Source organism: Elephas maximus, chromosome 22, assembly GCF_024166365.1.
Source record: "Elephas maximus indicus isolate mEleMax1 chromosome 22, mEleMax1 primary haplotype, whole genome shotgun sequence".
In the NCBI taxonomy this organism is placed as follows: Eukaryota; Metazoa; Chordata; class Mammalia; order Proboscidea; family Elephantidae; genus Elephas; species Elephas maximus.
In genome coordinates, this window is record NC_064840.1 from 23,174,734 (window position 1) to 23,397,020 (window position 222,287).

General features: G+C 44.2%; 2 protein-coding genes across 8 annotated transcripts; both read right to left on the reverse strand.

The window, feature by feature from the left end:
- Positions 1-4,649: 4,649 nt before the first annotated feature.
- Positions 4,650-22,601, reverse strand: ADORA2A (adenosine A2a receptor). Of its 3 annotated transcripts, none has more exons than XM_049865414.1 (3): positions 22,537-22,601; positions 15,487-16,045; positions 4,650-6,312 (listed from the first exon to the last, which is right to left on the reverse strand). In XM_049865414.1, the coding sequence occupies exons 2-3, from the start codon at positions 15,807-15,809 to the stop codon at positions 5,433-5,435; spliced, it is 1,203 nt and encodes a 400-aa protein (XP_049721371.1). In that variant the 5' UTR covers positions 15,810-16,045; positions 22,537-22,601; the 3' UTR covers positions 4,650-5,432. The 3 variants fall into 3 exon arrangements, with proteins under 3 accessions (XP_049721371.1, XP_049721373.1, XP_049721372.1); XM_049865416.1 differs by lacking the exon at positions 22,537-22,601 and adding an exon at positions 16,753-16,811; XM_049865415.1 differs by lacking the exon at positions 22,537-22,601 and having other exon boundaries at positions 15,487-16,422.
- A 2,865-nt stretch (positions 22,602-25,466) lies between these two features.
- SPECC1L (sperm antigen with calponin homology and coiled-coil domains 1 like) lies at positions 25,467-208,429 on the reverse strand. 5 transcript variants are annotated; one of them, XM_049865402.1, is made up of 16 exons: positions 194,038-194,212; positions 181,881-182,070; positions 165,126-165,279; positions 154,505-156,138; positions 153,099-153,306; positions 134,219-134,292; positions 133,000-133,175; positions 129,849-130,012; positions 121,765-121,856; positions 102,973-103,063; positions 82,968-83,051; positions 80,587-80,743; positions 76,874-76,976; positions 31,375-31,491; positions 31,043-31,102; positions 25,467-30,216 (listed from the first exon to the last, which is right to left on the reverse strand). In XM_049865402.1, the coding sequence occupies exons 2-16, from the start codon at positions 182,031-182,033 to the stop codon at positions 30,127-30,129; spliced, it is 3,357 nt and encodes a 1,118-aa protein (XP_049721359.1). In that variant the 5' UTR covers positions 182,034-182,070; positions 194,038-194,212; the 3' UTR covers positions 25,467-30,126. The 5 variants fall into 5 exon arrangements, with proteins under 5 accessions (XP_049721359.1, XP_049721361.1, XP_049721363.1 ...); XM_049865404.1 differs by lacking the exon at positions 194,038-194,212 and adding an exon at positions 185,280-185,395; XM_049865406.1 differs by lacking the exon at positions 194,038-194,212 and adding an exon at positions 208,285-208,429 and having other exon boundaries at positions 25,468-30,216.
- Between the last annotated feature and the right edge of the window lie 13,858 nt (positions 208,430-222,287).

Sequence of the window (222,287 nt, forward strand, 5' to 3'; positions counted from 1 at the left end):
AAAAGCCTTGCTGGCAGAGTAGGGTGTCTCTGGGCACTTACTGGTGGAGCTAATAAGCTTTGTAACGCTTGTCCATGTGGGGCAGAGGCTGGGCCAAGGGGTAGAGAGGCTGAGGGCCAGAGAGAGGCATGCCTGTGGGCACAATTGAGAAGAGGCTATCCTGACCAAAGAACTCTACTCTGAGTCGTTTCTGATCCCAAATTGTAACCTGTTGCTTCCATAATAAACCCCATGGCTGTGAGTATGGTCTGTGAGCTCTATGTGGCCATTGCAACGAATTATCAAACCCAGCAGAGAAGTAGAGCGCCGTGGGAGGGATGGTTGGTGTCAGAATCAGTAAAAAGGTTGGAGAGAGGAGATAAGTCTGACCTCTGCTTCATGGGATTAAGCCTTGGACCGATGCTGATAGTGATTCTCTCTCCCCCTCGTGAAGTTAGGGGAGGTCAGATGCCTCCGCCGTGCCACTACACCAATGGTTCCGTGCAAAGGATTCCCCACTGAGGGGAAAAGTCCCTCCCTGGGAAGACACAGGGTCCATCACACCAGCCCCTTGCCTAGCTTCGGTGCTAACCTTGTGCCTGGCCTCCCCTCTGCCTAGCCCCTCTCAAGATGACGTGTGTGAGGGAGAGGGGCTTGCTGGGAAGCTCTGCAGAGATGCCCTTTCTGCTCTGAAACAACAAAGGCTAGACCCAGAAGCTCTGTGTTCTGTGTGTCCATCTGCCTCCTCTGAGGCTACATGAGCAGGCCCACTCTGCAGCCTGACAAGGGTGTCCTAATGGTGACACCGTTAATATGAGTGACAGCTGCCATGAGGGGCACCTTAGGACAGAAGAAGAATGGGTATGGGAAGGACGAAGAGGTGGCACTTATGGAGAGATTTCTCCTCTTCAGAGCAGATGAGAGCCCCTGAAGGGGTGACTTGTCTCACAGTAGACCTTCGTCTCCTTGAATTCTTTCCCCACCTCAGGTAACCCCTCTCAGCAGCAGAGGCATGTTGCCCGACGTTCTCAGGTGGCATCTGGGTCCAGCAGAGGAGCTCAGAGGGAGGGCAGCCTCCGTGGTGTGGTCATGGGTGCTTCATGGATGGCAGGATGAGGCTCAGCTGTCCTGGGAGCCCACACACAGGGGCAGCTGCACAGACATCCCTACTCCCTTAGCCAGCAGTTCATGGCTCCTGTTATGCCACCATGGGGAAAAGAAGGCTGGCCCAGCTCTGTCTGGAAGATCCAGGGGCATCAACACCTCCTTTCCTCATTCCCCAAGGTGTCTCTCATCTCTGCCCTACCATGGCCTAAGCTTGTCTCCTGCTCAGCTCTCAGAGCTTTCCCCTTGGAAAGGCTCCCAGGAGCCCAGGGCGTTTTGTGTGCTGCCTTCCAGAGAAAACAGCCTTCACACAGTGAGGCAGGTCTCATGGGGTGGGGGTGGGGAGTGTTAGTGGAGGGGGCGGAAGGAGAGGCTTCCTACGTGGCCTCTCCCACCTGGGTCAGTGACACACCAGGACCCACCCTTGGCTCTCCCCAGGACTACTCATAGCCTCCTGTGGGGCCTGGGCACACCTCCAGGGTGTGATCTGTAGTGGGACCCTCATGCAGGCCTGTGTCCACCCCAGTCCTGGGGAAATGGGTCGGGGGCACAAAGGGCCCCTGGGTGGTGCTACAGGGCTTGGAGGGCCCAGGCAGCAGGGGCCTGGTGCTGGCTTCCTGATGCTGGGGCTGTGAGCACTCACTCCTGTTCAGGCAGGCCTTGCCCATGAATGTGTTCATGTGCACACATGTATGTTTGTCATGGATTGAATTGTGTCACCCCAAAATATGTGTCAATTTCCTTAGGCCATGATTCTCAGTATTGTGTGGTTGTCTCCCTTTTGGTGATTGTAATTTTACGTTAAAGAGGATTAGGGTGAGATTGTAACACCCTTACTAAGGTCACATCTGTGATCCAATGTAAAGGGAGTTTCCTTGGAGTGTGGCCTGCACCACCTTTTATCCTATAAGAGATAAAGGGAAAGGGAAGCAAGCAGAGAGTGGGGACCTCATACCACCAAGAAAGCAGTGGCAGGAACAGAGCTCATCCTTGGACCTGGGGCTCCTGCGAAGAGAAGCTCCTAGTCCGGGGCAAGACTGATGAGAGGGCTGACAGAGAGAGAAAGCCTTCCCCTGGAGCTGACACCCTGATTTTGAACTTTCAGCCTACTTTACTGTGAGGAAATAAACCTGTCTTTGATAAAGCCATGCGCTTGTGGTATTTCTGTTATAGCAGCACTGGATGACTAAGACAGTGTTCTTTTATGTTTGTGCTTGCGCTCATGTGCTTACACCTGAGGCCTGGCTCTCAGTGGGGGCCTGAATGGTGTGGGCGTGAGGATGGAAACCAGAGGAGGCCTGGTCACACTGGCCAGGGCTCCTGAGCCAGGCTGGAGGCTGGCCTTGAGAGGACATGGGGCTTGCTGGTTCCCAGAAGCCCTTCCTGTCTCCCAACCCCCAGCACCTGCACCTGTGTAGCCCAGCACCCAAAGCTCAGGTCCCAAGAGGCCTCAGAAAAGGCTGGAGCTGTGAGGTTTCTTCCTCTCCAATTCTCTCTTTGGCCTCTCCCCACAACTGGTCATGATAACAGACAGCAGCTGCAACCCCTTAGCCCTCCTAGCACGTGTCAATGCTCTGCCCCCACCCGGAGCCAGGGCAGATCCATGGTGGGCTTAGGAGGAGCAGGGGGCAGGTGTGGACAGAGGGTGGCTCTGTAAGTTCCCACCAATGGTTCCTAACCCAGGCTGTCCGTGAGAACCCCTGGAATTTCTGAAACCACAGCTGCGTGGGCCCACCCAGACCCATCACACCAGTGTCTCTGGGCCACAGGCCTGGACCCTGGTACTTCCTGGGTCTTTGTTTTGTACAGCCAGTGTAAAGGAGCACAGATTGAGCTAACAGTAAAACACAGCCAAGATAAATCTGTTTGGGTTTTGGGATACTTACATATGTACATATACACACGAGTATAAAGAGATACGAGGTGACGTGAAACTTAGGAAGGGGCTATTTCCGGCACAGGAAGTTGGGCAATAATGTGGGCAGAGGTATGGAGCTTCCACTGAGGTTGTAATGGGTTATCTCTTAAGCAGAGTGGTGGGTACCTGATATTGTTTTATATTTTTGAGTTTAGTTGAAATACTTCATCATAAATTAATTAAAAAAAAAAAGGAGCGTGGATTTTGTAGTCAGATACACCTTAAGCTGTAGTTTTGCCTCTTTCTCTTACCTGCTCTATGACCTGGGACAAGTGCTTAACCCTCTGAGCTTTGGTCTGTTGTTGTTGTTGGGTGCCATCCAGGTGATTTCGACTCATAGCGACCCCATGTGACAAAGCAGAACTGCTCGGAAAGGTTTTCTAGGCTCTAATCTTTTTTTTTTTTTTAATCTTTATGGGAGCAGATCACCACGTCTTTCTCCCTTGGAGCTGCTGGGTGGGTTTGAACCGCCAGCCTTTTGGTTAGCAGCCAAGGGCTTATCTGTTGCAGCACCAGGTCTCCTACCCTCAGTTGAGTCATCTGTAAAATGGGGTCACAGGCTCCATGAGGCTTACCTGTGAAATTCTAGCACTCCTTCTCCCAGTCCTGGAAGCCCTGAGACCAAACTGGCCCTCAGAGCCCTGCCCCTGCCAGCCCCAGGCAGGGGTGGTTGGTTACTGCCCCTCGGCCTCAGACATCTGCCATCACAGGATGGCACCACCTCCTCAGACAAGGGTAGACATTCTGCCAGACTACACTCCTTGTAGGTTTCTTCTGTTGGGAGTCGTTGTTGCTGGCTGCTGTTGAGTAGTTCCCAGGTTCATGGTGACCCCATGTACAACAGTATCAGACCGTTGTGATCCATAGGATTTTCACTGGATGAAATTCAGAAGTAGCTCACCAGGCCTTTCCTCCTAGTCTGTCTTAGTCTGGAAGCTCTGCTGAAACCTGTTCAGCATCATAGCAACATGCAAGCCTCCATGACAGACAGACAGGTGGTGGCTGTGTACGAGGTACGCTGGCCAGGAATTGAATCCCGGTCTCCTGCATGGGAGGCAAGAATTCTACCACTGAACCACCAGTGCCCCCTCGTTGGAAGTAGAGGAACGGTTACTCCAGGGGAAAGTAGTTTAGCCCAGCCCAGATCTGTTCCAGAGGGGCCCAATGTCCCATCTGGATGCCCACCCCATGTCTGAGCCAGGTCTCAGACACCCTCTCTGACATGAGTCACGGGACTATATAGACTCACTCTCTAAGGATGCTGGGAAGGTGATGCAGCAGAGGATGCCTGGCCTGAAAAATCTCCTCCCCCCACCCTGCCCCATTCCCGGCCCCACAGGAGGGGTTGGAGGAGTCAGGGACTTCTGTAGGGTGAAGGGAGGGCACCTCCTCCCCAGCCTTCGGGCCTCTCCCACGGAAGGCCAGTCTGGGGCACACGTAGGAGTTCGGATTCTGGTGCAACTAGGCCGCTTGTTCCCTGGGAGGACGGGAGCCTGGGGAGGCCCCAGGGCGGGCAGGGTGTCTGTATGTCTGTCCCTCATATTCACACACACTCTCTCAAATATATGCAATCTGCTCCTGGCTGTGAGGCAGGGAACAGAATCAGACACCATTCTCATCAGACAAGCTGAAACACAATATGGCTCATTTTTATTTTACCTCAGAAAAAACACTCCCTTCAGAAGGAAAGGCAGTTAGATGGGGCCTCTCCCCAGGCAGCTCTGGGTGGCCCTGCATGGGGGCCGACCGACCTCTGCTAGCCACCAGCCTCTCCCCTGGGACCTGGCCACTCCGGGGCTGCTCCCCACGACTCCCTGCAGACCTCAGGCTCCTGTCCTTGATCCCATCTTCATCACCCCAAAAGATAGCCCTGGACTGATAGGGTTGGGGGGGTGCACGGGCTCCAGGCAATGAGGAGGGCTGCCAGACACCCCGCTGGGTAGACACCGGGCACCCTGTTAGCAGCAGGACCCACAACGGACTCAGCAGCCAGGGAGGGGAAGATAATAAAATAAAAAGGGTTTCCTCACACTGTCATTCTGTCTTGGAAGAATGGTCACGTGCCACTTCTGGGGGGCACAGCAGCCCCCAAACCCAGAAAAGTCCAGGTGCAGTATGTGGCAGGGGTCCTGTTAGAGCCACTTGTTGGCCCCAGCCAGGCCAGTCTGCTTGGCCACAGCTGCTACAGACAAGTGGCACTTCCAGACACTCGGGAGTGGGGCCCTGCCAGCCACGATGCGCCCTCAGACCCAGCCCCTTCTATCTGGGACGCATGCCGGGCAAGCTCAGCTCCCTCATCCAGTCCAAAGTGGGAGCGGCCCTGCTTAGGGTCTCCGGCACTTTCCTTCTTCCCCCTTCCAACCTGACTGGTTTAACCGACTAGAAAGACAAAGGCTTCCTCATCTTAGGAAAAGATAAGCTCTGTGGGCCGTCAGGACACGCCTGCTCCATCCTGGGCCAGGGGAGCCACTAGGCCAGCAGACTCTGGGCTCACATCTGGGAGGCCCTTGTCCCCATGGAACTCGAGGGCACCCCCTCTGCTCACCAGCCCCAGGGAGTAGCCATTGGGCCGTGGCTCAGGACTGGGGGCGCTGCCGTTGGCCCATATGCCGAGAGGGTGGCTGTTGAGTCGGAGGCTGACCTGTTCTCCATCACCGCTGCCATAAGCAGCCAGGGCCCGGGCACTGGTGCCGCCCGCCTTGAAGGGCTCCCGCCGCCGCAAGACATGGCTGCGAATGATCTTGCGGAAGGTCTGGCGGAACTCTCGGATGCGGTAGGCGTAGATGAACGGGTTGACGACAGAGTTGGTATGGGAGAGGACAATGGCCAGGTACATGAGCCAGAGCGGGGCGTGGGCACACTCGGGGCAGAAGAAGGTGAAGCAGTTGATGACGTGCAGGGGCAGCCAGCACAGGGCAAAGAGCCCCACAATGATGGCCAGTGACTTGGCAGCATGCACCTCCTTCTGCAGTGTGGACCTTGCCCGCTCGCCTGGTGCTGGCTGGCTCTCCATCTGCTTCAGCTGCCGCCGCGCTGCCAGGAAGATGCGCAGGTAGACGCCCAGCATGAGCAGCAGGGGCACCAAGACACACGCAAAGAAGTTGTAGTACACCATATAGTTCATGGGTACCACGTACTCAAAGAGGCAGGCCACCTGGCCCGCCCCGCAGGCCTGTGAGTGGTTCCTGTCTTCCTTCGGCCATCCGCAGTTGTTCCAGCCCAGCATGGGCGTCAGGCCGATAGCGAATGACAGCACCCAGCAGACTGCGATGATGCCTTTGGCCCGTGTGCCCGTCACCAGGCCATTGTACCTGGGGAGAGGAGACCAGCGTCAGGGGTCTGAGACACCAGGCCAGGCATGCCACCAGCCGAAAAGCCTACAGTGGCTTCCCAGTCCCCACTCACTGGCTGTCAGGCCTGGGCCAGTCACTGCCCGCCTCTATGGAGTGGTGGTGGTAAGCCTACTTTTCTCACTGAGTACAGCACCCTGGACAGTGGAAACCCCTGTACAGGTGACCCCCTGGTTACTAGACAAGAGTATCAGGAGTCCCGCCTTACTTAATCAGCATGGTTTGGTGGCATCAGTGACCGAAGGGGTCTTTTCTCCACATTACTCTGGGTAGGCTAGAATACATACCCCTGTAAAGAATGGGGTGGGTCTAGCGGGGGGACTCAGTGGGGGGCAGGGCGATTGGACCTACTGGTAGTTCAGGCCTCTTGCACTTCATGCTCCTTCTTCTCCACTGGACTTAGGGTCTTCAGAAGTCCCCAAGGAGAGGATGCAGGGGTGGAGGAGCCAGGTAGTGTGGGGGTCCCAAGCCAAATGAGATACCATCTGTCTCCTCCAGATCCACCCACAGCTCAAGGAGAAAAATGAGATGCTGATGTCTTAATATCCATATAGCACCCAAGGCCAGATCTGATGTATTGAACACTAATGACTGAAGACCAGACGAGTTGTGGGGTGACACCAAGGGCATCATGCAGGAAGAAAGCAAGAGGTCATTAAAAAGATTAGAAGAAGGAAAAGACCAAAATGGATGTCAGAAGGGACTCTGAAAGTTGCTCTTTAATATAGAATAGCTAAAGTGAAAGAAAGAAATGATGAAGTAAAAGAGCTGAACCAAAGATTTTTAAAGGGTGGCTTGAGAAGACAAAGTACAAAGACCCAGAGTTAGAAAACCAAAAGGGAAGAACACACTTGCCATTTCTTAAACTGAAAGAACTGAATAAAAAATTCAAGCCTCGAGTTGCCATATTGAAGCATTCCACAGGTAAGATATTAAACGATGCAGGAAGCATCAAAAGAAGATGGAAGGGATACATACAGTCACTGTACCAGAAAGAACTGGTCGACATTCAACCATTTCAGAAGGTGGCATATGATCAAGAACTGATGGTACTGAAGGAAGAGGTCCAAGCTGCACTGAAGGAATTGACAAAAAACAAGGAATTGATGGAATACCAATTGAGATGTTTCATCAAATGGATGCAGTGCTGGAGGTGCAAGAAATTTGAAGGACAGCTACTTGGCCATCTGACTGGAAGAGGTCCGTATTTGCACCCATTCCAAACAAAGGTGATCAAACTGAATGTGGAAATTATCAAACAATATCATTAATATCGCACACAAGTAAAATTTTCCTGAAGATCATTCAAAAGTGGTTGCAGCAGTATATCGACAGGGAACTAGGATACTTGTGGTTTAAAGTCAAGAAAGGTGTACACAACGGAATACTATGCAATGATAAAGAACTAGGAATCCGTGAAACGTCCCATAACATGGAGGAATCGGAAGGCATTATACTGAGTGAAATTAGTTGGTCACAAAAGGACAAATATTGAATGAGACCACTATTACAAGAATTCAAGAAAAGGTTTAAACACAGGAGAAAACATTCTTTGATGGTTACACAGGTGGAGAGGAAGGGAGGGGGTATTCACTAACTAGATAGTAAAAACCCCACCCAGTGGTTAAAAAAAAAAATAGTAGACAAGAATTATTTTAGGTGAAGGGAAGGACAACACACAATACAAGGGAAGTCAGCACAACTGGACTAAACCAAAAGCTAAGAAGTTTCCTGAATACGACCAAACACTTTGAGAGACAGAGTAGCAGGAGTAGGGGTCTGGGGACCATGGTTTCAGGAGACATCTAGGTCAACTGGCATAACAGTGTATTAAGAAAACGTTCCGCATCCCACTTTGGTGAGTGGCGTCTGGGGTCTTAAAAGCAAGCAGCCATCTAAGATGCATCAATTGGTCTCAACTCAACGGGAGCAAAGGAGAATGAAGAACACCAAAGACACAAGGAAAATACGAGCCTAAGAGACAGAAAGGACCACACAAGCCAGAAACTCCATCAGCCTAAGGCCAGAAGAACTAGATGGTGCCTGGCTACCACCGACTGCCCCAATAGAGAACACAACAGAGAATCCCTGATGGAGCAGGAGAAAATTGGGATGCAGACCTCAAATTCTAGTAAAAAGGCCAGACTTAATGGTCTGACTGAGACTGGAGGGACCCCAGAAGACATGGTCCCTGGACTCTCTGTCAGCCCAAAACTAAAACCATTCCCAAACCCAACTCTTCAGACAAAGATTAGACTGGACTATTAGACATAAAATGATGCTGGCGAGGAGTGTGCTTCTTAGCTCAAGTAGACACATGAAACTATGTGGGCAGCTCCTGTCTGGAGGTGAGATGGGAAGGCAGAGGGGGACAGGAGCTGGCTGAATGGACATGGGAAGTATAGGGTGGAGAGGAGTGTGCTGTCACATTGTAGGGAGAGCACCTAGGTAAAATGTGTGTATAAGTTTTTGTATGAGAAACTGACTTGAATTGGAAACTTTCACTTAAAGCACAATAAATAATAAAATTGAAAAAAAAAAGAAAGGTGTACTTCAGGGTTGTATCCTTTCATCATACTTAGTCTGTATGCTGAGCTAATAATCTGAGAAGCTGGACTATATGAAGAACATGGCATCAGGATTACAGGAAGACTCATTAACAGCCTGTGATATGCAGATGACACAACCTTGCTTAATGAAAGTGAAGAGGACTTGAACCACTGACTGAAGATCAAAGACCACAGCCTTCAGTATGGACTATATCTCAACATAAAGAAAACAAAAATCCTCACAACTGGACCAATAAGTGGCATCATGATAAATGGAGAAAAGATTGAAGTTGTCAAGGATTTCATTTTACTTGGATCCACAATCAGTGCCCATGGAAGCAGCAGTCAAGAAATCAAAAGATGCAATGCATTGGGCAAATCGGCTGCAAAGGACCTCTTTAAAGTGTTTAAAAGCAAAGATGTCATTTGAAGGACTGAGGTGCACCTGACCCAAGCCATGGTGTTTTCAACTGCCTCATATGTATGGGAAAGCTGGACAGTGAATAAGGAAGACTGAAGAAGAACTGATGCCTTTGAATTGTGGTGTTGGCAAAGAATCCTGAATATACCATGGACAAATCTGTCTTGGAAGAAGTACAGTCAGAATGCTCCTTAGAAACAAGGATGGTGAGACTTCATTCATCTCACATAATTTGAACATGTTATCAGGAGGCACCAGTCCCTGGAGAAGGACATCATGCGTGGTAAAGTAGAGGGTCAATGAAAAAGAGGAAAACCCTCAACAACGAGAGGGATTGACACAGTGGCTGCAACAACGGCTCAAACATAACAATGACTGTGAGGATGGTGCAGGACCGGGCAGTGTTTTGTTTTGTTGTGCATATGGTCGCTGTGAGTCGGAACTGACTTGAGGGCACCTAAAAACAACATCTAAGAGGAAATATTTGGATGCTATATTAGGGTCCAAAGAGGGAAAGTAATTTGCCAAAATCACTCAGAATTCTATCAAGCTGGACAAAACTACAGATCTGCTGGGTCAACTAGCTTCCAGGCCCAGGCTCAGGTGGTGGTCTGAGGGCTGGCCAGGAGGAGACCACAAGACCCACAGGAGAGGTGGCACAGAGCTCATGAAGGAACGGGGACCAAAAAATCGGGTTTCCCTGACTTAGGAAGGCAGCCACAACAACCTGAGCTGCAACCTCCAATTCTGGCAAACCAGACAACCCTTCCCTTTCACCTGGTGGAGACCCTGCCCACCCTTCAAGCTCAAGACAGAGCACTTCTCTGACGAGCGTCCTACTCAGCTCAGTACATCCCCCTCATGGGGTGCTGGGCTTGGAAGGCGCTCCCGTGTCTGTCTGCACTGCCAGCCCGGAGATAGGGGCATGTGGAGAGAGATGTCAAGGAAGAATTTTGCTCTGTTAGTTGCCTTCAAATCAATTCTAACTCATGGCAACCCCATGTGTGCAGAGCGGAACTGTTCCCTAGGGTCAGAAGCAGATTGCCAGGCCTGTCTTCCCATCTGCCTCTGGGTAGGTTTGAACTGCCAACCTTTTGGCTAATAGTTGAGCACTTAATCATATGCTGTACTTAATCCCAGAAACACTGATGAAAATTACCCAGTCCGTGGGCTGCAAACACAGATGCCTGCGGAGGTCAGGCAGGTAATGGCCAGGTGAAGCAGGCCGCGACACTGACTGGTGCAGAAGGTAGGCACAGCTCTCAGGCTGCCAGGCTGAGGGCCAGGGAGCCCATTCTATAGGTATTTATAAATTCTGTCATCTAACTCAAATCAAGAAAACAACAAACTGGTGGCCTCTGACCTCTTACCTAGTCCAATCCCCGCATTTTATAGGAGGGGGAATTGAGGCTCGAGCAGAGGAACGGACTGGCCATGGACGTTCAAGGAGCCCGGAGGCAACTTGGGCCAAAGTAAGTCTCACCTCTGCCTTAATTCCAAATCAAAAGAGGCTGTTCTCGGGGCTATGTGCCCACTTGGCAGCAGCTTGGTGTGCATGCCTGTGCACCAGGGCCCACAGGAAGCGAGCATCATAGATGCGTTCATTCTGCCAGGCCACAGAGAACCTGCAGCGCCTGCCCTGTTCTCGGGCCTCAGGTGTGAAGTCACAGCTTTTTTTTACAATTAGTACTTACGTGGCACTTTCATATGCCAGGCAATGTTCTCAGTTGTTTGCAAACAGTAACATATGTGACCCTCATGGAATAGCGGATCCCTGGATGGAGTGAATGGCTTGTTGTTCCACTACTACCTAAAGTTGGCGGTTTGAGCCTTCAGTGGCTGTGTGGGAAAAAGGCATGGGGACCTGCTCTGGTCAAGATTACAGCCAAGAGAACCCTATGGAGCAGCTCTACTCTATTACACGTGGGGTCGCCACAAGCCAGGCCGGACTCCACTGCACTTGGTGCTTTGGCATTGAACAGCTGTCTTAGTTTTGACATTTTCCTGAGAAAACGTTCCTGGATCCTGGCCCTGGTAGGTTCCTGTCTGACTGTGTCTGTCACTCTGCCCCTTGGAGCCTCAGTTCCCTCATGTGTAAGATGGGACCAAGAATCCCTGGCCTTCCAGTATGACCCCGGTCATGGGGCTTAGTGGAGAAGGGGTGGGTGCGCGGGAACTACAGAAGTCTGTCTGTCATTCGGAAACCCTGGTGGGGTAGTGGTTAAGTGCTACAGCTGCTAACCAAAAGTCGGCAGTTTGAATCCGCCAGGCGTTCCTTGGAAACTCCACAGGGCAGTTCTACTCTGTCCTATAGGATTGCTATGAGCTGGAATCGACTTGATGGCAGTGGGTTTTTTTGGGGTTTTGGGTCTGTCATTCAGAAACTGCCAGATGAGCCTCAGCGGGGACGAAGCTGTGCAGTTGGGCCTGTTCACAGAAGAAAAGCATTGCCTTAGGCCACTGTGAGCTACCTGTGTCTGAGTAGGCAGGCCGAGCTGACTACGCAGGGGCCACAGGGACCTGGAGTTGCTGGGCCCTGGAGGCCACTGCCTTGGGGCTTTCCGATGGCTCTCCAGTGACAGGCCTTCCTGCCCACATCCCCACGCAGAGCTGCTGGTGGAGGGGCCTGATTGAATGAATGTGGGTGGGGTTGACAAGCCTGGCCCCAAGGCTCAGGGACACAGTATGGAATCCCTGGCCTGTCAACTGTCTAGTTTCACAGCTGAGGAAACTCATACGGTAAGTGTTTAGAGCATTGTGAAAAGAAAGCCCTTGTGAGGACAAAAAACAAGATGTGTGTTAATAGCAGTTTCCTATGTGGCGCAGGAAACCCTGGTGGCGTAGTGGTTAAGTGCTATGGCTGCTAACCAAAAGGTCAGCAGTTTGAATCCACCAGACGCAACTTGGAAACTCTATGGGGGCAGTTCTACTCTGTCCTATAGGGTCGCTATGAGTCGAAATTGACTTGACGGCAACGGGTTTATGTGGCACAGCAGTTAAGAGCTCGGCTGCTAACCAAAAGGTCGGCAGTTCGAATCTGCCAGCTGCTCCTTGGAAACCCTATGGGGCAGTTCTACTCTGTCCTATAAAGTCTGGAAAGCAAAGGATTCCCAGTGTGGCCCCTGGGGAGCTGGGAGATGGGAAACAAGAGCCAGGGGTACGTTTTCACTGTCTACCCTTTTGTTCCTTTTTGTTTTAGCACGTGCACGTGCTACTGATTTTTTAAAAATTAGACTAACTTTGTTATTCGAAAGAAAGCCCCTTAGGCTGCTAGCCCTGGACCTAGACACACAGGCCTGGTCCCACAGTGTCCCCTGGGCCTCCATGACTCACAAAGTCCCATCTTGGCCTCCTGGGTCCATCTCAGCCTGTCCATCTGGAAGGGACGTCAAGGCCACCAAGCACGACCCTGCTGTTCCAGGGCCCAGAGGCGTCACCAGAAGCTGGAGCCAGCGCTGTCACCTGCCCTGTCTACAGATGCTCTCTGTGTCCCAGCTCACAGGCCACCCCTTCCCCCCAGCTCCCCATGACCACATTGGGGGCTGACACTACAGTCCAAGAGTCCCCCGAGACCCTGGGGTTTCATGAGCCTCTGCACCACCCCGAGGAGGCAGGGCTTCCCTATGTTGTCCATGGGAGCTACGATCCTGAACTGAAGAGCCTCTGCCCCATTAAGGAAACCAGCTCCTTCCCCGAAGACACCAGCGCCACTCTGCTCACCTGATTCCTTCCCTGCAGCCAGACACCTGCTGCCCTGGCTGCGCCTCAGGACCTCTGCCTTCTTGATACACTCTCCAGACACATGCCTGCTTGAGCACAGGCACTGCCTCCTCCAGGAAGCCCTCTCTGCTAGCCTGCATACTTTGATGGCAAAGCCCTCAGGTCTTGTCCCCTCAGCCTGTTCACTACACTCTACCTTCACCCCAGCAAGGCCCTGCACCTCAGAGGTTGAGGGGAGAGCTGGGCTGGGGCAGCAGCTCCTCTGCCACCTACTACGGGTGGGCTGAGGACAACAGCAGCCTAGCTGTCTGTCTGCTGACCACAGGGCTGATGTACAGACAGAAGACGGTGGGTATGAATGTTGTTCCCAGGAAAGAAAGCCCTGGCCCTGCCCAGGGTCTCCATCCTTGGGGACACTGAGCCTCACACTTCTACCCCAGCAGGCTTCTTTCTCAACTGCCCCTGGCTCCGGAGCCCTGCTCATGCCAGCTCAGCCAGAAATGGCGGCCACTTGAGGGCTTGCTCCCCACCCAGAGCACCCATGGGCACCCTCCTGCCTGCCCACCTGGGGCCTGGAGGACTAGGACCGAGAGGGACCAGGGGCTGGTGTAGCATGAAGCCTCGAGTCACACAAGGCAGGAAGCATGTCCTTGTGTGGGCTAGGCTTCCACAGGAAACACTGGGACACACATCTGTCTGACCTTGGTGCTAAGCCAGGAGGGTTGGAGCAGCACTGGGCTGATGTCCTCAGGCAACGGCAAAGCTCTGACCGTCCCCATCACCGCCTGCCCAGCCTCCTTCCTCACAGGTCCCAAACTTCAGGCCTCTCCAGCATGGCCCTGGTGGCATAGTGGTTAAGAGCTCAGCTGCTAAACAAAGGTCAGCCGTTCAAATTCACCAGCTGCTCCTTGGAAACTTTATGGGGCAGCTCTGCTCTGTCCTATAGGGTTGCTATGAGTCAGACCTGACGTGATAGCACCTAACAACACACAACAATTGCTCACGTGGCCCTCATGACACCTCTGTGAGCTACAGGGACAGATGTGTCCCTGTAGTAGAGGGACCAGAGGGGAACTTCACATGGCATGTGCATCCTTCCAGGTCAGGTGTTCATCCTCCTGACTCTCAGAAGGCCGGAAGCTGGGAACAGCAGCCTGTCCTCTCCCATGCATGCAAAGACCATGGCGCTCGGCATCAGAGAGTACCTGGCCCAGGTCATCAGAAGGGCAGCCCCCTGCATGCCCCCACCAGCACCCATGCATGTGCACTGGGCCCTGAGGTGGGCTCCAGTCCTGGGCTTTCTGTCTCCGGGAGTCCCCACTGACAGCCCCAGTATCAGTGAGGGCCTCCCTGGGCCTCCACATTCTCAGCTGTCACCTGGCAAGCCTAGGCTCTGTGTTCTGCCCCTGGAGAAAGGGATGGCAATCTGGGGGCCAGGCCACCACCACAGGCCGTGTGCAGGTTCACATAGCCCCTCCTCCTCTGATGGGGTTCCAGGCCAAGTTTTTTTCCCAGAGCTCATCCCGGCCTGATATCCACTCACTTTGTGGCCGTGAGAACCCCAGCTCCTCCTCCGAGCCTCATTTTCCACCCAGATGGGAGGAAGTGACCTCTGAGGGCCCCCTTGGGCTCTACACTCTAAATTTCCATCTGCTCACCGAGCAGCTGGCTGGGGCTTCCACCATAGGCAGGCCGCCCTGTCTAGGGAAACTACCACAGGACTTGGTGCCCGACGCTTCCAGAAACTGTGGGTCAGCAGCCACCGGGGCTGAGGAGCCCTCACACCCACTCCTGGGGACTGGGCACCTAATGGCTGTGATGGGGGTGGGGGCACAGAGGGGTGCACTTTCTGGAGCCCATAGTTTAATTCCGTGTGTGAAGTCCTCCTTTACACAAGAGACCTGCCATGAAGCCCCCAGGCAGCCAGCCCGAGTGCATGAAGTTTCTTCGCCAGGGGAGCATAGGGCTTACATGTGGCCAGGAGACTCCCTGTGGAGTGTGGCCGATTGACTTCCTCTCCTGGGGTCACTTTCCTCATCTGCACACCAAGGGACCCGCCTAAAGCAGGGGTAGTGGGTGGTCTGCTAGCCCTGAGGTCCTGCGTTTCCATGGTGCCCTGCCCCACCCACCCCTGGCAGGGAGTCTGCTCTGTGTGTGCAGGGCAGCTCAAGTATGCTGGGCATGGTGCCCCCCCTTAGTCTGCCACCTAGGCCACACCATGCTTGTCTGCCTGCAGCCAAGGCAGCCTCACCACATGACCTAGAGCCTGTGCCCATGGGGTTGGCTTGACCGGCACATGTGCTGAGCCCTGACCACCCTCCGTGCCCCATGCCCGGGCCCGGCTCTGCTCTGAGTGCCCGGCACACACTGACCCACATACCAAGCCCTGCACACAGCCCTTGGGGGCACACCCAACCGCCCGCCCGCCTGCCAGCTGGCGCTCACCGCAGTGGGATACGGATGGCAATGTAGCGGTCAATCGCGATGGCCAGGAGGCTGAAGATGGAGCTCTGCGTGAGGACCACCACGAAGCAGGCGAAGAAGAGGCAGCCGTGGCAGGCGGCACAGAACCCTGTGCTGATGGTGATGGCAAAGGGGATAGCCAGCACCCCCACGGCAATGTCGGCCGCTGCCAGCGACACCACGAAGTAGTTGGTGACATTCTGCAGGTTGCTGTTGAGCCATACAGCCCAGCAAACCAGCACATTGCCCAAGATGGCCAGCACCGCAATGGCTAGCTCCACCATGATGTACACTGAGATGCCCATGGCAGACACAGCGAAGAGTGGGCAGGCTCAGCAAGGACACGGGCCAGGCCAGCTCACGGTCCATAGCTGCACCCAGCGCCCACCTGCCCTCCGGCGCTCCAGGCCCCTCCTCACAGGAGCCGAGGGCGTCCCGGCAGGGGCACTTGTTCACAGATGACGCAGAGTCTCTGGAAACCAGGCCCTTGCCAGGGGCACCGGCAGCATCTCTGGCTCGGCTGGCTTCAGCCTTGAGGTACCTGCAGAGGAACACCCTGTGAGTACCTGAGCCCCAGTGGCAGGGGCACAGGTGGGGATGTCCAGGGCTGCTCTCAGCCCTGGCTCACCCATCCTACCTTGGGAAACTGCACTGCTTTGATCCCGTCCCACCTGCAGGCTAGGTGTCAGCCGGAGGATGACCACCTGTGGGCTCACCCCAGGACTGTCCAGGTGCCCTGTGTCCACATGCTGGGTGCTCAGGTCTGCACTCAGCCAGGTCCTCGTTCTCTGTAGGGAGCTGGGACCTCTTGCCTAGTTGGCAACCTGTGCCTCCTGGGCCAGCCAGCCCACCCCCACGACCAATCTCCGGCTCCCTCACCACCTCTCCCAGGGCCACCTCCTCAGCCTGCCCTGCTTTTCTCCTAACCCTCCCACGGAGCCGCCAGCACCACCTCACTACCCAGGGAAGGAAGGGCCAGAGACCCCAGAGCTTGGATCCTGTGGCTGGCAGGTGAGTTTCCCTCTCAACAGTGGCACCGCGCGGCAGAGAAGCTGGCACAGACAGAAGAGCTCGTGCCTCAGGCTCCTGTCCTCCAGCGCCGCCCCCATGCACATCTGGGTGCCACCCCCCACCCGCACGCTCTGCCAAGCTCCCTGCTCTAAGGGTGCCACCCCCCTCCCACAGCTTTCCCACCTGCACCCCTGCTAATGGGGGCCTGATTGACGTTTGGAGAAAGTGGGTACTAACCAGAGGCTCACTGGGGGACTGGGGCTAGAAGGTTTTTCCTTTCTGGGCCTCAGTTTTCCCGTTGATACAGCATGAAGGGTGGACCCTTGATGATCTCGGGGCCGCCTATGCCCTCGCCAGGGCTCTTGGAGGAGGAAGCGGACCTAAAGGCACCGACCTGGTGCTGCAGAGTGTGGAAGAGCACCAAGCCCCCAGGAGCAGAGGCCGCTCAGCGCCCAGCCAGAACCCCCAGGGCTCCGACAGCCAGACATACCCCCAGGGCCCCAATAGCCAGGCATGCCCCCACCACCCTACCCTGTCATGCAAGTCAGGTGGCTGCTCAGGTCTCCTGTCCAGTAGCGGCCCCTCTCCACTCATGCCTTCCTCTGTTCTGAGAGAGCCAAACCCACTAAACTACTGTACCCTGAGAGTCAGGTGGCTCCCAGACCCACCCTCCACAGATGCACCATGAATTGGGTCAGGCTGAGCATTAACAGATGGCAGTTCTACCCTCTTTCTGCCCCCAAGCAGGGTACTCTGGTACCCTGCAGCTGACCAGCTTCCAAACCAACTGGCCAAATTGGGGTTAGAGGGCTCAAACCCATGAGAAGGACATCTAGCATTGTCCTCTCCCCAGAGGAAACCGCAGGGGGCGGCAGCTCATGGGGTGAAGGTTGGGATCCTGGGTGGAGACTGGGCTCCGATGGAGCCTACTGGGCTGGGACGGACAGGGTGGGCAGTGGTCTGGTGCTGCAGCTGGTGGTATGGGCTCCTGGGGGGTACACCAGGACCACTGTCCAGCACCTGACTACAGGAAGGCCTGGGCTCAGTGCCGGTTCTGCCAATGCCTGTCAGACCCCTTTGCAAACCCAGGATGGGCCCCGGGCACACCCTCTGGGTCCGGAGGGTCCTGGCTGTAATTGGAAGGTCCCTGGAGAGCATGCCCCAGGTGTAAGGCCAGCGCTGGGAGCACGCAGGTGACACCTGTCCCAAAACCTGCTGAGGGGGCCACACCAGCCCCTGCCCTGGGAGCCACATTTCAAGGTGCTAGGACACTCCTCCATACCCTATTAAGCAGTTTGGGTAATGACAGTGCTGGGGGCCAGGGGGGTCACCTGTGTTTTCATTGGCCTCACGAACCCCACTTTACAGATGAAAAAGCTAAAGCCCAAAGAGGTAAAGTGACTTCTCTCAACCTTATCAGGTGCCGTAGAGTCGATGCTGACTCAGGATGACCCCACATGTGTCAGAGAAGAACTGGGCTCCACAGGGTTTGCAGTGGCTGATTTTTTGGAAGCAGATGGCTAGGTCTTTCTTCTGAGGCACCTCTGGGTGGATTCAAAGAGCCAGCCTTTCAGTTAGGAGCTGAGCGCTTAACTGTTTGATCCCCCAGGCACCTTCCTGTGAGAGCAGAAGGGTGGAGCGGGACTATGGGAGCGTGCTCAAAGCCACAGCAGCAGAAGCTGTCCTGGCCCGCCCTACAGAGGTCTCCACCAACAGACAGGAAGGTCCGAGACCTAGGGCAAGGGGTGGGAGTGGGACCAGGAACTGGCAATTTCCTACCCCTCTCTGTCAATTCTGTGTGTCTAATTAATCCTTGAGTCATCTGTTGCTATCAGGGAAGGAAAATTAACTATTTTCCCAGTGGTGGTTCCTTGCCGGGGACAGGGCAGAGGGCAGAAGCTGTCCCACATGGACTGAAGGGCGGCCTACAGGATCTCAGCAGTCAGACTCAAAACTGGTGCCGTTCCTGCCTCCCCACACACCCCACCTGGGTCGCTTTAATTAAAACTACATTTAATCAAAACCTAGACTTCCTGGCCATTCCTCCTGGCTCCTGCATGGCTGACCAGGAGGCTCTTGGTACACATGCCCAGGTGGTGGCTGTACCCCCTGGAGCTGTTGAGGTGGGGTACTGGGGGGGGGGTACCTGGTTCCGGTGGGAATTCGGCAGCCACAGCCGTGTAGTGCCACCCTTGGCTCCAGAATCCCTGGCTTAGAGTTTCCCCACCACTTTTTTATAGCAAACGTTTACTAGATACCTACTCATGCCGAGAGTGTCCCAACTGCCAGGCCATGGGCAGCTTCGTGACACCTGTCTGGCCTGTGTGGGCCCTGACCCCTGAAACTGTCCTGAGGTTCAGATACTACAGGTCATTCCCTGCCTCTAGAACTAAGATGAGCCTGCAAATCACAATTTCAAAGGACACACGGAAAAGTGAGGTTAAGACAGGCAACAGTGTCAACATATGGAGGTTAATACCTTCCAGAAGAGATGAAGATAATACAGAAATCAAATAATGACTTTCAGATACCTTCCGGATTGTCAAAGAGAAAGGAAAGAGTAGCATCCATAAACAAGAATGAGTACTCAGGAAACAACTGCGGAAACGAAATCAGAGCCGGTGAAGATGACCAAGGACTAGAGCAGATGCCCAGAGGTGAGCCATATGGAGATTGACACAGATAACCCAACAGCTGTGACCTGCTCCGGGCACACATGTAATGAAGAGGGACCTCACAAAGTCTGTGAGAAGGAAGTGGATACCTGGAGGTGTCCCACGTTTGGTGGGGGCATCAGGAGGCAGGCAGTCAGGGCAGCAACCACAGGAGTCACCGTGAAACAGGTGCTCCACCCCATGACCCTTCTGTGCCTACACAGCTGCCTTTGGGATGCCCCCCAGAGCACCAGGTCCTGGACCACCAGGTCCTCTCCAAAGCCATCAGTCCAGAGTGGGCTATGCCTTCCAGGGCCTGTGCTGCCCCTACCCGATGGCCCCTGGGTGTGCTGACACTGGCTTCTGGGGCAGGATGTGGGCAGGGACAGGGAGGGGGCTCCCACCTTATAGCAGCCTCCACATCCTCAGCTCTGTCCTCGGCTCCGGCAGCTCCTTTCTCACCCCTGGAGGCTCAGAGTGCCTACTGTATCCCCATGTGTCCCTGCCAGCTTTTGGCCATCCCCTCCTCCAGGGCACAGCAGCAGCCCAGAGGTTCACCAGACAGCCCCTGCAGGAGGCAAGGGCCCAGCACCCACCCTGAGGGCCATTGCTCACCCAGGGGTGCAGGATGCCCCTCTTGTGGTGCAGAGCCCAGCCTTGGGCCCTGCCTGCTCCACTATGCACCCACTGAGCTCCGGAGCAGCAGGCTTGCCCACACGTGAACCCTCCAATATTGGATGACAAGTACTGTGACGTGAAGCGTGAACTGCCACTACCAGTGGCCTAGGCTGGCAGGTGCTGAGTGTCAGCAGAGGTGGGAACCGTAGGAAGGCAGTGCCAGCCTCTGACCAGCAACCTCTGAAACCAAGGTCCCCTCTGCAGAAGAGGGTACAAGCTGCCAGGGCCCAGGGGGTTCCAGAAAGCTCTCAGAGCAGGGGCCACCTGTGCTGGATGTGGAGGACAAAGAGGTGAATGGTGAGTGGGAAGAGATGCCAGGCAAAGAAAAGAGCCCTGGAGGGGAGCAGTCCACTGGAGGCTCCCCTCTGCAACCCAGCTCCAAGCTCCAGTCCTGTCCACTCCCATCCCCCACCTGGGCCAGCACAGGCTCCAGGGCCAGCCCTGAGGCACTACCACCCCACTGTTCCCTGCTGGCCCTCCTCTGATCGAGTTCCTCCAGGCAGCCTCCTTCTGTGGCTGCACGTGCTTTCCTGGATCAGGACCTTCCCCTAGGGGTGAGACACATTTCTCTTGCCAATTCACCCGACCACAGCCTTGCCTTCAGCATCCCCCCACTAAAGCCTGCCCTTCTCTGCCAGCCTTCCTGCCTCCACCTTGCAGCTGGCCACCCTCCCCCACCTCTCTGCTGCTCCCACAACACATCCTTTGGGTTGAGCCACATCAGACAATGCAGATCCCACAAAGAAGGCTCGAAGGCACAGAGGTGAGGCAGCAAGAGCTGCTGCAGGACCCAGGCCATTGTTGCCGCCACTTGAGCTCAGTCCCTCACTGCAGGGGCTCCATCTGTGTGGGTGCCCTGATGTACTCTGGCCAATGGGCAGAAGTCTCTCAGAGGGTTGGAGGGCCTCAGGCTGCTGCCCAGGGCAACCCACAGGTCCCGAGGGAGCAGGACACAATACCCTGACCCCATGTGCCACCTGTCTGTGGCTGACTTTCAGATCTGACAGTCGCTCCCAAGCTAACTCCAGCCCACAGAGTTCTCTTTTGGTGGCCCTGACCCCAAGATGCTAATACCTTCCCTCCCTCCAGTGTTATCCAGCTCAACACAGACCCTAGCCAAGCTGCCCCCAGCCTATTCCCTAGTAGAGCCTGTCTCCTGGTTGGCCTGTCCCTCACCTTCCTCTAATCACTAGGACAACCCGGCACTGCTAATGTCATCATCATGTGCTATAGCTGAGAAAACAGCCCTCAGGGGAAGGGACCTGCCTAAGGCCCCCCCAGTGACTGAGTCCAGGAGGCATGACGAGAAGGCAGGCCTGGATGTCCTGGTCTCCATTCCACTGGGTGCTGTGAGGCCAGCCATTGCCTCTCAGGCCACGGGTTCCTGGAGGATGGGCCCTGGGATGTGGTGGGGATCTGGACTTCACAGGCCAATGTGGGAGGGGCAGCACTCAAGCCCCCAGAGGCTGGCTGGGTCCTAGCTGCCCGAATGCCCATCATCTGGCAGATACATCTGGGTTGCCCTCGGTGTTCAGAGGCTGTCAATAGGGACACTGGCTTAGCCCAGGGCCTGATCAGCACTGGGGGGCGACAGGAGGTGGAGGAGACCCACAGGACTAGGGCAGAGAAGCAAGGTGAGGGGCAGACAAGCCTCAGTGGGGAGCCCCTCAGCAGACCTGCTGGGATTGGGAGACCCCCACGTGGCAGGTGTCTCCAGGCTCACTGAGGCCCAGGACCAGCCCTCATCAGGGCCAAGAAGGCAGCCCTGGCCCAGCACACTCTGGGCCTGCCGAGCTCCAGAGCTCTCCGTCTGGGTACGCAGGCCTGGCAGGGCCGGCAAGCAACAGGGAGCCTTCTGGAGGCTGCATAGTCTGGGAGCCCTGGACCCTGGACAGCAGGGAGGCCAAGCTGCTCCAGGGCGCACGACCCAGGCGGAGTGGGCAGCCCAGGGCCTATGGTCTCAAACAGTGAGCCTCAGACTCCAAGAGCGGTGATGGGGGGAGCGGGCCACGGGGTAGGCGCACCCCTCCCCAAAGGGCCCTAATCACCCTTCTTGGCAAAGGGGGTGAGGAGGGCTGCCTCTCAGAAGCGAGGTCCTGGCGACCCGCCCTTCCCTTCCTCCCACTGAACAGACGGGAAGACCGAAGTCTAACGCGGTGTGGGCGGGAGGTGGGGAGCGTGCTCCGGGTTTGGGGGGGTCCCCTGCTCAAGCCCTCGGGCATCCCCGAGCCAAACCGCTCGAGGGCCGCTGCATTCCCGCCATCCTACCCCCTGGCGCAGCGTCTGGCCGGATCCGGGTGCCCTCGCCACCCCCGGCCTCTCCCTGCCTCGCGCCTGGTTCCCGCCACCCTTGTCCGCACCTCCCCGCCGCGCCCCAGCCCAGCCCGGGGGCGCCCAGGAGGTTCGCTCAAAGCCCGGGGCCGACTCGGGCGCGGGCGGACCGACGGACGGACAGCCCCGCCGGTGCCCGCGCCCCTGCCCGCTTCCGCTCCAGGCGGCTCAGAGGGTCCGCACGCCGCCGCCCCGCCGCCAGGCTTCGACCCTGCCCGGCACTCGCTCTTGGGCGGGAGGGCGGTCCGCGGAGAGCCCGGCCACCGCTCTCCCGCCCCGCCTGCCCCAATGGGCCCACGCCCCGGTCGCCCGCGGGACCCCGGCCCCGACCCCGGCCCGACCCCGGTGTCCCGCTGACCTGCCTCCCGCGCGGGCTTCGCCGTCTTGGCTCCGCGCTCCCTCCGGCCGCTCGCGGGCGCCCCCTGCAGGCGGCTCCGCGCCGCCCCGCCCCACCGGCCCGCCAGCGCGCCTGCAGCGCGGGGAAACGGAGGCCGAGTTCGGCCGGGGGCTCGGGCCGCCGGGGCCTGGCCTGAAGGGGAGCCCGACGGCGGGCCGTTTCCTGCTGCCGCAGCGCGCCCTCTTGGGGATGGAGCTAGCCGCTAGTGTCGGTCCCGCCATCACCCCCAGCGCCACGCCCCCTCCCCGGGATGCGTTCCCGCCCGAAGCCCCTCCGCCCCTCCGAGAAGCCCCCGGGCCGCTGTCCCTAACGGCAGGGCTGCACTGGATCGGTGTCGGCTCTCTCCGGCCCCGGTGTCGCGCCCCTAGTGTCCGCTGAGCCAGCCTCCCCCCACGCCCCCCACAGCTCTCCGTGGCACCCCAGCCCTTACCACCGCGTTCAAACGCCCCTCTCCTTCCCCCACCCTCCACCCCTTCAGGCTCCCACATGTTCCTACAGCCCCTGCGCGGCGTGGTCCCACCCTGGCCCCATTTACTTCCCCCAACAAGTGGGTGTGGCATTGGGCGCAGGGAGGGCTGTGCCCAGCGCTGCTGCACCCAGCCTCAGTCGCCCCGTAGCCCCCCACCCCGCCCGGGTGCTGCCCAGTTCGGCTGGACCAGGTTTCCCTCAGGCCTTAGGAGGCGGACTTCGCTCCGAGGGTCAGGCCAGGACACAGGAGACACAGGAGGAGAGCCCGAGACTGGGCGAAGCCAGGGTGACAGTGTCCCGCGCCCCTCGGCCTTTCCAACCTCGGAACTGGACCCCCTACCCCCTTTGATGGGCCCCGTGGGCCATGCTGGCCTCCGGCATCCATGGGGGAAGAGCGGGGATAGAGGGTCCCACGCACAAGAAGGAGGGGACCAGGGGGTCCTGCTGAAGCACCCGAGGGTGGGGAGGCAGGACTGGGGTCCTCTGACTGGCCTCCTCCATGGAGTTGGTGGGCTGGCCCAGGAACAAGTGGGGAGTGGCTCCTCCCTTTAGCCCTGGAGGGCTGCCCCCTCCCCAGGCCTTAAGCCTCCTCCCTGAAGCCAGCTCTCCCCGCCAGGTAGGGATTGGGGCAGCCCTGAAGCTCTTTGGGGCCTCCATTCCCTCACCTTTGAAATGGGACTGCCTCCTTTCCACTCCACCCCCTCGTGGGGCTGAGTCAGACTGGTAAAGCCAGTGCGCTCAGGGTTGCTGGCAGGGGAACCCTTCTCCCCAGGCCCTTGGCTTGAGGCCCTTGGTTCTGGGCCTCCCACAAGGTAAAGCTCTTCCTAGAGCTGGGACAAAACCTCCTGCCCACCTGTTGGCCCCACAGCCAGTCCCTTCCTCACCCCACAAACATGAAAGGATGTCTCGAGGATCTCCTGGGCTCGTGGGCTGGAGGCCACTATTCAGCCAGGTCTGGGGGCTCATTTACTCTCCCACCCCAAGTGGACCCCAACAATGACTCCACCGCCATTGGGCACAGAAGCCCTGACGCCCCTCCTGCCAGCTCCCTGCATGCAGCCTTGCTATGGACACACGGCCCCCAGCAAGGGCTGCCCTGGAGCAAAGTCACCATGTCTGCAGCTGTCCTCAGGCCACAGAGTCAAGTCTCCTCAGCCCACAGACAGTACCCATTCCAAGTGTTGGTAGCCCCAGTATCAGGTAGCTGTGTCAGCTCCACAGGCCTCCAGAGGTCACTCCCTGGGGTACCAGGCCCTTCCAGCCACACAGTATCCTGAGCTTGTCTGAGGAAGAAGGGGGTGCCCTCCCTCCCTCATCTGTGTTGCCTGTCAAGGTCACCAGTAAAGCCATAGCTGAGACCGGACACACACCAGGTGACACTCTGGTTCAGTGGTGACTGGAGGTGGGCACTTGGCCAGACTGTCCCTGTCCCCTGGGAGCTAGCTGTGTCTTTCCCTCCAGGCCCAGCCTGTGCACCTCAAACCTTGAGCACTCAGCCACCTTTCCATGAGGTCTCCTGCCCTCACCAGCCCTATGTCTTCCTCAGGACCTCCCGGATGTTGAGGCTATGGGTGGGGGAAGGGCCCAGACTGAGCTGTCCTCCAGGCCCAAGGAATCAAGGGCAGGAGACCTGAGGTAGGAGCTCTGAGGGTAGGCCTGGGCCTGCATCCTTGTGAGTGGGGACGCCCTGGCAGGCCTGTCTCCCAGCTGAGGCCTTGGTTTCCCTGCCCAGCCTAGACAAGCTTTGGAGGGTGAGGCACCTACCCTCTGGCTCCAGCCAACCACAGCCAGCTGGGTGCTGCTGCCCCAGGATCTGTTCTTAGGCAGCCAGCCCACGCCCTTTGTTTCATCCAGGATGCACCTGCGTGGCTTCAGGTCCCAACTGTGTGCTATGGGGGCAGCCGAGCCACATAAGGGAGCAAGAAATGCCAGACCCAGGACAGGGCTCTGTTTGTGCTGGACTGGGATCCCTGGGAGCCACTTCAGGCCTCCTGAGGTACTCACCCAATTTCTCCTCCAGAGGGGGCCCGGCACATTTCCTGGGGCTCTGGGATTGAGGAAATGGGGCCTCCCTCTGGTTTATCCTCAGACAGAATCACAGCAGGGGAAGTGAACCTCAACCACCCACAGCCACGCAAAGCCACAGGAACAAGTCCCCTCAACCCCTGGGGAAGACTTTCACCCCATGCCTGATTCTGGGTGTGGGATAAATGGCCGCCCTTCCGGAACCCTGTGCCTCTGAGCTGAGCGTGGATGGAGAAACTGAGGCCCAGAGAAGGTGCGGCATGTCTGGCCCCCTGGTGGGCAGCAACAGACCTGCTTGTGGCATCTGCCAGAGCGTTCAAATCAGCTAGCTCTCTCGTCTCCCCCATGCCCCACCCCACGGCCTTCCTGGGACCCGGGGATACCAGGTTCCCTCCCTATCACTACATGGAGAGGAGGAGGCCTGGTAGGATCCAGCAGGGGCCCCTTCTTGGGGCCATCCCTTCACAGAGAGCAAAGTGTTGTTGGCAGAAATGGGGGGGGACCTGGTGTTCTGACCTCACCTCTGCTCTGGGCCTGGACTGGTCAGTTGTCGTCACTACCAGGCAGGCTCTGCCCAGGCACTCTCCGCACCTGACACTCCCTCAGGGTATGGCTGGCCAGGAAGGCTTCCTTCTCCCTCTTGCGGAGGCATGGGCTGGGGCCCAGTGAAGTCCTGGCCTGTTATGGTCAGAGCTGGGTCAGAACCCGGAGTCTGAACCCAAGCTGATGATTTCAGCATCCTGGACCCTGCCTAGAATGCTCCACAGCCTGTGTAGACCTGCCAAGTCTGTCCCTGTTCCCGTGTGCACACGTAGGCAGGCCATTGTCCAGGGGTGCAGCCACTGGCTGGATGGAGGATGTGTGGGGCCCTCTTGGGACTCCTCCTCCCCCCACAGTGCAGGAACCTGTTTTCCTGCTCCCACCATCAAAGCCATCCAGCAAGGCTCAGGACAGAGGACTCGCAGAGAGAGCAGAGCCCTGCCACCCACCCAGTCTCCCCAGCACCTGGGGCTGGCCAGGGGTGTCCTCGCAGGCTGTGACCTGGTCTAGTGCGTTGGCTGGGCAGGCCCCTGGGGTCAGCCTCACAACCCGTTCTCCAGGCGGACTCCCAGGGGGCACCGCTCACACGAAGGGCAGTGGCTGAGGGGCTGGTCGTGGGGATAAAACCCACTAAGACCTTGGGGAGTGCAGCCAAGCAGAGTTCAAAAACAAGACCATCCTTACTACTAAAGTGCAATTCAAAGCATTTGTATTTTGGTTACAAATGTGGTTGTCTTCAGACAGAGGTCAGGCTGGGGTCACAGGTCCTGGGCTGGCAGAGCAGGTGGGCTGGGCACACCCACTAGGCTCCTTGAGGGCACTGCCAGGGGCCTGCTGTTCATGACCTCCTCACGCAGACCCACCGGCAGCTGAGTCTCTGTGAGTGGCCACCCACGCCACGGATGGTGGCCCTCCAAGTGCACCTCCTCAAACAACCTGTCTTCACCACCTGCCCCTCAGCCCTGCTCCCAGTGCCCTGCCAGGCTCAAGCTACGGCCAGGAATGTCCTCTCTCCTGGGACTATCTCCTTGGCCCCCGCAGCCAGGAGACAGAAGTGACAGCTGCAGGTCCCAGTCTCACCAGAGGACCCTATCCCCAGGGCCTCACACACCACTAGAGAGGGGCTCATAAGCACTCGGCACACAGTGTGATGCAGGGGTATCAGGGGCCTGGGCTCGGCCTCCCCATGGCAAGCCCGTTGCTCAATGCTGTTCAACGCTGTCCTGGGGGTGGTCACTGGTGTTCGGCGGTGGCGGTCACCTGGCACTCACACCTGTTGGCGGGCCTCTGCATGATGTGTGCACAGTGAGGACACACGGCACTGCTCTGGGCCGTGTCTGAGGACCCCGATCTCCCCACACAGATGCACTGTAACAAGGGTGAACTGGGGACCTCTGGTTTGGATAATTACCAATGTTTCTTGCTTCTCTATCATATTATATATTCTTAAAAACGTCTCTGTAAAAACTCAAAAATACCTCACAACCCTACTCCCACCCCAGGGGAGCCTGTGTCTGAGCCAAGGCTGGGGCAAGGCCAGGGCTTCCATTCTGGGGTGTTTCTAGGGTCTTGGTACTGGTCACTCTCGGCAGTCACTGGGCTGAGCAGACCTGTATGCTCACCTGGGCCACCCCATGTCACAGCCAATCCTCTGTGGTGAGGGCTCCTGCCCAAGAGCACGTGGCAGTGGGACTGTGGGTACGGGTTGGCTGCCTAGGCCCAGGACATGTCCTTGGCCTACCCGTGAACACAGCAATCAACAGGGGACTGAAGACTCAGAGGTGCCCTCTTCCCTGCTCAGCCGCCCAGGAGTCCAGGGGCCTGGTTCATGCAACTTTGTCCCAGTGTTGGAGGGGAGAGCGGAGCCAGTGAGCCTGAGCCTGGCTTGTTCCAATCATTTAATACATTCAAGAATATTTAACAGAACAAAATACAAAAGCCGACCTGCCGGCAGGAGCCTCTGGTCCCGGGAGATGCAAACATCGCTGGCCTCTGCAGTGAGCCTGTGCTTGAGGGGCAGAGGCAGCCAACGTTCCGGCTCACAGACAAGGTGCTGGGAGCAAATGCAAGCAGTTGGCACCTCAGAACACCGCTTAAATATACACGACTATCCACAATCATTCCCATGAAGCCAACAGCGTTAGGGCCTACTGGAAAAGGCAAAAAAGTACTGCTTCTGTTAAATAAAACAAGGAGCGCTCTGGGCTCCTCTTCCCTGTCAGCTACAGAGGGTGCGGTGCCCGGCCAGGCACCCCCGCCATATGCTTTGGGTGTGGCTGCTGAGCTCCAGCCAGGCAGGCCCAGGCCAGGCCTCCCCATGACCCGATTCCCAAGTGGGAAGTGCTGCCCATGTGGGCACAGCTGTGAGTAGGGACCACCTTCCTGTAAGGGACTCTGCCAATCCCTTTCAGAGCAGAGTGGCGCCGGGGTGGGGCCGATGTGGCAGGAAGGGGCAGAGCTATGAACTCAGACTCAGGGAAGTTTTCTCACTTATGAGACAAAGCTGTTCTCCCAAATATAACATAATAAATAAACAAGAATGCGACTACAGATCAAAGAGACGTGGGCAGGCCTGATCGAGGGCACCCAAAGGTGACAGTGAGAACTCGTAAAATCTGTATAGAGAGAGATACATAAAACGATGACCCTCCCAGGACAGCCACTCAAGCACGAGAACTGCACAGCAGAGGCAGAACTGAGCTCTGCAGGGGGCAGCGGAACTGGTGTTTCGGGGGCTCCGCCTGGGAGTTGGTGTCTGAGCAAGTCATCATCTGCGGGAGTCGGTGTCTGTGGAGGGGCTTCACCTGGGAGTTGGTGTCTGTAGGAAGTCAGCATCTGTGGGAGCCAGCATCATTTCGCCTGGGAGTCAGCGTCTGTAGGCAGGTGGCATCTATGGAAGTCTGCATCTGTGGGGAGCACTGCCTAGGAGTCAACATGGGTGGGGTCAGGGTCTGTGTGGATCACCCGGGTGGTATGGGACTTGACTGCTCACCCAGCCTCTCCTTCTGTAGCTGAAAATGGGGCAGCTGTCTCTGGGAGGGACAGGGGGCATTCTAGCTGCCCAGTGACCATGGTCCCACAGGCCTCATGCATGCACGGTCCACTCCATCACGCCACCCTCCTGGCTGGACAATACAGACATGTGGAAATCCTGGTCTAGAACCTCGTGCTTGGATGTAGACCTCCTGGGTCCTGCTGGTGGTAGTGAGCCTCCTCTGTGGTGGCCATGCTTCCTCACAGTGCCCTGCAGTGCCAGCACAACTGTATCTGAAGTAACAGGTCTTGGCATTGTTCACACAAACAGCTGCTCTGTTCCACACACATGGGCATGGGCTCCCTGTCCCCCAAAAGGCTGTGAAGTCTCAGCCTGGATGGAGGTCATCTCAACAGGACATCTTCAAATAAGGCTTTGGTTCTAAAGACTGCCACAGGAGCTCTGGTGTGGGGGCGACAGGTGTGGCGGGGGACACACCACCCACGCCATAGTACCACAAGGCCCCAGACAACTTCCACCATCACAGCCCGTGGAGGCCCCAGTGCCTGGGGCAATGGGCTGCCCTGCCAGGACAGCTAAGGCACTTTCTCAAATTTTTGCCTTGGAGGAGTAAGTCCCAGCAATTCAGAATGACTTTAAATGACACTGCTCGGGCACCCTACAGTTGTTTACTTCTTTCTCCTGCTACTTCCTGTTTTATTCCTTGCTTTTACCATTTAACACTGTCCAGATTTTCAGTTTTATCTCTACACTTATTAAAACTGTTTTAACTTTGGTACTAAGAAAACAGGACCTATTTTCCCCAATATTGTGCACAGCACAGAACTTTTAACTAGAACTCTTTATGAACAATTCTTCTGACTAGAACTTAAGTGAGGGCTGGGAGTCCAAGCCCTTCAAAGCTGGAGGATGGGGGCGGGGACCCTGAACTCTTCCCTGTCGGCAGGAGCCCAGAGGCATGAATTCATTAACAGGAGGAGATCCCAAGTGCAACACACCATTTCAATCACCTGCTGGCTCAGGTTTGTAAACACCTGAATCGTGTTGGCAAGGACCGCCCCGTCACGTGGACATGGTGGCACAGCACTTGAACCAGGTCATCTAACAGGCAGAGGCCGCTCTGCTCAAGTGCCAGGAAGCAAAGACTCTGCCAGGTATCTGTCCCCACTTGGTCATCACTGGGACCCACACTGTAGAACCCAAGAACCCTGGGCTGAAGCTTCACTAAGCCTTGTGAGCTTCCTGTGTGAGTCAATCCCTTTCCTCGGTTTGGCCGTGAGTGGACCTTTTCTTTATCTCACAGCATTTAGTTAGTTCAGTGTTCACTTCGCAAGGAAGCCTTCTGTAGCACATCGGTGTGGGTGGTGTGTCAGGAGGCCTGCCACAGGCCCGAGTTCTGAATGGAGCCCGTGCTGAAGGCTAGCAGCCCAGAGTTGCTGGAAGCTTAGCTAGTGGTGCGTGGTAACGAAGGGAACGGTGCAGACTGCAGGCAAATAGCCATCAGACAGCTTCCCGGGGTGTGCTCAGGTCTCAAAGTACTTGTAGATGGCCGTCACGTACAGCATCACATTCTGCCAGTCTGGCCGCTCTGTCCGCACCATCTCGTTAATGTCCTAAGAGAAGAAGAAACTCAGGTCACATACCGGTTTCCTGGCTGGTCACGAACTCTCAGGTGGGACACGCTTAAGGGCTCTCAGTCTCAGCCCAACTACACCTTTTGAAAGCACTTCCTCCCTTTGCACTGGCCTGTCCCAAGACCCTGAGAGCCTGCTCTATGCTGCTGAGCCCACCCAGAGTCACTCCTGCCCACCCACCACAGCCTGCCCGAGAATAAGGGGGGCTCACTTTCTCTGGGGGGGGCTTTCTCCCTGCCAGCCCCTATACCACTCATGAGAGCCTGTCCATAGCACCATGCTGGGAACTCCTCTGTGTTAGGGCTCTCCAAGCTCTGCATTTGAGCGACATCCACCCACTCTCTAGGCTGATAGAGGCAGAGGATGGCTGGACTGTACCTTCTAGAGACAGCTTGTTAGTACATTACTCCTGAGCCCAAGGGTTCAGCCCAGGGGAAGGTGGGCATGAGGAGGAGTCCAGCACAAGGTCTGGGCTCGGCCCAGGGTAAGGTGAGCATGACAAGAGTGCAGCACAAGGTCTAGGCTCAGCTCAGAGGAAGGAGAGCGTGAGGCAGAGTGTGGCCAAGGTCCACAGTCAGGAGCTACCTCCCAGAATGCCCACGGGCAGGGAAGACCCAGCGTGTGAAAAGCACTCGACTGTCTCTACTTAGGGCTCTGTCACCCCATTCCCTCCCATGGCCACCCAGGAGCTGCACTGTGGCCAGGCAAGTACATTGCCCTGTGACCCCAGTTTGAGCTTAACAAGATGACGTTCATCCTAGCATGAAGCTGAGCCCTGCAGGGGTGCCTGGGGGAAAAGACTCACCAGTGTGGATTTGATGCCAACACTTTCTGCTGCCTGAAAGGCTAGCGTGAAGTTCCGTCTCTGCAAGAGAAATAGTGTCACTGCGGTGTGAGGAAGGTGTAGCAGGACAGGCCACACGGCTGTTTGGTTGCTCTGGGGAGGCATTAAGGGACAGTGGCACTGCCTCCGAGGTGGTGCCGAACACCCTGTTCCCGGGAGCCCTCCAAGTCCAGCCTCTGATGCTGGCCTGAGAGCACGGTCCCAATGATTCAGCAAGGATGCCTCTGTCCCTCTTCCTCACCCAACCCTCCCTGTGTGACGAGGATCGCAGGGCAGTAGCTCTGTAGCCTCACCTTGTCCTGGCTGTTGAGCTCCTGGTATGGAATGTGGGCAGGCAGGTACGTGTGCAGGAGGGCGCAGAAGGCCAGTCCGTCATTCCAGCTGCTGCTGAAGTTCGTAATGTCAATATTCTGAAGAAGAAGATCATGTGAGTAACAGGGCACTGATCTCAGGAGGATGCCGTGGAGGACAGAAGGGCCTCTGCAAGACACACCAAGCCTGGCTGGGCAGGGTGGCCTCTAGAGAAGCCACAGCAGGTGAGGGGCTGTATCCTAGGACCCACCTGGTATCTGCGGCCCTTTTATTGGCTCCTCCATCCCTCTCACCATTCTTCCTGCAGCCACAAAATCAGCAACGGCATGTCACACTCTCCCACTGTGGGACAGCACGGCCACAGCGTCACCCAGGCCTGGGCCTCATATGACACGTTCCCATCGGGATGACTACCCGCACGCCGTGAGGCCCCTAGGCTGCCAAGGCCTACCTCCACCGTGGCAGATGCAGGGGATGCAGGCTGCGGGAGTGACAGGAGGAACTGAGAGCTCGGCGTCCCTGCCCTCTTCGCTATGCTGATACTGCGCTGACGGGGAAAAGCCAACGGGAGAGAAACCACCAGCACCTCGGCATGGAGTGTGCAGCTGAGACGTAAGCTGACTGCTGCTTTCTCCTGTGCCCTACTGTTACTCGACAGAATGAATGCTAGACCCAGTTCTGCTGACCTGGCTACTTGGCAAAGTCCTTGAATATGAACCAGGAAACGTCACGTCGAGGAAAACAGCTGACAGCATTTGCAGCCAATGGTAAGATTCAAGTTTTCACGTGAAAATTGGTTTTTGAAACTTGTATCTGCTACCGTAAGCCTGATAGCTCCTAACACTTAGAGACATTTTTGACAAGATTGCTGAGGGGACTAACAGATGTAATTTTTTAATAATGGAAGGTGTCAACATTTGAAAGATCCACCTAACTTGCAGAACCAATGCCTATGCGTGAGGGTACAGCCATGCTGAGTAAGAAGAACATCAGTGCCAGTCCCGCCAAAGGACACTGGCGTCAGGCTGGCCAAGGGATTCTGGTGGATGGAGGCAAAAAGTCACTGATTCCTTTCAGATTCTACAACTACCTCTCAGGAAACCACTACTTGTCGAGTTTCGGTGTAGTGTTAGACACGAGTACAGGCAGTCTCTGGGTTGTGAACGAGATCCGATCCTACAGGTACATATGGTTCTTACTCAGTGTCAGTTAGTCAAATGTTTGCCTTAGTATACAGTATATATTTTACCTTTCTATGCATATAAAACACTTAAGAAACACCTCCATCCCGCACAATGTTTCCATGAGCATCACAAAGTAGTGCGTGCGTTCCTTATTATGAACCTCTGTATGTATTTAACTCATGGGGCAGTGTATTCTTAAGTACGAGTTGCCTGTAAGTTGGACGTTCATAACCTGGCGACTGCCTGTATCTGAAAAGGCTGTTAGAATATTCCTGCCTTTTCCAACCATGTATCTGTGTTTGGCCGGACTTTCTCCAAACCCTCTCACCAACACAGTAGGTCCAGCATACTGAAGGCAGATGCAGAAACGAGAACCCAGCTCCTTTTATTAAGCCAAATGGAAAAGCTGCGAAAAGGGAAAACAATGCCACCTTCCTATTTTTTTTATTTTTTATTTATTCTGGAAAAAAGTTATTTTTCATAAAAAATGTTATTTAACACATAAGTTTATGATTATTTTAAAAGGAATACTTAGTATCATGGATTGAATTATGTCCCCGTCTCCCCCTGCAAAATGTGTGTGTCAACTTGGTTAGGCCATGATTCCCAGTACTGCATGGCTGTCCTCCATTTTGTGATTGTAATTTTATGTTGAGAGGATCAGGGTGGGACTATGACACCACCTTCACTCAGGTCACCTCCCTGAAACAAGGTAAAGGGAGTTTCCCTGGGGTGTGGCCTGCACCACCTTTTATCCCTCAAGAGATAAAAGGAAAGGGAAGCAAGCAGAGAGTTGAGGACCTCATACCACCAAGAAACAGCACCAGGAGCAGAGCATCCTTGGGACCTGGGGTCCCCGTGCCTGAGAAGCTCCTCGACCAGGGGAAGATTGAAGACAAGGACCTTTCTCCAGAGCTAACAGAGAAAGCCTTCCCCTGGAACTGACACCCTGAATTTGGATTTTTAGCCTGCTTTTTACTGTGAGGAAATAAATTTCTCTTTGTTAAAGCCATCCACTTGTGGTATTTCTGTTATGGCAGCACTAGATGACTAAGACACTTAGCTATTTCCCAGTTTAAACCTTGGAAGCAAGAATGCTGATGGGCATGTCCACACACATATGAATGCCACTCTGATGCCATGCCCCACTGGCGTGGAAGAGCAGGGGCTTGGAGCTGCCCTGCTCTGTCACTTTGCTGGGCCTAAGCGCTGCTCCAACACGGAGCCCCCCTGGCCTGGGGAAGGAAGGGCTCAGAGTTGTCCTGCTCAGAGTTGCCCTGCTCTGTCGCCTCGCAGCAGACTGTGTGTGCTAAGGAGAGTCATGGTGCAGCTGGTCGCCCAGTGAGGGGACTCTAAGGAAAGACTCACTGCAGGTCAAACGCCTCTGCTGTTGGTGGTCTGAAGATGTAAACATTTCACAGGTGTCGTGGGGTACTAGGAGCCAATCAATGCTGAACCATGGCTGGTGAGCACATCACCCTTCTTTTAAGAGGTGCCTTACTCTACATTCAAATTAAATGCCACCTGGGATATGTTATTATGTGACATTGCCACTCAGCTGGTATGCAGCCTTTACCCTTATTTGCCAGAATTATTTTCAAGATCAAACTGTACACTTAGATTGTACTAATTCACACACTTTGGGTAAAATTTGGGCCCAGGGAGGGACAAAGAGAGAGCACTTCCCAAGCACTCTTGTTTTTTCTTTTATTTTTTAGTTGTGCTTTAAGTTAAAAAAATATAAAATAAAATAAATTTTTTTTTTAAGTTAAAGTTTACAAATCAAGTCAGTCTCTCACCCAAGTGCTCTTGTTTTTTGTCTACTTCCTGCGGCCTCAACTGCTTCTGGAGCCCTGGTGGTGCAGTGGTTAAGGGGTTGGCTGCTAACCAAAAGGTTGGCAGTTCAAATCTACCAGCTGTTCCTTGGAAACCCTATGGGGCAGCTCTACTCTGTCTTATAGGGTCGCTAAGAGTTGGAATCGACTCGACAGCAAGGGTTTGCTTTGGTTTAGTTTTATCTGCCTCCAGAGCGAGTTTCCCAGGTGACTGAGGAGGTCCAAGGTTTACTGTTTAAGGCAAACCATCTGCTCCTGGGGATATTTCTTATTCCTCCTGGAATAAGTGACCCACAGGATGATACATGTACTGTGAACACAGCCTCATGAGCAGGTCCTGACTTCCAGGAGACACACACACACACACACACACACACACAGAGACAGGTGCACATATAAACACATACACACAGACACGCAAGGCACACACAGACACATAAACATACACAAATATGCACATAGAGACACACATGTATACACAGACACAAGGCAAATACACACATGCACAGACACACATGCAGATAGATACACAGAGACAAATACACACACACACACATATAAATGTTGCCTCTCCTATCTCTTGTGTATCTCAGGAAGCATGGTCGGGCAGTCAACTTCATCTGGGATGAAATGAGGTCTTGGGGAGGGACGTGACCTGTCCAAAGTCCTTGGCTGGCAGCAGGGGAGAACAGAACCCTTGTCCCATGCACCCTGTGGATAGTATCTTCATTTTGGTTCCCAAAATCACCCAGAAACATTTTTGTTTGTTTCTAGATTAAGGCGGCCAAGGCTCAGAGGACCAAGGAGTGGCCAAACCCTATGTCTGGTCTGGGGATGACCTGACAGGCCTGCGTCCACCACCAGTCTGCACCCCTGGAGTTTCACTGCCCCTGTGACCAGGTGCTAGTACAAACAACTGAGGGAGCCGAGCACTGCCACAGAAGCGCAGGCGCAGAGCTTCTCAATAACTTGTCTGAGTGTTCTGTGAGCTACCAACTGCACGTCTGTGCACCTACAGGTCATGCCACTTCTGAAGGAAAACAAATCCCCACTTCCTGCCCTGCTGGCCCCTTCTCCTGCTCCCTGAAATGCAGGGTCTCATGCAGGGCTGCGTACGTGCCGGGCCTCACCGCTGCAGCGCCTCATGGCCAGCAGCCCTCATCAGAGGAAACTGCTGTGCCTCAGATGCCCCAGCTGTGGGAACCAGCCTCTCCAGCCTCCGCTTCCTCATGAAGCAAGGCCTCAGATACTGGAAGAGCGCTTCCCGCCCCCTCAGGCTGCAGCCTCAGTAAAAGTCACGGCTTCACTCAGCTTCACTCATGAAACAAGGCTCCTGGACCTCACGTAAAGGGAGTCGCCTTTAAGTACCCGACAACCAAACTGTCAAATCAAAACAACGAGGCCCAAACCAGGGTGAGCTGGCAGGGTGAGCGTGCAGGTGACAGGCCAAGCTCACAGAGTCAGCCAGTGTCACTGCCAGGATAAGCTGGGAGTGGGTGGCCCACGGGAGAGGGGGTCCTGTGGTCTGGGGAGTGGGTGGGAAGAAAGTGAGGGCTAAGGAGAGACTGTGGAGCTAGAGCAACCAGGCTGGAGACAGGCTGGCTGCAAGGAGGGGGAGGGCGGGCCAGGATGACCCAGGGTTCCTGCTTGCAGGACTGGATGGCAGGTGGCCTCCATCGAGACAGAGGTGCTAGAGGTGGAGTGAGGGTGTGAGCAGAGGAAGAGCTGCACTGTGGGCCTGCCAGGTCTGGAGCTCAGGAAAGGCTGGAAAGAGACACAAGAGGCAGTACCCTCAATGCAAGGGACTGAAGCCGCCCTGGATGTGGTCACCCAGGACAGATGGGGGGGATAGCAGGCAGGAAGAAGGCCTGAGAGTAGGCTTTTCAGAACCCCCACTTGTAAATGCAACACGAGGAGGACAATGTTTCACAGTCACAGCAGGGAAGGCCAGAAAGGAGTGAGGTGGCCCAGAGGCCAAAGGAAGAGTTCAAAACAGGAGAGGCCACATGGATGTAAAAGCCTCAGTTGCACCATGAGCTGGGTTGAACACTGGCAAATTATAACGGGAGGAACAATTACGAATTATGTTTTAAGAAGCCACCCCTGCACAGAGTTCAATGATCTATATTTATAGTGTCACAATATTTGCAGGCACCTGGTTTACAGAGGTTGTCCAGAAATGGAATTTCCATATTTGAAAAGAGCACTCCAGCGTGTGAGAAGAGTTCTTGCCTGTAAACTGCATCTTCTATAACTTCCCTGTGAGCGGGAAGGCCGTCTGTAAAGGGAAACTTCCAGAACTTCCCTGTGAGCGGGAAGGCTGTCTGTAAAGTGCACCTTCCAGAACTTCCCCGTCAGCGGGAAGGCCATCTGTAAAATGCACCTTCCAGAACTTCCCCATGAGCGGGAAGGCCATCTGTAAAGTGCACCTTCCAGAACTTCCCCGTCAGTGGGAAGGCCGTCTGTAAAGTGCACCTTTCAGAGCTTCCCCGTGAGCAGCAGTGCCATCTGTGACCCTAAGAGGGTCAAGGGCCTCGGCAGGACAGACAGGCTCTGACTCCTCCTTCGACACTGTCGGGAGCAGGCCACCTGATCCCTCTGAAACAAACTATCCTTAAAACCAAAAACTGACTTCTAGAGGGAAAACTCACCTGCTGATGTAAAAAAAAGACTTTCCAAGGTCCACTCATCATAGTCATGGCACTCATTTCTATTTTAAACAGTTTTCTTTTTAAAATAGAGACAGAAAATGCGCTGGTAGTTATAATGCAAGCTCCTGGTTGATGAATTTGGAGTTAGCATTTCATTTTCAGATCAATTCTAAGCTTTTCCATTCTACAAGACAATTCTACGTTTGCATTAAGGTGGACAAAAATGAGAGGGTTATGGTATCTGCCAGGACAGAAGTTCAAAAAGCTTTGCGTACAGACTCGGGTAAGGAGCTCTGCCCTTCTCTCCTAGAAGTGCCTGGTCTTCCTTCTTGGCAACGTCAACCAAGTGGCCTGACTTGCCGGGAAGGGGAAATAGACGGGTGGAGGGATGAACGGGTCCTGCTCAACTTGTCACACCAACGACACCGCTGCCACCTCTGCCAGGCTGCCTGGATCCTTGGGTAGCCACCCATTCTCCCCCCACTGCAGTCACGATTGTCCTGCTCAGTCTTCTCTACCTGGCCTTCAGGTGGCACCTTGCTGCGTACTCTTCTATATGCACTGAGAGCTAAGGAGTACAGCATGAAAGCCCAGAAATTACACAAACCTTTGGCAAAACACAAAGATACAAAATGTCATAGACTATCTGAAATGTTTTAATTTGTCTGAAGTTTAATTAAGGGCCATAAATGACACCCCCAAATACCACACGCTCTTTAAATATCTATTATGGTTCGGATTTATTTAAGGAAATGCTGTTTTATGGGCAAGGTGCCAAAAAGCATGAGTCATCTCTTGGCTCATACGAGCAAGCACCAGTGTCCTCGTGGTTGTCTGCAAGGTTTTGAGCGGTGTCTACAGGTTCCTGCACAGCAGGGGCAGAGCTCTTTAAAGCCAGCTGCACAGGGCACTGAGCTGCTGGGCTGCAGCCAAACGTACTGAGTGAGATACCGACAGGCCGACAGCCTGGGCCTCTGAGTGAGATGGTGGGGCCCTTCTGTGTGGTGTGCCAGGAGGGTGTGTGTATGAGGGGGATAACGTCTAAAACAGGAACACTGAAATGAGGGGCATGTGAAAAGACTGCTCAGATCCGGGCTTCAGCTCCATTTGTGCTTGTCCCCCACAAAGCTGTGGCAGACACTTCTCTAGACAGCTGGACAGTTAACAGGACTCCAGTGAGAATCCAGGGCATTCATCATGTAGAAGCGTTAAGAACCATTAAAAGCAAGTGAGATACGAAGCCAGAAAATCATCAGCGTCCGTCCCTGCCCTCCCCGCCATGTCCAGGGTGGGTAGCTCAGGGCGAGCCCCTGAAGGAAGTGCCCTGTGTCTCATGGCCCTGTGTTGTGGGTGTGGGGTCCCAGTCAAGGACCCTCAGTCCTCACTGTGCAGGAGAACCACCTGGAAAGGTTTTTAGCTTATATACGTTCAGCCCTGCCTCAGAGGTGCTGACCCAACTGGTCATTTTCTTTAAAGGTCCCCAGTGGAGGACTACCAGTTTAAAAACTGCGGAGGGGGTTAGTGCAATGGCCAGGAATACATGATGTGTGACAACCATGAGTAACAGCGATGCTTCCAAAAGCACTCCCCACCCCTCATTCTTTGGAAGGACTGGGTCACCTCTCTCGCTATCCTGAGTGATCCAACTCTCCTGACCAAGCGGTACTTCCAAGAAATCCAATAGCTGTTCACCAGCTAGAAGAAGGAACTCTAGCTAATAAACAAGGAAGGAGGGACAGGATTTTGCAAACTCTAATAATGATGATCAATGGCTGATAACATCACAGAGACAGCTGGTCCACTGCACCTCTGAATGGACAGACACAATCCCACACAAATGTGACCTGGAATCTGATCCAGCATCTAGTTCTATCGACCACCATGTACCTGGGACACCACCACAGGGGTGTAATCAGCAAATCTAAAATGCAGGAAACTATAGGGCACACAATCCAGCTTCTTCAGAAAGAAAGACTGAAAGGAGAAAAAAAGGGGGAGGGGGTTTGTAGGCTGAGAGGGACTTAAAAGAGACAAATTTTTCAAATGCAGTGTATGGGCTTTGGTTGACTCTTAATTCAAACAAACCAACTGTAAAACCATTATGATTCAATCAGGGAGTTTGAACTCTGGCTAACTATTTGATGACAATAAACGTCTAGGATTTGCTTTTGAATCACTGCAGGGTGGGGGGGTGGTGACGTGTGTTAACTTGTTGCTGGGGGATGCGGTCCATGCAGGTTTGTTTTAATATTCTCTTGACTTCAGTGTATACTTGAAAATTTCCATTTAAAACAAACACACAGCTCAATGACAAAAGGACAAAAAACCCAACTGAAAAACAGGCAAAGGAAGGCATTTCTCTAAAGAAGACATAAAAATGGCCAATGAGCACATGAGAAGATGCTCAACATCAATAGTCATCAGAGGAATACAAATCAAAACACAGTGAGATACCACTTCACACCCCTGGGAGTGCTATAATAAATAAAAAAGACACACAATAACAAGTGTGGTTGTGGACGTGGGGAAACTGGAACCCTGTGCATTGCTGATGGGAATACAGGATGGTGCGGCTGCTATGGAAAAGTCTGGCAGTTCCTCAAAAAGTTACACATGGAAGTATCATATCACTCAGCAATTCAACTCCTAGGTATACACCCCAAAGCACTGAAAACAGGTGTTTGACCTAATACCCGTACACGAATTTTCATAGCACCGCTATTCACAACAGCCAAGAAGTAGAAACAACCAAATGTCCGTCGACAGGTGAACAGATCAACAAGATGCGGTACATCCATACCATGCAATATTTTTCAGCCATAAAAAAGAATTATGTGCTGACACATATCACAACACGGATGAAACGTGAAAACATCATGCTGTATGACATAAGTCAGTCACAACAGGCCACGAATTGTACGATCCCATTTATGTGCAATATTCAGAAGAGGCAAATCCATAGAGACAGAGAATAGATTTGTGGTTGCCAGGGCTGAGATAAGGGGGGAATAGGGAGTGACTGCTTAATGGGTACAGGGTTTCTGTTTGGGATGATGAAATGTTCTGGAACTAGACAGTGGTGACGGCTGCACAACACTGGGAATGCACTTAGTGCCACTGAATTTTATGGTTAAAACAGTAAATTTTATGTTATGTGTATTTGATATAACGAACTGGCAAATGTTATGAGCTGGCTTATGTCTAATAACCCTGTGCAACAGGTAGATCTCATGAGCAGCTAACTTACCCTGCGGTGTTACTGAGACGCTACACGGCTTAAACTCAGGTGAATTTATTTGGCCCAGCTTTGTAAATAAAAAACTTTTTCTTCGATGCAAACAAACGAACTGCTAAGGGTAAGAGGCAGGATATCAATCACCGTCCTTCACCAGAAGAAAAAACTGAGTAACTCTGATCACCCTATTGTGCATGCTAGTTCCGAAGCTCAAGAAAGGGAGTGGGCCCTGATTTTGTGAAAGAAGTCATCCAGTATGCTCAGGCACGTTCGACTATATGGAAGCTTCATAAAAACAAAACCTAAGTTACAATAATACGTTTTGGGTTTAAAGCGGTATGACATTTTTAGTTAAACAAATCTGTTTTGAAGAGACAGTTTAGAACAGGTCAGCAAACATCATCCTATGAGCCTAGGATGAACGGCCCTGTGTTTACCATAACCCTCCCAGGGAGTCTTCATTGTGGAGACTCCAGGGAGCTGCCACCAGAAGCTGCCACCTGGGCAGCAGCTGATTACTGGACTAGGGCAGGCTGTGAGCATTTTATTAGCAGCTCAGGAATTGGCTGTCTTTTCCACAGACTAAGTTTGGCTTTTGACAGGAGTTACTCCTCACAAAAACCCAACTTCAGCTAAAGGGGGCAGTCACAGTAATGATCTCCAAGCACCATCTACCCTGGTACATGCTGGCCTGAACTAACAAACCTGACTTGGAAGAAGTACAACCAGAATGCTCCTTAGAAGCAAGGATGGTGAGACCACATCTCATGTACTTTGAACATGTGATCAGGAGGGGTCAGTCCCTGGAGAAGGACATCATGCTTGGTAAAGTAGACGGTCAGCTAAAAAGAGGAAAACTTTCAACGAGATGGATTGACGCAGTGGCTGCAACCATGGGTTCAGGCATCGCGACAATTTTGAGTTCAGCGCAGGACCGAGCAGTGTTTCATTCTGTTATGCACAGGGCTGCTATGAGTCGGAACCAACCCGACCACACCTAACAACAACATCAATGCTGGGGGAGGGCCTGGGCCAAGGGGAGGAGAAGGTGCAGGGGCTACACCCCATCCTCACCCCACACCTTCCTGATCTCTTAAGACAACAGGTGTGCCTGAGGGGTGAAAATTAGGAATCCCCAAACATCCTTGGGATGAACTTCTTTAGTTTATCATTAGGGCAAAGGTCACCAATTTCGTATTCAAGCTCTGAAACAGACACATGTAGTGAAACCTGGGGCCTGTGGGCCCTGAAGCCCCCACTCATGGAAGCCCTGTTCTAAGGCCTTCTCTTGAGAAAAGGCCCTTCCATCCATGCTAGCACCTTTGGTGACAGGAAGGGAGTTCTTTACTTCACAAGGCTGATGGTCCTCCACTTTGGGTCCTAAAATTCTTTAGACAATTTGAAATCCATGTATCTAGAAAGCCTTGTTTGGAAAGTAGAGGATGTGGCAACAGTTCCCCTGGTGTTCAGTCAGACGGAGTATTTGACTGTGGGCACATAGTTCACCTTTGAGTCTTAATTTTCTCACGTGCAAAATGGAAGAAACAATCAATTATGGGATATAATAAGGCAAATGCTGTAAGGTACGGAGTGTGGCTCCTGCAGCGGTCCCCTGTCCCCACGCCTCCCCAACTTCTCCCAAGTGAGTGCTGGTTCTACTTTCTGAAACACAGACCAGCATGAAGGATGTCACTACTCCCTCCTCCAAGGACAGGAGACAGTCACAGTGGCTCCCATTCTTCTGGCCAAACCCCTAGAACCTAAGGACGCTCCCCATGTAAGCCAGAGGTGAAGACACAGTGGTTCTACAAGCTGTCACAGGGCCTCCTCATGTCATGGGGTCTCCACAGTGATGACAGCTAAGTGGAACCAGCCCCACATTTCAGGCCCTCAGCACAGTCTATTGAGTGATGTGCTGGTTTAAGAAAACTCTGAGGGAAAGTACAGAAAATCCAGAACTACGTACAGTCCAGAGAATCTGAAAATTTCTATAGTGACAGGCTTAAAAAAAGAAAGGAATGCTTCAGTTCTCTAAAAATGAAGAGATACGACAACACTATAAAGCATATGGACAGACACAGTATACATGGACTTGTTCAAACGCCTGAAATATGAAAGCTGTAATTTACGTAAAGAGGACGTCTACCACACAGAGATGTCAGTACACTGTCAGGTCAACACACAGTGAACAGATAAGATGGTGCCTGCCTCGCACCCTCAGGGAGATGTAGGTGTGGGCGTATCCTTCCTCTCGAGGTGCTCACATCTCAGAGGACAGTCACCCCAACACCTGGGTGGGCCTGGACGGGTCCCTGGTCCTACCTGGCTGGCACATCATGGCTAATACGGCTGGTCTGACTGAGGGAACCAAGATATCACAGTACAAGGCAGCAGGAGTACAGCGCTCTTTTGAATCTGTCAGTGTACTAGCTCCATACTTTGGCAGAGGGAAAATGGCAACTCATCTAAAAAATGGTGTCGCCTCCTGTGCTTCTCTCCCAGAGTCCCACACCCACTGGCTCACCAACCTTTACCCTAATGTGACACATGGTGATGAGCAGAAACTGTATGGGATCCTCCTCTTGACTGAGTATAATAAGCTACCATCGCTGGAAGAAATGCCACCAACAGAGCTCCACCAAGACCCAGGGCACCAGGGTCCCATGTATTGTGTAGCTTTGTTCCTGGCCCCACACTGACTTCCTCTGGTTTTATTTTGGGTACATACTGGTTAAAAACTCTTTTTGCTGGCTTCTTGATATAAAACACATGGGAATGCCAAAAAAAAAAAAAAAAAAAACCAGAGGGTTGACAGCCATCAAAAAGGACCACAACAGTGTGGAGGCAGGTGGCCACTCAAACCTGGGTTCCCACATTGTGCAGGAATGAGTGCTGGCAAGTACAGATCTGAGCCACAAAAAGGGAGAAACTGCCCAGGAAAAGGTATTGTTTAAAGAGGCCTGCAGATATTATCATGTTCCAGAAATAATTCTGAAAGTTCCTTAGGGAACAAGCCATGCTCCAGACTGCATTATACTCCTTCCTTTCATCAATTACCTCCCTGGTTGGGTATAGTAAGTATTCAGTATGTACCTTATGACTGATTTAGTGCACACAAAGATGGAATTTTCACAGGTTTGGAGGTTTTAGGGAGAATTTCCGCTCCACAGATGTATCACCTAGAGTTCCCCAGTGCAGGCTCACAGACGAGGGACAGTGCCACAGTGGACAGAGGTCTCATACCCGCCCCAACAAGGCCATGGCCTGTGTTTGCTCTGTGACTAACTTTCTCTCAAGAATACTGAGACGAACATGTGTTGTACTACAGCAACTAGCAGGGATACAAAAATCCATCTGCCTGCAACCCACGAAAGTGCCTCTTAAATGAGCCTGTCTGTTGCTCTTTGTTATCTCTCCTTTTGGAAGTAGTCATCACTACCTGATGCACTCCCCTCCCTGGAGAAGACTGGCCCTCTTCCCTCACCTTCGTCCATCTCTTGTATTATCTGGCATCTTGTATGCACCACACTGTCCACACTTGTCTTCAGGATACTCTTCAAACCTTCACCTTTCCTACAACGTGCCACCCTTCCCACTTAAAGAGGAGTCTACACAGCAAAGAATTAACCTCAATCTGTATCTCAGACTATACAGCAAGATTAACAAAAGTGACCACAGACTTAAATGTAAAATCTAGAACTATAAAAAACCTTCCAGGAGAAAACCTTTGTGATCTTGGGTTGGGCAAAGATTTTGTACATACCACACCAAAAGCATGCTCCGTGAGGGAAAAAAACAAATTTATAAGTCAGACTTCATCAAAATGAACAACTTCTGCTCTTGGAAAGATACCGTTAAGAGAGTGAAAAGACAAGCTGCAAACTGGGAGAAAGTATGTGCAAATCATATATATCTCATACAGATGTTGTACAGAGTACATATAAGAAACTCTCAAAACTCGTTAAGAAAACAAATAACACAACAAGAAAATGCGCAAAAACTGAACAGAAGTTTCACCAAAGATATATGGATGGCCAATAAGCATGTGCTGCTCAGCACTGCTCAGCATTAGATGCTTGGCACTGGTCATTACGAAAATGCAACATTAAAACCACATGATACCACTACCCAGTTTAGAAGGGGTAATGGCTGACCATAAAAAGCCTTGCGAGGGTGAGAAGGAGAAGACAGTTTGGCAGTTTCTTAAAAGTTAAACTTACACCTACCACATACATGATCCACCAAGCCCATTATGTTTATGGCAACACCTATACATGAGTGTTACAGCAGCTTTGTTTATAATGGGCAATAACTGGCAACAATACAAAAGTCCACCAACGGGTGAATGGGTAACCTGTGATAAACCCAGAAAATGGACTACTACTCAGGAAAAAAGGAAATAAACAATCACTTCATGTAACATGAATGAATCTCAAAATAATTATGCAGTGAAAGAAGCCAGACATCCCCTGCCAAATAGTGGATGCTATAATTCCATTTACATAAAATTATAAATAATGCAAATCAAAAGTGACAGAAATCAGATCAATGGTTGCCTGGGAGTGGGGTGGGGGGTGGTGGCTGATGGTGGGTGGGTGGAGAAGCAGGCAAAAAAGAGGGCACGAGGACACTTTGAGGGTGATGGATATGCTCATTATAGGTAGTGATGGTTTTAAAGGTACATGCATGTCAAACTTACGAAACTGTAAATTTTAAATACATGCAGTTTATTATGCCAGTTATACTTCAATAAATCTGTTTTTTGTTTTTTTTTAAAGAAGAGTCCCAGGGCCACAAACACATTTAAGTGCACAAGGCCTCTCTCTGCTTTCAAGCTATGTACTTATTCTCTGTGTTTGGAGTTTTGTACTAAATATGGTACAGGTTTAAATCAGAGTAGAACAGGCTGGGTACAGTCCAGATCAAATGACTTGGAAGAAAAGGTGATGTCTGATGGAAGACACCAGATGGGCTCAAAAGGTCACAGGCCATTTCCTGTGCGGCCCAGGACACAATTAAAGCTCAGCTGACTTATTGCCAAGTCCTGCAAATGCAAACACACAGCTTAAGTAAAGTAGATGTCTTTACCAGGTTGTCACTTATTCCCACCCTCATACTGCCGACTCTACCAGATTCTCTCTGAGAGGCAATGTTTTTGTTAGAGGGCACCAGAAGGCTCTGCCAGGTCAATATAACATTATTAGCTTCCCTGCTTGCTTAAACAAAAGCTAACAGTCTCTTGGCAGACTGGAGTTTTCAAGCACCTGTTTTAAAACAAAAAACTCATTGGTGTTGAGTTGATTCTGACTCATGGCGACCCTACAGGCCAGAGTAGAACTGCCCCATAGAGTTTCCAAGGAGTGCCTGATGGATTCAAACTGCTGACCTTTTGTGTTAGCAGCCGTAGCACTTAACCACTACACTACCAGGGTTTCCAAGCACAGCCATAGCAATACTTCTAACCCCACACCCTCTGCAGAAGCTCACTATGCCCCTACCAATGGGTGGTGTCTACTTCCCTCCTTTTATAAGCAGGCAGCCCTTGTGACTGACTTGTCACAGAGCATGTGGCAGGAGAGACCAGTCGTAGTAAGTAAGACAGTGTTGGCATGTTTTTCTCGAGGGACCCTGCCCTGGGAACCCAGCCACCAGGTTGTGAGAAACCCCAGGTCGCACAGAGAGGCCACACGTGGGTACTGCAGTCACAACCCAGTAAAGTCTCTGCCACTGGCCAGCACCAACTATCACACAAGTGAGTGAGAGAGCCTTCAGCTGATTCTAGCCACAGCAGGTGAGGATGAGTGGTGTGGAGAGGTGCTGTACCTACTAAACCACACCCAAATTGCAAATTCATGAGCTAAATAAATATTATCATTTTAAGCCATTAAGTTTTGGGTGGTGGTTGTTTCATAGCAGCAGATAACCAGAATAGCCTTCTTTCTCCTGAATCTAAAGAGCCCACTCAGAAAGAAAACTAGTTTCTCCCCATCCCTGCAGCGTCTAGGGCTAATTACTCCTTCCGTAATTAAATATTATGAGGCAGCAATAGGACATCTTTACAAATAACCTGCTTCTACAATTAGAAGAGTCACCCTAGATGGCTCTTCAGGCCAAACTCATTTGTGAATACCCAGTGCAACGGTGTAAGTAATAACATTTACCTGCCAAACGTGAACTCCGTGGAGAGCTGACGTCCTGGCCAAAGTAGATGAGGCACAAGGAAAACATGGTTTCTCAGGAGGTAAGGCAGAAAGGGACTGTGAGTGATGGGCCAACTGCACACTCTTTGAGATGACAGATAAAGATTACCTAACCCCGACAGTTCAATGATTCTGTATTTAGCAATATAGTTAAGCACCTCTTGAAAACATCATGTATCTGATTTCGCTTCTATGCCTCATAGTAAGGATATTTTCTTACTGGAAACTTGCAGAAGAATCTGGCAGCTCCACAGAAAGTACCCAGGGCTGCGAGGGGGAGACCCAATCGTCTGACTTCAGGCAAGCATGGTGACCCTCTGATTTGCTGTTTCCTCACTATGCACCAGGCCTACGTGAACTCCAGGAGCTTGTCTCAAGCCTCACTTTATCCAAATTCCTTCTAAGAATGTAATTCTGGGGGTTCTTTCAGATTTTATCTAAGAAAATCCATTCCTGAGACAATTTCTTAACACTAAGACCTTTGGCAATCAGACCACTTTACATTTGGCAGGTTTTCTCTAACCAGCAGGAAAATAATGAAGGGAAAGGGAACAGAAGCTTGAGTTAAGGAGGAAGTCTCTCATGCCCCCGTCCTTCCTCCTCTAAGGCGCCCATGAGCCCATTCTATTGAAGTCACAACGGCTCTTCAGAGAAATTGCTATTGCTGTGTGCAGGCCATACCCACTGGCCCCTGAAGAGCACCTGGGCGGGGCAGATTTCCAAGTCTCTGGAAGATGCTCAGCATGAGAATCGTGAATAGCACCACTTAAGAGCTAGTGTTCTACGTAATGTCTACACGCTGCCACCTATGTAGGAAAATCTAACTTGTGACAGCCAGGAGAAAAAAAAAACAGTATTCTCATCTATACTGAAGAGGCTCAACAAGCTGGTTTACAGCAACGGTCCTAATCAATCAATTAAAGAAATTACAGCCCTGACATTTCTGGAAACAGATGTTAACAGTTGCTGTCAGAATCATGTTTAGGAAGAATGCAGTAAGTAGACTGCAATTCTGGGAAAACTTTGTTTCCCAGCTGCTGTGTTTGGCACTGAGAGGAACCCCCTGAAAAACAGGAAGCAGCTCTCCCACTGCATGGCAACCCCAAGCTATCATCTAATCTCTGCTGTGTGCAGTGAGGGCCCAGGAGAGCCAAGATGGGGGTACCTTGGATTTCCCTGGTGGTGTTTGGTGGAATGTGGAGTTCTACCTAGCCACTGGGAGCATTCTGGATTAAGACATTTTGTCATCAGAACGGAGGATGAGAAGGATCTGGGTTTTTTTTAACCACTCCTCATGAGAATACAGAGGTCTGCATAAAGAACGGGTGGGACTACAACACATTGGACCATTCTTTGTTCCCCTTTGTTCAAGTATTTTTAACCCCTGAAACACAGTAATATCTATAAACAATAAAATCTTTTTATATACTTAGTTTCCATGCAAAGTGACAATGTAAAATGAAAAATTTTAGACTTTCAATCTAGATTCAACTCATACCAAAACGCTTATCTACTGCCTGCACCTTTTTTGGTTTTCAGCTCTGGGAAGCCATTCCAGTGACCTAAGATTCCAGTTACAGAACAGGAAGTCAATCTGCCCGAGCTTTGGTATGACTATCAGGCATTCCTGATGCACCACTGACCCTGTATTATCTACTGGCAGGACTCCCAGCTTTCCCCTAACCATTCACGTCCACACTCCCCTGCCCAGTCCCAACAATGATCACGGAGAGAGGAAGCTAGGAAGGAGGAATGGGAGAGGAAGAGAAGGAGCAGGGAAAAGTGGCATTCCTTCATGTTTTGCCAAGAGAAACTGTACTCTCTTTTATAAAAAGGGGTATCAGTAGTACTCATAGCCCACTTTCAACTTCCATGTTGCGACAGTTAAGGGGAAGAGGAACCATACGTGAAAATGAAGTTTCTCCACTCCCTTGCTCTTCCAGCATGCAGCACAAGAAGAATCAGAACCAAGGTTAGGAAAGCTACCTTGATACATACACTCTACTCACTGCAGAAGCTTCCCGATGTTGCAAACGCTTAGTGGCCGAAGGGTATGACTGACATAAGGTGCTAGCTTCATGCCATTCATAAAATTCATAACATTTACCATTAGAACTTTCCTTTGTCCTATTTATCTGCAGGTATTTTATTATTACCAAGGGAGCTCTGAAGAACTGAGCTATTTTTATCTGTTCATTAGTTCTTACTCTACAGACTGTTCAATCTATAGGACACACAATTCTGGGAGAATAAAGAATAAGTGCCCCTTTGCTTTTGCTTAGTGAAAGGGGGTCTGGAAAATTTAAATAAAAAAGAACCCAAAGAGGAAGCATGCTAGAAACTTCAGGCTATGGTGGAGTGAGGAGATCAACAAATCCTCTCCTCCCTCCAAAAAATATAAAACTGAACCAAATTTTACTTTGTCTGATATTAATATAGCTACTCAAACTTTGATTACATTCAGCATAGTATATCTTTTTCCAGTGTGTTTCTTCTTGGTAGGTTGAGTCTTACTATTTATGTTCTTAGTGATTACTTTGTGGGATATTTGGGCAAGCTCTGAAAAATCCTCAGGTATTTAGAAACTGAAGGACATAGTTTTTGATTTTCATCAGTAAGTGCTTCAAATCCTCTTAGATTTCAGCAAGCAAGGTTGTATCATCTGCATACTGCAGGTTGTTAATGAGTCTTCCACCATTCCTGATGCCATGTTCTTCATCACATAGTCCAGCTTCTTGGATTATTCATTCCGCATACAGACTGAATATGTACGATGTAAGGATACAGCCCTGACGTGCATCTTTCCTGATTTTAAACCATGCAGTATCCCCTTGCTTTGTTCGAATGACTGCCTCTTGGTCTAAGTACAGTTCCCTCATGAGCACATTTAAGTGTTCTGGAATTCCCATTCTTTGCAACGTTATTCATAATTTGTTATGATCCACACAGTTGAATGCCTTTGCATAGTCAATAAAATACAGGTAAGCATCTTTCTGGTATTATCTGCTCTTAGTCAAAATAACAAAGAAAAAATCCTCACAGCTGGACCAATAAGCGATATCATGATTTTTGTTGTTGTTAGGTGCCATTGAGTCCGTTGACACATGGCAACCCTATATACGACAGAATGAAAAAATGCCTATTCCTGTGCCATCCTCATATCATGATAAATGTAGAAAATATTGAAGTTGTCAAGTATTTCATTTACTTGGATCCATAATCAACACCCATGGAAACAAGAGTCAAGAAATCAAACAACATAATGCATTGGGCGAATCTGCTGCAAAAGACCTCTTTAAAGCGTTAAAAAGCAACCATGTCACTTTGAGGACTAAGGTGCACTTGACCCAAGCCATGGTGTTTTCAATGGCCTCATATGCATGTAAAAAGCTGGACAATGAATAAGGAAGACAGAAGAAGAATCGATGCCTTTGAATTATGGTGTTGGCAAAGGATACTGAATATACCATGGACTGCCAGAAGAACGAACAAGACTATCTTGGAAGAAGTACTGCCAGAATCCACCTTAAAAGCAAGGATGGTGAGACTTTGTCTCACATACTTTAGACAAGTTATCAGGAGGGACTGGTCCATGGAGAAGGACATCATGCTTGATAAAGTAGAGGATCAGTGAAAAAGGGGAAGATCCTCAATAAGATGGACTGACACAGTGGTTGCAACAATGGGCTCGTACACAGCAATGGTTATGAAGATGGCACAGGACCAGGCAGTGTTTCTTTCTGTTGTACATAAGGTCACTATAATTCGGAACCGACTGGATGGCACCTGACAACAACGTTTAGAAACTAAATATACTTCGTCAATAACTCATGGGTCAAATAAGAAATCAAAAGGGAAATTAAGAAGTATTCTGAGCTGAATGAAAATGAAAACACAATGTATCAAAATTTGTGGGATGCTGCTAAAGTAGTACTTAGAGGAGAAAAGACGTCTCAAATCAACAACTTCCACCTTAAGAAACCAGGAAAAAAAGAGAGATCAAATTAAACCCAAAATAAGCAGAGGAAAGGAAATGCTAAAGATCAGAGCACAAATCAACAAAATAGAAAACCAGAAAAATACATACAATAAATAAAAGCAAAATCTGATTCTTTAAAAAGATAAATAAAGTTAATAAGCCTCTAGCCAGATTAATAAGGGTGTGTGGGGGGGAACAAATGGAAGAAGAGAATACACAAATTACCACTGTCAGAAATGAGAGCGGAGACACTACTACAGATTCTATAGATATTAAGAGAATAATAAGGGAACATTATAAACTTTATTCTAATAAATTCAACAACTTCAAGGAAATGAAGACTCCTTGAAAGACACGTGACCAAAGTTCACTCAAGAAGAAACAGATAACTTGACTAGTACTATACACCTATTCTGAACTTACCATCTCTTTACCTGACATTTTACATTTATGACAATAGTGAAAAATCTACTATCCAACTATTTTGTGCATTAATGATGGGCGTCTACCAGTAACGAACACCCAGGTGAGAGGCAAGAGTAACGCTGGCTGTGATGGTTAAGGTTATGTGTCAACTTCGCGGGCTGTGGTTCTCAGTGGTTTAGCAGTGACATGATACAATTTGACAGTCATTCTCCATTTTGTGATCTGATGTGGTCATCCTCCATTTTGGTGTCTGATGTAATCATCCTCCATTTTGAGATCTGATGTGAGCAGCCAATCAGTTGAAAAGGGAATTTCCATGGGGGTTTGGCTTGCATTCAATATAAAGAGATGTTCCAGCAAGGCTACTCTCACATAACACCGATTTTCCCATAACCATCTGGTCTTTGAACCTTAACCATGTAGATAAGTGCAGAGTGGGTGTCCTTAGTAAAGAAATTGGATTTGTAGTTAAGAACTACCCCCGCCCCCGCCAGACACACACAACTCCAGATGGCTTTACAACAGGATTCTACCAAATTAACGTAATTCTACCAAATTAAGACACTAAGGTTTAAGGAAGAAATTATACCAATTCTACATAAACACTTCTAGGAAATTGAAGAGGAGGGAATTCTTCCCAACTCATTCCATGAGGTCAACATTACCCTGGTAACAAATTCTGCTAAAGACATTACTATAAGCAAAGAAAACTGAAAACCAATATGTCTCATAAACATAGACGTAAAAACTCTAAACAAAATTTTAGCAAGTAAAATCCAACACATATAGGAAAAGAATAATACATCATGACTAAGAAGAGTTTGTCCCAGGAATGCAAGACTGGTTTAACATTAAAAAAATCAACCAATGTCTGGTGAGTAGCATCTGAGGTCTTAAAAGCTTGCAAGCAGCCATCTAAGATACAACTTTGTTTCTATCTGTTTGGAGCAAAAGAGAAAGAAGGAAACTGAACACTCAGAGAAGAAATCAGTTTACAGAACTGTCTACATGAACCATGGCTTCCTCTACCCCGAGACCAGAAAAACTAGATGGTGCCTGGCTACCACTACTGTATGTTATTATTACTATTTAAAACAGCTTTTATAGGAGTTCTCAGCAGAGATTTGGTCTGATACTCAAGCATAACCATAAACAGAAATTCATACCAAGTTTTAACTGCTGATATGTATTTATACGTATTTTACTGACTAGTTCACAAGATTCCTAAGAATCAGGATTAGCTACCTTTTGTTTCCTGATTTGTGCCTCAACATCCAGGACACTACCTGACACACAGCTTAATACGTATTTGTGGATTTAACTTTCATATTAGGAAAGAAAACGTGCCAGACGTAAGGCATGTTGTTGTTGTTTTTAGGAGCCACAGAGTTGGTTCTGACTCATCTCGACCCAATGTACAACAGAACGAAACACTGCCCAGTCCTGTGCCATCCTCATAATTACTGTTATGTTTGAGCCCACTGTTGCAGCCACTGTATCAATCCTTCTCATTGAGGGTCTTCCTCTATTTCGCTGACTCTCTATCAAGCATGATGTCATTCTCCAGGGGCTGGTCCCTCCTGATAACACGTCCAAAGTATGTGAGACAAAGTCTCACCACCCTTGCTTCCAAGGAGCACTCTGGCTGTATTTCTTCCAAGACAGACTTGTTTGTTCTTCTGGCAGTTCATAGTATATTCAATATTCTTTGCCAAGGCCATAATTCAAAGGCATCAATTCTTCTTCAATCTTCCTTATTCGCTGTCCAGCTTTGGCATGCACATGAGGCCACTGAAAACATGGCTTGGGTCAGGCATACCTTAGTCCTCAAAGTGACATCTTTGCTTTTTAACACTTTAAAGGGTACAATCACTTTTGAATGATCTTTGGCAAAATTTTACTTGTGTGTGATGGTAATGATAGTTTGATAATTTCTGCTTCTGTTGGATCACCTTTCTTTGGAATGAGTACAAATATTTATCTCTTCTAGTCGGTTGGTCAGGTAACTGTCTTCCAAATTTCTTGGTAATTCTGAAGGATTCTATGAGCAAAATGTTGAAGCACTCAGGAAGCATCAAAAGCAGACGGAAGGAATACAGAGTCACTGTACCAAAAAGAATTGGTCAACGTTTAACCATTTCAGGAGGTAGCATATGATCAAGAACCAATGGTACTGAAGGAAGAAGTCCCAGCTGCTCTGAAGACATTTAACAAAAAACAACGCTCCAGGAATTGACGGAATACCAACTGAGATGTTTCAACGAACAGATGCAGCACTGGAAGTACTCTTGTTAAAACTATTTTGTTCTAGATTAAGCGATTTCATTATCCCTTGGATCTCACCAGTCCATTTCTAGGTCTGGCACTGTAAGAGAATACAATGAGTTTACCCATCTAAAATGAACCTGTTGCCATCTAGGTGATTCCAACTCATAGTGACAGAGTAGCCCTGCCCCGTATGGATTTCCAAGGAGTGGCTGATGGATTTGAACTGCTGACCTTTTGGTTAGCAGCCGAGTTTTTAAACAGTGTGCCACCAGGAATTCATCTAAAATGAAACACTCTTAATCTTTAGAAGCTTCTGGATTTTAGTCAATTAGATTTTTCCAGGACATGAAAACAACAGTACAACAGAAGCTATAAGATACGAAATTAAGAATCAGAGAAACGTTTACTGAAAGTATAAATTATTTTCTCTATTGTTGCTGTTGGGTGCTGCTGAGTCAATTTCACCCTTTAACAACCCTATGTAAAAAAGCAGAACTGCCCTATAGGGTTTTCTTGGCTGTAATCTTTATAGAAGCAAATCGCCAGGTCTTTCTTCCACAGAGCAGCTGGGTGGGTTTGAGCCGCCAACCTTTCAGTAAGTAGTCGAGTGCTTAACTGTTGTACCACCAGGGCTCCTTATTTTTTTTTTATTACCTGGTATTAACAGCAAAAGTTATCTTGTATTGGCAATCCCTAAAGAAAGAGGTAAAAGAACTGAAAGTGGTTTACCTCTGGAAAGTAGGAATTGTAGAGGTGAGGGGAACAGGTCAGCTGATTGCCACTTTTCACTATAAGCACTTAAGTATTACTTGAGTTAACTGCATATTCAAATAAAATTTAAATTTAAAAACATAATCATATGCAAATTGAGGCGTTGATTTACCAAAAAAAAAAAAAAAATGGAAGGCTCAATCCTTAGAGCAACTGTTCTGAGTGGTTTATGTAATGCCACAGATTCGCAACATAGCCTCGAACCGGTCATTTATCCCCGTGGGGTGGGGGTTTCAGCCCCACATCAGTACACTGGAGAGTAAACTGGCATCAAGGCCCTTTCAATACTAATATTCTAGCACTGTAAAATTTCAGTGAACAGTAAGTAGCAGTGCACAATTAAAGAGAAAAATGCATTTGTTAGATAAAAGGCAAACTCACAAGCGTTTGCGTTGTAATGGATGGTTAATGAAATTACAGTGATTAGTACTGTAATTTAAGGAAGACTCTTCAGAGAGCCAAAGTAAGATAATATGAGCATTAGGGAGGGAATCTATCTTAGCTGGTAAGACAGCTCTGACAACATAGCGCATGCATGGTCCAAGCATCGCTGGTGCATTTGGGGCCTGAGAGATAGGTCTGTGCTAAGTGTCACGTAACAGCTCTTGTAAGCCAGTCAAGTGTCACAACCTGTCCTTTCCTGCAGACTGAGTAGTCAGAGACCAAAGGCCTGATCCCAACTGCTGGCACCAAAGGAGTGTCTGCTCATCCATACTGACAGTCAGATAAAGAAAGGGCTCTGGCACTTCCTATATAGTGCCTGACCAATTAAGAGCTCTATCAGATATAGCTTTCAGTTTAAAAAGATTATGCATTTCAGACTCACAGACCTAAAAGAGCCAGCATCCTGTTTACTCGTAAAGAACAAGCCAAACAAATATCTGTCTCACAGGAAAAAAAAAAAAAAAAGTCATACATAATTACAGAAGCGTCCGCAGGAAGGAAGGGGGAAACTGGTGTACAGCACAAGACTGTCAGTGTATGAAAAGATTTTTCTCCTCGTATGGTTCATCATTCTGTTAGGCATTAGATTTCCTCCTGTACTGTAAGCATCATGAAAAAAAAAAAAAACTTAATACTATTAATTGAACCTCTTAAGTGATCTGAGGATTTTTAAACATAACACAATATTGTTGTTGTTACTGTTAGGTGCCACCAAGTTGGTTCTGACTTGTAGTGACCCTAGGTACAAAAGAATGAAATGCGACCTGGTCCTGCACCATCCTCATGATCACTGTTATGCGTGACCCACTGCTGCAGCCACTGTGTCAATCTGTCTTGTTGAGGGTCTTCCTCTTTTTCCCTGACCCTCTATTTTATCAAGCATGATGTCCTTCTCCAGGGACTGATCCCTCCTGACAACACGTTCAAAATATCGGCAGCCCATGGTATATGCAATATTCTTCACAAACACTACAGTTCAAAGGCATGGATTCTTCTTCGGTCTTCCTTATTCACTGTCCAGCTTTCAACATGCATATGAGGTGACTGAAAACACCATGGCTTGGGTCAGGAATGCCTCAGTCCTTAAAGTGACATGTTTGCTTTTAACACTTTAAAGGGGTCTTTTGCAGCAGATTTGCTCAATGCGATGCATTGAGCATCATTTAATTTCTTGACTGCTGCTTCTGTGAGTGTTGGTTATGGATCCAAGTAAAATGAAATCCTTGACAACTTCAATCTTTTCTCCGTTTATCATGATGTGGCTTATTGGTCCAGTAATGAGGATTTCTGTTTCCTTTATGTTGAGGTGTAATCCATAAAATGTTGAAGTGTAATCCATACTGAAGGTTTATAGTCTTTGATCTTCATCAGTAAGTGCTTCAAGTGCTCTTCACTTTCAGAAAACAAGGTTTTCTCACCTGCACAATGCAGATTGTTAATGAGTCTTCCTCCAATCCTGATACCCCGTTCTTGTTCATACAGACCAGTTTCTTGGATTATTAGCTCAGCCAACAACAGATTGAGTAAGTATGATGAGAGGATACAACCCTGACACACACCTTTCCTGACTTTAAACCACACAGTATCCCCTTGTTCTGTTCAAACCAACGTCTCTTGATCTCCGTACGGGTTCCTCAAAAGCACAATAAGGTGTCCTGGAATTCCCATTCTTCACAATGTTATCCATAATTGTTTCTGAGCCACACAGTTGAATGACTTTGCACAGTCAATAAAACACAGGTAAACATCTTTCTGGTGTTCTCTGCTTTCATGTAGAACCAATCAGACTTCAATGATGATATCCCTTATTCCACGTGCTCTACTGAATCTGGCTTGAATTTCTGGCAGTTCCTAGTTGTACTGTTGCAACCGCTTTTGAATAATCTTCAGTAAAATTTTACTTGCCTGTGATATTAATGATATTGTTCAATAATTTCCACATTAGGTTGGATCACCTTTCTTAGGAATGGGCCTAAATATAGATCTCTTCCAGCTGGTTGGCCAGGTAGCTGTCTTCCAAATTTCTTGGCATAGATGAGTGAGCACTTACAGGGCTGCATTGCTTCTTGAAACATCTCAGTTGGTATTCTGTCAATTCCTGGAGCCTTGTTTTTTGCCAAGGTCGTCAGTGCAGCTTGGACTTCTTCCTTCGGTACCATATGCTAACTCCTAAAATGACTGAAATGTCAGCTAATTCTGTTTGGTATAGTAACTCTGTGTATTCCTTCCATCTGCTTTTGACACTTCCTGTGTCACTGAGTATTTTGCCCATAGAATCCTTCACTATTGCAACTGGAGGCTTGGCTTTTTTCAGCTTGAGAAATGCTGAGCGTGTTCTTCCCTTTTGGTTTTCTAACTTCAGGTCTTTGCACATGTCATTATAATACTTCATCTTTTGGAGCTGCGCTTTGAAATCTTCTGTTCAGCTCCTTTACTTCATCATTTCCTGTGTTTGCTTTAACTATTCTATGTTCAAGAGCAACCTTCAGAGTCTCTCCTGACATCCATTTTGATCTTTTCTTTTTTTCCTGTCTTCTTAATGACCTCTTGCTTTCTTCACGAATGATGTCCTTGATGTCTTCTGACAACTCGTCCGGTCTTCAGTCATTAGTGCTCAATGTATCAAATCTGTTCTTGAGATGGTCTCTAAATTAAGGTGGGATATGTTCAAGGTCATACTTTGGCTCTTGTGGACTTGTTCTAATTTTCTTCAGCTTCAACTTGTACTTGCACATGAGCAATTGATGGTCTGTTCCTCATTCGGCCCCTGGCCTTGATCTGATGATATTGTTTTCCCATCGTCTTGTTTCCACAGACACAGTCAATTTGATTCCTATGTATTCCACCTGGTGAGGTTCACGTGTATAATCGCCGTTTACGTTGGTGAAAAAAGGTATCTGCAATGAAGAAGTCGTTGGTCTTGCAAAATTCTATCATGCAATCTCCAGCATCATTTCTCTCATCAATGCCATATTTTCCAACTACTGATTCTTCTTCTCTGTTTCTAACTTTCACATTCCAATCACCAGTGATTATCGATGCATCCTAATTGCATGTTTGATCAATTTCAGACTGCAGAAGTTGGGCAACATCTTCAATTTCCTCATCTCTGGTCTTAGCAGTTAGTGGGTAAATTTGAGTAATAGTCATATTTAACTGATCTTCCTTGTAGGCATATGGATATTATCCTATCACTGACAGGGCTGTACTTCAGAGCACAGATCTTGACATGTTCTTTTTGATGATAAATGTGATGCCATTCCTCTTCAGCTCACTAATGCCTAGGATATCGATGTTTATCATTCCATTTCATTTTTGACAATTTCCTATTTTCCTAGACTCATACTTTGTACATTCCACATTCGTATTATTAATGGATGTTTACAGCTGTTTCTTTTCATTTTAAGTCATGGCACATCAGCAAATGAGGGTCCTGAAAGCTTGACTCCATCCACATTATTAAGTTCAACTCTACTTTGAGGATGCAGCTCTTACCCAGTTGTACTGCATGCCTTCCAACCTGAGGGGCTCATCTTCAGGCACTATATCAGACAGTGTTCTGTTACTATTCATAAGGTTTTCAACTAATTTTTTTTTTCAGAAGTAGACTGCCAGGTCCTTCTTCCTAGTCTGTCTTAGTCTGGAAGTTCAGCTGAAACCTGTCCACCATGGGTGACCCTGTTGGTATTTTAATACTAGTGGCATAGCTTCCAGCATCACAGCAACACATGAGCCCCGACAGGAGCACAAACTGACAGATGCATGGGGGTAACACAAGTATCTTAAAACCACAGAATCACAGAATCTAAGTTGGAAGGAATCAAGTGACATTAGTCAAATCACTGATTCCATACTTGAATTATCTCTGCTTAATCAGCATGATGGAGCCCTGGTGCTGCAGCAGATAAGAGCTAACGCTAAACCAAACAGTCAGCAGTTTGCATCCATTAGTCGCTCCTTGGAAACCCCATGGGGCAGTTCTGCTCTGTCCTATAGGTTTGTTACTAGTCGGAGTTGACTTGATGGCAATGGGTTTGGTTTCGTTCAGGTTAATCAACTTGATACATGGCAAAGTTCCACAATCCAAGGGGAGCTACTTTATAATAATCTGAAATCACTCAATTCAAGTAGCAGTCTAGGAAAATTTAAAGCTTATGGTACAAGAAGATATCTAGTAACAGAAAATAATAACAGTAATAAATCTATCAAAATAAAAGATAAAGTTCCTATTTCATCTCTTGATTTTAGATATTTGCATCTTTTTTTTTTTTTTTTGTCAGTCCAGTTGAAAGTTTGTTGACTTTGATTTTTTTCCAATGATCAACGTCTGGCTTCATTGATTCTATTGTCTATTCTCTATTTCATTTATGTCTGCTCTTATCTTTGTTATTTCTTTTCTTCTGGTAGCTTTGGGCGTACTTTGCTTTTTTCCCCGACTAATTCCTTGAGTTGTAAAGTTAGGTTATTATTGACTTGAGATCTTTCTTCCTGTTTTAATATAGGTGTTTACCACTATGAGTTTTTCTGTAAGCACTGAATTTGCTGCATCCCGTAAGTTTTAGTATGCTGTGCTTTTATTTCCATTCATCGCTAAGTCTTTTCTGATTACCTTTTTGATTTCTCCTTTGACCCATTAGTTATTTAATAATGTGTTGTTTAACTTTCACATAATTGTGAAATTTCCAATTTTCCTTGTTACTGATTTCTAGTTTCATTCCATTGTGGTCAGAAATACACTTTGTGTGATTTCCAGTGTTTCGAAATTTGTTGAGACTTGATTTGTGACTTAGCATTTGGCCTTTCCTGAAAAATAATCCATATGCACTACAAAAGAATGCATATAGTGCTGATGTTGGGTGAAGTGTTCTACATATGCCTATTAGGACTAACTGGTTTATAATGTTGTTCAAATCCTCTATTTTTGTATTGATCTTCTGACTAGATGTTTTATCCATTATTGAAAATGGTGTGTTTAAGTCTTCGACCATTATTGTCAAACTGTTTATTTCTACTTCAAATTTTATCAGTGTTTGCTTCATGTATTTTGGGGCTTTGGTATTGGGTGCATACATACTTATAATTGTTACACCTTCTTTAGGAGTTGACCCTTTTATCACCACATAGTGCCCTTCTTTATCTCTTGTAATACACTTGACTTAAAGTGTATTTTGTCTGACATTAATTATAGTCACTCTAGGTCTCTTTTGGTTAAACCTATGCGCTATCCGGAATACTTAGTACTTCTAATATATTTTTCCACCATTTCATTTTCAACCTATTTGTGTCTTTGCATCTAAAGTGTGTTTCTTTTAGACAGGATATAAATGGATCATTTTTTTAAATCCATTCTCCCAATCTCTGCCTTTGATGGAAGGTTTTAATCCATTTACGTTTAATTACTGTTAAGGACTTACTTCTGCCATTTTGGTGTTTGTTTTTTGTGTGTATTATATCTCTTTTGTTCCTCATTTCCTTCCATATGGCTGTGTTTTGCTGAATTTTTGTAGAGAACCGTTTTGACATTGATTGCATTCTTCAGGTTGTACAATCATTACCGTTATCCTTTTTCAAATTATTCCACGACCATTAATGTAAATGTTATCAGCAATCCCTCACGAGGGTTCTAAAATTGATTGTGGTAATGGCTGCACAACTCTGATTATACTAAAAACCACTGAATTACAAGTTTTAAATGGGTGCATTGTATGTTATGTGACATGTATCTCAATAAAAAATGCAATAAATATAAATATATATGACTGCATAAATTCATTTATGCTTGAGTTTCCAGTCCTAGACCAAACTTGTGGCCACCAGCATTAATGTTCTTGTCATCCCACAAAGCTGACAGTATCAGATTTACACTTGCTTTCGGGGCTCATGTATTTGAAGTCTTATAGGCCAGAGTTTTCTATCTGGCTTCTTTCAATTAGCATCATTTTTCAAGGATCATCCATGTTGTGGCATATATCAGAACTTCATTCCCTTTAATTGCTGAATACATATTCTCTAGTATAGACATCGAAACCCTGGCGGTATAGTTAAGAGTTTGGCTGCCAACCATAAGGTTGGTAGTTCAAATCCACCAGATGCTCCCTGGAAACCCTGTGGGGCAGTTCTACTCTTCCTATAGGGTTATGAATCACAATTGACTTCACAACAGTGGGTTTTTTTTGTTTGTTTGTTTTAGTATAGACAAACTTTTTGTTTATTCTGTCATCAGCTAATGGATATTGCCATTGTTTTCATGTTTTGGCTATGAAAATTTGTGTCAGCATGTTTTTTAATTCTGTAAGGAATATGCCTAGGAGTGGAATTGCTAGGTCTGATTGTAATTCTATGTTTAATCTTTTAAAGAATTACCAAACTGTTTTCAACAGCAACTCTTCCATTTTACACTGCAATAAGCAAAAAATGAGGGTTCCAATTTCTCCAAATCCTCACAAATAGTTGTTATTGTCCAATTATTTGTGTGAAGTGGTATCTCATTGTGGTCTTTATTTACATTTGCCTAGTGATTAATGATGTTGAGCATCTTTCTATGTGTTTATTAGCATTTGTGTATCATCTGTGGAGAAGTATGTACTTGAATCATTTCCCCATTTTTTAAACTGGGTTATTTGTGTTTTTACTGTTGAGTTGTAAGACTTCTTTAGGTACTATAAATACTAGACCTTTATTCAGATGCAGGATTTGCAGAATTTTCTCCCAGTCTGTAGGTTGTCTTTTTCACTGTCTTGACGTTTAATTCACAAAGGTTTTTTCTTTCTTTTCTTTTTTTAATTGTTCTTTAGGTGAAAGTTTACAGAGCAAATTAGTTTCTCATTAAACAGTTAATACACATATTGTTTTGAAACATCTGTTGCCAACCCTGCAGTGTGTTAACACTCCCCTTGTTGGCCTTGGTTTCCCCATTTCCATTTGTCCAGCTTTCCTGTCCCATCCTGCCTTCTCAACCTTGTCCCTTGGCTGGTGTGTCCCTTAGTCTCGTGTACATGGTTGAACTACGTGTGTTACTGTTTGTTTTATAGCCTGTCTAATCTTGCTGAAGGGTGAGCCTCAGGAGTGACTTCAGTACTGACTTAAAAGGGTGTCCAAGAGCCATATTCTAGGCGTTTCTCCAGTCTCTGTCAGACCAGTAAGTCTGGTCTTTTTTTGTGAGTTTAAATTTTGTTCTACATTTTTCTCCAGCTCTGTCTGAGACCCTCTAGTGTAAACCATGTCACAGCAGTCGGTGGTGGCAGCCAGGCACCATATAGCTGTGCTGGACTCAGTATGGTACAGGCTGTGGTAGCTGGGGTCCATTAGTCAAAAAGTTTGAATATTGGTGAATTCCAATTTATCTATTTTTTTCTTGTGTTGTTCATGCTTTTGGTGTTGTATCTAAAAAAAACTGTTGCCTAAGGTAAGGTCACACAGACTTTCACCTATTTTCTCCTAGGAGTTTTATATTTTAAGTTTTACATTTAAATTTTTGACATATTTTGAATTACTTTTTCTATATGATGTGAATTGGGGGATATCTGTTACGGATTGAACTGTGTCTCCCAAAAATATGTGTCATAAATCCTAACCCCCATACCTGTGGATATAATCCCATTTGGGACTAGGGTTTCTCTGTTATGTTAAGGAAGTCTTATCAGTGTAGGGTGTGTCCTAAGTCAACCATTTTTGAGATATAAAAAGAACAGGTCAGGCACAGAGAAAAGGAGGCACAGATGATGATAGACAGCACACCACATGAAGATCACCAGGAAAAGTGAGGAACAGACACTGAGAATAGACAAAGTACCTACCTGGCCACACCAAGCCAAAGGAGAGAGAAAGCCTTTCCCTAGAGCCAGTGCTTTGAATCGGTACTTTTTATCTCCTAAACTGTAAGGAAATAGATTTCTGTTCATTAAAGTCATCCACTTGTTACAACCAAACACCTCATGTGATTTGGTTCCTTGATTTAGAGGTTCGGGGTCATGGTTACATGGGACATTCCAGTTAACTGGCCTTATAAGGTGTTTAGTACTTCTACCTCCTAGTTCCTTGCATAGTGCCTGGGGTCTTAAGAGCTTCCAAGCAGACATCCAAACCACAATAATTGGTCTCTATACATGTGGAGTGATAGGGGAACAGTTGGGAACAAGAGGAAAAAAATGGAATGTGTGGCTAATGGCCTCCATGAACAACTGCCTCCTTTGTCATGAGACCAGAAGAACTGGATGGTGCCCAGTTATCATTACCAAGCTTTTGGGTCAAAGGTTCTATAGAAGAATTCTGATCAAAAGGAAGAAAATGAAGAAGAGAACTTCAAATTACCATAGATTCCAGATTTCTGGGGCCATGGAGGCCGGATAAACCCCTGAAATTATTGCCTTAAGTGATGGTTAAAGTTATAGGTCAACTTGGCAAGGTTATGATTTTCAGTGGTTTGGCAGACATTATATAATCATCCTCCATTTTTTGATCTGATGTGAGCCAATCAGTTGAAAAGGAATTTCCGTGCCAATCAGTTGAAAAGGAATTTCCTTGGGGCTGTAGCCTGCATCCAATACCTATGGATGTTCTGGCAAGCTTGCTTTCTTTCGATCCTGTATCAGACTCGTCATATCTGATCTCAGGTTCTCGGGATGTGAGCCAGCAGCCTTCTACCTGACCTGCTAATTTTCAGCTCATCAGGGCCTGCAAACATGTGAGTCAGGACAAACATCCAGCCTGACAACTGATCCACGGATTTGGGACTTCCCAGTCTCCACAACTGCATGAGCCATATTTCTGTAATAAATTTTCTACATATATTTATATATATGCTTCACAGGTTTGAGCCCTGGTGGCACAGTAGTTAAGAGCTTGGCTGCTAACCAAAAAATGGGAAGTCTGAATCTACCAGTCACTCCATGGAAACCCTCTGGGGCAGTTCTACTCTGTCCTATAGGGTTGCTATGAGTCGGAACTGACTCGAAGGCAGTAGGTTTGGTTTTTGGCTCACAGGTTTTGCTCCTCTAGCAAACTCAGCCTAAGACATACAATACTAAGAGTGGTTCTAAAGGAACAAAATCATAAGGATGAGTTTTCTGAACTGGTTCTCATATCTGGCCAGTCCTAAAGGCTCTGATGACTCTGCCTCCAGTAGTATGGAGGGCACTGCTAACCCATGGCTAAGGTGGCAAAAAAATATGCAAATATACCACTAATGGATCAAATATTTGTGACAGAAAAGGCTCTGAGTAACTGCATATTTGATACTTTTCTACAATTTATGGAGAATGAGAAGCAGAAGGAAGTGGGTTGCTTAGTCCTTTTTTGCTAGACAAAGTGGTAAAAAGAAGGGATGAGCTCAGAGCTTCAGAGTCACAGCTCAAGCGCCACATACAAGACCTGAAAGTTGCCACTGATGCCCTGAAAGAAAGCCTTATTTCTTGTAGTAACAGAGCTGATACTGCTGAAACCAAACCTAGAGTCTTAGGGTAAGAGTGGCTGAATGATAAGAGCCAGCTGAATTTTCAACCTTGAATGGTATCTAAAGTTAAAGTGAGGGCATGATGGGGAACAAATGGGATTCTAAACTTGGGATAGGGACCTACGGGCAGATAATCAGGAAGCTGGGGACACTGAGTACCAAAATTCCATTGAATGACTCCTACCAACAGAACCAGCCCTCTTACTTCCGCCTGAACAGATTACTCCATCTTTGTCTGCTGGGCCACCCTCCCCAGTAAAACCATTATCCCTTCTACCTCTATCTGATAAGATTAACCCAGCTGTGCCTTAAGAGTCTTTGTCTGAGAAATCAACAGAGACTGCACCTGGGGCACTACCTGAGGCAGATCCCTTAGGAGACATTCATGAATGTTCCCAGGACCCACCTACACCATCCATTTTTGCTTCTAGATCTATAATGAGACTTAAGTCGTAGCAACCCCTAAGAGGTGAAGTACAAAGTGTGACCCATGAAGAGGTACGCTATACTCCAAAAGAACTGCTTGATTCTTCTAATATATACAAACAGAAACCTAAGGAACATGTGTGAGAATGGCTTTTAAGGGTGTGGGATGATGATACAAAGACATAAAGTTGGAGCAGTCTGAGTTTATTGATATGGGCCCACTAAGCACATATTCTTCATTCAGTGTTTTAGGATGAGAAGTTAGAAAAGGATCTAATTGGTTGGTTGGTTCACTGAAGCATGGATTAAACGCTGGCCTCACTAAGTAAGCTGAAATGCCAGAACTGCCTTGGTAAACTCAAGAAGAAGGTATCCAAAGGCTTAGGGAAATTGACATGTTAGATTAAATTTATCAGGTTGGGCCCCCAGACCCACCCATTGAGTGCCTAGAGGACATACCTGTCACTACAACGGTAAGGAACAAATTCGTGAAGGGAGCTCCAGCACCCTAGAAGACTGCTGTGATTGCTATTTTATATAAGTCAGATCTGACAGTGGGACTATCCTAACTGAAAAAAGACGCCTCACTATAGTGGGGCTGACTGGATCCCAGAGTTGTAAGGGCCAAGTGGTGGCACTTACTTGCAGAAGACAAGGTGGGCATGGTTACTGTAATCGACAGCAGAGTTAAAGCAGTAATCAGAATAGCCTGACTTGTAGGGACTTATAGTGTTGGTTACTTAGTCATGGTGTCCCTAAGAGTGAAATAGATGGGAAATCTACTAATTACTTGATTTGCACAAGCGGAATTCTAGGTCAAGTGAATGAAAGAATAACTTAAATCACCAGAGCAGAGTCACAGCCCCCTCAATCAATTTCCAGACTTCAGCCTGTTCACAGACCCACAACCTCTTGAAAGAAGGATAGGTTGGGTACCTTGAGGAAGGAGCCCATACACTGCCAAAAATTTATGCTGTTAGTCCTTCTCCTAGCCTTCTCCAAAGGATCTATGGCCTTTTACGAGGGTGACTGTTCACTGGGGAAAAGGAAATAGTCACACTTTTCAGGGATTACTCGACACTGGCTCTGAACAGACAATAATTTCAGGAGTCCCAAAACATTACTGTGGCCCACCAGTCAGAATAGGGGTATATGGAGGTCAGGCTATTAATGGAGTCTTAGCTCAGGCCTGTCTCACAATAGGTCCACTGGGACCCCAAACCCATCCTGTAGTGACTTCCCCACTTCTAGAATGTATAACTGGAACAGACATACTCAGTAAGTGGTAGAACCCCCAACACTGGATACCTGACATGTGGAGTTTAAGGGCTACTACGGTAGGAAATGCCTAGTGAAAGCCATTAGAACTGCCCCTACCTAGGAAAAAAGTAAACCAAAAGCAATACCACATTCCTGAAGGAACTGAAGAGATTACTGCCACCATCAAGGACTTGAAGGATGCAGGGGTGGTGATTCCCAGTATATCCCCATTCAACTTGTTCACTTGGCCTGTGCAAAAAACAGACGGGTCTTGGAGAACGACAGTGGATTATCAAAAACTTAACCAGGTGGTGACTCCGACTGCAGCTACTGTTCAAGTTGTGGTTTCACTGACTGCTTGAGCAAATTTACACATCTCCTGTACCTAGTGTGCAGCTGCTGACCGGGCCAGTGCCTCTCTCCCGATGTGTTCTGAATGACCGCCAGAAGCAGTTTTTCTTCACCTGACAAGGCCAGTGATACACCTTGACTGTTCTACCTCAGCATTACATCAAATCTCCATCCTATGTCATAATTAGCCTGCGAGGATCTTGACTGCTTTTTCCTTCCACATTGTTCCATTACACTGATGACATTATGCTGAATGAATCTAGTAAGGAAGGAGCATCAATGACTCTACACTTATTGGCAAGACACTTCTGTGCTAGTGGGTGGGAAGTTCACCAGACAAAAATTCAGGTGCCTTCCATCTCAGTGAAATTTCTAGGGGTCCAGTGGTGTGGGGCACTTTGAGATAGTCTTTCTAAAGGGAAGGATAACTTGTTACTCCTGGCTTCTCCTACAAAGGAGGCACAGTGCCTTTTGGGGCTCTTTGTATTTTGGAGGGAACATATCCCTCATCTGGGTGTGCTACTCCGTCCAGCCTATTCATCAAGAGACTCAAAAAGCTGCTAGTTTTGAGCGGGGTCCAGAACAAGAGAAGGCTCTGCAACAGGTATAGCCTGCCGTGCAAGCTGCTCTGCTCCTTGGACCATATGATCCAGCTGATCCAGTGGTACTTGAAGTCTCTGTGGCAGACGGAGATGCTATCTGGAGTCTTTGGCACGTCCCTATCGGTGAATCATAGCACAGACCCTCAGGATTTTGGAGCAAAGCCCTGCCATCCTCTGCAGATAGCTACTCTCCTTTTGAGAAACAGCATTTGACTTGTTAATAGGCCTTGTAGAGTTTGGACTCTTAACCATGGGCCACCAAGTCACCATGTGACCTGAGCTACCCGTCATGAACTAGGTGCTATCTGACCCACAGAGTCACAATTAGATGTGCACAGCCACACTCCATCATTAAATGGAAACGGTATATATGAGATCGGGATTGAGTAGGACCTGAAGGCTCAAGTAAGTTACATGAGGAAGTAGCCCAAATGCCCATGGTCTCCACTCCTGTCACATTACCTGCCCTCTCTCAGTGTGCACCTAAGTTCTCACGGGGGGTTCCTTATGATCAGTTGACTCTGGAAGAGAAAAGTCGTGCCTGGTTTACGGAAGGTTCTGCTTGATATGCAGGCACCACTTGAAATTGGACAGCAGCTGCACTGCAGCCCCTTTCTGGGATCTCCCTGCAAGGCGGTAATGAAGGAAAATCACTTTAATGGGCAGAACTTCAAACAGTGTGCCTCGTTGTTCAGTTTGCTTGGAAGGAGAAATGGCCAGATGTGCAACTGTATACTGATCCACGGGCCGTGGCCAATGTTATGGCTGGATAGTCAGGGACTTGGAAGGAACACGATTGGAAAATTGGTGACAAGGAGGTATGGAGAGGAGATATATGGCTAGACCTCTCTGAATGGTCCAAAGAAGATATTTGTCTCTCACGTGAATGCTCATCAAAGTGGGACATCAGCAGAGGAGGATTTCAATAATTGAGTAGATAGGATGACGCGTTCTGTAGACACCAGTCATCCTCCTTTTCCAGCCCCTCCTGTCATTACCCAATGGGTTCATGAACAAGGTAGCCATGGTGGCAGGGATGGAGGCTGTGCATGGACTAAGCAACATGGACTTCAGTCACCAAGGCTGACTTGGCTATAGCCACTGCTAGTGCCCAGTCTGCCACAAGTAGAGACCAACACTGAGTCCCCAATATGGCAACATTCCTAAGAGTGATCAGCCAGCAACCTGGTGGTGGGTTGATTATATTGGACCACTTGCATCATAGAAATTGCAGTGTTTTTTTTTTACTGGAATAGACACTCTAGATAAGGATCTGCCTTCCCTGAATACAGTGCTTCTTCCAAAACTTCCATCCTTGGACTTACAGAATGCCTTATCCATCATCATGGTATACTACACAGCATTGCCTTGTATCAGGGACTCACTTCACAGCAAACGAAATGTAGCAACTGCCCCATGCTCATGGAATTCGCTGGTCTTACCACCTTGTTCCCCATCATACTGAAGCAGCTGGCTTGACAGACAAATGGAATGGCCTTCTAAACACAACTACAGCACCAGCTAGGTGGTAAATACCTTGCAGCGTTGGGGCAATACCTTCCAGAAGGCTGTATGCTCTAAACCATCATTCAACATATGGTTCCATTTCTCACACAGCCAGGATTCAAAGGTCAAGATATCTGGAGTGGGGAATGGGAGTGGCATCACTATTACCCCTAGTGACCCACTTGCTTCCTGTCCTCCTGACCCTATGCTTTGCGGGTCTACAGCTCTGATTCCATTGAACTGGAAGTTATGAATGTCACCTGGCCACTTTGGGATCCTTATGCCTCCGGATCAACAGGCAAAGAAGGCAGTTAACCATATTCGCTAGTGTGACTGATCCTGATTACCATAGGGAAATCAGACTGACATCACATAATGGAGGTAAAGAAGAGTACGTCTGGAATACAGGAGATCCCTTAGGGCATCTTTTCATACTTCCATGCCCTGTGATTAAAATCAATGGAAAATCACAGCAACCCAATTCTGACATGACTACTAATGGCCCAGACCCTTCAGGAATAAAGGTTTGGGTCACCCCTACAGGCAAAGAACCACAACCAGCTGAGATGCCTGCTGAGGGCAAAGGGGACACACAATGGGAACACAAAGGGAACACAGAAGAAGGTAGCTCTAAATACCAGCTATAACCACAAGACCCGTTGCAAAAACAGGGACTGTAATTACACTGATTATCTCTCTCTTACTTTGTTATAAGTGTGTATTAGTGTGTGTGTGTGTGTGTATATATGCATATGTACATGCACATACACATATATATGTATGCATACAAATATACACATTTATAGCAAATTCTTTGTTTTCCTCCCTCCCTTATTCCATTACTTATCATAAAGTATAAGATGTAAACTGGGCCAGTGTGTTTTTGGTTGTACACATTAGTTCTATCATGTTAGGTACAAGACGATTTCATAACGGACTTTATTTAGAGATTATGTATGGCTTAAGGGGGGTGTATACAAGTTCCAAGTTGACAAGAGGTGGACTGTGATGCTTAAGGTTATGTGTCAACTTGGCTAGGCCATAATTCTCAGTGGTTTGGTGGATATTATGTAGTCATCCTCCATTTTGTGATCTGATATGAGCAGCCAGTTAGTTGAAAGGGAAGTTCACTTGTTGCTGTTGCCTGCATCCAATATATATGGATGTTCTGGCAAAGCACTCTCTCAATCCTGTATCATACTTGTCATTCTCTGACCTCTGGTTCCTGGAACATGAGTTGGCAGCCCGATGCCTGACATGCAGATTTTGCGATATGCCAGCTCCTGCAACCCTCTGAGCCAGCAGCATTCTGCCTGACCTGCCAATTGTGGATTCGTCAGTCCTGTGAGTAAGGAAAAGCCTCCAGACTGATGCCTGACTCGCAGGTTTGGAATTTGCCAGCCTCTACAACTGCGTGAGCCATTTCCCTGAAATAAATCTCTCTCTATATATTTACATATACACTTCACTTTTTTTGCTCCTCTAGAGAACACAGCCTAAGACACCCTGAAATAGTCTTTAAACCTTAAAGCAATTAAAATCCCCTGAAGTCTTCCTAAAACCAAACAATAGTTTAGCTTAACTAATAATGTCTGCCTTGAGCATCACGCTGTTTTTAAGATCTATCTATGTGGGATCAAACTGATAAAAAACACGAAAGATTACTGTATTTTACACATATAACACTCACGTCATATGTTTTTTGCCAACCATGCAAGCCTCTCTGCATTATTTTCCTAGGCCATGCTATATGCACTATATGTGTAGGCACGTTGTTTACGAAAAATATTGTCATGGGTTGAATTATGTCCCCCCAAAAATGTGTGTATTAACTTGGTTAGGCCGTGTGCGGCTGTCCTCCATTTTGTGATTTTCCTGTGTGTTATAAATCATAATCTCTGCCTGTGGTTAAAAGGATTAGGGTGGGATATAACACTAGTGCTCAGGTCACCTCCCTGATCCAATGTAAAGGGAGTTTCCCTGGGGTGTGGCCTGCACCACTTTTCATCTTTCAAGAGATAAAAGGAAAGGGAAGCTAGCAGAGAGTGGGGGCCTCAAACCATCAAGAAATCAGTGGCAGGAGCAGAACATGGACCTGGGGTCCCTGCACCTGAGAAGCTCCTCAACCATGGGAAGATTGAGGACAAAGACTTTCCTTCAGAGTTGACAAAGAGAGAAGGCCTTCCTCTGAGCTGCCACCCGAATTTGGACTTGTAACCTACTAGATTGTGAAAGAATAAATTTCTCTTTGTTAAAGCCATCCACTTGTGGTATTTCTGTTACAGCAGCACTAGATAACCAGGACAAATGTGGCAGATAGGAAACTAAGGGGGCAGTAAATTTATGTTTATGTAGAAGGAACAACTCAGAAAAGGAGGGTGAGAATGGTTGCACAACTCAAAGACTATAATCAATGTCACTGAATTACACATGTAGAAACTGCTAAAATCTGTTATGTTTTGCTGTGTATATGCTGAGCAACAAAAAGTAAAATAAATCATTTAAAAAATTTGAAGAAATTACTGTAATTGTACCTTTGATATTATATGACTATGAGTAATTAATTTTAATATACAATTAGCTATGATTTCCTGGTAATCGTTGTGCCTATGTGGAAATTCTGATCAAGTGAGAAAAACCTAACCTATCAATTATTTTCAAAGACAACGATATTTTTTGATTACTATGAAGTTGGGAAAAAAAAAGAAAGCCACCTACTTGTGGTATTTTTGTTATAGCAGTCCTAGATAACCAAAACAGGGTCCATCCTCATTCTTTTGCAGGTGGATATCCAAGTATTTCAGCAGCATTTTTTGAAAACTATTCTTTCCCATTGAATTGTCTTGGCACTCTCTCATAAATCACTTGACCATAAACGTGAGTGTTTCTTCTGGACTCTTAGTTCTATTCCATTGATCTGTATGTCCATCCTTACCCTTCATTACACTGTCTTGATTACTGCAGCTCTGTACAGTCATGCATCACTTAAGGTCCACAGAACGTTCTGTGAAATAGGACGTTATGCGATTTGGACATTGTGCGAACACTATATACTTAACAAAGCTATACAGAATTCTGCAGTATATATGTGCTGTACCATTACACACCTGGCAGAGCAACTGCTTTGTATACAAGAGATATGAGAGATGTGTGTTGTGTGCAGGCAACTGTTGCATTTGCGACATCCAGTTACATCCCGCTCTCCGCCTGAAATTTCCGAACTCTATTATAATCTTATGGGACCACGACATATCTGCGGTTGGATGTTCCCCAAACGGAAGTCACGTGGTGCATGGCTGTAGTAAGTTGTGAAATCAGGAAGTGTTGAGTCTCAAACTTTGTTCTTTTTCAGGACTGTTTTACTAGTCATTATTCCTTGCATTTTCATATGAATTTTAGAGTCAGCTTGTCGATTTCTGTAGAAAATGCACCTGGGATTTTGATCAGAATTTTAATCAACTTATTTGTTATTGACCTATTGTAAAAATGGCACAGGGGCAGTGTCTGACCTCCTGTAACTTCACAAGGGGGAAGGAGAATTAAGATCAACAGGCCAAGGCTGAGTCCCATGAGGTAGAGGTTAGACATACCTATCACCTCACTCTGCCATCTTTACCAATTTTGACGCCAACCATCCCTCCCACAGCACTCTCTACTTCTCTGCTGGGTTTGATAATTCATCGTAATGGCCACAAACAACTCACAGACAATACTCAACGACTATGGGGTTTATTAGGAAAGTAACAAGTTACAATTCGGGTTGAGGAGCGCTCAGGGTACAATTCTTCCATTAGGACAGCCTCCTGTCAGCCATGCCTGCAGGCATGCCTCTCTCTGGTCTGCTCAGGCAAGCAAAGCTCTTCTAGCTCTGCTGATTAAGTGCCAAGAGGAACCTCACTCTGCCAGTAAGCCTCGGTGCAAAGGTGCTTCAGCTCTAGCTCCACCAAGTGCCCAGAGGCACCTACTCCTCCAGCAAGCCTCCTGCCCAAAGGCACTCAGCTTTCCTGCTCTGTGGACTGGGAAGCCCACTGTGCCGTCTCCTGCTGCCATTTTTCTGCCACCACTTCTCACTGTCTCTAGTGTTACAGCTCTTTCTCTTGGTCTCCTGGTTCCAGGAGCTCCTCACTGCAGAAATCCCAGGTCCAAAAGACATGCTCCACTCCTGGTGGAGGTGGGATTCTCCTCTGCTCTGGAATTGGCTCTCTTTTAAGCTCAGCAGGATGGCAAAAACTGACCAATCCCCTTGGTGGGCCACAATTACCTTATTTGCACAGTCCTGCTCAATCACTTGGGTGAGAGCTACAAGACCACGGCAAGAAAGGCCACACAAAAGGAATCCGTTGCACTGCAGCTATTAAAATTTTCGATTTCTTATTGAGTCATGTTTGGCAGCATCTTAGCTGTGTAGTATATTAGCTGCTATAACAGAAATACTGCAAGTGGATGGCTTTAACAAAGAGAAATCTATTCTCTCACAATCTAGGAGGCTACAAGTCCAAATTCAAGGTGCCAGCTCCAGAGAAGGCTCTCTTTGTCGGCTCTAGGGGAAGGTCCTTGTTATTAATCTTCCCCTGGTCTAGGAGCTTCTCAACCTAGAGACCCCAGGTTCTTTATTCTTGGTGGCATGAAGTTCCTTTGTCTTCTGCTGGCTTCTCTCTTTATTGACTCAAGATGCAACCTAATCTTGTAGATTGAGTCCTGCCTCCTTAATATAACTGCTCTAATCCTGCCTCATTAGTATCATAGAGGTAAGATTTACAAGACACCAGAAAATCACATCAGATGACAAAATGGTAGACAATCACACAATACTGGGAATCATGGCCTAGCCAAGCTGATGCAGTTTTGGGGTACACAATTCAATCCATAACAGGTAGTTTGCGTGTTTTTTAGGAATTCATTCATTTCATCTAGGTTATCCAATTTGTTGGCATACATTTTTTATAAACCAAAAACAAACAAACCCATTGCCATTGAGTCGATTCCGAGTCACAGAGACCCTATAGGACAAAGAATTGCTCTACAGGGTTTCCAAGGAGTGGCTGGTGAATTCGAACTGCCAATCTTTTGGTTAGTATCCGAGCTCTTAACTACTGCTCCACCAGGGCTCCAGTTGCTTATGGTGTTCCCTTATAACCCCTTTCATTTCTATAAGAGTGGTAGTAACATCCACTCTTATCACTCCTAATTTTATAAATTCAGGTGTTCTCTCTTTTGTTTCTTCAGTCTAGTTAAAGGTCTGTCCGTTATTTTGCTCTTTTCAAAGAATCAACTTTGGGTTTCACTGATCTTCTCTATTTCATTTATTTCTATTCTAATCTTTATGATTTTCTTTCCTCTGCTTCCTTTATGTTTAGTTTGCTCTTCTTTTTCTAGTTTCTTAAAGTGGAAGACTAGATTATTTAGAGATCTTTCCTTTCTTTAGAGGTCGGTGTTTACAGCTGTAACTTTCTTCCTGGTCACTGCTTTTGCAGCATCTTGTAATTTTTGGCATGTATGTTTTCGTTTTCATTCTCCTCAAAGTATTTTGTAATTTTCCTTGTGATTTCTTCCCTGCCCATTGGTTGTTTAGAAGAGTATGGTTTAATTTCCACATATTTCTGAATTTTTCAAATTTCTTTCTATTATTAATTTCTAATTTCATTCTAATGTGGTCAGAAAAGACACTTTGTTATGATTTTTCTAAAAAATCTTTTAAAATTTATTGGTATTTGTTTTATGGCCTAACATATGGTCCACCCTGGAGAATGTTCCATGTGCACAAGAACAATGTGTATTCTGCTGTTACTGGGTTGAATGTCAGGCCTAGTTGTTACATAGTGTTGTCCAAGTCTTCTACTTCCTGGCTGATTTTCTGTCTAGTTCTATTTCAAACATTTAATTTTAAACTATTATGCCATATAGTCAGTTTTGGAATTCAGGGTACCTTCTTTAAAGGTTCTATGTCTGGGATGCTAGTATTGCTAAAATATTATGTTAGACCTCCAGGTTAGAAATGGCTCAGTTTTAAAGTGTTACCATTTTAGAGATAAAGAAGAAACTATATTCTGGGAAAACAACACACACACACGCACACACACACAAAAAACCCTCGGCTATAGACTCTGAAGATACTTGGGCCCCTTTATTTCAAATATCTCTAAGAACAAAAATTGCACTCATCTCCTTTCTATCTAATGCTGAAGACGTGCAGATCTTTAATAAATCCTTGCTGCTGCCTGTGGTTTTCTGAGAATTGAAAGTCCACTGCAATACACTTGGCTGTTTAATCCTAAATGAGCTGAGGATCCCTGCTTGAAATTATGTATAAACTTGTTCGAAAAGGGTCTCTTTACAGTCTATCTTAATTTGTCCCTTTGCTACTTCGTCACCTATTTTACACAAAAATTCTCTGCAAATGTTGTAGCTAGTTACTTTGTTCCGTTTTCGTGAGATGGCGGCTGATGTGATGAGACCGAGCATATAGAACCCTGGAGAAACAGCGTGGCAGGGGTATCTGACCTCCTCGTCTAACTTCACGAGGGGAAGGAGAGAGAATCATTATCAGCATGAACAGCCCAAAGCTGATTCCTGTGACACATATGAAACAGAGGTCAGACATACCTCCTCTCTCCAACTTCTTTACTGATTCTGACACCAGCTGTCTCTCCCACAGCACTCTACTTCTCTGGGTTCTGTAATTCATTGCAATGGCCACACAGAACTCACAAACAATACTCACAATTATGGGGTTTATTAGAGAAGTAACACGTCTTTGATCAGGACAGCCTGTTGTCAGCCAGGCCTGCCGGCAGGCCTCTTTCAAACTCTTGACCTCTCTGCCCCTCAGCCCAGCCTGTGCCCTGCTCAGGCAAGTGTTACAAAGCTCTTTAGCTCTGCCAGTAAGTGCCAAAAAGTGTACTCAGCTCTCTACATCTGTGGGTCTGCAAGCCTAGCTCCACTGACAAGTGCCTAGAGGCACTCCACTCCGCCAGCAAGCCTCCTGCCCAATGACACTCAGCTCTCTTGGTCTACTGGCTGGGGAGCCCACCTTGCCATCTCCTGTTGGTCTCCTGCTTTGGCTGCCTCTGCTGCCGCCATTTCTCTGCCACTGCTTCTTGCCATCTCTCACCTTCTCCAGTGTTACAGCTCTGTCTCTGTCTTCTGTGCCTAGGAGGTTCGCAGTGTAGGGATCCTGGCTCCCAAAGGCACACTCTAGTCCTAGCTCTTCTTTCTTGGTTGTAGTGGGGTCCCTCTTTTCTAGCAGAATAGCAAAACTGACCAATCCCCTCATTAGGGTTTTATATACCTTATTTGCATGGTCCCACCCCCACAAGGATGCTAAGTGCCTTATTTGTATTATTAGCAAGCTGTCCAATCCCCTCAGTGGACCAATAGTACCTTATCTACATAGTTCCCCCAGTCATTTGGTAGGAGTTACAACTACTTCTGTGTCCTTGTCACCAGCCACTCCTATGACACTCTCTCTTTCTTTGACTGTAGCCCCAGAGCTAGGTGAGAGCTTATAAATTAAAAGGACACCATCCTTCAGGCTGCTAAATAGACAGGTGCCAGCCACAAGTTTATGGAATCCAAACAGTCCCCCAACTTCCTGACCTTCTGGCCACAAATTTGGGGCTGCTTTCCCACTACCCTTCAGGATGCCAGCAGCAACCTCAGGAGTTCACATGATACCCTTACTTTTTGATCTGCTGCCTCCTACTGCCCCTTTGGGTTCAGTAATTTGCTGGAATGACTTACAGAATTCATGGAGAGTATATATATACATTTTTTATACTATATTTGCAACTACAGATTTATTATAGCCAAAAAAGGATACACACAAACAAAGAGACTCATAGGACAAGGTCTGGAAGGGTTCACAGCGCAGAGCTGCCATGACCCAAGAGACACGCTACACTCCTGAGAGCAGGTATTCCACCAATCAGGAAGCTCTGTGTGCCTCCATGTTCAGGGCTCTTATTGGCCAGTCCTGCATGATAGGCTAACTCACGCCTCTTCAGGCTAGTTGATATCAGCCTCCCAGGTGAATCTTTTCTGGTCTGGCCAACCCCCACTCTCCAGCACAAATTCTCAGTGTGACCTGGAAGTCCCAGACCAAGGCACCCCAATTGCTCCAAGGGTTACTTCTCTGGAGCCAAGGACAAAGGTCACTTTACTTAGAGTAAAACTAGGTCTTTTACCCCATACCTTCTCATGTTGTAGTTTTGTGAAGTTGCACCAAAATATGAAACAGCAACCAAGAACACTGGCTATAAGCTAGAAACAGTCTCTATAACTAAAATAATATGTAAGGACACTGAGAATCTAAATTTTTGCGGGGGGGGGGGCAGTGTAATGGACACATTTGAGAGGTTTCCATTTTGTATGGCATCAGCACCTCTTCTCTTAATGCCATATTTAACACCACTTAAAATAAAGTACGAATAAAATACTGAAAGAGAGAGACAGACAGACAGTGGAAGAATGGGCAGGCTATTGCAATAGTCCAGATATGAGATGATTAGGGCACAAACAAAAACAGCACAGTGACCAGAAAACACACAATGAAAAATGCGGCCAAATATTACAAATTTAATAATTAAACTGTTTAATTTTAAGTAAAAGAAATATATTTTCATTTTAAGTCCAGATGAGACCTCAATGGAAGCATTTAACCTGAACTTAAGAAAACAACGTAACAGCTGAACTGGAAAGATTAGGTACTCTGGAAAGGTAATAAACACTTCATCCAAGTGACTCTTAGCCAAACTCAGGAAAGACTTTAAGAATATGTTTCTGGAATCGGTATAGGACTTCATCATTTCTAATGTGAAATACACACTGCGCTATGACGCTCTGGTATTTGGTTTGGCAACTGCTCGTGTGGAACAAAAGAACCATATGATTACCTGATAACCTTCTGTTTTCTTCTGACACCACTTCAGCAAGGCATTCCTCTTTGAGCCTCCATATTCTCTTGCCAGGGCTGAGAGAGGGTCCTTCCTTTCTTCCCTGATAAGTGAAAATAAGGAACCCAAAGTTGAAATATTTTTAAACTGAGCACTAGAATAAACTAGAAATCCAACAAACGGTGAGAAGAGTGCTAGTTTGTACTCCTGAACAGGATAAATGCACACACTAAGGCCATCATTTGATGATGGCAATCAACTTTTAGTTTAAGGTCTCACAGGCCACAGGGGTCTCAGCTCTCTGAAGTCCTAGAGAGGAATTCTCCTCATTCATGTGGCAAGCCGCCAAGATTCAGCACAGTGTGCATTCACAATTAACGGAACGCCTTCTAGAATGCTCAGAAGGGGGAAGAAGCTCCTGACACTGGCAGCATCTGAAAGCTGTTGTTGCCTTTCATTCACTACCTTACCCTTCAAGAGCCTTCATACTTTGGCTTTATTTTACCATTTTGTTGATAATTTTTTATGTCCTTAATCATTTCATCACACTAATTGCAAATGTAAACGACATGGCTGTGCAAGGAGAGAATAAGGCATAGTTTCTGCCTTCAAGTAACTTACAACAGGGGGAAGCAGTCATGTGGCGATAAACATTAAAAACGTCTGTAACTGCCATAAAATGTCTCAGATGTGCTTACTGCTAAGTTGTACACTCTTTATTGACTGTAGGTATTTAGAATTTTACCTTGCATACAAATGCCATTTTTCTGTGAACATACTCACTCATCTCATGCCTCCTTTAAGGAGTACCTCTGTGCCAGCTAACTTGCAGGTGCTGGGCAGGGGCACAGCAAGGGTAACAAGCACCCATGGGCAATCTCTAAGTTGTACCCTCCCATTTCCCCAATTTAAGCACCTAGGAGCAATCTCTAGGTTGTGACCCGCTCCCCCAATATCAAGATGAATAGATGCTGATAGCAGTGACGCCACTAGAAACACCTTCCCCACTCGTCTGGCTGCCTCAGTCAGGTGGCTTGTCGTATTTGTAGTGCCGTGGAATGTCATTTTGCATCTCAGCTGATGCCCCCTTAGGCTTGCTCCCGGTGGGGCAAGTGCCCTCCTCTGCTCCCCCCTACCCCTGGTGCTGGGCAGTCAGCAGTGAACAAAACAGAGGCCGTGGCCCCTCAAGGAACTTCAGCATTTACTATAGGATGGAAACACTAAAGAAACTTGAAAATAGCTATACATAACTTGTTTAAAAAAAAATTATATGTAGGGTATTTTATGGCACCATCAAGTGCCCTATAGAAAAAATAAATATCTTGTCCCAGACAAGATATGGAATCAAAACTAATTTTGTGATCAGCTCTGGTGACGGACAGGGGAACCAGTCATCCAGCCCAAATGATGCCTTATAGGTAGCTACTTTGTAGTAGAAAAGAACACTGAGGAATACCCAGAGAGAGAATGTTTTGTAATATAACCTGCTCCATGACAAGCAGCAGATTGTTAAAAGCTTGGTCTACTTTTCAGTGATTAGTTTCTAAGTGAAGGTGAGGCTCTAGCCCCACACCCATGCACTTAACAGCTCAATAAATGTCCTAGGGGTGATTATGTCTCAAGTGGCTTAGTATTCCTTCGGCACACTTCTTCTGTCAGTATTTACCCTTCAAATCATGTTGGAAATCAAAGTGCACACATTTAGAACTGAAGCTTTTCCAGCTCTCAGAGAGGGGCATTGAAATAGCACCACCTTTATTTATCTTAGGACCACAAGCAGAATACCAAATTCATTCCAACGTGCAGTCAGACTGATGCCCTGAAGAAATGTACTTTTATGCTCCAGTATCAGCCCATCAGATTCCCGCTTTGGTTTAAAGGTGACCTAAATGAAAGGGCTGCCTATGGGTTCAAAGAAGTTTGTTATAACACTGCTGAACTTAGGGAAAGAGAATGAAGATGAAGGCATGTGAACAGAACAAACATAAAAAGGCAAGCAAAAACAAAACAAAAAAACCTCTGTCGTGCTCAACATGAAAGTTATTAGGACAACAAACATGAACAGTTCACTCTGGCTCCTGCCCGTCCCTTCTGTTATGGAAACAGCTAAGAAACATCAAAGAAGAGTAAACTCTACGGACACAGTGAGAAGCTGCAGAAAAGTGGCCCCTGGAGCTGGAAAGTCATTGCTTGTAACGTCTTCATTTTAAGATGAGGAAACTAAGGTTGGGAGATGCTGAATATCTGGGTAGATCAGAGCTCCCACATAGCCAGGAAAAGCCAATGTTTCCCAAGCCGGTGCTACGCCACAGGCTTCATTCAGGTAGCCTCTCACCTATGATGCTACCGCCTAAGATCCAAGCACAGCCAGCTCTCTCCTGGAACCAGCAGGGGAACCTGCGCTCCCCTCACCACTGTATTCCCTATCTGCTTCTAGGGTGCGCTGTTTATGGGACCATTCTTCCAAAAGTTGGTCCCTTTAGAGGGAGGACTTTAAAAAATAAGCAAACAATTGGACTTTGAGAGGTCAAATATTCCATTTTTCCCCTCAAAACTAGAAATTAATATACGGCTAAATTTCTGACATTTGTGCTTACCCTTCTGCAATTCTTTATACTTCTTAGTTCAAAGTAGCTTCTGACATAAGAGAAAGAGGGATAAAATATAAATTTACATTTTCATGTACTGTTTACCCAGTTGCCACTGAGTCAATTCCGACTCATGGTGACCCCATGTGTGTCAGAGTAGAACTGTGCTCCATAGAGTTTTCAATGGCTGATTTTTGAGCAGTAGATTGCCAGGCCTTTCTTCCAAGGCACCTCAGGGTAGACTTGCACCTCCAACCTTTTGGTTAGCAGCTGTGTGTGAACGGTTTGCACCACCCAGTGATTCCCATTATCAATTACTAATGTAGCATCGTGTTCTCAGTCTCCCAGTCTAAACGGTTAGAGTCACCATTGACATCACACATTCCTTCCTTCCTCTTATTTAAATCTGCTACCAAATAAATCATCTTTCCCTTTAAAAAACCGTCCCTTCATCATTTTCACTATCATCTCCTCATACTGATTTATTTAGTCCACTTATACCTTCCATCACATCAGAGTCAAATTCTACAATTTGACTTTTAAGAGGTTCCACCGTCACCTAGTCACATCTTACCTATTCAATCTTTTCTTCTGCCCCCTGATATGGTAGATACATCTTTCTCTGGACTTCTAAATCCATCCTCTCTAATCTATAGTACCATCTACCTGCAGCCCCACAACTCTTTGATTATTCATCCTTTCTAGACACTGGCTCAAGCAATTGACCTTGTCAAAAATGCCATCTCCCTCTCCCTTTCTCCCTCCTGATCCACAATCCTCAAAGCCCTACTCAAATCTTACCCCTCCTAGGAAGGCTTCCCTACCACTCCACCCATACCCCAGAATTGAAATTTCATAACTTACTTTTGTACTCAGCTGTTCTCTAATTAAAACAATAAATAAATACAGCTGCTTGGGAAAGGAACTCTTTCTTTTACACCTGCAGAATCTTTTATGACACCGTACCCTATTCTGAACAGGGAAGGGGAGATGAGTAAACACTTAATAATAACACACAAAGAAAGAAACATCGGTGCTTGGGCCATTCCTTTACAATCTGGTCACTTACTCTCCAAAGGCAGGAAAAGTACACATGAAACGTTATGGACATTAACTGCTTTCTACCTTATCCGGCTTCGGGTGGTGGGAGTCACGGATGCTGTGGGAGAGGAGGAGAGAGAGAGCTGGGGTGACGTGGTTCCAATAGCCATAAGTGAGGCCGGCGATGCACCCTCTGGTGCAGAGATGTCCCGTTTCATTTCTTCACTACTTCGTCGAGACACTGATGGTGAGAAATGGTCATTACGCACTTTATAGCAAACCCACATTTAGGACATTTTAAACATTTGCTACTGAAGTCTCCAAAGAACAGATATTATCGTACTGGAAGAAAAATTCACACTATCTTTATCTTACTGATAACTTGAAAGGATTTTTTAATTTTTTTATTAAAAAGTCTGTAAAAAGGCACAGCAATTGAAATCTGCACTGGACTCCACATTCTTTGAGGGTGGGTAGTATGTCTTACCCATTTTTATAACACTTATGGTACCAAGCACACAAGTAAATACTACATAAACGTTTAACTACAAACACAATTGAAAAACAGGATCTAACTACAGCAGTACTGCCAAACATCCACAATTAAAATCAACACAATCCTCCCAAACTTAGCCAAAGCTGCCATTAAACAGACAGAAAGAAAAGAAAGGAGATGCTTCATTACAGGCGACACTTATTTCCGGGTCAGGCCACGTTTTAGAAAACGTTAAGTCAAGGAGACAGACAGAAAATCAAAAGGTGCCAACTAACGGGAAAGAGCAACACTCAGAAAAGCCCTAGCTCGTAAGTCTGACGCGGTAAGACATTGTACCTTGTTCGGATTACAGCAAGATCTCCTAAGAACTGTCAAGTAGAAGTAGCCACTTTAGCCATTAAGAGCAGAGCCACCAAAGCATCCTTCCAGTGAGGACATAATGAATATAATCAGGTGCTCAAGACAATGGGCTGAACACTGACAGAAGTGAGGTGTAGACAAAGTTCCTGACCTCAGACAACTTCTCCCTCACCTTGGAAGGTGCTGGATGTACAAAAGGCACTACCTGCATCACCCCTGTGCTGGTGCTATCAATGTGCAATCATTGCTGCATATCCATTATTTTATTTCCCTTGACTACTGAAACCATTTCCCTTTGATTTGCTAAGACTTTCTTGGTGGTTTTAGGACAACCACAAGCAGAGTACAACTCTGCATTATGGTACTACAGCGATGCCCTGAAGGATCCAGAGAGGACAGACACTTTCCTCTGTTAACTGGTACTACAATGATGTGCTTGCATAGTTACAGTAAACCTGTGGACGTCGAGTTGATTCCGACTCACTGTAACCCTATATCGACCCTATAGGACAGAGGAGAATGGCCCTGGTAGATTCCAACTGCTGGCCTTTTGGTTAGCGGCTGTAGCTCCTAACCACTACGCCACCAGGGTTTCCACAGTTATGGTACATTTTTATAATTATTTTTGTTTTTTCTTTCAATGTCTGATGTCTTTATGCCTCAGATCAGCAGTTTCTTTTAGCTGGTATGTTAGGAAATGGATAAGAAAATCTCTGAGAATTTTATATAAAATACAGAAAATAGATTCAAGAAAGAATCTGAAGAACTGCTACAGGAAAAACACACAGAAAAAGGGTTTGGGACCTGTGCTTTGTGATTGTAATTGTAGCCTATCTAGGACTTTCCCACTGACTTAAAGACCTGCCTATCATGTCTGTGCTCAGTTTAACTCCATGGAGAAGTAGGTCAGTAACTGCTGAGGCAGGGCTATAGGGGTCCCTCCTTTTCTGGTCCAATTTCTACTTGAGCTATTAAGGGTAGGAAAGGGCCACAAAGAGAATATATCTAAAAAGAAAAAATAATATGCACAACTAATAAACTGAAAAGTTAGCTTCAGAAGACAAAGTAAGCCCATGAAATTCACAGTTATAGAATGGCTTTATTGGTTAAGACCTACGGCTGCTAACCAAAACGTCAGCAGTTCGAATCCACCAGCCACTCCTTGGAAACCCTATAGGGCAGTTCCATTCTGTCCTAAAGGGTCGCTATGAGTTGGAATCTACTCGATAACAGGTTTTATCATATTGGAAAATTTTAGCTTCCAGAGAAGTTCTGCTGTGCTCTAGAGTTAACTTTTCAAAACCAGTCAGGACATACCTTAGGATAAATATTCCAATCTTTCCGCATCGACATCAACTTTTTATGAATGTGTGTTAAGTGAATGGAACTATCTAGTTTTTGTTTGTTTTTTTAAATGAAGGCAGTGAAATGTGATTTCTATATAATCATTTGGAAGACACAATAGGGTAAATTCAGAATGAAAAATAACCAACTCAAAGAGCTAAAGAAGCCAGTAGAGTTAAATAATAACAGAAAATATTTGGTACCATACTAAGACTTCTGGAAGAGACCTTTAATTAAAGGAAGTTTCAGCAGGCAGAGCCATTACCTGAGATGGTCTTGGCACTCTCCATGGCAGGCACTCTCGGCAGAGAAGCAGGTCTGCTGGTTGAAGATGTCCTTAACAAATGTTCTGTGCAAAGTGGGAAGGGTCACAACAAAGAAGGGATGTTGAACTGCGCAGTGACAAAGGCAGAAGGAAGATGAGTTTTATTCCTCTAACCCTTGAGGCACATCTTCCTTCACAACCCAGAGTCTATTTATCAAAACAACTCCCACAGACAGGGAACCCAGAACAATATTTCATTCATATTTTATTTCTAGGGGTGAGACATTCTGCACAGATGAATACTTCTAAATCACTGATGGCCACTTACCTCTTTGCTGCAATTCTATCTACCAAAATCAAAGATTCCCTGTCTCATCTAGGTCTAAAATTACAAACTACATAAAGCTTTACCCTGACAGGCTTGCAGGTCATGGGGAAGTCACGGACATTTACAAGCACAGACAAGTCAGGACAGGAGAATTACAACCATGGAATGATAAAGGGCTATGAGCGCCCAGAGGACAAAGCCATTCACTTGCCCTTCAGGTGGCAGGGAAGGCTTAAAAACATAAGACATGAAACTGGGTCTTACCAGTAAAGAAGAGGGTGGGAATGGTGTTTCAGCCAGACAATAACAAAAGCAAAAGTACGAAGACATTGGAAATAGTAAGAAATCCTAGTGTGGCTAAGATACCCGGCATGTGAAAAACCTCAAGGACAGCAGCAAAGGGGCGTAAGGGTGGATGAGGCTGAAGGACAAGAACCCTCACTACCTATATGTGGACTTTAGTCTGAGGGAACAAGAAGGCATCACACATTTCTGAGCATTTGGGGAAGGACACAAACACAACAGATGCCACCACTGCCTTCTTGTCCACAGCCTCGCCTGTTCCACTCCTCCTTTGCTCTCTAAACATGCACTGTTTTTGCACAGGCAGATGCTGTTCCCTGCTTCCAGGCCCCTTCTCTTCCACCCCCTCCTTGGTTGGCTGTCTTGATTGCCCTTCAGGTCTCAGCCTGAACATCACTTCTTGAGGACCTGCTCCTCCACCACGCCCCCAAAACAGACCAGGGAGTCCCCTGCAGCCTCCCTTCCTGCACACTTCTTACAGGGCCACACGCCTGACCAGAGGCTGTCTTTAGGCCAGGACATGTGGAGGCAAGCACAGGGACAAACCAGGTGTCTCCTGCTTGGCCAGCGCCTGGTGCAGTATGGCTGTGTGACTAGCCTGAGGGAAACCACCAGCTCTGGACCTGAGGAAGACAGTTAGCCCCAAGTATGCAAGAATGTATTTTATATTTTTACCATACATATTTTTATATATATTTTAACCATATACCAACAAAACAGGTCATTTACTACTTCTTTTTAAGAGCTGCAATATTAAAAATACTCCCTCTCGAAATACCATGATGTCAAAATATGACATTATCTTTTAAGGATAGCACATCTTTCTTCTGAAATTTCTTTTCTAAAATTGGGAAGAACACTTGGTTAAAATTATATACATTTTGGAAGGGACGGGAGTGGAAAGGGTGAGCTTACTTTCTGAATGAAGATAGGAAACGTCTAGCTAAAAGACAGAGCACCTTTCATATCTTGCACACATATCACCTCTATGCAGAAGCTAACTGTGAGCATCAATCAGAACCCTGAATCCTGTCAGCAGTTGCCATCTGTCCTCCAGGAAGAGCACATTATGCACAGTCTGACAGACAAAACAAAGTTAGCAGAACACGGAAACAGCAGGAAACAGAAGTCAACATTTAAATCAAATTCTCCATTCTATAATTACGAAACTGTGATCATTTCCTTAAAATCTTAGCGTTCCAAAAACAATAGCAGATTAAGAAAATGAAAACAGAAGTTACAAAGACAAAGAAATCAAAACAGGGAGTGCTGGTGTGATGGTTAATGAATGTCATGTGTCAACTTTGCTAGACCATGGTTCCCAGTATTATAAATTATCCTCCATTTTGTGATCTGATGTAAGGGGAGTTTCCTTGGGGGCGTGGCTTGCATGCAATATATATGGATGTTCTGGCAGAGTTTTCTCTCTCTTGATCCTGCATCTGACTCAACATCCTGTGACCTCAGGCTCTTGGGACATGAGCCAGCCATTTGACAGGCAGATTTTGGGTTTGGTAGCCCTGCAACCATGTGAGTCGGCAGAAGCCTCTAGCCTGACGCCTGACCCACGGATTTGAGACTTGCCAGCCTCCACACAACTGCATGAGCCATCTCCTAGAAATAACATATATATACACACACATATATATATAAACCATACACAGACACTTTGACTGGTTTTGCGCCTCTGAAAAATTCAGCCTAAAACATTTGGTACGGAGAGTGGTTCCAGAGGAGTAAAATCATAAAGATGAGTTTTCTGAATTAGTTCTCAAGTCTGGCTAATTTTAGAGGTGCTCATGACTCTACAGAGGGCTCTGCAAATCCATGGTGTGAAGTGGCAACAGAAATACACAAAATATCACCACCAATGGATCAAATATTTGTGATAGACAAGGCTCTGGATGAATGCATATTTGATACTTTTCTACACTTTTGTCAGAAGTATAAGGAATCTGGTTAGTTGATCCCACTGTTGCTAGACAAGTGGTGAAAGAAAGGGATGAGCTCGAAGCTTCAGAGCCACAGTTCAATGACTGCATACAAGACCTGAAAGTTGCCACTTGTGCCCTGAAAGAAAGCCTTATTTTTTGTAGTAACAAAGCTGACACTGCTGAAAACCAAACCCAGAGTCTTATCATAAGAGTGGCTGAATCACAATGCTAATTGAATTCCCAAACACGAATGGTGTCTGAAGTTAAAGTGAGGGCACTGATTGGGAAGAAATGGGATCTTGAAACTTGGGATAGGGACATATAGGCAGATGATCAGTAAGCTGGGGACACTGAGCAGCAAAATGCCACTGAATCACTTCTGCCAACAGAACCAGCCCTGTTACTCCCATTTAAAGAGATTACTTCGCCTTTGCCTGTTAAGCCACACTCCCCAGGAAATTCATTACCTACTACATCCATCTGATGAGATTAACCCAGCTGTGCCAGGAGAGTCTTTGTCTGAGATATCGCCTGGGGCAGTACCTGGGGCATTAAATGACAAAGATACCTTATGCGCCATTTCTGAATGTCCCCAGGGCATACCCACACCATCCACATTTTTGCTTCTACACCTATAGCTAGACTTAGGCCCCAGCGAACCCTAAGTGGTGAAGTATAAAGTGTGACCCATGAGGAAGAACTCTTGATTTTTCTAATTTATACAAACAGAAAACTAGGGAGTACGTGTGAGAATGGCTATTAAGGGTATGTGATAAAAAAAAAAAAAAAAAAAGCATGATGTCCTTCTCCAGGGACTGATCCCTCCTGACAACATGTCCAAAGTATGTAAGATGCAGTCTCGCCATCCTTGCTTATAAGGAGCATTCTGATTGTACTTCTTCCAAGACAAATTTGTTCGTTCTTTTGGCAGTCTGTGGTATATTCAATATTCTTCGCCAACACCACAATTCAAAGGTGTCAGTTCTTCTTCAGTCTTCCTTATTCATTATCCAGCTTTCACATGCATATGATGCGACTGAAAATACCATGTCTTGGGTCAGGCGCACCTTAGTCTTCAAGGTGACATCTCTTTGCTCTTCAATGCTTTAAAGAGGTCCTTTGCAGCAGATTTACCCAATGCAATACGTCTTTTTATTTCTTGACTGCTGCTTCCATGGCTGTTGATTGTCGATCCAAGTAAAATGAAATCCTTGACAACTTCAATCTTTTCTCCATTTATCATGATGTTGCTCATTGGTCCAATTGTGAGGATTTTTGTTTTCTTTTTTTTTTTATGTTGAGGTGCAATCCATACTGAAGGCTGTGGTCTTTGATCTTCATTAGTAAGTGCTTTAAGTCCTCTTCACTTTCAACAAGCAAGGTTGTGTCATCTGCATAACGTAGGTTGTTAATGAGTCTTCCTCCAATCCTGATGCCCCGTTCTTCTTCATACAGTCCAGCTTCTCGGATTATTGGCTCAACATACAGATTGAATAGGTATGGTGAAAGAATACAACCCTGACGCATGCCCCTCCTGACTTTAAACAAACAGTATCCCCTTGTTCTGTCCGAACAACTGCCTCTTGATCTATGTAAAGGTTCCTCATGAGCACAATTAAGTGTTCTGGAATTCCCGCTCTTTGCAATGTTATCCATAATTTGTTATGATCCACACAGTCGAATGCCTTTGCATAGTCAATAAGACACAGGTAAACATCCTTCTGGTATTCTCTGCTTTCAGGCAGGATCCATCTGACATCAGCAATGATATCCCTGGTTCCAAGTCCTCTTTTGAAACCGGCCTGAATTTCTGGCAGTTCCTTGTCGATATACTGTTGCAGCAGTTTTTGATCTTCAGCAAAATTTTGCTTGTGTGTGATATTAATGATATTGTTCTATGATTTCCACATTCGGTTGGATCACCTTTCTTGGGAATAGGCATAAATACGGATCTCTTCCAGTCAGTTGGCCAGGAAGCTGTCTTCCAAATTTCTCGGCATAGACAAGTGAGCACCTCCAGCGCTGCATCTGTTTGTTGAAACATCTCCATTGATATTCCATCAATTCTTGGAGCCTTGTTTTTCGCCAATGCCTTCAGAGCAGCTTGGACTTCTTCCTTCAGTACCATTGGTTCCTGATCATATGCCACCTCTTGAAATGGTTGAACATCATCTAATTCTTTTTGGTATAATGACTCTGTGTATTCCTCCCATCTTCTTTTGATGCTTCCTGCATCGTTTAATATTTTCCCCATGGAATCCTTCACTATTACAACTCGAGGCTTGAATTTTTTCTTCAGTTCTTTCAGCTTGAGAAATGATGAGGGTGTTCTTCCCTTTTGGTTTTCCATCTCCAGCTCTTTGCACATGTTATTATAATACTTTACTTTGTCTTCTCGAGGGCCCTTTGAAATCTTCTGTTCGATTCTCTTACTTCTTCAGTTCTTCCTTTTGCTTTAAGTCCTCGATGTTCAAGAGCAAGTTTCAGAGTCTCCTCTGACATCCACCTTGGCCTTTTCTTTCTTTCCTGTCTTTTCAATGACCTCTTACTTTCTTCACGGATGATGTCCTTGATGTCATTCCACAACTCGTCTGGACTTCGGTCACTAGTGTTCAATGCGTCAAATCTATTCTTGAGATGGTCTCTAAATTCAGGTGGGATATACTCAAGGTCATATTTTGGCTCTCGTGGACTTGCTCTGATTTTCTTCAGTTTCACCTTGAACTTGCATATGAGCAAACTGATGGTCTGTTCCACAGTCAGACCCTGGCCTTGTTCTCACTGATGATATTGAGCTTTTTCCATCATCTCTTTCCACAGATGTAGTCTGCGGCTATACGGCTACAGAAAGTCTAGAATCCATTAAAATTTGCAATTCTGTTTCGCATATTCCCCCTTTTGATCAGGATTCTTCTATGGAATCTTTGATCAAAATGTTCAATAATGGTAGCCTGCCACCATCCAGTTCTTCTGTTCTCATGGCAAAGAAGGTAGTTGTTCATGGAGGCAATTACCAACACATTCCATATGGAAGGTCAGGTTATTACTGGAGTCTTAGTTCAGGTCCATCTCACAGTGGTTCCAGTGGGTCCCCAAACCCATCCTGCAGTGATTTCCCCAATTCCAGAATACAGAGTTGGAACAGACATACTCATAAACTGGTAGAATCCCCACACTAAACACTTGACATGTGTAGTAAGGGCTATTATGGTAGGAAAAGCTAAGTGGAAGCCATGAGAACTGACCCTACCTAGGAAAATAGTAAACCAAAATCAATACCACATTCCTAGAGGGACTGAAGAGAATACTGCCACCATTAAGGACTTGAAGGACACAGGAGTGGTGATTGCCACCACATCCCCATTCAACTCTCCTCTTTGGCCTATGCAAAAAAAACAGAGGGATCCTGGAGAATGACAGTGGATTATCAAAAACCTAACCAGGTGGTAACTCTAATTGCAGCTGATGTTCCAGATGTGGTTTCACTGCCTGAGCTAATTAATGTATCTCCTGGTACCTGGTATGCAGTTATTGATCTGGCTAATGCCTTTTTCTCCACACCTGTTTTGAAGGACCACCAGAAACAGTTTGCCTTCAGCTGGCAAGGCCAGCAATATACTTTCATTGTCCCACCTCAGCAGTATATCAACTCTCCAGCCCTGTGTCATATTTTGGAAGCCCTGGTCGCATAGTGGTTAAGTGCTATGGCTGCTAACCAAAAGGTTGGCAGTTCAAATCCATTTTAGTTTGCAGGGATCTTGACTGTCTTTCCCTTCCATAGGATATCACATGGGTTCCATTACATCGATGACATTATGCTGATTGGACCTAATTAGGAAAAAGTATCAATGACTCTAGACTCATTGGTAAGACACTTCCACGCTAGAGGGTGAGAAATTAATCCCACAAAAATTCGGGGGCCTTGCAACTCAAGTGAAATTTCTAGGGGTCCAGTGGTGTGGGGCATGTTTAGGTAGTCCTTCTAAAGGGACAGATAAGTTGTTACATCTGGCCACTCCAACAACTAAAAAGGAGGCACAATGCCTGGAGGGCCTCTTTGGATTTTGGAGGCGACACAACCCTCATTTGGGTTTGCTATTCCCGCCTGTTTATCAAGTGACTCAAAAAGCTATTAGTTTTGAGTGGAGCCCAGGACAAGAGAAGGCTCTGTAACAGGTTCAGTGGCTGTGCAAGTCACTGTGCCATCGGACCATATGATCTGGCTGATCCAATAGTGCCTTAAAATCAGTGACAGACAGAGATGATGTTTGGAGTCTCTGGCAGGACCTTATTGGTGAAACACAGTACTGAACCTTAGAATTTTGGAGCAAAGCCCTGCCACCCTTGCAGATAACTAACTCTTTTTGAGAAACAGCTTTTAGGTTATTAATGGGTCTTAGTAGAGACTGAACACTTAAACACGGACCACCAAGTCGTCATGTGGCCTGAGCTGCCCATCGTGAACTAGGTGTTGTTTGACCCACAAAGTCATAAAGTTGGACATGCTCAGCAATACGCCATCATTAAATGGAAGTGGTAAATACGAGATTGGGCTCAAGCAAAACCTGAAGGCACAAGTGAGTTACATAAGGAAGCATCCCAAATGTCCATGGTCTCCACTGTTGTCACATTACCTTCACTCTCTCAGTCTGCACCTATGGCCTCACGGGGAGTTCCTTTTGGTCAGCTGACTGAGGAAGAGAAACCTCGCACCTGGTTTTGAGATGATTCTCGCAATATGCAGGCACCACTTGAAAGTGGAAAGCAGCACTGCAGCCCCTTTATGGAACCTACCCGAAGGGCAGTGAAGAGAAATATTCCCAATGGGCAGAACCTCAAGCAGTGTACCTGGCTGTTCATTTTGCTTGGAAGTAGAAATGGCCAGATGTGTGACTGTGTACTGATTCATGGGCTGTAGCCAATGGTTTGTCTGGATGGTCAGGGACTTGGAAGGAACATGATTGGAAAACTAGAGACAAGGAGGTTATGAGGAAGACGTACGTGGGTAAACCTCTCTGAATGGGCCAAAGAAGTAAAGATATTTGTCTCTCACATGAATGCTCACCAAAGGGTGGTCTTGGCAGAGAAGGGTTTTAACAATCAAGTGGATAGGGTGACCTATTCTGTGGATACCAGTCATGCTCTTTCCCTAGCCACTCCTGTCGTTTCCTAATAGGCTCAAGAATAAAGTGGCCATGGTGGCAGGGATGGCAATTATGCATGGGCACAGCAACATGGACTTCTACTCGCCAAGGCTGACTTGGCTACAGCCACTGGTGACTTCCCAATATGGCACCATTTCTCCAGGTGGTCAGCCAGCTACCTGGTGGCAGGTTGGCTACACTGAACTACTTCCAACACGAAAAGGGCAGCATTTTGTTCTTACTGGAATAGACGCTCACTCTGGATATGGATTTGCCTTCCCTGCACGCAATGCTTCTGTTAAGACTACCATCCATGTACTCACAGAATGCCTTATCCACTGTCATGGTACCCCACACAGCACTGCCTTGGATCAAGGGACTCACTTCACAGCAAATGAAGTGTGGCAATGGGCCTGTGCTTATGAATTCACTGGTCTAGCAAGTTCCCCATTGTCCCCAACCAGCTGGCTTGACTCAACAATGGAATGGCCTTCTACAGACACAATTATGGCACCAGCTAGCTGGCAATATCTCCCAGGTTTGGGGCAATGTTCTCCAGGAAGCTGTATATGCTCCATACCAGCGTCCAATATATGGTGCTGTTTCTCCCACAGCCAGAATTCATGTGTCCAGGAATCAGGGGTGGAAATGGGAATGGTGCCACTGACTATTACTCCTAGTGACCCACTTGCAAAATTTTTGCTTCCTGCCCCTGCAACCCTTTGCCCTGCAGGTCTAGAGATCTTAGTTCCAAGATGATGAATGCTGATTCCACTGAACTGGAAGCTAAGAATGCCACCTGGCCACTTTGGGTTCCTCACGCCTCTGGATCAACAGGCAAAGAAGGGAGTTACTATACTGGCTGGTGTGATCGATCCTGATTACCAAGAGGAAATTGGATTGATATTATATAATGGAGGTGAAGAAGGGGATGTCTGGAATGCAGAAGATCCCTTAGGGCGTCTCTTAGTACTACCATGCCCTGTAATTAAACTCAACGGAAAACTACAGCAACCCAATTTCAACATGTCTACCAACAGCCCAGACCCTTCAGGAACAAAGATTTGGGTCACTTCACCAGGCAAAGAACCACGACCAGCTGAGGTGCTTGCTGAGGGCAAAGAGAATACGGAATGCATGGTGGAAGAAGGCATACCAGATGCAGAAACGAGGACTGTAACTGTTTCAAGTATTTCTGCTTTGTATGTGTGCATCAGATATTTTTGTTTTCTTCACATAAAATATAAGATGTAAACAGGGCTATTGCGTTTTTGGTTGTATGTGTGTTTACTGTATCATGTTAGGCACAGGTATGCTTTCTAATGGTCTTTATTCAGAGATTATCTATGGTTTAAGGAGATGTGTACAGGTACCAAGTTGACAAGGCTCTGTGTCAACATGGCTGGGACGTGATTCTCTGCATTTTGGCAGTTGTATGATGCTGTAATCACTTCCATGATAAGATTTGATATAATGTGATCACCTCCATGATGGGATCTGCTGTGAGTTGCCAATCAGTTGAAAGGGAGTTTCCTCGGGGGTGTGGCTTGCATTGAATATAAGTAGACATTCTGGAAAGGCTCGTGGGCTTTCAGTCACTCTGGATCTTGTAGCTAGCTCCTGTTCATGTGACCTTTGGTTCTTGGGACTTGAACTAGCAGCTTACCTGCGGTCTTGCCTGTCGCCCTTGGGATTTGTCGATCTTTGTGGCCTGTGAGCAAGAGCCCTGCTCTCTGACCTGTTGATCGTGGGTTTGCCAGCCTTTGAGGCCACGTGAATAAGGAGAAGCCTCTATCCTCACCCAAAGACTTGGGACCTTCTAGCCTCTACAGCCGTGTGAGCCATTTCCGTGATATCAATCTTTCTCTCTGTATATATATTTATACACTTTACTGGTTTTAATTCTCTACAGAACCTAGCCTAAGACACATGCTGTGATTAAAGTCAATGGAAAACTACAGCAACCCAATTCCAACGTGACTGCTAATGGCCCACACCCTTCAGGAATAAAGGTTTGGGTCACCCCACCACGCAAAGAGCTATAACCAGCTGAGGTACTTGCTGAGTGCAAACGGAATATGGAATGGGTGGTAGAAGAAGGTAGTTCTAAATACCAGTTATGATCATGTGACCAATTGCAGAACAAGGACTGTAATTCTTATGAGTATTTGCCTAGACTTATTATGTGTGTGTGTGTGTGCATATACATAAAACATTTTTGGTTTTTTCTATCTTATCCCATCAGTTGTAAAATACAAGCTGTAAAAGGTGCTAGTACATTTTTGACTGTGCCCACGTTAGTTGTATCATGTTAGGCACAAGTATGACTTTATAATTGTCTTTATTTAAAGATTATGTATGGTTTAAAGAGATATGTACGGGTGCCAAGTTGACAAGGGTTGCCTGTGATGGTTAAAGTTATGTGTCAACTTGGCTAGCCCATGACTCTCCAAATTATGTAATTTTCCTCCATTTTGTGATCTGATATAAGGGGAGTTTCCTTGGAGGTGTGGCCTGCATCCAATATATATGGATGTTCTGGCAAAACGCTGTCACTGTCTCTCTCTCTCTCAATCCTGCATCCGACTCGTCATCATCTGACCTCAGGCTCTTGGGATGTGAGCTAGCAGCCTGCCATCTGACCTGCTAATTTTGGGTTCGTCAGCCCCTCAACCACACGAGTCAAGAGAAACTTCCAGCCTGATTCCTGACCCACAGATTTGGGACTTGCCAGCCTCCACAGCTGTGTGAGCCATTTCCTTGAAATAAATCTCTCTATATATATTTACATACACGCTTCACTGGTTTTGCACCTCTACAGAGCCCAGCCTAAGACAGTCGGTGATGGACATATGCATAAGCCCCAGTCATTCCCCACACAAAACCTGTTTCTAAGGTGCCTGATTTAATTTTTTTTTGTTCACAGCACACACTACAGGCATGCAATTGAAAATAAAACCCATGACATTTACTGCTGAGACTTTAGCTCAACATCTATTTAAAACTATTTAATATTGCAAGCCCAAGGGTCCAAGTTGATCTCAACTTGGCAGAGAGCCGCCAGCATAGCTCAGCGCCTACTTTCTGAAAATGTACAAAAATGTACTGAAAGCCCCAATAGGTTATTCTTTTCAAAATTATTTGTTGTAACATTCAATAGCCACAACATAAATCTGCTGCCAAACTTTCCCTGCAAGAATGAATGTGACCAGAGGTACCTGTCACAGTAAGAATGTATGTTCATTTACTACTGCAATGAACGGCTGGTTTCTATCTTCACATCAAACTGTCAGTTTAATTCTTCAGGAAATAAGGTTAATGTATTACAATCAAGTGCAGCAGACAGGAGAGATCATATCCTGCAGGAACAGATTCCATTCCACTGCCACAATAATAAGAGCAGAAGTACACAGGCAACCGTCAGAGTTAGAAAATAATGAAATCCTTCTGTGGTTAAGACACAGGGCATGTGGAGCTATTCTGCCCTTTAATCCACTCATTAAACAAAAACCATCTGGGTGTACACTCCTTGCCAGGCACCTGGCTTGGTGCAAAGGTCACAGAGGGCAGAAAGGAGAAAGGACACTTGCCATCATGCAGTCTAGAGTTGAAGCCAGACGTTAAAAACTCATTACAAATGAAGGAAGCTAGGAAAGGACAAGGGACTCTGACGACACAGCAGAGGGGTGTGACCTGGTCTTGCAGGGGGGTCCAGAAAGGCCTCTTCAGGAAACAACCTCTAAGATGGGTCTAGAAGGATAATAGTTTATATATAGGCAAAGGAGAGTCTAGAGGGGAAGGGTGTTCCAGGCTGAGTGTCCAAAGTATGCCAGGAGAAATTCAGAATAGTGGTGCTCGGCGTACAGCAGGTGAGGCTGCACAGGTCAGCTGGGAGGACTAGATCATGCAAGAGCAAACCATGCAGACAACATAGGCCAAGTTCAGAAGTCTGGACTTTATCCTGTTGGCAATGGGGAGTCAGGAGGCTTTATCAAATTAAAATTCCTCTGGCTGCAGTGGACTGGAGAGGGGTAACAGTACCCACAGGATGACCAGTTATATAATGGAGATGATGGTGTCCTGGATTTGGGTGGTACCAGTAAAGGTGAAAGGAGCAAATCCATTCAACAGCACTCTAATGAGGTAGAAATAAAAGACTTGCGGACCAATTTGATGAGAGATAAGAGGAAAGGTGACAGGTACAAAGATAAGAAAGGTGATGAGTATTATGAGAGGAAAAGAGATATGGACACATTAAATTTGAAACTCTGTGAGATGTGCTGGGAAGCAATTAGAGAGGTCAGAAGTTCAGATGAAAACTCTGAAGTGAATACAGAAAGTGTAGTACCTGTAGGAGACGGGAAGAGCAAGTTTTTTGTATTTTTTTTTTGTTGTTGTTAACATAAGTAAGATTTGAGCATTTTTAAATGCTGAAAGAAGAAAGCCAGTAGAGTGAGTAAAGTTGAAGATACAGGAGAAGGAGATAATCAACAGCATGAGGCTAATAACATCTGAGAAAGCCCAAGCCCAGAGAGAGGGATAAATCTAAACAGAGATATAGTCTGTTCATTTCCTACAGACAGCTGGAGATAGCATAAGCGGACTAGGTTGATACTTGACTCTAATGCTCTTACTTTAGAAATAAATAGGTACAGATAGTTGTCCCTTTATTGTTTCCTGCAGTGCAATGGGTTTCTCTTTATACGTGGCCTTTCTGGTCCTAGGTTTGTGGTTCTGCTAAAAATAACTGGTTGGGCCACAGTCTGCCCTGTGATTTCTCTATTTTATGCACCTTGCAGGGACTGGACAAAATAGGGTCATTATGAAGTCAGAATTAACTTGACAGCAATGGGAAATTCTGTATGAAACTCTACCCAAATCCCTTGGGGATCTCTGAACTCCACAAGCACTCAGGTTCTAAGGAGTTGAATAAAGGGCAAAATAACCCAGCTTCTGAGTAGATTAACTCATACTCCTACATTGCAGACCTAGCAGAAGTAAAGAGATACCCATATTTCAGGGCATAAAACCAATCACTACTGTCCTACTTCAGGCGTCTAGCTTTTAACAGAGTTATGAAATATACAAAAAGCAAAGCAAAACAACAACAACAACAACACTATACCACCACAGAAAGTAATCAGTAAAACTAGTCTCAGATATGACACAAATGTTGGAACTATCGGAAAGGGCATTTAAAATAACCATGATTAATATGTAAAAGTCTCTAATGGAAAAGGCAGACAACATACAAGATTAGATGGGTACTTTTAGCAGAGAGATGGGAATTATGAGACTCAAATGAAAATGCTAGAAATGAAAAATATTGTACAGTAATTCCCACTTATTTGCAGGGAAGACGTTCCAAGACCGCCAGTGAATGCCTGAAACTGCAGATAGTGCTGAACCCTGCTATATACTACGTTTTTCCCTATACACACAAACCTATGATGAAGTTTTATTATAAATTAGGCAAAGTGAGAGATTAAAAACAGTAACCAATATTAAAATAGAGGCACTTTGTGGCTTCTCTACGGCATATCTAAATTGCCAGCATCACTACTCTCGTGTTTTGCGGCCATTGTTAAGTAAAATAAGGGTTAGTTGAACATGAACACTGCTAACAGCAGATAACTGAAACCGCAGAAGTGAAACTGCAGCTAAGGGGGTACTATTGTAACTGATAAGATGAAAGCCTTCAGCAGGCTTATCAGCAGATTTCACACAAGCAAGGAAGAAACTGGCAAACTTGAAACAGGGTAGCAGAAATTACCCAAACTGAAACACAAAAACAACATGTAATTCAGAATCTCTGGAACAATATCAAATGGTATAACGTGTGTAACTGGAAAGAAGGAGGAGGAGGAGGAGGAGGAAGGAGAAGGGAGGAAGGTAGAGAAGGGAGAAGGAAGGAAGAAGGAAGAAGAAAGAAGAGAGTTAGTAAGAGTGAGACAGAATATTTAAAGAAATAATGGCCAATAAATTTCCAAAATTAATGACAGACACCAAATCACAGATTCAAGAGGCTCAGAGAACACCAAGCAGGATAAAACACAAAAACCAAAACAACACACACACACCTCAAAGCATATAAAATTCAAACTGCTTAAAACAAAAGACAAAGACAAAATCTTGAAGACAGCCAAGAGGAACCAAAAAAAAAAAAAAAAGAAGAGGTACACATAGGGGGCCAAAGGTAAAAATTACAGCTGACTTCACATCAGAAATCATATAAACCAGAAGACAGTAGACTGGTATCTTTAAAGTGCTGAATGAAAAAACTGTCTACCCTGAATACTATACCCAGAAAAATATCTTTAAAAATGAAGAAAAATTAAAACTTTCTCAGACAAAAACAGTGAGAATTTACTGCCACCAGACCAACTTCTATCAGAAATATTAAGAGAAGTTCCTCAAGCAGAAACTTAGATCTACATGAAGAAATGAAGAGCACGAGGAAATGGAATAAAAGAAATGAATAAAGATTTGTGTTTTTTCTTTTTTAACTACGCTAAAAGATAACATGGGGGTGACCCCATGTGTATCAGAGTAGAACAGTGCTTCATAGACTTTTCAATGGATGATTTTTGAAAGCAGACTGGCAAGCCTTACTTCCGAGGCATCTCTGGGTAGATGTGAACCTTGGACCTTCAGTTAACAGCTGAGCATAGACTTTGATGAATTAAAGTTGTATATTGTAAACCCTAGGGCAATGGTTCTTACCAGGGTAAATTTTGCCCCCATGAGGACACATGATAGTGTCTATAGGCATTTTTGCTTGTTACACCTGGGTGGGGGGTTGCTATTGGCATCAAGTGGGTAGAAGCCAGAGATGCACTGAACATCCTACAGTACATAAAACAGTCCCCCACAACAAAGAATTATTTGGCCCAAGATGTCAAGATTGAGAAACACTGCCATAGAGCAACCACTACAAAAAAAGTTTTTAAAGGGATATTAGTAGTAAGTCAAGGAGATAAAATAGAATTAAAAAAGTCAATAAATCCAAGCAAAGGCAGAAAAAGAGGAAAAAAGAAATAGACTAGATGATCAAATAGAAAATACTTAGCAACACGGTAGGTTTTAATCTGACTATATTGATAATCACATTAAACGCAAATGGTCTAAATCTGCCAGTTAAAAAGACAGATATTTTAAGGTTAAATAAAAAAGCAAGACCAAATTATATACACTACAAGAAACCCAATTTAAATATAAAGACATAAACACATTTAAAAGGATGGAAAAAAGATACACCATGCAAGCATTAACCAAAAGACAGTCTGAGTAGCTATATCAATATCAGATAGACTTTAGAACAAATATTACCAGTGATAAAGAGGAGGAACATTACATACTGATAAATGGCTCAATTCTCTAGAACACACAGCAATTCTAAATGTGTATGTGCCTAACAGCAGAGCTTCAACACAGACGAGGCAAAAACCAATAGAACTGAAAGAAGATGTAAGACAAATCCATAATTAGAGACTTGAACACTCTTCTCTTAGTAATTGATGGAACAAATTGACAGAAAATCAGTAAGGACGTAGGCTCTCAGCCAACCAGGTCTAACTGACGTTTATAAAACACTCTACCCAGTAACAACAAAATAAATGCATTTTGCTAAGTGAGAGAGCCCAAACTTAAAAGTCTATATATTATATGATTTCATTTATATGACACTCTGGAAAAGGCACAACAGTAGGGATTGAAAACATCAGTGGTTGCCAGGGGTTGCACTGTGAGGGATGCGTTCACCATAAAGAGGGATTTTTGTGGTGATGGAGCTGTTCTATATGGAACTGTGATTGATAAATGACTCTGCATTTGTCAAAACCCATAGAAATGTACACCACAAAGAGTGAATTTTTGTTGTTGTTAGATGCCACTGAGTTGATTTTTGACTCATAGCAACCCCATATGACAGAGCAGAACTGCCCCGTAGGGTCTTCTAGGCTATAACCTTTATGGGGGCAGATCACCAGGTCTTTCTTGCCTGGAGCTGCTGTGTGGGTTTGAACCATCAACTTTCAGTCAGCAGCTGAGCACTTAACCATCGTACCACCAGGATTTTACTGTATGTGACTTAAAAAAAAAAAAAATCAAGTAGAATGTGAGAGGGGGCTAAAAGATGAGTCTAGATCATCTTGTGGTACCACAAAGTAATGAAGTGTTAAAAAAAAAACACACAGGACACAATGTGACAGGGCTCCCAATGGCCAGAGCTGGAATAACTAGAGCAACAAGATGAACAATAGTATTAGATAATAAACCAAAGAATAAATTAAATATCTATAAAATTAGGATTTCTTAATTTAAATTAAATAAAAGTTTAAAATAAGGAGGATTGAAATAAATACTTCCAAGATTATTATACATACTTTTCCCATATAGATTTTTTTTTTTCAATATACTGAGTTTTTAAGAATTTTTAAATCTCCAGCCTCAAGTAATACAACTTACCAAATAAAAACTTGGTATTAATTTCTTTAAAGAACATAACTACACTGGGACCAATCTGTTTTCTAAGATACTTACACGTCTGAATTGATTACAGAGACAACATGACATTCCACAACTTGACACTGACAGTTGGGTAATCCCTGGCACCTCCAATCAGTCCCTACATCGAGCTGAGGTTTTGCTCAACGTTTTGGGCCTCCTAAGATCTCTGTGCAACTGGGACAGTAAAAACCCTTTTCAACTGCCTGTATCCACAGTGCTAATTCACCTTCTATGACGGTTTACTGAAGTGGTATCAATTATGAACCTCGCCATTAATTCAATCACGGACAATACCAACAAAAGAGTGTTTGATCAGTGCATTCATAACAAGATTTCTCTGGTCTGAAACATTTTCCTGAAACTAACATCTAGGCATGATGCTAAAATATATGCCCCCCCACCCCACCGCCCAAAAAATCCTCTATTTTTAAGCCCTTACGGGAGGCGGGGGGAGTCTCTTAAGTATAAGCAGGCCAAGAGGCAGCATCTTTTTACATTTCGGTAATAAAGCCACTAAAACTTCCAAAATGCAAATAACAGACTGTAAGTTTCTTGGTTCATGCCAAGATAAAAGAGACAATCCAGGAAGAAAAGTAATTCAAGACAGAGCTTGAAAATCCTACTGTCTTATCACAGTTTTGACAACCACAGTGACTTTTTATGATAAAAAAATTACTGGGCTGTTCTTAGTTTTGCAAATGGTTTTTCCCCCTAATGACTGCTGAAGATAAAAGACCACACTACCAACAACTTCCTGGAGAAAAATTAACCTCAATGTGTTTCCCTCTCTCTCCTGTATTTGTACTTTTTCAACAACGCCTCATTAAGGCATCATAACAGATCGCAATGATGAGTCAGACCAGCATCAACACAGGCTGACTGCACACACACAACGTCCAGTGGCATTACTGTTTGATAGATTATCAGATAAAAAAAAAATGAGGAGAGCCAGGAAAAGGTTTAATTCAGGAAAGCCCTGGAAAACCTTACATATTTAATCTGTGTCTTCAAAAACCTGGGCCCAGAGACCCTCCATTTCCCACTCCCATTCACAAAAGCCAAAGGTAATTTTTGCCCAGTTTCCCAAATTTGTCCTTTGCTAACAATCACCTCAGAAGCTTATGTAAAAATGAAACTTCCAAGCTCCCTTTCCTGGAAAGTGCAGTCGGTAGATCTGGGGTAAAGCTCAGGGCTCTGTATTTTAATAAGATGCAGGTAAGCCTCAGCATAAGCTTAAGTTGCTGGTTGTCCCAGGTAAACCTTGCCCCACCGTGATCTGACCAAGATGAGTCAAGAAGGTAGCAGAAAGGGGAGAAGGTCCCCAAGATCTGCTTTAGCTTGGCCTCAGGAGGGTTGGTAACGCCCTGAGTCACTTTTTACTGCAGCATCGCTACCCTTCTCCAAGGCCATTGGGGCATGGGAACTCAGTAGTCTCTGGTGTCTCAGGGTCACCTTAATGCTCTCCAGGTAGGGTCTCTCCCACAGCACTCTCTGTCACACCACTGCGGCCAGGTTCCACTCAAGGTTTCGAGACCTGGGCAGAGAGTTTTACACATATTCTCAAACATGCTCATATAGAGCTCCTGGTTCTGACTGTACTTGGCACAGACTGCAGGTCCAAGGCTGACTTCATTATAGAACTCAGGACCACATGACAGGCAGCACAGAGAATACTCCTGAATCCCTGAACAAACCACTTGCGCCACCCAGGCTCCTAGAATTACCATATGACCCAGCAATTCCACTTCTAGGTTTTTGTCCTCAGTGCAAGCAGCTTTTCTAGGATCCCCAGGACACAACCTGAAGCCCTGGTGGCACAGTGGTTAAGAGTTCGGCTGCTAACTAAAAGGTCGGCAGTTCAAATCCACCAGCCACTCCTTAGAAACCCTATGGGGCAGTTCTATTCTTGTTCTATAGGGTCACTATGAGTCTGAATCAACTCGATGGCAATGGATTGGGTTTGGTTTGGTTTAGGACACAACCTGTACTGATTCTTTCTAACAGCTATCTGTTGGCAGCTAAACAAAATTCTGCAGACTTTGGTTGCCTTGCAACGGACTGGCTACTTACAGCAGATCCCATTGTGGCGGTGAACACATTATATCAAATCTCATCATGGAAGTGATCACATCATACAACTGCCAAACCACTGAGAATCATGGCCCAGCCACATTGACACACAACCTTAACCATCACAGTGTGTTAGAAGCGGTGTAAGTACTAAGGTTAAGTGGGAGTGGCTTACAATTTTAAACAGGATGCTAGGGAGGCCTCCCAAAGGAGGGGACTTGAACAACATCTTGAAGGAGACTAGGAGTGAGTCGTGTGGACATCCAGGAAGAGCTCGAGCAGAAGGGAAGGCAGGGCCCAGTTCCTGAGTCATGAGTGAGCCGAGTGCCAGGGGACCAAAAAGGAGCCCCTGGCGTTGAGCAGAGTGGGCGAGAGAGAAGATGAGGCAAGAACCGTAACTGAGGCCAGGCTGGGGAGGGTCTTGAGGAAATTGAGAGAACTCTGGCCTTTTCTCTGAAAACAGGGGTAATGCTTCGAGAGCTAGCTTTTAACAATGGATTCTAAGATATGACACCAAAAGCACAAGCCACAAAAGAAAAAATTAGATAAATTAGACTTCAACAAAGTTAAAAAGTTCTGTTCATCACAGGACTTTCTCAATAAAATAGAGATCAGGGTGATTGGGGAAAAAATTGAGGTAACCACATATCTGATGAGCGTTTAATATCCAGAATATAAAAAGAACTGCTACTTAACAACAAAAAGACAAAACAACTGAATCAAAAAATGGGTAAAAGATTTGAAGAGACAGTTCTCCAAAGAAATACAAAGGGCCAATACGTACATGAAAAGATGGTCAACATCATTAATCTTTAGGGAAAACAAATCAAAACCACCATGAGATATGACTTTACCCCCACTAGGATGACCATGATTTAAAAAAAACAGAAAGAAAACAACAGGTGTTGGCCAGGAGGTGAAGAAACTGGAACCTCCATCCACTGCTGGTAGGAATGCAAAATGGTATAGCCACTGGAGAAAAGTTTGGCGGTTTATTAAAAAGTTACACAGAATCACCATTGTTGTTGTTACCATGTTAGCTGTTCTCAAGTTGGCCCAGACTCATGGTGACCCCATGTGTTGCAGAAAAGAACTGCTCTATAGGGTTTTCTTGGCTATAATCTATACAAAGGCAGTCTGCCAGGTCTCTCTTCCACAGAGCTGCTGCGTTAGTTCAAACAACCAACCTTTAGGTTAGCAGCTGACCCCAAACTGCTTGTACTACCCAGGCTCCTAGAATTACCATACGGCCCAGCAATTCCACCCCTAGGTATAGACCCAACAGAACTGAAATCAGGAACGCAAACAGATACTTGTACACCCATATTCGTAGCAGTATTGCTCATAATAGTCAAAAGGGGGAAAACAACCTATATGTCCTTCGACAGATGGATGGACAAACACAAAGTGGTCCACCCATACAAGGGAATCTTATTCAGCCGTAGAGAGAAATGAAGTCCTAATACATGCTATTTACATGGATGAACCCTGAAATCATTATGCTGAGTGAAATAAGTAAGTCACTAACAACAACAATTAAGATGCATTATTAGCGAGCTTCTAATAAAGATGTACACCAGGTTGGTTTAAGTAATGCCAAAAGCAAAGAAAATAACACTTTAATTAGCCAAAAAGCCACAACAACCCAAAAATTACAGAAAGCATGAAATACTGTTGTATCTTGGGTGCAGTTTCCACAAATTGAAAGTGAAGTATACCTTGAACAGGGATTTCCCCATAGTTTGGTCTCTTATCCGTCAGGGCTGTTAGAGGTTTGGACGTCGCGATTGGTCCACTTATGGAATGTCTCTGAAATCAAAAGATAAACAGTGTCAAAGTCAGGTTATATCTAGAGCTATAACTCATAAAGAAACTGCTGAAAAGGAAGTATTTGGTTCTGAATTTGTATAATTCATTCTACACCACTACAGTAAGGCTGTAACACACACACAATACAGGAATATAATATGATCAGTATACTTTCTAAAAATTAAACTTATTTTGAGAAAATTGCAGATTCACATATAGTTTTAAGAAACAATACAGAGAAGACCCTGTTTACCCCTTACCCAGTTTTCCTGGATGGTAACATCTTGTAAAAATGTTAACACAACCTCACAACCAGGATACTGTCATTGATGCAATCAACACACAGAACCTTCCATCACCACAAGGATCCCTCCTGTGGCCCTTTTACGGCCACACCCTCTCTCCTCCTTTCCTACCCCCCATATCACTGACTCCTGGTAACCACTCACCTGGTATTCTGAGTGTGGTTTCATTATTTTGTTTAAAGAGAATTCTTAAAAATATCATACCTATTAACTAAATACAAAGACATGTCCCCAAACAAAATATGGACGGGCTCCTACTGTTGGTTTATTGGGGCTTATGTCCTGGTTCCAAATCTCATTCTGTCACCACCCTGATAACCATACTGCTACCAGTGCCTCAGGGCAAGCCTGTCTTCTCAACTCACCACTACTGCACCAGCTTTATCCCTGGCTTCCTCATCTCCAGACGCATACACACACCCCTCTACACACAGCCAGAAGCACCCACCACAAACACAGAAAGCCGTTCAGTTCTTCTGCTTCATCTCCTGCCACCTCGATGCAACGCTCAACCACCACCAAACTTAACCCCATGTGGAGCGCCTGTTTACTGGCTGTTTTTTCTCACACTTCATTTCCTCAGCATTTCCCTAACCCCTTTCATCATCTAGCTAACTTCTTGCTACTCACTTTACATTCCCAGCAGAGATGTGAGAATTCCAGCTTCCCCACATCCTCCCCAACACTTGGTAACCTCAGTCTGTTTAACTTTAGCCAATCTAAAGGGTGTGTACCGGAATCTTACCATGGGTGTAATTTCCATTTCCCTAGTGACTAAAGTGGGTGGGAGTGATTAATGATGTTGAGAGTCTTTTCATGTGCTCACTGGCCATTCGTGTATCTTCTCTTGGGGAGGGCCTGTTCAAATCTTTTGCCTATTATTTATTGGGTTGTTCATCTTCTTGTTATTGTGCACGAGTCTTCTGTCGGATAAGTGTATTGCAAATAGATTCTTCCCAGTCCATAGCTTGCCGTTTCATGTTCTTAAAATCTTTCAAAGAGAAGTTTTAAAAAATGTTGAGGCTCAATTTATCAGTTTTCTTTCATGATTTGTGCTTTTTGTGTGTCCTAAATAAATTTTTGCCCAATCGAAGATCATGAAGGTTTTCTCTAATGTTTTCATCTAGAAGTTTACAGTTTTAGCTTTTACACTTAGATCTACGGTTGGTTTCTAGCTAATCTTTGCATATGCCATGAGGTAAGGATTGAGGTTTATTTTTTTCCCTGTGGAAATCTAGTCGTTCCAGCATCCTTTGTTGAAAAGACTACCCCCTCTCCGACTGAATTATCTTTGTTGAAAATCAAGTGGCTATTTTTGGACACTGTCTATTCCACCTCCCAGAAGCTCTGGCTATTCTGGTTCCTTTGCATTTCCATAGAAACTTTAGAATTATCTTGTTGATTTCAACAAAAAAGGCTGCTGGGATTTTAATTGGGATTGTGGGAGAACTGAGATTAACAGTATTGAGTCTTCCAGTCCATGAATATGATGCAATTTTCACTCATTACTTCTTTAATTTCTCTCAGCAATATCTTACGGTTTTTATTGTAGGGGTCTTGTACACATTTTATTAATAAGTACTTCAATTTCCAATTGCTTACTGCTGGTATCTAGATATACAATTGATTTTTGTATGGTGACCTTGTATCCTATGACCCTGCTAAATTCAAGTCAATTTTTGTTGATTCCCTAGAACTTTCTAAGTAAATGATCCTGTCAGCAGTACATAAAGAGTTTTATTTCTCCCTTTCCAATCTGCACAAATTTCTTTTCTTTTTTGGCCTTATTGCACTGGTGGGAGCACCACCAAAATAAACAAAGTGGTGAGAGTGAGCCTCTTTGCTGTGATTCCAGAGGGAAGCAGTTAGTCTTTCAATTAAGTAAGATGTTAGCTGGAGATTTTTCATAGATGCCTTTATCAGGCTGAAGAAGGTCCCTTCTATTTCTATCTTGCTGGGAGTTTTTCAATGAATTGGTCTGAAATTTTGTCAAAGGCATTGCTTTTTCCTCCTTTATTCTGTTGTTGTTGTTAGGTGCCATCCAGTTGGCTCCAACTCATAGCGACCCTACGTACCACAGAACAAAACACTGCCTGGTCCTGCGCCATCCTCACAATCTTTGCTATGTTTGAGCCCATTGTTGCTGCCACCGTGTCAGTCCATCTCACTGGAGGTCTCTCTCTTTTTTGCTGACCCTCTGCTTTACCAAGCATGAAGTCCCTCCTGATAACATGTCCAACGTACATGAGACGAAGTCTCACCATCCTCGCTTCTAAGGAGCGTTCAGTCTGTATTTCTTCCAAGACAGACTTGTTCATTCTTCTGTCAGTCCATGGCGTATGCGATATTCGTCGCCAACGCTGTAATTCAAACGCATCATTTCTTCTTCGGTCTTCTTTATTCATTGTCCAGCTTTTGCATGCATATCAGATGACTGAAAAATACCATGGCTTGAGTCAGGTGCATCTTAAATCCTCAAAGCCACATCTTTGCTTTTTAACACTTTAAAGAAGTTTTTTGCAGCAGATTTGCCCAGTGCAATACGTTGTTTGATTTCTTGACTGCTGTTTCCATGGGCATTGACTGTAGATCCAAGTAAAATCAAATCCTTGACAACTTCAGTATTTTCTCCATTTATCATGAGGTAAATTTTAATCCTGCAGTCTTGGAATAAATCACACTTGGTCATGGTGGGCTCTCAATTTTATACATTGTTGGATCCAATTTGACAATTTCTTCTTTTAAGTCTGCATATGTATTCATAGTGAATATTAGTCAGTAGTTTCGTTTTTTGTAATGTCTTTGGTTTTGGCATCAGGGCAATGTTGCTCTCATAAAATTAATCGGGACATCTACTTTTTCTCCTGTTTTCTGAAAGACTTCGTATAGGATTAGAATTATTTCCTCTATAAAGGTTTTTTTTGTCTTTTTTAATAAAGGTTTGGGATACCCTGGTAGCATAGTGGTTAAGAACTATGGCTGCTAACCAAAATGTCAGCAGTTCAAATCCACCACGTTCTCCCTGGAAGCTCTACGGGGCAGTTCTACTCTGTCCTATAGGGTCGCTATGAGTCGGAACCGACTCAACGGCAACAGGTTTTTTTTGTTAAAATAAAATTTGATAGAATTCACTGGTGAAATCAGCAGGGTCTGGAATTTTCTTTGTGGGAAGGATTCTTATTCTGAAATAATTATAGATTTACAGGAAACTGCAAAGTTAGTACGGAAAGGTCCCAAGTACCCTTCACCCATTTTCCCCCAATGCTTATATCTTACATAAATAAAGTACAATATCGAAACAAGAAAAACGACATTGGCTCACCTGTTTATACAGTTTTATACCATTTTATCACGTGGGGGTTCATGTTACCATCACTGCAGTCCAGATAGAGAACAATTCGTGGGAAGGTATTTAATTACAAATATGTTTTCTTAAAAGGACATAAGAGTATTAAGATCTTCTATTTCTTCTTGATTCAGTTTTGGCAGTTTGTGTCTTTCAAGGAATTTGTCTATTTCATCTAATTTTTCAATTTACTGGCATAAAGTTGTTGTTAATATTCCTACGTTATCCTTTTAATGTTTATAGGATATGTAGTACATCTCCTCTTTTACTCCTGATGCCGATAATTTATGTTTTCTCCCTTCTTTTCTGGATAAGTCTAGCTAGAGGTTTATCAGTTTTGTTTACTTTTTTCCCCAAGAACTAGTTTTTGGTTTCAATGGCTTTTTTTTTTTTTAATTTCTGCTCTTACCTTTATTTTTCCTTTATCTTACTTCAGGCGTTTATGGTCTTCTTTGTCTAGCTTCTTACCATAAAAACTTATATTGTTAATTTTAGACATTTTTCTTTTAATAAAGCATTTAAAGCCATACACTTCCCTGTAAGCACTGACTTTGCTGCATCCCACAGATTTTGATATGTTGTAGTTTCATTTTCATCCAGTTCAAAATATTTTAATTTATCACTTGCCGACACATAAGTTAGTTAGAAATATGTTAGTTCCTACTATTCATTTGTAACTTGGTTTCACTGTGGTCAGAGAACATAACTTTTATAATTTCAATCCATTTTTATGTGTTGAGATTTATTTTTATAATGCAACACATGGTCTATCTCAGTGACTGCTCCATGTGAAAAGAAACATACACTCTGCTATTGTTGGGTGAAAAGTTCTAAACATGTGGATTTGATACAACCACCTGAGGGAGTTGTTCAAGCCTTTCATATCCTTACTGATTTTCTACTTTTTCAGCTCAGTTTTTGCTTCATACTTTTTGAAGCTTTTTTACTGGGTGAAAACATTAAGGACTGCTGTGCCTCTTGATGCCTTAAACGTTATGAAATTTCCCCTTTATCTCTGATAATCTTCGTTGTTCTAAAGTCTGTGTTGTCTGAGAATACTCCTTCAGCTTTCTCAGAGTTCACATAAAATAGCTATCTTCATCCCATTACTTTTAACCTATCTTTGGCATTATATTTAAAACTGGATTCTTACAGACAGCATACAGTTGGGTCTTCTTTCTTTACTCGGTCTGACAATCTCTGCCTTTTAATTACATATTTAGGTTATTTAAATTTAACATAATTATTGACATGACAGGGTTCCAATGTGACATCTTGCTAATGGTTTTGTACTTGTTCCGATGCTCCTTTGTTCCCCTTTTCCTCTTTTTTTTTTGACTTCTTATGGATTAACTGAATTTTGGTGGGGGGGGTTACTCTACTATCAGCTTATCACCACGATCACTCTATTTTATTACCAGTTACTAAAGAGTTCACAATATGAACTATTAAGTAACACAGTTCACTTTTGAATACTATACCACTTCACATATAATTTAAGACCCTTAAAACAGTTTACTACTATTGCACCCACCCAGTTCTTTTGCTACTTTTATCATAAAGTCCCTAATATAATGTTATTTTTACTCTAAACTGCAAATTATTTTTTAAATAAATTGAAAATTAGGAAGGGAAAAAAGTAATTTTTATGTTTACCCATGTATTTACCACTTCAGTGCTTTTCACTTTAAACTTCCATTTTTTCCCTTTTGTCTGAAGAACTTCCTTTAAGAAGTCTTTTAACATTCCCTCAGCTTTGTCTGTCAAGCAAGTTTTAATTTTACCTCTGTTTCTGAGGATATAGAATTCTAGGTTGACAGTTTTTTTTCTTCTTTCAGCATTTAAAGATACCTCTCCATTGTCTTCTAACTTGCATAGTTCTAATTCACAAACTACAAATTTGTGAACATTCTTACCTGGCTGCCCTCAAGATTTTCTTATCATCATTGATTTTCATCAGTGGCTTGCTGTGGGGTGGGTGTGTGTTTGTATATGCTTATCTTGTTTTAGGTTCACTGATTTTCTTGGATCCATAAGTGTATGGTTTCCTTCAAATCTAAAAAAATTTCAGCTATTATTTATTTAAATATTTTTTCTGACAATCTCCCCCTTTTTACTAGGACTTCAGTTCCAGGTATGTTAGACCACTTGACTTTATTCTACAGTCACAGAGGCTCAGTTCTTCTTTTTTGTAGTCTTTTTTTTCTGTCATTTTGGACAGATTCTGCTGCTACGTCTTCCAATTCACTGATCTTTTTCTCTGTATGTCTAATTTGCTTTTAATCCCATTCAGTGAAATTTTCATTTCAGATATCGTGTTTTTCATTTCTAGATGTTTCATCTCGTTCTTTTTCATATCTTCCACTTCTCTCTAGAAAGTATATTAACACCGTTAGGTGCTGATGTCATCATAGCTGCACTTTCTCAGCCTGTATCTATTGGTTTATTTTTCTCCTGGTTATAGGGTACACTTTCCTAGGCGTCTGTCAGTTTGTCATAATATGGGGGCTTGTGTGTTGCTGTGATACTGGAAGCTACACCACTGGTAAACAAATACCAACAAGTGGGCAGGTTTCAGTTAGCTGAGCTTCCAGGCGAAGACAGAGTAGGAAGAAGGACCTGGTAGTCTACTGAAATTAGCCACTGAAACCTCAGGAACAGCAGCAGAACACTGTCTAACACATTGCCTTAAGATGAGCCCCTCTGATAGAAAGGCACTCAGAATACCACTAGGGAAGAGCTGCGTCCTGAAAGTACAGTCGACCATAATAACATGGGTAGAGTCAAGCATTCAGGACCTTCATTCGCTGATGTGGCATGACTCAAAATAAGAAGAAACAGCTGCAAATACCCATTAATACTAGGAACGTGATATGTATGTATGAAGTATGAATCTAGGAAAACTGGAAATTGTCAAAAATGAAATGAAATACATGAAAATCGATATCCTAAGCGTTAATGAGCTGAAATGGACTGGTATTGGCCGTTCTGAATCAGACAATCGTATGATTTACCAAGCCATGAATGACAAACTGAAGGGAAATAGCATGGTGTTCATCGTCAAAAAAAATATTTCAAGATGTATCCTGAAGTACAACACTGTCAGTGATAGGATAATATCCGCAGGCCTACAAGGAAGACCAGTTAATACAACTATTATTCAGATTTACGCACCAACCACTAAGGCCAAAGATGATGAAGTTGAAGATTTTTACCAACTTCTGCAGTCTAAAACTGATTGAACATTACCCGTGATTGGAATGTGAAAGTTGGAAACAAAGGAGGAGGATTGGAAGTTTGAAAATATGGACTTTGTGATAGAAATGTTGCTGGAGATTGCATGATAGAATTTTGCAAGATCAACAACTTCTTCATTGCAAATACCTTTTCTCAACAATATAAAGGGCACCTATACATGTGTGTACCTCACCAGAGAGAATACAAAAGAATCAAACTGACTACATCTGTGGAAAGAGACGATGGAAAATCTCCATATCATCAGTCAAAACAAGGCCGGGGCCGACTGGAGAACAGACCATCAATTGCTCATATACAAGTTCAAGTAGAAGTTGAAGAAAATTAGAACAAATTTCCACGAGAACCAAAGTACAGCCTTGAGTATATCCCACTGGAATTTAAAGACCATCTCACGAATAGATTCAACCCACTGAACACTAGGACAGAAGACTGAACAAGTTGTGGAAGGACATCATATGTGAAGAAAGCAAAAGGTCATTAAAAAGAAAAGACCAAAATGATGTCAGAAGAGACTCTGAAACTTGCTCTTGAATATAGAGTAGCTAAAGTGAAAGAAGAAAAGATGAAGTGAAAGAGCTCAAGAGAAAATTTCAAAGCATGGCTCAAGAAGACAAAGCAAACTATTATAACTCAATCTGTAAAGACAGAAAGAAACCTGGAGATAGAAAACCAAAAGGAAAGAACATACTCAGCATTTCTCAAGCTGAAAGAATTGAATGAAAAATTCAAGCCTTGAGTTCCAATACTGAAGGATTCCATGGAGAAAATACTAAACAACACAGGAAGCATCAAAAGAAGATAGAAGGAATATACACAGTCACTGTACCAAAAAGAACTGGTTGACATTCAACTGTTTCAGGAGGTAGCATATGATCAAGAACCTATGGTACTGAAGGAAGAGGTCCAAGCTGCGATGAAGACACTGGCAAAAATCAAGGATCCAGGAACTGACGGAACACCAATTGAGATGTTTCAACAAACGTATACGGTGCTGGAAATGCCAACTCGTCTATGTCAAGAAATTTTGAAGACAGATCCCTATTTGTATCCATCCCAATGAAAGGTGATCCAAAAGAATGTGGAAATTATCGAACAGTATCATTAATATCACACACAAGTAAAATCTTGCCGAAGATCATTCAAAAGTGGCTGCAGCAGTACATCAACAAGGAACTGCCAGAAATTCAAGACAGATTCAGAAGAGGACATGGAACCAGGGATATCATTGCTGATGTCAGATGGATTTTAGCAGAAAGCAGAGAATACTGGCAAGATGTTTACCTGTGTTTTATTGACTATGCAAAGGAATTTGACTGTGTGGGTCATAACAAATTATGGATAACATTCTGAAGAATGGGAATTCCAGAACACTTAATTGTGCTCATGAGGAACCTGTACTTAGACAGTTGTTCAAACAGAACAAGGGTATACTGTGTGGTTTAAAGTCAAGAAAGGAATGTGTCAGGGTTGTATCCTTTCACCACACTTATTCAATCTGTATGCTGGGCAAATAATTTGAGAAGCTGGACTTACGAAGAGTAACAGGGCATCAGGAGTAGAAGAAGAGTCATTAACAACCTGCGTTATGCTGATGACGCAATACCACTTGCTGAACATGAAGAGGACTTGAAGCACCTACTGATAAAGATCAAAGACCACAGCCTTCAGTATGGATTTCACCTCTACCTAAAGAAAACAAAAATCCTCATGACTGGACCAATAAGCTACATCATGATAAACAGAGAAAGACTGAAGTTGTCAAGAATTTCATTTTACTTGGATCCACAATCAACGTCCATGGAAGCAGCAGTCACAAAATCAAATGATGCACTGCATTGTGCAAATCAGCTGCAACAGACTTTTTTAAAGTGTTAAAAAGCCAAGATGTCACTTTAAGGACTAAGGTGTGCCTGACCCAAGCCATGCTGTTTTCAATGTTCTCATATGCATATGAAAGCTGGAAAATGAATAAGGAAGACCTAAGAATTGATTCCTTTGAATTATGGTGTCCGTGAACAATAATGAATATACCATGGACTGCCAAAAAAATGAACAAATCTCTCTTGGAAGAAGCACAGCCACAACGCTCATTAGAAGCAAGGACGGTCAGACTTCGTCTCATGTACTTTGGACATGTTATCAGGAGGGACCAGTCCCTCGAGAAGGACATCATGTTTGGTAGAGTACAGGGTCAGCGAAAAAGAATAAGACCCTCAAGGAGATGGACTGACACAGTGGCTACAACAATCAGATCAAGCATAACAACAATTGTGAGGATGCCGCAGGACTGGGCAGTGTTTCATTGTGCTGTACACAGGGTTGCTATGAGGCACAACTGACTCGATGGCACCTAACAACAACATAGGTCACATTTTCTACTTCTTTGCTGGCTAATTAAATTTTATTCATGCTGGATATTGTGATTTTACACTGTTGAGTCCAGTACTTCGTTGTGCTGCTCTAAGGATTGTGAGACTCTGTTCTGGCAGGTAGGTAAATTAGTTAGTCCCTGACTTTCGACAGGGTTCCGTCCCTATGACTCCTTCGTAGTCAAATCTGATGTAAGTCAAGTATCTTTTTATTTTTAGTCCTCATTATTATTGCCTTTCATCATCAGTATCTTTACAAATCTGATCTTTACTTAACTTTGAGGGTTGGAAACATTACATACAAACTAAAGATATATTTTAACATTGTATGTACACCTTTCACCTTCCCCTCACTTACTATCTTGTTATTCAACATTTTGCATTTACGACAATAGTAAAAAAAAATCTACTATCCAACTATTTTGCATGTTACTGACGTATGTCTGGCAGTAACAAATACCAAGGCGTGAGGCAAAAGTAACGCTGGATGTGATGGTTAAGGTTATGTGTCATCTTGGCTGGGCCATGATTCTCCGTGGTTTGGCGGTTATGTAATGAGGTAATGTGGCAACTATGTAATGATGTGTGTATCCTCCATTTTATGATCTGATGTGGTCATCCTCCATTTTTGCATGATGCTGATTTCATACAATGATCTGGTCTTTAGAACCTAACCATGTCGGTAAGTAAGGACAGGGTATAGTACACAGTACTAACGATAAGACGTTAAAAAAAAAAACAAAAAACACCACATGGTCATAAGTGCAGTTCATCATAACTTGAATATGTCATAAGTTGGGGACTACATGTACTGCATTAGTTATCTATGCTATACGACAAATTATGCCCAAACTTTAGTGGCTTAAAATAACAAATATTTACTGTCTCACAGTTTCTATACATCAGAAATCTGGCACAGTTAAGCAGGGAGCCTGACTCGGAGTTTCTCTTAAGGCTGTAAATCAAGATGCCACTGGGGATGCAGTCACCTCAAGGTTGTGAGAGGCAACAGCAGTCAAGTATACTTTCTTTTCCAATACACATGAAACATTCTCCAGAACAGACCACGTATTAGGTCATAAAGCAAGCCTTAACAGAATCCAAAACATCGAAATATTACAAAGCACCTTTTCTGACCATAAACTCGTAATAGTAGAAATCAGTAACAGAAAAAGCAAGGGACAAAAAATCAAACACATGGAAACTGAACAACACCTTGCTCAAAAAATACTAGGTTACAGAAGAAATTAAGGACAGAATAAAGAAATTCATAGAATCAAATGAGAATGAAAACACTTCCTACCAGAACCTTCGAAACACAGCAAAAGCAGTGCTCAGAGGTCAATGTACAACAATAAATGCACACATCCCAAAAGAAGAAAGGCCCAAAACAAAAACATCAGCCCTACAACTCAAACAAATAGAAAGAGAGCAGCAAAAGAAGCCTTCAGGAACCAGACGCAAGTACCAAAAATTAGAGCAGAATTAAATGAAATATAGAACAGAAAAACAATTGAAAGAGTTAACAAGACCAAAAGCTGGTTCTCTGAAAAGACTGACAAAAATTCATAAAGCATTGGCCAAACTGACAAAAGAAAAACAGGAGAGGAAGCAAATAACCCAAATAAGAAATGAGATGGGAGATACCACAACAGACCCAACTGAAATTAAAAGAATCACAACAGAATACTGTGAAAAATTGTACTCAACAAATTTGAAAATGTAGAGGAAATGGACAAATTTCTAGAAACACACTACCTACCTAAACTAACACAAACAGCGGTAGAACAACTAAATAAACCTATAACAAAAGAAAAGATTGAAAAGGTAATTTAAAAACTCCCAAAAAAAAACTTTGGCCCTGATGGCTTCACTGGAGAACTTGCAGAGAGGAGTTAACACCACTACTCTACTAAAGGTATTTTAGAGTACAGAAAAGGATAGAATACTCCCAAACTCATTCTATGAAGCCAGCATGACTCTTATACCAAAACCAGGCAACAACACCATAAAAAAAGGAAATTACAGACCTATATCCCTATGAACTTAGAAGCAAAAACCCACAACAAAATTCTAGCCAACAGAATTCAACAATATAACAAAAAAACAGTTCACCATGACGAAGTGGGATTCATACCAGGTATGCAGGGATGGTTTAACATTAGAAAAACAATTAATGTAATTCATCACATAAATAAAACAAAAGACAGGAACCACATGATCTTACCAACTGATGCGGAAAAGGCATTTGACAAAGTTCAACACCCATTCATGACAAAAACTTTCAGCAAAATAGGAATAGAAGGGAAATTCCTCAGCATAATAAAGGACATTTATACAAAGAGAACAGTCAACATCATTCTAAAAGGAGAGAGTCTAAAGGCATTCCCCTTGAGAACAGGGACCAGACAAAGATGCCCTTTATCACCGCTCTTATTCAACATTGTGCTGGAGGTCCTAGCCAGAGCTATTAAGCTAGAAAAAGAAAGAAAGTGCATCGAAACTGGTAAGGAAGAAGTAAAAGTATCACTATTTGCAGATGATACTATCTTATTATACACAGAAAACCCTAAAGAATCCACAAGAAAACTACTGGAACAAGATAAACATATAAACATCAGTTGGATTCCTCTACACCAACAAAAAGAACATCAAAGAGGAAACCATTTACAACAGCCCCCAAGAAGATAAAATACTTAGGAATAAATCTGACGTAAAAGACCTATACAAAGAAATCTACGAGACGCTACTGCAAGAAACCAAAAGAGACCTACACAAGTGGAAAAACATACCTTGATCATGGATAGGAAGACTCAGCATTGTGAAAATGTCTATTCTACCCAAAGTGATCTATAGATACAATGCAATCCTGATCCAAATTCCAACGACATTTTTTAATGAGATGGAGAAACAAATCACCAACTTCATATGGAAAGGGAAAAGGCCCTGGATAAGTAAAGCATTACTGAAAAAGAAGAACAAAGTGGGAGGCCTCACACTACTTGATTTTAGAACCTATTATACAGCCACAGTAGTCAAAACAGCCTGGTACCAGTACAACAACAGACACATAGACCAATGGAACAGAACTGAGAATCCAGACAAATTCATCCATCTATGAGCAGCTGATATCTGACAAAGGCCCGAGGTCTGTTAAATGGGGAAAAGACAGTCTCTTTAACAAACGGTGCTGGCATAGCTGAATATCCATCTGCAAAAAATGAAACAAGACCCATTCCTCACACCATGCACAAAAACTAACTCAAAATGGATCAAAGGCCTAAATATAAAATCTAAAACGATAAAGATATGGAAGAAAAAATAGGAACAATGCTAGGAACCCTAACACATGGCATAAAGAGTATATAAAACATTACTAACAATGCACAAACACCAGAAAAGAAACTAGATAACTGGGAGCTCCTAAAATTCAAACACTTATGCTCATCCAAAGACTTCACCAAAAGAGTAAAAAGACAACCTCCAAAACCTACGGACTAGAAAAAAAATTTTTGGGTACAACAAATCTGATCAGCATCTAATCTCTAAAATCTACAAGATACTGCAAAACCTCAAAAACAAAAAGACAAATGAACCAATTTAAAAATGGGCAAAGGATATGAACAGGCACTTCACCAGAGAAAACATTCAAGTGGCTACCAGATACATGAGGAAATGCTTCGGATCATTAGAGAAATGCAGATCAATATGATGAGATACCATCTCACTCCAACAAGGTTGGCATTAATCCAAAAAATGCAAAATAATAAATGTTGGAGAGGTTGTGGAGAGATTGGAACACTTATACACTGCTAGTAGGAATGTAAAATGGTACAACCACTTTGGAAATTGATTTGGTGCTTCCTTAAAAAGCTAGAAACAGAACTACCATATGATCCTGCAATTTCACTCCTTGGAACATATCCTAGAGAAATAAGAGCCTTCACACGAATAGATACATGCACACCTGTGTTCACTGCACCACCGTTTACAATAGCAAAAAGATGGAAACAACAAAGGTGCCCATCAAAGGATGAATGGATAAACAAATTATGGAATATTCACACAATGGAATACCATGCAACGATAAAGAACGAATCTGTGAAACATCTCATAACATGGATGAATATGGAAGGCATTATGCTGAGTGAAATTAGTCAGTCGCAAAAGGACAAATATTATATGAGACCACTATTATAAGAACTCAAGATAAGGTTTAAATATAGAAGAAAACATTCTTTGATAATTACGAGGGTGGGGAGGGAGGGAGGGACGGGGGTATTCACTAGTTAGACAGTAGATAAGAATTATTTTCGGTGACAGGAAGGACAACACATAATACAGAGGACGTCAGTGCTACTGGACTAAACGAAAAGCTAAGAAGTTTTCTGAATATAACCAATCACTTTAAGGCACAGACTAGCAGGGACGGGGGTCTGGGGACCATGGTTTCAGGGAACATCTAGGTCAATTGGTATAACAAAGTGTATTAAGAAAACGTTCTGCATCCCACTTTAGTGAGTAGCATCTGGGGTCTTAAAAGCTAGCAAGCGGCCATCTAAGATGCATCAATTGTTCTCAACCCACCCGGAGCAAAGAAGGATGAAGAACACCAAAGACACAAGGACAATACGATCTCAAGAGACAGAAAGGGCCAAATAAACCATAGACTCCATCAGCCTGAGACTAGGAGAACCAGATGGTGCCCAGCTACCACCAAAGACTGCCCTGACAGGGAATACAACAGAGAATCCCTGACGAAGCAGGAGAAAAGTGGGATGCAGACCTCAAGTTCTAGTAAAAAGACCAGACTTAATGGTGTGACTGAGACTGGAGGTACCCCAGAGATCATGGCCTCCAGACTCTGTTAGCCCAAAACTAAAACCATTCCCAAGGCCAATTCTTCACAGACAAAGTTTAGACTGGACTATAAGGCATAAAACGATCCTGTTGAGGAGTGTGCTTCTTAGCTCAAGTAGATACATGAGATGAGGTGGGTAGCTCCTGTCTGGAGGTGAGATGAGAAGGCAGAAGGGGACAGGAGCTGGTTGAATGGACACGGGAAATATAGGGTGGAGAGAAAGAGTGTGCTGGCACATTATAGGGAGAGCAACTAGGGTCACGTAACAATGTGTATGTAAGTTTTTGTATGAGAAAGTGATCTGAATTATAAACTTTCACTTAAAGCACATTAAAAAAGTAATAATAATAAATAAAAAGAAAGGTTGGGGGAAGAGCTGTTTCCAAGGTCATGTACATGGCTGTTGGCAAGTTTCAGATCTGCTTCCAAGCTTATCTACGTGAGCCTCTCCACAGCGCTGACTCACAACATAGCAACTGGGTTCCCCAGGACAAAGAGGAATGCTCAAGACAGAGCCAATTATTTTATAACCTAACCTTGGAAGTGACATCTTATCACTTTTGCCATATTCTATTCATTAGAAGGGAGTCATGAAGTCCAGCCAACACTCCACATGTGTAGATTATACAGGTGTGAATATCAGGCGGCAAGGATCATTGGGAGGCATTTTAGAGTCTGCCTACCACTGCTATTTATGGATCTCCTTGGTCCTTTTGAGGCTTACTCTTAATGTCTTTTAAGGAAGATTTGGAATAGCATTTAGCAGGGCTATTTAGTTCCACTTTAAGGTACGGCCCTTCAGGAGCCTCTACTCAACGTCCTATGTATTCAGAGAGATTTCTCCACAGTGGCTGGTGAAACCTCAAATGATTCCCTGCCCTGTACGAACTATGGGAAGTGTGTGTTTGACAGCTCCCTAGTAACTGGTCTTTCCTGGGAAATTGTTCTTGCCTGGCCTCATGGGGTTTCATTCTATGCCTGGACAGACTGCCATTCAGGTGAAGACTCAAGTGAATGCCTCCACAGATTTCTGGACCCCTTTCTCTGTTTAATTCCCTCCTCCTATGCACTCTGCTCTAAAAATTCTAGCAGTCTCGTTTTCCCTGAACATTGATTTGTGTGTCCTCAAATCAAACTGCTTTCCCCTCCCTGTTCCGTGTGTGTCATCATTCCTGTGCCACCATCTGGAAATTGCCTCCATGAAAAGTATGTAGACTGCTGTAGAACTCACTTCATTTCTTTCCCTTTTTTCAGGGGTCACAGTGTAGTACTGCCTGTTGTACAATGTCTGAAAATAACTGTTTCTTGTATTTTGTCCAGCTTTGTAGTTATTTGTGGGTGGCAGGATAATTCAGCCCGTTACTCCCTGTAAAATTGCCATGTGTGCAGTGTCTGACAGCCTCTAACTTCACAAGGGGGAAGGAGAATCAAGATCAACAGCCCCTCCCCCCGTAAAAAAAAAGATCAACAGCCCAAGGCTGACTCCTATGAGGTGGAGTTCAGACATGCCTCCTTTCTCCACAGTCTTTACCAATCCTGACACCAACCATCCCTCCCACGGCTCTACTTCTCTTCAATAATTCATTACAATGGCCATGCAGAACTCACTGACAATACTCACCATTATGCGGTTTATTAGGGAAATAAGAGGTTACAATTCAGGCTCAGTAACACTCAGGATACAGTTCTTCCATCAGGACAGTCCCTTCCCAGTCATGCTGCAAGCATGCCTCTCTCTGGCACCTCAGCCTCTACTGGGCTTGGACAAGTGTCACAAAGCTCTTTTAGCCCTGCCAGTAAGTGCTCAGAGGCACTTGGCTTTCTCACTCAGTGTGCCGGGAAGCCCATTGTGCTGTCTCGTGCTGGTTTCTCCTGCCACTGTTTTATTGCCACCACTTCTTGCTGTCTGCAGTGTTATAGCTCTCCTCTTTCATGCTCGATCTCCATCTCCTGGTTTCAGAAGTTGCTCAGTGCAGGGATCCCAGGTCCAAAGGACACACTTCGATCTAGGCTCTTCTTCCTTGGTGGTGGTGAGATCTTCTCCTTTCTGCCTCTGGGATGGTTCATTTTAGGCCTAGCAGGATGACAAAACTGACCAATTCCTTTGGTGGGCCATAATTACCTTATTTGCACCATCCTGCTCAATCACTTGGGTGAGAGTTACAAGACCATGGCAAGAAAAGCCACACAAAAACGATCCATCGTACCACACTCCCGCATGGTCAGAAGGGGAATTCCCACACAGAGAGTTTTGAAGAATCAACAATTCCAGTCATGAACCTTACTCCTCAGAGGTTCTGGTTCACGAGGATAAGGCCTGGGAGTCCATGTGTTTAGAAACTCTCCAATTGGGTTTGAGAAGCACTGTGCTAACTAGTAAAGTACTAAAAGGCTACTCCAGTGTGGCTTGTAATTGTTGAATTTATTGAGTCATAGAGATGACATTTTTTATCTTCTATGTTTAGAGAGATTTAAAAAGTGAGGCCCTGTTCATAAAACTTCAAGGAACCACCGCTCACAGGACACTTCGAGAAATTTAGCCTCTGAAATTATGTTTTGCCCCGTTTATTTACGTCTTTAGAAAATTTTTGATTAATAGAGAGCATATAAAAAGCATTAAATCTGTAAATGGAACATGCAATTCCTCTCACCTTCCTTTTAAATTAACAATATAACATCTTCTATATAAACGTAATGCAAAGCCACTAGCTTGCAGCATTATAAATGCAAAGGGAGCATGATTTTACTCTAAGTTTCACAAAGTGAAAAAGTTCACTTACTAAACACAAGGCCAATAGTTAACAGCACAAAAGTCTCCACTCAAAAAGAAAATGCTCCCAAATCCTATCACTTTAGGGGAAGAGGCAAGGCCAAGGCTGCATCACAGGGTGCTAGGTTTCAGGCCATTTTTCTTATGGCTACTCTCAACTATATGGAAATATGTCACCTCAGCTTCTCTTTTCTGAAAGTGACTTTATATCAAGAACACAAAGAGAGGGTCGTTTGGGCACTATAGAACAGAAACTCTGCCCCGCTTCTGGTCTGCATTTCCACAGTCACAACAAGGATTAGTAATGCCCTGTGCCAGGCTGTTATAAAATGGCCCCCAGTGAATCACATTTCTCTGAACTCATGCCTGGTGCAAACCTTTCTCTCCCACACTAACTCTCTGCTGGCCTCAAGACTTGTTTGCACCAAAAGAATAGGACAGCTGGCCTTGTAACTTGTTTGCACCAAAAGAATGGGATAAAAGTAATGTGCAGCTTCTGAGCCTAGGTCTTAAGAGGCTCTGTTAACTTCCACTTTCACTCTCTTGGAAGTCTGAAATATCATGCCATGAAGAAGTCTGAAGTGAAGACAACATGGAGAAAGAGGCCCAGCCATCCCTGTTGAGCTTAGGCCAGGCCCACCCTTGGTCTGAGTGCAACTGAGGAGCAGGCCCAGGCAAATCCAGCAAAGAACTGCCCAGTCAACTCAAAGAAATGCAAGAAATAATAAACTACTACTGCTTTAAGCACTAAATTTCAAGTGGTTTGCTATGTATAAAAGGCTGAGACATGCCAACATGTCCACTTACAGAAATATCTTGGTATAGTAGTTGACAGCATAGTCTCTGAAGCCACACCACTTGGTTCAAATCACTTTGTACGACCCTGCACAAATTACTTAACTTTTCTGCAGGGCTTTGAACAGGCTGGAACCAGTTCAGACCCAAATTGTTACACTTTTAGTGTTCAGGGACAATAACCAGAACAGGAAAAATTATAGGTCGAAGCCCTGGAATGAAAGACTTGGAAGAGGCGTGGTCAAGAGACATGAAACTGGATTATTGGCAAGACTGTGAAGAGCAACACATATTCAAAGGTCTGGCCAATTATTACCATTAGTATCTCTGTTTACCATTAGTACCACTGTCATCTTTAAGCAGAGCACCGCTGTTTTCAACTCTGCTCAAAATCCCACGTGCAAGAGACTGGGTTGCTAGGCAACTGGTATGCCGCTCTCATTTCTACGAGGGAGATTAAGTTTCCAGCAGGTCTTCCACCCATCATTTTTCCTTTCTGGTTACTGTTCTGGGTCACCCAAATTTTAAAAATTCCAGTCTGTTCCAATTTCTCTTCCGCGGCCGTGAATCAATCAGGAAGTGCCAGTCTGAAGCCCTGCTTTTCTGTGCCTCATTTTCCACATCTGAAAACTGGAGATAATGATAGCATCTAACACCCAATAAAGTTGTTGTAAGGATTTAATGATTAACATTATAAAGCATTTGGAGCAGTGAAACGCACATAGTAAGTGCTCAGTAATTGTTAGCTATCATTATTATCACAGTTTATCAAAAGAAATAACACAATTTACTTTTATGTACTTTATCTCAATTAAGGATATTCACAGTATTTTAGGAAACAAATCCCAAATACATTCTTCATGAGTCACAGAGATGACATTTTTTATCTTCATGAGGTAGCCACCTGACCTATGTGTGAATGATTCTGAAAGAGAGGACTTTACCTTTAGAGTCTGCCTCCCTGCCATGCAAGCCTCCCACGATCACAGGCACTTACCTGCATAGGGGACACAGCTGCTGCAGGGGGCGTTTTCATAGGACTTGGACTCAGGGGCGTTCGAGGAATTGCAGCTGCAGTAGGATTAGGTACTGCAAAACAAGTAAATCATGAATGCATCATAGTACAGTAATAGTTTTCTTAACTGATCTTCACTTAATGATTCACCAGTTAACCACTGCTCTCTGTTCCCCTGGAAACCATCTGGACTATACCTACCCTGTGCTGAATACTCAGCTAGGCCCTGGCATCCAAGTGCTTCCACTCCCACCAGTGAATCCTCTGCTTCCCTGAAGTAATCATGTTATTTCCAACCCTGGCTATGCCAGTCATTTTTGCTATTTAATTACATTATAAGGAACCCTGGTGGCACCGTGGTTAAAGCACATGGCTGTAACCAAAAGATCAGCGGTTCAAACCTATCAGCTGCTCCGAAGGAGAAAGATGTGGCAGTCTGCTTTTGCAAGTATTTACAGCCTTGGAAACTCTATGGGGCAGTTTTACTCTGCCCCACAGGGTCATTACGAGTCATTATTTACCAAAAAAAAAAAATGATATTGTGTGTAAGAACTTGGGGGGCCATGAATATGAGATTTTAAATTGGGAGATAATGCCTAACTGACCTCCAAGATATCTGCACTAATATACATTACTACCAACAGTGTGTATTACTGTATGCATGACTTTTGACCTGCTTTAAGTCAAAGAAAACAGATTTATGTATAATCACAGGATACAGATCCTAGAAAATTTTACTTTCATTAGAACGACTTACCAAAATGATTGCCCTGAGATAATCTTTAAATTTTAAACTAAAAAAAATCCCCTGAAGTCTTCTTAAAACCAAACAAGAGTTTAGCTTAACTAGTAAAGAATGTCTACTTTGAACATCACGCTCTTTTAAGAACTATCTATATGGGATCAAACTGACAGCAGCAACCCGAAAGATGAGATAGGAAACTTAGGGGGTAGTGAGTTTTATGTTAATGAGGCAGGAGCAACTAAGAAAAGATGGTAAGAATGATTGCACAACTCGAAGAATGTAATCAAAGTCACTGAATTATACATGTAAAAACTGTTAAATTGGTATATATTCTACTATGTATATTCTCAACAATAATAAGAAAAAATAAAATAGAAGTTTAAAGAGTTTATAAATGAAGAAATTCAGCTTTAGGACATATTAGAATCAACCGTTTAAAAAATCTACATCTCTTTCCCCTGCCCAGAGCTGCGAAGATTAGAGACGAAAAGGAGCCAGGCATTTGACGGAGGGCAGGGGGCTTCCAGGCAGAGAGAGGAGCCTGTGTAAAACAGCTTGGCTGGTTCAGAACGAAAGCATTTGTGGGAGGGCAGGATGTGACTCAACTGAGGTGAGAGACAGGCAGAGGTTAGGTCCTGCAGGCAAGGCGAATGATCTTAATTTCATTCAAGCTCTAATGAAACAATTAAGGAATTTTAAACAAGAAAAGATCTCCCATGAGAAGAAAACAGGGAGATTTGTTAGGAGGTTCTGAAATTTCTAGTTGATGGTGGCTTGGACCAGAGACTGTGTTACTTGAAAAGAAAACAGAGTCAAGATATATATGTTGGAGGCTGAAATAGGTAGGCTTGCTAATGGATTTGATGTAGGGGTGAGGAAAATGAAGGATTTAAAGAAGATTCCTAAATTTCTGGCTTCAGTAGTGGGCAGAATGGTTTTGCCATCATTTACTGAGGGACCAGAGTTTGGTTTGGGATGTATAAGAAGTCTAGGAAACACCTGACTGCTGATGTCAAGAAGATATTTGAATATACGAAATTAGAGGAGTGGGGGGAAGGCCTGGAGTTTTACATCTGGAAGTTATCAGGCAGAGAGAAGAGACTTGAAAGTCATGGGAATGTCTTTCTCCATTAAGAATAATGTTGGCTGTTGGCCTTTCATATATGCCCTGAATCATACTGAGGAATTTCCCTTCTATTCCAATATTATCGAAGGTTTTCATAAAGAAAGAGCGTTGGATCTTATCAAATGCTTTTTCTGCATCCATAGAGAGGATCACGTGGTTCTTTTCCTTTGTTCTACTGATGTGATGTATTATGTTGATTGATTTTCTAATGGTGAACCACCTCTGCATTCCGGGAATAAAGCCTAATTGGTCATGGTGTATGACCCTTTTAATATGCTATTGGATTCTGTTTGTTAGTATTTTATTGAGGATTTTTGCTTCTATATTCATAAGAGATATTGGCCTATAGTTTTCTTTTCTTGTGTTTGTGTCTGCTTTTGGTATCAGGGTAATGTTTGCTTCATAAAATGAAATAGGGAGTATTTCTTCCTTCTCGATCTTTTGGAAGAGTTTAAACAGTACTGATATCAATTCTTCTCTAAATGTTGGACTTTCCCAGTGAAGCCATCTGGTCCAGGGCTTTTTTTTTGTTGGGAGGTTTTTGATCACTGATTCAATCTCTTCACTTGTTAGGGGTCTGCTGAGACTTTCTATTTCCTCTTGAGTCATTCTGGGAAGTTCGTGTCCTTGTAAGAATTTGTCCATTTCATCTAGGTTATCCAGTTTGTTGCTGTACAATTGTTCGTAATATTCTGTCACAATCCTCCTTATTTCTATCGGGTCAGTTGTAATGTCCCCTCTTTCGTTTCTTATTTTGGTTGTTTACATCTTTTCTTTTTGTCAGTCTAGCTAAAGGTCTGTCAATTTTATTGATCTTTTCGAAGAACCAATTTCTGGTTTTATTGATTCTATTGTTTTTCTGTTTTATTTATTTATGCTCTAATTTTTGTTATTTCCTTTCTTTTGGTAGATTTAGGGTTAGTTTGCTCTTGTCTTTCTAGTTCGGACAGCTGCTGAGTTAGGCTGTTGATTTGAGATCTTTCTGGTTTTTTTTTTTTCATGAAGGCATTTACTGCTATAAGTTTCCCTCTAAGAATTTCCTTTGCTGCATCCCATAGATATTGGTATATTGTGCTTTCATTTTCATTTGACGCTAAGAAATCTGTGATTTCTTCTTTGACCCATTGGTAGTTTAATAGTGTGTTATTTAATTTCTGTGTCTGTGTACTTTCCAGTTTTTTTGTTTTGATTTCTTCTTCCTGTTATTGATTTCTAGCTTCACTCCATTGTGGTCAGAAAAAATACTCTGTATGATTTCATTCTTTTACAATTTACCAAGACTTGCTTTCTGACCTAACGTGTGGTCTATCCTGCAGAATGATCCATGTATATTAGAATAGAATGTATATTGTGCTGTTGTTGTGTGGAGGGTTCTATATATGCCTGTTAAGTCTAGTTGGTTTACTGTATCATTCAGATCCTCTGATTCCTTGTTGATCTTCTTTCTAGATGTTCTGTCCAATATTGAAGGTGGTGTATTGAAGTTCCCAACTATTACTGTAGTGCTATCTATTTTTCCTTCAATTCTATCAGTATTTGCTTTATATATTTAGGGGCTCTGATGTTGGGTGCATATATATTTATGACTGTTAAATCTTCTTGATTAATTGATCCTTTTATCATAATATAATGTCCATCTTTATCTCTTCTAACAGGTTTTTTCTTAAAGTCTACTTTGCTGATATTAAGATTGCCACCCTAATCTCTTTTGGTTATTGCTTACACATAATATTTTTTTCCATCCTTCCACTTTCAACCTATTTGTATCCTTGGGTCTAAGGTACGTCTCCTGTAAACAGAAGATAGTTGGATCATTTTTTTTTTTTTTTTTAACCTATTCTGCCATTTGGAGCATTAAGTCCACTTACACTACCAATAAATTACCAATAAGAAGGGACTTACTTCTGCCATTTGTTATTCGTTTTCTGTGTGTCTTAAGCCTTCTTTGCCTTTTGCTACTGCTTGCTTTTGTGTTTTGTTGGTTTACTGTGGTGAGTCATTCTGGTTCCCTTTTCCTTTTCTTTTGTGCATGCTTTTTATATATTTTCTTAGTGGTTAACATGAATAATACATTTAAGAGCTTCTATTTATAACATTCCAGTATAAGTTGGTGCCAACATAACTTCAGTAACATACAAAAAGTTCTATATCTCTACCATTTCTCTCCCTCCCCCCTTTTGTTGTTCTTATCACTAATTATATTCATATTTCATGTGCCCAGTAACATAATTTTATCCTTGCTTTTTATATATTTCTTATTTAAAAACATGAAGGACAACATAATTAGAATTATCAAGGCTGCATACCTTACTACTATCCCTTATACTTTCCCCTTGAAGTCAGAAACAAGACAAGGGTGCCCACTCTCACCACTTCTTTTCAATATTGTATTAGAAGCCCTAGCCAGAGCAGTAAGACAAGAAAAAGTAAGAAAAGGTATCCAGACTGGAAAAGAAGAAGGAAAATTATCTCTATTTGCAGATAGAAAACCCCAAAGACTCCATAAGAAAACTTCTAGAGCTACTAGAGGAATTTAGCAAAGTTGCAGGGTACAAGGTCAACAAACAAGTATCAGCTGAGTTTCTATACACCAGAATGAGCAATATGAAAGGGAAATGAACAAATCAATCACATTTATAATAGCATCTCAGAAAACAAAATACCTGGGAATAAACCTAACCAGGTATGTAAAGGACTTACACCGTCAAAAGTCTAAAACACTGCTGAAAGATTAAAGAAGACTTAAATAAATTGAAAGATGTTCCATGTTCATGGATTAGAAGACCTAGTATTGTTAAGATGTCAATACTACCCAAAGTGATCTATGGATTCAACACAATCCTGATCAGCCTTCTTTACAGAAACCAAAAAGCCAAACCACAACTTTATGTGGAATGGCAAGAGGCCCCGAATAGCTAAAGCAATGTTGAGAGAGAAGAACAAAGGCAGAGGACTCACCCTTCCTAATTTTAAAACATACTATACAGCTACTGTAATCAAAAGAGTCTGGTACCAGTATAACAACAGATGCACAGATCAATGGAACAGAATTGTGAGTCTAGAAACAAATCCACATATCTACGGTCAACTGATTTTTCACAAGGGTACTAAGTTCATTTGATGGGGAAAGAAGAGTCTCTTCAATAAAGTGTGTTGGGAAAACTGGATTTCCACATACAGAAAAATGAAACAGGATCCATGCCTCACATCATACACAAAAACAAATTCAAAATGGGCTAAGAACCTACATGTGTAAGCTAAAACCATAAAATTCCTAGAAGAAAATGCGGGGGCAATGATGCCAGGCCTGGTTTTTAACAATGGATTGTCTAATATAACAACAAAAGCACAAAGAGCAAAAGATAAAATACATAAGTGGAACCTCACAAAAATTAAAAACTTCTGTTCTTCAAAAAACTTTACCAAAAAGGTAAAACGACAAGCTATCAACTGGGGAACACCTTCAGAAACCATACATCTACTAAGCATCTAAGAACCAAAATATATATAAAATTTTGACAACTTAAAAACAAAAAGACAAATAACCCAATTATAAAATAGGCAAAGGACCTGAATAGACATTTCACCAAGCAGGACTTTCAAATGGCCAAGAAACACATGAAAAGATGCTCAGCATCATTTACCATTAATGATGCTGAGCATCTTTTCATTAGAGAGATGCAAATCAAAATCACAATGAGGTACCATTTCACTCCCACTAGGATGGTTAAGATTAAAAAAAAAAAACAAAAAAACCCCAGAAAATAACAAATGTTGGCAAGGATGTTTGCAAACTAGAACCTTTATCCACAGCTGGTGGAAATGCAAAATGGTACAGCCATTGTGGAAAACAGTGTGGTGGTTCCTCAAAAAACTAAAAATAGAACTACCATATGACCCAGCAATTCCACTCCTATGTAGATACCCAGAAGGCTTGAAAGCAGAAACCCAAAGAGACTTGTACACCAATGTTCACTGCAGCACTATTCATAACAGCCAAAAGGTGTAAACAACCTAAATGCCCATCAATAGCTGAATGGATAAACAAAATGTGGTACATGCATATAATGGAATACTACTCAGCCAGTAGGAGAAACAAAGTCTTGACACATGCTACAGTATGGATGGAACTTGAAGACATGCTGAGCGAAATAAGTCAATCACAAAAGGACAGATATTGTATGACCTCACTTATATAAAAAGATAAGAAAAGGCAAACATACAGAGACTAAAGTTTATTAGCAATTACCAGGGGCTGAAGTGGGGGAGGTAATGGAAAAACTGCACTGATTAAGGATAAAACCAAAAAAACCAAACCCACTGCCATCGAGTTGATTCCAACTCACAGCGACCCTAGAGGAAAGAGTAGAACTGCCCTATAGAGTTTCTAAGGAGTGCCTGCTGGATTCGAACTGCCCACCTTTTGGTTAGCAGCCGTAGCACTTAACCACTACACCGCCACGGTTTCTCGATTAAGGATATGGTTATTGTAGTTGCTGTCAATAAGCTGTACACTTGTAAAAAGCTGAACTGGCCAAAGTGGTGCGATATATATATTTACAACAACAACAAAAAGGAGTAGCTGCTGAGGCTGCTTATATATAACCAAAAACCCCACGGGATGTAGTTCCTTGGTTTGGAGGTTTTTAGGTCATGTTTTCACGGGGCATCCCAGTTAACTGGCCTAGTGACGTGTTTAGTGCTTCTTCTACCTCCTAGTTCGTGGCGAAGTACCTGGGATCTTACAAGAGCAGGTGGCCTTCCAAGGCCCTACAACTGGTCTCTATTCACCTGGAGCAACAGAAGGAGGAGAGTCAAGAATAGAAGGAAATGGAAGGTGTGGCTAATTGCCTCATGAACAACTGCCTCCTTTGCCATGAGACCAGAAGAACTAGATGGTGCCCAGCTACCATTATTGAACACTTTGATCAAACATTCCATAGAAGAACCCTGATCAAAAGCAGGAAGATGCAGAACAGAATTTCAAAATCTCACGGATTCCATTCTAGAGCCATGGACACTGGATGAACCCCCAAAACTACTGCCCTGAGATAATCTTTAAACCTTAAACCAAAAATATTCCCTGAAGTCTTCTCAAAATCAAACAATTTAGCTTAACCAGTAAAAATGGTCTGCTGTGAGCATTATTATCTTTTAAGATCTACATGAGATCAAATTGATAACAGCAACTTAAAAGGCCAGATAGGAACCTGGGGGGGAGCAATGAGTTTATGTTAACGGAGGAGGAACAACTCAGAAAAGGAAGGTGAGAATGGCTGCACAACTCAAAGAATGTAATCGGTGTCACTGAATTGTACATGTAGAAACTATTGAATTGGCATATGTTTTCCTGTGTATATTCTCAACAACAACAACAAATAAGTAAAATTTAGGAGAAAAAACAAAGTACGGAAATGTGTGTGACCTACCAAGGGGGAGACTATGCATCACTGATGGGGTTAAGGAACAGGTCTGAATTAAGACCTCTGAATCTCAACAGATTCCAAATCTCCTACTGAAATTCACCTTTTATTAAGACTAACTCATTAAGACTACAAGAACTAGATGGTACCTAGCTACAACCGATGACTGCCCTGACAGGGAACACAAAAGACAATCCCTGAGGGAGCAGGAGTGCAGTGGGATGCAGACCTCAAATTCTCATAAAAAGACCAGACTTAATGGTCTGACTGAGACTAGAAGGACCCCGGAGGTCATGGTCCCCAGAACTTCTGTTAGCCCAAGACAGTAACCATTCCCAAAGCCAGCTCTTCTGACAGGGATTGGACTGCACTATGAGATAGAAAATGATACTGGTGAGGAGTGGGATTCTTGAACCAAGTAGACACATGGGACTATGTGGGCATCTCCTGTCTGGAGGGGAGATGGGAGGGCAGAGGGGGACAGAAGCTGGCTGAATATACACGAAAATGGGGGTGGAGAGGAGTGTGCTGTCTCATTGAGAAGAGAGCAACTAGGACTACATAGCAAAGTTTTTGTATGAGAGACTGACTTGACTTGTAAACTTTCACTTAAAGCACAATAAAAATTAAAAAAAAAGACTAACTCATTAATACTACATATGAGGTCTAATGAGACTAAGAGAGTAAGATGGTAAAGAATATCTAACTAGTCAGGAAACACGTGATAAGTGAATATGACTGTCTGCACTTGGTATAACGTGGGAGAAAATACCTTGAGATGCACTGTCGAAGGACTTGATGAGGGTTTTGACAGTGGGGGTTGGCTCTGAGGACGTCGAGGACCTCCTACTCAGCCCCATCCCTTGTCGTAAGGCTGCCAGATCTCTCTCAACAGCATTCATGTAGTTATAGACCCGACCTCGCTCCTCTTCTTGCCTAGAAACAATATTGAAATCAGAGCATTCTTACGTATGTGCCAGAAGACACACATTTTCCCCTCCCAACTGAAAAGCATTAGAAAGTATTTGTTAAAAACACAAAACGGCAGTATCAGCAGACTAAATAAAGTACCTGGGCTAATGTTCTCATTTGCTGGCACATTCCAGGAAATGGTACTTATGTTTTTATATCAGGTTATTCTAAGTAGGTTAAGCAACCATCAAATCCTATTTTCATCTGAGTAAGTGTAAGGTGATGACACCACTAATCGATTAGAAGTAAAGTGGGAGGCAGCCTAGCCAAAGATCCTGACTCAGAACGGGAACCTGAGGTTCCGTGCAGTGAGAAGCGGGCCTTTCTCGGACTGTCTGTGCAGCCACCAGCACACCTGCACGAACTGCCCTGAATCTATCAAAAATGCCACGCATACACGAGGACGTACAAAAAACGGAAATCAAAGACCACACTCTTAAAAAAGCAAAATGACAAAACTGCTGCAGCCTCCAAATAGAATTTCTACAAAGAAAAAAAAAGCCGAGAGCCATATTAGTAACGTGACTCCATGAGATACTTCCACGTGATGAATAATGAGTCATCCAAAAAATCGATTTCATTTCCTTTCTGGCTGGCTCTAATTCACCAAACTAACACAAAAGTTTTAGTCTGGAATGACATTATAGTTGCAGAGTTTGTACGTGTCATATAACTCTCACGGAAGTTTACAAGGGGACAGAAATTACTCCAGTCCTGAGGAAAATGTCTTGGGTGCCTGTTGGCTCTTCGGGCGGGGCATTTTACTCAAGGTGTACCACAGGGCCTCATGCTCGGCCAGCTGTCATGATCAGAAGTTTTAATAAAGAATCAACAACAGTGACTATCACACCTTGGTCTTAGGGCCCCTTTACACTCTTAAAAATTACTGAGGCCCTCAAAGAGCTTTTGTTTACACAGATTATTGACTTTTACTGTATTAGAAATTAAAATTAAATACCTAACATATTTATTTTAAAAAATAAAACTAAAGTAGGACTTATTAACATAGATGACATACGTTTATGAAAAATTACTATATTTTCCTAAACCAAAAAAATCAGTAAGAAGGGTGGCTCTGTATTACATTCTTGCAAATCTCTTTAATGTCTACCTTTATAGAAGACAGCTGGATTTTCATTCTCCTTTTGCATCACGTCTATTGAGATATGAAAAGCAGCAGGCCTCCCACTGATATGTAGTTGGAAAAGGGAAGGCTATTTTAATAGTTTGTTCAGATAACTGTGACAATTTTCCTTTGGTATTGTTGTTAGGTGCCGTCATGTTGTTTCCGACTCATAGCGACCCTGTGTACAACACTGCCCGGTCCTGCACCATCCTCACAATTGTTATGCTTGAGCCCATTGTTGCAGCCACTGTACCAATCCATCTTGTTGAGGGTCTTCCTCTTCTCCGCTGACCCTCTACTTTACTAAGCATGATGTACTTCTTCCGGGGACTGGTCTCTCCTGATAACATGTGCAAAGTATGTGAGATGAAACCTTATCATCCTTGCTTCTAAGGAGCATTTTGGCTGTACTTCTTCCAAGACAGATTTGTTTGTGCTTCAGGCAGTCCATGGTATAGTCAATATTCTTCGCCAACACCATAATTCAAAGGCATCAATTCTTCTTCGGTCTCTCTTATTCACTGTCCAGCTTTCACATGCATATGAAGCAACTGAAAACACCACGGCTTGGGTCAGGCGCACCTTAGGCCTTAAAGTGACATCTTTGCTTTTTAACGCTTTGAAGGGATCTTTTGCAGCAGATTTGCCCAATGCAGTGCGTCTTTTGATTTCCTGACTACTGCTCCCATGGGCATTAATTGTGGATCCAATTTTTCTCTGCTATTATGCCAAAACTCAACAAATGGTAGCTACCTCAAGGTCAGTTGCAATATGGAATCTGAAACCCTATCAATGAACTTTTCCTACTCTGTCCACTAAAATCCACTGGTAAATCTCAGGCTTTCAATGGATCTCCACCCACATAGGATTTTGTGACATCATGTGCTAGTCATAGATTGGTAATATGAGTTTTATACCAGTAGAGAAATAATAATCTTCACTTTATGTTCTGCTTAAGGAAGCCAAAGAAAATGATTTTGCAATACTTTTCTCTGGGCCATAGACTTGAAAGCCAGAAAGACAGCATTCAAAACATACTCTTAAATTATTTTTCTAAAAATTTTTCCTAGGTGTCTGAAGAATTACTCAAAGTAATGAATAAGGACCTCAAACACAAACTTAACTATCCCCCACTCATAGATGGAGTCTCATCATGGAGCTCAGCATATGTCACAAACCCCATCCCCTCTAACGATTTTTATGGGTTTCCACGTTAGATGGGAAAAATACTACTCTGGACACGCATGCAGCATAAAATAGAACAAGCGAATTCCTCACGGAGTGACGGGGAGGAACTTGCTTTGTGTTCTCTACTATGGTCTCTAACATACTAGCTAAAGTGTGCTGATCACTGCCCTACGCACTTCACAGGCATAACTTCATTCAATCCTTCCTTATAACAACACTGTGAAGCAGGTGGATTGTTTCCAGTTTTAAGATGAGAAAATTCAAACTTGGGGAGATTAAGGGTCCCGCCCAAGATCATACAGCTGGTAAGAGGCAGAGCTGGGATAGGGAAAAATCTGCCTCCAGAGCCCCATCCTAATCATGAAGCTATAATGTGAAAGGTAACAGGCTGGAGTGTGGTGGTGGGGGACGGAGAGAACCACTGGTGATGACCGACAGTGACAGCGACTCTGCAAGAGCCATACTGACAGTGCTATTTTACAAGTGCCATAAAACAAGGCCCAGAAAAGCTGAGGAGCTCCCACTATATCCAAACTCAGTCATACCAATGTCAAACCTCAAGTGCTTTCCATGACACCACATCACAAAACTGGGATTTACTGAAACACGCCCACACAACTGGTTTCTCAGGACATACTTGCGTGACTTGATCTCCTCTAGTTCTTTTGTAAGTTTCTCATTTTTTTCTTGAGCCTCGTGTAACCGGCGCTTCAGGTCACCAATCTCTTCTTGGGCTTCAGATTTAATGTCGTTTGCGATGACGACTGCAGTCTGGAGATCAGCTTGAAACTGCCGCCATTCTGCAGATTCTTCCTATGTTAAAAAAGTATATTTTTATTTCCAGAAGATTAGCAGTGAAGATTTGTTTAAAAGCAATACAATTTGTTTATGATTAGATTGTTGTAAAGCACTGTAATCCCTAAATGACAACTAACTTTTTTAAAATGCCATTACCAATTTCCAATAGGTAATGCCACCATTATCAGTGACCTTGCTCTTAATGAGAAAAAGATTTTCTAGCTGGCCTTTCTACTAAGGCACGAAGCACTGAATGCTCAGGAAATATTAATGATGACAATGTCAAGCCTCCCTTCCTCATGCAATTTCAAAGCAAGTCTTCTGAAAATAAACACATCACCCAAAATTCACAAAGCTTACCTCTGAGAAGCTCAAGAAGGTATATAAATAGTGTGTGAACTATACTGAAAGGTGTTACAATGAAAAACTATAAATATCCTGACATCAAAAACCAAAAGGCAAAAAAAAAAAAAAATTTAAAGTAAAGGAAAAGGAAGCAAGAAAAAAAACACTAAACCCAATACAGACAAAGCCCACCGAGAGGAGGTGAGGCGCTATGTGCCCAGCTGCCTCCCACAGTCCTAGCCGATGCATACGGCTAGTGGGAAGCTCCCATGCCTCATCCTTTTCGGGAGCCACACTGCTGGGCTACTCCCAAGCACCTCCCCACACCACAGCAGTTCTGAGCAGCCAGACCACAAGATGGGTTCTCCCCATTTTCAGCATCACAGCAGTGCTGCTGTAGGCAAGCAAGTCAAATCCACGTAAAGAAACCTCTTGTAAAAACATATTTGGTTGAGACATTGTATAGTCAGCAGCTAATAAACATGACTTACATAACACTTGATTCCTAAATTCATCTTTTAATTCCACCTATAACTTACTAATAGATTCTTCTTCCCAGAATCTAGCACCAGTCCCCATTTGAAATGATGGCATTTGCTAGCTGTAATGTCATAACTGTATCTAGAGAAGAATGAGAGTATATGGTACAATGACACCTCAACTTCCAGAAAGCTGGGTTTTCTAACAAGAGAATGAATGAGGATTTACCCTACCCGCAGTCTCCTGTGGAGCGTCTTGATTTCTCTTTCCATGTCATGTTTTTGGTCCTGGAGTTTTTTAACTGTATCTGAAAATACCACAAAAGTTAAAATTTTATTCCTAGACCTGTGTTCAAAAGGAATACTATAAAGGGAGGGGGCACTTAAATATGACATTCAAAGAAAAAAAAAAAAAAGGCCTAAAAACTTAAAAAGAAAAAAGTGATGTTCATTCCAAGTCATTACTCAATTTTACATCCTAAGGAAAATACCAAGTTTAAGTCACAACTTGTAGATCATGTCCTTCCTTAGTATCTCAATTCTGAAACAAAAAGTTAATTGTTAGAAACACACGTTGTTGGTGCATCACCTATCAAAACAATGACTGCTATTAAAATGTAAACTGTTAATCACAAGGGTTATTAATCTAAGGTATTTATGCAAGCATAATTTACACACTAGAATAAATTCACTGACGTGGTAAATTAGTACAGTTCTTTTAAATTTTGCTATTTAAATTATACAGAGTGTATTTACAAAATTAATATATTTATAAAAGAAAACAAAACAAAACCCACTGCCATCGAGTCAATTCCAACTCATAGTGACCCTACGGGACAGAGCTGAAATGCCCCCTAGTGTTTCCAAGGTTGTAAATTTTTATGGAAGCAAACTGCCACATCTTTCTCCTGCAGAGAGGCTAGTGGGTTTGAACCACTGACCTTTCAGTTAACAGCTGAGTGCTTAACCACTGTACCATCAGGGCTCCAAGTAAAACAGTAACGCCTCAAATTTTTTCTTGTATAATGTGGATTTTCTGAGAACAATTTCATTTACTCTATAAATATTTAACAAGTTTAGTAACATGCGAAGTATCATTCTAGATACAGTGGAGGTAACAAAGGTGAAGACAAAGCAAAGGCCAGTCCTGTTGGGACCAGAAATGTACAGGGAGGCCCCATTTGACTTTGAGATTCTATTCATGCGTGAGAGGAGATGCTTGGGAGGACGCCATGCCGGCGACCACCACCCACCACTGGCAGCTCCCACAGCTCAGAAAGCCAGCACTTGCCCTGTGGTTAAGCACCACAAAAGGACCCTCTACTCTGACTTTACCTCTCACTCACCCCCACCCTTTAGACCTGTACGCTCCCCTATGTGGTCCAACTCTGCCTTCTACAGCCTTGTAATAGGCTACTGCCAACATTCTTAAATTTCTCCACACATCTGTCTCAACCGCTAAACTGAAAACGCTTCGAAGGCCAGAGACATGTAGTGTCTTCCTAGTCCCACCACCTGGTACATGACATGATTTTAAAATGGAATAAATGTATATGCTGGTATAAATAAATGTTGTTATCTACCGTGGAGTTGGCCCCAAATCACGGCAACTCCACACACAATATAAAGAATCACTGCCCACTCCTGCGCCATCCCCATGGTCAGTTGTGGATCAGACTGTTGTGATCCACAGGGCTGTCAACGCTTGATTTTCAGAAGAAGCTCAACAGGCCTTTCTTCCTCGTCCCTCTTAGTCTGGGAACTCTGCTGAAACCCGTTCAGACTCATAGCAACACCTAACTCTCCACTGAGACGTGGCTGGTGTCTGTGCATGACGTGCGCGGTCTCCCACATAGAAGGTGCAGTTCTACCACTGTCGTAACAAATAAATAAATAAACGTGTCAAGCTAACGGTAGCACCAAGGAAAACCAATTCCCAAATCAGTGGCTCCTTGGAAACTCTACAGGGCAGTTCTACTCTGCCCTATAGGGTCGCTATGAGTCGGAATCGACTTGATGGCACTGCATAAGGCTTTTTTTATAAATTAATATTCCATTGACAAAGCTTAATTATTTATTATCTGGGACATTCTAGCTACAGATATTGGGTGTTTCTGAGTAAATAACGTTCCCTTCCATTACTTACACTTGGGAGCAGGAACCCAGCATAGTGAAGAGCTGTGTGCACTGACACCTAAACCAACAACCAATCTCCCTTAAGCTAGCAGGTTGTCAGCTTGGACCGAAGTCCCTGAAGTATGAGCACACGATGTTCTTTCTTAGCTTCCTCACTACCTTGCTTGTGCCAGGTCCACCAGGATGCTGCTCAGCTAAGATCTTTGTGATGTGGTGTCACAACTTAGTGTTCACACATTTGTTCTGATACTTTAACACGACATGATTTCACTTCAGTGACAACATAAAGCCTAGAGTTATTCACAATAATTATATATATAATAATTATTGTAAATATATAATAATTATATATTTCCTAAAACAGGGTAAAAAAATAAATGAGATAAAATTTGGAGAGGAGGAAAATTTGCCAATTCTGGTAGCCAGTAATTAATTTCCCCCCATTCATTGCCCCAAAACTGTTGAACAAAGTTGTTGTTGTTAGGTGCTGTCAAGTCAGTTCAGACTCATAGTGACCCTGGGTACAAAAGAATGAAACACTGCCCAGTCCTGTGCCATCCTCACGATCGTTGTTACGCTTGGGCCCACTGTTGTAGCCAGTGTCCTCAATCCATCTCATCGAGGGTCTTTCTCTTTTCTGCTGATCCTCTACATTACCAAGCATGACGCCCTTCTCCAGGGACTGGTCCCTCCTGATAACATGACCAAAGTACGTGAGACAAAGTCTCATCATCCTTGCTTCTAATGAGCATTCTGGCTGTACGTCTTCCAAGACAGACTTGTTTGTTTGTTTCTAAGTCCACAGTATATTCAATATTCTTTGCCAACACCATAATTCAAAGGCGTTAATTCTTCTTTGGTCTCCCTTATTCATTGTCCAGCTTTCACATGCATATGAGGCGACTGAAAATATCATGGCTTCGGTCAGGTGCACCTTAGTCCTTAAAGTGCTTTCTTGACTTTTTAACACTTTAAAGAGGCCTTTTTTTTTTTTTTTGTAGTAGATTTGCCCAATGCAATGTGTCGCTTATTGTTTGACTGCCGCTTCCATGAGTGTTGACTGTGGATTCCAGTAAAATGAAATCCTTTACAACTTCAATCTTTTCTCCATTTACCGTGATGTTGCTTATTGATCCAGTTGTGAGGATTTCTGTTTTCTTTATGGTGAGATGCAACCCATACTGAAGGCTCTGGTCTCTGATCTTCATCAGTAAGTGCTTCAAGGCCTCTTCACGTTCCGGAAGAAAGGTTGTGTCACCTGCATATCGCAGGTTGTTAAAGAATCTTCCTCCAATTCTGATGCTGTGTTCTTCTTCACATAGCCCAGCTTCTTGGATTATTTGCTCAGCATACAGATTGAATGTAAGTAGAGTGAAAGGATACAGCCCTGACACATCTTTCTTGACTTTAAACCACACAGTTAGGGTCTATGAAATAAAAAGTTCAAAATGTACTCCTTAATTCAACAAATACCTCTAAAGTACCCACTTTGTATCAGGCTTTCTTCTAGGTGCTAAAGATATGAGGGAGAGGAAAAAAAGAGATCGGCGGCCCTCACGGAGACAGGCCAATCTGTGTCTAGGTAATAAAGGAGGTTGTTTCCACATGCAAAGTTTTAGAAAAGGATGAAAATTTGCCTCCTACACGAGCTACTTCAGACCTCACCTATCCAACCTGGAAACTCAGGGTTCCACGAACGATCTGGCTGGCTGAGGGCAGAGCAGACATCACGCAAATGGATCCATTCTGATGGCAGAGATGGCTCTGAACCCACAGGGGGCTGTGGGTCCGCTGACCTCACACCTGGATAGATCCAAGGTCTCAGCAATGAGGCACAGTGAGGACGGAAGCTGAGGGATTCTGGTGTTGACAACACCTGGGGCTACACATTGCGTTTACACCATAGCCACTGACATGCAAGAACTATTTTATAATTAAAACAAGCAATATTAGGGGTGTTAATTTCTCCTTACTGCTGAATATTGTTTTTCTTCTATTCTTCTAGTCACAAAGGACACATCTACAACTATCTTTCAGATATGATTCACACAAGACAAACAACAGCAAATCTTACTCCAGCTCACTTTACTGGCGTCTTCACTCTCAGGTGACATCTTAAACTGCACGGTCATCTTATACTGATCATAAAATTCCAACTTTCATTCATTTCTTACGTTTCATCCTTTTTTCCTTTATCAACTCTTATCCACGACCGTGGGAGCCAAATAATCACTACTCTTAAAAGGACCTTTTTCTGCACTTGGCACTACCCGTTTATCACTACCAAGTCCTATGTCTGCTTCCCTTAAAGAGAAGCTAGCAGCTAGTGGGCAGAGACAGAATAAAGCTCGTTAAAAGTGTCTCTGGGGAATTTGAGTTAAACTTTACAAAATCACGTCTCTGTTTTACTTTGTAATAATACAAAGTATTAAAAATGACATCATTTTTCCCGCTGAAACAAAGGAGTTTGTGCTTAAGTTCTTGTTTTGAAGAGTAGCTTAGCAAAACTGCCATCTGGCACAAGCACTGGTCACACAAAAGGCAGTGTTATTCAACTCTGGAGCCTCCAGAGTTTCCTTCCTCGGCAGTTTTCCTAGTGTCGGGAACACTGCCACCTACTGTCAACTCAGAAGCAATATTAAATTCTGCCAAAGAGCGGAACTACTGCTACTGTAATCTCCTGATTTTGTTCTCATGACAAATTACATCTCTATTCTTTAATGGCTATTTTTATTCTAAAGATCAGATAAGTTCTATTCTTGTTGTTATTAGGCCCATTTTGCTCTGAACAATTTTGAGTATTGTCTTGCCCATTTAATAATGGAGTTCATAATCTTCTAGCCACCCGAAGGATCTACCAACCCTGACAAATCAATACTAACCACCAGGCCCCAACGCTGGCTCTGGTTATATGTCCACAAGCATGCAGGTGTTACCTGGCAGCTGCCACAGGCAAAGGGTTAACCTAGGACTCTTGGGAGCATAAAATAATGAACGCTCATAAGCAACCTTTCCTGTCCTCCAAATCCCTGGAAAACCATCAGAATAATGGAGCCAAGGTTTAGCCGGACTCTTGCATGGGGTTGAGTACTTCCAACTGAACAGCCAGACATGATTTTTAGAGAATGGGAAAGGAAAAGAGTAGTCAATATGTTAAGATGCCACAGCCCAGGGGAGAGGAAGGGCAGCGGCATACATGGCCTGCAGACCACTGCTTTGACCCCAGTCAGAATTCTTGATGTGGGAAGAGGACACAGACAGGTGTCAAAGGAACCCATTTACTATATCTGTTTTTTATTACCCCCAGAAAGTATGCTGGAGTTGTCTGCTAGGTGCCGTCGAGTCAGTTTCAACTCACAGCAACCCTATGTACAACAAAATGAAACACTGCCTGGTCCTGCACCATCCTCATAATCGCTGTTACGGTTGAGCTCATTGTTGGCAGCCACTGTGTCAATCCATTCTGTTGAGGAACTTCCTCTTTTTCTCTGACACTCAATTTTACCAAACATGATGTCCTTCTCCAGGGACTGGCCCCTCCTGATAACATGTGCAAAGTATGTGAGATGAAGTCTCACCATCCTTGCCTTTAAGGAACATTCTGGCTGTACATCTTCCAAGACAGATTTGTTTGTTCTTCTGGCAGTCCATGGTATATTCAAAATTCTTTGCCAACACCATAATTCAAAGGCATCAATTCTTCTTTGGTCTTAATTAATTGTCCAGCTTTCACATGCATATGAGGTAACTGAAAACACCATGGCTTGGGTCAGGCACACCTTAATCCTTAAAAAGTGACGCCTATGCCCAATGCAATGCATCGTATGATTTCTTGACTGCTGTTTCAATAGGTATTCACTGTGGATGCAAGTAAAAGAATTCTTTTACAACTTCAATCTTTTCTCCATTTATCATGATGCTGCTTATTGGTCCAGTTGTGAGGATTTTTGTCTTCTATTGAAGTGTAATCCGCACTGAAGGCTGTGGTCTTTGATCTTCATCAGTAAGTGCTTCAAGTTCTCTTTCAGCAAGCAAGGCTGTATCATCTGCATACTGGAGGTTGTTAATGGATTTTCTTCCAATCCTGATGCCCTGTTCTTCTCCATATAGTCCAGCTTCTCGGATTATCTGCTCAATATACAGACTGAATAAGTATGGTGAAAAGATACAACCATGATGCACACCTTTCCTGATTTTAAACCGCACAGTATCTGGTGGTTCTGTTCAAGCAGCTGCCTCTTGGTCTATGTATACGTTCCTCTTGAGCACAACAAAGTGTTCTGGCATTCCCGTTCTTTGCAATGTTATCCATAAATTGTTATGATCCACATCATCAAATACCTTTGCACAGTCAATAAAACACATGTAAACATCTTTCTGATATTCTCTGCTTTCAGCCAAGATCCATCTGACATCAGCAATTATATACCTCTTTCCATATTCTCCACGGCTTGAATTTCTGGCAGTTCCCTGTCGATGTACTGCTGCAACCACTTTTGAATGATCTTCCGCAAAAATTTACTTGTGTGTCACATTAATGATACCACACGATAATTTCCACATTCTGTTGGATCACCTTTCTTTGGAATAGATACAAATATAGATTTCTTCCAGCCAGTTGGCCAGGTAGCTGTCTTCTAAATTTCTTGGCATAGATGAGTAAGCACTTACAGCACCGCATCTGTTTGTTGAAACACCTCAATTAGTATTCTTTCAATTATTGGAGGCTTGTTTTTCATCAATGCCTTCAGTGCATCTTGGACTTCTTCCTTCAGAACCATAGGTTCTTGATTATATGCTATATCCTGAAACTGCTGAACGTCAATTCTTTTTGGTACAGCAACTTTGTGTATTCCTTTCATTTTCTTTTGATGCTTCCTGGATGGTTTAATATTTTCCTCCTGGAATCCTTCAACATTGCAATTCAATGCTTGAATTTTTTCTTCAGTTATTTCAGCCTGAGAAATGCCAAGCGCGTTCTTCCCTTTTGGTTTTGTAGCTCCAGGTTTTTCCACATATCATTATAATACTTTACTTTGCCTTCCCGAGCCACCCTTTGAAATCTTGTTTGGTTCTTTTACTTCACCATTTCTTCCTTTCTCTTTAGCTATTCTACGTTCAAGAGCAAGTTTCAGAGTCTCTTCTGACATCCATTTTGGTCTTTTCTTTCTTTCCTGTCTTTTTAATGACCTCTTGCTTTCTTTATGTATGATAATACCCTCTACATCATTCCACAACTTGTCTGGTCTTCACTCATTAGTGTTCAATGTGTCAAATCTATTCTTGAGATGGTTTCTAAATTCAGGTGGGATATATTCAAGATCATACTTTGGCTCTCGTGGACTTGTTCTAATTTTCTTTAGCTTCAACTTGAACTTGCAAAGATCTATTCTGCAGTTGGGCCCTGGCCTTATTCTGACTGATACTATTGAGCTTTTCTATCTTCAATGAAAAAGAGGAAGACCCTCAATGAGATGGATTGACACAGTGGCTGCAACAATGGGCTCAAGCATAACAACAATTGAGGATGGTGCAGGACCAGGGAGTGTTTCGTTCTGTCATACACAGGGTCGCTATGAGTCCGAACTGACTTGACGGCACCTAACAACATTGTCTCTTACCACAGAAGCAGTCAGTCAATTTGATTTCTGTGTATTCCATCCTGAGAGGGCCATGTGTATAGTCAGTCTGTGCTGAAAAAAGGTATTAGCATGAATAAGATGTTGGTCTTCCAAAGTTCTACCATGCAATCTCCTGCATCGTTTCTATTACCAAGGCCGTATTTTCCAACTACTGTTCCTTCTTCTTTGTTTCCAAGTTTCGCATTCCAATCACCAGTAATTATCAATGCATCTAATTATCACTGCATGTTTGATCAATTTTAGACTACAAAAATTGGTAAATATCTTCAATTTCATAATCTTTGGCCTTAGTGGTTGTTGTGAAATTTGAATAATAGTTGTATTAACTGGTTGTCATTGTAGGCCTACGGATATTATCCTATCACTGACAGGGTTGTACTTCAGGATAGATTTTGATATGTTCTTTTTGACAATGAATGCAATGCCATTCCTCTTCAATTTGTCATTCTCAGCATAGTAGACTATATGACTGTCTGATTCAAAATGGCCAATATCAGTTAATTTCAGCTCACTAATGCCTAGGATATTGATGTTTATGTGTTCTATTTCAATTTTGACAATTTCTAATTTTCCTAGATTTACATTCCACATTCCAATTATTAATGGATGTCTGTCACTGTTTCTTCTCATTTTGAGTCTGGCCACATCACAAGTGAAGGTCCTGAAAGCATGACTCCATTTACATCATTAAGCTCGACTCTACTTTGAGGAGGCAGCTCTTCTGGCACTATATCAAACAGGGCTCTCCTGCTAGTCACAAGGTTTTCATTGCCTAATTTTTTTCAGAAGTAGACCACCAGGTCCTTCTTCCTAGTCTGTCTTAGTCTGGAAGCTCAGCTAAAACCTGTCCACCACAGGTAACCCTGTTGGGTTTGAAATACCAGTGGCATAGCTTCCAACATCATGGCAACATACCTTATAGGGTTTCCAAGGAGCAGCTAATGGATTCAAACTGCCAACCTTTTGGTTAGCCACCAAACTCTTAACCATTTCACCACCAGGGCTCCAAAGTAATGTATACTCAAAATAAAAAGCATATTGGAAGAAGTACAGCCAGAATGTTCCTTAGAAGCAAGGATGGCAAGACTTTGTTTCACATACTTTGGACACGTTATCAGGCAGGACCAGTCCCTGGAGAAAGACATCATCCTTGGTAGAGCAGAGGGTCGGTGAAAGTGAAGAAGACGCTCAACGAGATGGACTGACATAGTGTCTGCAAAGATGGGCTCAAGCACAGCAAGGACGGGGAGGCTGGCACAGGACTAGGCAGCGTGTCATTCTGTTGTGCTTCATGTTGCTATGGGTCGAAGCCAATTCAATGGGCAACTAACAAGAACAATAGCACTATTTATATTGTTGCATAATCCCTTCCACTTAGCAGTGCATTATGGACATCGTTACCAATAAATACAGATCTACAGCAGCCATAGCAGTTCATCATTTGGATACATTATGATTTATTTTAGCAACCTCCTATTAATTGACATTTAGAATGGTTCCAATTTTTTCATTATAAACACGACAAATGTGTCTGCACAGCTGTTCAGGTATAACTTGAAGATATGTCTTAGAAGCTGAAATTTTGAGGAAATTACCAACAGGATCCAAATCAACCAGTTAAAAGATCCTAGCTCAAGTATATTGGTTTTCGTTTTTAGAATTCACCAAGTTACAGCATTTATTATATAGAATATACTGAAATCAGTACTTCTTTAAGGACCACCATTACTTCTGGCTATTTCACTGCACCATTACATTTGAAACTGTCATTAGTTTTTCAATTACAAAAGTAACACGTTCACACTACCACTGACTTGCTTTATTTCACTATGTAACATTTCTCCTTGCCATGCACACAGACCTTTCTCCCTCATTTTCACTTGGGAAAGGGCAGCCCACAGTGGGCATGTACCTAGGTTATTAACTAGATCTCAGCTGCTGAAAATACAGGTAGCTTCTACGTTTGTGCGCAACAAACAATGCTGCAACTAACATTCGTATCTATGTATTTGTTTCTGAAGGACAGCTTTCTGCCAAGTGGGATTGCTAAATCAGTGTCATACTTTTAAACTTTTGATAAATACTGCCAGAATGACCTCCAAAAAGGCTGCAACGATCCAGACTGCTTGCAGCAAGATATAGAAAGCCTCTTCTTCCTTCTCTTGCATACTATCAATATTCTTAATTTTTGCCTATCTGCTAAGTGAAAATTGGTATCTTGTTTTACTTGGCATTTCTTTGCTTTTTAGTCAACTTGTGCACCTTCTTGTCCCTTTTTTTGACTTATCTATTTGTAACCTTTATGTAGCTAGTGGACCGTCCTGTCTTACTGATTTTTAGGACCTCTTGCTCTGTGTATGTGTTACAGATATTTCTCTCAGTCTGTCTTTCATTTATAGTAATTGTGCAGAACTGAAAATCTGAATGTATACTTACTTAAGTATGAGACTTCTCCTTTATGGTTCTGGGCATTCTGCCATGCTCAGGAAGGTTTTTCTCATCAACAAATGATACAACTCTCCCCTGCCATTTCCTTCTGCTGCTTTCCTAATGCGGAGCTGCCCCTGCTCAGCAATGTCGTCAGTGGTCCACGAAAAAGACACCAGGCCTGTGGTAGGTGTCAGGCTTCTAGCCCCCAACCTCTGGAACCTCAGAGGCAGGAAAGTCACCTATACTTAACTCCAAACACACACATAGCATTCCTATGCAAACAGTTGTTAGATGCCATCAAGTTGATTTTGACTCATATCAACCCCATATGACAGAGAAGAACTTCCCCATTGGGTTTTCTTGGCTGTGATCTTTATGGAAGCAGATCTCTAGGTCTTTCTCCTGCAGAGTGACTGGGATAGGTTCGAACTGCCAACCTTTCAGGTAGCAGTCAAACACTTAACCACTGCATGATTAGGGCTCCTTATGCAAATAGTAAGTGGTTAATAAAGTCATTGTAACTGATGGATACATTGGCTGAGCCACACCTGAGATGCCACTATCCTTGACTCCCATAAGCTCTGGGTTGCTGGACTGGGAACGAAGGCATTAACTTTATTTTGTCGGGCTTGGCTACTCTGCTTCTTTCTGCTGTTCCTCTTCAAGCTGTTGGTTTACTCCCATGTCTGGTGAGTCCTGGTTGGTTTCCCTTATTTATAAAGAGCAGATTAATTATTACTAGTGACTTCTGTGTTCCTCAACAATTGGAGAGCCACTGTCCTCCCCTCAGGCCTCTGGAGAGCTTACACATAACAACTGGGTAAGGACTGCTGTGACACACACTGTAGGTAGGCTCCCTGGATGCACGAGGGGGACAGGCTGCCTCAGCTGCATGGCAGTGGTGGTGGATGCATTGTATGCTGGGCCTCTGTGGTCCTTTCCTTGGGACACAGGCAGTCACCGCAGGCCTGGTTCACTTCTCTTTCTGATCCCAAGTTCAGGCTAGGAGTCCGTGCACCACATCACTCAGAGAAGATCTCTAGCAAGCGGCAGGCTGGGGTAGCACCAGGACCAGCATCCTCCAGAGCAGAGAAGTGGTGTAAGGGCCTGGTAACCCCTCAGCACCATGGCCTGCTTCTATTCCCTGTCCCTCCACTCTGAGATGGAGGCTTTGGCACCCCAGCCCCCACTCCCATACTTTGCCAGGAGCATCATTACTCAGAACTTTGGGATTCTTCTGGGCTGTAGGTTTCTTTTCCAGTTGATTTCTCCTTATCCCCAATTCCAGAAATTAACCAAAATTGTTTATGGGGCTCTTTCTCTGTTTTCTGTTTTGCTTTAGGTTCATTATCATTTTTATGTTTCTCGTGCTATATCAGGGGAACTCTGGGAAGGAGAGGAGATATAAGCATGATCTCAGGCCACCATCTTGATACGGGAGTCTTAGCAGTGTTTATTAATGAGTTTTTACATGAGATCTTTCTAGCTTGAATTCTTTGTTACCTAGTGCTTCTGTTAACACAAATACCACAAGTGAGCGACTTTACAGAACAGGATCTATTTTCTCACAGTTCTAAAGGGTGAAAGTCCAAAGCACGGTCTCAGCCATGTCGATACCCTCCTTGTCAACAGCCCTGGGAGTTCCTCACATGGCATCTACCTTCACCCTAAGTGGCTCTCTAAGTCTATCCTCATCTTTTTAAGACTCAGAATTGATTAGGTTTAGGACCCATCCTACACTGGTACACCCTCACTAACACAACAAAAGAAAAACTCTATTTCCAAACAGGGTCACATTCACAGGAATATGGTTCAGGAATTCTACACATATTTTGGGGGGACACAATTCAAAACAGATGCTAAATCCAAGAACTAGCTGAAAAGCATTGCAGGCCAGGTCTATGCAGAGTTAGGTACTGATGTTGTAATGGGAACTCACGAGCAGACTTTCAGCATCACTGTAATAACCCCCTAACTTATAGACAGAAAGCTACCTAATACTGACACTGTAAAAACTGAAGGGGCCATCTCACCCAGCCTAGCATCTCTATTTATGGATGAGGAAACAGAAAGGCCAAGTAATTTCATCTCTTCTATTTCCTATTGCTGCCATATGCAATTACCACAAAGTTAGTAACTTAAAACAGCACATATTTATTAGCTCACAGTTCATGGGTCTCACTGGGCAAAAATTAAGCTGTTGGCAGGGCTATGTTCCTTATTGGAGGCTCTGTGAAAGGATCTGCTTCCAAACTCACGCAGGTTATTGGGGGAATGGAGTTTCTTGCAGCTGTAAAACTGAGGTCCCAGTTTCCTTGCAGGCTGTCAGCCAGGGGCCAGTCTTTCCCCCTAAGACTGTCAACATTCTTTCTCAAGCTTCTCCCCAACTTTAAGGACTCATGCTTCAAATCTTTCTGACTTTCCCTTCTGCCCCAACTCTTCCTGTGTTTCTCTCGGACTGACTCTAGCTGGAAAAAGTTCTCTGCTTTTAAGGGCTTAGTGATTGACTGAGCCCACCCAGATAATCCAGAATAATCTCCCTGTTTTAAGGTTTGTAACCCTAATTATAAGGAGCCTTGGTGGCACAATGGTTACGCACTCGGCTGTTAACCAAAAGGTTGGCAGTTCAAACCCACCAGCTGCTCCTAAAGACCTGGTGATCTGCTCCCATAAAGACTACAGCCTAGGAAACCGTATGGGGAAGCTCTACTTTGATATATGGGGGTCACTGTGAGTCAAATTTACTCAATGGCACACAATCACAACCCTAATTATGATATCTGCAAAATCCCTTTGGCAAGTAATGTAACATATTCACACTCCCCTGAAAAATAAAACGAACCCAATGCCATCGATTCAATTCCAACTCATAGCAACCTTACTGGACAGAGGAGAACTGCCCCATAGGGTTTCCAAGGAGCAGCTGGTAGATTCAAACCACCTACCTTTTGGTTAGCAGCTGCGCTCTTAACCAATGCTGTGCCACCAGGCTCCTAGATTACCATAAAAAAACCAAACCCAGTGCCATATGACCCAGCAATTCCACTCCTAAGTATATACCCAAAAGACTTCAAAGTAGGGACTCAAACAGATACTTGTACACCAGTGTTCACTGCGGCATTATGCTACATAGCCAAAAGGTGAAAACAACCCAAACGTACATCAACAGATTCATGGATAAGCAAAATGTGGTACACACATTCGATGAAATACTATTCAGTCATTAAAAAAAAAGAGCATTATACTAAGTTAAGGAAACCAGTCACAAAAGGTCATATATTGTATAATTTAATTTATATGAAATGTCCAGCAGAGTATAGGCAAAAATATAGAGTCAGAAAGTAGCTGCGTGGTTGCCTACGGCTGGGGAACTTGGGGGGAAAAAGAGTGACTGCTAATAGGTATAGGGTTTCTTTCTGGGAGGATGAAAAGTTTTAAAAACTGATTGTGGTGATAGTTGCACGACTCTATGAAACTACTAAAAACCACTGAATTATACACTTTAAGTATGTGAAACGTATGTTATGTGAGTTATATCTGAATGAATGTCTTACAAGTGTACATATGGGAATAATGGGATGTACACATTTGAAAATCACAAAGATACTAAGAGTTCAAAATGTTTATCTCTTGTCCCATTAACAGTAAATCATGCTTACTACCCGCTTTCAATGAAAACAACCTGAACTTGAATCTGACCTCTACTCCTGACTAGATGTGTGAACCTGAACAAGTTGCTAAGCCTCTTTGTCAAATAGGAGAAACACCTACTTCTAGGAAGAACATGTCATATATGGAAAACACATATGGTATAAGGCAGATTCTCAAATGTTTATTCCTTCTGTTTTTAATTTATTCAAATGTTGTTAATAAGAGTAACACATTATAATGAACATCTCACACCATACGCTGTCAACCTAGGCGATATCACCCTCAAACAAACAAACAAAAAAAAACAAACCCGTTGCCATCGAGTCAATTCCGACTCATAGCAACCCTACAGGACAGAGGAGAACTGCCCCATACAGTTTCCAAGGAGCGCCTGGTGGATTCAAGCTACTAACATTTTGGTTAGCAGCTGTAGTTCTTAACCACTATGCCACCAGGGTTTCCGATATCACCCCCAGGAGACATTAAAATTTCCTGGGCAGGGGAGGGAGGTACCATTAAGAAAAAAAAGTCTAAAAAATCTCCTTAGGGGAGCAATAATGAAAAAAAGGTTGAAAAACACTGCCTTGAACAATTGTAAAGCTTTACCACCTGACAGGATTCCAGCTCTAGGGGAGCCTTCAGGGGGAGTAAGACAAGCTGGCTTAATATCCCTGATGTTTGTAGGGAATTTTCACAATGGAACTTTATTCCTACACTAGTTCGCTTGTAGGTTCGGCTACAAATAATCTGTCTTTAATCTTACAGGCCTTTTATTTGCATTTCTTGAGAAAAGTCTCTGTCTTTTAAGATGCTGTGGGAGAGCTTGTTCTTAAAGACAACTGGGAAGAAAAAATCAGGCTAATTCCCAATTTTAAATCTAACTTTTTTGCAATTGATATTTATAAGCTTCATATTTTAACTCAACTTTGATAAACATCAAGACATTAAAAAAATTCCCACCAAAACATTCCATAGACGAAAATATTTAATCTCAATTAACAGTATTCCCTGCCACCAAGTACCCTATACCAAGTACTGACTCAGCATCTATTCCAAATGCTAGAATTATCTAGGAAAAAAAAACAGTCCTACTAGACTACAAAGATATAACAACTAAATGTAGTGCATAAAACTTATTTGGATCTTGGTTCCCATAAAAATATATAAAGACATTTTGGGGGCAGTTGGGAAAATCTAAATATGAGCTATTAGATACTAGGAAATTATGACTAATTTTACTCGACATAATAATATTAGTATTGTGGTTATAAGGAGAATATTTTTTTGAAGTTGCACACTAATATACATAGGGATTAAGTGTCCTGAGGTCTATAATTCAGTGTCACAACTGATTCAGTTAAATAAACACATATGCGCAGAAGGTAAATATTGCAAAGTGTTAATAATTGTCAAATTTAGGGTGATTACTACTCTACTCTTTCAATATTTCCGTATATTTAAACTGTTTATTTAAAAAAAAATTAGGGAGATGTCTGGAACGAGGGAGAATGAAGAAAACCAAAGACACAAGGGAGAGATTAGTCCAAAGGACTAATGGACCACAACTACCACAGACCCCACCAGACTGAGTCCAACACAACTAGATGGTGGCCAGCTACTACCACGGACTGCTCTGAAAGGGATCACAATACAGGGTCTCAAGTAGAGTTGAAGAAAAATATAGAACAAAATTCTAACTCACGAAAAAAGACCAGACTTACTACTCTGATAGAGACTGGAGAAATGCTGAGAGTATGGCCCCTGGACATCCTTTTAACTCAGTACTGAAGTCATTCCTGAAGTTCATCCTTCAGCCAAAGATTAGACAGGCCCATAAAACAAACAATAATACATATACCTTCACCATGTATATGAGACTAAATGGGCACAGCAGCCCAGGGGCAGGGGTAAGAAGGCAAGACGGTACAGGAAAGCTGGACGAAATGGAAATAGGGAACCAAAGGTTGAGAAGGGGAGAGTGTGACTCGCCATGGGGTTGGCAATCAATGTCACAAAACAATATGTGTATTAATTGTCTAATGAGAAACTAATCTACTCTGTAAACCTTCACCTAAAGTATAATAAAAATAAAAATTTAGGGGCAGAAGCTACACAGTTAAAAAAAAATTTTATTCAGCATTTTCAGCTATTTTCTAATTGAAATCCACATGATCCCAATGCAATTTTTATTTTGGCAATGATTTGTAAGATTTTGTCCCAGGAATTCCGATCATCTAACATTTTTTCAGCTATCAGCCCAATCACCACAAGGTGTCACTCTTTCCACATTCAAAACATAAAACTCTTGCTGTTATTACCAACCCCAACTGCAGTCAAGTCGATTCTGACTAATGGCGATCCCATGAGTATCAGAGTAGAACTGGGCTCTGAAGGGTTTTCAGTGGCTGATTTTTTAGAATTAGAACCCCAGGTCTTCTTTCTGATTATTTCCAATACCAAATGAAAAATGTAGTGAACTTCCCAGTTAATCTGAAAAACTTCAGAATCTTTTACATTGAGGAAGAGACATTATATATAAATCCTCTTAGTTCAGAGACAATGTTATCCCAAGACAGACAGCCCCACAGTTTGCAAATTCAGTATACTAAGGCCTCAGAATGTTCTGAATAACCCTGGGAAACTCACCAGAGCTCAGAATCACAAGACATGTCAGGGGCTCCTGCAAATGGCCAGTTCATTCTCCCTGAGAAATAGTTTAAACTTTCCACCCGTGCATCCACAGCACATGGGGTTTGGCTCAAGTCTGCTTGTACCTGGCGGCCAATGCTGGGTCAAGGAATAGCAAACTGTTAGAGCTCAAAAGGGCAAGGTCATCCATCAAAAGTTTACACACCCTCAACTAACGCCATCAGAAAGGTCATCTCTATCCTCCTCATTCACGTCCACGTGGACAACATAAAAGGGTATTAAAACTTAAAATGTGTTAACATTTGAGGAACTCTGGATGGAGGATATATGAGAATTTTTAAAGATTTTATTTGGAAATATTTCAAACTTACAGAAAGTTGTAAAAACAATAGAAAAAACACTCACATTTGCCTACCGTTGACAGTCTGTTCGTCTCTATCTAGATAGCTATGCATAATTTTTCTTCTGAACTGTTTGAGGGTATGCGTCATGGCCCTTTACCCCTAAAGAGTCAGTGGTTCCTAAGAATAAGTATATTCTCTTACATAAACACAGTACTGTTGCCAATTTCACAAATGTACCCTGAGGAGATTCTTTTATCTACCACCCATCTTTCAGTTTTGTCGTAATGTCCATTAGAGCAGTTTCTCCCTGCAGTACTGGGCCCAGTCTGGGCACCGGTATTACACTTAACAAGTTAATTGTCATGGATCTCTAGCCTCCTTTTAATGTGGAGATGCACGTTTTTTAAAGAATATAGCACCCCACACCTGTTTTTTTAAGTAGAGCACTCCTCACTTACACTTGATGTTTCTTTGTGATTAAAGTGCTGTTGTGCGTTTTCAGCCAGACTACAGCCTAGCTGGTGCTGTACCTGCTGTGTGCCTCTGTCCCTCACAGGATCATCTGCTCACGGGGTGACTGGTTCCTGCACTGCATGGTTGCTGGTTGTTTCTTTTAATTTTTATTGTGCTTTAAGCGCAAGTTCACAAATCAGCTCAGTCTCTCGTACCAAAATTTATATACGCCTCGCTATATACTCCTAGTTGCTCTCCCCCTAATGAGACAGCACACTCCTCCTCTCCACTCTGCATTTCCTGTGTCCATTCAGCCAGCTTCTGTCCCCCTGTGCCTTCTCATCTCCCCTCCAGACAGGAGCTGCCCACATAGTCTCACGTGTCTACTTGAGCCAAGAAGCTCACTCCTCACCAGTCTAATCCCTGTCTGAAGGGTTGGCTTTGGGAATGGTTCCTGTCCTGGGCTAACAGAAAGTCTGTGGATCATGACCTCCGGGGACCTTCTAGTCTCAGGTAGACCACTATGTCTGGTCTTTTTACGAGAATTCTGAGGTCTATATCCCACTGCTCTCCTGCTACTGGTTGTTTCTTTGTCCTCACCGGCAACTAATAAACCGTCTACAGGAAGACATTTTCTCACCATGCAAGTATCTATTCTGCTCCTCATCAAAATTTGTATACATAAATTCTTTGTACTATTTTTGTAAGCCTGAAATAATTACAAAATAAAAGGGTTTTTTTTTTTTTTTTTAAATGTGGAACAGAACTTCAAATTCTTTAAGAGTTCAGACTTACCGGACCCACTGACGCTGGAGGAATCCCCAAGACTAATGCGCTAAGACACTCTTTAAACCTGAAAGCAGAACTATCCCCTGAAGTCACCTTTAAATTTAATAGCAGTTTAGCCCCCAAAATAAAAACAGGTCACCCTTAAGCACTGTGCTTTTTAAAGAATTATATGAGACCAAACAGACCACAGTTACTCTAAAGCATGGGTAAGAAGCTTGGGGGGCAGTGAGACAATGTTAATGTGAGACAAACAACTAGAACAGAAATAATGAGAATGTTGATACAACATGAAGAATATAACCAATGTCACTGAACAGTATATGTGTAGAAATTGGTGAATGGCAGAATGTTTTGCTACGCATATTTTCACCAAAAATACAGTATTTTTAAAAAATGTTTTTTAAAGCAAAAAAAAAAAAAAAAAACCTAAATCCCGAGTTTCAATTTCACCAGATCAAAAACTCCCACGTGGTGGAAAGGACAATCAGACACGTAAACAAACAAAAACCTGTGCTTCAGGCGTGGAGAGTGTGCAGGGTCAGCACCTGGGCCTCAATGCTCGTCAGCGGACACTTGGCAATCGCTGGGAGCCATAATAAATGATTCTCCATGTAAATAGTTTTCCTAGTTAGGCACAGTTCTCCCTTATATGGAAACCCTGGTGGCGTAGTGGTTAAGTGCTACGGCTGCTAACCAAGAGGTTGGCAGTTCGAATCCGCCAGGCACTCCTTGGAAACTCTATCGGGCAGTTCTACTCTGTCCTATAGGGTTGCTATGAGTCAGAATCGACTCAACGGCAGTGGGTTTGGTTTTTTTTTTTTTTTCCTCCCTTAGATACAGGACACAGCAGTCCCCATCCCATAATGCATATGCACCAACCTCAAGCATATTTCTGCCAGTCAGCTGTGCTACCGCATGAAAACTACTCTGCCAGTCAGAGTACTTTTTATTTTAGGCAAACTATTCCACATCTGAAAAGGATAAGACAAAAGAGGGATGAAAAATTCTGCCATCACTTACTCTCTAGATCAGAAATAATGAGATTGTCGTGAAGTTTCACAGCTCGATGCTGTTCTACTTCGTCTTCAAGTTCAAAGATGGTTTCCTTCATGTCACTTCTCTCGGTCTCTTTTTCCTCCAGTTCTGATCTTAATTTTTCCAAGGTCATATTCAGATCTTCAATTTGTTTCTTAGCTTCTTCTTGGAAGGCTCGGTACTCGTCCTCTACCTATGTAAAATTGGCAGTGCAGATTTAGAAAAAGTCAAGTTATCCTGGGATAAATTCTAGAGCTGGAATACCTACTCTTTCAAATGGAAGGGAACCGTAAGGTACTATGCATGAGCTAAAACAATCTTTGCGATAATTGTTAAAAACTGAAAAAGCACTCTTCAATAACACAAGACTTCATGTAATATGCTTAAGCATCAACTGTTGCTACATCACCCACTGAAATTATACTGGCGTATTATTCAACTACATTACTTCAGGAGGAAATTTTCCCTTCTCCAGAGCTTGGCCTGAAAGCACATATTTGATTAATGATTAACACGCTCTCCTACAAAAACTATGTCTGATTTGTGACAACCTCAATAGGGAACTGGAAATGGAAACAAAAAATTCTCAAACGTTGCCTCTGTGAAAATATTAGCTCACAGTGCACTCGCCCCCCACCCCCCCAACACACACACCATGCCACAAATAAAGCATATCTCCTAAACTGTATCTCCAAAAACAGTCACTAAAAAAATCAGGGTCTAAATTATTCAAATCTGAGTCAAAGATACACTAATATGGCTTACTTTAAAAATCACTGCACCAGAACATGTAAAATGTGACATAAAGAAATTGGGTTAAGTCATGCAAAAATGCCACGTGCTATAGTGGCCTGACCGGTGTGCTGTGTGTGAAACAAGGGGCTCAACCAAGGACTCCTAAGATCCCTGCCAGCAGTAACCACAGGCTTCTACCAAACAGGAGCCTGTATACTCCAAAAATACTCTTTTAACTAATGACAGAACTCGATTTGAAAAACTACCACCATGGCAGGATGGGGAGAGGGGGACATCTCTGACCCTACAGATCGGAATCCTGGCTTTCAATCTGTTTTAGGCCAAAATGCATTACAGTCTTAGAAAATGTAAAACTGCATGATACACTCCCAGCAGGGGCATACCCAGAACCAGGGACAAATTCTGGTGTTAGTGGGAACTCTAACCTCATCCTCTCACTGGCAATCAGTGAATGAAAGTGATGTTATCATAAATAACAGTGAGTGCTTTCTGCTCTATTTCGATAAAAGAAAAACATCCTCCAGCTTAAGAGAAGCTGACGGCACACCAGACATGCGGTCCTGGCTCTAGGCAAGTGTGCCATGCCTTCAGCGAGGAGATGTTGACCCAAGACATTTCATCTATCTAAACAATACCTTAGCAATGGTGTCCTGCAACCGATTGGCCTCATTCCGTGTGTGAGCCAGGTCTTCCTGCAGGCTACTGGCCAAAGCCTCTGCTTTCTCTTTGTCCAGTCTGACACTCTCCAGGAGGTCCTGAATGTCAGATTTGTCCCCAGAATTATGGATGGAGTACAGCTCTGCCACTTTCTGCTTTTCATTCTCCAACTGGGCCTTCAGGCGGTTCATCTCAATCTGGTCACTGGCCACCGTGGCCTTGTACTCTTCCAGTGTGGCGGCCAAGGCCACCTTCCCCTTCTGCTCAGACTCAATAATTCGCTCCATGTGGTGGTTTCGTTCTTTGAGCGCCCCTATCATTTCTTGAGCTTCCTTATTGTCTTGTTCTGCCATCTTCAAAGTATTGCTTAGATGCTGCTGGACACCAAGAAGCTGCTCTCGTTCAAAGCGGGCATTCTCAGCTAGGTCCATGTAGCGCTGCTCTAGTTCCATGTAGCGTCCACTTTTCACATCTTCATCTATGACATATGAAATGTGATGCTCATCTAGAAGGGAGCGGAAGTATTCAATTTGCCGGCTAAAATGCTCCAACTTGTCGCTCTGCTGACATAGCGATTCCATGAGGATGACCTTCTCTTCGCCCAGTCTTTCGTTCTCACTATTCAGTTCCTGGGTGATCTGCTGTAAGTCGGCCAGCTCCTGCAGAGTGGCCTGAAGTTCCTCACTCGTACTGTGTTGGTTCTCTTCCATCTGGTGTATCCGTTCGGTCAAGCAAGCAACTGACACTTCACTTGCATTCCCACTGCTCCCCTTCCGAGAGCGCTCTATGCTCGGAATGCCCTCTGACTCAGAGGAGGAGGGTGCATCAAGGGCATCGTCACTCGACGTGAGTGGCTGGTAAACCTCGCTGCACTCGCTGTCCAGGTTGTCCATTGAGTTGCTGTGCTGATGGTCCATAAGCGTGTTCTCATCCTGACTCAACAGATCCTCCACGGATCCAGGGGCAGAGCCCTCCACGGAAGAAGTCAGAGTTCCTCCTCCATCACTCTGGTTACCGGGGGTGATTTCTGGGCTCAGTGATTGATAGCCAAACAGCTTCTCAGAATTGTCCAACCTCTGCTCTAATGAAAAACCCAATGCATTCAACCTGTCCTTTAACATTCTGTTTTCATTTTTCAGTTGGTTGAGTTCTTCACGGATGGCGGTATTCTGTTCTTGTAACTGCAACAGAGTGGACTCAACATCAGTCGGCTGGTGAACAATAACGGTTTCCTTCTCTTCAGACTTCTCACCCCCCTCAGAAGGGTCCTCTTTAATTCCCAGCTGAGCACGCATGTCTCGGAGCTCATTTCTCAAGTGTAAAATTTCCACGTCTTTGGTTTTGGCCAGAGTAAGAAGATCTTTCACTTTGGCTTCCAAAGCAGCTTTGTCACTGATCTGATTGTCCGATTTAGACTTACTCATACGAACATCACACTCCACAGCAGTGCGACTGCGGGGACGCTTGGCCAGCGCCACATCATTAGCACCCTGACCTGCAGAAGGTAGTTTTTTGTTCTGGGTTAGTCGGGTGCGTTCACGCAATCTCTCTCTGGTAGAACTGGATTCTTTATTACCTGCAGAAGTGCTCCGCTTGGATGAAGAACTTGTGCCTACAAATTTAAAGTCAAATCATTAGCAATAAAAAGGCATATATACCTTCTTCTCACTTATTGACTATCTCATTATCCAACATTTTGCATTTACGACAATAGTTCAAAAATCTACTATCTATTTTGAGCGTAACGACATACACAGTAACGAACGCTGAGGTGCAAGGCAAGAATAACTCTGGCTTTGATGGTTAAAAGTTATGAGTCAACGTGGCTGGGCCATGATTCTCAGTGGTTTGGCAGTTATGTAATGATGCAGTCATCTTCCATTTTGTGATCCGATGTGGTAATCCTCCATTTTCACATAACACCAATTTCATATAACAACCTGGTCTCTGGAACCAAATCATGCTGATACGTGAGGAGTGGGTGCAATTTATGCCCTGGTCTAGTGAGATGAAATTTAGGGGGGCTATATATGGAAACCCTGGTGGCATAGTGGTTAAGTGCTACAGCTGCTAACCAAAAGGTCAGCAGTTTGAATCTGCCAGGTGCTCCTTGGAAACTCTATGGGGCAGCTCTACTCTGTCCTATAGGGTCGCTATAAGTCGGAATGGACTTGACAGCAGCAGGTATACAGTCATCTAGACCTACATTCACCTTGTAGTAGAGACTGGTTACTTTAAAATTCAGTTTCCTCAAAAACAGAAGAGCATTCAACTTTTAATTATCAGTGAAAAAATTTGCACACCGAACTGAAAAGGGTGAATTTTATGGAATGTGAATTATATCTCAATAAAGCTGTTACACCAAATAGGAAAAAAAAAAAAGAAGTTATACACATTAACTCAAATCCTAAAGCATGGTTTTGAACAGGTGGCCACGGGTAAAATATTCCAGGGCAAGCTAGATGAAGATGACTGAAGGAGTAGCCAGTCAGGTGGCAAACTCACTGTAGAATCAGATGGAAAAGGAAGATCACAGATGGGTAAAAGCAGAAACACAAAGAACATGACCAAAGTAAACACAAAAATGTTTTAAGACCATAGAATGCCACATAAATAGTAACAATAAAAATAATTATAACAACAAGAGTAGCTAACACATAATTTGCGCTTATTACACATACATTAAGATCTCTGCTGGCGCAATGGTTAAGTGTTTGGCTGTTAACCAAAAAGCTGGCGGTTCTAACCTCCCCAGAGGCTCTGTAGGAGAAAGACCTGGCAATCTATTCCCATAAAGATTACAGCATAGAAAACTTTATGGTGCAGTTCTACTCTGTCACATGGGGTCACTATGAGTTGAAAATCGACTTAACCGCACTTAACAAGACTCACAATAAAACTTACTTCACATGCCTTAATATACAAAAGCCTCATCACAGCACTGAGCTAGACGCTATTATCACCCCATTTAACAGGTGAAAAAAATAGAAACACAAAGAAAACTACAGACCAACATCTCTCATGAATATAGATACAAAAATTCTCAAAATTCTAGCCAAAGCAATTCAGCACCATATTAAAAAGAACTACACCCCACCAGGTGGGATTCATATCAGGTATGCAAGGATGGTTCAACATTAGAAAATCAATCTACATAATCCACTACATAAATAAAAGAATCACATGATCATCTCAACTGATGCAGAAAAGGCATTTGACAAAGTCCAATACCCATTCCTGATAAAAACTCTCAATAAAATAGGTAAAGAAGGAAAATTTCTCAACATAATAAAAGGGCATCTATACAAAACCAGGAAACCCTGGTGGTGTAGTGCTCAAGGGCTACCGCTGCTAACCGAAGGGCTGGCAGTTCAAATCCATCAAGCGCTCTTTGGAAACTCTATGGGGTAGTTCTACTCTGTCTTACAGGGTTGCTATGAGTTTGAATCGACTCGACGGCAATGGGTTTGGATTTTGGTTTATACAAAACCAATAGCTAACATCATTTTTAACAGAGAGAAGCTGAAAACATTTCCCCTGAGAACAGGAACAAGACAAGAATGCCCTTTATTACCACTTCTATTTAACATTGTGCTGGAAATCCTAGCTAAAGCAATAAGGCAAGAAAAAGAAATAAAGGGCATCCAAATTGGTAAGGAAGAAGTTAAACTGTCCCTGTTTGTGGATGATATTATACTGGTCCTACACCATCTAGTGCAAAGGAGAATGAAGAAAACCAAAGACACAAGGGAAAGATTAGTCCAAAGGACTAATGGACCACAGCCTCCACCAGACTGAGTTCAGCACAACTAGATGGTACCCGGCTACAACCACCAACTGCTCTGACAGGGATCACAATAGAGGGTCTCAGACAGAGCTGGAGAAAAATATAGAATAAAATTCTAACTCACAATAAAAGACCAGACTTACTGGTCTGACAGAGACTGGAGAAATCCTGAGAGTCTGGCCCCCAGACACCCCTTTAACTCAGTACTGAAGTCACTCCTGAGGCTCACCCTTCAGCAAAGATTAGACAGGCCCATAAAATAAAATGAGAATAAATAGGTACACCATCCCAGGGGCACGGACAAGCAGGCAGGAGAGGACAGAAAAGCTGGTAGGGGGTAACCCCAGGTCGAGAAGGGGAGAGTGTTGACGTGTCGTGGGGTTAGCAACCAATGTCACAAAACAATATGTGTGCTAATTGTTTAATGAGAAAATAATTTGCTCTGTAAACCGTTATTTAAAGCAAAATTAAAAAAAAAAAAAATAGAGACAAAGAAATTGGAACCCTCACCCATAGCTGGTAGGAATGCAAAATGCTACAGTCATTGTGAAAAATAGTCTGGCAGTTCTTCAAAGAACTAGAGGTAGAGCTGCCATATGACCCAGCAATTCCACTCCAAGGTATATATGGTAGGGATCTGATAGAAGTAACATGAACGGATATATGCACACCTATGTTCACCACAGCACTATTCACAAAGCAAAAAGATGGAAACAACCTAAGTGCCCATGAATGGATAAGTAAAATGTGGTACACATAATGCAAAACTACTCAGCAATAAAGAAATATGAGTTCTTGGAACATGGATAAACCTGTATGTTCACACTTTTATGAAATGACATTAAAAAATAAATATATAGAAACTAATGTTCACTGGTGGTTAGTAGAGATGGTAACACACTTGTATTTTTGGTGATGTAAAAGATAACACTGAATGAGGATGAAGTATACACACCTCAGCAAAGGTAAACAATGTCATTTAAAAGTAAGCAAGAAAAAAGGACATGTGGTAATCGTTATGACATATGTAATTTCTGAAACAACAGCAAAACAACCAAAAAATCTGTGTGGATATATATGTATGTATGTAGCCACTATGTGAACCCACCCACTGCCATTGAGTCGATTCCGACTCATAGCGACCCTATAGGACAGAGTTGAACTGCCCCGTAGAGTTTTCAAGGAGCGCCTGGCGGATTCCAACTAGCTGACTTTTTGGTTAGCAGCCGTAGCACTTAACCACTATGCCACCAGGGTTTCCATTATGTTTGCAGGTATGTATATATAGGCGTATGCACGTGTATATGCATCTATGTGTCTATATGCACATACATACATATATATAATAAAGCACATATCAACAGGGAACTGCCAGAAATTCAAGCTGGATTAAGAAGAGGATGTGTAACCGGCGATATCACTGCTGATGTCAGATCGATCATGGCTGAAAACAGAGAATACCAGAAAGATGTTTATCTGTGTTTTATTAACTATGCAAAGGCACTTGACTGTGAGGATCATAACAAATCATGGATAACATCGTCAAGAATGGGAATTCCAGAACACTTAATTGTGTTCATGAGGAACCTGTACATAGATCAAGAGGCAGTCAAACAGAACAAGGCAATACTGCATGATTTAAAGTCAGGGTTGTATCCTTTCACCGTATCTATCCAATCTACATGCTGAACAAATAATCCAAAAAACTGGACTATATGAAGAAGAACAGGGCATCAGGGTTGGAGGAAGACTCATTAATACCCTGCAATGTGCAGATGATACAACCTTGCTTGCTGAAAGTGAAGAGGACTTGAAGCACCTACTGGTGAAGATCAAAGACCACAGCCCCTTCAGTACCGATTACATCTCAACATACAGGAAACAAAAATCCTCACAACTGGACCAATAAGCAACATCATGATAAACGGAGAAAAGACTGAAGTTGTCAAGGATTTCATTTTATTTGGATCCACAACCAACACCCATAGAAGCAGCAGTCAAGAAATTAAAAGACACGTTGCATTTGGCAAATCTTTTGCAAAAGATTTAAAGTGTTGAAAAGCAAAGATGTGTCACCTTGAAGACTAAGACGCATCTGACCCAAGTCATGGTGTCTTCGACTGCCTCATACGCATGCGAGAGCTGGACAACAAATAAGGAAGAGTGGAGAAGAATTGATGCCTTTGAGTTGTGGTGCCAAAAGAATGAACAAATCAGTCTTGGAAAAAGTACAATCAGAATGCCTGTTAGAAGCAAGGACGGCAAGACCATGTCTCACATACTTTGGACACGTTATCAGGAGGGACCTTTCCCTGGAGAAGTACATCATGCTTGGTAAAGTAGAGGGCCAATGAAAAAGCGGAAGACCCTTAACAAGATGGACTGACGCAGTGGCTGTAAGAACTGGCTCAAGCATAACAACGACTGTGAGGATGGAGAAGGACCAGGTAGTGCTTCGTTCGTTCTGTTGTACGTAGGGTTGCTATGAGTCGGAACCGACTCAACAGCACGTAACAACGATAAAGCACACAGGGGACACAGTTACGGATACTTCTTAGACATAACCAAACAGAATTAGATTTCTGGGTTTGAAGAATTAGGACCATAGTCTCATGGGACATCTCTGTCAATTGGCATAGCATAGTTCATAAAGTTATATTCTACATCCTAGTTTGGTGAGTAGTGTCTGGGATCGTAAATGCTTGTGAGAGGCCATCTAGGAAACAACTACTGGTCTCTACTCATTCAGAGCAAAAAAGAAAGAAGGAAACCAAACAAAGAAGAAACGAGTCTATAGTGCAAGTAGTCTACATGAACGAAGGCCTCCTCTACCCTGAGACCAGAAGAACTAGATGGTACCTAGCTACCACTACCAACTGTTCTAATCAGGGCTGCAACAGATGGACCCTGGTAGAATGGGAGAAAATATGGAACAGAACCTCAAAGTCCTTAAAAAAAAAAAAAAAAAACTAGACTGGTTGAGACTGGAGGACTCTACAAGACTATTGCCCTCAGATACCCTTCAAACCTTGAACAAAAAACTAACCCCTGAGGTCGCCTTGGAGCTAAATAAAAAACTGCCTCCTTTTAAAAAATCACGTATATGAGACCAAACAGTCAATAACAAAGATGAGAATATAAGGAGGCCCAGAAAACAGATTAATGGAAACAGAACCACCAGGATAATGAGAATGTTCATGCATTGTAAAGAATGTAACCAATGTCACTGAACAACTTGTGTATAAATTGTTGAATGGGAACCTGAACTGCTGCATAAACCTTCACCGAAAACATGGTAAAATATTATTAAAAAAAAAAAAAAGTTGGAGACACAGAGATGTTAAATAATTTGCCATCATCACACAGGTAATGACTGGATGAGGCAAAATTCAAACCCAGAGTCTGCAACTCTGCTATATTGTGTCTCTATATGTTAAATGATAATGATGCAAGAATCAAATAGGCTGCCAAAAGCATACTATTACTTAACTGCTAGAATTTTAAACCTGTGAAAACAACTTACACGATCATTTCTTTAACATGGAAATAACAGTAATATGTTTAAATACCCATAAGCACTTAAGAAATAATTAGGATATTTTCTAGTTTGAAAAAAAAAAAAATCAGATCTAGATCTAATCAACAAGAATCGCTATAGAGTCTACTGGAAAACTAGCCATGTGGTAGGCATCAGGCTGGAGAGGTGACAGGGAGCAAATGGTCTAAGTGATGTAGAAAGACAGCCACTGACTATGCCAGGATCCGGTGCAGAGGAGGGGACAAGAATTCAAGCTGTGCACGAAACAAACAGGACATAAGGAAGTTGTCTTAGTCATCTAGTGCTGCTATAACAGAAATACCACAAGTGAACAGCTTTAACAAAGAGAAATTTATTTCTTCACAGTAAAGTAGGCTAAAAGTCCCAATTCAGGGCATCAGCTTCAGGAGATGGCTTTCTCTCTCTGTCAGCCTTGAAGGGACCTCAGGTCCAAAGGACACACTCTGCTCCGGCATTGCTTTCTTGGTAGTATGAGGTTGCCCCTCTCTACTCTCTTCCCTTTCCCTTTTATCTCTTGAGGGATAAAAGAAGGTGCAGGCCACATCCCAGGGAAACTCCCTTTACATTGGATCAGAGATGTGACCTGCATAAGGGTGTTATAGTCCCACCCTCATCCTCTTTAACATAAAATTACAATCACAAAATGGAGGATAATCAGACAATACTGGGAATCATAGCCTCATCAAGTCGACACACATTTTTGGGAGACACCATTCAATCCATGACGGAAGTGGAAGTGAGCATGGCACATACAAGGGAAAAGTCAGGCTTCTCAGCTAGCAGAAGCTATTGGGAAATGTGCACAAGAGCCCTGAGTGTCAGGCGGAAATCAGTAGGTCACATCAAGTCAGGAAATGGTTCTGAAGAGAAGCACAACAAAGAGCACTGTAGGGACATGAATCTGGATCGTGCCCTGTGGTGAAGACCAGGAGGAAGGCAACATAGTAAAGGAGGGATGGGGACAGGCCAACGGAGAGCACTGAGGGGCCTCAGTGTGGTGGGGCAGGGAGAATGGAGAAAGCATACATCTGTAATCAACAGCATAAGTATAATTCACATGATTAGGAGAAACAATTGCAAATGGAGGCCAGTAGAGAGGAAGTGTGATACACCTTCTTCCCCCAATGATAATCCCCTCTCTGTTTGTATAAATGGTACCATCATCCTACTTATCTAAGAAAGGAAAGACCTATGCATGCTGGAAAGGTCAAAGGAAAGGAACTAACCTGAGAGAAGGGATCGGTAATGTCCTCAAATGAAAAAGAGGTAAAGGAATAACAGAGAGGAAGAAACAGGCACAAAGAAGGAAAGAACTCCTTCTGGGATTACTGTGGTGAGTGACTAGACAGATACATAAGAAGCTGTGGACTGGCATACTGAAATCAAACCGTTTTGGGTTAGTCAAGGTGTAGCCAGTGAGCGGAAGAACTAAAGATGTGCAAAGCCACACTGGGTATCTGATGCCAGAGATAAAAGAACACAGCAGGGAGTCAGGGGCCTCAGCCAGCAGGAAGCCACCTGTGCCAACATATGGAACCTCTCTCCACGCAAGTGTATGGGCTGGAAACAGGACAGCATACAGATGGCACAGGGCATTTTGTTTCTTTCTTCCACACAAATGTGAAATGGGTGATGACCCCCTGGGGCTTTGGAGTCAAAGACCTAAGGCTCAGTCCTTACTCCACCACCAGCTCTGTGGCCTGGTACAAAATGGGTACCCAATGAATATTTACTGAGCAAATGAATGCAAGCCTGAGGCAAAAAACTTCAGCTTCCTAAGCCTAGCTTTCTCATTTCTAGAACAAGGATACTAATAGTCTCTACCTCATGGGGCTAGAAACCCCAGTGGTAAAGTGATTAAGAGCTATGACTGCTAACCAGAAAGTCGGCCGTTCGAATCTACCAGGCACTCTGTGGAAACCCTATGAGGCAGTTCTACTCTGTCCTATAGGGTTGCTATGAGTTGGAATTTACTCAACAGCAATGGGTTTGGCTTTCTGGTTTTTTTGGTTTTTCATGGAGCTATAGTGATAAAACGGAATAATGCCTGCAAAACAAACAAAAAAAAGTGCTTAAATGCTCCCTCCTTTAATTACAACACATTGTTATTATAATAGCAGGGAGTAACCTGGGGCAGAAGGAAGAATTTACAGAAGGTCAAAACATGAGAGAAGACAGCAGGTAAACCTGGGCTAGGAAGGGGTCTAATACTAGTAAGAGGAGGCCAACAGTCCAAATGATGACAAAAGAGGGTCTGCTATGATTTGTGCCAATTCACTGTCATAAGCTTTACTACAAACACATGATATTATGTTTACTGGAGGGTCTCGTTTTATTCCAGAAGAATAAGAACTAAAATATGATGGCATTGCTCCTTTGACTGTTCGAAGAGTTAATTTATCAACTTCATCAAATCTAAAAATAAAAAACTCCTGATAAATGATGAAAGAATGGCAGAATTAGAATGCATGGGTCTGGCACTGATCACGAAAGGCTGCTAACAGTGCGGAGAGACACCAGAAATGATGTCCCTGATGATGGATGGACACCCCACCACCTATGAAGGAGTCTTGAAAAAAAAAAGAGGGGTGAGGGGACCTGAACCAGTCTTCAGATCCAAAGTCAATCCACCGTACCGAGAGGACAAAGGACTGTGGCGAATGGCCACTTGGGGATGTGGTCATCAAAGTCCAACTGTGGAAACACTACAGGCCAAAAGGCCAGTTTCTTCAAAAATTAAATCACAAGGGAAAAAAAGGGGGGTGAGCCCATAGATTTAAGAAGAAAATTAAGGAGACACACCAACCAGTTATTATACCTGGACCTTAAGTGGATCCTGATTCAAACAAACAGTAACATTTATGAGACCACTGGAAAATTAAACACTACTTGAGTAATTTATAATTTAAAGAATTATTATTAACAACTGAGAACTGCATTGTGACAATATTTTTAAAAGAATTCTTATCTTTCAAAGGTAAGGACATATTTATGAATGAAAATATAGGATAGGACGCCTGGAATTTGCTTCAAAACAACAAGAGAGGGGAGAGTGGTGTCAAGGAAATAAGACTGGCCATGAGCTGATGAAGCTGTTAAAGCTGGTAATGAAAACATGGGGCTGAAATACTGATCTGCCTCCTTTCGTATATGTTTGAAATCTTCTATAATCAGATGGCACAACCTGAACACCAATGCACTCTGCCTATTCAAACACAAAGGCACTTAAATGTTAAACCGCCTACACCAGTACCTGTGCTGATCTTGGCTTTGCTCTCCACGGTGGTCATGGCAGGGGCGGGTGCTGATGCTGCTGCAGACGGGCAGGTGCTTTTCTTTCCTTTAACACCATTAGTCACTGGTGCACCTCCTGCCATTCCAGCTAAGAGGTCATCATTGCTCTTGGCCTAAAAGCAACAGAAAATAAAGACAAAGTGATGGGATGAAGCAATTTTTGAGACCAAACAAACTTCTGGCTTTCATCTTGAGTTCCAGAGCTCTACAAAGGCTTTCTGACAGTCATCAGGCAGCACGTTGTACTGTGTTACAGAAACAGAACCTCTTTCTGGTTTAAAAACAATCACACTCACACACTTTTAAAAATAGTAAAATCCTATGTGTAATCAAAGACTTTATGAAGACTGCTATGTGCCCTCCACGTGTCTGATTCAGAGGGGTGGGAAAGAAGTTGAGACACCATCTCTGCTACTCTTTATCCAGGAGATAGCAAATGAACAGGGTCATCTGAGTGACACCACACGGGCTGTTTCAGGACAGCCACTGAAAATGCAATTCCTAGTAAGAAATTCCACTCAGAGTCAGAAATCGCCATTGCTCTAAAGTGGTTCAATGATAGAGTCAATACCTAAAAGAAAGAATTCTGAAATTTATCTTCCCTACCCCATCTTTCTAATTCTCTAGTGGTAAGCTGGGCAGTTCGAATCCACCAGCCGCTCCTTGGAAACCTTATGAGGCAGTTCTACTCTGTACTATAAGGTTTCTCTGAGTTGGAATTGACTCGACGGCAACGGGTTTGGTTTGGTTTTTCAGTGGTCAAATTTAAGCCAAAATTGACAGCAACTTTTAAGGCCTACTGAAACAGGCTGCTCAGCCATATTGAAAACCCCAATCAACACCCCTCACCCCACCCGCTTTGTCTTGCTACCCACAAGTTTGTTTTGAGCAGGAAGTCACAGCAGGTAGTGGCTCCTCGTCCACTGACTAGTCCTAGTTACACCTTGAAGCATGCAGTTTGAAATCACATCCTTCAACTGACCCCCACCCCCACCCCCAAATATAGGCATGGAAGGGCAAAAGGCAGAAAATTCCAGGTACCAAACCCAACCCCGACGCCACTGGAAACCAAAAGCTCCCCAGCCCTCTTAGTCAGCGAGCACGTGGCCTTAAGGTCACTAGACCCCATGCACTCCTTGTGTGCGCAGACAATAAACTTGCCACTTTCTGTGTCCGTTGCAATCAGTGTCCGTCTTATTTCAATCAGCTAATAAGACAGGACAAGAACCCGAGTGGCGTTCGGTTACAAATTCTGGCGACTCCGCGGGGGTGGCTGACTGCGAAATCCGGGCAGTGAGTATCCGGACCCCTGATACCCCTTAAGGCGCTCTCATTTGATCAGTAAGGAGTCTTGGGCGGCTACCGTGATTCCCGCTTGGGACAAAGTCCTTCGCATCCCCACCTCAGCTTGGGAACAGAAACTGGATGGGAGAGGCCTCTAACTTCAGGTAAGCGTGCTCGACCAGGTTGTTCCACTGGTCTTGGGAATTAGGCAAGAAGAGGGTGGCCAAGCGCAGTCCTAAGACCAGGCCTAAGACCCCATAACAATGAGGGAAATGGGGGTTGTGGCCCATTGCGACCCACTCTCGCCTAATTAAGGGGCCCTCGCCCCACTGGCGATTTGGGGGGTTCAAGTCCCTCTGCGGTTTTTCAGAACATTCTTCAACTCTTTCTCATCTTAGTATTTACTCTGCTCTTTTTGCTCTCTGTATTTTATTTCCGCTTTCTTTCTTTTCCATGTAGAAAAGGGTGGGTTTTTTTTTTCACCCCTGAGAAGACTGTAATCCCAAGAATTACCAACCCTAGCTGTGGGTTGTAGATGTAGGTCTCGGTTTGAGAATAGCCCGAAAAAATAAGCTTGAGAGTCCCTCCGTGGCCTTAAAGTTTTTTTTTTTTTTTTCCCTCTTTCTTAAAAAAAAAAAAGAGAGAGATACATGGTGAAAACAGATTTTCAGTCTAGACTGGGATCTGAATCACCACACAGAGAACACTCTGGGCACAGCGTTAAGATTTTAAAAAGAGATTCTCTCCCAGAGCTGACAAAACTCTTGGCTGCAGTGCATGAGACAAATAAATTCCTATTACGCTAAAAGAAAAGCTTCAAAAACTGTAAGAAGCATAGGATTAAAAATCTCTTGGCTGTTAGAACTGACCTGCCAAGTTTACTCTGAGATAAAGAGAAAGAAATTGTTATCTTTTGCCTTTCAAAATGTCTAGGTGCACTTAAACATATGTAAATGAATCAGGATGACCTAATCCTGTCTTCTACCTGGATTTAAAAGGTAGGTAGGGTGGGACAAAATCAGGCCTCCTCAGCCCCCAGCTCAGCCACCAAGGTCAAATAAAAACCATAATGACACACCCAAAATGGCCTAGAAAAATGCTTCTAACCCTAGCCAGAGACTTAAATGTTATATCAACGAATTGGTCAATTAAACAGACTTTGTGATTTCCAAAGCCAGTTGATAAAATCTTTAAGGGCTAAAATTAGATTGGGGCGGGGGGGGGCGGGGAAGAGAGAGAAATAGTAAAAGTTAAATGAAAACTTGGAATATTTAAAGCAACTTTATTTCAATTTGTTATGTTTTATGGCATACAGACTTAAAATAATTTCTAAGGCCTTTTAGGTAACTTACTGATGTTGAGTTAATAGAGATATCTGTCGTAATTTAAGCTTACATACTTTTGCTTTTTATACCACAAGAGAAAGGATATATGTGTGTGTATATTTGGGTCAGCTCATAACTGAGTTCATTTTTGCCATTTAAGGGGATGTATTATAAGAGCTATACAACAAAGACAACTTTTAAGAAGTTTATTAAAAAGAAATTTATTTGATATGGTCAAAAGTTTTATCTGTCTGACTGAAGTTTAATGGTTTCATTTATGAGATTTTTAAGAGCTTTTATAGTACATAAAACAAAGAACTAGGTTTCTCGCTGTTAAAATAATAAAATTTTCTTTGATTTCTGAGTTAAAGAGTTAATTTATTAACGTAATCTGCCTCTAAAACAAAGGTACGGTCTCATTAGAATAAGATTCTTGAATCAGAAGCCAAGGCACATGGCTTTAAGAAGAAAAAAGCTAAGGTTTTTATTTTGAGATCTTTGGTTAAATAAGTATTGTTTCACAGTAACTTATGATAAACTCCTGACAAGTTTGAAACTCCATGGAAAGCCACAAAATTTTTATAGAAGTGCTGAATAGGTGTATTTAACATGTTATAAAATCCATGGAACCTGTTGTTAAAATCAAGAGAAGTACTGATTCTTTCTCTTTGGGTTAAAATTTATATGTTAGTATTTCCTCTTACGTTTTTGCCTAATATTAGACAACAAATACATAATATTATGTCATAATTTAATTATTATTTAATTGCTAACTTGGTTCAAACTTTATTTTTTGAATCTAACATCATCAAAGCCAATAGTTTTACTGGAGAATTCAAATCATTTAACTATGAAGTTTTTTTTTTTTTTATTACTATTCAGGTATTTAGGGACTTGATAATCTTGGTATATATTCTTAGCATATACTGACTAATGGTTTTATGTCAAGATTATTATGTGTTATGTCTGAAGTTCTTTAAAAATATGGTTATTAGTGGGTATATTTAAAAATATTTTTATCTAAAGTGTTTTTTTTTTTTTTTAAACTAATTTTACTTGGCCTTTATACTATGCTTGTAATTAATTAATTTCTATCAGGTCTTTGACTATTAAGAGTTACGTTTATACATTAATCATGGCCATAATAAGTTTTGTCATCTTCAGATAAATTTTTACTTTGCTGATTTTCTGAAAACATTTGACCAGAATATCTCAACAAAAAAAATATGGACTGTATTGAACTTGCAAAAAAAAGACCGTGACTAGACTCAATCAAGATTTCCAGAACTCTACACAGAAGCTGATGGTTTTGCAAACTGTAGTCATCCAGAATCACCTGCAACAGAAGTTAACTACATAAGACTGAGTAAACGAAACGATGCTATGGGTTTTATGTAAAAATATTTCTGATATTTTAAAGTCTTTCTGGGAATAACGCTTTAGGGTCCTACATTCTAGACATAAGAAACCATTTTCCTCTTTTCTCCTAAATTATCTACCTAATGGGTTTAATTATTTTAACTCTTGAATTAGAAGTTCCTTTTGGTAAACTTAGCAAAGTTGTGAATATCATAACCAGAAAAGTACCTAAAATTTGACCTATGATTTTACAAATGAGAATAACATCAGATTTTCTATTAGTTCTCTCAAAGAATAGTTTGTTCCTTAATAGATAAATGTTGCTGTGTTTATATTAATACACAATCTTAGGTTTGAGAGAATGTAGCTGTTACTGAGACACATGAAAACCAGTTACTGATGCTACTTATGGGTAAACAAACACCTCATGAGATTTGCTTCCTTGGTTCAAAGACCTTAGAGTCACGGTTTCATTTATTTCAGATAATTGGCCTAGTGTTAGTGTTTCTATTCTACCTCCTGATTTACTGTATGGTGCCTGAGATCTTAAAAACCAGATAGTGCCCAATTACCATTTATTAAACATTTTTAATCAAAGATTCTATTACAAGATCCTGATCCAAAGAGGGAACCATGAAAGACTGTAATTTTCCTAAAATCCAGATTTCTGACTTTCATAGAGGTTGGGACAACCTACACAGGCCATCGCCTTTGGGTGTCCTTTTAAACCTTGAGCTTTGAGAAAAAAACTGATTCCTAAAGCCACTAGTAATCAAACAATTGTCCAGATAAACTAACAAGACCATTTTGCTCCAGGCGCTATGCTTTTTTTTTTGAAGAATTCAGTCTGCTACGAGAAACTGACTCCAAAAATCAGTAAATAGTTATATTTCAGGTAAATCAGTAATTGGTTTAATCAGTTTTCAAGACAATGTTGTATGAAATACCTGTCTAATGCTTGTAATCAAAATCTTACCCTCTTGCTATATAGAAAATTATATAACTTAAAGAAATCAGGTTCTCAGAGATCAACCTCATGACTCAGACTCCATTTTGTCTTAAATTCCACTTCTGCTTTTGAGAAAGTGACCCATGACTTAATAGGTAAACCGATGAGAGACAGCTTGCCCTCAGGGAAAACACTTAATATGTTTTAGACAGATTAACTAGAGAGCTCCAACAGGAGAAATCCATCCTGTATTATCTTGCTAATCATGTATTTTTTAATAGAAACTTGTTTATTATACATAAACTTTTCTATGCCTTCTGTTTTCTCTAGACAAACTTTGTGTGCTTTATAGATGATATGCTTTTGTGTGGTAGATGCAACTAACAAATTTAAATGACCCCTTTCCAACTAATAGTAAATTTACATAGACAATCTCTTGTTTAGATTCCTAGCTAATCTAGGCAATGACTACACTTTGAGAACTTTAAGATTATCTTTCGATATTCGTAGTAAATACTAGAAAGGTAATGTTAATTTGTTACCCTTTGTAAAACGAGAGTCAGAAGAAAGCCCACTGGTCCAACACCAAAGGTATAGTTAGAAGAAAGCCCACTCGTCCAACACCAAAGGTATAGTTGGTAAATTTAATTCCTACTTACAGTATATTTGAATTGGAGGAATCTTTTTAAGAAATTTATCAATCACTATGTGACAAATAACAGACATAGTGATGTTGCTAGTGACATAGATACACCACAGTGATCTCTACCTCATTAAGCCAAGGTGACATGAGATAACAAAATAGCCTTAGATTTTTATGTATTGGTCCAAGAAAGTGCAGTATGTAGTATAGCAAATACCTCTTGTTACATTTACATAAATAACACAGGAGAAATAGAACAGAATGTATATAACATTGGATAACAAGCTACTTGGTCACACACTGTAACACCCTTACAAACACCAGATTTATTTGTACTACTACAAGTAATATTCTTAGTCTACATCCTGGTAGTATCAGGCATAATAAAAATTTATCCTATTGTCTTTCACACCTAAAAGGCAAAAGAAGGCCTCGGGCTAAAATGCTGATGTACAATGAGTCTGCTCACTTCAACAATACAACTGATGAGAACTTTGCTCTTAAGATCCTGGTGAAAAACCAGATGGCATCCAGTGAAAAACGAGCACCGTGACTTTAAAGAACCTGCCATGGTCGCCATCTAGGAGCTTGACTAAGTCCAGGCATTGATCATCGATGTGGTACCTCCAATCTCCGACCAAAAAGAAGAAATGATTTAAGAAATAATATTAGAGTCATTATTACCTGTCCTTGAGCATAGAGAATGTGACCCAGCTAGAGCTGGACTCATAAGGACACATCAACTGGGCCCTGAGGTATAAAGACAATAGACACAATAATCTTAGAAAAGGTCTGGTAGAGAAACTTTCACATAAGCCAGAACACAAAAGACTTTCCACTCTTATTTTTTTCTATTAACGTCTAGTAAATAGAAATTTGTTGGAACAATGAAGACCCTCCTGACTGTCGTTACTGAAGCCTGTACCAATAATCATTAAAAAAAAAGACAATTCAAAATATAAGATCACAGGTTCTAGCCAATTTATGAAAAGGTGAAGCTTTCAATGGTTTTGCACATTTTATACCCTGTAATATTCTTAAGACTTGAAAAGACATGACTCTAACAACATGCTTGTCTACTTCCTACTTTTGCCTTTTTAAAAAATATGAACCAGTGAAGACTTAAGTGGCTATTCAAGAGATGAAACAAAGACCGGTAAATAATTATAATAAAAATAAGTACTATAAAAGTATTAAGAATTGTTTTTGCTCTAGCCCTTTTACTAATTTCCATTTTAACCTTTGCTTATGTTGTTCCTTTCTCTAGATAAGCTTATGTGTCTTGGTGTATGCCTTATGAGTTGGTGCCTTCTCCCCTGAAGGGTAGAGTCATTTCAAGTGATTCAAAAGTTCCAACTCCAAATGATGGTTGCCCAGAAGTTTCGACCCATCCCCCTATCAAGAAGGGACATAACAGCCTAATAAAGGGCCACTATATATACACACAGGAAACCCTGGTGGCGCAGTGGTTAAGTGCTACGGCTGCTAACCAAAGGGTCAGCAGTTCAAATCAGCCAGGCATTCCTTGGAAACTCTATGGGGCAATTCTACTCTGTCCTATAGGGTCCCTATGAGTTCAAATCGACCCGATGGCAACAGGTTTTGGGAAAGTCTCTTCCAGTTCTCAATGTCAATGATTCCACACACAGATGTCCATCCTCATCATTCAATTTAGAAAGTTATTATAATGCAGTACCAGTAGATATGCCGATCCATTTTATTAAAAAACAGGCAGAAAAAGGACCAATGTTTTAAATGAATTAAGCAGAATTGGCCATTAATTTAGGGTTGTGACATTATGAGAAATCTAGAATACACAAGAGCAAGGAGGACACTACAGTAATCATGAAGAACTGTTCAGTTTCTATTAATGAAGATGGTCATTAACTATGACGCAAAAAATGTGTAAGTCCAATGTTATACCCCCTTGGCTGAAGAACACCAAAGATACAAGGAAAATATGGGCCCAGAAGACAGAAAGGGCCACATAAACCAGAGACTCCATCGGCCTGAGACCAGAAGAACTAGGTGGTGCCTGGCTACCACCAATGCCTGCCCTAACAAGGAATACAACAGAGTCCCTGATGGAGTATGAGAAAAGTAGAGCGCAGAACTCAAATTCTAGTAAAAAGAACAGACTTTTTACAGAAGATTTCAAAGGGCATCTCGAGAAGACAAAGTAAAGTATTGTATGTGCAAAGAGCTGGAGATGGAAAACCAAAAGGGAAGAACACGCCCGGCGTTTCTCAAGTTGAAAGAACTGAAGAAAAAATTCAAGCCTCAAGTTGTAATAGTGAATGATTCTATGGGGGAAAATATTAAACAATGCAGGAAGCATCAAAAGAAGATGGAAGGAATACACAGAGTCATTATACCAAAAAGAATTAGTCGATGTTCAACCATTTCAAGAGGTGGCATATGATCAGGAACCAATGGTACTGAAGGAAGAAGTCCAAGCTGCTCTGAAGGCGTTGGTGAAAAACAAGGCTCCAGGAACTGATGGAATATCAATGGAGATGTTTCAACAAACAGATGCAGCGCTGGAGGTGCTCACTCGTCTGCCAAGAAATACGGAAGACAGCTTCCTGGCCAAATGACTGGAAGAGATCCATATTTATGCCTATTCCCAAGAAAGGTGATCCAAACAAATGTGGAAATTATAGAACAATATCATTAATATCACACGCAAGCAAAATTTTGCTGAAGACCATTCAAAAATGGCTGCAGCAGCATATTCACAGGGAACTGCCAGAAACTCAGGCCAGTTTCAGAAGAGGACGTGGAACCAGGGATATCACTGCTGATGTCAGATGGATCCTGCCTGAAAGTAGAGAATAACAGAAGGATGTTTACCTGTGTTTTATTGACTATCCAAAGGTATTCGACTGTGTGGATCATAACAAACTATAGATAACACTGCAAAGAATGTGAATTCCGGAACACTTAATTGTGCTCATGAGGAACCTTTACATAGATCAAGAGGCAGTTGTTCGGACAGAACAAGTGGATATTGTTTGGTGTAAAGTCAGGAAGGGCGTGCGTCAGGGTTGTACTCTTTCACCATACCTATTCAATCTGTATGCTGAGCAAATAATATGAGAAGTTAGACTATATGAAGAAGATGGATTGGAGGAAGACTCAATAACAACCTGCATTATGCAGATGACATAACCTTGCTTGCTGAAAGTGAAGAGGACTTGAAGCACTTATTAATGAAGATCAAAGAGCACAGCCTTCAGTATGGATTACACTTCAATATAAAGAAAACAAAAATCCTCACAACTGGACCAATGAGCAACATCATGATAAATGGAGAAAAGATTGAAGTTGTCAAGGATCTCATTTTCCTTGGACCCACAATCAACAGCCATGGAAGCAGCAGTCAAGAAATCAAAAGACACATTGCATTGGGTAAATCTGCTGCAAAGGACCTCTTTAAAGTGTTGAAGACCAAAGATGTCACCTTGAAGACTAAGGTGAGCCTGACCCAAGCCGTGGTATTTTCAATCTCATCATATGCATGCAGAAGCTGGACAGTGAATAAGAAGACCAAAGAAGAACTGACGCCTTTGAATTGTGGTGCTGAAGAATATTGAATATACCATGGACTGCCAAAAGAACGAAAGTACAACCAGAATACTCCTTAGAAGCAACGATGGCAAAACACCATCCTACATGCTTTGGACATGTTGTCAGAAGGGATCAGTCCCTGGAGAAGGACATCATGCTTGGCAGAGTACAGGGTCAGCAGAAAAGAGGAAGACCCTCAACAAGGTGGATTGACACAGTGGCTGCAGCAATAAGCTCACACATAACAACGATTGTGACGATGCCTCAGGACCACGCAGTGTTTCGTTCTGTTGTACATAGGGTCACTATGAGTTGGAACCGACTCGATGTCACCTAACAACAACAATGGTTTGACTGAGACTGGAGGGACCCCAGAAGACACGGCCCCAGGACTTTCTGTTAGCCCAAAACTAAAACCATTCCCAACGGCAGCTCTTCAGACAAAAATTAGACTGGACTATAAGACATAAAACGATACTGGTGAGGAGTGTGCTTCGTAGCTCAAGTAGATACATGAGACTAGGTACGTAACCCTTGCCCAGAAGTGAGATGAGAAGGCAGAAGAGGACAGGAGCTAGGTGAGTGGACATGGGAAAGACAGGGTGGAGAGGAGGAGTATGCTGTCACATCACAGGGAGAGTAACTGGGGTCACATAACAATGTGTGTATAAGTTTTTGTATGAGAAACTGACTTGAATTGTAAACTTTCACTTAAACCCAAAATTAAAGCACAATTAAAAAAAAAAAAGTTGTATGTCCTTTCTGTCAGAGCCATTGACTTGTCTCTTATTAGTAATCAGTAAATAAACTCAACATACTTGTATTTTTTAAGATCATCTTCTATATTCTGTTAGCAGAAGGTAAGACTATTGTTGAACTAATTTTTCTTCCTCCATAAGTTAAATATTCTCTCCTTTCATAATAATTACATCTGAAAATGACCCTAAATAGCCATGTGAAAAGTGGCTTAATTATCATACTTCTCTGGTTACAATTTGTTTCTCGGTAATGGCAAAGTTAAACATAAATAAAGGCACCATATAAAAAACTCTGCAATTATAATAATAATTAATACACTACAGTATTGGTACAAGAATAGACCAATAGAAACTAGAGCCCAGAAAGAAACTGCATAGATGCTTGATCTGTGATCAAAGTTGTATGGAAAAGATGTAACTCTAAGATTATTTCAAAAAGTTAAAAAAAAAAAATTAATTCCAATTACCTAGTAATCCCAACCCAAAGAACTGAAAGCAAGTACACAAACAGAAAGCTGTACACCAATGTTCATGGCACTACTATTCACAATAGCCAAAGGTGAAAACAACCTAAATGTCCACTAACAGATGAAACGACAAACAAAATGTGGTATATCCATACAATGGAATATTAGTCATAAAGAAAAATAAAGTCCTGATACATGCTACAACATGGATGAACCTTGAAAACATCATGCTGAGTGACATTAGTCAAAAAAGGGCAAATAGTACGTGATCTACTTATATGAGGTAGACAAATGTATAGAATTGTAAAGACACTCAAGTTCATTAGTGGTTACTAGGGGTGGGAGGAAAGGGAGAAAAGAGAGTCACTGCTTAACGGGCACTGAATTTCTGTTAATGGTGGTGGAATAATCTGAAAAAGGATAGTGGTAACGGCTGTACAACATGATGATGTAATCAATGTCAATGAATTTTTGCATTGGGGCTGTGAGTTTATGTTAATGAAGGAGTAACAACTCAGTAAAGGGAAGGTGAGAATGGCTGTACAACTCAAAGAATGTAATCAATGTCATGAATTGTACATGCAGAAACTACTGATATATGTTTTGCTGTGTATAATCTCAACAACAAAAAATAAAATTTAGAAAAAAAAATACTGAATTAGCAAATGTTTTACTATATATTTTTACCACAATAAAAAAATTAATACCAGGTAAATTAAAAATCTTAGTAGGAAATTGAAGAAGAAAACATAGGAGACTATCTTTTTGGACTTGGGATGGGTAAAGATTTCTTAAACAAAACACAAGATAAAAATAAGACTAATCAAAAAGAAAAGACTGATAAAGTGAAACCAAACCCATTGTCATTGAGTCAATTCTGACTCATAGTGACCTCATGGGACAGAGTAGAACTGCCCCATAGGGTTTCCAAGGCTGTAAATCTTTACAGAAACAGGCTGCCACAGCTTTCTCCCGCAAAGCAGCTGGTGCCACCAGGGCTAATTAGTAACTTCAGCTCAACAAAAGGCATCATGAAAGAAGCAGAAAGAGAATACCAAGAGTAGGCGAACACATGTACAAAACATACCAATGGCAAAGCACTCATGTCAGGAATAGGTCAATAACTGTAAATCAGTATGGTAGAAAAATGGACAAATGACACGGACAGGCACTTCACAAAGAAGGACATCTAATGGCCATGGCTGTGCTGAAGAATTAACTTTACCCCAAGTGAGGTCTGGCCTCAGTCCTGACTCCTGGTGAGTAAACTCTGAACCCTTGGAATTTGGAGTATCTTTGTTATTCACGGTGGGCCCCTGACCACACCTGACAGTTTATGCTGAGAGATAAGGATGGGGTCAGCACAGGGATAGTCTTAAAAGACCAACCATGTGACTAGAGGGTTGGGACTTTGAGCCACTTGCTATCAGCCTGATCCCTGGGAAAGGGAGGGACTGGAGATTGAGTTCCACCACGTAGATGATGATTCAATCAATTGTGCCTATGTAATGAAACCAAATAAAAACCCTGGACACCAAAGCTGGTGTCCCTGGCTTTCTTTGCTGGCAGTACTCTAAGTACTATCATACTTCAATGCCAAGAGGGTAATTCATCTCTGAGACAATGGAAGCTTCCCATTTGAGACCATCCCAGATCTTGCCCTCTGTGTCTCTGCCTTTAGCTGGTTCTGATTTGTACTCTTTTGTTATAGTAAAACTGTAATTCTAAGTATAGTGCTTTCCTGAGTTCTGTGTGTTGTTCTAGAAAACCTGAGGGTGCTCATGGGAACCCCCGAATTTGTAGCCAGGTGGTCAGAACCAAGGGTGGCCCTGGGGACCCCTGACTTGCAGCTGGTGTCTGTGTGAGGCTGGTGTCTGACTGTGCCCTCAGACTGTAGAGTTAGGCAAACTTGCTGTACCATGAAACACATAAAATGAAGATATGAAAGGTGCTCCATTTCACCAGTAACCAGGCAAATGCAAATTAAAGCCCATTACAGATCCCACTGCACACCTCTGAATGGCTAAAACGAAAAGACTAACAATGTAAGTGCAGACAAGGATGTGGAGTAACCAGGAGTGCAAACTGATAATCACTCTAGAAAACAACTTGGTCCCGCCTATTAAAGTCGAATATACGTACACTTATGACCCAGTAACTCCGTTCCTAGTTATTAAGCCAACAGAAGTCAGTCCATATGTATGCTAAAAGACAGGTATACGAATGTTCAAACAATGTAACTCTTAATAGCCACAGTGGACCCCCAAATTTCCATCAACAGAATAGATGATCAGATTGTAGTATATTCATTCCATGCATTACCGATCAGCAACGACAAGGAATGAACTGCTGCCATCTGCAACAATGTGGATATCACGATCACAGCACTGAGTTAAAGAAATCAAACCTGCACAAAAAGGACATAGGGTATGATTACATTTATACAAAGATCCACAATTGGCAAAATTAATCTCTGGTGCTAGAAGTCAGGACAGCAGTTGCTTCTGAGGAGGAGGGGGAGGGTAGTGAGTAAGAAAGGGCATGAGAGGAACTTCAGGGTGCTGGCACGCTCTGTTTCTGGACCTGGGTGGTGGATGCAGGGTTGCTTGCTTTGTGATGAGGTACAAAGCTCAACATACATACTTTGTGAACTTTTCTGTATGTATGTTCTACTTCAAAAAAATCAAAAAACTCTGCACTTTGCAACTTGCTTTTTACACTCAGCTAGTTACCATTTTAATTTTTGCTAGAAAATTCTGTAAATACCTGTGCATTCCCACGTGTAGGCATCCCCCAGCAGCAACAGCCCAAAACAAGGCAATTCTGATTCAACGAAATCAAAGGAACAAATTTTTAACCTACTCGGTAATAACAGGTACAAAATGCAAACCACTTGGGGAAAGCACTCTAGGTATGAAGGTAATGAAACACTACAATCAAAGTGCAGTCAACCCTTATTATCCACCGATTCGTAGTTGTAAATGTACCTACCAGCTAGAATTTTATTTGTAGCCCCAAATCAATACTCATGGTGCTTTCACGGTCACTTGCGAACATGCGCATGCACAGAGCAGTGACAGTGTGAGTCGCCTGGCACACAGGCAGGTTCGGGACTAATTATAAGTTCGAGAGGACTTTACAGAACACGACTACTGGGAATAATGAGGATCGACTGTACACACACTTCTCAGGTAAAGCCCAAGTTTCAGAATCTGCATCTTTATCGCAAAATTGATGGTTAGATTTTAAATTTTATTTTCCTACTGTTAGAGATAGATTGCTAATCATACTAACTTTTACACTTAAAGGGTATGATAACAAATAAGCATTGAGAGTCATAAATTATGTAGATAGATCTAACTGAAGCTTATTAATTCCCATCTTATCAGTTTTTAGAAAAAGTATTCTGAGTACAATGAAAAAGTATATTACATGAACCACCAACACCTGAGCCGTGAATGAAAACTGCAATGTGCCAGCGTGTAGGAGACCGTCTCTATATAGAGATCAACCCTCTCTACCAGCCATGACACAGAAGAATTAACTGTACTAACCCCCATGCCGGATGTCACGGCTACTGATAAGAGTGGGAACAATTTCCCCGAAACAGAAAGTGAACAGCAGTCATGCTTCATTTTATATTTACAAAACTCCAATTAGCCGTGAGGTGCTATGGACCAAAAGGATCCTTTCTCCTACTTCTCAAAAAGATCCAGTCTCAAAAAATACCTGAAAGGAGCAAGATGAAGAAAAGCTTATAGCCAAGTCCTGCTACTATGAGGAAAGTCATTAGAATATCGTGCAATGACAGGTACACGCATCTGTGGGTGTGCATATGTGAGCGGATGAGTGTGTGTACATAACGTCTAAATGATTAGAAGCCAAACGCTTCATTCATCCAGTTAATCATCAACATTGCATCACAGTTACAAGGATTCAAGATGTGGGAGGTATCTATCTGCTACAGAAGCACAGGAAAACACGAAAACTTAGAAAAATAAAATAAAACTGAAGTCTGTGGGGTCTCCAAGCATTTTATAACTTAACTTTTTTTTAATAACTTCATGTTTCTGTTCAGTTTCACTATGCTCATCCTCTCATCTGTGTCTTACACTGCAATTTTTACTTAATGTTTTTCTTTATATCCTCTCACAAGTGAAAGCAATTGCTCCAGTCCACGCAAAGTGTCCCCAAAGAGCGCCGCCTCTTCTCTTACCCTCCACACACAAACACACGTGAAGAGCAACTTTAACACACCAGTCAACACAGCAGAGCCTAAGCTAGGGACAGGGTGCGGTGGCATGCTGACTGGAACAGGCCCACAGCTCCGCTCTACATTAAAAAGTATTCACTGTCGAAGACCAAGCCACAGTGGCTTCCAGACTGGAACCTCAGGAGGCCTGGTTGGCCTGCTCAGTGCATGCTCCACGGGAGAGCTGCAGACATAGCCCTGCTGATGGGAGGCACCAGGAGGAAGCAGGCGCTGGGACACCTCTAATGCCAGTGTTTCAACCGGCTCTTCCAGTCCTGTAAACGGCAGGTCACTCCAGCCACCACGTGACTCCGAAATACAGCCCCAGCACCTGAGAAAGGAGTTAGGTCAGAAGACACAGGCTGTCTTACACTCAAGAATGCCGCACTACCACCAAGGAGACCATCCTGGTGTGGTTCAGACTAACGGAAGTGGGACAGGATGACACCCAGCAGCTCATTAGGGCTGTAGTAAGGAGAAAACTGGGGCCTCTCCAAGTCCACGGAGAAAGTTTGAGTTCAGTTTCAACAACCCTGGAATAGAAAAACCAGCATTTCCTGCTAGGTCTCTCAACACACAAAGGGAGCCCCTCCTCAGCAGTTCCTCTGAGGTGCTTCTTAAAATAATTAAGCCATGATCTATCAGAGCTCGCCTGGACACAGGCTTCTGAAAGGATCATGTTTCCACCCAAAGCACCACATCCCTAAAGCAACCAAGCAAAGAACAAACAATTATGGATGACAGGGGTGGAGGAAGACTGTGATCTCTGTCGACAACAGCTGAGACTTGACCACAGAAAACTCGCGTGAAGCGATCTCGTCTCTCAGAAAGCCCAAACCGAAGCAGACACCAAGAACACCCTATGGGTGAACTACTTTCAGGAATTAATCCAGCACTGTTTAAGCAGAAGCTGTCATTTATCAAGCACTTACTATGTGTCAGGCTTTATTCGAACCACTTTCATACACTATTCATTTTATCCTGACCACAGTAGGTACTCTGCCCCAAAACCCATGATCTAATTAACTACCGTCCTATACTCACAAGAACTAGGCTAGCCTCTGAAGGAGTGTAACGGAAACTAATTACGCTCTTACTAAATTAATATCCAAGTCCCTGCGTGGTGCAAACGGTCAACTCACATGGCTGCTAATTGAAAGGTTGGAGGTTCCAGCCCACCCAGAGGCACCTTGCAAAAAAGGCCTAGTGATCTACTTCCAAAATATCAGCCACTGAAAACCCCAAGCAGCACAGTTCTACTCTGACACACATGGGATCACCAAGAGTTGGAGTCGACGTCCCAGCAACTGGTGGTGGAGCTGGTGGTGAATTCATACCGCCCAGCTCTGCTGCTCTTTTTAGTTGCTGTCCAGTTGATTCTAACTCATAGTGATCCCATTTGTGCAGAGCAGAACTGCTCCGAAGGGTTTTCAAGGCTGTGACCTTTTGGAGGCAGACTGCCAAGAATGTCTTCCAAAGAGCCTCTGGGTGAGTTCAAACCGCCAACCTTCTGGTTAGCAGCCGAGTGCTTAACCTTTTGTACAGCCCAGGATAAATACTGAGCCAACTGTCAGAAAAAGACAAACTGTTCATGGTGTGTAAGGCGATGGAAGAGGAATAAAAACATCTGTCTAGGGGTTTGAGAAGTGCCACCACCGGTCGTCCTTTAAGACCTAGTACACATGCTCTTTTCATAAAGCCTCCCTGGGCTAGAAACACTATTTTCCTATGAGAAAGAGCTCACACTATTTTCTTGCTCTCCTGGGGCACCTGGCATTTCTCACTTGTGCCTTAGTTATCCATGTACACGACTCACCTGTACCTCCTACTCCCCAAGCTCCACCACGAGCTCACGCCAGCACAGTGCCTTGCACAGGCAGGTGTTTAAGTATCTGCTTCATGAACGAACCTCCTACTTGGTTTCATTCATGGAGACAGACCAGAAACACCAATTAAGTCCTTTATACCATGAGTTCTCCTCAAAGGCTGTATATTCCCAGCCCTAGGAGAGGGCACACACTTAATAACGCTCATTTAATAATTAAACAGCATGTTAAGATCTACTCCATCTACAATCCATCACATGGTCAAGAAATCATGTTGATACCTTTGCCAGCGGTGCTGCTGTTCCCGATTTTATAAGTTTGCCTCCTGTGGATGCTGAAGAGCTGTTTTCTGGTTTGATTTTTTCTACAGTTTGTGTTTTACTGATCCCAGACACTTTAGGCACTGAGCCGACACTCCTGCTTGCTTTCTTCATTCTGGGCTGCCTTTTCGTGATGCATTGACAAGCAAATCTGTGGAGAGAAATGGCATTCTACTGAGAACACAACTGGAAAAGGCTCTTTGCAAATTTGGTCTTGAAGAATTTTACCGGGTCATAAATTAAAATGTTGGAAAGCTAGATGTCTCTAGAGAAAATAAAAGCTAGAAAATTCTTAGTTTTGCATACACACTTTCAAAAAATATCTATGTCATGTGGCAACTAGAATATAAAAAATTGATGGAATTTATAATGAAATAAATATGAATTTCAACTTTAAATATTCAGGCAGAACTACACTAGAAACAGTCAGAAATCCATACCAATAAGTTGAGTCACTGTGAATCTGACAGCTACAAATACAGTCTTGGTAAGTATTTGGGCATGTGGTATGGGCAACTCAGATGCCATGAATGCTGTGCTATCAATGATATGATTGTCTAAAATGGTGAACAACTCTTGGTAAAGCTGAGAAAAAACAATTTCCTCTCAATATCTACAAAAGCTGCATTCCTGGAAAACGTCAAAATCATGTTTAAAAAAAAATTTTTATGTAAAATGGAATTAGAGTCTAGGCTCAGTCATAACTTTTTTTTAACCTAAATAAACTATTCAGAAAGACATTCTAAAGTTGTGCAGATCACAGAAAATGTTTTCATTTTGCAGAAATGTCACTACATTGCATCTAGAATTCCAAGGCCCCCACCAATAAGTACCCATCAACCACTGAGACAACCAAAACTGCTCCCAATTTCTAAAACAGCCACTATTAAGAGCCAGGATCCTCAAAACAAATTATAATTACCAGTAGATCTTGGCTCCCACCCTGTTTGAGAAGTAGGATTGACAATCATTAGGTATGTGAAAGATTACAGAGGGGAGGTGAAGCACCAGCACAGCTCCCAGCATGTCAAAGGTCTGAAAGTTGAGAGAAAGGGTATGGTGGGAAGTTACTATTACCTCAGCACTGCCCAAGGATCACTGTCAGCACCCATCACCACACCACCTTTAGTTCAATGAAGTCAAAGGTTGAGAGGAGCAGAAGACATATTAGATAAATGGGACTTCATAAAAATAAAATTATGCTCATCAAAAGAATTTACCAAAAGAATAAAAACAGAAACTACAGACTGGGGAAAAAAAAAAAAAAAAACTTTGGAAACAGCTTACCCGACAAGGAAATAATCTCTTGAAATTTATGGAAAACCTTAACAACTCAACAACAAAAAGACAAACAACTCAATTATAAAATGGGCAAAAGACATGAACAGAAACTTCATCAGTGAGACCATTCAAGTGGCTAAGAAACACATGAAAAGACACTCACGATCACTAGCCTTTAAAAAAAAAAAAACCCATTGTCATTGAGTCAATTCCAACTCATACCATCTTACCCAGACTAAATCTTTTTAAACTGTCTACTCTTATTTTAAAAACCAATATCTGGGATACTACCCCACCATATATGATTAAATCTCTCTCTTTGGGGAAGTTTCTTAACTTCTCTGAAATCTCAGTTTCATCTGTAAAATGGGGTTGATAAGAATACCTACTACAAGGATATTTTGAGAATAGTAAATGAAATAATGGATCGAATGTGCTTAGCAGAGCGCCAGCATACTGTAAAGACCAGGCAAATCTCAGCTGTCGCAATTTAAGGAAGAACAAACTACAGGTCTCAGGTATGGCTAATGCCTTTTTAAAATAAAAGCATCAGCTCAAAAGACACTTTGTAAGAGAAACCCTTTATAAGAAATGACTAAAGATTGTTTTTATTTATTACTCACATTAAATCATATACCATGGTACAGAGATGTCAACAAACAACACTAGCTTCTGGTTCTTTCCCACCGAAAATTACACAGCAGGAAACACAGAAAATATACAGTAGGAAATTAACTGGAGCCATAATCAAGAGACCTGGACTCTAGTCCTGTCTGTATCACCTTGGGCAAGTCACCCTAAACTTGTAAGCCTGGTTTATAAAGCAAAGAGGATGGATAAAGATCTTTCTTCCAGAAATTCAAAAACTCTACTTCACGATTTGTACCTTCAGAGAGGAAACTGCTTATTAGTCATGCTTTTTATGCCTGTCACTATCGCACTAAGTGGGAGAAAGATGTGGTAGTCTGCTTGCATAAAGATTACTGCCTTGGAGACAGGAGCCGGTTGCGAAACCTGGTGTGGAAAGGAGGAGTGAGCTGAACTAGGGTCACATAACAATGTGTGTACAAATTTTTGTTTGACAAACTAACTTGAGCTGTAAACTTTCACTTTAAGCACAATTAAAAAAAAAAAAAAAAGATTACTGCCTTGGAAACCCTATGGGGCAGTTCTACTCTGTCATGTAGGATCACTATAGGTCGGAATCAACTCGAACGCAGTGAGTTTTTTTTTTTTTTATTTGATCCCACTCAAAATCCAAGAAGGGTTTTGACCCACGCAATCTAACTAAATTTATCTGTCTTATTTCACAAACTCCATATTCAAAATGCAGGGATCACATTAAATTGTAAATTAAGGACAAACAGGAAGCTGAAGAAATCTCACAGCTAAGCAGAAAGGGTAATTTAGGGAAAGAGCCACAATGGAGTCATTCTCACAACGGCTATAAGTAAATGTTGCTATACGAATCAACACCGACAACCAATTTGATAAAATAGGGCCTTATACCAAACAAAGCAGTGCTAAGAAATTCAATAATAAATGTTTTAATTAAATAAATCATGATACAACAGGTTGATCCTATACTGCATTTTTCAACATATACATTTTATGACCTTATGGTGAATTATAACACACATTCAAAAGGGTGCGTTCATTCATACATTTTAAAGACAGACTTGAAGTGGGACCCTGTTGAAGAAGTCAAGGACTGCTGAGAAGAGGCTGAGTCTCGTGTCCAAAGTGTGAGTGTACAGGTGGGTGTGGGTCCGGTGCATGGGACTTGGGAAGGAAAGGGTGCAAAGCTGAGGTGCCTGCCATCCACGAGCAGCTCTCCACTTAGTCTGCATTCACACCCAAAAGTCCATCACTGCTCCGAAAGCCTCAAAGCTTACAGACTGAAAACACACAATCTTAAAATGCTGACTTTTATCATAACATGGCATTTTCTCGTTCTTTAAGACAGGTTTTGTTTTACGCCACATTTTAAAATCCCAAACTGGGATGTAATTATCAACTAATGTATACATTTAATGCGTCATTTTACGCGCCTCCTGAAAAGAATGAAGCAAAGTATACCTTACTGAGAGTAAAGCTGGCATTCAGGTCTGCTCTCCTCCACACCCACCGCCAGCTCCCTGAAGGAAGGCACATCACCCCAGTGTCCTCTTCCTACTCAGACGTGCCCTCCTCTGTAAGTGCCCCACACAGCCCTAGAAGGAGGGAAAATCAGCTCCTCCCTGGTCCCCACCTTTGCCTCCTCACAGCCACCTCATGCTCCAAACAACGGCAGCAAGGCCGTGCTGATGGGGACAGGCCCGAGTGACCCCTGAAGTCAACACCAAGGAGATGATGGGCGGCAGGGCCAATGCAATCCTCGCGGAGAGATGGGGTCAAAGACCAGATGGCAGTGGAATGGGATAAAAAGTTGAGTAGGAGATGAAGAATAAAGAACTTTACAAAAATCTGGCTTTGTGAAGGGGAGAGAGCCAGAGTAATGAGGAGGCCGGGAGACTGTCATTGAGAGCAAGCTGCCTGCACACTCCCAGTGTGGAGGGCTCACACCACTCAACGCCAGCTCATGTGACTCTTTCAGTCACCTAAAGGACTGCCAGTCTTCCCGTTTAAGGAGGAAGAAATGGAGGTAAGCAGCTTGCCCAGATTCTAAGCTCTTTCTACTAAAACAAAAACCAAACCCAAATCAGTTGCCATGGAGTTGACCCCAATTCATGGAGACCCCATGTGTGCAGAGTAGAGCTGTGCTCATAGAGTTTTCAAGGCTGTGACCTTTCCGAAGCAGACTGCCAGGCCTTTCTTCCAAGGCTCCTCTGGGTGAGTTCAAACTGCCAACCTTTTGGTTAGAAGTCAAGTGCTTAACTGTTAGTGTCAGTACCAAAAATTCAAAAGGCCACCAAACAGACTACTCTATTCCCACTTGTTTTAGCCACAGGTAAGCCCACTCATGCTAATTTATGATTTCTCTTGGTTCCTCTATCCACACGATTTCACACATGGAAATATTTAGAAAGAAGTAGAAGCTCCCTGAAATTTTCAAACTTAGAACCAGTTAAGCCTCCTTCTTATTGGTTTTCAAACAAAAGCAGAATTAAAAAGCTTAAGCTTATACCCAGGCTCCTTCACGTACATTTCTGGGGAGCTCTTCTCTCTCTTGAATGCAAGCTGCTGGAAAGGCCATTGAAGTAGTGACAATACTTAATGTTCCAGATGAATGACAAGGCTGGAAAGGGACAGACAGCCTGAAAGAACATCTAGATACAGTACACAAATGGTTTTTCCAGATTTAGTCCAAAACAAAATGGTTCCCAAAGTCCAAACTGCCAGAATGCATGGATCTGGGTTCTCCTCTGGCCACTCCCTCCACAGCCAAGGTTTCTGAATGTTCACCAAAAGAAAACTTTGATTCCAGACCCAATCGAACCCCAGTTTTATGCTTCGACTTTTGGCAGGCAATTACTAACTTGTACAACATTCACAAAGCTCATTGTCAGCCACATTTTTATTTAAAAACATCAATTCAATATATATTTATGTTTATGACAAACTCTGATCGAAAATATAAAATGGAACATTTTATTTTGTATGTCACTGATTCAGTGATGTAAAAATTCCCTTAAAAAATTAGTTTAAAATTTTAGATTTGAATTTCCTTTGCCAATAGCACAAAGGAAGTCTTTCTAAACAAGGTTAAAATAGATGAGAATTCAAATTCGGTTTATTAAAAATGAAGTGCTACTTCAACAAACATTTCACAGTTAGGTGAAAAGAAAAATTAAGGAGTACTTTTTCCTTGTGTTTACTGAGTATTAGGCAGTGATACCTGGGGCAATTCTGCCCCCCAAGGGACACTGCCACTGTCTGTGGATATTTTTAGTTGTCCCAACTGGGGGAGGGGTGCTATTTGTACAACAAAGAATTATTAGGAACAAAATTGTCAACAGTGCCAAGGCTGAGAGACTCTGAGAGAGACTGGTTTACACCTGGGGCGAGGCTTTGTCTTTCTGGCCCATACCACAAATAGGGTGCCACCTGCACAGACATCCTGTGAGCTGAGAAGACCATAGCACTGGCAGCCGCCACAGGGCCTGCTCAGACTTTCATCCACGTTTCCAGAAAGAAGACCGAGAGCCCAAACAAGGTTTCTCTTTGGTCTCCTAGAATAAAGTCTGAGAAGGAGCTACAGGGGTTCACTGCTTACCTGTATTTCCTTCCGCAGCACCCCCTGCCTGGCACACGTTGATAACCCCAAATGGAGGGTCAAAAATCCAGGGCTCTCCAAGTCCCTCTGAAACCTCACTGGCAGGAGGGAAAGAAAAGAACTAAAGCCCAGGCATTTGCTGTATGCCAAACACTATTCCAGGAATTTCCACCTACTGCCCTCCATTTTGTGAGGTGATGTGGTTATTAAGTCAGCAGTAAAAAGGAGAGCCTGAAGCTTCCGCAAATTCAAACATGATTTGATGCCTTGTGTTTCAGCTGGCAACCAAGGCCTGGCACATTACAAACCCTCACCTATGAAGAAAGGAAAGGTACAGGTAGATGAAGGGGCAGTTAAAGCACAAGGAAAAACACACAAGATGAACCAACGACAAAAGGGACATCAGAAGCCTGGGCTGTAACCAGGGAGAACATGAGGCCTAGACCTCCCTGTTGACAGTTATCCCCCTAGCACAGCCTGGCCTGGCCTGTGTTTGCAGACAACCATGGAACTCCCTCAAGACATCGCATGTCCAGAGCAGCATGTCAATTTCTCTCACAAGGAATAAGCAGCTCTGGGCTGGGCAACTTGGCCTGACTCATGCCATTCCCACCAAATGGTATATTCCCAACCCCAGAGCTATTAATCATATTAATCAAAATTAATTAGTCAAGAAGTCACTTATCCTTCAAAGGACAACTGTACCACCCTTGCCCTCTGAAGGACCCACAGGACTCCACAGTTACACCCTGCACCCCCCGCCCCTGAACAAAGCCCCAAACCTGGATTACAGCTGTGCAGCATTTACCAATACACCTCAGATGGCAGCCACGTATGGACTTCTTCCATGGCCACACTGGGATGAAAAAGCCTTGTTTACCTGACAATGCGGGCAAAGTGTCTTAAAGATGTCACTCAATAACTGTAGTAGCTAAGCACTTGAAAAACAAAGTCAAAGCCATGGTATAAACAGCCCAAATCACTGTGGAAAAGCACACGGCTGTCAGTCAGTTAAGGAGACCTTGGGGCACAGTGGTTAGTGCTTGGCTGCTAACCGAAAAGTCAGCAGTTCAAACCCACCAGCCGCTCCATGGGAGAAAGATGTGGCAGTAGGTTTTCATACAGATTCTTGTTGTTAGGTGCCATCGAGTAGGTTCCAACTTATAGGAACCCTATGTACAACAGAACCAAACACTGCCCGGTCCTGCACCACCCTCACAATTGTTGTTATGCTTGAGTCCATTGTTGCAGACAACCCAAATCATTGAGAGTTTTCCTCTTTTTCGCTGACCCACAACTTTAGCAAGTATGATGTCCTTCTCCTGGGACTGGTCCCTCCTGACAACATCTCCAAAGTATGTGAGACAAAGTCTCACCATTCTTGCTTCTAATGAGCATTCTAGCTGTACTTCGACCAAGACAGATTTGTTCGTTCTTTTGGCAGGCCATGGTACATTCAATATTCTTCACCAACACCACAATTCAAAGGCGTCAACTCTTCTTTGGTCTTCCTTATTCATTGTTCAGCTTTCACGTGCATATGAGGTGACTGAGAACACCATGGCTTGGGTAAGGCGCACCTTAGTCCTTTAAGTGACTTCTTTGCTTTTTAACACTTTAAAGAGGTCTTTTACAGCAGAGTTGCCCAGTGCAATGCATCCTCTGATTTCTCGACTACAGCTTTCATAGGTGTTGATTGTGGAACCAAGTAAAATGAAATTCTTGACAACTTCAATCTTTTCTCCATTTATTATGAAGCTGCTTACTGGTTTAGTTGTGAGGATTTTTGTTTTCTTTATACTGGCTGAGGTGTAATTCCTGCTGAAGGCTGTGTTCTTTGATCTTTGTCACTAAGTGCTTCAAGTTCTCTTCACTTTCAGCAAGCAAGGTTGTGCCATCTGCATAATGCAGGCTGTTAATGACTCTTCCTCCAATCCCAATGCCCTGTTCTTCTTCATATAGCCCAGCTTCTTGGATTAACTGCTCAGTATACAGACTGAATAAGTATGGTGGAAGTATTCAACCCTGACGCACACCGTTCCTGACTTTAAACCACACAGCATCCCCTTGTTCTGTTCAAACAACTGCCTCTTGGTCTAAGCACAGGTTCCTCATGAGCACGATTAAGTGTTCTGGAATTCCCATTCCTCCCAATGTAATTCATAATTCGTTATGATCGATACAGTCGAATGCCTTTGCACAGTCAATAAAACACAGGTAAACATATTTCTGGTATTCTCTTTCAGCCACGATCTATCTGACGTCAGCAATAATATCCCTTGTTTCAGGTCCTCTTCTTGAATTTCTGGCAGCTTCCTGTCAATGTGCTGCTGCAATGGCTTTTGAATGATCTTCAGCAAAATTTTACTTGTATGTGCTATTAATGATATATTCAGCTGAATCACTTTGCCTTGGAATGGGTATAAATACAGATATCTTCCAGTCAGTTGGTCAGGTAGCCATCTTCCAAATTTCTTGGCATAGACGAGTGAGCACTTCCAGCACTGCATCCATTTGCTGAAACATCTCAATTGGTATTCCATCAATTCCCTGAGCCTTGTTTTTCACCAATGCTTTCAGTGCAGGTTGGACGTCTTCCTTCAGTACCATCAGTTCTTGATCATATGTTACCTCCTGAAATGGCTGAATGTCAGCCAATCTTTTTTGGTACAATGACTGTGTATTCCTTCCATCTGCTTGTGATACTTCCTGTGTCATTTAATATTTTCCGCATAGAATCCCTCATTATTGCAACTCAAGGCATGAATTTTTTCATCAGCTCCTCCAGCTTGAGAAATGCAGGGCATGTTCTTCCCTTTTGGTTTTCTAACTCCAGGTCCTTACACATGTCATTATAATACTCTGTCTTCTCGAGCAGCCCTCTGAAATTGTTGGTTCAGCTATTTCATCGTTTCTTCCTTTAACTTTAGCTATTCTACATTCATAAGTAACTTTCAGAGTTTCTTCTAATATCCATTTTGGTCTTTCTTTCCTGTCTTTTTAATGACCTCTTGCTTTCTTCATGGATAATGTCCTTGATGTCATTCAAGAACTCCTCTGGTCTTCGGTCATTAGTGTTTAATGCATCAAATCTATTCCTGAGATGGTCTCTAAATTCAGGTGGGATATACTCAAGGTCATACTTCAGCTCTCATGGACTTGCTCTAATTTTCATTGGCTTCAACATGAACTTGCATATGAGTAATTGATGATCTGTTCCACAGTCTACCCCTGGCCTTGTTCTGACTGATGATTTTGAGCTTTTCCATTGTCTCTTTCCACAGATGTAGTCAGTTTGATTCCTGTGTATTCCATCTGGTGAGGTCCACGTAGGTAGTCGCCGTTTATGTTGTTGAAAAAAGTATTTGCAATGAAGAAGTTGTTGGTCTTGCAAAATTCTCATGTGATCTCTAGCATCATTTCTACAACCAAGACCGCATTTTTCAACTACTGTTCCTTCTTCTCTGTTTTCAACTTTTGCATTCAAATCACCAGTAATTATCAATACATCTTGATTACATGTTTGATCAATTTCAGGCTGCAAAAGTTGGTAAAAATCTTTAATCTTCTCATCTCTGGCATTAGTGGTTGGTGTGTAAATTTGAATAACAGTAGTATTAACTGGTATTCCTTGTGGGCATATGAATATTATCCTACAGCGTTGTACTTCAGGATAGATCTTGAAATGTTCTTTTTGATGATGACTGAAATGCCATTCCTCTTCAATTTATCACTCCTGGCAGAGTAGGCCATACAATTGTCTGATTCAAAATGGCCAATACCAGTCCAATCAGCTCACTAATGCCTAGGATATCAATGTTTATGCATTCCATTTCATTTTCGACAACTTCCAATTTTCCTAGATTTATATTTCGTACATCCCACATTCCTATTATTAATGGATATTTGCAGCTGTTTCATCTCATTTTGAGTCATACCACATTCGCAAATGAATGTACCAAAAGCCTGACTCCACCCACATCATTAAGGTCAACTCCACTTTGAGGAGGCAGCTCTTTCCCAGTCTTATTTTGAGTGCCTATTGTACCGTTTATAATAGACCCTAAAAAAATAAAATACTTAGGAATAAATCTAACCAGGGATGTAAAAGACCTATACAAAGAAAACTACAAAATGCTACGGCAAGAAACCAAAAGAGACCTACACAAATAGAAAAACAGCACACACATGGATTTGTAGGCTCAACATTGTGAAAATGTCACTTCTACCCAAAGCAATCTACAAATACAATGCAACCCCGATCCAAACGCCAACGGCATTCTTTAATATGGAAAAACTAATCATTAACTTTATATGGAAAGGAACAAGGCTTCGGATAAGTAAAGCACTACTGAAGGAAAAGAATAAATTATGAAGACTCGTACTACCTGACCTCAGAACCTACTATACAGCTACGGTAATCAGAACGGCCTGGTAGTGGCACAACACCAGACACACTGACCAATGGAACAGAACTGAGAACCCAGATGTAAATCCATCTACCTGAAGCCACTTGATCTCTGACAAACGTGCAAAGTCCATTAAATGGGTAAAAGACAATGAGATACCACCTCACCCTAACATTACTGCCACAAATAAAAAAAAAAAAAGAAAATAACAAATGTTAGAGAAGCTGCAGGGAGACTGGAACTCTTATGCTCTGCTGGTGGGAAAGTAAAATGGTACAACCATTTTGGAAAATGATACGGCACGTCCTTAAAAAACTAGATATAGAAATATAGAATCCAGCTATCCCACTCCTAGAAATGTACCGTAGAGAAATACAAGCCATCACATGAACAGACATATGCACACCCATGTTCATTGCAGCATTATTCACAGTAAGACAAAAATAATCTAAGTGACCGTCAAAAGACGAATAGATAAACAAACAATGGTACATACACACGATAGAGAACAATGATGAATCAGTGAAACATCTCAACATGGATGAATCTAGAGGGCTTTATGCTGAGTGAAAAAAGTCAATCACAAAAGGACAAATACTGTAAGAGACCACCATTATAAAAACACATGAAAATGTTCCACACAGAAAGAAAAAATCTTTGATGGTTACCAGGGAGAGACATGGTAGGGAGGGAAAAACACTAAGTAGATAAGAAGTGGTAACTGAGGTGTCGGGTAAGGCAGTACACAATACTGGGGAAGTCAGCACAGCTTTACCAGGGCGAAGTCATAGAACCATCACATACACATCCAAATGCCCTTAGGGACAAAGCTACTGGGCTGAGGGCTGCAGACTATGGTCTTGGGGGACACCTAGCTCAAATGGCCATAATATAGATTACAAAGAAAATGCTCTACATCCTACTGTGGTGACTAGCGTCTGGGGTCTTAAAAACTTGTGAGCAGCCGTCTAAGATACTCCACTGGTTCTACCCCGTCTGGGGGAAGGGAGAACGAAGAAAACCAAAGACACAAGGGAAAGAAAAATCCAAAGGACTAATGGACCACAACTACCACAACCTTCATCAGACTGAGCCCAGAGCAACTAGATGGTGCCTGGTTACCACCACCAACTGCTCTGGCAGGGATCACAATAGTGGGTCCTGCACAGAGCAGAAAAAAAATGTAGAACAAAATTCAAATTCACGTAATTAAAAAAAAAAACAGGCTTGCTGGTCTGACAGAGACTGGAGAAATCCCAAGAGTATGGTCCTCCCAAAAAAACCAAAAACCAAACCCAGTGCTGTCGAGTTGATTCCGACTCATAGCGACCCTATACCCATTTAACTCAGTACTGAAGTCACTCCTGAGGTTCCCCCTTCAGCCAAAGACTGGTGGTTAAGAACTATGGCTGCCAGCCAAGAGGTCAGCAGTTTGAAACCACCAGCCGCTCCTTGGAAACCCTACGGGGCACTTCTACTCTGCCCTATCAGGTCACTATGAGTTACAATCAACTGGACAGCAACAGGTTTTTATAGGGCCAACAATAACACACATGAGAAACATGTTTCATAATTTGATCACATATATGAGACCAATGGGCACACTACCCCAAAAGCAAAGATGAGAAGGCAGAAAGGGATAGGAAAACCGGACAAATGGAAATAGGAAGCCCAGAGCGGAGAAAGGGAGAGTGTTGACACATCGTACAGTTCGCAACCAATGTCAAAAACAATTTGTGTATTAACTGTTCAATGAGAAACTATCTGCTCTGTAAACTTACCTAAAGCACAATGAAAAAAGGAATGAAGTTCTGCTACATGCTACACAACATTACGCTAAGTGAAAGAAGGCAGACACAAGGGCCATATACCGTATGATTCTACTTATATGAAACGTCCAAAATAGGAGTACAAATCCAGAGACAGAAGTAGATTACTGGTTGCCAGGGGCCGAGGAAGGATGAGGAGAATGGAAAGGAACTACTAATAAGTACAGGGTTTCTTCTCTTAATCACAATTTTGTTTGTGATATTGAAATAAATTTTTTGGTTTATTAAAAAATTAAATGTCCAAACATAGAAGACTGGTTTACTACATGTTGACACATTCATAATTAAAAATACGGAGAAATGTTAAAATATGTTGGTAAGTAAAAAAAAATTAAAAAATTAGATACTGAAAAAGAAGAACAAAGTGGGAGGCCTTACTTTACCTGATTTTAGAACCTATTATACCGCCACAGTAGTCAAAACAGCCTGGTACTGGTACAAAAACAGGTACACGGACCAAGGGAACAGAGTTGAGAATCCAGACATAAATCCATACACATATGAACAGTTGATATTTGACAAAGGCCCCAAGACAGCTCCATGGGGAAAAGACAGTCTTTTTAACAAATGGTGCTGGCATAACTGGATATCCATCTGCAAAAAAATGAAACAAGACCCATACTTCACTCCATGCACAAAAACTAACTCAAAATGGATCAAAGGCCTAAATATAAAATCTAAAACGATAAAGATCATGGAAGAAAAAAGAGAGACAACGTTAGGAGCCTTAATATATGGCATAAACAGTATACAAAACATTATAAAGAATGTAGAAGAAAAACTAGATAACTGGGAGCTCCTAAAAATCAAACACCTATGCTCATCCAAATACTTCACCAAAAGGGTAAAAAGACTACCTACAGACTGGGAAAAAGTTTTTAGCTATGACATTTCAGATCAGCACCTGATCTCTAAAATCTACATGATACTGCAAAAACTCAACTGCAAAAACACAAATAACCCAACTTAAAAATGGGCAAAAGATATGAATAGACACTTCACTCAAGAAGACATTCAGGTAGCTAACAGATATATAAGGAAATGTTCACAATCATTGATCATTAGAGAAATGCAGATCAAAACTGCATTGAGATTTCATCTCACTCCAACGACGCTGGCATTAATCCAAAAAACACAAAATAATAAATGTTGGAGGGGCTGTAGAGAGATTGGAACACTTATACACTGCTGGTGGGAATGTCGAATGGTACAATCACTTTGGAAATCGATTTGGCGCGTCCTTAAAAAGCCAGAAATAGAACTACCACAGGATCCAGCAATCCCACTCCTTGTAATATATCCTAGAGAAATAAGAGCCTTTACACGAATGGATATATGCATAAAAAATACCCATGTTTATTGCAGCACTGTTTACAATAGCAAAAAGATGGAAGCAACCAAGGTGCCCATCAACAGATGAATGGATAAATAAATTATGGTATATTCACACAACGGAATACTACGCATCGATAAAGAACAGTGAGGAATCTGTGAAACATTTCATAACATGGAGGAACCTGGAAGGCATTATGCTGAGTGGAATTAGTCAGCTGCAAAAGGACAAATATTGTATAAGACCACTATTATAAGAACTGGAGAAACAGTTTAAACTGAGAAAACATTCTTTTGTGGTTACGAGAGGGGGGAGGAAGGGAAGGTGAGAGAGGGGCATTCACTAATGAGATAGTAGATAAGAACTACTTGAGGTGAAGGGAAAGACAGCACACAATACAGGGGAGGTCAGCACAATCGGACTAAACTAAAACCAAAGAAGTTTCCTGAATAAACTGAAAGCTTCTAAGGCCAGCGTAGCAGGGGCAGGGGTCTGGGGACCATGGTTTCAGGGGACATCTAAGTCGGTTGGCATAATAAAATCTATTAAGAAAACATTCTGCATCCCACTTTGAAGAGTGGCCTCTGGGGTCTTAAACACTAGCAAGCAGCCATCTAAGATGCATCAATTGGTCTCAACCCACCTGGATCAAAGGAAAATGAAGAACACCAATGACACATGGCGATTACGAGCCCAAAAGACAGAAAGGGCCACATGAACCAGCGACTACATCACCCTGAGACCAGAAGAACCAGATGGAGCCCGGCTGCAACCGATGACTGCCCTGACAGGGAAAACAACAGAGAACCCCTGAGGGAGCAGGAGAGCAGTGGGATGCAGACCCCAAATTCTCATAGAAAGACCAGACTTAATGGTCTGACTGAGACTAGAAGGACCCCGGTGGCCATGGCCCCCAGACCTTCTGTTGCCCCAGGACAGAAACCATTCCCGAAGCCAACTGTTCAGACATGGATTGGACTGGACAATGGGTTGGAGAGGGATGCTGGTGAGAGTGAGCTTCTTGGATCAGGTGGACACTTGAGACTATGTTGACATCTCCTGCCTGGAGAGGAGATGAGACGGTGGAGGGGGTTAGAAGCTGACGAAATGGACACGAAAAGAGAGAGTGGAGGGAGAGAGCAGGCTGTCTCATTAGGGGGAGAGTAATTGGGAGTGTGTAGCAGGGTGTATATGGGTTTTTGTGTGAGAGATTGACTTGATTTGTAAACTTTCACTTAAAGCACAATAAAAATTAAAAAAAAAATTAGAAAATTATTCCAGAGGAATTCTCAGTATTTTTAGGGATCAAACACTGTCTCTTCACCTACATCTACTCTAAAGGTTATGCTATTTATTGAGGCCTTTTTTTTTTTATGGTATTTATTTTTAATTGGGATTTCTTCATATCAACTGGGGCTGATATCATTTCTGCCCATTTTTGTTTCTTATTTTTTTTTATTATTGTGGTAAAATATATATAACAAAAAATATGTCATTTTAACCATTTTAAGTGTACAACCCAGTGGCATTAATTACACCCACAATATTGTGCAATCATCACTACATTTCCAAAACTTTTCATCAGCTGACAGAACTGTACCCATTATCCAATAACTCCCCATCCTCCCTACCCCCAGCATCCACTAATCTACTTTGTTTCTGTATATTTGCCTATTCTAGACATCTCACATAAGTGGGGTCAAATAGTATTTTTCCTTTTGTGTCTGGCTTATTTTCCTTAGCATAATGTTTTCAAGGTTTATCGATGTCACAGCATGTGTCAAAACTTCATTTCTCTTTATGGCCGACTAGTGTTGCATTGTACGTATGTATGATATTTTGTTCATCTATCATCTGTTCATGGACGCCAGGGCTATTTCCACCCTCCGGCTATTGTGAATAATACTGCAATGAACACTGGCATACACATACCTGTTTGAGTCTCTGCTTTCAATTCTTTGGAGTATATGCCCAGGAATGGAAGTGCTGGGTCATACAGTAATTCTATTTTTACCTTTTTGAGAAACCACCAAACTGTTCTTCACAGCAGCTGTACCATTTTACATTCCCACCAGCAATGGACAAGGGTTCCAATGCCTCCATATCCTTGCCAGCACTTGTTGTTTTCTACCAGGGTTTCTTTTTGAGGCGTGTCTTAGTCATCTAGTGCTGCCATAACAGAACTACCACGAGTGGATGGCTTTAACAAATGGAAATTTATTTTCTCACAGTTCAGTAGGTTACAAGTCCAAATTTTGGGCATTGGCTCTGGAGGAAGGTCTTTCTCTTCAATCTTCCCCTGAACCAGGAGCTTTCCTGTGCAGGAACCCCGGGTCTAAAAGATGTGTTCTGCTCCCGGTGCTTCTTTCTTGGTGGTATGAAGTCGCCAACTCTCTGCTTGCTTCCCTTTCCTTTTATTTCTCTAACCCTAATCCTCTCAACACAAAATTAATCACAAAATGGAGGACAACCACATAATACTGGGAATCATGGCCTAACCAGGTTGACACACATTTTTTGGGAGGACACAATTCAATCCATGACATTCCACCCTTTGGCCCCCCAAAAATCACATCCTTGCAACATGTAAAACATATTCACCCCATCATATCATAGCAAAAGCCTTAACTCCAAGTCCAAAATCCAAAAATTCTTCTTCATCTGTGAAATCTAGAATACAAGTTACCTGCTTCCAAGGGTACAGTGGCAGAACAGGCACAAGCTAGACATTTCCATTACAAATGGGAGGAACTGGGAGGAAAAGAAGGCACAACAGGCACCAAGCAAGTCAGCCCTTAAAGCTTTGAAAATAATCTTCCATTCTCTGAGACAATTTACACAATAGCCCTGCCCTCCAGACTCTAGGTACTGGCCACACTCTCCACATTCTGAGCGGAGCCCCCTCAGCCCTGAAACAGCTCTGCCTTCCAGGCCCACTGGGACAGCAACTCCGCTCCCTCTGCTTTAGGCGAACCATTCTCCTAGTGCATCTCAGTGGCAGCTCCACCCCTGGAGACACCAGAGGCCATGGCTCCACCCTTTGAAACCCCTGAGGTCATGGCCATAACTTTTGAGACTGAGGCAGCTCAGCTTCCTGTGTTGTCTCTTCAGCTTCTGCTTCCTGGTTTCTTGGCATCTCGGCTCCTTGGGCCTTATGCCCGCATCTGCCCTGCCAGGGAAAGTGTTCCAAAGCTCAGCAGCTCCACCGATAAGTGCCCAGAGGCACCCCACTCTGCCAGGAACCTCTTACACACAGCACTCAGCTCTCTCGCTCTGTGGGTCAGCTCCAGCGCTGTTCCGCACTGGTCTCCTGGTTCTGCTGCTGTCGGTTCGCTGCTGTTGCCGCTTCTCTGCCGCTGCAGGTTCTCTGCTGCACTGGTTCTCTGCCGCTGTCCCAACTCTATCCATTCACAGTTTCAAAACTGCTTCCACATTTTAGATATCTGTTAGCGCAGCACCCCACTCTCTCCATACCAAATTCTGTCTTAGTGATCTGGTGCCGCCATAACAAAAAATACCACAAGTGGATGGCTTTAACAAAGAGAAATTTATTTTCTCACAGTCTTGTAGGTTACAAGTCCAAATTAAGGGCGTCAGCTCCAGGGAAAGGCTTTCTCTCTCTGTGGGCCTTCTCGTCAATGTTTCCCCAGACAAGGAGCTTCTTCACTCAGGAACCCTGGGTCTAAAGGTCGGGCTCTGCTCCTGGTGCTTCTTTCTTGGTGGTATGAGGTCCCCAACTCTCCTTGCTTCCCTTTCATCTCTTGAGAGATAAAAGGTGATGCAGGCCACACCCCAAGGAAACTCTCTTTACCTTGGATCAAGAAGGTGACCTGAGTAAGGGTGGTGCTACAATCCCACCCTAATCCTCTCAACACAAAATTACCATCACAAAATGGAGGACAACCACACAATACTGGGAATCATGGTCTAACCAAGTTGACCCGTATTTTTTGGGGGACACAATTCAATCCACGACAAGGAGATAACAATGGTCTGAAATTAAGATAGTAGTGATACACGTACAAGTTCGTGAATATATTAAAAACTACTGAAATGAACACTTTAATAGAGTGAACTTTATGGTACATGACTTTTATCTCAATAAAGCTGCTGTTAAAACAAACACGTTCACAAAGGAATACCTAAGCATGGAGAATAGTATGAAAAGTTAACATGGACAACCTTGATGATGGGCTGGGGGACAAGTGTTGAGGAGGGAAAGAGGGAATAAGCAAATAAAAAACGACTAGAAAAATATCCAAGCCAGGAGGCCCAGAATGAAGAGGCTGTACAAAACTGAGTAAGTGTGCCATGAAGTGTGTGTAAAGAATAAAAATGAGGGAGCTGGGGCTGGAAATCCAGCAGGCAATTCATAACGGGAGAGAGTGAGCAAACCTAAGAAGCTGTAATGATTCGACGGAGATGGCAGAAAACGCACACTGCCCGAAAGCAACAATGAGACAGAGTTTAAGACAGGGTTTAACCCACCAAAGTTTAAAAAAAAACAAAAAAGTATGCAAGAAGACAACTAAATCATCTTATGCTTAAGACTTGGTCCTGGTGGGGTAGAACCAAATCATGATAAGGAGACATTTCAAGGTAAAGAGTGGGGCCCAGGACGCAGGACACTGGCATCTCCTACGCGGTAGAATATCTTAAGGAGAGAAAAAGGGCATTTCTTGGGAGAAAGTATCCTACCGTGGCTGTTCTGTAGAAAACCAGCTCGAACAAAATGCGTCAGGAATTGATGGGGGAAGATGTGGAGCTAGAATACAACTTATAGTTGGAATTTTCACCAAAAACATCAGAAAGGGAGAAAAGAAAGTGACAACTTTAATTTTTAACAGGTTATTTCTTGATACCACCCCTCATCTGTCAGTTTATTGTACTGTGGTGGCTTGCATGTTGCTGTGATGTTGGAAGCTATGTACGTCACCGATATCTCAAATACCAGCAGGGTCACTCATGGTGGACAGGTTTCAGTGGAGCTTCCACACTAAAATAGACTAGGAAGAAAGACCTGGTGACCTGATTCCAAAAATTAGCTACTGTAAACCACTTTGATCACAACAGAACATTGTCCCACTCACTTGCTTTGGACACGTCATCAGGAGGGATCAACTGCTAGAGAACGTCACGTCTGGTGAAGTAGAGGGCCAGTGAGGGAAGGGAGACCCTCAGGGAGATGGACTGGTTGACACAATGGCCACACAATGGACTCGAACGTGCTGGCAACGGTGAGGATGACAGAGGACTGGGCAATGTTTCATTCTGCTGCACGTGAGGTTACCACGAGTGGGAGCTGACTTGAAAGCAGCTATCTAGACAGGGTCACTATGAGTCACAATCGACTGAATAGCAATGGGTTTTGTGGGGTTTAGTTTTTCCCTCTCTCTATCCACCTATTTCTTGACAAATCCTAGCCCTGCTGCCAGTTTCTTGGCATGCCTCTTTCTGCAGCTTGGCCAGGCCTTTGTTTTCTTTTATGTAAGCTCAATTCTTCAGAAAAGAAGTCAAATCACAGGGCTCTTTTTTTAAGAGACAAAGTATTTTTCCCCTTTAACTTTTGTTTTCCCCAGGCTATACGTACAATAGAGAAACTTGAAATTTAGTATCTTAATCTCTTAAGTCCTTACTGTCCAAACACATAAAAAAAAAAAAAAAACTTTTTTTTTTTTTTTTAGAAGAAAGGCAAAGTACAGGTTGTGCCAAGAGAAAAGGGGAAGCAACATGCAGGAAAGGCACACTCCTTCCAGAGCTGGGAATAAAAAACAGGCCCACCTGGCTTCTGGAAGATAAAACCAACAAGAGACAGGGTCCTCTCCTTCAGGAAACAAGATTTGAATTAGACACTATGATTGCATTAAATAGACTTTTTTAGCTAGTGTGACTCTCTAGAAGGCCCCTAGAGTTCCAAGCCCCTAGGGGGCAAGGACCAGTGTCTACTTCCTGTGCACGGTTGATGTGCCCAGCACTTTCCATCAGGCCACACTCTCTACTAAACACTCTCTACTCCTGCCCTCAAGGGTGCCCCGTACAGTGGAGGTACACACAACACACAGAAGTTGCGGGGTCTGCGTCAGTCTGCAGGAAACCGGAGGGTCAGGGAAGCCAGAACTGAGCTTTGAAGATGACGATGAGATGAAGTGGGAGAAGAGCATTCCAGGTACAGGAGGCACGTGGGCTGGAGAGACCAAGAGTTGTGCGGCACAGCTCAACAAAGCACCAAAAAAGAGGCGGGGGTGAAGAGAGTGGGGGTGAGAAGAGTGGGAGGGGCCAGAGCCCATGGTGACATGGGATACCGAGCTGCTGAAGAGTCTAGATTTTATTATGGAGGTAATGGGAGCCACTGAGAAAATTTAAATGGAGGAGTGACTGTAGACAGGTTCATATTTTAGAACGACAGGAGCAAACTTTTAGGTGTAACAATAACCAAAAAAAAACTACAATGAAGATGCAGGAAAGGGCTGGGAAAAATACTATTATGAGCCAATAGATGTTCTCTCTCATGGACAACTTCCTTTAGGAGGATGCCAAAATATCCTCTGAAAACAGAACTCGGGGGTGAGAGAAGTCAGTCCTCTGAATATAGAAATAAGGATTATAAAGAACCAAAGACTACGTTAACTTTAATTCAAGACACTTGTAAACTATACATATCTTTTTAAAAATTTTTTTATTGTACTTTAGATGAAGGTTTACAGAACTGGTTTCTCATGAAACAGGTAGTACATACATTGTTTTATGACACTGGTTAACAATCCCATGACATGTCAACATTCTACCTTCTCGACCCTGGGTTCCCTATTACCAGCTTTCCTGTCCCCTGCAGCCTTCTAGTCCCTGCCCCTGGGCTCTTGTGCCCCTTTAGTATCGTTTTGTTTTATGGGCCTGTCCAATCTTTGGCTGAAGGATGAACCTCAGGAGTGACTTTACTCCTGAGCTAAAAGGGTGTCCGGGGGCCATACTCACAGGGTTTTTCCAGTCTCTGTCAGGCTAGTACATCTGGTTGTTTTTTATGAGTTTGAATTTTGTTCTACATTTTTCTCCAGCTCTGTCCAGGACCCTCTATTGTGATACCTGTCAGGGCAGTCAGTGCTGGTAGCTGGGCACCATCTAGCTCTACTGGACTCAGTCTGGTGGAGGCTGTGGTAGATGTGGTCCATTAGTCCTGTGGACTAACTTTTCCCTTGTTTGTTAAGTTTTCTCCATTCTTCCTTGCTCCGGGAGGGGTGAGACCAGTGCAGCTCACTCATACCAACATTACTGGCACGAATCAAAAAAACAGGAAATAACAAATGTTGGAGACGCTGCAGGGAGATTGGAACTCTTTATGCCCTGCTGGTGGGAATGCAAAATGATACAACCATTTTGGGAAAACGATATGGTGTTTCCTTAGGAAGCTAGAAATAGAAATACCATATGATCCAGCAATTCACTTCTAGGAGTATATCCTGGAGAAATAAGTCATCACACAAATAGACATTTGCACGCCCATGTTCACCGTAGCACTGTTCACAACTGCGAAAAGATGGAAACAACCTAGATGCCCATCAACAGATGAATGCCTAAACTACTGTACGTACACAGGATGGGAGTATTATGTAACAATAAAGAACAATGATGAATCTGTGAATTATAACATGGATGAATCTGGAGGGCATTATGCTAAGTAAAATAAGTCAATCACAAAAGAGCAAATACTGTTATGAGACCACTACTGTAAAAACTCGTGAAAAGATTTACACACAAAAAGAAACAATTTTTGATGGTTACAAAGGAGGGGAGGGGTGGGGAGGGAAAAACACTATATAGACAATACCAAACCAAAACCAAACCCACTGCCATCGAGTCGATTCCGACTCATAGCGACCCTATGGGACAGAGCAGAACTGCCCCATAGAGTTTCCAAGGAGCACCTGGTGGATATGAACTGCTGACCTGTTGGTTAGCAGCTGTAGCACTTAACCACTATGCTACCAGGGTTTCCAATATATAGACAATAAAAAAGTGATAATTTAGATTAAGGGTAAAACAGCACACAATACTGGGGAAGCCAACACAACTTGTACAGGCAAGGTCACGGAAGCTCCACAGACACATCCAAACTCCCTGAGGGACCAAATTGCTGGGCTGAGGCTATGTCTTGGGGAACTTCTAGCTCAACTGGCATAATATAGTTTATAAAGGTAATGTTCTACATTCTACTTTGGTGAGTAGCCTCTGGGGTCTTACATGTATCTTTTGATACATACATTGTAGTTTTTTTCTGAGCGCATGTTAAAACTCTAAATCTTATTTGGGATTAAAAGCAGACCACCATGAATTTTAAAGGCTTCATTTCAATCACTTCTGAACAGAACAGAGCCACTCTCCCCCTCAGCATATGGGCAATGCATTCATCTTTCTTTACGGTTACGTTGTCTCCTAGCAAAAGACAGAAGCCACCATGTTAAGAGTTCTGAGCTGATACACCCCTCCCTTGGGAGCCTTCACCTTTGTGGCTGGTCCATTCCACACTAACAATTCCAATCACTAGGAGACATTTCCCTGCAGAGGCTTATTTTGCTCTCTCTCACTCACACACACGCAAATACACACCCTGATATTTTATATCCAGTAAGAAAGGGAAGTATCTAAGGATGGTCAGAACAGAATACCTTTAGCACCTGGCAAATTTAACAGAGCTTCCTCTCCACTACGGTTACCTGTGGATTGTGACAGACGACCACGAAGTAAACTCATGTCAAAAGACTGACTTGATTTGTAAACTTTCACTTAAAGCACAATTAAAAAAAAAAAAAGCTCATGTTTATTCTTTAAAAAATAATCTAGATTTGAATCTTCTTAGCAGCAAAAAAGCTCAGCAACTTTTTCCTAAACTCCCTGACAATAATAAAACGATAGCTCTGGTCCCTCTTTGTTTCTAAAAAATCACACTAAGAGAGCCAACCTTTATCTGCCATTTACAGTCAGCATATAGCGCTTACTATCACCAAAGCGCCAGAAAAGGTGCTTAGTTTGAACACCAAGAAAATAAAGAACATCAATTAAAAAAAAAAGACGGCTCTTTAACTGTATAAATTTGGTTTTATGAAAAACTCCACATTGCTGTGTTACTTGCCATGGAGTCGATTCCAACTCACGGTGACCCCGGGTGTGCAGAAGTGTGCACCATAGAGTTTTCAAGGCTGTGATCTTCTGGAAGCAGATCACCAGACCTGTCTTCCTAGGCACCTCTGGGTGGGTTCAAACCACCAACCTTTTGGCTAGTAGCCGAGCACTTAACCACGTGCACCCCAAGGACCTAAAACTCCCCCATATTGCCCTTCCTTATTTTTCTCACTACACTAAGCCCCACTCGACACTCCATTCCAGATGAACACAAGCTGGTGGACAGGAGCCCGACCACAGTCTCCAAGTTTCGTTCTCGCCAACTTCACTAAAGCACCGTCCGTCTTTGAGGAGGGACCACAAACGATGTTGTGGAAACTGGTGAGAAAACCCAGTTCTAACCCTGGTTAAACAGGGCTCTGTAGGCAAAGAGCCACTAACTGTTGGGGGCAGGGGGACATTTTATTGTGGTTTAGGTGAAAACACAGCTTGTTTCACGACATTGGTTGCAAACCCCTGAATACGTCCACACTCTCTTCCCTTGTTCCCTGGGTTCCCCGTGTCCATTTGCCCAGGTTTCCAGCCCCCACCTTCCTTCTGAACTTTGCTTTTGGACAAATACTGCCTTTTAGGTTTCGTATAGTTGATTGTTCTGAGGCTTATATTCGTCCTTGGTGTTACTGTTCATTTTGTGTTGTAGTTGCTGTCAGGTGCTATCAAAGACCATTCTGATTCATAGTGACTCTATGTAAAACAGAATGAAACACTGCCTGGTCCTGCGACATCCTCACAACCATTGCTATGTTTGAGCCCAGTATTGCTGCCACCATGTCAGTCCATCTCATTGACGGTCTTCCTTTCTTTTACCGACCCTCTACTTTACCAAACATGATGACCTTTTCCAGGGACAGGTCCCCTCTGATAACATGTCCATGATAACTAGTCTTATTGTTCATTTTATAGGCCTGGCTATTGTACGGCTATAATGTGATCTCTAGGAGTGATTTCAGTTCCAAGTTTGAAGGGTCTCTAAGAGCCACAGTCTTGGGGGTTCTATCAGTCTCTATCAGACCAGTAAGTCTGGTCTTATTTATGAGTTTGAATTTTGTTCTACATTTCTCTCCCACTCTGTCCACACTACTGTGGTCCTAGTCAAAGCAGTCAGTAGTGGTAGCTGGGCACCATTTAGTTCCTCTGGTCTCAGTATAGTGAAGGCCGTGGTTCATGTGGTCCCTTAGTCCTCTGGACTAATTGTTTCCTTAAGTCTGCAGTTTTCTTCACTCTTCTTTCCTCCAGACAGGAAGAGAATAATTGTATCTTAAATAACTGCTCACAAGCTTTTAAGACACCAGTCACTACTCACCAAGGTAGAACGTAGAACATTGTCTATACTGATTATGATATGCCAATTGACCTAGACATCCCGCAGATTCTGGTCTCTAGCCCTCAAGCCCAGTATCTCAGCCCCAGGAGGTGTATGGTTATGGCTAAGAAGTTTCCATGGCTGTGTCCGCTGTGTGCACTATTGCATACATGGGTGTATCTGCGGTATGTACACATATATATGTATATGAACATACTTCCATATGCCCTCCCACCCGTGTTCAGCTTACATATCTACCTACGTGTCCACTTGTACATTACTGTTTATTACTGTTGTTGCACGATTGTATATGTATTACTATTTACCACTGTTGCCTTTTACTCTTTCATACATTTCAGTGTCTTCTTTTACCTTGATTATGTCATGCTACCTTCCCTCATACTGTATTATCTCTCTCTTCACCAAAGTTAGTATGTGTCTACTGTTAGTGCCCACCCCCGGCCCCCACAATCCCTGGTAACCATCAAAGAATGTTTCTGTGTGAAAACCTTTTCTAGACTTTTTATAATAGTGGTCTCACAATATTTGTCTTTTTGTGATTGACTTATTTCACTCAGCATAATGCCCTCCTGGTTCATCCATGTTCTGAGATGTTTCACTGATTCCTCATTATTCTTTAATGTTGAGTAGTATTTCATCATCTGAATGTACCACAGTTTGTTGATGGGCACTTAGGCTACTTCTGCCTTTTTGCTATTGTAAATAAAACGTCAACGAACATGGGCGGGTATATGTGTATTCATGTCACCGCTCTTATTTTTCTAGAAGTGGGACTGCTGGATCATATGCTATTTCAACTTCCAGCTTTCTGAGAAAGCGCTATATCATTTCCCACAGTGGTTCTAAGGACCCATTAATGCTAAAACTGGCGCCTCAAACTCCTTTCTGAAATACCCCGCATTTTACAGATGAAGGTCCAAGAAGGAAAGCTGACCTGCCTAAAGTTGTGAGGCCAAAGAAAATGTCTCTAGCCTCCTGACACTCTGCCACTGTTTCTCTACTGAGCCGGGGTCATTTGCCTAACATGGACAAGTTCACCAAGTGATTTAAATACATATATGGCCACGTGACAAGTCTTATGCACTATGAAAACCCTGACGGTAATGTTTAAGTGATAGTATCATCTGAGTCATCTGAAATACAAGATGTGCTGTGTCAAGTCAGTTATATGGGGAGCCTCAAACTCAGAGAAAACCCACTTCTCAAGATGACACACTGCAGATAGGTACCCAAAAAGTCCAAGTTCAAAACAGGAACTCTGATACAAACTTCACCTTAATCACAATCATGATATGCCAATTGACCTAGACACCCCATAGACTATGGTCCCTACTGTTAAGTCCTCTCCATTTGCTGTGACACACTGTACCTGATACTCAGATACCTGGACCTCTACCAAGACGCAGTGATAAAGCTTTTCCAAGGCACAACAGTCACTTTCTTACAGAAAACTAATGTCAAGAAAATCCCCATGCACCCGAGTGTGAATGCCCAGGCAATCATGGAGCATTTGCCAGCTACCCAAAGTTGCCGAGTCTTTGAAGACTGCTCTGTGTACATTAAATCAAAGGGGAAAGGAGATATTTTTACGGAGGAAGAAATGATTGGATCAGCCAATTCTTTATAGAAAAAAACTATCCAGATCAACACCCTACTTTTTCTTTTCCCCATGTGCCTTTCTGCACTGCCTGTTCTATAATGTACTGTATTTTTATTGTGATAAATATATAAAAACAAAACATATGTCATTTAAACAATGGTCACATGTACAGTTCAGTGACATTACGTTCATCACATTGTTCAACCATCACCATTAACCGTTCCCTTATATTGTATTACTTCTATACTTTGTTTTTAATATACAGTATAGACCCTTTGCTATCACTCACACTGGCAAAACTAAGGTCCCCCCAAGCCACCAGAAATGATTGCCGTCATCCTTCTGGGTGGCAGCAAACGCTGCTGAATTCTGCAGCAATTATTAGTTTCTTGAATCTCTCCTAAACTCAGGAAACATTATCAAAGGCCTGGAAGACTCTCTCTACATTTTTCCCTGTAATCTACGTAAAGCAGCAAGGTTACAGAAATTTTCCCTGTCCCCTCCCCCTCCCCCCCCCGCTCCCCCTCCCCCCCCCCGCTCCCCTCCCGTGCTTGCAGGCAAGTTATTCGTTTCCCTGCATTTGAACGATCACAAGGATTCCCGATTGGTGTGTAAACAGGCTGTAACGACCTGGAAACCGATTCGTTTTCCAGCCATCTCCATGGGAGCTACCCAAGAATGCACTAGAGGACTTTAACTTAACCATAATGCTTCACAATGACCAGACGGTTGGAAAGCACAATTTCCGCAGCAAAACACCGGATTACTTATATCCAAACGGATGCAATGGCTTGGCCTCTGAGAATTAACCGGGTCTCGAGAAAAGGGGGATTTCGCCGGCTCGCGACTGGCTCCCAGCCGAGCGGGGCGAGGGCTGGGGCGAGGCGGGGGATGCCGGCCCGGATGCCTGCCTTGCTAAGGGCAGGAGCCTCTCCCGGGGCAGGGAGAAGGCAACCAGGAGGGTCGCGCCCGACCCAAAAGAGGTCGCGGGCCGGGAGCCCAGAACCTGCCGGGACCTCCCACAGCCAGCGACTGCCCGGGCCCGATGGTACCGCGCAGGCGCGGGAGCGGGGCCAGAGGAGACCGCGCAGGCGCGGGCCGCCGGGGTCTGCGGGGCCACTCGGGCCTGGCCGCGGGGGCGCGCTGAGAAAAGTCGGACCCGCCGGCGCACAGAAAGGGGACTCGGCCCTTGCTCTTACCGCGCGGCGTCGCCTCGCTCGCTCGCTGTCTCCGGTTTAGGGCCGGGCGGCGAGCTCGCCTGGTGGCGGGGCCCGGATCCGTTGAGTCCAGCCTCAGGGCGGCAGCCAACCCGGCGGCGCCGCTCGCTGGGCCCGCCCTGCCTCCGTCGCAGCCCCCGCCCCTTGACCGGCCCCTGGTCCGCCCCGCACAGCCGCCGCCGCCTGCGCAGGCGCCGCGCTGGCCCCGCCTACTCCGCTCAGGGACCGCTCCGCCCCGGTTCGCGCAGGCGCGCTGCAGCCCATTCGTCCAAGTCCCGGGCAGCCACTGCGCATGCATCAGGGCTCGTGCAGGCGCTTCGAGAGGTGGGTGCTCGTGGAGGCTGCGCTGGGCGTGGCCAGGTGAGGGCCAGGTGAAGGCCGGCTACGGCCATCAGCTCCCGACGCTGTGTTCAGCTACTAGGTCAGTCACTCATGCAGCAGGTGTTTCTAGGACGATGCTAAGCGTAAGCGAGACCTTGAACCTGGCCGCCATCGAGTCCATTCGGACTCATAGCTACCCTATAAGACAGAGCAGAACTGCCCCGCAGAGTTTCCAAGGAGCGCCTGGTGGATTGGAACTGTTGACCTTTTGGTTAGCAGCCGTAGCTCTTAACCACTATGCCACCAGGGTTTCCTGAGTAGCAAGACAGTGGTGGGGGGAAAAAAATTGCCTTCTTGGCGCTACCGGCGTACGGGGAACTTGGACGTGAACAAGGGAACAACCAAAAAATGAAGCTGAATGTCCTTCCTCACGTTAGATGGATCTATTTATATTTGAACTAGATTTATAGATTTTTCTTTTTTTACGTCATCTTTGTTTCTGGGGAAAACTGAACTTGGCCTGGATGTAGTTTGAATTGTTAAAAATAACCAAAACTAAAAGAAATTGAAACAAGACGTTTATTCTGAGCAGTTATTCTATATACATATAGGGAGACTGTTCTGATTCCAGGAAAAAGCAAACGGCTTGAAGTAGGCTGGTTACCCATCACGTGTCTCTGTCAGTTTGTCTTACTGTGGTGGCTTCCATGTTGCTGTGATACCAGAAGCTTTGCCACTGGTATTTCAAATACCAGCAGTGTCGTCTGCGGTGGGCACGTTGCAGGGATGATTCCAGACTAAGACTGGGAAGAAGGACCTTGCATTCTGCTGAAAAAATTGGTCAGTGAATAGCAGTGGAACATTGTCTGATCTAGTGCTGGACGATGAGCCCCTCAGGTTGGAAGGCTCTCAAAATAGAATGGGGAAGAACTGCCTCCTCAAAGTAGCCAAAACCAAAAAACCAAACCTGTCACTGTCAAGTCGATTCTGACTCATAGGGACCCTATAGGGGAGAGTAGAACTGGAGCGGCTGGTGGATTTGAACTGCCAACCTTTAGGTTAGTAGTCATACCTCTTAACCACTGCGCCACTTCAGTTTCTTCATTCTTGACCTTAGTTGGTTTGCAAATTTAAATAATAGTCGTATTAAGTGGTCTTCCTTGTAGGCGTATGGATTATCCTATCACTGATAGCATTGTACTTCAGGAAAACCAAAAACCAAACCAAACCCAGTGCCGTCGAGTCGATTCCGACTCATAGCGACCCTATAGGACAGAGTAGAACTGCCCCATAGAGTTTCCAAGGAGCGCCTGGCGGATTTGAACTGCCGACCTTTTGGTTAGCAGCTGTAGCACTTAACCACTATGCCACCAGGGTTTCCGACGTACTTCAGGATAGATCTTAAAATGTCCTTTTTGTTATTCCATTCCTCTTTGTCGTTCCCAGCATAGGAGACCATATGATTGTCTGACTCAAAGTGGCCAGTAGCCGTCCATTTCAACTCACTAATGCCAAGGATATTGATCTTTATGTGTTTAATTTCATTTTTGATGACTTCCAGTTTTCCTAGATTCATACTTTGTACATTCCACGTTCCGATTATTAATGGATGTACCACATCAGCAAATGAAGGTCCTGACACATGAGGTCAGTTCCAACTCACGGCAACCTCGTATGTCAGAGTATAAATGTGCTCCACAGGGTTTTCAATGGCTAACTATTCGGAAGTAGATCATCAACCTTTCTCCCAAGGCAGTTTCTGGTGGGTTCAAACCTCCAACCTTTCATTTAGCAGCCAAGTGCGTTAACCATTGCACCACCCAGGGACTCTGGTTCCAGGGACTAGGCCCTGATATCTTAGGGTGCTCACTCCTCAGCCTTCTACAGTATGCATTCTTTTGTGTCTGCTTTCTTTACCTCAACATATGACCCTCAGATTCATCTTTTTGCATGAATCTGTAGCTTATTCAAACCCTGGTCGCATAGTGGTTAAAAGCTATAGCTGCTGACCAAAAGATTGGCAGTTCGAATCCACCAGGTGCTCTTTGGAAATGCTATGGGGCAGTTCTACTCTGTCCTGTAGGGTCACTATGAGTCAAAATTGACTCAACGGCGATGAGTTTTTGGTTACCAGAATAGAGTAAGTCCTAAACCTAATCACTTCTGGGTGGTGTCTTATAAAAAGAGTAGATAGACACACACATACATACATACACACAAGAGGAAGACAGATGCCACGTGAAGACCTGTCTGCAAGCAACGGAACTCCAAGGATCTCCAGCAGACACCAAAAACTATGAGAGAGGCTCACAGTAGGAATTGACACAGCCAAGACTCTGATTTGGACTTCTAGCTTCTAGAACTGTTGTAATACATTTCTGTTCTTTAAAGCCACCCACTTGTGGTAGTCCTCTTAAGGCAGCACTGGGACACTAAGACAGTTATGTGTAGTATCCTATTGTACAAATATGCTTTGGCTTATCCATTCTCCTGTTAGTGGACATCTGGACTGTCGTCAGTTGTAAGCTACTAGCGTTACTGTTAGCTACCATCAAGTCAGCCCTTGACTCAGGAGCACCCCGTGCACAACAGAAGGAAACACTGCCCAGTCTCACGCCATCCCTAAGATGGGTTACAGATCCAGATCAGACCATTGTGATCCATAGGGTCTTCACTGGCTGGTTTTTGGAAGTAGATGGCCAGGCCTTTCTTCCTAGTCTGTCCCCATCTAGAAGCTCTGCTGAAACCTGTTCATGCAAACCTGTTTGCATGTTTGCAACATGCAAGCTTCCGCTGACAGATGGGTGGTTGCTGCGTATGACATGTGTTGGCCAGAAATGGTACCTGGATCTTTTTCATGGAAGGCAAGAATTCTACCAGTGAACCACCCCTGCCTCAAATGGGATCACTGATGTCTTCAGTGGGAAGCTGTATGTGGCTAGAGGACATCCTTCTAGGTTATCTGACTGTGATTCTGTAGGGGGTCTGGGCCTTCGATTGCTTTTGAGGTCATCTGTTGCAGTTGTTGTTAGTTGCGGTGGAGTCCATTCCAACTCGTGGTGACCCCATGTGTGCAGCGTAGAGCTGTTCCGAGCTGTTCCGCAGGGTATTTTGTAGAAAACTGATAATTTGTAGAAAACCGATGGCAATGCAAATGATCTTTGTTGAGGGACAACCTTCCCCCACAGTGGAAAAGCCAGTTTTGCCTCCATTTGCAAACGTAGTTCAGGATTCCTGATCTATAAATGTGTTTGATCTTTGGATTCTCTTTTGAAGTTAGAACATCTTACCAGTTCCCGCATTTAATTAATGAGTTAAATAAACTCTTTGACATATATCCATTTCCTGTTTGTACGCGGGTCATGATTTTACCTTTTTTGAACATTAACCTTTAGCATTAGGAATAAAGTTCCTAGGGACATTCTTGTGCATAACAAAGTACTTTTAGTGAGTAAAAGCTACTCAGCTAGACTTTCTGCCATTGAAACTTCAAAGCAAAGCAAGTGTCATCTTCCGCCAGGCAGGAGGTTGTTGAGCAGATATTACCTGAGCAGCGGCCAGGCGCGAGGCCTGTGAAGTTGGACCTTGTGGTGGGGCTGGGGAGGGGGCAGAGATGACTCCCACCAGGTCTCTACCCACTAAGAGCCTCCTGTCGCTGGGGTGGTGGCATGATCTGGGTCCTAAATCAGGGGAGAGAGCTGCTAATGCTTCTGAAAAGAATCTGTGGGCTTCTTGGAGAAGGGAGTATTTGGGGATGGTCCCCATAAGGAGCCAACACTGTCAGTTTGTTGTACTGTGGTGGCTTGAGTGTTGCTATGATGCTGGAAGCTATGCCATCAGTACTTCAAATGGCCAGTAGGGTCACCCATGGTGGACAGGTTTCAAGAGAGCTTTAAGACTAAGACAGACCAGGAAGAAAGGCCTGGTGATCTGCTTCCAAAAATGAGGTAGGAAAACCCTATGGATCACATCAGAACAGTGTACGGCTGACTTGCTTTGGACACATTATCAGGAGGGGTCAGTTGCTGAAGGAGGACATTGTGTTTGGTGAAGTAGAGGGTCAGTGAGGGTGAGGGAAACTCTTAGTGAGATGGACTGGCACAATAGTCCCAACTATGGACTCAATCAAGCCAGTGATTGTGAGGGTGACACAGGTCTGGGCAATGTTTAGTTCTACTGTACTACTGTCACTATGCGTTGGAGCTGACTCGACGGCAGCTACCTATCTTTGTTCCGTAAGGGGAACGCCCATGAGGCAGTGGACAGCACAAGAAAGAGAAGGAAGTAGAGGCAAACAGGATGTCTTCAGGGACCAAAGGCTGAGGGGGTAGCTGGAAAGCAGGGAACTTGGTAGCGCACCAGGGTGAGGGCAGTGAGAGCCTGCACACTAGGCCTTGGAACTAGAGCTCTATAGTGGGGACAGCAGGGAGCCACTGCAGACAGGGCACAGGCTGGGAGGTCTGGGGAAGCAAGGGAGGTGGCGCGAAGGGGGAGGTCACAGAAGATGGTGGGACGTGGAACTGTCCAACTGCATGCCTCCATAGTAGGGGCGTGCCCCACAGCCTCACCCCCATCTTGTTTGCCCTTCCTGCTCACAAAAAGAGCAGGCCATTGGGGCAGCTGATGGCCACCAGCTGAGGGGACCTGATGGGTGCAAAGCCTAAGGAAGTAGATGACAGACCACCTGAGTGTGAGCTGTCTATCAGGCCTGTGAGCCTCTCCTTGGCCCAGCTCCCACTGCCACGACTTCCTTTCATGGGCTTAGAGCGCCTCAGCCTCCCCTCTGGTCAGGCCTTGCTGGTCCTCCATGCCACGGTCAGACCACCACACAGACAAGCCCTGTACTGCAGCCCAGGACCTTGGGACCAGAATCCGCCCCTCATTGCCCTGCTATTGAGCAAACATTCCCTCAGCGTACCCCTGAGCAACCCACACCCTGGTGCCCACTGCAGTCATGGACTGCCGCTCACCCATCCTGCCTACAGCTGGAAGAGCCATCACAAAGTTTCCCTCAGAAAACAACTGTCCACAACAGTTCACAAGCACCGGGACAACGAACTTGGGATTCTTGGCACGCCTCCCACAGGCCAAGGGGCACTGGGTTCCAGGCAATGTGTAACTGTCAGCCAAGCGAGGATGTGTCTTTGGAGAGCGACCATCTGCCTTCCATGGCCACCCGCCTGCCCGGACCGACCCCAGGCCCAGCTGCTTCCTGTCAGGCTGCCCAGAAGAGGCAGGACAGGAAGGACTGGAGGGCAGGCCGTGGCGCCCTCCCTTCCTCATCAGGGAAACTGAGGCCAATGAGAGGAAGGGAATGGTGAGCCAGTGCTTCCCGTGGGGCGGCACACTGTGGCTCCCAACCTCTCTGTGCCTCGATTTCTTCCATGTAAAACGGGAATACGCCCGCATGGCTGTGCAGCTGGGGCTAAATCACAGATCCTCACTTCGCTTAGTGCCCCCGTGTACCATGCTGTGTTTAAGCACTTGGCACCCAGCACTTGTGTGACTAATAAACTGTTGTATTGTTGTTGTTAGGCGCCCTTGAGTTGGCTGTGACTCATGGCGACCTTTGTACAACAGAACGAAACATTGCCTGGTTCTGCGCCATCTTCCGATTATTGGTATGTTTGAGTCCATTGTTGTGGTTATTGTGTTGGTTCATCTCATTGAGGGTGTTCACTCACCTCCTACTGTAATGCCACCACCTGTCTGTCAGTTTGTTGTATTATGGTGGTTGCCCGTTGCTGTGATTCTGGAAACTATGCCACCAATATTTCACATACCAGCAGGGTCACCCGTGGTGGGCAGGTGTTTTAGTTATCTAGTGCTGCTGTAACAGAAATACCACAAATGGGTGACTGTAACAAACAGAAGTTTATTTTCTCACAGTTTAGGAGGCTAGAAGCCTGAATTTCGGGCACCAACTCCACAGGAAGGCTTTCTCTCTGTGTTGGCTAGGGGGGAAGGTCCTTGTTCCTTGGCTCTTTGGTGATCTTCATGTGGCATAATCCTACCTTCTCCCATCTCTGCTTGCTCACTTGCTTGCTTAATCTCTTTTATATCTCAGAAAAAATTGACTTAAGACATACCCTACACTAATACTGTCTCACTCACAACAAAGAAAACCCATTCCCAAATGGGATTATAACCATAGGTATAGGAGTTAGGATTTACAATGCATTTTTGGGGGGAGACACAATAACAGCAGGTTTCAGTGGAGCTTCTAGACTCAGACAGACTAGAAAGAAAGGTCTGGGCATAAAGGAAATGAGTAGTGAAGGGCAAGCCCCCAGGGTAGTGTGGCGCTTCCCAGGAGCATGGTGGGGGACAGAGAGATGTGTCTTTAGCTGGAGGAGCTGAGGAAGGTCTGTTCCTTCTTTCACTCTTGCTTTTTGGAAGCTAGAAGTGAGCTGTGTGTGTTCATAAGGCAGAGGAAAAGTGCATCAGCCACTAAGGTGGGACAAGGGCTAAGGAGGGTGTGGATGGGTGCGGGGTCTACAGGTGGAGGTGCACAGGGCACAGGAGGGAAGGCAGGGTGGTGGTGGGAGAGGGGCTGGCAGATGGGGGCCGAAGCCCCCTAGCTGGGCTGAGGAGCCCTCCTCTACACTCCCCAGCACCTGCTGCCCCCCAACCTGTGGAGATGATCTGTGTCCCCCAGCCACCACCCACAGCGCTGCCCTGAACAGAAATGCATTTGTAAGTGAGAGCACAGGAATGGGAGTCAGAGAGCAGGGACCTGGTGGAGGTTTCTTGACTTCCTAGCTTGGTGACTGTATTAGTTTCCTGTGGCTGCCGTAGCAAATTACCACAACCTGGGTGGATTAGGGAGTCTGTGGATGGTACAAATGGTTAAGTGCTTGGCTGGTAACCAGAAGGTTGAAGGTTCGAGCCCACCCAGATGCACTTTGGAAGAAAGGCCTAGGGATCTACTTCCAAAAGATCAGACATTACACCCTATGGAGCACAGTTCTACTCTGACACAACTGGGGTCACCAAGAATTGGAGTCAACTCATCGGCAACTGGTCTGGTTTGGTTTTGGGTGGCTTAAAACAACAGAAATGTATTGTCTCACAGTTCTGGAGGCCAGAAATCCAAAATCAAGGTGTCAGCAGGCTAAGAGATAATCCATTCCTTGCCTCTCTCCTAGCTTATGGGGGTTGCCAGCAATCCTTGGCTTTCCTTGGTTTAGGGCCTTGTTAGGTATTGAATTGTGTCCCTCAAAATATATGTTGAAGTCCTACCTCCTGTACTTGTGAGTGTGACCTTATTTGGGGAAATAGAGAGGTTTTTTTTTGATGATATTATCAGTTAAATCATAGGGTGAGTCCTAGTCCAAATCCCTTGAGTGGTGTCTTAAGGGTGATGAAAAATTCAGGAACGGATAAGGGTGATGGTTGAACACCACGATGAACATAATTAATGTCACGGAACTGTACATGTGAAGGTTGCTGAAATGGCAAATATTTTATTACCTATATATTTAAGCCCTTCTCCAAAGACACATCCCTGCTTGGCTGACATTACACATTCCCTGGAACCCAGTGCCCCCTTGGCCTGAGGGAGGCACGCCAAGAATCCCAACCTCGTTGTCCTGGTGCTTGCAGACTGCTGGGGACTGTTATGTTCTGATGAGAACATGTTGATGGCTCCTCCGGCTGTGGGCAGAATGGGCTAAAAAAAAAAAAAAAGGGAAGGACAGACATGGAAAGAGAGTCACACACAGGAGGAAGACAGCATGTAAGGATCCCTCTACAAGCCAAGAAATGCCTGGGGCTACAGAAACTGAAGAAGGCAGAGAGAGAGAGCATGGCTCTGCCAATGCACTGAATTCAGATTTCTGGCCTCTAGAACTGCAAGAAAATAAATTTCTGTTCTTTACAGTCTCCCACCTTGTGGTGGTTTGTTATGGCAGCCCTAGGAGATGAAGACAGGGCTTGTAACTGCAATCTCTATGTTGGTCTTCATATGTCCCTCTTCCTCTGTGTGCTTCTGTGTCTTCTCCTTTTCTGGCTTTTATAAGGACTCTTGTCCCAGGATCCAAGGTGATCTCATCTTGAGATCCTCACTGTCTTAATTAGCTAGGGCGGCCCTCACACATATATCAGAGTCAAAGCCCATTGCCATTGAGTCGATGCTGACTCACAGCAACCCTACAGTACAGAGTAGAACTGCCCCATAAGGTTTCCAAGGCTGTAAATCTTTACAGAAGCAGACTGCCACAGCTTTCTCCTGTGGAGTGGCTGGAAGGTTTTTTAAACAGCCGACCTGTTAGCAGCCAAGCTCTTTAACCACCAGGGCTCCTCCTATCAAAGTGGGTGGCTTTAAAGAACAGAAATTTATTTTCTCACAGTTTGGAAGGGTAGTGCAATGCAGTAATTACTTAATATGGCCCTTCTAGCTATAGTCTTTGTAACTCCCACCAAATGACTAGGCGGGACTATGCAAATGAGGTGTTTTCAGCCCACCAAGGGAATTGGATAGCTTGCTAATAATTTAAGGTACATGGGATCCTTGAGGGGGTGTGTCTTAGTTATCTAGTGCTGCTATAACAGAAATACAAGTATATGGTTTTTACAAACAGAAATTTGTGCTCTCAAAGTCTAGGAGGCTAGAAGTCTGAATTCAGGGTACCAGCTTCAGGGCAAAACTTTCTCCCTCTATCAGCTCTGAGGAAGGTCCTTGTCATCAATCTTCCCTTAGTCTAGGAAGTTCTCAGCAGAGGGACCCCAGGTCAAAGGACACGCTTCACATCTGGTGCTTCTTTCTTGGTGGTATGAGGTCCCCCTCCCCTCTGTTTGCTTCTGTCTTTTATGTCTTAAAAGAGATTGACTCAAAATACAATCTAATCCTGTAGATTGTGTCCCGCCTCATTGACATCATAGAGGTTAGGATTTACAACACACAGGAAAATAACATCAGATCACAAAATGGAGGACAACGACACAATACTGGGATGAAGGTATAGCCAAGCTGACATACATTTTGGGGGGACACAATTCAACCCATAACAGGGTGGGTCCATGCAAATAAGGTGTATGCAACCCTAACTAGGGGATTGGTCAGTTTTGCCACCCTGCTAGGGTTAAAAGAGCAATCAATTCCAGAGCAGAGGAGGACTTCACCACCACCAAGAAAAAAGAGCCAGGAATGGAACTTGTCCTTTGGACCCAGGATCCCTGCACTGAGAAGCTCCTGGAACCAGGGGACTGAGAGAGAGAGAGAGAGCTGTAACACTGAAGACAGCAAGAAGCGGCAGCAGAGAAACAGAGGCAGCAGAGGCAGGAGACCAGCAGGAGTGAGAAAGCTGACCACCCTCCAGCAGGAGGCTTGCTGGCAGAGTAGGGTGCCTCCAGGCTCTTGATGGAGCTAGGTTTGCCAATCCATGGTCCTAGAGCTGAGCATCTTTGGGCTGAGGTTTACGGTGGAGTGGTGTGCCCCTGGGTACTTATTGGCAAAACAAAAAGAACTTTGTAACACTTGTCCAAATATGGCAGAGGCCAGGTCGAGGGGCCTGTGGGCACGGCTGAGAAGAGGCTGTCCTGATTGAAGAACTGTAGCCTAAGTGTTCCTGAACCTGAACTGTAAAAACCTGTTAATTCCCTAACTTGTAACTGTGAGTATGATCTGTGAGTTCTGTGTGGCCATTGCAATGAATTATGGAACCCAGCAGAGAAGTAGAGAGTGCCTTGGGAGGGATGGCTGGTGTCAGAATTGGTAAAAAGCGTGGAGTTTAGAGGTATATCCGACCTCCGCCTCATAGCAACCAGCCTTGGTCTGTTGATCTTGATTCTCCTTCCACCTTGTGAAGTTAGAGGAGGTCAACTGCTGCTGCCAAGCCATTTTTACAGCTAGAAGTCTGAATTCAGGGCATGGTTCTAAGAGGAGACCCTTCTTTGTCTATTTCAGCTTCTAGTAGTTGTGGGCAATCCTTATAGATGCATCTGTCTCCATTGTGTCTTCCTCTTCTCCTTGTGTGTGTCTGTGTCCATTCTGTCGTTATTATTACTCAGAAGAGATTAGATTAACAACCCACCCTACTCGGGTGTGGCCTCATTACCATAACAAAGAAAACCCTATTTCCAAACAGGATCACATCCACAGGTGTAGGGATAAGGATTCCAACACAATTTTGGGGGGAGATACAATTCAGTCCATAGCACTTAATTACATTTGCAAAGACCCATATTCCAGATAAGGTCCCATTTTGAGATTCCAGGTGGACATATCTTGGGACCACAGTTCAGTGGTTAACATGCTTGGTTACCAAATGAAAGGTTGAGGGATCAGATCCACCCAGAGGCACCTTGGAAAAAAAGCCTAGAGATCTGCTTCAGAAAAATCAGCCATTGAAAACCTATGTACCTAATTTACTGTGTAAACTTTCACCAAAAACAATAAAATATTATTTAAAAGAAAAAGAAAACCTATGGAGCACAATTCTGCTCTGAGACACACATGAGGTTGGCGTGAGTGAATCAGAGCTGACTAGACGGTGACTGCTTTTAGAGGGACTTTGGGTGAATCTGAAAGTGGGGGCGTGTTCATAGGGAGAATAGGAGGGAACAATGGCCACAAATGGGCTCTGGGGGCTGCATGGCTCCAGCTGGGTCAAGCAGGTGACTTCAACCCTGGGAACCGGGAGGGGAGGGCATGCAGCCCCCAGGCCAACAGTCCCAGCACACGCCTCCATGGGGCCCACTTTGGGCCTTCCTTCAGGCACAAAGGGCTCCGTTGTGGATTAAGAGTCTTCCGTGTTCCATAACCTGGGGAAAAGGCCTGGCCATCTGCTTCAGAAAAATCAGCCAACGAAAACCTGTGAACCTAATTTACTGTGTAAACTTTCACTAAAAACACAATTTGGGGTCAACCTTGCCCAACCTTGCAGACACTCCACACCCGCAGGCTGTGACCCCAAGTTAGGATCTCAAGGTGTGGGTCCTGTGTCTGAGTGGCTGAGGTGGGGGGCTTTGACCTCGAAAGGTGTAGGGAACTTCTCCAGCGACATGAGCAAAAACGTGGTGGACGTGTGGATGCTTCACAGGTTACGCCTGGCAGTGGCTGCACTCACAGCACCAAGAAGAGTCATGGGATGACCCTGGAATGGAGAGCTTTTCGTTGACTGTAGGTGGAGGAGACTGCAGTGGCATATGTTTGTCAGAGACGCTCACTGGCTCTGGATGCGGGGTGACAGTGCCTTTCCTCTGGTGGTCAGGCAACAGCTGGGGGGGGGCCTCTCTGAGAAGGCGTGGACATGGAGCAGCAGGGGAGAGGCACTGGTTCAAGGTTGGGTCCGTGGCCAATGGAGCTGTGGGGACTGAAAACTCCAGGGTGGCAGCAGGAAGTGGTGGTGGTGGTGGGGTGTCCACGCCGGGTGACCCGGCAGAGGAGGGATTTAGTGCAGTGGGTTGGTCTGGTTGGGCATCGTGTGGGAGACCCGGGTTTGATTCCCAGCCAGTGCCCCTCAAGCACAGCCACCACCTGTTACTGGAGACTTGCATATTGCTATGATGCTGAATAGGTTTCATGAGAGCTTTCAGACTAAGAGGACTGGGAAGGAAGTCCTAGAGATCTACTTCTGAAAATCAGCCGATGAAAGCTCTATGAAGCACAATGGTCCAATTCCCAACCAATCATGGGGATGGCACACGACCAGGCAGTGTTCTGTTCCATTGTGCCAGGGGTTGCTGTGGACAGAGGCAACGCTACAGCCGCTAACGTCACCAGAAAGAGGTCCACTAGGGAAATGTCAGTCAGCAGTATTTTTCTAATGGAGCGTACACACCAAGGTCAGAGATACCTTCATTTGCTCTGCATGACTTCTGATCGCCACCCCCACAAGACTGTCAACATTCCTTACAGGAAACAGAAGCAGCAGCACCACTTCCCCCTCCCCCACTGTTTCTCTCCACCTGGCCCCATTCCCCTCAGGGGTGGAGATGGGGATCACGGGGCACTGGATTTCCATTACCAGCCCTCGGGGCTGCGCCAGGGGTTTCATGCCTGGTCACTGAAGTGCTCTCGCTCCTTGGGGGAGTCCCTGAGTCTGGGGTGACTTGTCCCAGGCAGGGACTCTCTAGGAGCCACCATCCTGGTGCCTCTTCCTCTGGGGTTGAAGCAGCTACTGCGTGACTGGAACCTACATGTCCTCAGTTGCTGGGCTTAAGTTTCAACAGTGAAGTAACTGTGACCACAGAGTTGATCCTGACTCGTGGTGACCCCATAGGTGTCAGAGTAGAACTGTGTTCCAGAGTTTTCAATGGCTGATTTTTCAGTTGATTGCCAGGCCTTTCTTCCAAGGCACATCTGGGCAGACTTGAACCTCCAACCTTTTGGTTAGCAGCAAGTGCCTACCTGCCTGCACCACCCAGGGACTCTAGATAGATAACAGGTAGGTAGACAGATAGGTAGATGTGTGTTGCATGGTTTAGTATGCCACTTGCTGTCAACTCTGACTCATGGCAACCCCAGGTTTGTCAGAGTAGAACTGGGCTCCACAGGGTTTTCAATGTCTGGTTTTTCAGAAGTAGACTGCCAGGTCTTTCCTACAAAGCACCACTGAGTAGACGCGAACCTCCAGCCTTCCAGTTTGCAGCAAGCGCGTTCACCATTTGCACCACCCTGGGACTCCCAAGTTCTGGCATAGTGCCTGACAACTTCCAGGGTGAGTTTCTGTCAATCCCTGCCCAGTGCTGCCCATAGAAAGGAATAGAAAAGGGGTCAAGGAGGCTGGGGCTCCCCGAGACTCCCATGCTAGTTGGAGACCTGGCCGGAGTGCCTCTCGTGTGTGTTGCAGTGGGGTGTTGGGCTGAGCTGCAGAGTCCAGGGAACTCAGCATCCAGTCTTGAGTTTCCAAAGCAGCAGTCCCCCCTGATCTGGACACCTTGGAGAATTGCAATAAGGACCTGCCTCCCGTGGACCCACTCCCAGCTCCCCATCTCTTCTGTGGCCCCGGCTGGCCATTCTATCCCCAGGAGACCTGGGAGATGCAGGGCTCTGCTGCTGCTGACCACAACCCCACTCCCATTCCAGAGCTGGCCAGCAGAGCTCTACAGCCCACCCCTTTACCCAGGGTGACCGTGATGGACATTCGTGGAGACCACTGGACCTCTCAAGAATTGGGTGTCACCCTCACATTTCACATTTATCTTTGCAGAGCTATTCGTGCCACCCATCATTAGTCCATGTAAATATTTCCTTTTAAGGTGAGTGGGGTTTTCTGTACCAAATCTTTACTCTCCCTTTATCTGCATGGGTGTGTGTGTGCACGCGCACATATGAGATACTGGCGCCGGTGGCGGGTGGGGGGGCGCAGAGGCTGGTGGCAGAGGCCTGGCCTCGTCTTGTCCAGCAGAAAGGGAGCAAGCTTGGGACTCCATCAGGACACATACCCAGCCTCTGCTCTTGGCCAGCCACAGATGCTGGGATGGGGCGGCAGGACACCTTGTGGGCCGCAGCTTCCCCATCTATCAAGTAAAGGCACTGGGTTAGGTCTCTGAGAGCAATTTGGTCCTGATAATCTCGCATTCAGGGGAGCCACGAGTGAACCTACTTCTGGGCCATTCCACTGGCTTGGGCTTTGCCCTAGACCCACACGCCTCTCAGGAATGTCCTAGGACTCTTGCCCAAAACATCAAGCCCTTGTAAGAGGCAAAAGTGTTGTGTG

Excerpts from the sequence above, each read along its gene's own strand:
- SPECC1L (XM_049865404.1), bottom strand. The coding sequence starts at position 185,302 with ATGCCAGCTTTACTCTCAGTAAG. Across the intron at positions 182,071-185,279 it reads CCAGCTTTACTCTCAGTAAG|ATTTGCTTGTCAATGCATCA; the intron begins GTATACTTTGCT and ends TTCTCTCCACAG. Across the intron at positions 31,103-31,374 it reads AGCTCAACAGCCAGGACAAG|AGACGGAACTTCACGCTAGC; the intron begins GTGAGGCTACAG and ends TTTCTCTTGCAG.
- ADORA2A (XM_049865414.1), bottom strand. The coding sequence starts at position 15,809 with ATGGGCATCTCAGTGTACATCATGGTGGAGCTAGCCATTGCGGTGCTG. Across the intron at positions 6,313-15,486 it reads GCCATCCGTATCCCACTGCG|GTACAATGGCCTGGTGACGG; the intron begins GTGAGCGCCAGC and ends TCCTCTCCCCAG.